The sequence below is a fragment of the Manacus vitellinus genome, unplaced genomic scaffold (genome assembly GCF_001715985.3).
Source record: "Manacus vitellinus isolate BGI_N305 unplaced genomic scaffold, ASM171598v3 scaffold_3_pilon, whole genome shotgun sequence".
NCBI classification, from domain to species: domain Eukaryota; kingdom Metazoa; phylum Chordata; class Aves; order Passeriformes; family Pipridae; genus Manacus; species Manacus vitellinus.
Genome location: NW_021940535.1, coordinates 11,899,438 through 12,129,259, shown reverse-complemented (window position 1 = coordinate 12,129,259; position 229,822 = coordinate 11,899,438). Strand labels below are relative to the sequence as shown.

General features: G+C 38.3%; 7 protein-coding genes across 11 annotated transcripts; 5 read left to right on the top strand and 2 right to left on the bottom strand.

Annotated features, from left to right (window-relative positions):
- Window positions 1-35,359: 35,359 nt before the first annotated feature.
- On the top strand, window positions 35,360-49,445 carry LOC103766490 (prostatic acid phosphatase-like). Its single transcript, XM_008933533.2, has 10 exons — window positions 35,360-35,473; window positions 36,789-36,884; window positions 39,733-39,819; window positions 40,404-40,556; window positions 42,629-42,727; window positions 43,829-43,924; window positions 46,336-46,468; window positions 47,718-47,800; window positions 48,686-48,792; window positions 49,289-49,445. Exons 1-10 carry the CDS (start codon window positions 35,360-35,362, stop codon window positions 49,443-49,445), a joined length of 1,125 nt encoding a protein of 374 aa, XP_008931781.1.
- An 8,649-nt stretch (window positions 49,446-58,094) lies between these two features.
- On the top strand, window positions 58,095-78,382 carry LOC103766521 (prostatic acid phosphatase-like). Of its 2 annotated transcripts, XM_029961839.1 has the most exons (12): window positions 58,095-58,167; window positions 58,464-58,581; window positions 63,890-63,985; window positions 65,942-66,028; window positions 66,940-67,092; window positions 69,679-69,777; window positions 71,262-71,366; window positions 72,382-72,514; window positions 73,892-73,974; window positions 75,817-75,923; window positions 76,507-76,676; window positions 77,561-78,382. In XM_029961839.1, the coding sequence occupies exons 2-12, from the start codon at window positions 58,465-58,467 to the stop codon at window positions 77,677-77,679; spliced, it is 1,269 nt and encodes a 422-aa protein (XP_029817699.1). In that variant the 5' UTR covers window positions 58,095-58,167; window position 58,464; the 3' UTR covers window positions 77,680-78,382. The 2 variants fall into 2 exon arrangements, with proteins under 2 accessions (XP_029817699.1, XP_017930696.1); XM_018075207.2 differs by lacking the exon at window positions 58,095-58,167 and having other exon boundaries at window positions 58,434-58,581.
- Window positions 78,383-96,771: 18,389 nt separating this feature from the next.
- DNAJC13 (DnaJ heat shock protein family (Hsp40) member C13) lies at window positions 96,772-152,624 on the top strand. Of its 3 annotated transcripts, none has more exons than XM_018075571.2 (57): window positions 96,772-96,939; window positions 103,823-103,903; window positions 108,160-108,235; window positions 108,725-108,874; window positions 109,217-109,258; window positions 110,363-110,563; window positions 111,605-111,811; window positions 111,896-111,991; window positions 112,137-112,228; window positions 113,034-113,200; window positions 113,300-113,379; window positions 113,460-113,629; window positions 114,463-114,562; window positions 114,794-114,901; window positions 115,440-115,595; window positions 116,351-116,407; window positions 117,683-117,804; window positions 118,969-119,044; window positions 120,108-120,203; window positions 120,347-120,490; window positions 121,638-121,652; window positions 122,166-122,248; window positions 123,453-123,606; window positions 125,370-125,473; window positions 125,550-125,709; window positions 126,641-126,703; window positions 127,041-127,142; window positions 127,290-127,394; window positions 127,794-127,996; window positions 128,456-128,540; window positions 129,016-129,170; window positions 130,134-130,179; window positions 130,359-130,513; window positions 131,260-131,461; window positions 132,121-132,236; window positions 133,089-133,167; window positions 133,727-133,862; window positions 135,017-135,201; window positions 136,662-136,736; window positions 136,938-137,057; window positions 137,963-138,142; window positions 138,900-139,067; window positions 139,686-139,799; window positions 140,137-140,253; window positions 140,791-140,968; window positions 142,032-142,123; window positions 142,509-142,608; window positions 143,062-143,136; window positions 143,256-143,368; window positions 143,797-143,966; window positions 144,305-144,347; window positions 145,253-145,426; window positions 146,458-146,637; window positions 146,873-147,013; window positions 147,521-147,664; window positions 148,446-148,545; window positions 151,781-152,624. In XM_018075571.2, exons 2-57 carry the CDS (start codon window positions 103,836-103,838, stop codon window positions 151,876-151,878), a joined length of 6,738 nt encoding a protein of 2,245 aa, XP_017931060.1. In that variant the 5' UTR covers window positions 96,772-96,939; window positions 103,823-103,835; the 3' UTR covers window positions 151,879-152,624. The 3 variants fall into 3 exon arrangements, with proteins under 3 accessions (XP_017931060.1, XP_017931059.1, XP_008931783.2); XM_018075570.2 differs by lacking the exon at window positions 96,772-96,939 and adding an exon at window positions 102,471-102,636; XM_008933535.4 differs by lacking the exons at window positions 96,772-96,939; window positions 121,638-121,652 and adding an exon at window positions 102,471-102,636.
- Window positions 152,625-154,010: 1,386 nt separating this feature from the next.
- Window positions 154,011-183,858, bottom strand: ACAD11 (acyl-CoA dehydrogenase family member 11). Of its 2 annotated transcripts, XM_018075585.1 has the most exons (20): window positions 183,709-183,858; window positions 182,274-182,373; window positions 181,939-182,064; window positions 180,134-180,295; window positions 179,460-179,624; window positions 177,682-177,829; window positions 176,989-177,110; window positions 176,441-176,547; window positions 176,179-176,299; window positions 174,386-174,463; window positions 173,852-173,990; window positions 173,631-173,738; window positions 172,318-172,416; window positions 160,191-160,257; window positions 158,613-158,698; window positions 158,348-158,419; window positions 157,353-157,507; window positions 155,386-155,502; window positions 154,852-154,961; window positions 154,011-154,367 (listed from the first exon to the last, which is right to left on the bottom strand). In XM_018075585.1, the coding sequence occupies exons 1-20, from the start codon at window positions 183,843-183,845 to the stop codon at window positions 154,253-154,255; spliced, it is 2,334 nt and encodes a 777-aa protein (XP_017931074.1). In that variant the 5' UTR covers window positions 183,846-183,858; the 3' UTR covers window positions 154,011-154,252. The 2 variants fall into 2 exon arrangements, with proteins under 2 accessions (XP_017931074.1, XP_017931076.1); XM_018075587.2 differs by lacking the exons at window positions 182,274-182,373; window positions 183,709-183,858 and adding an exon at window positions 182,415-182,577.
- Window positions 165,158-170,305, top strand: ACKR4 (atypical chemokine receptor 4). The gene is given in 2 exon segments (XM_018075588.3): window positions 165,158-165,392; window positions 168,351-170,305. Coding segments are annotated over 2 exon segments (1,161 nt in total). The 5' UTR covers window positions 165,158-165,312; the 3' UTR covers window positions 169,432-170,305.
- Window positions 183,859-184,158: 300 nt separating the features above from the next.
- UBA5 (ubiquitin like modifier activating enzyme 5) lies at window positions 184,159-192,975 on the top strand. The gene is made up of 12 exons (XM_029961805.1): window positions 184,159-184,329; window positions 185,366-185,411; window positions 185,505-185,594; window positions 186,759-186,868; window positions 187,277-187,363; window positions 188,020-188,104; window positions 188,948-189,052; window positions 189,221-189,348; window positions 190,516-190,651; window positions 191,099-191,174; window positions 191,946-192,052; window positions 192,619-192,975. Exons 1-12 carry the CDS (start codon window positions 184,295-184,297, stop codon window positions 192,700-192,702), a joined length of 1,089 nt encoding a protein of 362 aa, XP_029817665.1. The 5' UTR covers window positions 184,159-184,294; the 3' UTR covers window positions 192,703-192,975.
- Window positions 192,976-194,995: 2,020 nt separating this feature from the next.
- NPHP3 (nephrocystin 3) lies at window positions 194,996-222,077 on the bottom strand. The gene is given in 27 exon segments (XM_018075771.2): window positions 194,996-197,237; window positions 197,409-197,524; window positions 198,114-198,239; window positions 199,573-199,813; window positions 200,641-200,768; window positions 201,909-201,984; window positions 202,382-202,623; window positions 202,766-202,955; window positions 203,303-203,425; window positions 204,190-204,287; window positions 204,764-204,928; window positions 205,735-205,873; window positions 206,900-206,982; window positions 207,580-207,682; window positions 208,162-208,259; window positions 208,800-208,943; window positions 209,953-210,067; window positions 210,730-210,833; window positions 212,248-212,427; window positions 212,978-213,052; window positions 213,596-213,743; window positions 215,624-215,784; window positions 216,033-216,166; window positions 217,454-217,606; window positions 219,603-219,753; window positions 220,975-221,100; window positions 221,739-222,077. Coding segments are annotated over 27 exon segments (3,939 nt in total). The 3' UTR covers window positions 194,996-197,056.
- Between the last annotated feature and the right edge of the window lie 7,745 nt (window positions 222,078-229,822).

Here is a 229,822-nt window from a genome sequence, read left to right as displayed (position 1 = left end):
CCATCCCATCCCATCCCATCCCATCCCATCCCATCCCTGTGCCCATGAAGATGCCTGATGCCCAGGGCTGGGGCTGCCTCGCTTCTGGGATGGTGGCATGGGCCCTGATTTGTGAGGTCCTCTCCTGCTGCCCTGGGAAGTACCCTTGGGTCCTTGTCCTTTAGGGAGTAGCTGGAGTATGCTGCACCCTGAAAGTAACCACTCTAAAATCTTTTTATGCAGGACTCATTGGAAGAGTTGGTAACAGGGACACTGAGGGCCTAAACAAAAAATACTATTTATGAGTGTTGAGATTTTCCTTCCAGAGAGAAGTTAGTAAGTGAGGTATTTTTCCTAGCTACGGACAGAAACAAATATGGATCACCAGGAAGAAATAAAAGGGACCAGTTGAATAGGATAACATCAGCATGAAGTTACTGCAGCCATCACCTCTTCTCCTGCTCCTGTTTGGGTCAGTTTTTATTCTGGACTGCACCTTGGCCTCCCTCCCAGCACTTTAAAGTTCACACTTCCTAGCTACAAAGGCAACGGGACATGGAGGTCTCTGTAAGAGCCCTGACAAGCTATACAGAATCAGATGAGCCACCATTCAGTGTCTATACAATTGCAAGTATTCAAACACTGTTTGCTACATCTGTTCCATTGCCCGGGCCACTGTCTGTCTTGATTCATCCATGCCTTTGGCCATCAGCTGGAACATGCCCTCTGTCCATGACAGGGGAAGAGCACATCTTCCACATCAGCCACCTCTCAGATACAGCCCCAACCTTGGCCAGCCATCTCCAACCCTGGTGCCAAGGGCCCTCATGATTCCAGAGTTTGACCAACAACTAACAGGAGCGGTTTGCACAGGATATCCTAGGCTCTGCTCACAGCTGTGTGAAATCAGAAGGTAGCACATTCCTACCTTGGCTGGAGCTCTCCCCAGGCCATTCACCTTCTATTTTCTTTTCTGTGACTCTTCCCAAGACAGTGGAGTTGCACGGTCTTTCATCTCCACTGTGCTGCCCATCCGTCACATTCCCAGATGTGCTTTTTGATCTTCTTTCCAGCCTGCCGCTCTGCTAACAGAAGTTGTTTTCTGTCAGCATTACACAGCACACTGTGAAAGGTGAGCCTTTCATATTCCTGCTGGGGCCACCCCACACAGATTTCCATCAAAGTGGGCTCTCCTCTCTCTACAGCCCTACCATGCTTGGAGAGTGCCCATCAATTCGGATGGCAGCAGGCAACACCTCTGAATCAAACACTTCTTAGCTGTTGCTTTCAAGTTTTATTAATGTTTGTTAATTCCTGCTGATATCTTGCCAAAAGCATTTTTTGAAAAGTGGTAAAACAGTTAGAAAGTATCCACACTTTTTTTTCCCCCCTACCTGGATGCTGCACAAATTGATTGTTAGAGAAAGCCTAATTCATTATCCATAAATAGTTCATAGCCCAAATACACTGCCACCAGAACATATTTATTTTCAGTTGAAGTATTCTGTTCTGTTGAAGTATTCCTCTTCATAAAATCCTTCACTTCTGAAGCATGATAATAAAAAAATTGCTGTGGAAATCTGAGGGCAGAGGATGACTAACCCTTTACTCCAGCACTTGGAAAGGTGACAAGTCTGCATTTATTTTCTTACCAGCTACAGCACAGCAAGGGAAGAGTTTACTCCCCTCAGTCTGGAGTTTTCACTATAACAGTAATAGCAGCAGCACTTGGACATTTATCTGCGTTTCTAAAGAATTTTAAGCATTAATACTTTGAGCCTCACACCTTCTCAAACAAGGATAACATAAGGAAGAAAACTGAAGTAACTTGCCATTGAGAAATTGCCCAAACCACAATTATCCTTCAGGAGCTCCAAATGTATTCACACTTTTGTCTTTACAGTCTACCAGTTGCTCAGATAACACTGCATTTATTGTGTTTTTCCTTCTCCATATCGATAGGCACATCATCTGTAAGTAAAAAAGATACTTGCATTCTAACAAAGAATCTGGAAAAACACTCCTCAAGAAACAAAGATGCAGCCAAGTACTAACGTAAGAAAAAACCACAATATAAAATACAAGGAACAAAGCTGAGATTATGCCCCACAGTCTGTCTGTAGTTGTCAAAATGTCCAGGTGTTTACTACCCTCTCATAGACATTTTAAACATGCATTCTGCAGATGGGCAGATGGAATATAGATCCCAAGGTTGACTGTGAAATATCCTTACTTTTATATTTCTGTTTCACCACTAAACAAAGGTATTTACCTATTCATAAAACACAGATCCCAGCATACAAAACATTTCCCATTCTTAGTGCTACAGAAATCTAAATAGGAAACTCTCGTGACTTAATTTTAACTCTAAAAGAAGATGCTGTAAGAGGACTCAGCTCACAGACAAATATCTGGTGAAAATAACAAGTCTTCCATCTCCTCACATGACATTAATGACCTGCTAGTTCTTCCTGGCTGTGTTTACACACTGATAGTGTCACATCCATAGATCTATCCTCATTGCACATTATTACTCTCCCAGGGCATGCCTAACTGGTGAAACTGAGTGGCAGAGGGACAGCTATTTCAGAATGATGATCTCTGTGTACAGTACACTCCAGAGTACATGTAACCTTTTTTCCAAACCATTATATCTCTCCTATGGGGAAATAGGTATTCTGAAATACTACAACTTTTATGCTGTCAGAGAATTCTCATAGAGAAGCATTCCAATACTACTATAAGGGAATAATTCATGCCAGTTCTGTTGGTTAAGTCTTAAGCCTCCTGTAAATTCATCACACATTTCTGCAAACAGAAAGGAAACTGAAGATACTGCCAGTGAGTAGAACACCTTTCACATCAGCTCTTTTGCACAAAAGCAACACTTTTTGGGGCTGTACAGAAAACACATCCAGAGACACGAAGCAGTGGTAGAGCATGACCAGGTTATGCTATTTTACTGTTCACCATTAAACCTTTTCATGCTGACAGTAAAACTCCACTGCATCCATAGATGCTTATTACCATTCCAGGAAGGAGCTATGCAACTCATGTGGCTTTCCTATATTCTGTAATTCATACAGCGTAAATTCTATTTATTTCAGTTCCATAGACTTAGTAATTCCAAAAGTGAGCAAACAAGCAAACACCTCTTGACGTTACTTGCAACTGTGTGCAATATTTGCCTCTGTGTTCCAGAGGTTTCAGAGACACATAGACAAGGAGTGTCTGGGAAGGTAAACTGAGGCAATGTAGGGGGAATGTCTTTTATTCAAGGTCTCATAGCAAGTCAAAAGCATCATCAAAAATACCAGGCTTTCCCAATTCAGAGTGCAGGACCTACCTGGATTTTAGAGACTACAGTGACTACAAAATAGAAGTTTATTGTTATGAGCCCTGAAAAACCTCTACCATTCCATACTGTGCAACTACAAGATGACCACAAAATCACTCTGCATATGTTATGTGCCTGCTGGCAAACACAGGGTCAGCAAGAGATTTTTTTAACAGAAATAAAACTAGGGAAAATCCAGATAAAATGGTAATCTTAAGGGAGATTAAAGCTAAAAAGAATGAAAGGTCTGAATTTCTTACTCCATGACACATGCTGATAAAGTATTTCAGTCTTCTGAGCAATGAAGATCAGATGGACACCCTCAGAAGACCCCTGATGTCAAATCCTCAGTGAAGGACACTTTAGACATCCATGGACCTGGCAGTCAAACTTCATTCAGAGCCCACAGGGATGTGCCCCTGCCCTGTAAGGCATACCAGACTGCAGATGACCTCTTGTCACCAACCTGTCAGAGCAAAAATGAGAATGACCACTTGCAAAGTAAGGATATGCAGAAAATGAATGCAGTAACACTAAGATTTTTCAGAAGAAAGCATTTTTACTTGCACAGAAGTGCTTAAATTGACCTCTTTCCAGGACTAAAGTTCACTCTGGATCTTCTTGTTGAGCAAAAGATAATAATTGAGGTGTTGCCCCCTACAGTGACCTGCAGACATTCTTGTAGTGTCAGGTAATACTTGAGATGGAAAGAGTATTAGTGTGGTTGATGAGAAGGTGCAGCACATTTTCATACTTCACAGCTTGATCAGCTTCTCTGAAGGGCAAATAGAGTAAGAAAAAGCAACATTAAATTCCTTACTCCCATCCTACCACCTGAAATATCTGTAGATGCTGCACTTCCTACTAGCTCCAAAATCCAGGCAAGTTTGAGGAAAGCAAAATCTACCCTCAAGATATGCTACAGCTTTCACAATTAATTTCTGTACAAATGCTAAATATCTATTCTGGAGTAGAGGAAAGCACTTCAGGATGATGCTGGGGTACAGAATTATATCCCATGGTTTGTATGGTTTCCCTTCAGCACTGATTTTTGCTTAGTGTTATAGTCTGATCTTGAATCATTAATGGAACTTTTAAGCTTATATAAGAACTGGGCAATATTCCCTAGGGGTTGGAGTGAGTACCTAGTGTATCGATTCACGTAATTTCTCTGTGGGCATTTCCCAAACCTATATCCTCAGAGGATCTAAGTAGTCCAATGTATCTTTCTGTTCTATTGTTCAAAATGACTAAAAATGCTTGGTAACTTCGTAATAAGTTTCTGCTAAGGAGGATCTGGTTCTTTTATGTAAAATGATAATATGTCAATACTTCATAACTAAGATATGTTGGAGAGATTTTCTTCCTTTAGCCAGCTATTTAAAATAGCTAGTGATGTGTGATGTATATTTTTAGATGCTGTCAGGAAATGCTATTTTTGATGATACAATATGTCTGTTTTTCCTTACCACAGAGGAAGACAGTGATGGCTGACTGAACATGTTTTTCCCCCCCAAAATGGCATATCTTTGGGGAAACATCAAGAGAAGTGACAACACATACACAAGATAAAGAGCATAATTTAACAGTCACTGCCATAAGATCCACTATTTAATTGAAAGAAAGAAAATCTTTCCTGGTTGATTTTTTCCAAGGAAATTAGTGTCTTATCAACCTTAAACCTACTCCTGCCCTCCCTGCAACCAGTAGTAGACTTGACTGCTTTCAGTCAGACCTTGGGCAATTCACTTATTACTCTTGCTGTTACTGGATTAGAGAGAAGAGTCTGCTAATAAGTTAGCACTCTAATACCAGTATCAGCCTCACAAAGTAGCAGACAGAGGCTGTAATTTGTGAGCTGGTTTGTGGTGAGATAGCTGTAGGTGTGTGCAGTAGGAGTATAATACAGGCATCAGGACTGTGTTGTGATTCATGTTATAGATCTTAATATAAACTAAGAAGGAAAACACATTTATTAAGAACTAGAGTGTGCCCATTCCTTGCAGGGACACACAGAAGCAGAGGAGGAGTGTGGTCTCTATACCCAGTGGTCTCATTATCAGCAACTAATGCTGTGCCAAAGCACTGGCTTTGCTCTTTAAGACCAGAGACAACAGACTGCTAAGTTCATCTTTGGCCTTTGCACACACAAATGTAATTGATCTGTAATTAAAAAAAAAAGAGACAAAACCAAACCAAAAGCAACCCAGCCCAACCAAGCAAACAAAATCAAGCCAAACAAAACAAAAAAACAAAAAACAAGTATAAAATTGGAAAGACTTCTAGTAAAATGAAACAAAATCCCAGAAGGACATCACTACAGGGTGGACGATAATATGTGTGGGAACAGTAACTGGTACAGGCCAAAGACCTCTCAGTTTCTTCAGTAAAAGGAAAGAGTAGAATCTGTCCATGACACGAAAGCCCCTCAGTGTAACAGTGTTGGTTCAAACACAGCATAACCTGTGATGGCATACAGGGAAGAGATAGGTGCTTCTGACCTGATCAGCTCCTACAGGACTGAGCGTTTGCAGCACAAGCCAGTCTGCTTTCCAATTGCTGCCTTCCAATCTCATCCTTAAGGACTGGACAAAAAAACTGGTTAGAAGACTGTTCTGACAGATGAAGAATGAGCCTCAGGAGCAACATGACGCATAGCAAAGTACCCTGATTCTGACTGCTGAAGTTTATATGTTGCTCCTAACTAATCCCAACTGAACCTCCACTATCTTCCCTGGAGCTAAAATACAAATGAGTTTTGCCCATTTTATCCAAAACCAATAGCAAAATCCAGAAGTCAGATGAGAAGTTGCCCCAGGCTCCTCCCATAAGAAGCATCCGTAGTTACATACCTTCTGAAACACCAACATGGCTATTTCCTGGTATAGCAATCTGCTTCTGAACAGTGGATTTTCAGGCAATGAACTGCAAAATAAATCATAGGGATGTTCCAGAATCTGTATATGCATAATATCAGGAGTCAAAACATTATAAACTCATCACTGCTCCACTGTAGCTATAAAAACATAAGATACTGGAGTCCTAAAACTGATTCTTATCCCACAGAAGCTGGACCACATGTGATGCCATTTTGGATAATGGCATCCTATGGATGACAGGACAATCAAGTATGGCCAACAGCTGCAAGAGGCTCTTCTCTTTCCTCTAAATTTCTTGATCTTCAGAGTTACAGGTTTTCATCCAGTTGGTGGGTCAACAGAGCCTAGGGCAGAGGTCTGGCCTCAAAGGTATGAGCTGTAGGACTGTCTCCTGGTCCAGCAAATGAACTATCTTCTGCCTGCCCAGTGTCATTAGTCTACCTATGTACAGTCAGGGACCTTATTGTTACATACAAATCAAAGTTCCTGTGTGCTGGACACTTCAAAAATAGTGAAAAACCTTGCCCAAAGGACCTTGAAGCCCAACATAAGAAACTAGCAATATTTCAGTGACATTTTCACAATCAGTGAAGTCAGATACTGTTACAGATGACAGATGCTTGCCAAATTGATTTTAAGTGAGAATTAGGTGATAGGTTTTCATTCTGTCACTGTTCCTCACTAAAGGTGTGGCCTAAACTGAGTTTTTTATGAGATAAAGGCTCTAATATTTTGCCCAGGTCTCCACACAACTCAGAAAAGGAAGCTACTTACTGCATCATTTTCCCTTGAAAGAGCAAGAACACTTGGTCCAGATGTCCACGGAACATAGGACCAAAGAGCTGCAGGTTTGTGGAAGGGATGTATAAGTTGCAATGCACCCCTGCATCTGCAGGTGACTGCAGATGCATACTTCCTTGCAAAATTTCCAGTCTCCTCCAGCAACAGAAAATTCCACAAGTTAAATTTGCTACTAGTAAGTTGCCAAGTTCATAATGCCTTAAGGTAGTTTGGTACAGGCAGTCTTACAACACTAGCTCAACTTTATTCCAGGGAAACAACTCCCTAACTTTTTAAAAACAGCTGGTAAGCCTTGACCCCTGATATATCTTGCAGAGCTGCAGTATGGTAAACTGCCAGCTGCTATGCTAGAGAGCATCATCTTGCTGCTGTCAAAGCAGAAGGTGCAGAAGCTGCAGTGAGAACAATCTGCAGTTTTTATTTAGTTCCTTTTTTTGTTTTCTGCACTGGCTTGGAACAGCATTAGGGGTTCAGAGGGTCTGAGACAAGTAGGAGAGATGAGCTGGAGAAGGCAGGGATGCTCAAGTCCTGGAGCAAGGAGAAAGTGCTGGGATGCTTTTATTTCAGAGAAAGAGGGAGGATTGTTGAAAGTTTTGAGAAAATGTGGGATATTTGGCAGCAAATATGTCCAGGCTGGCATAGATCTATTCAGTCAGTTCTATAGCTTGCAAAGTATCTTCCACATGTAGCTTTTCCCCCAGAAGGGTGAAAAAATTTCACTGTGTGTAACAGAGTTATAGTGGAACAATTTAATAACTGACACAATAACCAGCTTCTGCAATTCTATGTGTACCTTTTCTTTCCTTCTATAAATGTAGAGCTTATACTTGTGTGTATGTGGTAGTAATGTTCTGCAAGCTTCCTTGGACAGTGAGAAAGTATCTCAAATGTATTTGCACTTATAAATGATTCTACATTCAAAATTTCTGAATGATGTGCTGCATAAAACCACCTTCCCAGGTCACTTTCTGTCAGTGTGGTTACTAGAAGGAGCAGACCCAAGAAACTCAGAAATCAAAGGCGCAGGCAGTACAGTAAACATAGTTTATACTTCAAAAATTTGCTCACAAAATCTTATTCTCCAATAGGCAACTTTCCATTTTAGCTATTTTATTTTATTATTCCTTCATAAATGAGTTTTCTTCTCTATTTTCAGTGAGCTTTCATTATTAATTTCTATAGAAGAGTTAGCTGACTGCAGTTATGTTGTCTTATTAGATCATCCATTCAACCCACTGCATCTTACAGGATTAGTCAGGAAACAGGAGAGCACAAACTATTGAATTTTGGGCTTTGAATCTCTTGTGTGTAGTTCAGATCACTAAAAGGGCCACTGCAATTTAATTACTCACTAAAATCAAGAAGACAAGTGCTGAGCAGTGATGAACTGTATTTTTTCCCAAAGTCCTCACCAGCAGTCAGCATTTATTCAGAAGTGCTTTACTGGTTCTTTTTCTGGCAGGGAATAAGCTGCATCACATCATTTTAAGGGCCAAAGTACTTCTGCTTGACACTCTCAAATCCCTTATCATTTTAAAGCAAGTGCAAACATAATTTGTCTCCATAATCTAGCATCAAATTCCCACAGCCATCTGCGACCTTCCTTCTATATCCCATCATAAGTACTTTTACACATATAAACCATTTCTTTTTAGTTGTACTAAAATAAAATGTCTGTGACAGAAGCATTTGTTTTACGCAAGATATCTGATGGAACTGTAGCTTTGGAAATTTCTAGCAGCCATTCTTAGACATCTGGACAGTTGTGTAATAAATTGTTTCTAGGACAACAAAATAACCAAACTTATACCTCATATGCCCAATTGTCTCATTGGAATCATATAAAAGATGATGCTCCCTTTTCCCCATTATCAGTCCCATGGAAAAGCTTAGAGGAAGAAGGAAGGTACAAGTTCATTGCCACATCTTGTAACATAGGACAAAGTTAGCATAATAGGTGGTATTTCCATCCATGTCACTCACAGAAGATCCATGTAAACTGGTTGTTTTGCCAGTACCTTCTTTCAAACACAAATCCTTTGTGTGCACAGAACTAATCTGAGCAGTGACCACCATAATGGGGATACAACACTGTATCTGGAGCTTTTCTTGACAGAGTGAACTCAGTATTAGAAAAATGTTGGGCTCTCAGAATAGACAGCTGAGGTAAGGCTGTTGCCTCTGACCTCATATTTCTTCTAACCTACATTTCTATTTCCAGATGTTTGTTTTAAAAATTAAGTTTCTGCTCTTCAAAATGTGACAAACTGACTGTATGGAAGTGAAATTTTCTGTCTAGAGAAGGCTTACCTGTCGAGGCTTATCATCACAAAAGTAGAGAAGATATATCCATGCTGTTGATTAATTGCAGTGCAAAATCTCAGGGGTAAAACATTTCAGCCCCCACAATTCTTTCAGATATGAGTGTTTGTTTTTTTCAGGAAATCCTCAAAATGTTTAGGTTGGTATTCTCATATCAGGATCTAGACTTTCATTTCTATCTTACAGCTGCTCAAATAGTTCAGCCATATCTGTCTGACAGCTTGTGAAAGGGATTTATAACCACCTGAATGCAATACAAGGCTTTTGGTAGAAATAAAGTATTGGAACCATTATCCTGTTGTTTTGAATCAAGAGGATCCATTTGAACTACATGATCATATTCCAAGTTTGGGGGGAACATCTTGCAGGACCTTTTTAATACATACAATACTTGCATAAGAGTCATCATCATACAAATCGAAGTTTGAGTAGGATTTTTCTTTTATATAATCATGTCAGGAAAACTCCCTCTCTTTTTTAATTATTCACCAGTCAGTCAAGTCCAGACACAGAGTAATATTTCAGAAAGAACAACTTGGTCTGTGGGCACAAAATCTTTCATGACCTTTACAAACTCTTGCATGGACTGTCTTGTGGATAGAGATGTTGCTGCCAGAGTCCATTTTTTCACCTTTGTTCACTTAAGACTGGTAGAGATTTTTTTGCAAAATCAAAATCTGCTAGCTAGACAAATACATTTATTTGCTTCTTTCCCCAAGGACACAGTAGTTCAGTGAACAACCTCATAAACTTTTCAAGAAAACTCAGTGTGGATGGAGCTTCCACTGCATCACTGTATGTCATAATGCAGATTCTCAGATGAACAGTAACATTTACTGCTTTGAGACTATAAGCAGACTTTTCTGGTCCTCATTATTTCACACTCAGTCACGTGCCAGGAATGTGCAGTTTTCCATAAAATAGCAAAAAAACCCAAAAGCAAAAAATGAACCAAACAAAAACAAACAACCCCCCCAACAAACAAAATACTGAGAAGGGGATGAGAAGTGACAAGATGACTTATTAGGTTATACTTCAGCCTTAACAATAATAAAAGTCATTTCTACACAGAATAGAATATGGTGATAAATATGTCTTCAGGTAGTTGTGAGAAACAGCTGCTATCTATTAAGTACCTTCATTAGAAGGATGGATTTCCATCTTCAAAGCTCATTTGGGAAGGAGCCAAAGAGTGGTTTTAAGAAGCAGAGGTGTCCACATTCAGGTCCTTTCTAGTTCTTCCAGTGAGTCACTCAGTGATGATGGGAAGTCACTTTGGCTCTGAAAGATTAGGAAAGAGAAATTAGTGGAGGGTTCCTGAGGAGGCACATTGAAGTTAGAAGACCTGCAACCATTAATAGCAATTCAGATTCTGAGATTTCCTCACAGTTTTCAGAGTCTACCTTTTTTCTCCTTTTTAATCATGCAATTTCTCACTGGAAAGAAGAAAGAATTAACATATCTACCAAAGACAAATGAAAGGCCTAACTAAACAGTCCACAAAAGCAGAGAAAGAAACACTTCACAAGATAAAATGAGAGAACAGTTTTCCTCCTTGTCACATTGCCCTCACCAAGTTTCCCTTTAATTGAGGTTAGAAGTCAGCTCTATAATTCTAATTGTACTGTAATTGTCTGCTGTGTATGTTTAACATCTGCCTGTGCCAAAACAATCAATACCAGTTAACTTTGTTTTGCCTTTTCTCCCTTACGTGGCAAGTATTCTTCCTTTTAGCTTGTGTCACAGTTTATATTATCTTTGTTGACAACACAATTTGCAAGGGAGTCCCCTCTTCACTATTATGTTAATCATTTCAGAAGGTAAATACACAGTGTTAATCCCTAAAAAACAGGCAAATGGAACACCACTGTGTACCTGGCTGTAGCTTTAAAACTGAAATGACAGAGCTATTTTGTCTGAGTGCAATGGCACTGATCTCTTTCTTTCCATAAAATTATGCAACCATACATCAAACCAGTGGTTCCATTATTTGAGTGTCTAGCAAACACAACTGGACATGTTATCCTGGACCCTGAATTTCTGTTATATGGACAGCTGCACTAAATATTTGGTTGCTGATAGACCATCTGCAAGACATGTCACTATAAATTGATTTATGGGGGATGGAAGGTAAAATTCTCTGAAGACAGAGTGTTAGACTTGCAATTTCAGAAGATTTTCCTCCTTAACTACTGCAGTTAGAGTGAAGATTGGCAAGAAAAAACAAACACAGATGTTCCCCACTTTCGACTAGTGTTTGGTAATAGGCAGAATACAAATGTCCCAAATCTTCCTTTGGTAAAAGGCCATGAGAACGCTGGGTCCTTGTCCAAGTTTTTGCATGTGATTCCAAAAATCTTCCACTCTAATGAAGTCTTCTCTGAGCTTGTTCTTACATGGAGAAATAAGCTGAAATGTTGAAAGAACAAACACAAAGGGATTGGTATCATTTTTATCCATTTTTATGTTTGAATGAAGCAGTGACAATCTCAAAAGTTTTATCTAGGAAACATAGCATTTAGAATGTCTTTAAAAATTTCCCATGAAGAATATAGGTTGCATAAATTAGTATTTACCAGTGAAACCAAAAGTTTTGCTCCAAGCTTAACAGTGAACTAATATTATATATCATATTTAGGTATGCCTGTTTGTCACAGGATAAAAGTATTGAAAGTCTCTCCTCAAGATAGTCCTTGCTGAACAAAACCCAAAAAATTTATCAAGATATATTTTCAGTCAATGGAGTTCGAAAAAGTTTAAGACAAGGCATCTAGGTTCCTAAATATTTATTTGAGTCAAAGCTCTGAGCCATGACAGGTAAAAGCATTCAAAATATAAAAGTTATTAAAAAAGCCCACAAAGCCAGTGGGTAAAACATAAAGGCTATGTGACAACCTGCAGTTATCTATGACAGCTTAATAGCATTTCAGGGATATAATAAATACAGCAAAAATTTCTCCAGAACATTAATTCTTGGCCACATTAGCTCAAAAATAAAATGAATTATTTGATATTGATACCTACAGAAAAACTCAGAGCGTTTTCCTCCCCTGTTATAAACATTACATATCTTCCTTACAGAAATATCCTTAACAGCCTCATACTCTCTAGTACCACTTTAGAAAAAAAATGGCCATAAAGCTGCAATATAGCCTGTGGCATCCATCCATACAACAACTCCTGCTTCTGACATTAATGTTCATGGGAACTAGCAAAAGAGCACAGTATTAGAAGACCTTGAATATGAGAACATATAACAGATTTTTTTTTCTGTTCTGTCTTTTTGAACCCTTTGTCATTTGAATGTTTGTGAATATACTTTTTCCTATGTTAGGAGAATGAGATGACAATTCTTTCAATGTATTTCTTAATCCTCACCCAAAACTAGCTTGACAGGTTAGCTAACTTAACAAAAGATAAAAATGGAAAAGATGAGGAGGAAAACTTTTCCCTAAATAGTTGAGCTCATAAAGTCTTCAACAGCTCTTCTCTACAGTGAAATGTGCACCTTCATAGTTTTTTGAACCTCTCCATTAAACACTAAGCTAGAAACACACACCAACAAAACCATAGTGGTTCTCCCATACTTATATGTTGTTATATATACACTACAACTAAAACATAAAGAATTCTAAAGGGAAAGTATCAGAGTATTTACATTCATTACACTCATGGCTGCCAGAAACTGCAATTTCAAAATTTTTAAATATAATTTAGTAAGAGAAACAAAACCACATACAGCCAATTCAGAAATGAGCAAGCACTCTAACTGCCTTTTTTAACTACTAAGTCATAAACCCTCAGAAATAAAATATAATTGCACAGATAATACCACATAGGAAAGCTATCTATAAGAGGGTGAAGGAAGAAAAAAAAATCCTTGTAGAAAAACACTGCACAGGTAAAGGTAGCACTGTAAATACAGCCAGGCTTAATTAAACACATCAAGGGATAAAACATTTTGAGGATGAGCTTAGTGTTAAATGCATGATTCCTGGGAGAAGCTGGGGGTGACAAAATTCAACATGGCAGCAAATTGTTACTTTAAGGGAAAAGAGACTTTAATAATTTTGATCATTACCACTGTTACTATTTTTTGTAATAAGCAGCATCTTTAAAAGTGAGCAATATTAAGCTGAGATATGTGCACAGTAGACCACTGCCCCTGCATCCCTAGGAGCACATCCCTTTCCAGGTTTCGAGATAGACATGGTCCGAAACAGCTGGCCTCTTGTGCAGTGTGCTAAGCCAGCAGGACTGACTTCCATTTAGGTCAGGCTTTTAGAGATGGTCAGAACTCCTAAGAAGGTTAAAGATTTATTTCAGGCTACTTATATCAATTGGCTTCCTTGGGAAGAAACCTGCTGGAGGGTTTCTTCCAAAGTGCTTCCCTCAGAACCAGCCTCTCTGGAGGTTGTTGCCCAGATTCAGAATTCACCCAGAAAAGCCCCATGGATGACTTCTGAGGAGCTTTTTGGCTTCAGCTTTGTGCCAGGCCTGCTGTTGTAACCACCAACTCCCAGTATTCCTAGTCCTACTCCTGACCAATCAAAATTGGCAATTTCAAGTACTAAACTTATAATCTTAGTGTTACAAAATTGCTTCAGAGAGAGTTGTCACCAACTCAAAGGGAGGTAAGCAAGGGCAGAGAGTCATCCTAGTCCACAGACTTCTCCAGGAGGATATGGGCTGTGCAGTTAATTCATCACACAGAAAGCAAGGGGGTAGTTAAAATGTCTCACCTATAAAGAGCAGTTGAGAACATTAAGATTTGGTCCTGGCTATGACTCCTTATCTGTGCCCTGACACACCAATGTTATTATCTGTCCTGTCATCACTTTTACCTTTAATGCTAAGACCTTTCAGCCTTTTCTTTGCTGATAATTGATCATTACTAATCATCACTGGCAACTGGTCACGAGGTTAAAAATATCCAGTGGTAGTTCTCCATGCTGTCTTCACAAAAAAAAAAACTCCTTAAAAATAATATGTAAAATTTCTTCTTTTATGTATTTGACACTTCAGAGTCAGAGGCATAGTTAGATGGTACAGGGACCATCACAGACATCCATACATATACTGCACTAAAACATCTAAAGATCACCAATTACTGCAATATTTAAAATGTCATTTTTACTATAAAGACATAAGGAGTTCATTGATCCCTCCAATTCCTGTCTGAATCCCCATAACTCTGTTTTCCTTGAATTATTAAAGGAATTAACAGTTCATCCAAATTACTGCAAATCTCTGGAGCTCACCTCTGAGATATTTGGGAATTTTTATTTGTAAATGAAGATATCACTTCTCCAATGAAAAAGAGTCTTCTATATCCACTCTTTAATGTCGGGCAGTTAAGTACTGTATTCAGAGCCTACCTGATAGCAGCATAACTCCTAAGAATGAATTGTTGGAAGTGTACTGATTAATTAATGAACAGAATTAAATGTAGAAACTAATGATGTGATGTCACCAAGAGATTTTTGTCAGGTACTTTACACATAGCTGTCAGTAAAGCATAGGTCTTATCAGGAAAATACCATATGATCTCATACACTTCTCCCTTAAGAGAGAAGCTCACTTCTCTAAAGACACAATGATTGAAATAAGCCAAGAAAGAACACTAAAATCTCTGTTCTCTTGTCAATACATTGGGCATTTGTAGAGAGGAGCAATGGAAACTAGAAGGAGGAACTTATTGTCTGCTAGGGAAGAAAGTACTGACAAAGCAATACCTTCCCAAATACTCAGCACTAAATAAGTTTCACTGGAAAAAGAATGAAGAAACCAACTTCACATCAGAGCCAATGACAGAATACTGAGAGTTAAAAACCACTTTGTGAAAAGGGTTGTATAGAACTATGAGTTTATTTAAAGTGTAGTTGTCATCTGGGCTGCTCCCCCCATGGGTATGAAAACAGTAGAGATGGTCCAGGGTGGAAAGTCACCTGTCTCAGGCATAGGGACAGGGTACATCTATGCCCTGGAGACAATGGCAAGAATTTCCCAAGGCAAGACTTTCACCTGGGTGCTTAGAGAAAGGCATCACCCTCGTGTTTAAAGGAACCTTTTCTCAAAGCCACCTATTTTTTAAATTTCATTTTCCTCAAAATTGCTTTCTCTATCCCAATTTAAGCAGATTGGTTTGTTTTTCCAATTGTTTGTAAAAAATATTATTCAAGTGGTTATACTTTCAAATTAGTATCTCTTTCCCAAGCAAGAAAGGACTAGAGCTTATGCTAAATAAAAGTATATGGCTGCATCATCTTAAGAGCTTGTAGCTGAAAAAAGACCAGTCATATAAAACAACTTCATTTCTCACAGAAAGGTAAGGAAACTTGCAAAAGAGAAGATAGAAAAGAAGATACAAAGAACAGGAAATGTCTCAGACAAGGATAATCAGCAACTAAACCCATGCCTTTCTGGAATGAAAAATCCTCAGAGATGATAGGACAGATAACAGAAACCAGGCAATTCTATGTCATCTCATGCTAATCCATGGCTACCACCAGAATACAGAGAATAAGGATGATAAGTTTGACTCTAGGATACATACTACCACTTCACAGTACCTCCACATGTTACCACATTACTGCATTGTATGGATTACTGTATATACATGCACATGTATTTACAACTTGCAGATCCAGATCTGGACACAAAAATTACAACCCTTCAAAGAAGGGCAAGAAGAAGAAAATCTTTCTTCCAAATGCTGAAAGTCATTTATTTGAATCTTTAATTTCTCTTTTTATAAATCAGCATTTTGAGAATAGGGCACAAAATATGTCTTGATTTTGAAGGGCTTACTCATCACTGATGTGGTCTTTCATATGGAAATCAGACAGTATTTCTTCCCTTGAACAAACCCCATGTTTGGTTTATACAAAAATCTAGATTTACATGCCCTGAAGAAATGTAATCTGCCATTCATTTCCAAGCTCATTTTGAAGTACAGCGCAAACTCTGGTGATTAAGAGACTGACCCACTACCACTTACCATCTGTCCAAATATACCCAACTTTGGCAAACCCTCTTTGCCTGCTCTTCCAGGATTTCCGTGTGTTGTTTAAACAGAAGTTCACTCAAAATGGTTGCTACAAATCAGCAGTGCACAGCTGGTGTTTTTTGTGGATTTGTTACACAAAATCTGGAATTCCCAAAGATTTTTGGCTTTCCGCATATTGTGAAGATACAATGCTGATTTAACAGCCCAGAATTGCCCAAACCATTTACTTCTGTGAGAAGAATGAATAATCAGTACCACATCAGAACAAACTAGTATCATCTAGCTGCCAGTTTAAATGAGGCATTAATAGGTGTGGATGGAGATCCCAGGTGAGGTTGCTCAGAGCCAAAGAAGTTTGTTAGTGGTCTGAAGGCCCTGACAAAAACTGGACAATGTCTCTTTGTTTAAGGACCCTTCCCTCTACCAATCATCCACATGCCAGAGGATGAGCTGCATCTTGTTTTAGGAATACGCTCATAGATCATCCATTTTCTTACATGTTACATACAGACAATAGCATCTAGACCCTACTGTGATCAATAAAAGCATTTGCCATTTTCTTCAGTGAAGCCAGGATTTTACTTAATATGTAGTCAGTGCACTGTTTGGAGACATGAGCCAAAGCAGAGCTTTAAAAATGAGGATGTGCAAAAGCTTTGATTTTGTAGAGCTGCATGTCAGTTAAAACAGTCAGTTCTACCCATATGAATTGACTTGGATGGCAAAGTTTCTGTAGGGGTGTTGGGTAGGGGGAAGGGGAGGCTATGGGGAGGGCTTACATGAGAAACTGCTAGAAGTTTCCTCCATGTTTGATAAAGCCAATGCCGGATGGCTCCAAGATGGAGGAAAGGGGAAAAAACCTCAAAAGTTACAGAACAGGAGTAGAGAGGCGAATATGTGAGAGAAACAGCTCTGCAGCCACCAAGATTAGTGGAGAAGGAGGGGAAGGAGGTGGTTCAGGTACAAGAGCAGAGATTCCCCTGCAGCCTGTGGTGAAGACCATGGTGAGGCAGGCTGTCTCCCTTCAGCCTATGTAGGGGATCCACCACAGAAGCTTATGATTAAAAGCAACACTTGTGTGCTATCATCAAAACTTGTGTGCTGTGAGGTATATACATTCATCTTCTGTGATGGTATAGATCTCAGAGAACCAAATATTCATATGTAGTGGCTTTAGCTTCTAGTATTAATGTTGGATCTCTTGATTTCCACTTTCTGTTATTTGTCCATATGATCAGCATTACACTGACTAAATGTAAACACATGAGGACTCCATGTGGACTGCACTTGATCATTCATTGTACGATAAAGATAAAAACCACCCTTTTCCCTGTATTTCATTTGCGTCTAACAGTTGCAGAGCTGAAGGACAATAAAAATGTTGCAGAGTTAAATTGTTGCTGAGTTTGAAATTTTGATGTTTGATCCTGTGAAATAGAAATTAATTCTGAAACACTGGCATGAAGGACATGCTACATGAAAAAGTTCCAGTTCAAGCCACCCTTTGGTAGCCCTTCAGAAACATCTCAAACATTAAGATCAGCTTTCTGTAGAATTAATGTTTAATCCTAGACACATTACATTCAACCACAAAATTCTAGCTGCTTTCTTCAGTATTGAAGGGAAATAGCTTGAAGTAAATGGAAACTTTCTACTTACTCCAAAGTAGCATTCTAGCACAATAGCTAGCAGAGACTATTCATGTAAGTTTCTCACCTTTAGGCTCACTTTTTGAAACAATGACTGCTAGTGCATCTTTAGCATCATTTAATTATAACCTAGAACAGGGGAGTCCTGCACTAGACTGATGGAGGTGGGATAGACATCTGACAGGAGCCTGATTGGTCCAACCTTAAGAAGAGAACACTTTGTGGAGTCCTTGTCTACAACTACCAGATGGGAGGAAGTAGAGAAGATAGCCAGACTCCACAGTTACACAGTGGTAGAGGAGAGGCAATAGCCGCAAGCTGGAACCTAGGAAACTTCCATTGGAAAAAAGAAATTATTGTCAGAGTGGTCAAAACATGGACCCAGAGAGATTGTGGGATTAAACATGTTTTGAGCAGGACCAGAAACCTCCAGAAGTTACTTCCAGCCCTGGTGATTCTCTGCAGCTTCACCAACACGAGCCCCCCCACCCCAAGAGCCAGAAACACTTTCATCGTCATCAAATAGGGATCAGCTCATTTGCCCAGAAAAAAGAAGCCTGAAGGAAAATGTAAGGAAAAGAAAAATGCCTGAAGTGAGAGGAGCATTTTCTCAGACCAAGAAGGTGAAATAAGAAAAACTATGCAGGGTTCTTTATACATTCAGGCTGAGCTTCTGACTTCACATCTCACCACCAATTAACTACATGTGCCACTGACTCCAGGAAACTTACTCCAGTTTATGTTGATGCAGCTAGAAGCTGCATCCAGTCTAGAGAATTTTCCAAAATTTTTCATAAAACATCACCCCCAGAGCATGCCAGTGGCACTTTGCCTTGGCAGTGTTCATCACTTCAGGTCTCACTGTAAAAGTTTATACATGCTATAATTTTGATGTCTATATTTATAATTCTGCTCTGGGTAGCACTTAGAAGGCACTGCTACACTCAGAAAATGTTTTTTTTTAATATGCTATATATGTACAAGGACATCTGAAGTTTTACAAGCTACTTATTCTTTCAGAAGTGTCTGATCCTTTCACTCATTCCCTACCTGAAATCATCACAAGGTGCATAATCATTCCCACAGCAACCAATTGATTTCACATATTATTCTTTCAGCTGAGAAATAAGCAGATGATGAAACCTGCAGGGGAAAAAAAGTATCCTTGAAAATTTTCCCTCATTCCAAGCTAAAAAAAACAGAACAGCAGATAAACTATACATGTAACAATTTCCAAATGTTTTTCTTGAGAAACAAGTAGACAAATGATAGTGCTAATTCAGCAAAGTAATGAAGTATTTGGACAATCTAGGAATCGTGAGTGTTAGCTAACCAGATGCCCTACTGAACTTAAGTCAGTGTTGAGCTACACTATGTCCTCTCCTTTTCTTATTTTTGTTGACCAAGTCTCCTTCCTATGTGGCAGATGTTCCAGAAGAGCTAAGGAGGCTTCACAGGTACCACCAACTGGTGTGTGACATTCACAAGTGGAATGTTAGCATACTTCTATGTAGCACTGCCATTCCCCATAGCAGCCAAGCTAGGCCAGCCCTAAAATGTCCAGAATGCCATTTAATCCAACACCCTATGGGAATAAAGTTGGATTTTAGGCCCCTCTACACATTTGCATCAGATAATGGAGACACCTGAGGTAGAGCCTCTTCAAGTGTTACCTCCCTTCTCTAGGTCTTCTGCTTCCCAGAGTGAGATATCACACTCTCTTATCAGATAAAAAATTCTGCTCACTGTACTGACTGAATCAGAAATACAAAGAGCAGGTGCTTTGTAGTGACAGCTAAATACAGTGGCTCTGAATCTGCTATGTGCCACTTTCACACAAGGTCAATTGCACCTATAATTAATTTACACAAGCTGAACCCTCAGCTGCAACCTTACACAGCCTTGCAAATGCACAGGCTGCACAAAACTGTATTGGTAATTAATTTGTCAAGCAAATGCTAGGGAAGAACAACACTGGTAATTTATACCATAGATATTCAAATGAAACATCTTGCCTGAGTAATTTAATGTCAGAAAGTAGAAGAGTAGCAAAGCAGCACAAAGAATTGGAGTCTTCCACCAGCTATTTCTTGAAGGGACATTACTGTAATGTATTATGAGCCAATTTCAGATGCAGTAAAAACACATGCTTCTTCACTGAACTCTTCTGGACAGATTTGGGCATTAAAAATGGTTGTGAAATTATAGATGCACATCCTTTGTACAGAGACTGGGATGACAGAGGATGATAGAACTCAACCAGGAAAGACCTGTATGGAAAACACTGTGTGTTACTCTGAGAAGGAAAATATAGATCAGCTATTGAAAATATATGTTGCATTCTAGCCCCTTGTAAAAACAAACAAACAAACAAACAAGCCAAAACCAACCAAACAAAAAAACCCCAGGACTGACCCCACACCCTTCTATCTTTCTCCTTAATCTGCCACTCTTAGTACTGTCTGAGGCATTGGGATTCTTATCATTTGTTGGCAGCAGTCCACTCCACGATAACACTAGTTGGTTGTTGCTGTTGATCTTACTTTTTGTGTGTGTATGAAATAGAACTTCACTTAAAAAAAAAAAAAAAGAGAAACGAAAAAAAACCAAAACTGCTTGGGTGCTACTGCAGTGTTTTGCCAGGATATCCTGGATTCAAGTGTGATTCCCTGGCTTTGTGACTATGCATTGGACTTCATAGTCACCAAACTGGGACATACCCCAAGATGCAATTAAATTTCTATTCACATGTGTATGAGGGGAAGGAACAACCTGCTATTTGTTCAATGAAAATGTTATTTACTTACCATCCAGATTAATTATTACTCCTCTCAAGAGATAAAGTTCAAGTTAGTAGCTATTGGAAAGCTTGAAAATTGTATCAGTGACCATAAAACTCAGCTACATGTCCATTACACATGGCATCTGATGAGAAATGCAGTATAGGGACTGCCAAATCACAAGCTGACTAATGCTTCAAATCCAAGGACAAAGAGCATATTACAACTCAGTAGGAAAGGAGACCATTTCTAAAGCATAGTAATATCCACATAGTAACTGTTTGATGTTTTTCAGCTGGAAAAATATGCTAATAGGATCAATGAACAAAGAGAAAAAAGACTTTGAAACAAAGATGAATACAGATAAAATAGCCCAGTGCAACAGAGATATTTCCACATGGCAGCAAACCATGAGCCAGGAAGCATTGCATTGTCTTTTCGGAAAGCAAAGAAATAAGCAAGTGCCAGCAACCGACCTTAAAGCTGTACTTAAACAGGGAGAAAAACTCAGTATTAGTTAGGGGCAAGGATTGCAAGGTTGAAGCAATCTGTACCACCTCATCTCATTTACTGTTATATACTTTTTTTTTTTTGACACTTTGCCCAGAAGTGTTGACTGTCCTGCTATACTTTTAAAAAAGACTGCGGTCTGTGATGGTGGTCATCTTTTCTGGGTGTTGTATTTCATCATTTGTCTGGATACCTTCATTTCACACCTTTTGCTAAGATATGAAAAAAAATTCTCAGGATCTGTCATTATTCTGGCCAAGTTTCCCTGAGTGATTCTGTCCCTACTTAGAGATTAACAGTAAAAACTCCCTTAGCTCTCTCTAGGTCCTTATCAAATGTTGCCTGAAAATCCCAAACACCATGCATCCATTCTTTCCAATAAGGCTGACCAGATATATCCCCATAGATGACATGATATAAGGGTTTATATTCCAAGGCTGAGAAAGAGTGAAGACGCAACGTGTGTTGTGGCTCAGGGCAGTGGTTGAATATTGGTTAACTTCATCTCATGTGAAAACCTGGCCATCAGCTGTGAAACTAAAGGCAAAAACCAGAAACGTCATTCCAGTGGATTGCAAAACACAGGGCATGCCAAGAGGAGGAGGACAGAAGAAGAGAGGACCTGCTCCTTAATTATTTTATGATTTTTTTTTCACCAGAAAATCAAAGACTGGCCAGGCAATGTCACTGAGTTGTACTAAAGAAACATCATGATCCATTCTCATCACACCACACTGACTTGCAGAGTTACTGTACAGACAGCTACATCTTTTGGAATATGTAATGGAAAGTTAGCAACACAAGAGCTGCAGAGGTGGGTCACATTTTATTCAGTGGATTTCAAAAGAGGGATGGTTCAAGGAATAATGGCTTGGATGCTTTACCTAGTGTTGTGTTAGTTTAGTTACACAAACATAGGTTTGTTGCTTCAAGTCACAAATCAGAGCTGATGTGAAAAGTGCATAGGTCTTGGTGTGGATAAAAGGCCCATGTAAGTGTCTAGCAGACAACCAATGATGTTATTTTCTTTACCTTCCTGAAACTGCACATTCTTTTCTGAAAAGTAATCACAGGCTGAGCTGGTGTTTTGAGATGTCCATTGTACTAACACAAAATAGGCTACAAATAGTTGAAAATTACTGCAGAGCTTCTGTGAGCAAGATGAGATTAAGAGATGAGTCCCATTCGATACAGGGAAAAGGGGTCACATACTATGTGGAATCACAAAGGTTTCAATTGTAAGGAATTCAGAAAGGGGCAGCACTTCAGTTCCTTCTCATTCTCTCATTCTTGGGGTATTTTTCCTTTTTTTTTTTCTGTGAAAAGAAAGAGGGTTGAGTAGTTGGCCATATGGAAGGCCGTTCTTGCTTCAGCCTACAACAGCAACGTCTGTGGTGTTAGGACCTGTCAGATGCTCTGCCATGATCAGGAAGGATGCTATCCTTGAAAAGAAAAAAGTTAGTAGAGAAACAGTTGTTCAATTATAGGACCAACATAAAGCAGTTCTAAAAAATATTATTGACACATGGACTTTTAAATCTGGCATGCAGCAGAAGATAAAAAAATAGGTCATCCTAGTAATAGTCTTCCACCCAACTACTGCACTAAAATGTGATTCTTCACTTCCTCATTGTTTGTCTCACACCAGTCATTTTTGTTTCTTTCACTGTAACACAGTTGTTATGTTGCAGCTCCATGGAAGTACAAAACTATTCAATCACATCATCACTATTATGTATAATACTTCAAGTATTTGATTCTGCTGTCCTTTTCAAGTTTACTCTACACATACTTCTATTTTAGGTTGGGAAGCTCAAAGGAAGAATGTCTCCCAGGGTAACCCTCATAATTTATATGCAGCACAAATTATGAACAAAACTGAAACCCTAATGTTTGCCTCTAAAAATCATGAAAAGAAGAAGACTGCTTGCATCAAATATTAGTACAATATATAATTTATCCAAATTACTTAAATCACCGAGGCCCACATGTAATCTTTTATAAACTAGTACAGAGTATTTCACACAATTGGAACACTGACAGGAAATCTATGCTTGCTTGCCTTTCTTCTCATTACTTAAATGTTCACCCTGAGAAACAATTCTGAAAACATGAACAGTTTGTTGACTATACAACATTCTTCTTGTAATATTGCAAAGAGGTGACAACTACAAGTTGAATACTGTAGCACATAAAAGACCAAAAAGGGAAAGTCAGGTGAATCGAACTAGATCTTTCTGTTAACAGGTTGCTTTTGTTTGCTCCCTAGGACAGGAAATACACCTGCTTTCACGTTTGTATTTTCCTGTGAAGATATTATAGGCCTAAATGTACTCTATGGCACTACATCAAAAAACATATGTTTTTCAGAGCTTGAAAATTAACTCACTGAATTATGCATTGGCTAATTATTTTGCGAGTCTTACAAATGACATAAGTTGAATATTAATTTTTGTATTGCACATGGTGATCACCAGAAAGAGAGAGAAGATTCATGTTTGGTATTCCACTGCCTCACTTTCACCCAAGTTCAAGAACAGTACAAATCTGACCTGGGTCTGTTTAGCCAGCAAAAAGACATTAAAGGCAGTCTGATGTTCCCTGAGCGACAAACACAGTGAAAAGAAACATGTTTTACAGATCAGAGATGGTAGAGTCTGAAGCAACCAAGCATCAGATGTTTCTACACAACATAGCAAAAACAATTTACAATTTCTTGCAAGGCAGGTCACTGGGACTTTTGGAGACCAGTAGTTTGCATGCATGTGTCTGTGTGGGCAAACATGGCATGTGTATATACACGTTGCAGCTGAGTCACAGATGCAATTTAAAACAAACACAGAGACAGAGACCCAGTACAACAAATGCACTGTTTGCCTACAACAAATATTTTTCTTCCTCAATTCCATGCTGTATTAATTATCCAAAGAAGGCCCTAATGTTCTCCAGGAAAGACTGCTGCCACACACACCAAACTAGCCAACACCAGTGCCTCATTTTACTTTTACTACCAACAGTAAATAGAAGACACTTTTAGACTAGTTTTGCCAGATGTATCTAACATTACTTTTAAATTAGTGAAAAAAATAATAACAGTGATTAGACAAACTGTAAGACAGAACAATTGATGATGAGTTACCCTCTCATCTAGCTTTTGTTAACAAGTCCTTAACTAATATAAAGAGGAAGATCTCAAGCACTGCACAAACTCCCTGTGTGCGGCAATTTTATAGCACACAAATTTCACCTGCTCTGTTTGGCCTTCCAACTCTACTTTATAGCTGCCTTCACAGATAAATTGATAGTTTATAGATATCCATACTTCAAGGGCTCTGATTTTTTGCCATTTAACTGGAGTTCTTCCTGTGGAAACGGAGCTACAGTAACTTGGTACTTCGTTAAACAGGTGATATGATTTCCATTTTATTGAGCCAGTCCAACCAATACACACTCTCAGCCATTCATCTGGCCAGAGTGTTATAAGGCCAAGTTTTTGAAATGACCTTTCCTTTGCTCAAGTCCTTGGCTATTATAACAGCCATTTCTTTAACTATTTTTCTCTCCTGAGTAGATGTTACAGTTTCCCCCACAGCTTCACAGCTGGAGATGTCACAGTTTCCAATCTACTTTCACATTGTCGATGTGACTGACATTTCTTCATGCAGCAGAACTGGGTTCACATGAAGCAAATTTTTTGGTCCTCAGGATCAAAAAACTTCCTTTTTCTTTTCAGGAATCAACATACTTATTAGCAACAGAGATTTGGGCAAAGGTCAAAACTTCATCTTTTAATCAACAGCAATGAACATAAAGGGTGAAAGTTTATCCAAATCTCTGACTATGTGAAGAAACAAACCAGCATAAGCTTCTGGCACAAAGAGTGCTGAGAAACAGCTACATATTTGTTCTACTTCCCACAGTGAAGTGTGTGATCTTAAGGGAGGAGCTGTCCCTTCTTTACGAACCATACCCAGAGCTCTTAAGTCTCTGAAATATGCATCTTCTGGCTTTTTGCCGTAGGAAAATATCAGTCTGTGGCTCACAGAGACTAGAAGTTTGGCCATCTCCTCTCTTATGGAGCAAAAGTTTTTAAGTGTTGCTTTGCAGGCAGCACTACTTGTGCTGGGTCTTTGGGGGTTTTTTTCTGGTTGGTTGGTTGGGTTTGGTTATAAGTACAGTTGAAGCATCCTACTTTTCTTAATAAGATTGGGTCTGTGCTTAAGATCTTTATACTAATTCAAATTTAAATTTTCTGAATAAGTAGTGTAGGGACTTTAAATATGATGTTTCGTTCAAGCTAATTCAATGGCTGTTATAACAATGCTGTCTTATACATGGTACTGATAAAAGTGTTACCCACGTAAGCAGAAGCAGAAATCATTCTCCCAGGAGAAATAATCCTTCTCCAGCATCCATGTGCATCAATTCAGGGCTTCCTGTTCACTAGAGAGATTGACTGATAGCCAACAGCTAAGACAGGAGGAAAAAAACCAAAAAAATTCTTTTCATGGATTATGGGAGCAGAAATTATTGGTCTTTAGAAAAGTAGCAATATTATCTGCCAACAGCTTACCAAAAAGGGAAGGAAAATTCAGTTATCCAATGGGATAGCCAAGTGAAATACATCACAATACTTGTATCATCCCTAGGCAGTGTTCCACCAATGTAACTCCATAGTAGTGTCATTTACTTTACAGAATAAATCTGGAGCCAGTATAGAACACAGACCAGTCCCAGAACATTGTGCCCATCCCGTGGGTTTAGAGATGGATGGTAACTCAATTAGAAGTGCATAAAGGTATCTGCCAGTGGTATCTCTCCTTTTCCCATTTTCTTAAAGGGAAATAATTCATATAATTTCCCAAATTTTACTGGTAATTTTTCCCAAGTGTCTGGCTGCCTATGTTATTGTTAAAACTACAATCACTTCAATAAAATACAGATTTCCAAGAGAACATTACTAACAGTTTAGAAATAGAACAAAGCCATACTAAGCCTTCCAATAATTTACAAAATGTTGTTTCCAGGAAACTAAAATTTAAACAGCAGGGTGTAGACCTAGATATTCTTTGCTTCATAAGGTGATAATGGTGAGGAAAACAAAGAAACATCTTGTAAGTAATTTTCTTAGACCATTACTGACAGAAGGTAGTGAAAGTGCTATGAAATTTGCCAGAAATGACCAACCTACCAATCAACTAAATGTTAGTTACTGGAAAAAGAGTAAGTAAGGATCAGAACTGTGCACCAAAAGATAAAGACAAGAAAACATAATATGGTACTGTATGGGGAAAAAATTCCATAGCAGACATGATTTTCTGACAACAAAATATTACCTGAAACAAAACCAGCTCCTTAAACTGGTTTAGTAACAGATAGTAAGCACAAGAGATGCTGATAAGTTGACTTGGACAATTCTGTTCAAATGCAAGTACAGAAACTATACCTGCTATTCTTAAATATGTTCATAGAGCTAAGAATGCTTCTTACGCTTCTTCATTGCTCATTCTCAGGATGAAAAGAAACAAGATGTATTAGCAGTACAATAGCTAAGTTATACATACATACATAGGAAATAAATAAAACTCTGTATTTACTTTTACCTTTACAAGGTCAGCAGATAATGAAATACACAGTAAACTTCTCCCTTTTCCTTCTCCTTGCCTACCTAACAGCTTTTGATAAATGGTTCCATGAAAATGTCTTTTTTTTTTTAACATAAGTCATACAGATAGGAAATTACAGCTTCAATATCTGAAGTAAAGCCAAGTTTTATGTAACTATAAAGCAGGATGTCATAGAGGTAAAATCCCTTTCTAAAAGGACGTGTTTCCAGCCAGTTGATAAAACTCTAACCTCCAGTTCGCTATCTGGAAGTCATTGCTATGAACCAAGTGAGTCCAAAGTTATGAGAAAACGTGGAAAGAGAGATGTGAAAGCTATGTCATCTCTGAATACCATAAAAAATAAATTATACAGAATTTCCATCTTTTACATTAAATAAAACGCAGAACTGAGGGGCATAGAGCAGAGAAAAAAAGTAACTGTGAAAAGTGGAAGAGAAGAAACTAGAGTACCCCAGTTTATCTCTGTGACCCCTCAAATTGTCTCATTTTGTAAAATTAATCTAAGTGCCTCTCTCTCTTTCTGAACTCCTACCACAACATAAATGAAAATATATGAAGAGAAAATTATTTAAGAGTTAATAATACAAGTATATAAAAATCACTGTATTGTTTTTTCACCACTTCTCATAATGCTGAAAGAAGAACTGGACACTGACTTAATCTCGTAACTTCTGCAGGGTACACTTATATTGCCATCAACCCTTAATAGAGGAGTGAAAATTATTGAACTCAATTTTTATTTAAATTTGGAAATGTAACCTTGTGTTCTTGATGTCTGATTGCACTAATGCATTTCTCAATAGATTATGGGATTTCCAATGATTCTCACAGAAGTGTGTGTCAGGAATCTACTGCAGCTACAGTAACCCAAAACACAATGAACAGAAGAGAGTTTAACACTAGATGGCAATATGCTTTTGTGAAATATTTATCTGAGGTGCCTAGAGATACAGGTAAATATTTTTCCAACTATTGTACTATCTCCTTGTGTAGGTTTAGATGATGCCTAAGGATGCTGAGGGAAAAAAATTCCAGAGCAGTTAATTGAGGGTGAGATAAAGAAAGGGTTTAATTTGTGCCTAGGCATAGATGTTACAAGATGCGTGCAGGCCCTGCCTGAGATGTTACATTTTATGATATTGCCAGACCAATCCAAGTTTTGTCCATCCCGTAGCTTTTGCCCTGGTCCATCCCCTCGTCCACCCCCGGGAATTGGATCTGGGGGCTTTTGGGACCACTTCTTCATCATCTTCATCATCTTCAGAGTACAGAGGGTACATGGTCACCCAGTTCTTGACTGTGCTCTGTTGTTCAGGCCAAGATATGAGTGTTCTCTAAACAGCACAGGCCTTGCCTTGACGAAAGACTAAACATTTTCTACTGAATTCAGGGGTAGAATTGATATGGGGAGCATGGAATGGGGTGAGAGGGTTGAGGAATGTGCAAACTAAAGGGTGCTAAAGGGTGAGGAATAAGGGCTGCTGCTTCTAAAATCTACTTCTACTTCTTATAAAATTTATAAAGCTTATAAAATTAGGAAAATAAGAAAAAAACAGATGGACCTTACGGGATCAAGACATATAGTTTTTGTTTGGTTTGCACTGAAATAAACTCTTATTTCATCCTATTGCATATTTCTCACTGTCTGCTTTAAAATAAGTTTGGACAATACTCTGATCCAATTAGAAGAGACTCACAGTTTAACCGAAAGTACGTTATGAATTATTCAATGTGTGTGTAAAACGTGAAGAATCGCACGAGGAATGTTGACCAATTCTATCCTGCTTAGCGAAATATAATTTTGTGGGCTACCACCTTGCTTCTACTGATTTAAATAAGAACATGAACCTAATGATGCATTTTTCAAACTCAGGATTCCCCTGGGTAGCATTTTTTTTTCCTTTACCTGAAGCATTGATCTTGCTTATCCATTTTTTGCTCTTGGTTAATCATGTAGCTTCTACCAAAGTCCACGTCAGTTACTCAGGTAGAATAGCATGGATCATACTACAGTTATCCAAGGTACTTTGGTTGGGTTAAAAAATCAAAGTATACTGTACTAATTAGTGCAGTGCTTTTCCCAATTTCTTGGAAAGCCCAACATGTTATAAATCAAACCTATAAACCTACACTTTGTAAAACTAAACCCACACTATAATTATCAACTAAGCTTCTAATTAATGGGTTGCTCAATTGTTTCCAAGAATGAACAGTATTTGAAGGCAACACTAATCAGTTTCAGCAGTGGCAGCTGCTCAGAAAGGCCTTGGCCAATTCCCTGCATGATTTTAAGTGTATCTTCCTTTTACTGGCACTTCTTTTTCTACAAAAATGGGTTCTTGAAGCTATTACCACTCCCACACATGACTTATTCTCCCTCCCACCAATTCAGTTAGTAACAGATCCCAAAACAAAACAACAGGGTGATTGCCAGTACCATTTTGTCTGTTCATCATTTTAGCTATGGCCCTCTGGATAGTTTGTCCCACATTTCTGCAAAAGGCATTTTTATACCTTTTGTATCTGTGAAGACAAACGGACAACAAGGATTATAGTAGGTAAGAAAGTGGGACATCTCTTTGAAGTACTTTGTGAAGGCAGATCAAAATAGCTCAGAGAGCTAGCTCAATGTCACTTCTAAATTAAGTGAAAATTAGAAAATTTCTATCATCCTGATAAGGAATATTTAGTTTGATTTAATGCGAGAGAAACTGGATATATGAACTAAAGGAAAAGTACAGAGTTTGCTTCTAACAACCATATGAACAGTCAATGCATATTTCCCTGATAAAAGTCACATTGGAAATGCCAAGTACAGCTTTGAAGTAACACCACCTCTAGGCTTAGTTAGTATTAATAAACACAGTGTAGTGACATAAAAGCACAGTGGTCCATTGTAACAGTTGTGACAGTTTCATTCAGAAATTGTTTGTGGCAATCACCAGCCTCTCAAGAAGACATCTGATTGAAAAAGATTTGAAAGGTGCCATGAAAGTATGCCTGTGTCCTAGCATAAAATGCTTCCTTGATTAAAATGAAGAAAAGCAAATAAAACCAAAAACTCCAGTAATCAAAGAGCCTAAAGGATGATAAAAGCACAGGAACAGAATGAAAGGGGGGAAGGGGAGGAAACAGCTCTGAATCAAACAGCCAATTTACCAATTCTTCATTACTAATTCAAGATTTAAGTACCAAAAAGTAAACCATCCAAATGGGTAGATGACACTGATTACCAGCAAGGTCCAATATTTATGAGAAATCACTGGCATATATTTTACCTCAGTTGAGTTTTTTATAGAGGATTTTTTATTTTTTATTCCAATAGAAATAAAGAAGTGTTGAAAGAACATTTCTTCCCTCACATATACCTGCATTTCAAATCTTGCAGCATTGTGCTAGGCATGATCAGAAGTCATTCCAGCTGAGAAGAACAATTACTTTAATCATAGTTATTGTAGCCTACCTCAAAGTTAAATATAATTATTAAAATTTAAAGAAAGCAGCAATCCAAACCCCTCAGGTATTCTAAGGTGCACAAGGACAATAGCTTGATGCTTGATTACACACAGGGAGGTTGTTGTTTGGACTGATGTCAGCATCTGTAGGAAACACTTCTGCTTTATGCCCAAGCTAGACAGCTGTGGTGATGACTGGCTGGAAGAAAATGTTCTTTCCTTCAGTATGAGAATATTTCATCTCCCACTGTCAGAACAACATACAACTCATTAGTAAGTATAAATGATCAGATAGTGTCACTGGTCTAAAGACCTTTGTCTCCTAGCCATTTCCTACAAACCTTACCTCTTTCCTGCAGTGGCAGTCTGGTTATGGGATACAGCCATCCATCACACCCAAGCAAAGTTACTTGAATTTGTTCATGGAATTTGGGGGGGAAAAAGAATGGTGGACTTTTACCCTGTACAAAATTCAGGTTTGTGACTCACTGATGGCCTAAGAACAAAATATGTACTACTGCTTTGTGGAATAATAAACAGGGATAAATCCCTTTGATCTGATATTATAGTCATCATGGCTGGGCTTCACGAACGAAGATTTGGGAAGGGCTCTACCCACATTTGTTACAAGCACACTGGTGGCTAAAAAGGCCAGTACAAGACAGACATGTCCGATTGCAAAAGGCACAGCAGAAAGACTCCTTAGGTGGTATATTCTGCAAGACACAATTCTTTCTGTGTTGTCTTTTTTCCTCAAGAGTGATCCTGTGTGCTTTTTCAAAAGCATCAGCAGCATTACAGATAGTGTGTTGATATTATAGTAATCATGTGTTAAAACATAACTATCAAACTGCATCTTAATCTGCAACTCCTCCATGTCAGTCTTGCTTCTTGAGTTGTTTATTTTATGATCACAGAGATGATGAATCACATGGAACTGAAGAGAAAGTGCTCATATTTGAGAAAAGGGAGTTTTATAGTCCAGCAAAACTCGAGATGAAGGTTAGATCTAGAACTTGATCTCTTTTTGCATTAACACAGAGATCCAGTTTTATAATATTTTTTCTTCATCAGAACCAATGGGGGAAATGGAATTTAGCATTTTCCTGTGTTTTGAAGTCCCTGTAAGCCAATGCAACTCTATAAAAGTCAAAGAGTTAGTCTAGCTCATACCAAAAGAGGATCTGGAGCAGCAGATGCACATATCCCAAACACAGCCACAAAATGCAGAAGATCAGAATGTGCTGAGAAGATATTCAGTGGAAGAATGTGCAAACCTTAAAGGAAAATATATTTGGAATAAGTTCATCAAATTCCAAACAGTTACTTTATATTTGCATCAGTGTAATGGAGAAGAAGCTGGCCACTGGGCAAAAAAAGTACTTTATCTCAGACTGGCATCAAGAGTGCAGCTTTGAACCCAAACAGAAGGCAATTGCCTAGAACACCGAATGGCCTAAGAATGACCACAGCCCTATTCCTCACAAGGCCCAACACCAACTGCTGTCTCTTGTTTCCTGCTGTCATTTAAGGAAGAAACAGAGAATATGGGGCAGTAAGCGATGTCTTCTTCCAGCAGCTTCAAGACCATCATGCACAGCTCATAAGGGCCCCAACTACCAGTGCATATTACCCTATTAGCAGAGCAAAGATGCTCCATTTTGTTCATACTTCTGACAAGTCTTGACCCAGCTCCTCAGGGCAGCTGAACATGCCTTTAGCTCAGTCTTAAAATGAGCTGAAAGAGTATTGCTGCATGTTAGCACTGAAATCATTAACAGAAAATGTGTATCTGATTGGGGCAGAATTCTGTCTGAGGTGGGGGTAATGTGTCCCTGAGACACAGGCATGGTGACATGACATGAAAGGCCTTTGTTTTCCTAGCATAAAGGGCCAAAGAAATCTGTGTTAAGCATTAGCCAAATAAAGGCAGCTGATACCTATCTATTTAGATACTAAGCAAGTGGATTGGAGTAGGAATTTTTTTTGTTCTGGCTGTTAGTTTATTGCAGCTGAACGAATGATACCCTCACTTTTCTTTATCGTTTCATTAAAGAGTGTAAGCAGGAGACAAAGAAGTACACTGTAAACCAGAGTAAACATGGAACTCTATTGACAGATACAGCCCTGATTTTACTGGGGCTGAGGAAAGATGATGAGGAAAAGTCATGAAAGTGGACATGGACATCAAAACTGCAGAAGCCACAGAGTCATGACTTCAACACCAGAGGTTGGAATAAGTATCCCACTAAGGGGTCATTTCAAGGAGTTAGAAGGAGGGGAGGCAGAGTGAGAAGGTTGAAGTCCCTCCTCCACCTGCCTCCTTCTCCACCACCAATAAAGAAGTAGCATCTCAAGCTGCAAGTTCAATCCTACATTATGGTTATATACCAAGCAGATTTAATCCTACACTTAAAAGCTGGGGGAGTGGGTAAGCACCACAGCCTGGAAAGGATTCTTCATATTATAATTTGGGGGTAGAGGGCCAAATTTTGTCCTTTGGATTAATAAGCTTTCAAATACAATATTGGCACTTAAACCATGAACCTATTTTAAAGCATTGAAGCATTGTTAATGAACATTTACATTCCCTCAACAGCATCAGAGATCCAACAGCATCTCTTAACTACCTTCAGATATCACAATACAGGACACAACACAAAGCTGTACCTTTACTTGCTTAAAAATATTATGTTTATCATGATCCCATAAATATTTCATCAAGTTTATTGGTAAGATAAAGGCATGTGATCTACACCTCATATATTTTCTTTTGTCCTCCCAAGGCAGTGAGAGATTAATTTATTACCTTTATTATTATCTTCTCTTCTTCCACCTCAGCTGTTGTTTTAACACAGACTGCAAGCATATTAAAGAAGCAGGTGCCTTGACTTTGAAATGGCTGTAGTTAACACACCTCTCACAACCTACAACAAGGAATTTCTTTCTCAGGTAAGAGCTGCCAAGAAAGCTCCATATCCTGCTCTCTGGAGTTTCAGTCTCAGGCACAGAGCACCATTTCATTCTCCCTCTGTGACCTTGAACAGGAACAGAATTAACCAACATGGTGTACTTTAAAATAACTCCATCCCTTTATGTGTTTTCTCCCACAGAATTAGAGGCGCCATGATCAGATCAAAGGAAGCAAGTATCAGTTTTTGCACTAATATTTTTACACAATATTTACACAATTTTTACACAAATATTACAAATATTTGTATACCAATATTGACACTAATATTTTGTCATCCCCAAAGTAAGAGTAATTTCACCTCCCTTATTACAGAAATCTCAAAGCGTGAGGCAATGGATGCTTGAAAAGAATGCTCCTGTTGTAGATCTGCTGTCCCTGCTAGACATACATACAGTATCTGAAAAACCTGAATGGAGCCTTGCAATTGTGAGAACTTGCCTATTTTTTCTCAGTTGGTCTAATTAAAAACCTTGTCTGGCAGAGCAATGTATTTTAGGAGTAGTGTCTGATGTCATGTCCTCTAGAAACAGCAAAACACAGACCCTTCAGAGAGATTTTTTGAGGTTTGACAGCCAGTGGAGGCAAGAAAATGTACAGGGTGTAAGCAGCTTTAATCAGCTGACCCATATCTCCCCCAGGTTCCCTCAAAAAAAAAAAAAAAAAAAAAAAAAAAGAAAAAGAAAGAAAGAAAGAAAGAATGAAAGAAAGAAAGGAATTTTCTTTCTCAATGAACGTGGGCAACTCCCCACACTTTTCTCTTTCTGCATGACTGTGTTAAACTTGTCAGGCAAAAAGCAGAAATGAAAGTCTGACCTCTGAATGTTTCATAGAGGAATCTATGGTGTGAAAGATACAAAATTGTTACCTCAGGAAGGAGAACAGATCCCTCTAGACAAGTCTATACCTAATAATTTCAAAGGAAAGTTTTGTTATATGTGTTTTGTTATATACTAGCTCGAGATTATATAATCTTTTTGGGTAGCAACATGACAATTTTTTTTCATTAATTTCTTTTAAATACTTACATACTGAGAGCTTTTGATGACTAAGAAATCACCCTCAATTTTAACATATTAAAAGGACTTCCATTAACACTGAATGTAGACCAATAATTTGCAAGATCCATCCTGTCTCTTGCCCAGGTGTCTGAGCTAGATATTTTTTAATTTTTATTATTTTGTTTTTTAATAAAATTTTATTTTGTATTTAATGACAGAAACAATTCTTGATTTATGCACACTGTAATAATGAGAGGGTTTGCAGCAAGAGAAATTTGAAAATAAAAAATTAACTAGCTGTACAAAATTCTGGGGGATAGTTCTAGAAAACAGTGGTACAGGCTTTAACACTAGAGACAGAGTCAATCTACTGAAGAGATTAAATTTTCCTTTTTTCTTTTTGTTTTGTTTTTTTTTGTTGGTTTTTTTTTTTTTTTTTTTTGCGATGAACTTAGGCTTATTCCTGGTCCTATGCAACAAAACCTTCTGCTGTTTATTCCTCCTGCAAACCACAGTCAAATCCAGGGAAGAATCCAGAGATTCATTATGAAAGAACATTTGTCAGCACTGCTCCTTCTAGCCTTCTAGTACAAAGTGTTCAGAGAAAATTGTGTGAGCATTAGGAATGCAGATGGTTTACTAGCTCTTTTGCATACAGTAAGACATCTGCAGCACTTTCACTTTTGGGAAAGCTGACTGACCCATACTAAATCCTAGCTTAAATAATAGAAGGCAACTTCTCATTTTTTACCTTCACCTGCCTTGCAAGTGCCAGGGCAGGACTCAGAAATTCCACTCCATGTTATACATGGGACACAGGAATTGAGTACAAATGAAAAATCTACTTTTCATTTTATAGTTTCCCTAAAAAACACTAACCCTAGAAGGGAAAAAAAAAGGCAGGAGGAGGCAAGTTCACAGTCCACTTTCAGACTTCACTAAGCACAGCTGACTCCACCCCTCTTAGCCATATATCTACCATATCACCACATCCAGCTAGGGAACCTGGTGTGTAAAACAGCTGAAAGCTACCCTCAGGATGAGAGCAAGGCAGCTGGTCTGTGGAATCTGGAGTCTGTGTTTCATGTTCTGCCTTTTCTGCATCTTTCTTCACCAAACGACAGCTAAAAGAAAACTGAAGTTTGTGTCCATAGTAAGTAGATAACTCATGGGCAGATGGAATTTCTTCAAAACCTGTCACTTACTGCTCTTCTACTCTAGGGTAGGGAGGAGGGAGTACTTTTTTAATATTAAAGTGTTTCCTGCATATTCAAAATTCGTTATTGCATTGTCCAAAAAAAGTCCCAATTTTAAATAAGATTTTAAAATGTTATCTCCTTTGTACATTCCTAGATGAACTTTACTTTCTGGATGGATACAGAATGCTTACTTTATAGCACTAAGAGACAATAATGCAGGACTCTGTTTTAAAATGTAAAAGAGGATTACATAACTAAATACCAACTATGCAAAACCCTCTTTACTATGGAAGAGTTTCCACTTTTCCAGTGGTTTCAATGGATTAACATGCAAAACAAATTTCAGTATGTGAAACTCAAACAAGTGTACCATGACACTGGACAAGCAACACAGAACCAGTACTGTGAAACAAATGCTGTTTCCAATGATTATGACATACCATTTGTTTGCAGGAAGCCTGAATCTTGTTCTGAACATTACGCATACTTGTAAATCACTTACATAATTATTGTGCTGTAGTTTTTGATCTTATTTCTCCCTGCTTGAAATAAGAAATAAAAAAAAAAATCTGGTGTTAAAATTTTAGAATTATATGGCACATATCCACAGGGATTGTGTTGGACAAGGAAAGAAGTCATTGTAGGAATGAAAAATTCTGATGTATCTTTATAAATATATCTTTTATCTGAAGTGAAATTTCAGATCAGGTTCAATGTTTTCAGAGTAACAGTTTAGTCTTTATTTAGATATCAGATGACACTTTTATCGCCCCTTGTAATGAAAAAGTCAACATATGGCTTTTTAAGGCTAATTTCTGCCAAGACAGAGCACTTCACAGCAGTCAGCCTGTTATCTTGATCAATAGTTTGGGTTTTTTCCTTATGAATTCCAGCTTGGTCATAGCAAAATATTAATGTTCAAGTATTTTTTCAAAATTACTTACATGCTTCTGTTTGTTTTCTGTTTATTTAATATTGTGGTCTATACCTCCTAAAACACATAAAACCTCTTCAATATCTTACAATATATTGTAGTTTTTGTAACTTGCAAAAATTTATTTGAGCTAATTACTTCTCAAATGCCAGGAAAAAAACCCAGTTATATTTGCCTAAATAAATCAAACAGGAAATGTAGCTATCTAGACTTAAAGAAAGCATCTGTCACATACAGTACTCACTCTCATTGCATATTTCTTGTGACTATACTAATAAGTTATATTTACCACAAAAATACCAGTAACACAAAGGGAATTTCATCTATTTTATCAGGTATTTCGCCATGGTGATCACACACCAGAGGAGTTTTTTCCAACTGATATGCACAAAGAAATTGTAAGACAGCAAGGATATGGACAGCTTACTAAGGTGAGTTTGCTTACCTGTGGCAATATACTGAAATATTGGAAGATAGTGTATTGATATTTGGGGTTTGAAACTTTGCTCCCATTTGGAGAAAGCCCTTATCAAGTTGCCATATACAGATCTCCAGAAAGACAGCCAAAGAACTTACTAGAAAACTACAGCAACAGCACTCACTAACTTTAAATGACACTGAGTCAGCCTGTTGTGGTCAATAGGAGCATGTTGAGTTCTTTGATTGCAGACTAGGGTCTCCTGGGAACAGTCAGGCATTGGTGACCACCTTGGTTTACGTGAGACCACACATAAAGCTTAATCCGACAGTAGCATAAGGTGGTGGAAGTACTCACAGACCCCTCCCCGAATCTCTGCTGAGTAGGAATGTTTCCTAGCTCATGAACTACTAAGGTCAGCACTAGTAGAAACTCCTCTCATGCTATGTCCAGGAAAGTAGATTTAAAGGTCACTCTGATGACCAGTGACAAGCCTTGAGGAAATGGCATGAAGCTGAGTCAGGGGAGGTTTAAGCGAATATCAGGAAAAGGTTTCTCACACAGAGGGCTACTGAGCAGTGGAACAGGGTCCCCAGGGAAGTGGTCACAGCACCAAGCCTGTCAGAGTTCAAGAAGCATTTGGACAACACTCTCAGGTACATGGTGGGATTCTTGGGGTGTCCTTTGCAGGGCTAGGAGTTGGACTCGATGATCCTGATAGGTCCCTTCCAACTTAGGATATTCTATGATTCTATGATGCTATTTTAATGCAGGCATTGGTGGAATACAGCAGAACTGAGCTTGCACATAATTATCAGCTATCACAGCAGCTGAGGCAACTGCAGAAACTATGTCTGCATTGACTGTAACTTCCATTAGCTGCCACCTCTTATGAATGGAGCCAAGGGTGAACTCCTGCGCTATCAGACTGTAAGGCAATATGTGGGCATTAGGTGTTTTTAACCCTACTTCTGCTCCACTCCCACCAGCAGTACCCACAGTATCTGTGTACCTGTGTTTCATTCCTTTTTTCCCCAAGGTAAGTTGTCTGGATGGAAAAATCCACTAGTTATTTTCACAGCATTCTGGGAACCAGGCAGCTTCACTGAAGTAGTTTCGGTGTGCCAGAATTCTGGTTGTCCCAGATAAATGGCTACTGTGCATGTGGAGGCAGACTGTGAGGTGTGTCTCTCTGTTAGGCACACACACCCCCCTTATGTCCAGTGGGTCTCTTTCCTGGGGAAATTAGTCACTTGCCAGGTCTCTGTCAAAATCAGAATAGAACAAACTGCCTCAGGGGTTCCTCTTCCCCACCATTCTTAGGGGGCCAGGCTGATCTCCAATGCAAAATCAAGCCTGTTTCTTCCCATGTCACCTCCCTTGAAGAAACAGGAGTAACAGACCGGCTTACTATGCTTTAACTCAGCTCTGACTCAATCATTCCATATAAACACTACTCAAGCTCAGCTCTCCATGCCAGCTTGCTCCAGGGCATGGAACGCTTCAAGACTCAGGTGTCAGGATTTCACAACATACGCACTAGGCAAGCTGGGGCAGAAGCCTAAGCCACACATATACCCTAGGAAACTGTATGCACAATTTCAGCAACAAAAAGAGGTGATCACATACACACACAGTGGGCCCTGAGTAACTTGGTCTGACCTCATAGCTGACTCTGCTTTGAGCAGGAGGTTGGACTAGAGACTTACTGAGGTCCCTTTCAGTCTGAATTATCCTCTGATCCTATAAAATTACTTTAGGAAGCAATGAGTAATCCCAGTGAACAGTAATGTTTACATGAGCAAAGTGGAATATATTTAAATTTAGGCCAGGTAACACCAGGTGCAAGTAAAAAGATGAAAATATTGAAACTATTACAGGGACATTGCACCTGATTGTGGTGAAGTCACCATCCCTGGAGGTGTTTAAAGAAAGACTGGACGCGGCACTTAGTGGTGTTAGGTCATAGGTTGGACTCGATGATCTCAGAGGTCTTTTCCAACCTAATTGATTCTGTGATTCATCTGTCATGTGTTCACAAAATTATGTAGGTAAGTTGGAAAATCTTCAGTAAAGAGCTACTAAAATGTTGAGACTGGAAAACCCTTTTTGCTGCAAGGGAGAATTGTCATCAGTCTAATTTAACACAGAGATTAACTGACTTGATTTCATTTTATGGATTATTGTTTAACTCTGAATAAGATCTGTGATGGTGAATGGTATTGAAAAGCATAACAAGATCCAGTGACTGAAAGCTGCGAACATAGTCAGGTAAGAACCAAGAATCAAATGTTTCAGACTGTAAATAATAATTAAGCATTGCAACACAGTACCTGAAACCTTGGATGACTTTTACTTCAAGACTTCTATTCTTAAAAATTAGGTCTTGCCCAAGTTAAAACTGTAGCCTCCGTATGGAGTCACTCGTGATACTCTATGGGATTCATATCCTGTACGTGTCTTCATGGGCAGGTGGCTGCTCTGTCTGCACTCTCAGTTAATCATCTCTGAGACAGCAATAGAGCTGAAACTAGACAAATGGTATTGGGACATCTCTCTGGCTGCTTGAAGTCACCCTGCCCCTCAGCCAGTCTCACTAGCTCAGATAAACATACACGTATCTTTCCATTGAGCAAAATACAAAACTGTATCCACCAAGAAATCATATCTAACATTATCCAGTATTAGATACACAGCAACTTTACTGCTTTTTTCCCATGTCTTCTTTCATTCTTCACTTGTGAAAGGAAAAATGTCTTTATGAAAATAATATGAAATATTTTTGGGGGTTTGTTGTCATTGTAGGAATGAATGCCTAGCATATTTCTTTAGCCTCTTACTCTGTTCTGTTACCTCTACAGCTTGGCATACAACAACAGTATGAGCTTGGCCAGTACACGCGGAGGAGATACTCTCGTTTCCTGAGTGTTGTATACAAGCAGAGTGAGGCAAGTGCTGGATCTGGGCAGGAGGATATTTGTCATGGATGTTAATGGGACTTCCTGGATGCATGAGTGTCTAAACCTGGTGTGGTTGGAGAAAACTAATAGTGATTGAATTCAGTGTAATTTCATATTATCTGTGAAACTGTGGTTCAGCTTTTATTCAGACTGATGGTCAACTGAAAACCAGGCTGTACACCAGGTTCAGATCCGTCACTACTGTATGGGAGAGTATCTATGTCAAATATCTCCAACGCCACTTTGAGATGGAGTTGAAGATACAGTTTAGTTTTCATTTAGGTTCCAGCTTTTCAATGCACATATGACGTCCCAAATGCTAAATGGTCAGAGTGAGTCTGATGCTTTCCACTACCATTCTGAAGGGAAATGCTATCATGTTGCAGCTCACTTGTGAAATGAATTTTTATTGCAGCTTCACTCTTTGTTCATCCTCCTTCTTCATGCCACCCCATTTTAATGACAACTTCCCCAGCACAGTACCATCCCCCTTCTTTCCTACCAAGAGGAAAGAAAAGCAAATCTAATGGGAAAAATGACATTCAGAACTTTTTCTTTTTCTTTTTCTTCAGATTTATGTGCAAAGCACTGACTGTGATCACACGCTTATGAGTGCTCAGGCAAGTCTTGCTGGACTGTACCCACTGACACGGGAGCAGATTTGGAACCCCAGAATCCTTTGGCAACCAATTCCAGTTCACACAGTGCCACTGTCACATGATAATGTGAGTATAAACTAGAGGCATTTGCTTTCCCTTAATGATTAGTAAAGTACATAGAATATGAGATGAAGATGCAGCAAAAAGTGCATGGTAAAGCCAATGAAGAATTGTCCAGAAAGGCCTAATAAGCTGAATAGAAATATTGACAAGAGTTTCCACAGGAATGAACTTACGTATCAGAGACCTGGTCTTAACAAAATAGGAAAAAAACCAGAAGTCTTAGGTACAGAGAAAAATATTTAAACTGTAATGTGAGTAAAGCACTATAGAAGTAGATCAATCCTAATCTTATCACAAACATGACTTTCTTTGTGTGAGAAGAGGAAACACACCTAATATCACTAGTGCTTCAACATTTCTCAGTCAGCAGCCTGAGACAAAAGAATCGTTCTGGGACTTACATTACAGTGAGAATTGAGTCACAGGACTTTTTTCCATGCACCTTGCAAGTGAGTGCATGCACTTTGAGGATGGGTGAAAAAAGTAAAAGGGAAAAGGAAGGAGGACTCGGAGCTTTAAGTACAGGAGTTCATAGGGCAATTCATTTATTTATCTCCCTTCCTCAACTCCTCACCTTGGAGCTGTAAGGAAGCATGTGGATAGCAGCTCTGTAGCCTGCACATACACCTCCTAGAGGACAAGGCTGGGCAGCTGAATGGAGCTGGAGCTTCCTGTGTATGGAAAACCTATCGTCAAAAGTTAGAAAAGATTAGATGTGTGCAGTATGAGTCGCAGTTTGAAAGAGAAGGTTTGCAAATGTGATGCAAGATAAATTGTGGGCTTATAAGTCTAGTTAACACAGCTTGTGGTGATAGGGGAATCAGGTTAAATAGGTTCTCGCCTTGGGGTGATGGGCCATGAAGAGAGAAGATATGGAAAAATGTGTCTTCCTGTTCACACACACAGTCTGGCATAGAGTCAGGAGCTGCTTCTGACACTGTCACACATGGTGGTATCCCAGCAGACAGTCAGGAATACCTGTCCAGTATCAACACAACTAGCAAACTCAGCAAGCAGGTGCTGCACTTCATTCACATCTAGGGGAGAAAGTAAGTTTATTTAAAAAAATCAAAAAGTCATGAACACATGCACATTTTTCATACTTTTCCCAACTATTTAACTTCATTCATCTCTACTACATATACAGGCTGAACTTGAGACAACATGTATCCTACCACCCAAAACAAAAACCTATCATTTATTAGTGAAGTCATGCCTGTTCATAAACCTATGGCTATAATTCAGAAACATTTTCCTATCTTCTAGAATGGATAGATTGTATTTCTAAAAAGATCAAGGAACTGCTGTGAAGATTTCCAAGCTCATTATCCCTTCAAAACTCTCAAGTTCTTTTAAAATTTATTTTAATGTAGGGACTATATAGATGGATCTTCATTGCTAGAAAAAGGAAAAAAGCACATTGGAGAAAGCACTAAGAATATCTCAATGTCAAATTTTAACTTTTGTTTAAAATTTAACACAAAAAAACTTCAAACAAGAATAAACTCAGTTTAGCTTAAATAAATGAATGAAATTAAAAGTTCTTAAATTATTCCAGTCACACGTAGCCTTTAACATTCATATGTCTTAGATTAATGAAAGACAAAACTGAGTTAAAGAAACGTCACAAGTTTCTACAATTTAGGCTGAACTAAATGAAGCTGTGGTAAGTCCACTCAATACAGCTGCCTATGGACAAAGATTCCTATTGCAGTCCAGCTGTTGCTTGGCAATGAGTGAAATCATTCCTGGAAAAGCCAAGAACAAAGGAGTTCATGAGGTCTTGTGTCAGTCTTCTGTCAAGGGACAAATTTTATGTTGTGTGAATGAATCCTTTAACTTTGAATTACTGCAGCTATTACTCCCTCTGAACATTTAAAGATTATTTTCTAAGTAGTCATCAGCATGACTCTGAGAGTCCTAAAGATGAATATCCTTGAAAACTACATTCCCAAATTATTTTTCAGCTTGTCTTAACTAGTGCTGCCAATCAGAACAACAATCCTGCAAGGGCATATTGAATTGCAGAACAAGATGCACCTTGCCTAACTAGTGTTTTGCAATTTTCTTTTCAGTTGCTATACTTACCTTTCTCACACTGCCCAAAATACAACGAACTTCTGAGAGAAACCTTCACAACAAGGGATTTCCAAAGGCAGCTCAAGCACTACAAGGTAAAGTATTTTCAGTTCTGGAAACCCAATTAAAACGTACCACTTCTTCAATATTATATAACAGGTAGGTTTAAAATATAGCAATCAATGTGCTTCTTCCAGATCTCTAATCTTTACAGTGGGTGTAGGCGACATACAAAAAAACAATTACAACATTACAGATCCAACTGGACTGGGCTGTTCCTGTCAACTGAAAATTGCAAGTCATAGAAAAGATAAATTATTGACTTCCTTACAAAAACTTAGCTTCTATGAGGCCAGACAAAACAAAATTCAGATAAAATCAGTGCCAATGCCTCTTAAATTACTCCAATACTTCTCTCTGTTTACTCCTGTGTAAAGCAAGACCTCTGACATCTCTCTCTGTATAACTCTCTACTAGTTCAGATTCCTCTTCCTCCACAGAACACTCACAGCTCAATTCCCCAGAATTTCTATAACAGCCTCAGTGCTTTCCTTAAGTACTTGTTCATGCTTCACACTGAAAGTCTTCATTCAGGTGCTCACTTACGTTTCTCATCTCTATATGGTATCCTTTCCTGTCTTTCTCCACCATCAAAAACTTTGCATGAGTATGTAATCACATGTCTATTCTGCTGCAACCTTCTTCTTCACAGGTGTATTCAAAATGACACTATGAAACTCACCTTATTTTCTATTATCTGTAGCCACCAACCTCAGCCACCTATCTGTGGCTCTGCATCTGGGTGTTATATGCAAGTAAACAACAATTCCCAGCTTTATCAAATCTGTATCATACCTTCCTTCTCCTGAGTACCAATATCATCATAATTCTGTTTATCCCACTTCTTTTACGCACTTTTTGGATTTCTGCCAGAGTTCTTCATGTATTTGTGTCCCCTTTGCCTCCTTTTGAACATTTCCACCAAGCATAAACAACCATCATACTTCAAGTCTGAACTCATATCCCCAACTTTGTCTAGATGAATAGGCCAAATTCTCTTGCATCTAAGCAGTGGTTCATTGCTTAAGTGCAAAGACTCTCTTCTTTCTAACAATTCCTATGTACTAGTATGGCTGCGTGTAGAAATTATGTAAAAAGGCCCCGTATACCACAAATTTGCTATTCTTGTATTCCAGCCATTTCTGAAGTTTTTAGCCACTAATACAGGATACTCACTGAAGAAGTTGAACACTGAAAGAATTTGGAAGCTCTTGGACACTTTACAATATGAGGTAAATACAATCACAGAATCATTTTGGTTGGAAAAGACCTTTAGGATCATCAAGTCCAATAGAAATTCCAATACCTTCTTAAAACTAGTTTTACCTCTTATTGTGTGTAAGACATCAAAAGACAGCAGGTCTGTCCTTCAAAATTTTTTGCACCATAGACTACTCTTCCCCAGAAACCTTCACCTAACATCAAACTTACAACTGAAAATCCTGTAAGCATACTGTGACTGTGTCAGACTGCTGTGGGTCATCCACTATAATGAACACAAACCAGTGGCCCATCAAATTCAAGATCCTGTCAGACAAAAGTATATCTTTAGATAAAATTGTTGTTACTCCTCCAAACACCATCATGAAGATACACATGAATAAAATATGTTGCCGGCAAAGAAATATAAGCATCCTTCAACAAAGAGTTTATGCAAATTGTATAAGCAAGAGAAGTTATTTGCACAGGAACAGTAGTGGTCAGAGTATTTTCAGGAATTAAGAAGCCATTGGAATGACACAAATGTATATTTGTTCAAGTCTGGGAGCTTGTTCTAAATAAGGAACCAGGGGTATCACAACAAAAGCATGGATTTTATATCAAAAGGGATATTGTGGTGCCAAACTGTCATGGGCATCTGGGTCCCACAGTCTGGTAAATTTGTGATTTAAAAAAAGCCTGACTGCCCTGCAGTAAGTCCCTCTTCATATAACTTCAAAGTCTAGACTTATCTTGGCTGACACAAGTGAAAATTGCAGAGTCTTGTGTTAAAAAGTTGTTGTTGAAGGCAGATTTTGCTGCAAATACTTTCATGTGTAACTATTTATAAACTCAAATATTAATGATAAATAGGTTATTCATTCGTTCATATGGATTCATTCGTTCATATCCATTCATTGGATATTCCCAAGAAAACTGAGGCAGTTTTAAGTCAGATTTCAAAAGTTACATGTAATATTTGTGTGTGATGCTAATGAGTTTAACTTCTGTCCTGTAGCTTCTGCAGAGGTCCAACTTTGGTCAAAGCAATCGTGAATGGAATGTTAAGCAGGGTCCTTGAGCTAAAAGAAGTGATAAAATGTTGGGATATCTCACTGTAATTTCAGTGAGGTCACCCTTTCACATTTTCCGATGCAGGATAGTTCAGGACTGCAACTTTTTATTTCAATTTTTATATTATACATAGAAAGCTGTGTCACCAGAGAAATGTGCAAAATCAAAAGCTCCCATCAGGGATCTAGCTAAACTGTGGAAGACAAAAAAGTTAATTGGGTTTTTCCTTCTGGTGTTAGATTTGATGAGCTTTTGTCTTTCATACTACTCACTGAAGACTCTATGGGTATCAGTTAAGACATCTGCCATAGAAGTCACCATCACCCTTTCAAGGATACAGAGAGACTGTCCTTATACAGTTCATTAAACTACAGTAGCTTGCATCTCTCTGCATTTGTTACTTTTGGCTGTCACCTGACTTTCAGGTAACCTGGAGACTGATGTGCTCGCTTGCCTACAGCACTGTCTTAAATAGCATGCTACTAGCCAATTCTTTCCTCAATTCACAAATCACATTTGTCAAAAGAGAAATGGATAACGTGATCTGAGCTGGTTTAACCCAACAGTTCTATTGTTCCTCTTGTTTAAACAAACCCTTTAAGTAGCTGACATTTTCCTTTGAGCTCACTTGTTACAAGAACACTCCTTTTAGTGAGCTCAGTCCAAAGGTTACATTGCTCCAAAGTTACAAACATTGATTAAACGGGAATTCAGGCTAGTGCAAACAAAGTGTTGTGCATATCTTCCCTTCTCACAGTTGTGATCATTAGTATACCTTGGACTGCATCCCCAAGGAAAGACTAATTCATTCCAGTTTAGCTTAAGGACTGTGTCAGTATCCAGTAGACCTGGTGTAAGCAGATATGAATTTCATCTATATATATATCTCATCCCTGTACATCTACCTCATACTCGGGTACATCCATATTACAGCTGTACATATTTCCACTTGATCTCTGTATCCCACTTATATCTCAGAGTTACCAGCCCTTAAAATCTTGATGTTTATATAGGATTTGTTCCAGTAAAGATCTCCAGATATATCCGAGTAGACGACTGAAAAGTCATGCAGTGATTTTTTTCATCTGACAACATAAATAATGCCAGTTGCTTTTTGCATAATTTTTAGTATATTTCCTCTTCTTGTTGAACACTGCCCTTCAAGTTTCTTTCAAGTGGTATGATGCTATAAATAGGAGTGTTACAGCTGTCTAAATGCAAAATACAGTCATCATTTTATTACAAAGACAAAATGTTACTTAAGTGAAACATTCCGAATTTGTTCTGACAAGCATTTTGTGCCAGAACAAACAACAGTTAGCAGTAGGAATCGGTAAGAAAATCACCATGTTTTCTTTCTTCACTGTAGGATATTAACAATTACACTTTACCTGTTTGGGCTACTCGTGGTGTCAGGACCAAGCTGATAAAGCTCTCAGAATTGTTATTGCAGGCGGAATTTGGGTTCCACAAACAAATACAAAAGTCACGTTTGCAGGGAGGTAAGCCAAATTCTTACCCCAATTAAAAACAAAAGTAGGATGGGAAAGAAGAAAGGGATATAACAAACATTGCTACAGATTCCATAGTAGATGTATGAAAGATGCCGTCATATGTGGATATTGGTGGTCAGCACTGAAAGATTTTGATTAATAGGAAGGAAGGTGGTGAGGACATGAATCATGAACATCCTAATCTAACATTAAAATGGAGGTATCATTTAGATTACACTGTATAAGAAATTCAAAGTGATATACAGATTCTAACTGAACTGAATCAGTCTGAATTTAATGTAAGCCACCATGTGTAATTTACTTTAGAAAGTATTATTTGTAATAATGTCTAGAATGGTGAGTTTGTAGCCTTACAGTCTTCATACTCCACTACCAAGAGTCCTAAAATGAGATTATAAACTGCTTCTAAACTTTATTCTGCTCAGAAAATAGTAGCTGAAATTTAAAAATATTTTATATATTTTTAGTCACTCGTTCTCCTCCATTCATCCACTGCCACCTTTTGAGCTTCCTTTCATTTTACATGGACAGGGTTTCAGTCAGGATCTATGAGCTACAAAGACAAATAAACATATAAGCATGAATCAGTTTGTCGCATTTCTGAAGCTCCAACTTACAAAACTTAGCACAAAGTTCAAACATCTGTCCTTGCTAACAATTGCTATTAAAAATGTGCCAGTAGCTGAAGCCTATTCTGTCTAATTCTGCTTGTCTGTACAGTTCTCCTTTTAGGATTTTTATTTGTTGAGATGCCAACCTTACATTAACATACTAGCACAGCCATTGATTTAATTCAAGTAGTTTGTCTTACAACTTTTCAGCAGTTAACATTAATGAAATACAGACAACTATACAGTTTATGAAGGCCCTGAGTCTGGAGGATATGCTCTTCCTTTTTTCTATGAAAATCAAGAAATCAATGAAGTTACACACACAGCAGGGTAGTATTCATTACTGTGCTCTTCTTGCACTGGTCTGCTGGCACAAAGTAGCTGTGAATGCACTGTTTGAAGATGCTGAGGCTATTAGAGATCCTCAAAACGTTTTACACAGAAGTAAAATAGGTCCACTGTTCATATAAAAGATAGTGTCAGAATTAATCAGGGCACTCTGCACAAATTACCAATAAAGTCAATTGAATAAATCTGGTGCATTTAAAACTGATTGTTAAAATGGCAACGATCAATGCAGATGTTAACATCTCTTTCATTGTCACTGCTTCCCCATTTTGTTTCAGGTATTCTTTTAAAAACCATTCTAAAGCGTATCTCAAATGCTAGAAACCCTTCACACCGGCAAAAAATGGTTATGTATTCTGCGGTGAGTGATTTCTGTTTCTTTTATGCTTCCTTTCTGCAGTTATTAAATACAGTGGAAGTCATGAAATTTTATTTCCACCATGAAATATAGCTACAAGCATTTTTATTTGGTTAATCTTAAATATCTTTTGATTATTTTCATTCTTTAATGAACAGATACTGCTTTGAAACCTGCAGCTTTCCATTTTCCACCTGATGTCATGGCTTTTTTCTTTGTAATATTGTTTTGATTGAGTAGAGAACTGGAAAAACCATGCCTCATGTTTTACTAAGCCTGTATCATGAAGATAATTCAGAAAGAAATCTCCTGCTTTCTGCATCTTTTTACAGGAGCAAAATAAAAAATAAAAAAAAAAAGAAAAATGAATTTACAGTTACTTGAGAAGGTCTTATGATGGCATGTACTCAATTGTGACTTTGTATTTTGGTTTAGAATGTGCAAACGCTGTTATTGGAGGAGGAAATTTTTTTATTGCTCTCAGTAAAAAGCTCCTGTTTCTAAACTGCCATTAGAGTATGACCTAACGGGTATATATCAGCTAAAGAGCTTACTGATCTGATCTCTAATACTGTTTATTTAATGGAAAAAAAACACTAGTTCCTTTTGAAAGAGCTTTTAAAACTCCTGTTAATTTTGGTAAAAACTGCAAGTGACTAAGGCTTCTTAAATATTTACATATGTGTATATTTTATACATGCAGCACCTCAGTTTATATAGCCATAAAAGGACACTATTTGCTCAATGTTACAGAGGGCAACTATTAATGAGGCCACACAATAACGTTAATGTTGAGTGGAGAGATAATGTGCTGGACTTATTGTTAAATAATAGGTTCATGCAATCATTTTCAGCAGACCTTTAATTACAGGTTTCTTCTGTTCACAGCATGCAGCCACCATTGCTGCCTTGCAGACAGCACTCAATGTCTTCAATGGGAAATTGCCTCCTTACAGTGCCTGTCATTTTTTTGAACTTTACCAGGAAAAAAATGGGCAAGTACCTTCAAGCTGTACTTCAAACATGTACTTTTTCTAAAAAGCAATTTACTAATTTACAATTTATTTATTTCTAAAAAAGCAATTTACCCCAGACTAATTAAACTGGATACACGAGGTTCACCGTGCAGGAAAATATTATAGGTTGATTTTAATTATTATAATTGGACTCAGTTTAGTAGATGGTAGCAGAGTAAACCTGAAAACCTTCTATATATTGATTCATTACAGTTATGAGAGGTTTTACTCCCTCCTTTTAATCTATTTAACTTCTTGACAAAGATGACATACTACATGCAAACTGGCGTTGACCCCCTATTGTTTAAAAGGACCTTTTCAGAGTACTAATGATATTAATAAAACATAAACACATTAACAACCAGAAAAATAAGCTGGCTGAAAGTATGTCCCAAAATACAATCTCTACAACATGGAAAGACTGTGTGGTTTTGCATGGCTAACTTTATTTTGACCCTCCTGTATTTTGAAACAGGCAATACACCATAGAAATGTACTATCGGAATAATTCCTTGAGAGATCCTCACCCTCTCACTCTCCCTGGCTGCAAATTTCGCTGTCCACTGGAGAGATTTACTCAGTTGGTCTCTCCGGTCCTCGTACACTACTGGACAAAAGAATGTAAGATGTAGAACATCAAAAGAGGTAAGTTAGGTGCTTTGGGCACATGTACCCAAAGTAAAGTCATGATTAGACCTTCTGCCAACAGCTCATTTAAAGCAACAACCATTTTCACAAGGGTCTGGTCTAAATTGAAAAATATGCAGATCCAGTAAGACAGAATTGTACCCATGGCCATAATTTCTACTCCATTGATGCATTTACCCATTCCAGATCAGCTTTCTTATGAAACGAAGTCAAGGCTGATCATGTGATTTTTTTTGTTTTGTTTAGTTTCAGTACAGTCAAAAAGACCTTCAGTTACTCAGGAAGCACATATAAATGCACTGACTTAAAACAGTCACCTTATCTTCTCTAACTGTTCAAGCTGATTAGCAACATTATGCATTCCCTTGATTTCAGGAGGTATTCGGAGATTAAGAGAGATGAATATTGAATAGTATACCAGACTGGTACTTACCAGAATGTCAAAGATACACAGACACACATTGGCATACTAACACATTCCCTAGTAGGTTGTCTGTATCTCCATATTAAGATGTTTAAATGTCCGTTTTGACCATTGATAGTATTTACTTTTGCAGAAAGAGGGAACAGGAAGGCAGAAAATGACATTGTCTGTCTTTTATCTAGTTCTGTATTCCTTAAGGGAAATAAAAAGCAAACAGACCCCACTTTTTTGATGATCAAATATTGCATCTAACATTAAAAAATTTTTTTGAATCACTGATCTCAAGGAGAATTTGAAATGTCAGAGATTAGAAGAATGCAGACCAGTCAACTCATCTGGGTGAAAATAATTTCCTCTTAAATATCTTGAACCCATTAACAGAGATAGTTTAGCCAGAATGAATGAAAAATTAGCAACTAATGATTCACTAAATAAATTTCTTCACTATAGTAATTGCTCACAAATTCTCAGGAAACATATCAGGAAATTACCACATTTAATTGCAAAAGGTTATTTGGCAGAGGGAGAGAGAGGTTGTTTCTGATGAGGGTTTTTTTTGGCTAAGCTATTAATGCAGTCATGGAAAATAGTGATAAATACTTCATGTTTATATGGTGGTGCTTAATAATCTAAGTTTTGTGAAAATTAGTTCCCCTCCTTCACAAAGCAAACTGTGTAACTGACTAAGTAAAGAAACAAAAAAAATCCATCATATAATCAAAATTTGACAATAATAAACCCACAAATCTTTAGCCTTCAAGTTCAACACAAAGGCTGCACATTGTTTCAATTCTCAAATTTTGATGAAGTGGAAGTTAGATGGTGTTCAGGCATTTTACACCAAATCCAGCATCACTGCTTTCATCAGCAATCCTGAGTGTTGAAAACACACATGGACCACAAAAGAGGTTACAATCAAACCTGATGCTCCAATCAACACATTTTCAATATTGTCATATCAAAATTTGACACTTTCCCCTATTTTATCCTGGTTCAGAGTGTACCTGTTGGGGCCAGATCCTAATTTATTTTTGCTTATTTAGGAAAAGCCAATTTTGCTTTTCCTGCAGGCAGTTTTAACGATCTGCTGTGCACTTGGGAAAATGCCAAGGCCCACTGCTCCCAAGCCTGCACAGTGCAGCACTCTGACAGACAGACTGCACTGTGCTAAACCACTGTGCTCTACCAGTTCACAGTGAAAGCAGATAGGCTGAAACAGATGATTTTTAACACTAGGAAGCTAAATTAAGCTGAAAAGTGATGCAGAGAGTTTACAGGTCACATTTACACCTAACATGCACAGCTGCAACATCACTGATTTCAGCTGTTTTCAGATTTGTCAAAAATAATGTCAAATATCATTCTTTGCTAATGCATATGTTAATACTTTGATTATACATGCATCAGAGCATTTGATGAATAGAAGTCCACAAATGCCATTTTCTTAATGAAATCCAGGAGTGACTAAGTTCAAAAAATTAACTTAAATAGCTATTCTACAGGGAGACACCAGTTCCCACATATAAAGATGTTTCTGGAAAATGTTTAATTTAAGTTTCATGGAAAGAACTTATGTCCCCACTACAGGGAAATAAAGGGCTTATGCAAGTATTATTATTACGGATCACACAATACAGCAGCAGTATTTGAGGGTGGTACAAATCAGAGTCAAGTTCTTCCACATCATGATGACCGTATTGTGGAACATAGGAAACAAAATTAGCTCAGCATATTTGGGAAGGAGATAAAACTATGCTCTCTCTGCACTCTTTTTGCTGCTCAGGAAGATTTCGGTGTGAATTGACTCAAAATTTCATAAGACTAATTCCATTTCATAAGACTAATTTTCTAATTCCACCAAAATGAGAGCAAATTTGTTAAGTCTTCCACACTTAGTCTCAGCCACCCTCTTGTTGAGGCACTATTAACAGGTTTGCCATGTTTTTGGAGGAAGTCACATGCTAAGAATGATTCTCTCTTTTTGTCTTATCTTTAGGTGTTCCCCCCATGATCTTCAGTGTGATTAGCTTTATGAAACAACTCCTTCCACACTGTGGTGTGACTACAGTCTAACATTTCTCCTTAAATTCCATCAGCGTGAACAGTCTCCTGATCTTTATCAAAAGAAAACATTCCTCAGCACAACAACCCAAAATTACTGAAAGCAGGGACTTATCCTTCATGTATATTTGCTTTACTTTATCAGGTGGTAAGATCCAAGTGCAGTACAAAACCAGAGTAATTTTCAAGACCTATTAATTCCAAAGGGATTTTGTGAGAACTAATTCACGAATGTAATTGTAGTTACAGTGTTTTAAAGGGCTATCGCCTAAATTTACAGCAAGCTTAGAAAACACCTCTGAAGGAGTGTTGCCCTCTTTTGAAGAATGAGGAAAGAACTCCCAGAATTGGTGACAGAAGCAGTGCTTCAAAAGAAGACCCCAGAAGGAGGAGTCATTCCAGTGTCCTTAGACTTTAATTGATTCAAGAAGTAATGAAACACAAACAGATCCCAGAAGCCACAAAAATTAGGATAGTGTCTGTTTACTAGCAAAGAGATATATTTCTTTTTCATTTTTCTGTCTTAGACATGCACAAATATCCCACCTCTATGTAGAAGGAAGGCGAGACATGGAAAAAATGGACCATGAATCTAGACATAAGAGAAGCCTACAAGAGCCAGGCTAGCTACCATGAAGACCTAGCATACAATTTGCTGATCCAACGAGGCTTTCAAATATTCTTTCCAAAAGATAACAAGGCCAAATGTTAATTTTGAAAGAAGAACAATTTATGGTTTCAAATAGCTTTTCAAACACCTTTCTTTCGTTATGTTACCTTGGTTGTATACTCTGATCTGATCATATGAATTTTGTGCCTCAGGGAAGTCTGTAAGTTCACACTGCTCTTGACATTAATAACAAAAAGTACTTGCTACAGAATAAAAAAATCCAGAGCCACGTGCTCACTAAAGCATGCAGAACATGTTGGGCAATCCCTCACTAGTTACATTTTCTAATATTGCTACTGCAAAACCAGTTTGTGTTCTTACTACAAAAGCTGGATCAGAACAATCAGATGTAAATAACTTCTGAAAACAGTGAGCACTTCTTTGCTTTTTTATTTTTTATTTTCTCACAGTGGATAGGACCTCTGTCACCAGTCTCATTTCCTGCAGGTAATTTTAAAGAGAACCAGACTAATAGATGAGATACAGAAAATTTTGCCATTCTAGCTTCCGTTCCTTGGACCAGGCTTTTAAAATAGATGCTAAGCCTTTGAAAAGTATATTCCTTTTTAGAATTACCTCATAAGCAGATAGCTGCTACTCCCTAAGCTAAAAATGAATCAAAATAATAAAAGGATCCCTTTCCTCCCTAACAAGAATCCGAGATTTAGAATTCTCATTGTAAACACCTATTCTCTTCTCAGCAGGTCCCAAGCAACAATTCCTGTGCTTCTCAAGCTATTATAGGATTCATGGTTAATCTAGAAGCATTGTATTTAGATGTCGCAGCAAACATAGAGATAAAAATAAATTATTCCCTCTAGTCAAAAAATGGAACCCCTTTACTATAGCATCCAAATAAGGGTAAAAATATTTCCTGACAACATGAGACAACCAGTTCTAGCTACTTCTTAACAAAAGGAGAACAAGCTTGTTTATTCTGTATTACCTTAACGTCCCACAATAGACACCAGCCAAAAGCCTTCCTAGGCCTTGCAGCCCTCACAGGAAAGTTAGTGCAAGCTAACATTTCAAAAACACGTTGTTCATGGCACCTCCCTTAATAAGAAGTAATTAAAAAAAACTGTTAGAAGAAAGGAAATAGAAAGGAAAAGCTAAGGTTCCATCTTTATTGGTATCAGACTTCTAACAGATCATAGCTTTGGTTGTAAAAACCAAATTTCTAGGCATTTTTTTATTTCTTCTGAACTTGTTCCTGATTCTTCTTTTTCTGAACTTCTGCCAACTTGTGCTGCTTGAGTTGCTTTTAATGTTTTTTTTGCCAAATGTTTAGAAGTGGAATTTCAAAAGCTGTAAAGGGGGTTTCGTGCTTCTCCCATCAAAGGCAAGGGCAACTTTTCTGTTGGTTTCCCAGATTGCACAAGGCTTATATAGAAAATGCAAGAGCTGAGACATTCTTCATGATTCTCTTTAGTCTTCAGTTCCCAGCTCCTCCCCTCCTTCCTCACCCAAATCCATCTCCCAAAAATTTTCAGAACTGCATGATGACCCCTTGTCTGTCCCACAGATTTGTCTGGGATGGGGGATTACGGACCTGGATGGACCCTGGTCTCAGCACTTCAGTTCAGCTATGGAAGTGCATCCTAGCTGAGGTCACTGCTCACAGTACACCAATGTAAGGTCCCCCTTTCCCATCACATGATCAGACCACGACTTCATCCATGCTACATGCCCAGTGAATGTACCTTGAACATTCTGATTTCTGCTGAGCGAAAATAAATTTCAAATTTAATTCACAAATTAAGGTATTTCTAAATTATTTTATTCCCCTCATCCTTTTTCAGCAGAAACCCCATCACACACATTCTTTGTGATGATTTTTGTTCTTAGGCCTATCACTGTAGAAACACAGAAAGGAAGATTTCCTTTTTACCTCGCTTAGTCCGAGAAAAAATAAACATCAGTGTTTATAAAGGCTGAAACCAAGCCCAGATCTTATTGTAGGAATATAAATGTGGGATATCCATGAACGAATAATAAACTGCTCTAAACTATGTTTTTCTACAACTTCACCAGCTGACTGATTGGAAAAATCAGTCCTGTAGTCTTTTGCAGGTATGAAGCCATAAACAGGTTCATTTCAGTTCCTCTTAAAGAAAAAATGAGTAAAAATGATGAAAAAAATTATTACAGTTCGGCTTTGGAAATATTTAGACGATTATTTAAACTATTTAATTTTAAATATGTTGAAAAAGCAGGATCACCTGAAAATGCAACTCCCTCTCTTCTTTCACAAACAATGCATAGACAGACCAGTTATATTTTAAAGAAGACTTGCTAGTGATACAATCACCTAAATAGTCATAGATGCTGTAATATAAGTGGATACACCTTGTGATGTTCAGTAATTTTCCTGCCATATGCTGAAGCAGTGCCAACAAGATGGGGAATGAACAACAGAAAAGCAACAGTAATTTTGTGCTCCCTGGGAAATGTGGCACTGGACAGGCTGGACTATTGTTTTTGTTCATTTCACCACTTCCTTTTCTCTTTGGGTTATTTACTGAGTTGATTGACTATCAAAAATGAAAGAAAGAAAAAAAAAAAAAACAACCCAAACTTTGCATAACTCACAAATATGGATCAAATTAATTGACTAATTTTGATTCGTTTCATGGTAGTGGTAGAAGTGGTTTTCCCTTCTTTTTACTTAGTGCTTATGGTACTCATCTGAGATGTGGCTGACAGAAGTTAAAATCCTTCCTTTACCGGAAGGATCTGACTCTACCTGTTCCAGAAATCAAAATCACCACCAGACTGCAGAGTTTCAGAGGGGAAAGTGAAGATGAATAGTGCTTTCTGTCTCTTTCTTATTTGCTGTTCACTTTGCTGTTCACTTTCTAGGAAATATGTAAACCTGCAAAAACCTACAAATTAGGCTTCTGTGTCTCAGGCAAACATCTTAATCTCATAAGACCAAAGAGAAATTCTCTCTGTGCCTTCTAACCAAGTGCATATTAAAAACTTGGGACAAACTAGGAATTTACTAAGACATAGTGAGTAGACACTTTCTTCCCCCTGCTTGCCTTAGAGTAGTAACTTTGGGCTTAGGGCTTTTTTTCCTGTAGTGTAAGATATAGATTCATGTTCTGTCACCAGCATAAGTAAGTTAATTCTTCTTGTGTCACAAATTAATTCCTTTGTCCCTTCCCACTTTCCACAGTTGAGTGAAAATACCCCAACACAGGACTGCAAGACAGTCTTTTGTTTTTCTCAGAAGTGCTTCAAAATGGTGCCTGAAAAATGTGTCACTTTGTTTACTGAAATCTGGTCCATGAGTGCTTTACTTCATGCCCGTCTGCCTTGACTGCAATGACTTCCACCCTTTCTGTGTGTAGGTTGAGCTCCACCAGCAGTGGTTACCTCAGGTAACCCTTGAGTACATTAAAGCATGGGCTCTTTTGCAACGAGTCCACTTCAAAGCCAATCAAGCTATGCTTCAGCAAGCCTTTAAGATAGATACATGCACTTAAAATCGATAATTGTGTTTAAGTTATGCCATAATTTGATAATTAAAATATAAGACAATGAGCCAAATTAACATAAACAAGACTCAAATTGTTTAGGTCCACTTGCATTATAATGCTTGGGCAACCGTAAATAGATTGAGTTAAGAAGGATTTTTAAATTATTATTAATATATTATTACATATAATATAATTTTTATATATATTTATTATATATAATTTAATTATTATTATCTTTTTCTGAAAAGATCCAGGATTTAGGTGTTGCAGAATATGACAAGTTTATAGCTGCCAAATGCCCAGTAGAAATGGAGACAATTCAAGAAAAGCAAGGAAATTTCCAAACAAAATACATGCTACCAACATACCTACAGATTGCATATGGGATTCCTACAGAACCCTGTCTTAACCACCAGGGCACATGAATGGGATATTACTTCATTTTGGAATGTGCAGACATTTATTTAATGTCTACATTAAATAAAGCAAGCATAAAATAAGCACTAGCAAAGTTATGTGCCAAAGGGAAAAGTGAAACCACAAAAAGCAGAACTACTTGTCATATGCTTGGTCTTGGGTTAAAATATCATTTTTAAGAGATGTTAGCAAAGATTTTCCATAAAATGGGGTTGTTATATATTTTCAAATATTTATGAATGGTGCCATCCAGAATTACAAAAAAATTGAGATCATGTCTGAGGTGAAGTCACTATAAGGGTTCCATAATAATGAGACTTCAGTAGTCTTAGTCACTCATCAACAAAACACAACAAACCAGCAACTCTTATAAAAAACGTAATCACTTATAAATTTCATGGTAAGGGCTTAGAAAGGAAAAGAAAAAATTACGAGAGCTAACAAGAAGTCCTTGATCAAAGACCTTAGGAACCACCCATCTAGAAAACTATATAGATTAAAAAAGTAGGAATTCCATCCCGGATTTTTAAGGCATATTGAAGTATTCTAAAGAAAGTATATTTTATGATCTGTACTCTTTAAATAGTAGAGCAACATCATCATCTCGCGTTTCTTTTCAGAAAGGCATAGTATTATGTAGTTATGAAGCATGGATTTCTCTCTTACATCTTCTGCATAGGCAAAAATATCAGGAGAGATCAAAAAGAAGGGTGGGGACATAGCAGTGGAGAAAGAAAGAAGTCTAAGTGCTGAAAACTAGTAATGGACTGAGAAGACAGACGGGAAAGTCTGGGAGTTGTGGTACTCCTCCCTTCCAGACTCATCCATCAGGCAAAGTGGATACATAAAGAAATTCACACAACTCAGAGGAGAGAACACCTGAAGCTTAGTGGGCTTTAGGGTCCTAAAGATAAAATTTGGGGTAAATGGTAAAAACCTTCTGTAGAGAATACTGTTGCAGAGAGCTCAACAGGAAACCCTGAGACAGGTTTGAGTACAACAGGAATGGAATGCCAATACACTAAGGACCTAAAGTTTTAACATTTAAAGAATTCTATTCATAGGTCTCTGCAAACTAATCAATTTACTCAGAAAATCCTTATGAAATCAAGTCTACACATATCATTATTTTATAGAGAGGAAGTCAGCAGAGGTAAGCTGAGCAATCTTCTCAAAGACAGTGAGCTACTGTCAGAAAGAGTGTTCTTAATCAGTAATAATAAAAATGTGAGCTCCAGGGCTTGTTCACAAGAAATGTCTTAGAGATCTGAGGCTGCTTGATATAAGCAGTTACAACAGGGGAAGTACAGAAATAGTCCAAGGGAAAAGAAAAGCAACATACACAAATTGAAGAGCAAATAACTGCCCAGCAAGGAGCTTAAAGAGCATACTTGTTGCAAGATTTCAACTATTTTATCTAAGAGACTGGCAATTTTAACCTACATGAAATGCTGTCTGAAATAATTATACTGATTTCACAGTAATAATATAGAAGAGGGAAGAAAAAAGAAGGGGAGGGAAGCCAAAAAGTGAACTAGCTGAGCAGCAAAGAGAAAAGAGTATTGCCTGGCTCTTGGTTCTGAGTTCATCCTCGTGACCACGCTGTAGTTTGGAAAAATTCCAAACCCTGAGAAGTGGAATCAGAACAGGTAGGTTGAAACATTAGGAATGCTTAGCAACTCCTTTGTATTTTAACCTCGTCCTTACACTCCAAAAGAGAAAAATATCAGAGAAAGAAAGGAACTGAATTATGATTTAAGAAGAATGTAAACAGTAATTTGAAAACAAAGGGCAATGCAATTTGTTGCGTAGTCACACAACATTCCTCTTGCATTTGAAATGCACCAGCGGCAGTTCCACCCCTTTTGAAAGTACAGCCTGACATCTCAGCTGTTCAGCCTGAGCAGCTGCTGGAGCTACAAAGCCTTTTTTCCTCCTCTGCCAGGATGGGTGTGATGATACAGGTTCCTAACCTGTCCAGGATCCTGTGTTTTTCTTTTCATCTTATCCTCATTCTGCTTCAACAGACTACTGCAGAACGAGAACTGAAGTTTGTGGTTGTAGTAAGTAGTTTTGTTCTCTATTTTGTTGTGGGGAATACAGGGAATTTTACATGTCTGTCAAATCAGACAAGGTGGGCAGCTGCTATGCCTATCTTCTAACTTAGAAATAACTACTACTGCCCTTTTGCTTACTGGGTTTAAAGACCTTAACTAAAGATGGATAAAAATGCCTCTAGTTATAAGACTTTTCATCTCCTAACCTCTAGTTATTATTTCAAGATATCTGAACAAGTTAGCTTTGGGGTAGATGCCTAGTGAATAGGAGTAAAGAGATGCAAAGTCTATGTTTGCCTATTCTTCCTTAATTTAGCTAACATTCCAATTCATAATTCAAGAGCTGGTGATTATGGCCTACCTATTCTGTGCTTGGAAGCTGAACCTTATGATATAGAAATTACCATAAAAAAAAGTATTTTCCATTTCACAACAACTGAATTGTCACAGCAGTTTACTGAGAAACAGAAATAGGCATTTTTATGTAGAGATCTGAGACACATTGCATTAACTGCAGTTAGGCTGAAAATTTACTGTAATTATTTTTTTGCTGGGCCATTTCTTATTTTAAAGTAACTAGACAATACTTCAATGTCCCTTTCTCCAATAGCTCAGGAAGAAGAGAGATTAATTCAATGTAATACTTTGAATTATGAAGGTTGAACCATAGTCCTTTTCATAGTTTTTTCTTTTTTTTTTTTAATAAGAGGTACATTGATAAAGAATAGTTATATAGAATAGTCTAAAGTGATACTTTCTATACAAAATTGAGGGGATTGGAATTTGCATTTATAAATAGGAAATTGAAGATCTTCTCCTTCCACCTTTCTCTATTTGAGACATTATGTGTACGTACAGGTAACAGGTAGAAGTGCTGTGTCCAAAACATATCATCTGGCTCTAGATAAAGTATTTTATGTCTTATTACCTATTGGCTGCACTATAGATGCATAACTTGGAGGGAGGCCAGAGTGCACAGGAAAAACCAGTCCTACTCCTGCTGACACAGCAGCGACTCAATGTTAATTCCAGTAATATTCTGTATATAGCAATATATTTAAATGTTGTTTCAATGATAACAAGGAGAACTGGACACACAGATGAAAACAAGCAGACAGTAAGCCTTGGAGAATTAACTCCTTAAAGGGAAAGCGACTTCTATTGAATTGCAGCTGTTACTGTGTTCTAACGAGGAATGGTTTTGCAGAAAGACTTACAGGAAATGTTCACCATTATGGAGATAGAGGCTTCCTTTCCAAGATCATCTGCTTACCATAACTATGAAGCCACTTACCAAAACACATATTTATTTCTAGGGTAGCTTATCACAATTAATAATAAAATAGTAGGTAAATTTCATTTAAACTGTCTTCCTTTTATCCCTGATAAATTTGCTTAGGCTGACCAATCACCTAAAAAGTTACAATAGGTTGAATCTTATCACAATGTGCATCTTTTTTCTCAAAGCATGGCTTATGTGTGCTCAATTGAATTTTGCCTTCTGAACTCACTGAATTTTCATGGGAGTAGAATTGCTAGCATAAATAAATAGGATAGGAATTGGCCCAGAACATATCACTTGTATAATGGGATATAATGAGGGTATGGCTACTGTCAAGGTAAGTCTAAAAGGCATCTTTCTGAGATAATTCAATAGCCATTCTCCAGCTGTACTCTGTGAATCACTATGTTTTCACCAGACAGTATTACCGCACTGTGAAAATCATCATAATGACTTTTTAAAACTTTCTTAGTAGAGCTGCACAATATAAAATACATCTGCATGGGAGAAAAAAACCAGATAAATGTGCCTTTTTGCTCACTTGTAGAATTGAGCTGTGCCTGGGAGGATGTCTTGCTCTCTCCTCACAATTTCCAACTTTATGCTGATTCTGTGCATTTTGTTTATTGGCCACAAGTCCTTTTGTCTGAAAAGCTCTAATTCAAGTCAATTTATCAAAATGCTTTTTAAATTTTCTTTCTCACATGTAATCATTAGCCTTCACCATAATTCTTGTGAACGGAATTTAAACCAGACAGAAGAAAATAGGAAATATGTAGGACAATCAAGTACCCAAGTAGAAACAAAATACTGTTTTATTGCCTCTGCATAAAGAAGTCCTGACTTGTAATTTCTGACTCCACACATGCACTCATTTCACCTGTCATGCATGCAAAGAGGTGTGGCTTCTGAGGTACTGTGATTTCATCTTTCTTCTTGTAAGGCAGGATAGAAAGTGTCTACTGAGCATCTTATCTCTGAGCATGATTTGTCTAATCAAGCCAAGCCATTTGAAACCTTGACTAAACATGCTCAGTATTTCTGCATCTGCCACTTCCCTGAACTGACAGCATGATATTTCCACTTCACTCTTGTTTCTTCATTCCTATTGCTGGCTTCAAAGTAAAAAATCTTTTTGTTTGAAGCTGAGTCTGTCAATAAAATTGTCTGTAAGAAGCTCACTATTACTCAGAGACAGATAATTCACTGTAATTCATGGCATTTCTGAATGAATATGTTATGTATACTATACACGCTGTATTCTCAGCTCACCCTTTCCTCTGCAACAGTTTTTCTCCAACATGATTTTTCACCTGGCAACAATGGAAGCAAATGCTGGCCAAAGTCTCAGTCATGTGACCATTTTGATCTGATGTGATCACCCTCCTAAAGTTGCAAAGAGTGACTGGGTGAACCCAGACACCAAATCAGGTTCAAGCAGTATCAGAGTTGAAAGAGAGGTATTGGATAACTGTGCACCTATTGCTTTTGAGAACTGAGGTAAAGTGCTTCAGAAAGGACTGCTGAAATAAACAGGTCTGCTTGAGTATTTTCTCCTTGTGTATATTCTTGTGTATATTTTTGTGTATATTCTCCTTGCCCTCCCTTCTTTCTTGATTTCTAATGTCTTTTCACCTTTTATGATGCCTCCTTTCTCCTTTTCCCTTATTCTACCATGTTCTGTGTCTTCTGAAAGGTCAGGAATGTAATCTGGAGGCTGGGAGTAATAAATGCTGCAGCACACCTATTTTTAGATTAATTTAAAGCATCAACTCCTTTTTAACAAAGTTGAAATTATAAGTGTTGAGAAGTACATATTGATGAGCAAGACAAGATTTGTAGGGATGCATTTTTTTTTCCTAACACTATCAGGTCTTCTAATGAAAAACATAAACTTCCAATATACAAGCTCCTATTAGAGTTTTAAATTTAAAAAAAAAGTCTCCTAAAAGGTAGCAATGAGTGAACAAGTTAGTCTTTTAGGTTAAGTGTTTGTTCATAAGGTCATTGTCTCATTTGCAACTGCAGCTGAAGTAAGGTCATTTTCAAAAGTAGCAAGCAAGAAGGAGGTTTGAGCACAAAAAAAAATCAGTAGCCTGAGAAGTTTCATCCTTCAATTCCTAAAAACAGGCTTTTGCTCTTAGAAGTATTTGTTTCCCCCTTGATACTTCCAACTTAGTGTTCATGTCATATTCATATGTCACTGTGAAATTAAGGTGAAGAAATATAAACAAGGAACTGAACTCATTCCTATTTTATGTGAACTAAAAGAAGCTGTGCTGCTTTTTGGAAGAGCGGACCCTCCACTGCTTCAATTTCCTAAGGTTACAAAGAAAGAAAATAATTTTCATTACATCTCCTGCTCCCCAATATATTTGAATATCTTTTAATCTTGATCCCTTTTGCATGCTAGTCTCTGTTCAGGTAAAATGCTTCTCTGTTCTGGCTTATTGAAAGTTTTTAGGGGTTGACTGTTGTGACAGTAAAATACACGCTGAGGGTTATGCCACACATGAAGTATAAATATCACAAAACAGTATTTAAAATCTAACACATTTTCAGTTACTTTTCACTAGTAAAAAGGGCATATTTATTGGCCAAGTGTTGATCCATTTTTAAATATTGCCTAAAAAAATAGTCGTTTAACATGTCAGTCAGTTTGAGCAACTGTCAGTTACCCCTAAAAATACTTTTCCGTGAAGTTGGATAATTTAACAAGAGGATGCAGCTACATTGAATTGGGAATTTAACCTTCATTCCTTACAGAGGCACCAGCTTGTCCAGAGAAACTAATGAATCCTACCTTACACCAATGTATATCAGCATGTCAAAACACCAAGGAAATAATCAGGGGCACAAAAGTCCTTCTCACTTGTTTTTCTTGCGTGCAATTGAATCAGTCACCAGACAATGTAGTTCTTCACTTATTCTCCTCTTCAATAGAGGTGCACCGAGAAATGGTTATAACTAATCAATTGAGATTCCAAATTAGTAAGAAGAGAGATATATAGAGAATTTAAAATTGCATGGAGAAGCAAAAAAAAAAAAAAAAAATATTTTATGGACTATTTTCCTGTTCTTGAACTCAGAAAAAAAAGGCGTGGGGCTTTTTTCCTGAAACTATGCAATTTCATGTTGACCAACATGTTGTTGATGATAATGAAAAACACTGCTTGGTTTGCTGCAAAATATTCATTTCAGGTTCAGCAAACTTTGCTGTCTACTGTAGAAAACGAACAGAGGGAGAAATCCAATTATATTTGCCTTTAATGGACAGTATTTTCCATCTTTGAAGTACCTGCTCTGGCACAGGTTTGTGCACTTCAGTACAGAAGGCTGATGGAAAGGGGGTATGCTGTAATTAAAACATTAAGCCACACTGCTGGTGTTTACTTTGAAAAATATAAACATGAAACACCTCCCAGTGGGAGTGGCAAACTAACTAGCCCATACAACCGTCTCTGATGTTTGGGCAAGAATGATGTGGCTTAATGAGGCAGCGAAGAGTAATAATTATGAAAAAGTTATATACTACTGAGGTACTAGGGAATAAATGTCCTTTTATGAACAAATATACCATGATTCTACATTGTCGTTTTATTCTGCTAAGTCAGGAATGAGTTTGGTTATGGGAACATTGACAAGCAAAGGTAACTTTTGCAATAGTTGGGTCAGCATTTTGGAAGGCTGTCTGGAGCCCTATGAATGTGTATTCCAGCATTTCCTTTCAGATTTCCTGTCTAGATACCTAGCTATGAATGTAATCCCAGCACTAACATCTTTGGTGATTAATTTTATGTTCTAGGAGGAAGAATCATCGGGCTTATGCTCACTTAATTTCTATATAATTATACATATTTTTGAATGTAAAGAATGTACTCCAATCCTACTTAACTAGGTTTCTGCAGACTCTCTAATATTTTCATTTGAAAAATGGTACTGGAAGTATAATATATGCTTGACTTCTAGTTAGATAAGAAAAGAATGTTAATAGCATTAAACTAAGGGTTTTTTTATTGGTAATACTGTTAGGTTTTCCGACATGGTGACCGAACACCAATTGTAAACTTTCCAACTGATCCACACAAAGAAAGCGAATGGCCCCAGGGATTTGGACAACTCACCAAGGTATGTCGGCTTTCTTAGAAGAATTTATATACGCTAATAAAATAGGAAGTGGGAAGATTTTTTTTATGTGTCTCAAAAACATTAGCAAATTTCAAGTGCTGAGAGTTGGTATTAGCGATACCCCATAATTCATAAACATTTTTGCAATGTTATTCATCCAGCTACTGTTAAACTGAAATCTTGTTCATCATAGCTTTACAACTACCTTCCTAAAAGCAAGAGCTTTTTGACAGTGTACCTGCATTCAAGTTAATGGCAAGTTTAACTGCCATTTAATGTTGTACTCTCAACCCTGATGAAGTTCTAGTGACCATTAAGCACCGGGTCCTATGAGAGCGTAAGAGAATGACACCAGCACAACAGGTCAAGTGATGAGTCCACATCTCAGCATTGGACTGAAAACCACCACCTCACAAAATAAGGGAAGACTTGCAGGACCTAAGGTTGCTTCTGGGGACAGTATGTCTTCTAAAAAGGCTTCTTGCAGTCCAGAGTTTCACCAGGATGCACTGAACCTACTTCTTGCTCTGGCATTTCAACATCGAGCCTTAGATCTTTAACTGTATTTGACATATGAAGTTCTGGAGCAAAGAGAGGCCAATGCATTTCCTAATAACACTTTGTCATGATGCAGAAGCATGAAACAGAGACAGGTCAGCATTTAATGTTTGAAGGGAGACTTGAAAGATTTGTAAAATTAAGACACTCAGCACATTACTATCCTCAGGTACCTAGCTTATGTAGTAAGAGGAAATAAGTTTCTGCTTGGCATAGACTTTTTTCAGAGATTTCTGGTATTTTATTTCCTTTTTATTAACAGTAGAAAGAATGTACTTCTCTGACAGCTAAAAATTAAAAAGTTCATCTCAGGTTTTAGAAATGAATAACAGAAAAGACAGTGTGCAATCTAAGACAACTGCAGGCACACCAAGATAAAGAAGGAAGAACGTTCCTTCAAGCATGAAGTGTAAGCCACAAATTTATCATGTTGATCAAACACCAGAGCAATGACAATGATGAATACTAGGTTGTCAGTCATCCTCTCTCAGCTGTCACTAAGTGACACACATTATCACTTAGCACCTACAGACTTACAGCACCGCGGAATTGTATTTGTGTAGAATCAGGTGCAGCGCCTTTCTGTAGCAGATGCTGCAGTCTTAGCAGTTCAGAACACATAATTTTTTCACAGATATAAATGAGTATTTCTGTTAAAAATGCTAGTCCATCTACAACATACACAGTTGTGCTGGTTTTGCCTGAAGAGAGTTAATTTTCCTCACAGTAGCTAGTATGGGGCTCTGTTTTGGATTTGTGCTGAAAACAGTGCTGATAACACAGGGATGTTTTTGTTACTGCTGAGCAGGGCTTACACAGAGTCAAAGCCTTTTCTGCTTGTACCACCCTCACAGTGAGTTTGGCTGGGGGTGCATGAGAAGTTGGGAGGGTACACAGACAGGACAGCTGCCCCCCCGACCAAAGGGATATTCCGTACCATATGGTGCCATGCTCAGCATATAAAGCTGGGGGAAGAAGAAGGAACGGGAGTAAACATTCAGTCTTATGGTGTTTGTCTTCCCAAGTCACTTTCCTGGGGGCTGAAGAGCTGTCTGCCCACGGCAAGCGGTCAATAAATTCCTTGTTTTGCTTTGCTTGCATGTGTGGCTTTTGCTTTGCATGTAAAACATCTTTACTTCAACCCTTGTGTTTTCTTACTTTTACTCTCCTGATTTACTTTTACTCTCCCTTATTTCACCGTGGGGGAGTGAATGAGCAGCTGATTGGTGCTTAGTTGCCAGCTGGTGTTAAACCACAGCAACCGTACATTATACACTTAATGATTACTTAAAAACTGAAGGCACACATACACATAAAAAAGAAAACAGAAAAGAAACTTCTACATTAAGATTCTCCAGTCACCTTAATCTAATAGTCACCTGTATGCTTGCCTCACAGACTGGAATGCAGCAGCTGTTTGAACTCGGACAGTACATGCGGAAACGATATTCCACCTTCTTGAACAGCACATACAACCGGCAAGAGGTATATAGCAGAACTGTCTGGAGCACATTTCTCTGGCATAGCAGAACTATGGATTTATAAAAGCACATCATCATAGAAGAACATTTTTGGAAGTCAGACTTTTATGTCAAGGTTTAAACACAGACTAAAATCTAACTTTCAGCTCCTACATTCAGTTTGGGTCTCTCACCGCCAAATTTTCCTGAACTGAACAGCTACACCACCAAACGAATTGGGAATTTATACAGTGACTCCAAATTGTTCTACCCTGTTGAAAAATGAATGCCTATTCAGTCATGCAATGGGCCATGCTCACATACTTCATCCTGTAAAACAGAGGTCTAACAGTTCTTTGGATGTGCTTATCATAAAGTATAGATCCATTGCGGGGAAGATACCACTACCATTTTGGTCTATATATTAGGGAAGCATTGATGGGAAGGTATGAAAGACTATAACTTTGCCAAGCTTCCAAGAGAAGTTTATGATTTTAAGTGCCTTAACATTCCTGAGGTATAGCTGATAGATTATAGAATCACTTAGGTGGGAAAAGACCTTTATGATTATCAAGTCCAACTGTTAACCTAACACTGCTAAGTTCACCACTAAACTATGTCCCTGAGCACCATGTCCATATGTATCAATGTTCTTCTGAATATCAAAAGATGGAGAGCTTCCTTCTTTTAAATCATGCTTTCTTATTCTCTCAGTTCAATCTGAGGGTTAGATTCCAAATTAAAAGGTGCCTTGGCAATTCCATTTATGAAACTGAAGTAAGGCCTCAAAAAGCTCAGTTATGGTTTCACTGTTTTGACTATATGCAAAAACATAACACTGAAAACAAGAAGCCAGGATTCACGAGTTGGGTAAAATTTCCCTATTATTTTTATAGCTTCTATTTTATCTTTAACTCTTTGCCATTCTATCTTCAGTTTTACATCCAAAGTACAGATTATGATCGCACCATTATGAGTGCCCAGTCGTACCTTTCCGGCCTCTTTCCACCAACTAGCAGCCAAATTTGGAACCCTGAGCTTCTCTGGCAACCTATTCCAGTTCATATATTTCAAAAATCAACAGAGCGGGTGAGTACTGGCTAGATGCTTCCTATAATGTCTTAAACTTTCACAGAAGCAAAAAAGAGAAAAAATGGAAATAGCAAAAAATATTTTCTATGCTTTTTGAGTTCAGTCTAGTAGAAAATATCAAATGCAGCTACTGGCTGACAAGTATATCATAGGTCAATTGTAATAGCTACATGAAAATCCTCCTTCTGTAGTTGCAGAATACCTCAATTGTCATACACACTACCATTTTCTTCAAAGCACATTTCTCTTGACCAGAACACTTTCGGACAGTATGCTAGGAAGATGCCCTAAACCTTTCCAGGAAACAAATGCTTTTCTAAGCACCAATTCTCTCTTTGGCAAGTTTGTTTCATAGTTTATTCAAGGAATTGAATTTTATCCAGCCACTGTAACGACCTCACAATTATACCTTCCTATTCTGGCAGCACTTAGGCACTCTAATTAAAGAGAAGGGTCCTTTTATGCTCAGTACTATAGAAACGTTTAATGAAATCCTAGCACTTCTTTTGCATATCATAAGAGCAGATCCACCTGAATAATAGGTCCTATAGAAGTTTTACTTTACATAGCTCTCTCTGGCTGACTCATGTTTACATTTTAATTTTACTTGTTCTTGTGACAAGGACTGTGTAAGGAACAGTGTGTCCAACAAGGATGAAAAGCTATTGAATATAATGACAGAAAGCCTAATTTTCTTCTGCCTTTGAGGACAGAATTTGACTTTAAGGAAATTTATACAAATCCCCTATTAAATAACTGCCTGTCACCAACATCAGAGAATAGACTCTGTCATCAGGAGGTGGCCACACCTGACTCCCTTTGGTATTCTTCCATTCTTTGAGACCATGCTTGAAAGCAGGTACAGAGTGAAAGGGTTTCCACAAACTGGATTAGGCACATTGTGATTCAGCTAGAAATTTAGCCCTGTTCCTCAACAGAAAAGAATGCTGTCACTGCCATTTAAATGTGGGACACCAGGGGAAGTTCTTTCACCAGAAGACCAGAAAAGCATCAAAGTGGTCAGGGCTTTGCCCAAACAATACCTCAAAGCCCTTAGGGGAATCACAATGCAATGTAATGACCCGTTTGAAGAAGGCAAGCTCATTCGTAGGAGTCTCTAGTACCTCACTGTTTGTGCGGCTGCTCCGAGTGGGTATTGATGTTTCACTGAATCACACCTCTGCAGCAACTCAAAATTCCTGTTATATATGCAAATCACATGGAAAAAACATTGTTCCCTTGTTAAACCAAGCAGATGTTTGAAGGCATTTTCAAGCCCCAAGCAACACAAAGTGGGAAATTGAGGCCAAGTACAGTCTTGTAAAAAAAGGTAATCACAGTTTATTTTTAAGCCACTGAGATCTATCAAGACTTGACAGGCAACAGTACTGAGTAATGCTTAATGAAGTCAAAGGGAGTGGCTTAATTAATAACACCTAGAGAGGGATAATTAAACCATGCCACAAGAGAAACATTTGTTATTGTGTAATTAAACAACATTCCCCAGATTCATATTGCAACTTTGAGCCTTCATCCTCTAGTGTGCTGCTGTTACAGAAAAATTGTACTCTTGGAAATATGCCCAAGTGAAAATGGGCTAGAGTTGGTGGCTACTGCAAACTTCAGGTTGATTAACCAAAGAGAAAAGAGATGCGCAGTCTGTTAATGTTCACCTCAAGACAGAGTAAACACTCTTGCACATACATAAGCCATAGATATAGAAGTTATTTTCTCCACTGTATATTAAGTCAGTTCCTTGACATGATTTGTATGGTTATAGGCTAATATTAGTGCTGGGTCAAAAATGCTCTAATGATGTGACATAAAGTGCTGAACCAGTACAAGCTTGTTTTGCTCATCATGACTTTTTACTGACACTTTATGCTGGATCAGGTATCATTTGTCTTTCTGTAATTGGTATAAACCATATTGGCTAGAGCACAGTGTTTGAAGAATGCAAGTATTTACACATGGTTCAAATCAAATATGTACTATTAGGTAACCCTGTAATGCATACACTTGGAGTTATTAAAAGTGAACTGTATCCCTAAATAAGAATAGAGCCATTAGGCTCATAGCTTTTTGAGATTTCAGGAGTACAATTTATTTGTCACCCTTGTTTGGAGTTCTGTCCACTAAGTGGTACTTAAAATGCTTACCATGATCCACTTATCTCCAGAGATGAGAGCAGGATGTGTAGATGCAAAAGCAGTTCAGGTTCCAGGACCAGGTGGAGTCAAGTTGCATCTGGGGGGATTCAGAAATTAAGGAGGAAATGGTAGCCTGATCATGCACCCTGATCCAATCTCTTGCTAGACACACGTAATTGCTTTTTGCCAAAATAAGCTCAACTGACGGAAATCAAGCTATCCAAAGAAGTAGCCACTGAAAAGCCAAATTACCACATTGCCTATGTTAACCAACTTCATGAATAAGGTAGCCAAGCAAGCAATTAAGGAGTAACTGTTGCACAGCCATGGATCTGTCTAACAAATATTACATCATCAATCTCAGCAACAGAAAAAAAACAGAGGGGTGTTGATAATTTTAGAACTATTCTAACTTTTACTTTTCTGGTTTCAGAGGCTGAACTTTCCTCTGCCTGACTGTCCCCTTTTTGATAAACTTCAGAATGAAACACAAACATCCAGTGAATTTCAAAATAGAATACAACCATACATGGTAAGACAAAATAAAAAGAAAATAAGAAGGAAATAAAAAGTAAATGAGAAGAAGGAAAGTAAATAAGATTCAGAAATTATGGAATTGCATTGTTTCCTTTTGCTAAAATGCAAAAATATATTAAAAAAATTAAAATCCTGAGGACTCTTACAATCAGAAATTCAGGCCAATAGGATCAAAAAATATGTTTGATACGTTATATATTTCTCCCACTTTTCTACATTAATCTTTTAAAATGTGAATTTAATATTAATTTTCTGAGACTACTTAGAATTCAATTATCTGTGAGGAAGAGAAATTTCTGGATGCAGCAATTTCTAATATTATAGGGTAGCACAAAACTAATTCTAAAACATCTGAGAAATCTGAAACTTGGAAAGGTTTATGCTTTCCTGCTCTGACTTTCTGAAGTTGGCACTACAGCAGAGAACTAAAGCAAGCCTAACCAGGAGAACAGTCTGATTTATGTAAATTTCTCTGCATGCATTTTGGATCCATCACAAAACATTCTTCTGTTTTGGCCCTGACACAAATCTTCACAGTCAGAGATTCAAAGTTTTCCATTCCAGTGCTGCAGCAGGATATAGGTACGTAGATGGTATACTTGCCTCAAGCAACTATGTTCGTGTGGATAATAATTGCTCTAGACCGTGGTTACTGCTGCTCTCTTGTTTGCCTACCATTGCACTTTCTAATGCTTTGACTGCACAAATAAAGCAGGGGTCTCAGGTCTTCATACCCTGACTACACTCGAAGTCACTTCAGGCTTACTGCTAGGGCTAAACCCAGTATTTTTCTTTTTTTGGTTTATTTCTAACTTTCCTCTAGCTCATCTCCTCTGGTCAGCCTCACTCACCTGCAATGGGTGGTGAACTATGACTTCATAACTATCCTCTATCAGCTAACAGTATGAACGGGTAACAGGGGAATAAGGGATATTAAGGTATCCCTTCATTCTTCTGTGGTAGCACATAAAAAGAATCCCTATGGGAATTGTTGTCGAACAATTAGATATTCAGAACTATTAGATATTCAACTCCCCTTCAATGGCAGAAGTAAAACCTACTTTCCTTTCCAGTTTCTTTTTGCCTCACCTCTCTTCATTTTTGTATTTTCTCCTCATCTTTTTTCTCATGTTCCTTTTCCCTTAGTACCTTCCTCTTCCTTATATCTGAAGGCTTGAGGTGACTGAGGTAGCTTCTTGGAGCTTCTTGCAGCTTCTTGGAGAGAAGAGTGTGACAGAGTGGAGGGAAGAGTGTGACACCAAACTTATCCACAGCAGGGACAAGAAAAACAGCGTCTGAAACAGAGACCAGTACCTTGAGAAGTTACAAAATGAAAACTATAACCAGAATCTTCTGCTACAGGGGTTTCACTTGTGAAAAATGAAACATTATTGTGATGCCAGGTGTTAATGGATCTATATGCATATATGTTCCATATGTATTGAATATTTGTTGTATACTCTTCATTCTTCCCCCCAGGATTTTATACAAACAATGGCTGTTAACACAGGACTTGAACTAAATAATCTTAAAATACTGGATAATTTCCAGCTCTGGAATACCTATGATACTCTACATTGTGAGGTAATAATAAGTCAATAAATGCTGGGGAAGAATATAACTTTAATGTTGGGTTTCAATTACACTATGACAAAGTGTTTTCACAGGAATGAGTTGCCTTCTCTTCTGGATCTGCTTTTTTGTTTTTGTTTTTATATATATATTTGAATATAAGTTATAATTTAGTACTTTGGTATCAGATAACCCAAAAACATGGTTTACAGCTTGGGAAACTGTTCTTTCCATTTCATGTTTTATCCTGAAGAACAGATACCAAAATTCATTCCCATTATTCCCTTTTTTCCTTCCCAATATCATGCAAGAGAATTATTTGAGCATGCTGCCTATGATATATTTGTGATTTTTAACAGAGAAATGAAATTGTCAGCCTTAACCTATCAACAGGTAAACATAAAAAACTTAGGTTTTGAACATGAGAGATAAGATCAAGATATCAGTTGAAAATTTTTGAGGTGATGATTGCTACCAGTGAAAAAAATCAGTCTGATCATAGAATGGATTCCATTCAGCCCCAGTCATTACCAGCAGCACATGAAGCCTTTTGAACACATCCTCCACACATTGAGGCTATTAAACGAAATAAGACACTGTCACTCTTACCTGACTGGAGAGTGACACTTGTCTGTAATTGTCCAGTGACAGAACTAGTATCTGGACAACTGTATGGAAAGGCAGAAAAAATTAGAGATGTATAACCTGAAGACCCAGAGGAAAGGAAGAGGACAAGATATACGCCTGCGATATTTCCCACCAAAAACATATATCTCTATAGCAAGAAGACATTATACCTAAAAAGAATACCCTTCACACAGGTGCTTCTGCTTTTCCTATACACCCACTTCAGGTTGATCTCCATCCCCACAAAGTGCGTTTCAGCGCATGCTGGGGAGTAAAACCACACTGGGCAAAGAATTGCAGGACAGCCTCAGAGAGTCTAAACTTAGCAGTGTGAGCCTAGGCAACAGGATGATGGAAACCGGTGAATTATAAACATTATTTTGTTTTCCTTTATCACTAGGGTATTCACAATTACACTCTCCCTGTATGGGCCACCAAAGATGTAATTGCCAAGATGGAAAAACTGGCAGAATTGTCCTTATTATCACTATTTGGGCTTTATAAAACAGAAGAGAAATCACGACTACAAGGAGGTAAATAAAAAAATGCATAGTTCTCAGAAAGGAGGAGACAATGCTTATAATAAAAGGCAACATCCTGTCACTCATGCAAAATTATTCACACAGAACCTTCATTTGAAACTATGGAGATTGGATGCTATATTAAGCATTAAAATATGTGCTGAACACTGGCACTTACATGGATGAGATATTGCAACAAGTTGTAAAAACTTCTCTCTTTTGTTATTCCAGATTTTTTAAGGGATTAGAATTTTAAGAAATACTATAGAAATATAAAGGAAAAAAATCAGGCCCTCATGGGTAAAACCATTACTCATCTTATAGTAGGTTAGATTAAGTTCTCCTTCTCCAACATTTATTCTAATTGTTTCCAGTTCTTTGTTTTTTCCTTTGATGTGCTGGTTATATATTGTGCCAAAACCTTGGCAACACATTGGTAGCCCTCTGAGTGACTGATATAAAGCTGCTCCAAAACAGTCTGATCAGCAGAGAAGATGAGAGATTCCAGTTATGTCTATACTGCAAGAACTGCGACAACTGCTTAGCTCCAAAATAGGGGTGCACAGGCTATGCATATTCTGACACTGCTTCAGGAAACAATTCAGGAATTTGTCACATGATCCCCAGGTGTCCATGAGCAGGAAATGCAAACAACAGAGCTTGAATATCTGCAGGCTGGAACATTTGGGGCTAGGCTTTCTAATACATGTACTGTGCAGTCTAGCTCTAGGTAAAGAATTATTAGCAGGCATATATAGATCTCTGGGTCCAGCCATACAGTAATTACAGGCTCGAACTGGCATTAAAGCCCACTAACTGGCAGATGACCATATAATCTGATCAGGACTATTTACATGTATGCAAGTTATGTCCACTTTCCTTAGAGTGATATAAATTGTGCTACAGGGAATTTCTGCTGCCCTTATCCCTTTGGCTTTAGAATGTCTCTGGTCCAGAGAGGGACTACAAAAGAGCTTTGGAAAAAAATGAGAATCGATACTGTGTAACTTGTGTGAAATAAATAGTTAAAATATTTCTTCAGAATGTAGAGAGGAAGAGACTAGCACAGCTCTCATTATTGCAACACTAGAAACAGATAAAAAAGGATGGAGAGGAGATCTCAGCATAACAGAACTGGAAGTGTCATTAGCCCCAGTTCTTAGGATAGTTCTAGATGATTTTCTGTGAATCCTGTCTCTTCTCTTGACCTCGATGAAGAATCATCTATTTTACCTCTGTAATACCTTCTCTCTAGTTATGAAGTTGTAGTAAGCTAAAAAAATAAGTATGGGGCCTGAGGAGATGTCATATTTGAACCTCATAACCTTTCACTTTTTTTGTTTCTAAGCAAATGTTATACCTTCATTTTCCTCTTCCTATCTTTTTAAGGTGTCCTTGTGAATATTATTTTAAATAGTATTAAACAAGCTGCCAATTCTTCAAAACCAAGAAAAATGGAGGTCTACTCTGCAGTGAGTATTTTCATCTTTAATAAATGTTGCTTTGATTTTACCAGTAAAAGACCCTTAAAGAGAATAATCAGTGTTTCCCTGTAAGTTAAGTGAAAGAATAATATAATACAGTTTAATTCAGCTAATAAGCTGAACACCACTCAGTACAAGAACACAGCATAAGCACGGCTCTCATCTCAGTTTAAGTCAAACTATACTTGGCAAAGAAAACTATGCATTTTATCATTCAGTTTTCCTACGACTTAATGGTTCATTTTTCCTTAAGTGCTCTAAAGGTAGTGGCATATTGCAGAACTTCAGCTGTACCTCCAAACCTCTCCTCTGTGTTTTGTTGTTCTTTTTTTTTAAAATTGTTATTATTTTATTTATTTTAGAGGGTTAAAAGAGCCACTTGGTTCAGAGCAAGATCCACTTAGCTCATTCATTATTCTGTCTTTAACAAGGGCCAAAGGCACGGATGAATGTGAAAATAATGCCAGCACAGAGTGATAAAAGGTTCCAGGCAATCTGTGGCTTAGGGACTGCCTGAGGTAGAATCTGTGTCTCTGTGTTTAATAGCTCTTGACAGACTTTCTTCTATCAACTTATATTATCACTTTTTAAATGCATTTATACTCTTGGCCTCTGCAACATCCTGTGACAATGACTTGTGTGTTAAAGTAAAAAAGTACTGATTTAGGTCCTTCCTAGCATTTATATGTTGAGAAACAAGAAAAACTCAATCTTTATTCACTTTTTCTGGGTCACTCATGAATTTAATATTTTCTGTCACACCTCTTCCATCTTTCCTTTTCTGAGATGGAGTCTTACCCTATTTAATCTTTCCTCATATAGAAACCATTTGATACCTTAAATCTTTCTTGCTGTCCTTTCTACACGATTTCCAGCAATACTACACTCTTTTTGAAAAGGAAAAAGAAATGTATCCAGATTTTGTACTTCTGCTTTAATATCTTGAGTACAAGTAGACTGTTATTTTTGAAATTGATCATTCTAAAAAGTTCCAGAACCTGAAAAATAATTAAAACATAGATGCTAGACCATAATATAAATAGGCCTAGCAGATAGGTATATAAAGATGCTTACAACATTTATGCATCAAAGTGTTGGGACTTCCTTCCTTCAGCTCCTGCTCCTGCTATCCCTGCAAGAGGAGGGATAATGGGGAGAGGAAGAGACTACAGGTGGATGGGTAATTGGCTCATAAAATTAGAAGCCAACTGAGATTTTCTTGTATGAATCCAAACAGAAGGAACAACAACTAAAAAAATTCTGAAGTGGAAGCGAGAACAATTTGCATGCAACTATTTGTCTGGTGTACTATCTAAAGAAAAGAACTTGTATCTTTACTTGAAATGCTGTAGATTAAGTTCTGCTTCTCCAACATTTATTCTAATTGTTTCCAGTTCTTTTTTTTTCCTTTGATGTGCTGGTTATATATTGTGCCAAAACCTTGGCAACACATTGGTACATTACTTTACACTGATTTCATCTGACCTGGGAGCAAAAAACTCTACTGGAGGAAGGAGTAGCAAAATACACTGAAAAACTAGATTTATTACTGAGACCACATCTTGCTTTCCCTCAGTATCCCTATCTCTAAAATACTGCCAGATGGTGTAAGACACATACTGCAGTAACTCTTTGGAAATGTCTCCTGCTGTCTGCAGAACCCATGTTTTTCCCAAAGGTGAATATACTGAATACAGTTTTATGGTCAAATTTATACAGTGTTTCTTTTATCTTGATTTCCACTCCCTTTCTATTCTTGTCTAATTACTCTGCATAAATGCTAGTTGATTTAACTGGCTTTCAAGGATGGATTTTTTTTTCCCCCAATAGCATGACACCACAGTTGGGGCTCTCCAGATTGCTCTCAATATTTTCAATGGAAAACTGCCACCATATGCTGCTTGCCAGTTTTTTGAACTCTACCAAGAAAGCAATGGGCAAGTATCTTCTTATCTGTGCAAGAACAAGAAGTGTTTGGAATTTGTTTCCCCCTTCCCCAAAATCGTTTTCCTCTCAAATATTGTGAGGAGATACAATTTTGATTTAAACGGATACTTCAGTGAGCAGTCCGTAGGCACAAAGTTATACTAAAACTAAGAAAAAACACATTTGCTGGATGTGCATGTATCTTTGTGCTTTGAAAAACAGGAAGAAGAGGAAAACAAGCCTTATCAGATAGAAGTAAATGATAAAATAAATTTTCCTGATTCTTCAAATGTAGCAAGAACATTTCCAAGACTTTTCATAAATCCGAAGGCAAACCAATTGGCTTAGAAGAACCTGGTGCTGTTGCCATTCAAGGAGCCTTCTGAAGGACATTTTCAGCTGACTGGTGATCTGTGCAGCAATATAACCAGCTTCAGCAAAGTGGGTTTTGCAGATGTCTTTCACAAAGCCTCCATTCTTGAAGAACAGGTTCTAGAGTAGGATGTTAGAGCCTATTTCCAACATGCTGTCTCCAAATAGGAAATCTTCTATTTAAGAACATTTTTTTAAAAACTTTTCCATGTTGTTAATCAGGCGATATAGCATCGAAATGCATTATAGGAATGACACTTCAAAGGATCCTTACCTGCTCACTTTGCCAGGATGCACCTCTTCTTGTCCACTTGAGAAGTTTGCTGAACTAGTTTCTCCTGTGATAACAGAAAATTGGTCAAAAGAATGTGGGAAGAAAGACAATGTGAAAGGTAGTGTAACAGTTCTGTATTTTCCACATAAGACATGGAGGCAGAAATTGTATCAACAGTTTCAAACTTTGTACCTTTCACACAATAGACAGATTTCCCTTTAACAAATGAGGGCCAGATTTACTATGGAGAAGGAAGGTCAACAGAAATTAAATTTCTCTGAAAATGTGAAGAGTAGACTTGCCCACCAGTGTGAAGGCAGTGCTATTTTGAACATACTCATGTAAGGAGCTGCCTAAAGGCCACGGTCAAAACTAGAGCTCTGCTTGTTGAAAATGTCCAAGAGAATTATGGGTGTGGGTGCTATGTAAGGGTCCCGTGTATCTTGGATGCATCAGACTTTCTGTAGATGCAAAGCAAAACTGGCTTGCAAATGCACAGAGTGGTGCATCTGTATTTCTGGCACACATACTATGTATTGAGGATAACTTAACCTCAGCTGTATGGAGTGCAGCTAATCCATGCAAATATAGTGGCTATTTGCCTCAGCCTACAGCTGAGAGCTGATAATCTCTTCCCACCCAAATATTATTGCCTGGAAGAATGAGAAGACTTTTCCATAGTCCCAGTATTTCCTCCTTCCTCTGTATATTCATTATTTTGCTGATCCCTGATGAAATTCTTTTTTTTTTCCCCTCTTACCCTGTGGAAACCTAGAATTAAGATTTGCCCATGCGCAGGAAGCTATCTATGCATTTCTAGGATTGAAGTACATGTTCTTATGTTGCATGTGTCAGAAAATGTGATGTTGCCAGAAATACGAACAAAACATACTATATTTCCATTGTACATATTTGTAATTAGACTGTTATGTCCGCATCTAAAATGATATACATATATGTCTTTCATTAACTCCCTTTTCCTTTGTTGTTTGTCCTTCACAGATATTTTTATCGGATTTGATGTTGCTGTTGGCTTGTTGTCCATTTTTAACCTTGTACTGCTCTACCTCCTTTATCATTATGGACGCTGCAGGCGCAGAAGCAATTATCAAGACATTTAAAGGGGAGGTAAAGAAACAAAAGAGAGAGCAGCTAGACACTGAACAATACTTGAAGTTGCTGATATCCATCAGTTTGCTCTGGTCCAATTAATCTCCAAAGCATATTCAATAAATTTGAAGAGCTGAGGTATCTGTGGCCTAGCTCCTAAAATTCTAAACAACTTCAGTGAGAAATACTGTAGTAATATGTAATTGTTAAGAATTACTGGATGGATGGAATCACTTTAATTTATATCTTTAGGTTTTCTACTACTATTAATCAATCTTATATCAATGGGTAGGGTGAAGGGATGCTATTGCCTATACTTTTTTTTTTTTTAATATTGTCTATTACCACTTAGCCCTTCGCTGCTTAACAAGTCTTTCTTCAAAATCGCAGTCTGTAATATTTTCTTTACTTCTTATAAATGAATATTTTGTTGATACATGGGAAAATGTTTTTAGTGAGCAGAAGCTGCAATCACTGTATGAAAAAGATTCATACCATCACATGGACATACTATTTCTGCATTTATTCATGCAAATCTATTAATGAGATCTGACCTTGGCCTTCAGCTAATAAAAGTCTTCAGCCTGCTTTTTAAAGGAGTTACACTACTATAGCTCTCACTGAAATTAGTAGAAACTGGAATAATCTCTGTCACACATCCAGGCATCAAGTAAAAAGCTTAGTGCAACAGCATCTTGGTCAGTGTCCACAACTTCAGTAATACAGATAAGTAAATACATTAAAATCTATTTTCTGCCACTACACTGATTTCCTATTTTTCTGAGCTCTAAGTCATTAACGATCCTTTGCCCTGCAACTTTTCCACAATGTCACTGTTCCCTGTCCTGCTTCAGGTCCTGTCCATAATTTTATTCTTTTGAGCCACTCTTACAATAACTCCTCAAGCTATCACACTTGTCATCATCTTTAATTTTAATCTACAATAATCTGTTTAACTCCCTGCTCTTTTTAAAATTCTGTTTGTTAGCAAGACATGCACTGAAGTAAGAAAACAATGATTCTGCTTTTTGTATTCTGTGCAATATATTTTGTTTAGATTATAAGCTCCTGATGGCAGGGAATGTTTCCATAACTGCTCTCTAGTATCATAAACTAGTATAATAAGCACTAATATTGCTGTATAAAATCCTGCTTATCATCATATGTTTCAAGGGTTGAATCAAGACTTTTATATCCTGTAGTCCTGAAGATGATACTGTGAATTCCATTACCACAGAGAAGTCTTTTTAAAAGTCAAGGCAACTATAAAAACAGGTGCCAACAGCAGGTTCAGCCCAACAGATACGAGTTCAAGCTAATGTGCCCAATCTAATGTGTCCTGTTGAGATGCACAAGTCTAGAGAAAGCTGAGAGATGCAGCTGTTTGGCTCAGGCAAAGCATCACAGCAATGTGAATACATTGCATCTGGACTGACATTCACTGTGAAGTAGTTATATGTAGTGATATTAAATAGCATAAATCAGACAGAATAACAAAGGCTTGTGGGAACGTAGCACTTCCCAAACATTGCATTTTCCTGTGGTAAGTTTGGCTACTGAAACACTATTTCCCACTCACTAAAAAGCTTTTAGTAGTATCCATGACATTTCCATTTTATTTATTTTAGGAAATACCATAATCAACTGATGGATTTGATTCTTACATGGTCAGGATGTATAACAACCTGGGGCAAAGCTGTGAAAAAGATGAAAGGCTGTCCCTTAATCAGATGGTTTAGATGTACAAGCTTCAACTTATAACTAGTAGTTCTGATTCTCATGCAAAAACTTAAAGGACTGTCCATATTGCAGTCAAAAGTATTGCAGGTGCTCTAGGAAACATGCCCAAGCTACCTTCATTACTATTAGGACCGTACTCACAGTGGGGAAAAGTTTGGAACAAACTGCAAAACCCATCCTGGCTCCTGAATATATGTGTGTGTGTGTGTGTGTGTGTGTGTGTGTGTGTGTGTGTGTGTGTGTGTGTGGTTACCTGGTGCTGAGCTCAGTATTACCATGGCCACAATGCTGCTGGTACCCACTTGAGGATGGATTATGTCTTTTATTAGAGGCAGTCAGATGCTTGAAGAGTGAAGATGTATCATTGACTGATAACAGGCAGTAAGAACTGGTTTTGAGATATCAGAAACTCAGTCAGTTGCACTCCACAAGAAGCAGAATGAGGCATGTTTTTTCCAAGATTACTTCTTACAAAAAGAAGTACATTCAGACAGAAAGTAAAATGTGAAGTGTCTGAAATACCTTTTGTGGTTTATATTACTCAAGCCTGAGCTGTAACACAGAGTTTCAGAAGATGAGGCAATTCCAGCTGCTCAGGAGCTGTCATGAAGGAATTTTGTTGTAGGGACACAACAAATTTTGTTAACAGATAGTCGTACTTGAAAATGTCCATGCACTTTTAGAAAGGATTCAGTGAACACAAGTTACACCAAATGTAATGGACAGTTTAGATGACGTAACTTCAGAATAAATGAAGGTACATTAAAGAAGTAATACATTAGTAAAGTAGGCCCTGAATCTCACTTAAAGTAAAGGCATTTTGTCTTGCTGTGTTAAATAAAGTAAAATTTCTCCAGTGGAGTAAAAGGTTGTATATGCCAAACAAGCTTCTCGCTTTTCCAATTTTTCAGCCATATTTACCATTTGCTTAAGTATAATCTGCAGACTGGTTTGGATTAGAAAATATCTTGTGTCCAAGCAACTTGTAGCACTGCAATAAAGTACATTAAAGAAATGATTCGACATTTGCAATTGTATTTGACTAAAAAAACAATGGAGCTTTCAGTATATCTAGAGTTTCCAAACAAAAGTGAATGTTCAGGTTTCTTGCTTCTGTAAGAACAGATTTTTAGAGCACTGTTGTTTTGACATGAATAATGCTAACTTTGATGACATCAAGCTCTTCAGTTTGCTCTCTAGCAGTGACATCATCTGTCTCTACAATAATTACAGTAACAACTAGAAGCTCTGCAGCAGGATTTTCTGGTGCATACGGTAGACGGTAGTGCACACAGAGTACTTTTCAGCTCAGTCAGCAACTACCTCCTCTTACTGAGTTGATTTTGTTCTGGAACTTATTTATTCACAGGCCTGAATATTGCACACATGGGGTTAGCACAGTATAGCCATCTGACTTCCAGAATAACATTGGCTCACCCTGGAGCACTTATAGTCATTTGCACCTGTAATGTAATTTGATCCAAATGATAATATTTCTTCTCACTGAAATACATTTTCTTAGATGTGGTAAGATACAGAAAGCAGAATAACATATACACTGTATTTGGGGAAAAAAAAGGAAAATCTATTTAGTTTAAAAATTCCTAAGTTTGTATTAAACTCCAAAAGACAACAGTTACATTTCTAAATTTTCTCCACAAATAAAAAATGCTAAAACTTCTACTCTACGAAGAATAATAATGATTTACCATGCTGGAATTTGAAATGGATGGGTAGAGGCTGGCCCATACAAATCCTTGTTGAGGTGCTGTCAGCAATATTGCTTAGGATTGTATAGCATTTCTTACAAAGATGGGGATGAAAGATGGAAATTTACCTATTAACAGCTAACTTTATTAATTTAGACAATAATGCTTGTTCATCAGAAGTTGCCGAGTACTAATACTCAAATAAATAAACATGAGTTGCTATTGAAATAACAGCACATCACTTGAACTATTACATTACATGGTCTCTTCTATGACTAGGCAACTTCACCTCCAAAAGCATTATAGCACTGGCAAGACCTGCAATACCATGTCTAGGAGATCAGGTGCAATTGGAAAGACAGTTAAAAAGACCAAGTCCTGTTGTGCTAATTTCTGTAATTTCTCTTAGTAGAATGACACTACTTCCTCTCCTGAGACTAACAGTACATTGTCAAATTTTTCCATCCGGCAGACTGACCTTCCAGTACCTTTTAAAATATCTGTAGAGAGATGAAAGATACAATTTATCAATTCAAGTAGATACAGGCAAACCAAAATTGTCCTGGCTCCATCTCTCTATATATTTAGCTGGAGTCATGTCCATGTCAAAAAAGGTAATTTCTCTGTGCTTTGTTTACAGCAGCTAAATCTCTTGCTCTGTTCCTATAGGGAGTCCTTGATTTCAGAGCAGATAGAAATTCTGCTAGCTCATCTACCCTATAAACTATGGAAAGAAAAGTTGCAAAATGCAGAATGATCATAAAGTTTTATCCTTAGGAAGGTGAGAATGAAAATATATATGAACTGAAAAACCTGTAACTCAAGGCCAAAATAGGTAAGCATATGTCCTGCATTCTCTAAAATACGAGTCATGACAGCATTTGGATAAATAATTACAGGAAGACTAGCAAAATTCAGTAATCCCCACAACTATTGAGCTGTCTGAGGTAATTTCCAGTAATTCTTAGAAGTGGAGCTCCTTCATTCTCTCCACTCCAAGGTATTCTCGAAGTATCTCCTGTCTGCTCTTCAGAAAGCAGCAAGAGCTGAAGCAGATCTGAAGGTAGATTCTTGTTCAGAATCTTTGAACCAAAAGCACTCAAGATTAAAATGGATGTGATTAGTAAATTACTGCTTGTTGTACACCAGTTTCTTCACTCGTTTAATTAAAATACATATACAGAAATACTTTTACAGAATGGGCCACCTCCTCCAGGGCAGTCAAATGAACAATTCAGACATAGCATGTTACACTTGTATATAGATGAGACCGTCACAGGTATAAGTGGCAAAGATACACAAGATTCTTCATGAGAATCTTGTGTATCCTCTGTAATATTCTGGTGGAAGAGAGCCTTATCAATCCAGTTATGCACAACAGACTCTTCTTTTCTTAGTAAAGGAAGATGTGGATCAAAAAACACTGTAGTCTCAAAGACTCTTCAAATAAGCATACGGAAATCTCCTTTTAACAAATGCAGGCCTAACTTTCAATTCACTCAGTTCACTTGAATCTTTGGAAAGAAGAAGTTGGCAAAGAAGGGTAATATTAAGCCATATCATGTGTAGTTAGCCTACCTCCAGCATAGTTATTGAGTTGTCTTCTCTTGTATTTGCTCTCACCTCTAAACTACTGGTAGGATGGAGGTGAAGGACAACAAAGATACTAAACTACAGTGAGTGGTATAAAATACTTTTACGTATTTTAACCACCGAAGATATTTGGCCATAGATGTGAACAAAATGAGTCTTTAATCCCCTCAACTCTTCATTTTAATCACCATACTCAACTTCAGTGTTCAAAGTAAATTCTAAGAAAACTGGAAATGCTATAGGAATGGTCATAGAATAGTATGGTTTGGGGAGGTTTCTAATAATAAAATCTAACAATTTTGAAAATGAGCTCTTCTGTCAAGAAATGGTTGAGATGGTCCTGAAGCTGTTCTTTCTCTTCTTCTTGGAGATGCTTTTGTCTCTCACCATGTGCTTACATGTTCATTGAGCCCTAGTAAATGTTACTGTGACAGGACTGCTCATGACTTTTCCTAAGTCTGAATGAGTGTATATGAGGTAGGAAGGAGGGGAACTGTGCATAGCTGGGCAATATCCCATTCTCAGAGCAATTCTCAAAGCAGTCTTTCATTTATATGCTAAGCAGTTGATGTAAAACTGACAGCAAGTTAACACAGCAAACGGAAAAGACACTCTGAGATCCAGTCTTTTGACAAAGCCTTTTTTTTTCTTTTTTTTTTTCTTGAGAAAGGACAATCTATATGTTTCATCATGTGTAATTTGTAAAGTAATTCCATCATGTTTTAAGGAAGATAGAAGCAAGAGAAAGCATCTTGAAGACTGATGGCATAATGTTAGTCTAACCAAAGCATGCAGTAGAAATGTTAAATAGCCTGAGCAGGAAAGAAAAAACAAAAGAACTATGCTTCTGCATACTCATGTGATGTCCCACCCACTAACCACTAGCAGAGCCTAAAGGATCAGTCTCAAAAGTTATCTTAAATACAGAAGCAGTTAAAATAAGCATAATCTTAATAAATATGTAAATTCCATAATATTTGGTTATTTGTACTTTTATGACGCTTTTCCTATCATGAAAATCTATGTTTATAGATTCTTTTGCTTTTAAATCTTCTCTGGTGATAAAACCAGGTTTAGATAATCTGGTGAATGCTAAGCATATCATTCCATAAATCAAATCCAATATTTTTGCATAGTGGATGGGCAGCTCCACCAAGTGTTTACAAACCATTGTGTTGTGTGGTTTTTTGATACAAGAACCTAGTCCTAGGCGGGAAGGAAATGTCTTGGTACACACTAGATAGAGTATTTGGTAGCAAAATAGTGGCATGAGAAACAAGCACGATGCGAAAAACAGTTTATGTAAGCACCACAAGCTTCTCTTGCAATGAAACATAAGAGACAAAAGCTAAGGGACAAAGTATTTCCTTACGTGCATTAATTATTAGTAGCAGGGCATTGGGGAAACTCCTCAAGATGAATTTGAATTTGAAATACAATCTGCTATAAAGAGAGAAGTAGATTTCTTCCAGGTTAGCATCATCTAGGGAAAGCAAGCACCAAAACAAAAAAAAAGAAAAAACAAAAGAAAAAACCAAAAAGGCTTTGTCAAAAGACTGGACAGCTTTTTGGGTACTGTAGAGAAGCTATTTTGTGTATGCAGAGATCATTGGAGGCCTTGGTGTATCTATAGACATCCTCAGACATATAATTCCATGTGCTAAACTTTATTTTGGTTAAAAAATTTCTTGAGGTATCTGGAGTTAAGAGGGATTTCTGAGTAGTGACAAACCTACAAGCATAATGATTTGTGGAGATGTCAAAGGCAAAAGAGTGCTAACTCAGTATCAACAGTGGCAAATCTTTCAAAACAAGACCAAGGTCACCCAGCTGCTGCAGGGCAGGGTAAACTGCCACAGTTACTTTAGGAACTGATAATACAGGGCGTGTAGAAGCAACATCCCCTCTCCTGGCAACTGCTGACCGGAGAATCCCCGGCATGTTCTGTGAAAGCAGGTAGACTTCTTGAACCCTAGGAATCTCTCCATCTTTACATCTCTCTTCACATCACCTTAAGCTACAGCCCGGTCGGCACTAAGAAAGGCTGAGTCACAACTTCCTGCAGATTACTGGGAGCAGTCTGCCACCTACTGCCTAGACAAGCTCTCCGTGTTTGCAGCTTCCCACCTAAATCTCAAGAAAACTTGTTTTAAATGAGATCCACCCCGCTTTGATGCTTCCGAATCTGGAGTCAAATTCATCTTGGATGTTAAGAGGCCAGTTCTGCCCTTCCAGAACTAACTTCTTTTTTAAAGGAGTAGAAAAGATATTATTAACAATTTTCTTCTAGATAACATGCAGGAAGTTGATAGGTAAGTCAGTGTCAAAAGAAGAGATCTTGCTGCCTCAGAAAATAGCAGACTTCACTACACTTGGCTCAGGGATTAACCAGTGATTTTTTTTTCACAGACAAGAACTTCAGTCATGTTCAATGGCAAAACATCAGAGGATGATTATGTTTTTCTGACCTCCTCTTAACCTGTGTTCATTTTAATCTGTGCTTAACTCCTGTAGTCAGCTAGTACAACAGAACCCACAAATGGAAAAACAGAGAAAAAACATCTTTGATCAGTGTAGCTGTTGATTCCAAGCTTATCTGTGCTATATTAAATTTCCATGCTGACTAGACTTTCCACCAGCATTTTCTCACTTCTTGGTGATTACAATGACTGATCTAACCCATCATATCTGACCACTCAGTCTGGCTGCATGAATTTCAGCTGGGGATTTTTCAACATTTTGTCATCTGAAGTCAGATGCTGTTGCCACACACAGATACAAGCTTTCCATCAGAAATCAATGAAGAACATACTTATTCTAGAAACAGCTGTTTCAGACCCAGCAAGCTTGAAACTTTGTAGTTTTCTAATTTTGGGAAAATCTAGAACATAAAAATTCTAAACCCTCAAGCTGTTAATGGATATGACTGTAGTAACTTGAGAAATGACTCATGGCAAGGAAATTCCCACCTCCAAATTCTCCTTCGAGATCTTGTACTAGTGTAACTGCTGAAAATTATGATACAATAAAAGCCAGTTTGATTCCAAGCTTATCTGTGCTATATTAAATTTCCATGCTGACTAGACTTTCCACCAGCATTTTCTCTCTTCTTGGTGATTACAATACTGCTTTTAATAGTAGTAATCACACTAAAAAAAGGCACTTCTTGAGGTAGCTGAAGTTAATGATCAGAAACTGGTTACTGACTTTGTGTTGCCTTCTGTAGTACAGAGCAATGCTGCTTGAAGTACACTCAACACATGAAGAACAGACAAAAAAAGTACATACAAGATCAAAAATAGTGAAGAGAATGTGAAGATATGCAATATACTTGCAGCCACCTCCTGGAAATCCTCACCTGTGTGCTTACTCATCACACATGCAGAGTTCCACTGACTGATCACTCACACCAAGAGCACTTGAATAAGCAAAGGCTTGCAGAGGTAGGTCTGCCTATATAGTAAGGACATGAGCAGTGAAACAAGGAACAACATGGTAAGCTGCAAATATCTCAAATTTTGGGCAGGGCTATTAAATCTCTCTAGGACCTTGAGAGGAAGAAATAAATCCTCCTAGGGGGAAAAAAAAACTAAAACCAATCCACAATGAAACAGTAATATATATTTATATATATATATATGCATAAGGATGCCTGAAGCCAGTAGCTATCTCAGGACCTGAAAATAAAAGGAAACAGAATCCTATGTGATAAGCTTGTTACAATTTGCAACACAGCTTTAGGGTTTTTTTAGTTTTTCTTTTAATCAGCATAGTCCATGCTGTGCCTCTGTTTACTGGTTGAACTAAAATAAATTTAGGGCCAAACTGAACAGTTTGTCTTTTATCTGCCATGTGCTGAGTCATCACTTTGTGCTTCTGTCGAAAGCTATATTAGTGTTCCTAAAAAACTGAGTGTACCAGATCTCTAAGCACTGGTCAGAGAGAAAAACAAGTTTTATTCAAAGACGTTATTGCTAGCCACTTTTACATAAGAAAAGAACATAAGATAAATAAATAAAATACTACATTTTCTCTCAAGGACTACCAAAATGCTTAGTTTATTCAAATACAATGAACTAACAATTCAGTTTTAGGCTATTTCTATATAAAATAGGCTGTATACCTTATTGACTTCAATCTTATTTCTGCATAGAAACATTTTCTTGTAAGGGTCAGGTCACTTCAGATCATAAGATGCACACTGAAGTAATTAATCAGCATATCTGGTATTATGCAAATAATTACCTCTTCATAAAAGATTCAGTTTGAACATGTCCAGTTCAAAAAAGGCTTGGTGCCTTTTTTGCTAACAAATCACTTGTTTTTGCAGATTGTGAGGGGAAAGTATTGATGAAAAGCTTGAACAATTATGAAATTGGTTTATATATGCATGAATTTTATTCTTGACACTCTAATGGTGGGAGATATTCCTCTTTTCAAAATGGAATTTGGACTAAAAGCAGAAACAAAAGAATTCTGAGCTTGTAGGATAGAGAATATAGTCCTTTTCATTGCTGCTATAACGTCACCTCAATTGAGGGACAGTTCAAGCATTTTTAAACTTAGGGTACCCTCCTCTCAAGAGGATAGCACTTACTTGCTAACCCACTAATTAAATAAGCACACTAGCTAATTTCAGTTCACTGTTAAGTAATTTCTCAAACAACTGATTAATTCATATAATCCAAGCTGTTTTATTAGTATAATACAATAATAACTTCTTATTTTCCATAAATTAAGAGGTGTAAATAAGGATATATTCAAGTTTCTTTTCTTACATGCCTCTCTGCCATACACTAAAAATGGGACAGCAGAAGTTCAGGGAAATTTGGCCAAAAAACAAACTAGCACTAAATATGGTTACATAAGTATCCATATGCTTATGCTTAAAAACTACAGCATATGCCTCATATACCATTTGATGGTCACGATCTATGTCAAAGCAAAGCAAAAAGTGTGGGAAGATAATATGGATAATATACTGCCTGAAATGGATGCTAGAGGGAGTGTTAACTTGCTGCATGTATTTCTGCCTTGCTTCTTGTGCTTGCTCAGATTCATCTACTTCTGTTTTCCATTAATTCAGCCAAATGACCCAGTGATCTGGATATTAAAGATGAAATACTCTTTCATCACTGGAAACTGAAATACCAGCATCTCTGCGATACTGAGAAATAGGTAAGGGAATCCTTGATTCCGTCATACTGAGAAAAACGAAACCAGTAACAGCATGAGGAAAATGAAGGTGAAACTGTAAAGACCTAAGAAAAAATATCTACCAACTCAAAAGAAAACAGAACTTTCCAAATCACTGCTTCTGCTTATTACAGGAAACAGGAAAGAGCCTGAAAACCATGCTGACCGATGCTCTTTTTATGACTCACTGCATCCAGAATTCTTACATTGTAGATGTCATTCAATAACAAGGGAAAGGCAAACTATTAGCTTCTCTATGTCCCATGTTTGCAATGCTGTTTAGCATTATTGCAGTATAATGCGACATTCTCCTTCTGTTAACATGGATGTAATCTGATTACCACTGTAAATAACTCATCACCCCAGCTTCATAAGCATCTGTGCCCATCTCTTCAAAGCCTTCTTCCAAAGAGAGGGTGTGTTGCCTAGTAATATGCCCCACCCTCATTCAGACCAGCACTAGTGATCACTAGTATTGCACAGAGAATTTAATACATTTCTCACGTAAATGACCAAACTTCTTGCCTGTGAACAATGAGGGTGAGAATATGCCCATAGGGAATACCAGTGAGCCCACTTACATGGGTTCAATCATTTTATTTTTCTCCATGGGCTCCGCCATGTCATTATTTGCAGGTGCACCAACAATGATTCACGTGCCAAAGACAGTGTCTTAATCTGCTGCTTTTTCCTGCCAAGATGAATGATCAGGTCCAAGGTTCAGCAAAAAGCCTCCTCAGTGCACTCCCCAAGTGTCAGCAGCCACTCACCTCTGTCTGGATCCTGCTTGCTCCGGGTCTCCTTGGTGCTACGGGGACAAGGAGGTCAGTGACTTGTGTGCCAGCTGGAGTTTGTTGGCCCTGAAGTACCAAGGAGACTTGGTGGCTGCCTGCCCTGACCTACAGGTTCTGATCCATCCAACAGTCTGAGATGGCAGGAGGCTTTAATGTTTTAATACCAGAATTACTTATTTGTAGATATTTGACATGACACTGGATACTGATTTAGAAGAGTGATGCAGCATTATGCTGAAATCACAACACAAACATGACACAATGATTGTCAAGGACTCTAGTATTTCACTGAAATCAAGTCCTGAAAGTTGTCAGAGGGAAAAGGAGAGCCTGCATTATGTTGGTTGCTATTTGGAGATTCAGAGTCAAGGACTGGGTAGGGTAATTGTGCATGACCTTTCAGATCTGAGATCTGTCTGCATCGAGGGGAGGCACAGCTCCCAGGATCAAGGCTTTTTCTGTCTCTATCAGGAGTTTCAGGTTTAAATACCAATTAAATCAGATGCACCTTCTACCATCAGTGTGTGACATGCCAGCTCTGCCATGCAGGGACAACCAGGGCTTTGTGTGCCATTCTTTGCAGTAGAAAGTTACACTAAGATGTAAAGCTACGCACAGGAATACAGTCTAAAATACCATTGCTGATGATTTTTAGGCATTCTGACTGAAGTGAGGTGAAAGCAAAATCACTACAGTTAATTTTCTGTTTTCCATGGCAAAAAGGGACAGGGGTAGGGAGAGAGCAGCTTAAGTTAAGCTTTGTATGTAAGATGGGTATACTACAAACCACATACACACAAGGCTATACTAACCTTTGAAATAGTTGTAAACAGTTTCTGCGAAGAGCAGGGGTAGATATTAAGCAGCAGCATCCAAAAGTGCAAAGCAGCAGGTGTTGGGCATTTTCTGTGCCATGGTGCTGGAGCCAGGGGTGTCTGGTGAAATCTCATAACGAAACAACTGAAAGTTTTGAGAAGTTGAACACAGCTCAGCAAAATAGCTTTTGAACTGATGTGGACTTCCTGACTGCCAGTAAACAGATAATTACATTCTTTGTTTTATTATTAAATTATGTTGTTGAACTTTTATAAAACCAAAATACATTTTTTTAAAATCCATCATGAAAATGTGTTCTGCTTGTGGATCCTGCATATAGGGAATTAAGCTATTGTTGGTAATGGGGGTCGCTCACCAGTACACAGATAATGCTTGAGATTAAATTGTTATAAAAACAATACAACTTCCATATATTATAAAAATTTGATCTTTCAGCCAGAAGCCTTTTCATTGCTGCTGCTGTTATTAGTAGTGATCTGTTCACAGAAGAATTAGAGTTGGGGAATATTATTAGGCCACAAAATGTTCTTTTCGCTTTTGCAAAACCACCTTGCAGGTGTATCATTCATAAATGGTTAGTCTGCATTTCTCAGCTACCAGAGTCATTCTAAATGGTAAAAAGCATACCACTGGACTATGGGAAGGTTTTTAAAATAAAAAAAAAAAGAAAAATGAAAGAAAGAATCCTTCTGATTCACATTCTTTCTCACATGGCTATGATTTCAAAGGCTTGGCCTTCAAGTTATGTCATTATAATCTCCTCTGTTCTTCTCTGTGTTTCATGGACAATTTTTGATGGTAGAAAGACCGGATATTCTCAAGAACATTCTTACTCTCTGAAAATAGTAAGACTTTTCTGACTCTCTGAGGCACCGTGGGCAAGATAAAGAATTCCTTTGTTGCTTTGTCCACAATTATTTCTGTTGGGCATTGTAATCTCACTCATTTCTAATTCTGGGATTTGTCCCCAGGCTAGGGAATCAGAGAATTTATACTTACTTTTCCTCTACATGCTGTACAGGTTGCAATGGGGAGTCAAGAATATATAAGTGACTTCATAACTCTTGCTGATGAAAACTGTATTGCATAAGGAGAGAACCTGTTGTTTGGTTTTCAGAGGTCCTTTTGATTTAGATGACCAAACTTAAATACCTGGAAGGCACTGCAGCTATAGATACATTCAAGGAATAACACTGTGATTCTGAGTAGTTCTACCAAAACATTCCTATGACTGAATTTTCCTACTGTCCTACTAATTCACTCTGCTCCTGAAATATTTCAGTGTTCAGAATTACTTTTTTTGGATTTTTTTTTTCTTTTTTTGTTACACTAATTGCTGAACATAAATCTTGGCCACTCTGTCAATGTCCAGTTTCTCAAATTAGTAGCATTCCTAGTCCTGAGCTAGCATTTGCATTTAACTTAACCCTTTCAATAAGCATCAAACTGTAACAAATAAATTGACAAAGAAGTTGACAATTCCATGTCTTAAGTATGTGAATTTCATAAGATTGGAGCATGTTCTTAAATATGTAAGACATGTAAAACATGGCATGACATACTGTCACATAGATCAAGAAGTTTAAGAAGCCTGCAAGGTACCCTTTCATCTGTTTTGGTTCTCCTGTCCATAAAAAGAGACAGGGAGAGATCAATTTTGCTGCCTTTTTTTTTAGAGGAGAAGTGTGGTTTTGTTAAAAAAAATGCATATTTTTTAAAGGTTGTGCTGGGATATTTGGACATTATACACAAGACTATACAGAAAAAGAAATATTAATGTACTTTCAACTAGTCAAATATTAGAAGCAGAAGGATGTTGTGAAAATAAATTAATTCATGCTCCTAGAGCACTCAGTGTACTGAAGAATGCCACAGAAATGTCAATATGGAAATGAGTAAATCTGAGGCTTGAATAATAGAGTTGGCATAGTATACACTAAATAAATCTTGGGCCAGCAAACTGAGCAATGTGAATAGAAGACAGTACAGCATGCATGTGTATTCAATGAGTCCTTTCATTTTCTGGAGAAGATAAGGCAAAGTTCCCATGGAAAAATATAGTACATAAGCAAGCAACTGTTTGCAAAGGTAATCCTAATCTTCTGGAATTTTTTAACTCTTAAATACTTTTGGTTTTACAATGACAATATTGCATAGTTGTTTATGTGTGTAAATGTATAATTCTCCGGGTTTATTTTAAGACTCTACATAATTATGATGTGGGATTATATCATATATCACATCTAGATCTGCAACATGGATCTCTGACAAGAATACTAACAGTAACTAAAACCAGAATTAAGTTGGCATCCACTAAAGGGATATTAAATACCTATGAGCAATAGTTTTCTCAGCCTGAGTTATCCTGCAGAAATCGTGGATCCTAGTTTAGCTGACTATTGTGTGCTGCCTCTTTTGTCCTGTCTTTTTCAGCCTGTTGCTCTGTTAAACCCTTTCTCCCGCCCCTTTCTTCTACATTTGATTCTTCCTAGCACCCTATGTTGATTCAGCTTCTATTCCTCAGTTCAGTCCCTGTCTCCTTCTCTAGACATTCCCAGTCCTTCTTCTCAGCTACTTGTATCATTAACAGTGTTTCCCTATGCCAGGTCTAGGTATTTTGAGGTATTTCCTTACTCTTCTCCTTTTGCTTTCCCTCTTTTGTCAGTTGTCTGTATCAGACTTCTGGAGAAGAAGTCCTCTTCTCCCTACACAGGCACTTGTTCTGTTAATAGTAGAATTTTCCAAAATCGTAGCCTCACAGTGCTTCCTATCTTCCCAGTTCTCAGGTCTAACCTGTCAAAGCTGACTGATCACCACTTTTCTCTCTCAGCTGTTCAAGATCTTTGTCCATCCCATGATTCCCAAATGCAAAACCCACTCCTAACACATCAGCCTCAGCTAGCACCTGCTCTCCAGTTCTGGCCCTCTTTTCCTACGTTCCAACTTCTATTTTGCCTTGGCCCCTTGTCTTTCTCACAGTCTACTCCTTCTTGAATGCCTCTGTGTGTTTCAGACCATGCCACTGCATGGGCTATGGGTCAACACTGGAAAGAAATATTGACTGGGATATCTGCAGTACCTTCTGTCACAAAATGGTCCCCAAGAGTCAGATATTTCAAAGAGCAGTTTACCTTAAGCAGGCTTAGGTAAGTTTACCTAAGCTGAAGCGTCCCCATGATGAGCCAAGTATATGAAAATTTTCACTGTCGTATTTTATCAAGGTTTCCACTGAAAATATGTGTACAGAGTTTTTTCAGATGCATACAAACTGGCTAAATGCAATGAAAAAGAAGGTAGTTAAAGACTTGCTCTATGAAATAGTTGCTGTTTTCTTTCACATGCAACAAACAATACATTTCTCCTTTACTTTTTCCTTTGAAAAAATATAACCACACTTTTTAAATATATTGTCATTCTCTGTAGCTGTTACATCATTGTGAATTGTTATTTAGTTCCATGAAAAGACTCATTTTACCATGAATGACATCTGCGATATTAAGTAAATCTGTTATATTCACTTTTCTTACACCAGATGCACTCACATAAACTACTAACACTGGGTTGCAACTAATATTGGAACCTACCTATTGGAAGGCAAAAGAGTTAAAAGATAATCTGTAGATTATCTTTCAAACACACACCAAAAAGACCAGGTTACACAGGCCTATAGGTGGACGAAGAGATCAAAAGTTGTTATGGGAGTATTTACTGATCATATGTTCATGCCATAATTAAAGCATTATCCAAACAAGAGTTATTGTAGTCAAAAGGAAAGCTATCAATATGAATACAGATTGGCATGAATCACTTTATTGAGGGTTATTATTAGTAATTCAACAAAATTTATCATGAAGCTAATTAGCTTAGGCTACAGGTATTATCAAGCTATTAGTGGAGATAACGAGTTATCATTAGATGAGTCTACCAGGAAATTTAGAATTATTAAAAGCGAGCATCCAGAAGTTACCTTTTAATTAACGGCACAGAGAAGATAAATTATCAATACTATCTGCATGTATTTTTAGACAAAATATGTCAAGATACATAAAAATTTGATGTGAGCTTTGAACTGCTGGCAAATTGTCAGCATAGTCTTAATGCATCTTTGGGATAACAAAGAGTAGAAGACTGATGCAGTAATGTGGGTCTGATTTTCCCGAAGGCCCTCTGTGTAACCTGCATTTTGGCATCTGCAACAAATTAGGAATAAAAGTGACGAGATTCAGGACAGAGGTTTTCAAAGGCATGCTATTTAATTAGTGTCAGGTGGGACTTGTACATTTCCCTCCCCCTTGTCCCTTTCAAAATCTTTCTGTTACCCTCTCTCAGTCAAGTCCTATGATTTAGTCATCAAAGGATATTGTTATTGTTATTTGGTCATCTAAAAATTACAATTAGTAAGTATATTTCCTCTTAACTATCCTAAATTTATACTAAGCTGTGGTGTACCACTTAGATCCACTCTTTAAGAAGGCTGGACAGATCCTCATTACTTCATGGTAGAAAAACAGTAGTCGATCTCAGAGTGGATGGTCCTGCACTCTCCAAATAAATTGTGAATAAACTATTCCCAGTTCTAATAGGAACTTATTTTCTTGTAAGATAAGGAAGGGTGGAAGAATCTCTCCTTTCTCCAAACAGATGACACAAAATTCTGCCCCATCATTTGAGACAGGAAAGGAAGTTAATTTGTCCTTTGCTTGATGCTTGCAGGCTAGGTAGAAACTTGTTCTTTGTTATTGCTGTAAACCACAATATATCTGCTTTAAAAATATTAGGATCTCTGCTATTATAGGTTGTATTTACAATCATTGTATTTACTGTGGCTGTAGAGAATCCTAGCACTGGCTCTCTCCTGTATCTGTACTGTAGTGTGCTTGAAGAATTCAGCCATCCTAAACCAGTCTGTCAGAACAGGTGCTGATCACCAAAATAGCTGGTGGAGTATTAATTATTTAGTAGTGGACCAGAACTCTTCCTTCCTTCCAGATTTCAATAATAGGATGGTAAGGAGAGACCTTGCTCTCCAGATTGGAGATGGCCTGAACTCTTTTGGAAATTAAAGTATTTGAACAGACAAGGTCAGATTGACATTTGCAGTACTTCAGATGAAAGATTTAGAAGAAAGAAATATGGATTTGCTTCTCCAAAGCAATTTAACATTTTATCTTTCAAGAAGGCATCAAAACTGTGTTTTGTTATTCTTATTTTAATAATGATAATTGCTCTAATATGATTCCTGACTCTGTAAGTGACTGGGAAACCCAAGGGCGAAACACTACCTGTGTCAGACACAGCTAATAATAAATCTACCATTGGCATTAATGGAGTGAGGATTTTGTTCACTTTCTTTTTTATAGCTTTTTAAAATAAAATCATAGACTTTTATATTGGAAGAAGGTGTTAAACCCACAACTTTTGTATTCCAGATTTCCACAAACCTTAAGGTAAACAGAAAAATGAGACCCTATCTCTAAAAATACATAGTATCATATCCTAAGAAAAAAACAAGCAAACTAGAATGCTGTTGTCTGCATATAGTGTAATTTCACACACGCTTTACAATTAAACAGTTATGAAATCCTGGTCTACTTTAATCTCTGAAAGATATTGTACCATGTTGTACAATATAATTTCCATTACTGCCTGTCTGAACTGCTAAACACACATTTCTTGTTTTATTTTTCTCTGAATAATAGTTTCAAAATTATTATTTCACTTTCTTTCATATTTTCTCAATCTTAATCTGTGTCCTCCTTTCCTTTTATCAGTCGTTCACATTACAAAGTTAACATCACTACTTACACAAAAGCATGTCCAAAAATAGAGGAAAACACATAGTTACTGAAATACTAGCTTGAGCTGAATAAATATAATGAAATATAATCTGTGCTGTCTGATTAAAATCTATTAAAATATTGATTACTACTTTGTTACACGGTTATGCAAATGTTATTCTTTGTTGTCAAGTAATAAAAATCTAACAAGCCACTGCTTTACTTGATGTGTTTTACCTATCTATATTAAAAACACAAAAAAAGTATTAAGGCAAAATATAATCCCCCTGAAAAAAAAAATACTCTGAGCCAACTAATCAACAAAACCATAAATCGCTCCAAGCCTGTCCAAAAACTTTTCCATGTACTCAGCCAAAGAAACTCTTCTGAGTCATACGACTTCCCTCTGAAGTTAGATTTCTGCAATTCCTAGTATATTAATAAAACATTAAATCTTTTTTTCCCTTTTAGGTCCATAAGCAAAAGCAATTTATCAGCTTCCCAAAAGTAATGTTATTTTCCCATTAGCGTTATTTTACCATGGTGTCCCAGATTCAGAGAACTAGAGTTATCAAAAGAATGACTTACTAGTATTTAAATGTCTTACATAAAATATAAGATACAAAGGATAGTTTATATGATGATGAAAAGGATATTAAAAAGTAGCAATTAACTGTGATTTTGATCTTTTTTTCTCCAAGATAATTAGTTCCAGTTACAATTTGTTCCTCATTTCTCCCTTCATGTGTAGACTTTAATGACACTATCTTAAAGGAAAGGCTTTTTTTAAAGGTAAGATCATATCTTCCAATGAGAGTCATATTTAGAAAGGTTCAAATATTCAAAATATTCACGCCAATCATTAGGAATTTTAAGGAAATGTTACAATGCTGCCACGGATTTGCAAAATGTTCGGGAAATCTTACATATGGTACAGACCGCGGGGAAGTCGACGGGGAGCCCAAGAGTCCCGTAAGAACTCTCCAGGATGGTTAGCTAACTACATAAATCAGTGATTCAGCTTCAGCAACGTTAACGTGGCATTTAACACTACTTTTAAAACAGCACAAATAATGAGGATAATAATTAAAAAGCGTGGTTTTGATTGTTCGACGTGCCTTTCACAGCCTGACGCCGCACACGCTCGGCCGCCAGACCGAGGGTCAGCGACTCTCCTCAGGCGACGGGCGAGGGCAGCGGGGGCGGAATTTGCACCGGGCGCCTCGGCGCGTGCGCAGGGAACCGCCCCGCTTCCCGGCAGAACAGAACAGGGCAGGGCAGGGCAGGGGGCGAGGGTGGGAAGGAAGGCAGGCAGGAGGGCGGACGGGCAGGCGGGCGAGGCGGCGGGAAGGGGAAGGCAGAGGCAGAGCCCGTCAGGTGACCGCGTCCCGTGACGGCCCCGGGCGGGACGGCGGCTGCGCCGAGGGGCGGTGTCGCTGCCCGAGCTAAGATGGCGGCCTCCAGCGCCAGGCTCTGAGACAGCGGGAGCGGTGTAGCGGCTGCTGCCCGCCCGGCCGGCTGGGGGCTGAGGGGCGACGGCTCCGCTCAGCGCCCCTTCGCCCTGATCGCTGGGAAAGCGCAGTGCTGGTGGGGGCAGGTCCGGGCAGCGCGGGCTCCCCGGCCAGGTAAATCCCATCGGCGGGGGAGGTGAGGGGCGGCGGCGGCCCCCGCCTCCTTGCACAGCTCCGGGCGCTGCTCGGGGCCGGGTGGCCGGGCGGGGCGGTGTGGGGAATGTGGGCAGGGCTGGAGGCAGCGCTCGCTCTGGCCATGGGGGCTGATGCTGCCCCGGCGCAGCCCTGGTCCCTGCCCCAGCCGTGAGGGGCCGGGGCGGTGAGCGGGCGTCCCTCGTCCCCAGCACAGTGGTACCTGTGTTATCACAAGCCGCTCTCGAGCCCTTCGCTTCCTGTATCCGAGCACAGGAGCGCGCTGGGGTTTTTTCCAGCCTCAGCCTGCCCGGTCCTTCCCTCGGAGTGCCCTGCACCTGATGCGGCTTCTGTAGCCGCCGGGCAGAATTTGTCCTCTTTCTTGGATGAATACTGGCGTGTCCATTTAGAAAATATACGTTATTTACCTCCTGCTGGCCTCAGATAAAAATATACCCATGATGACATGCTTTGGGAAATAATTTATGAAGGGCGAGTGAGATGTGGAGATTTGTGCTCACAGAGATGAGATTTTATTTCTTTTTTGAGTGCTAACAGTATTCATCATGAGCATGAGCAGAACTAAATGCATCTTTCAGAAAGTCTACCCTTAATGCGCTTATTTTTCCCAGAGTGTTTGAATTTCTCCCGTGGATGCTTTTCACTTGCTTTTTGTTTTCTGGAAGTCTAAACAAGTAGGCATGCTGAATGGTTTTCTGTGTGCAGTGAGCTGCCAGCAGTGTTTCGGGCAGGTTGGGTGGAATGGAGCTTGCACCTTGATAGATGTGTCTCTGCTGAGAGCCAAGCTCTGGACCGTAAAAAATGTTGTCTTAGCACTTCAGTTTGGATGGGAGGGTTTTTTTCCTCTTTTCAGCTTGGTACTCTGAAGCTGAGGGAATGTTTGAGCATTCTGCTTGAAGGGAAAAATAGGCGTATAAGCTTATTTTGGGACTTCCTATTAATGCACCTAATCTCTGCTATATGGCTGCTTTTGAAGTTAATGTAATCTGAAATGTATTTTCCCTTTTTCTCCTCTGCTCTTTCACAAATACATCCATGATGGTCTGAGAAGATGAAGTTGAGTAGATAACTGCTTTGTTTCCTGTTACTTGGTGCTGATTAAATAATACTGGATTTCAGAAAATATTCCGTGTTTGAGAACTTAAGTTCTTTGAAGTCTTTTCTTGATTATTATACAATTGTCTGTATAGGCAACTTGCATGTTGTGAGAAAAGGAGGGAAGCTGTTGAAGGGACTGCTACTGACTCAAGTTTCATTTTAGGATTGCATTAGGAAGATGGTCTTTAAACAGTCTGCCATGAATAAGCTCCAAATAACAGGGCCATTATTATAGGTGTAAAAACTATGCTTGGCTCCAGCCTACTTCAGTTCATAGATATGCAGCTTTGTCTAATTCCTGCCTGCTGTGGGCAGCCAAGTGGCAGAACACTGAACTAGAAACTGTCTCCTTTCCATTATAACTGATGGTTTTTTTCCACTTGCAACAAATATCTGAGTGTTTGGAGGCTCGGAGCTGCGGTTCTGTCCCTGTGTGGTATAGACTTTCCAGGAACTTTACCCTTGAATTTTAACTTTGTTGGAATACATTTCTAAAAAGATTTATTTCATATGTATTGCTCGATCCTCTGTGTGTCATGTGGCATTTTTCATAGTTTCCAAATACATATTTGTCCTGAGGGACTGAATCACTGTGTATTTCCAGATTTTAAGTGTTATACTGGGGATTGGTCTTGAGGCCCAGATCTGTGTTTCAGACTGAGGAGGTGACTTTGCTTTTAACTTCGTTTTGAAGCTCAGCAAGTTAAACTTACTGACTTAATAATTCTTCAGCTGGCATTCAACCGTATCTCGAGGTGTTAACTTTCAACTGTTCAGCTTCTTGATTTGCTTCCAAAAACCTATTCTGTCAAAAAAATTAACAGCTGTCTTGCCTCACTAATAAAACAGAACAATATTCTGAAGAAATATGACAAGATGGCTAAACTATGACTGAAAGGAGCACTTTTCTTACTTGCCCCCATTAGTGACTAGACCCTTTTATTCTGATACTCACCTGTCTAGCTGGTGAATCAGATGGGTTCACGGATCCAGCAGAATGCTAATGTAGATGGAAAAGAAAAGCAGAATCTTTCACACTTGTTTTTGTCCTTAATGTGGGTTCTCAGTGAGGAAATGGGAGCAGTCAGCTGGAGGAGGGACACTGATATTGTCACTGTCATTTTGGGTAGTATTAAGATTAAAATTCTCAGCCTGTTTATGTCTTGGATCACGGGAGGTGGGATTGCTGCTATCACTGAGGCAGGCTGCACTTAACCTCTTCTAAGGATCTTGTGGGCCTTATCTCTTTCTCCTCTTACAAAAAGGACTGAGAGTTCCTGCACAACAGATTAAGAAATGTGAGTTTCCACAGCTAATTAGACTGTAGTACTTTAAGAGAAGAGTACTGTTCTGGGAAGTAAAAAAAGTTTACTGCTTGTTAAAAAGCATCTGTGTGAAGATAAAACTCTGCAAGTTAGTGCACACAGCAGTGAAAGAGGCAGATGAAACCTAGACAACTAAAACATTTTAGTGCAGAAAAACTCATTTATTTCAATAATGCCTTTAAAGCTACAGAGGTGTAGATGACTGGAAATCAGACTCCAGACCTCTAAGCTAGAAGGTAGATATGTAGATCCACAGATTAACAGAACCTTGGGGATTTTTTTTCGGTGTTTTGTTCTTATTTTTTTCCTAGTTGATCCCTTATTTTATGCTCATAGTACATCTCTCTCTCAGAAAAGTCACACTTGAACTTGCTATGGGTATCTGTCCCTGTGTAGTCAAGACTTTCCAGGAATTCTAACTTGTATTTAGCCGTGCTGGAATAAATCTTTGAAAAGAAATCTCAGTTTCTTATCTGCATTTCTCTTCCTCTTTCCCCCAAGAAATCTCAGTTTCTTATCAGCATTTCTTTCTCCTCCCCCCAGTGGAACAGAATAATAGTCATGTCTGAGGCTCTGAATCCTACCTTAGCATTGGTTAAACCTTAATTTAAGAAAGATCTGCAAGTTTTGTAGTAGTAGAGGAATAATTTGATCAGGAAAAGAGTCAGTCTCAATTCTGCACTAAACTTTGGACCCGTGTTCAAACTTCTGACTTTATTTAAACTGAAGGACACTTATGTATAATTACAGCCATGCCTGTTGCTTTGATGCCTGCAAGGTCACAGCTTTGTTTCTAGCTTTACAAGTGCTACTTGGAGACTAACTTTTCTCCATTTCCTGAAATAGATTGTTTTCCCAGATGGTAGTTTTGCCTGAAGAATGGGAAATCCTGGAGAAGTGGAAAGTGCATGCAAGTTTAACACAGCTTGTGTAATATACCTACTCGTGTAAAAGGTCCCTTTGAACTAAAACTATTCTGTGTTTCTATATAGCTTGAACTCTGAGGCAGGGGGAGTCCTGGAAGCAGTTCAGGCCCCTTAGTTCAAGGGGTTGCTATTTCTGGTACATGAGGCATGCAAAAATGTGGTTTCAGCTCTTCCCCCAAAGCTGTTTCACTGCTATTTACAGTACTAAAAGGACCAAATAGGAAAGTATTGCTGAACTTTTGTTCTGTGTAAAAGCTGATTAAAATGTCCAGGGCATGTTTAGGGGAAGTGCTTTAGTTAGGCTTCTAAAAGAAGTTCCAAGTCATAGACAATATTTTGCGCGCAGGAACCTCAGATTATCTGACCAGACTGCATTCAGCATGGCTGAACTCTCTCAACCAAACAAAACGTGTTTATAAAACGTTATATACTTTCAAAATACTCGTTGCCTCTGCTCCAGTGGAAATGGAACAACTGAACTAGGTGTTTCTCTGGTTTCAAACCTTTGAGAATCATGAGTATGGGATATGGAATGGCTGTGCTGCAAAGTGTTCAAAATAACCTTTGAAGTTTTGATTTTTTTGACTACTGGATACCAAAGGACACTTAAGATGATTGTTAAAATTGGGACCTTATTGTCATGGATGCTTTTATGAGTGAAATAACAAATTTAACTCAATTTTTGTGTTGTCAGTCAGCTTTTTGAAGGTCTCTTGAATACAGGAAGAAGAGGTAAAGGTAACAAGAATGTTCTCTTATTTTAGGAAATTAATGTGATAAATCTAAGCAGGCCACTGTAGCTTACACTGGCAATATGGCTAAACTTGATTAATGATAAATCCTGATGTGTTCTGCAAAGTGAATGGTTGTATCGTCTTAGGTGCTCAAATTACATTGTATCACATTGTTGATAGCAAGAATGATGCCACACTGGTTCTGTCAGAATGAGTGAAGGAAGAAAACTTGGTTTCTTCTAAAATGTCTGTCTTTGGCATGAACTGTTTTTTTATCTTTTTGCTTATCTATTTTTGCTCTTCCTGTGGAACTAAAGACAACTGAAAAATGATTGCCGGACTTCAACGTAGCAGCTCAGAACAGTAGGCTACTGTTAGCCTTTCTCTCTGTTAAATTGCTGGAAAATGTGTGCAAGAAATAATTGTTACTAGATTTTGGCATATATTGCCTCTGTAGTAGTCTTCTCAGTGGGAGGGATAGTGACAATCACTGTCCAGAAGCACAGTGAGTAAAGCATCAAAGCTTAATGATTTTAGTAGCTTTGATCTAAAAAAAAAGTCTAGTGAATTTGTCACTTCCACTTCACGTACAATACTTCATGTATCAGTATCCTGAATCCAGTTAGATGTTAAAATTACTGGAAGCTGCTGGTAGTTCATAAAGGAGTGTTTCTCAGTTCTATATTATTAAGAGTAGATGTTTGCAACAGGAGAACATCTTGCTTTAAATACCCTAAAGCAAGTGGTGTTCAGGTTTGGGAGACTTAATAGAGCTGGTCAGAGGAGTCTGGTATTGGTGAAACTGGAATTACAGATAAATAGATCTTTTAATCCCATACTTAGTGGAGCTAGTCTTGTTATAAGCCTCTTATTTTATTTTTACTAATACATTAGTCAATGTCAAGAAAATGGCTTTGAAAGAAGGGTATGAAGATCGAGTGTCTGGCACTTTGTTCTGAGAGAGAACTTTAAAACACAAAATGATCAGACCCAAAGTGTGCTACTGTACAGTAAGCAGTTTGGATAGAGTGTACTGTGTTTATTCCAATCCATGGCAATAATAATAATACAATATAGTTCTTAAACCAGGTAAAAAAAAGAATTTGAGGAATAATCATAGAATGCTTTGGGTTGGAAGGGACCTCAAAGAACATCTCATTCCAACCCCCCTGCCGTGGTTGGGGACACCTTCCAGTAGACTAAGTTGCTCAAAGCTGAATCCAGCCCGGCCTTGAGCAATTCCAGGGATGGGCCAGTGGGGCATCCAGAGCTTCTGTGGGTAACCAGCTGAGCGTCCACTGTCTACGTCACTGACAAAGATGTTAAAACAGTGCCAGTCTACTGACATCTGAGGAATGCCACTTGTCACTGTTATCCACTTGGACATTGGGCTGTACCTCAAGTTCTCTTCAGTAGGTAGTGATGATTGTGCTGCTTCTTCACCTGAGGGAAGGAATTCTCAAGTTCATTTCAATCAGGCTATCCATTCTTCATGTTTATGACTCCATAACTGCTGCAGTCTTTGCTCAGAAAGAAAATAGCCTGGAGTTGTAGAGGGTAGAAATTAGCGATGAGGTAATGTTACGGGTCATCCATCTCAAAGTAAGAAATCTTCCTTTGCCAAATCAAGTAGAGTTAGCTGAATGTAAAAAGATAACTGGGGTTGTAATGTAACTTTGATGAATCAGTGGGGTAGTGACTGGGATTGAATTGCCTTAGAGTTACTTTGGGCAACCTCTCTGAGTTCTTGCAGACTAGCATAAGTGCCTGGTGTTTTTGGGGATGCCACCACGTTAATGGTGTAAACCTCAGAGTAGTACCAGTCATTAATCAGTAACAGGGAAGCCTGTTTTGACACATTTGAAAATAAAACTAATGCTGTAGATAAAACTGAGAGTGACAGCTTCACTTCTGTGCTTAAGCAGACATTCCCTGATTAAGTGCCTTGCCTATGGCATTGTGAAGTAAAAAGGAAGTTAATTTCCTAAGTACTGAACATGCATCTGTTTCAGTCATGGAAGATAGTGTTCAGAAGCATTCCTTAGAACTTAGCAGCTCCTAAAGCAATGATCCACTCAAGCAGTTGTGGACAAGTTTAACTAAATCCTGAGTGTGTGTTTGGGGAATAGATATTCTTATGTGAAATAAGTGTGTCAGGATGTTAGTGGTGAGATTGCTTAAACTTTTACAGCACAGGAGGGGTTCTCAGCTCTTTAAACACCATGCTTAGCTAATAAGTTTCTCAACTTCAGATTCTGTTCCAGACTGGAAAACAAACTGATATCCAGATATCTCCTTACTGTTTATTTCAGAATTGCAATAGGAGTTTGGCTTAGCTGGAGTTACGGTTATAGGGTTCTCAAATAATTTTGATACTAAACACTTTTCAGAAGTAAAGCATTCTGGAGGTGATATAAAATACACTTGAATGTGAATCTGCAAAGGTGCAGTGAAAGTAGAGTGATTGTAATAGGGCAAACAAGACATAAATTACTGGAACCTGATACTGTTAAAGAGTAGCTAGTGTAACAAATTCAGTGGAGAAACTAATAATTCATGTGCAGCTCCATGTGCAACTTAGTCCATGCACTGTTTGATAAACTTAAGTATTCCTAATTTTTTTGTGTGTGTGGAATTGACAAAACAGTGACTCGAATGTTTAAAACCCCAGTGTTTTTGTTTTGAAGCATATTGATGATTAGTGAACTTTGGTTTTAAATAAAAATCCTTAGTACTAACAGGATGTCTCCTTTGTTTTCAGGTCTTGGCACAGAATGAATATAATTAGAGAAAACAGAGATCTTGCTTGTTTCTACACAACAAAACATTCATGGAGGGGAAAGTAAGTAGTTTGAAGTTTGTTAATTTTGGGGAGGGGGGTTTAATGTTTTGCGTGACACTTCTCCCTGTTACTGGATTTAAGTGCATCCAACTGATGGGTGAAAACTGAAGTACAGGTTCCTGCTGCTCACTCTCTGAACTGACTGTATTTTCACTAGAATCAGTTTGAATTTTAAATATTGCATTATAGCCTTCCTCTGCACATGTTCCCGTGCTTCAGTGTAGCTGTGAAATGGACCACCTGACTTAGTTTCTGAGTCTCTTGAACTTACTATGTAAAGTACTAATTTGAAAGTGGAAATGCTTCTTAGAACAGGTTTGGAGAGGAGTAATGTCTTATGTACTTTAATAGATGAGGGTCACTAGTCCACACATGTACTTAACATGTTGTGTAATAGATTATCTATTAAACTACTAACTGAGATCATTTGAAGAATTCTGTTAATAGAAATAAACTTCATCCCTTTGATCTAAAAATGAATTTCAGTGATGCTGCAGAAGCTAGGGAACCTCTAATAAAAGTATCTATTAAATGATCATAGCTGGTATCTGTTATGCTGTGTCTGAAGTCAGCTGTTATGTATACTTTTTGAAGTGTCATAGGACTTTCTTTGGTATACTTACCCATTGTTGCTTTTCACATACATTGTGGAACTGGGGGGTTTTCTTGCTATCAACAACATAACAAAGAGGGCGGGTTATCTGCACCCTGGAAGTGTGAGTACTGCTTGATTCCAGTGGTCGTACAAAGAGGTCATTTCTGAATCTGTTGATTGACCAGTAAGTTGAAACTGGATATTTTTGTCTGTCTGCCAGATTCATCCTATCAAAGATTGGGAATACTGGGAAGGAAAGGAGGATGGGATATAAGGAGCAGCAGCCACAGGTCTTTCAATTGTGGTTTGAAGAACCATGAGTTGGGCTTCAGTGTCTAATGTAAAAAGCTCCCTGCCTTTTTGTCGGCAAAAATTAAAGCCCTGGGTGGTTCAGAGTCCAGACTAGACTGAGCAGTGTTCTGAGGGCAGAATCTTTCCCCTGCTAGGACAGATTCTTGATTGACTTGAAATAAATAGTTTAATATTTCAATTTATTTTGACAGAATTCTATCCAATACTTGTGTAAATTGGGTCTTACCTAAGTTATGATCCATGCATTTGGAATTGTGTGGGCATGGAGGAATAAACTGTTTCCTCTAGTAATAATAAGATACTGTGTTGGGGTAGAACATCAGAACAGTTTGTCCCTCCTAATCTTTCTGTTGCCCAGCAGAAAATGTCTGATTTCTCCCTCAGAATTTTCCGTGGCATATGTGCAAATTTATTGTGTGAGATTTGAACCACTTGTTTAAAACTAAATACATTAAACTCAGATTTCTTCTTTTGTCAAATACATTTCATTAAAGAGCCTGATGCAAGCTGTTGAACTTAAGAGTAGAATGATCTTGAACTTTGATGGTAGCATTCTAATAAACTATGAAGTCTTATAGAACTTCAGGCTAAGTCTAAAGTCTAAAACACGTTTAGTTTAAAAGTTCAGTGGTGTGTTACTTCTCTGGTAATGAAGGGGAAAGGAGTATTTAGTGAGTAATTACCTCTTGTTACATTGCAGCAGAAGCTGATATGGCTTTTAGTAGTTTTATATTGGAATTCTTAAGTCTACTCATAGTGGACTTTATACTTATGCATTCTCAGTATAATCTGTGGATAATATTAAAGAAAGCAATGTGTGGTGCTAAATGAGCCTGAACCATTTTGACTATTCATAGGATTTGTCACTTTGAGTATGGGCTATGTGTGTATCAGTTAAAGTATTTTCTAGTAATACAGATGATGATGCTCCAGTGTTAATCTGTAGTTCTCTAAAACTAGTGAACACTTTCTGTTGAGTATGGTGCTATACAATTTGTCTACCAGGTTCATCCTGGTTGAAAAAAGACTTCTATGGTGCTTTGAAAAAACTAGTGAATAGGCAATAGCCTTTTTACTGAGAAGAGGATACTTGCTTCAGCTTTTCTCAAAACATCCTGGCATTAGATATACTGCAGAGTAGTTTGAGAGATAATTAATAGTAAACTCTTAAAGACATACAGGTATAAATACCTTCCTTGCATATTTAAAGCTGAAGTTCTGGACAAGAGTATGTTTAGGCTACATGTAAGAACTGACTTTTAAATCTCCTCTGTTCATACAACAAGAGTTGGGTCTCCTGAATTTACGTAGGGAGAGGAGACAAAGGAAATGGTAACTCAGCAAATCTGCTGTTTTGTCTTATGTTCCTTGTCACATCACATATTTAGAATGCTGGATAATAAATATGCTTCCTAGATATTGAAATGCAGGCTTGAGCGTGAGGGCAGAAAAGGAAGGGACTGTAATGTTTGAAAGCTGGTCTTTCAGTTATGTGTGATCATTGCAGATCCTTATTCTGCCACAAAGCACTGTGAAGCTCTTAGTACATTAAGTGAGTAACAAAACCTTGAGCAAATAATAAACAGCTTTATTGCTTGTGATGTGCTGTTCTAAAGAACTTAAACAAACCTTATTTATAAGACACATAAAAGACAGAATACCTACCTAAATCGTGAAACAAGAGGAGAGGGAACAGTTGGTATATTCAAGGGATTTTCTTATGAACTAAGCACTGGAGCATTCTTTGACAGACTGAATATAGTGGAATTATCAGCAGCTAGAGTAGCTTTAAATGTTCTGCTTCATTAGAACAACTTCTCTTGACCTGCATCTAAAATAAGGAAAAGTCAACTATGTGGAGAAACAAATAGGCTTTTCAAGTAGATTAAACATCTTTAAGGTGGCAGATTGCTTCAATACAGATTTTTCCAAGCTTTGAAGAAAATAAGCACTTGCTTTAATTCCTAGAGATAAACTCCTCTGGGTCAGTAATGGCTTCAACTTGCAGCAGTTTGTTTGAATAATAGGGGAAAATGGAAGGGTATGAATTTTGTGAGATTGACTGTCAGATACTCTTGACCTTCCTATTATGAGAGAAGGGATATGAGGGAGCTGCTCTGAATATATCTGAAGCCCATGCAAAGTTTGACCTTATACAGAAATGATGGCTTGTGCTGCAGACCTGTCAAGTGAGAGAGAAGAAAGGACTGCAGCACAAGAATGCAGAAAGGGATGGAAGAAACGACTTGCTGCTTCTTGATGCAGTGTCTAATATGGCACAGATTCAGATTAGTTAGTCAGTCATCTTGTTGATTGTATCTTTCACACCTACAGTTTACTCAGAGCTGGAACTTAAATTCCTACATGGAATCAGTTTTAATATGGACAACTAGCCAAAGTATTTTTATTTGGTTCAAGAAAGGCATCTGTGTTCAGATCCTGTTACTTTAGTCAGAGAATACTTCCTAATACTGGCTCTGGTTCAGGCTTCCAGATAGATGACTTCCAGATAGAAGTATCCTATAATGTGAAATTTGTGCAAGTAATAAGGTACTATTAAGAATCTACTATTTCAAACTCTGATTAGTTTTGTTGCAAAACTTTCAGATTGAGAAATATATAAGAGTGTCTATTGGTTCAGGGTATATTTGGAAGATTGTCTGGGAAATGAAACCATAGTAAGGCTGCCACTTTCCACTTAATGCAACTAAATTTCTTAGCTTTAGCTCATTGCTGCTTGTTTCTGATACTTCTGAAACACAGGCAACCAGCTGTGCTGCAGGTGTTCTTTAAGCACTGGGGCAGTTAACATACTTGTGATACAGTGACTAGCTGCATAGAGAACTACAGCTCCAGTGATCTGAGATTTATGAGTTCACTAGCCTTGGTTTTCCTCAAGGTGAAGAAAATTAGGCTTGGCCATAGTGACACCTGGACTTGTTATAGTACTGTGACCAGGTGTGTAAACTGGATTATTTCATGTTACAACTCTTGTCGGAGACAGCTTCAGACAGGTGCTTTAGACTATTGCAGGAATGTTTTCTTTTTTTTTCCCCTATATATATGGTCTTTTTCGAATTTACTCTGTTCTGGTACTCCCTTTCAGTGCAAGTTCTGAGAGTCTTTGATCCTGACTTAGCCATTAACTTAGGAAAACATATGTATAAGTAAATATATTTAATAGTATTTAACTTGTATTTATTAGGGTAAACTGCAAACCATCAACAAAGAAAATACCATATGCATTTCCTAACAATGACTTGTATATAGCTTCTTAACATAATTTTTGCAGTTCAGGAGGGGTTTTTCTGTGACTTCTGGAGAAAGTTAATATTCTTTTGTATTCCAGGTATAAGCGAGTCTTTTCAGTTGGAACCCATGCCATCACCACATACAACCCCAACACACTAGAAATTACTAATCAGGTAAATACGATTTTTTTAAGTTGATTTCTGACTCATGTTCATTACCCAGAGGAAAAAGTGGCATTCAGGCTTTAGAAACTGTCCAGTCTCACAAGATCTCAGAAAAAACAGGAGATATCGTAGATGCTACAAAAGCACACCTAACAGAAATCCAGTGTCACCTTCACTAACTCCACAAATACCCAGTAGGTTTTGTACTTTAGGCAGTTTGTCTTAATTGGCCAACAGTAGTAGTTTACCTTTGGGTGTGCTGTTCCAAAGGAACTGGGATAAGTTTGATTACTGTAAAGCTATGTCCCTGAAGGGAGTCAGGACACTTACTCACTCTGCACAGTATCAGAGGAAGCTCAGGCTCATGCTGTCACGTAGCATGCTAGCTGTCATCTTATTACAGCCAGTCCCTTTTTATAGGTGCTAGGGGGTTTTGAATGGAGGAGATGTAGCTTTAAAATTGCTAACAGTATAATTTAATTACTTTCAATTGTCTAGTGGCCTTATGGAGATATCTGCAGTATTTCTCCTGTTGGAAAAGGACAAGGAACAGAATTTAGTCTCACTTTTCGCAAAGGGAGTGGAAGAAAGTCTGAGACACTTAAGTTTTCCACAGAGCACAGAACAGAACTCCTTACAGAGGCACTGGTAAGATTTTAATTTTTTTTTTTTCAAGTAAGCAGTAAGTACTTGGTTACCATTACCATTTGAGATAGCTTACTATGCTTTCTTTCCTTGCATAAAACGTAGGAAAGCAAGTTTTTGAGGTGTTATGTTAATGAATTTGATCTAGTGTCAGTTGCAGCAACTACTGCATGATTTGTAAACAGTCAGTAAAGCGACAAATACTGAATATGTTAAACTGCAATGGAATGGTGAGCCTTTTGAGGAGGCTTAGTGTGAGTCCCATAAAATAGCTTAAATGTAGACTTTCTGGATAGATTGGCTCTCATATTTGCATTCATTCATGGTTAACTTTTTTAAAAACAGAGATTCAGGACAGACTTCTCGGAAGGAAAAATCACAGGACGGGTGAGTATCTGGCTTGTCTGGATCATGTGCAGTAAAGACTTAAACTTCTACTTTGTTAATGTGTATTATGCTTGTGCTATGGGCAGTACCTAAAATAGCTTATGTAAATTTGGATCTGAAGTCTTTGAGAAGATTAAGAGTTTGTTTAAAAGCAGAAGGAACCTTTTTAACAGTAGAATATTTGAGCTCTCTTCACTTGGCGTGAGCCTTATGGTGGTGCATGGACTCTGACTGTTACTGCCAGAATACAGAGGTGTGCCATATGGAGCTCTTACTTGGAGAGAAAGGAGAAGAAAAACATAAGCTTTTATTCATTAGTCAACGTTTACTACTTATAGCACTTCACTTTCTAACTCTAAATATTTTTCTGCATAACATCCTGAACACTCCATGTAGGAATGTTGTTTCCTTGGTGGATTTCTATAAATCAGATTACAGGCAGGATTGGTGTTTACTGAATCTTGGTAGTACAGTAATAAACCAGACAGTATACAGAGCTGGACTTTATATTTTTCTTCTGGTCATAGAAGTGCTTAAAGTTGCTTTAAATAACTTAAAATATTGCATAGAAAAATCCTCAGTCATGAACATAGTAACACTGCTGGATTATGGGGGTCTCCTTTGTCTTACTGGAGTTTAGAGCAGACCTCTAACTTTTGCTGTTTTAAGTAAGTCTGTATTTGTAAGGGAGTGTGACTGCAGGAGATGAAAAATTTGCACTACAGTGATAAGCTTACCTTAATTTGACTAGCTGAATAACAGCGTGTGGTGCAAAAGCTATTTCCTTGTCAAATCATAGTGATCATGGTCTGTGAAAAGACCACCTTCTGTAATAAGAAAAGCTTATGCCCTTTTGGAATGGCTGTTTTGGGGTTGCTGTTCTTTCTTCACAAAGCATTGTTTAAGCTTGACATCCTTGTCAGTTGACAGCTATCTTCCTTTGATTCATAGTGTTCTTGATATAGATAAGAGCATTAAGGGAAATTATATAATTTTTTGAACTTACTAGATAGGAAAAGAACTGTTACTGTATAGTAAAGAAGTGTGTGTAGAGGTCTAAAAGTAGCTCTCTCTGTAGAGGTCTAAAAGTAGCTCTCTCTGCAGAGGTATAACTGCTATAAACACCACTGGAGTGATACGAGGAAACCTGTGATTCTGGAAGTGACTCCTGGAGGTATTGACCAAATTGATCCTGCAACAAATAAAGTCCTGTGCTCCTATGACTACAGAAACATTGAAGGCTTTGTTGATATTACTGGCTATCAGGGAGGCTTCTGTATCCTTTATGGAGGATTTAGTAGATTGGTGAGTATTAAAACAAAATACTTTGGTATGGTTCTTAGGATGTTTATAGCTGCATATTTAATAATGAAGGTTCAACATAGTTTGAGTGTACAAGTGCATCTTTGGGACCCTGCTGGGGAGCCTCAAGGCTTATGGACAGATTTCAAAAGGCAATTAGTTAAAATATTTGAAAACCATGTGTGAGTTGGGTTTTGTTGGGTTTTTTTGTTTTGTTTGTTTAAGAACTGCAGAGCATAAAATATCTAGTTTTTTAGGGTAATGAATATGTATGTAATGTGGACATTGGAGTTTCCTGTCATTTCTCAAAGTTACAGAAGTGACAGGCAGTGTGTCACTAATCTACCTAACTGATGGAGGGATTCTATTCAGAAATAGATTAATCAGTGGTGCTGTTGCCTCTTGTGATCTGATAATCAGAGCTTTATTTGGGAAATACTGCAGTGTGATGTTGGTTTTAAAATCTTTAAAGGGTTTCTGTGTACTGTACTGCAAGCAGCTGAAAAGGATCTTTACATTAGTAACCATGAATTATTTCCTAAATATAGCTACCTCAGTCACTACTAACAAAATTGGACTGCTGCCTAGATCAGGGTTTCCACATCTTTTGTACTACTGCATGCTTTTCTCATGCATAAAACTAGCAATATATCCTTCATCCTCTAGAGCTGCTCTAAGCTTGCCTAGCAAGGGTGGATAGCAGTCCTTGCAAATAGCAGCTGGGGCTACCACTGTGGTTCTCCTGCTCCTCTTGCCAGACTGTCAGGGTCTATTGCCCAACTTTCACTGTAATGGCATGCTAATGTGTAGTAGGGTATCCTTTAGGAATAGCTGCTATAGATTTTTTCCTTAAAGGCAAATGTAAACTTAATAATGGATCTTCTGTGTAATAAATACCTCTATACAATGCACTTAGCAAAGGCAAGCCAAGCTGCTGTGAACATTCTCCACTGTTGGATATATCGTGGAGAATTATTTACAGAACTCTGATTTCTTCAGCTGTGCTGTATTTGTCACTTTTTTTTTTCTTGTTGAAATTTGCAGCACCTGTTTGCATCTGAGCAGAGGGAGGAAATTATCAAGAGTGCAATAGAGCATGCTGGCAACTTCATAGGTATCTCTCTGCGAATAAGGAAAGAATCCCTAGAATTTGAGCAGTACTTGAATCTTCGCTTTGGAAAATACAGCAATGATGAATCTATAACATCTTTAGCAGAGTTTGTTGTTCAAAAAATAACACCTAGACACTTGGTAAGGGCATCAGACTTGAACGTATTCGGTTCCTCTAAGATGCTAAGTATTCTCTTTCCTAACATGCCTCTCTTGTTTTATAAGGAACCTGTGAAAAGGGTGCTAGCTCTTACGGAAGCTTGCTTAGTTGAGCGGGATCCAGCTACCTATAACATTGCGACTTTGAAACCTTTAGGCGAGGTAAGAGGCATCCTTTTGCAATACCACTTCTTCAAATAGAAGCACTAAAAGATAAGGATTTGTTAGTATATGTAAGACAGACTTAATTTGTAGACTAGCTAAATAACAGTGCTTCATGAATGTGATCCTTGTCCCTTATTTTCAGGTATTTGCAATAGTATGTGACTGTGAAAACCCACAGCTGTTCACCATTGAATTTATCAAAGGACAAATTCGGAAGTACTCTTCAACAGAAAGGTAACTGGAGCTCCTGTGGGTTACAAATTCAAAAGGAAGTTGCCATTTTAGTGCTTCTAGTTTCTCAGCTTCCATGAACTCTGACCCTTGGAGGTGTTAACTCAAAGCCTTCCTATTCTAGCAGTCTGCCACTTACAAATGAAGATTTGTTACAGGAACTAAATCTCTCCCATTTACCTTCCTTCCAACTTTGAGCAAATCTGTCCAGAAGTTTTCTGATAAACATGGAAGGGTGTTGGATGGTTAGATACAGCCTGTTTCTCCTAAGCAATATTGTTCTGTGTATGCTGTACTCGGATAAGGAGTATATCTGAGACAAGGAAAGAAAGCACAGTTCAAGTGATACAGAAATGTGAAGGCTGTGAACCTTTTGAGTTCTCTGTTTGAGACAGTCTTAGTTGATTCTATTTAAAACAACCAACAGCATAGTCCCTGAATGCACTTGCAGTTGTAATACAGTCTAATCCTGCTAAGTGAGGTTTTGCAGAAAGCACAGGGATGAATTGGCTCGCAACATGTGTAACTCATTAACAGATAATCTAGAATTGATCCCATTAGTGAAAGGCTGCAGCTGGCTATACTGGATGTAAGTCACCTCTCTTCTTACAGTGAATAAAGGAACACTTGAAAGTTAGTGGCTTCTTCCACAGGTGTAGCTGTTGGCACTAATGTTAGTAAGAGATTCCAAGTATTGCTGCCTTTCATTCTATGTTTGAATATTTTTTTCCCATTTTTCTTATAACTTGGTTCTTTGGCATCATTTCTCTGATATAAATTGTATTTGTGTGTCTTTGTCCCAACCCAGAGATTCTCTCCTGGCTAGCTTGTTGGATGGAGTGAGAGCTTCTGGTAATAGAGATGTCTGTGTGAAAATGACCTCCACACACAAAGGCCAGCGTTGGGGATTACTCAGTATGCCTGTAGATGAAGAAGTAGAAAGCCTTCATCTGAGGTTTTTGGCTACTCCTCCAAGTAAGCTAATGCTTCTTATATGGGTTTATAGTGCTCTTTAGAGCATCCAGATATTTAGTCAGGTACTGTGCACTTAACTGTTGTTATGTCTTCTTACAGATGGTAACTTTGCAGATGCTGTGTTCAGATTCAATGCTAACATTTCCTACAGTGGGGTACTACATGCAGTTACACAAGATGTAAGAATAAATCCTCTACTCATCATTTTAAGATGTTTTTAATGCATAAAGAAATAAATGATTGTTATTTTTTTAACCAGGGTCTGTTCTCAGAAAACAAGGAGAAACTCATTAATAATGCCATAACAGCATTGCTCTCCCAAGAGGGAGATATTGCAGCATCTAATGCAGAGCTTGAAAGCCAATTCCAAGCAGTAAGACGACTAGTGGCTTCAAAAGCAGGCTTCCTTGCCTTTACTCAGCTTCCAAAGTAAGTGATAAGTCTCTTCAAGCTTGGAAGTAGTAGGTGAAAAGTTCTTGAGCTTTTGTTAATAAATTATCTCTAAAACTGAGAAATGGAGTTAGGACTCACTTCTGAAAAAGACTGGAAGGCTCTGTACACAATTGCATTCAGTAGTGCAAGTCTGTCACCAGGCTTTAATGCAAATTGAGAATCCCAAGTAATCATTGGCAAGTAAAGCTGATTCTTTCTTTGATGAATACTCTGTCTTGAGTCAAATATGGTTTAATGTTTTTCCGAGTGGTAAAACTTCTAAAATGTACCTTCATCTGTCCTTGAAATAGGCAGTTCTTAGTTCTTGAATTATGTTGATGTTATTGCTATCCTGAGTTCAACACAAGCTAAGACAGTGTTGGGAAGCTGTTTGCTTCTGCAGTAAGTACAGGCTGCTTGGAGCTTGTGTCTTAATTAAATAGCATAAGAAAGCAGAAAAACTGTCTGTTCTGAAAATAAAAAATTCTTGGAAATATTTCTGACTAGGGACTATGGAACAACTGAATGATGTGAAGAGTACAAAAGCACTTAGTGTGAGACCTTTATTAAGTTCTGTTTCTCTGTAAATAGTATCCTGTAACTACAGAAATATGTCTCTATTTTGGTGAATGTACTTGGCATATTGTTAATACTGTAGTAACTACTAAAGTTTTCCTATCAAGGAATCTCAAATTTATGAAAATACAAAGGTACTAACTTGCTAAATGCAATGGGAATAGGCCCCTTTTGGTCACTGACTACACTTTTTATCTAAAATTAAGATTGCTATTTCCTTTCTAATCTTGGTGGTTTTTCTTTTCTCTCAAAAGATTTCGAGAACGATTAGGAGTGAAGGTTGTGAAAGCCCTCAAAAGGAACAATGATGGTGTAACCCACGCTGCTATTGACATGCTTTGTGCTCTTATGTGTGTAAGTATTAAGTTTCAGATTCTTTCACTTCAGGCTACTGAAAGATGTAGAAATAGGGACTGCCCTTCAACCTGCAGTGTGTTCAGACATGAAATAACTTGTTGTACAGTGATTTCCTGCTGAACTTGAAGTAGGATGTGCTTTTTATGTTCAGAGGGTGGCTTTTGGATTACAGCTGTTAAAAACTGAGGGTTGAAATGTGACTGCATATAAATAATTTTTTTTTTATAGCCCATGCATGATGACTATGACTTGAGGCAGGAGCAGTTGAACAAAGCTTCCCTTCTTTCTTCAAAGAAGTTCCTAGAAAATCTACTAGAGAAATTCAATTCCCATGTGGTAAGTCAAATATTGAAAACAGGTAGCTTCTTTAAGTGCTTTTTTTAATTACTATGAAAATGTTGTTGTCGTACTTGGATGTATCTTTGAATGCATTTGCACCTGCAATTGAAGTGCAGAAAATACAGATGTGTCTGGCTCTGAAGTTTATCTAATTATGTTTGGATCTTGACAGGTTAGAATGTAGCTGTCTGTGCTGCAGAACTTTAATGTCCTGCAACAAATGTTTGCATGTTTAGTATGGAAGCTGGTTGTTTCTTTTAACTAAAAGGATAGTGTAAACTCGGATTTGTGGGATTCAACTAGAAAAAGTAGTTTGTAGCACACCATTATACGAGTCATGAGTGTCTGATATGCTTTAGCCAATACTTTACCAGGGTATTGCCATACTCAGAGTAATGGCATATTCTAAACTTGTAGTTTTTGCTTGCGACCTATTTCATAGTACGACAGGGAAGAGCATCTTCAGGATCATGAATACTCTTGGACAGGGGAGAAATGCTGTATCTGTATTACATACCTGTCTTCCTAATTTCAGGATCATGGGACAGGTGCCCTAGTAATTAGTTCACTTCTGGACTTCCTGACATTTGCCCTATGTGCTCCATATAGTGAGACTACTGAGGGGCAGCAGTTTGACATGTTGTTGGAAATGGTGGCATCTAATGGAAGAACACTATTTAAGCTCTTTCAGGTAAGACTTTTTTACTATTATTATAGACTTTAGGTAGTCAGTGAACACAAAGTTTTTCTTGCTCTCCCGAAAGACGGATTTGTCTACTGTTCAGCTGATTAATGTCCCTAAACATTTTCTACCTTGGCAAATTTCTTAATGACCTATTGCTGCCTTCAGATATCAGATTGGGGTGGTTATTTTATAGTAAGTGGTATGGCAAATCATTGTAGAATAGACTGTCTAAGACTGGTTTCTAAAAACACTTTAAAATACCAGTTAAACATTAAGCTAATTCAGCAGATGCACAGATCTTCCTCTCTTTGGAGTATCTTCTGCCATTTTGTTTTTCTCTCAGTAAATGAGTTAAGAGTTAAAAAACAAGAGTAACATCCTATTCAGTAGTAAACCTGTAAGAATTCTAGGATTATTAGCTAAAATGTCATGCCTTTTTGCTGTAAAAACAGTAGGCTCTTCTGCTTTTTGGTTAGTGTCAGCTTGTGTCAGACAGTTTCCTCAGTGTTATTGCAGCTTCTCTGATATATACTACTGTTCAGTTTTGCAAAATCTGTCTGGGAGTTGCATGAGAGATTCTTGTTTAAAGGTTTAGGATAGGAGCTCTTCTTGAGGCAAGCTTTTACAAAACTGAAAAACTAACTTTTATCCAGAATTGGAGGTAGACCAGCCATGTAGATGACTGAAGGAAACTGAATCATGGATGATCTAATCTTCCGTTTTTGCACTTGAATAATTATTTTGTCAACATTCTGTTTTAGCACCCTTCCATGGCAATTGTGAAAGGAGCAGGTTTGGTAATGAAGGCAATAATAGAGGTGAGATTTTATCAATGTTAGCTGGGATAGCATGCTAAATATGTATTGTCTATTTTGGAAGTGCAATTGCTTACCAGTAAAAGTTGGTTATATTAGCTTCTCAAGATAGGGAGTGGGGAGGGGGAAGTGGGAAAGCAAGGAACAGAACACCTGTTTAATTGTGAGTGGTTTAATATAGCAACTTGCTTTATCTTACGTTTGGGGTTTGGAAAGCATGTGAGTTGGGACATAAGGTGTAGTGCCTTGCATGTTTTCATACTGCAGTCGAGATTTGGCTGTTAATGTTGTATTAGCTCACATACCTCAGAGCCACCAGACTTGTCCTGCATGTTAGAGGGTGTCTCCAGGAGGAGAGGCCATATTTTCTGGGATGCATTGCCAGATGGAATGGGACTGGGATTAGCAGGCAGTAGTGTCCCAGAGCAGACTAGTGGTGTCAACCTCTGTTCTTGCTTTGGCTTTGTTGATTTCCATACCACATAATGTATGGAACCAGTCCATACTTCTGAAGGGCTGCTCGTGATTGTTGCAGGGTGACCTTGCTAACTGACTCTTGACACTTCCTGTGTTGAAATTCAGGGCTTAAGTTAGTGCCTCATTGTATCACAATGGCTTATGCATCTGAAATCCATCTAATACTTTCTTGGAATGGAAGTGAATGAACACTTGACATAGAGGTATTATAAATCTGCAAGTTTCCATTGATAAGCCTGACAACAATAGCTAAAAGTTGCTATGCTGTTTATTGAAAGTCCTATCACTTGAATTATAGTGGGACTTAGACAAATAAAAATGCAACAAAAGGGTTTTTGTATTCATTGCAACTAATGTATCTTGACTGAGTGACAGTCTTATCCATGTGGCTGTCTAAACTGAACAGCAGCTATTAATCTTAAATGGTTACTGTTGACAAGAGTCAAGCAACAAGCAATTATATGTGGCTCTTACTTTCTGTTTAACCCTAATTTACTCTTGCAGTGTGGAAATGTTACTTGTACTACCAACCTCCTGATCTATGATGGGAAACATGCATCTTACCCTTTTCAGTGACTGTCCTCATAGATGTATCTATCAATTATCTGGTCCATGGCTTTACTACAGCTTTGAGCAGTTGCTGTGGAGAGCTTCCACTTAAAAAAATCATACTCTAGCTTCTGTTTTTTTAATATTAGTTGGTATAATTGATGGTCAAGAAGGCCTTGGAACTGTAGACTAGGATAAAAGCAGCTTAACAAAAGTTCTTTCTTTAGTAATCATCTTGCCCTGTTTCCAAAGGAAGGAGACAAAGAGATTGCTACCAAAATGCAAGATCTTGCCCTCAGTGAAGGTGCCTTACCTCGTCACTTGCACACTGCTATGTTTACAATAAGCACAGATCAAAGGATGCTTACAAATAGGTATGTCTGTCTCACTTGATATATCATGTTTTAAAAAAACTAAGTAATGGCCTAGCTAACATTAGAAGCACTGGGAGGCGAGGGAAGAAAACTTGAAGGTTTTTAGGAGAGTATTTTCCTCAGAATCTGGTTATGTTTAGACCAAGCTACAGCTGAGACTGCAGCTACTTAATAAACCCTTGATTATTTTTTGGCCAAAGTGGACTTGGGTTGGTTACTCGTTAAAGGTTCAAGTTTTGATTTATTTTTTACTTTTTTTAAATGAAGAGATTCAGGGAAAGAAAAGACAAGTAGAATGTTTGGAACTTCTAAAAAGTTTCAACTATATAAAAGCTGGTGTGCACATCTCAGACATCTTGCATGCAGGTAGGGTTACCCATCCTATCTGGGAGAGAAGTCTCCTTAGGGAAATCATTCCCTGAACAAGACAGTCAGTAGAACTTGTGAGCATGAGCTCTGAGAGTATGCTGGGGAGGATGAGTGATGATTTAATTGTTTCCACCCAAATACAAGATTATTGAAGCTTTCGCAGTGCATTCCTGACATGCTTAGAGTTGCTAGGGAATGTAAGGACAAGTGGAACTTAATGCCACTGTATGTCAGGCAGGAAAGAGTGTGAAACCATCTGTCTTACTAGTCCTGTTTAGTGCAACTGCTTATGGTTTGCTTATAAGCAATGCTTTGGTTCAGTGCAGTAGAACCCTAGTGACAAATGTTGGCAGAAAGTGTCATTTGGCATAGAAGGCAGGCTCCCAGAAAGGCTCTTCTAGCCAATAACTGGTATTAAGAACTTTAGGTAGAGCAAGTAGTGGTTCTTGATGGTTTCTAGACTCTTAACTTTAGCTGTAACTTAAGGTTGACTGGATAAATTTACACTTGATTATTAGATGTTTCTGCTCTATTGCTCAAGTGTTCTTTGAGGTCTAGATCAGAAAGCATGTGCTGCTACTGTTCACTAACTTCACTGAAACTTCTAAAGACCACACTTTAAAAGCATGCCAAGCATATACTTGAACAATATAATGCTTTGTGCTCTTACTCACTCAAGAGCACGAAGCTCTTGCTCATCTTCATTTCATCAGCATGGTAAGGGTGACAGTTTAGTGGTTTAAAAATCTGTTAAAATACTAACTTGCAGCTTGTTAATTTCAATGGCTTTTTCAGGCAGTTAAGTAGACATTTGGTTGGCCTCTGGACAGCTGAGAACAAAACTGCTATGAACTTGTTGAAGCGTATTTTGGTGAGTAAAAATGGGATATGGAGTAACGAAAGAGTAAAATCTGAGAGCCAGTGGTACCAAAAAACTTAGGGCAGTCTATATAGTAAGCAGATCCCCTTTCCCCTTCAAGGGGGTAGTCTTACTGGGGAGACCAGCAGTCTGGCATCTGATATGTAAAGGATATTGATGTCTAGTTCAAAGCATATCGGACTCTAAAAGTCTTCTGTTACTTTCTTGCTGCTTTTTAAAATAGTGTATGACACAAAACTTAAAAATAAGGTGTCTGACTTCTTTTTTTTTATTAAAAGTACAAAAATGTGGGAGACATTGTAAACATATCTCTAATGCATATAGTGTTAATAATAAATTAAGTCAACAGTTCTGTTAATGCTTTCATGCCTGTCCAACTTTGTTTGCTTGTAACATGGATAAATTTGTTTTCTGGTAGTTATGTTCTTAAACCTTTACAGCCTCCTAAAAGGTTCTTGCTAAAGTTACTTCAGTAAGTACTCAAGTTACTTCTGCCTCTTACTACTCTTCGTCTTAGGCTAGAAATGGGTTCCAGGGAGAACATAGAGTATGCAAAGTGAAGTTAGTTCAAAGAATAGTGTTGTAATCTGGGAAATTACTAACTTTTAGTTTCAAAATAGCAGTTCCTTCATTTTTGGCAGTGCAAACTGTCCTGATCTTGATTACTCTCTTAGGGAAAGGTTAGTCAAATAGGACTGTCTCATCTCTAATGTTACATGTAACATTTAGTCCATATTAGAGGATATGGATGGATTCTAGTGTTATTCATTCCCCTCAGTATTGCTGTGGGATCAATTCTTCTTCCTGCATTCTTTAGCTGCATTTAGTGCTGCTTTAAGAAACAGGATGTAGACCTCTCTGAATGATTCTGTTGAGGATGGTGGCATTTTACTAATAAGAGCAAAAAAATGCTGTAGATTTACATACTTGCTTCAGGGTAGTATACAAATTCTGTTTTGAAATCTTTAATTTAAAGAAATAATCTTGTTGCCTAATGTGATGGTTGCTGTTCATTAGCCACATGTGTGTTTACACTGTTTTTAAATGTTTTTAGCCACCAGGTTTGCTGGCGTACCTTGACAGCGCTGATCCTGTTCCTGAAAAAGATGCTGATAGGATGCATGTTAGAGATAACTTAAAAATTGCAACTGTAAGTAAATGTAGTTGTCTTACCTATGCCATATGTAGATGTACAGTCTTAGTGACTCTAATACAGACACTTTGTTGCATTGACCTGCATCAAAGATGTTGATAAATCCACAACTGTAAGGAATTAATTGTTTTATTCTGCAGGATCAGTACGGCAAGTTTAATAAAGTGCCAGAGTGGCAGAGACTGGCTGGAAAAGCTGCAAAGGAAGTTGAAAAATTTGCCAAAGAGAAAGTGGATCTAGTCTTGATGCACTGGAGAGATCGAATGGGCATAGCTCAGAAAGAGGTAAAAGTATTTGAAACTATTTGTTACAGTAACTTGATTGAGTGTGGAGAGGGACACACACTCAGCTGGTGAACAAAACTCTCTACCTCTTATTACTCTTCATCTTAGGTTAGAAATGGGTTCCAGGGAGAGCATAAAGCATGCAAATTTATTCCTTCAGGATATGTATTAAGCTTTAGCTAACCTTATCAAACTAAAATGCAGCCTATGTGCATTTCTTCTAAGTTAACTATACAGAAGAGGAAATTCCTTGAAACGTGGCAAAATTGTACATTTAAAAGAAACTCTGAATATTCTTTGCATTCAAAATTATGTACTTTGTTACTGATATTTTAATTACGGAACCTACTTAAAGAATCATAAACTCGTAGAATGGCCTGGCTTGGAAGAGACCTTAAGAATCATCTAGTTCCAACCCTCCTCCTGTGGACAGGGACACCAGGTTAGGATTCCCTTGGCTATAGGTATCACAGTGCTTAAATGGCAACACAAGACTGTACGTAAAGTCACAATTAAGACAGAAGTGATAAGTAACTGTTTTGATCTGATATTATAAGAGGATAGCTTATAACTGCTTGAGTTCTTACTGTTGGTCTTCTTTTTCCTTGACTTTTATTGCTGTGTTCTATATGACAAACTCTTTGAATTATGAGGTATTTCCCTTAACTTTCTTTATTATCTTGATTAAGCTTGTTTTTATGCATTCTGGAAATGAAATAATCTATTGTATGTGCAAGGAAGGATGAAAAGCACAATGCCTGTCTTTTTTATATAATCTGATGTAACAATAAGCTTTAATTTAGGGAAACCTTAACTTGGTAAAATCTAGCTGAAGTTTGATGCAGACTGTGGTGCACAATTTTGACAGGTAATATTTATGGAATAATGCTGAACTAGGAGAAATGGAGAAATGTGAAAAACAGTGGTGAAAGATCAAATTGCACTTTGAACATCTTGTCTAGATACTGAGTTTAAACAGTCATTTTTCTATGTGTAGTTCTGAGTTGTATAATTTCACAGTAAATGTGTGCAAGTGTAGCTTGGAAAAGGTAGCAGCAAGTTTGATGTTACCAGTTTAAATTACTTTAGTGGCTGTGGCTTGTTAAATGTACTTTTTCTTTTTCTTCCAACTTTTCATCACAATCAGGACAGAAACAATATGGTGAGTCTATATGTCTCTGCCACTTGTGTGGATTCTGTTGCTTGGACCTTCTACTTGCATGTGGTACCTCATGTAGAGTATAACATTGATTTCATGCTTCATCAAAATAGGGAACCTTTCACTGACCAAGTCAGGTTTGCATTTTATTTCTGTGACTTGCTCTAGTTACTTCCTTTCAAGAGCAAAACATTCTTCTTGTGAGTTTTCCTCTCAATCAGCTTTGGAGCTGATGAATGCTTATGGTGATGAGAACTAAGCTTTTCTCAGGGATAACTTGCTTCTAAACAAATGATTTGTTAAACAGCTGAAAGTTTCTCTGGCATGACTTAACCTGGTGTAAATAACACTTGTGCAAGTCTGTTGCTACTACTTATTAGAAAAGGAGACATTATTAATGAGGATTAACTTAGTGTGGCTTTTGAAGGAGTGTAAAAAACCCCAGCTTTCTATTTTAAAAGAGGAAAATGGGGAGTATGTGCTTCTACTAACTTGTTAAATTTGGTTCTTTTGCAGAACATGATTCAAAAGCCAGTGATATTAAGGAAACGACGCCAGAGAATAAAAATAGAGGCAAACTGGGATCTCTTCTATTACAGGTGAAAATACTAAAGTTAATATGATGGTCTCAGGTACAAGTTATTAGCTGACTGGATATTTTTGTTAGTATCTTCCGAGTTGCTGTGACTTTCCCAATATCTGCCTTCCTTGAAGCAGTGCAAGTGTTTTGTAACAGCTACTTATTAAAAAAAAAAAAAAATCCTAAGTTATGCTTAAGGATTTAGCTTCTCTTTAGGAAAGGGAGGAATTTAGAAAGCTTTTCAAATGTTATCAAACTACATCATTTTTTCCCTTGAGCCAAAAGGTAAATAACAAACTGCAGGTGTGGATCTAAATGATGTTGAAAGCCAAGCAAAATAGCACTGGAAAGCATTGTAGTTTGTTGGTGCTTCAACCTGTAAGCTACTCAAGATGTTTTAACTTTAATTGGAACAAACATGAGTTTAAGGCAGCGAAAGAGAAAGCAGCACATGGATGCTGAATTTCAAATAGTGCCACAGGTCCTAAATGCAGCTTGCTTACCTGTGAGCTCTTACAGCTGTCAGAGTTTACAAGGGAGGGGCTTCCATCTGAAAAGATATATCACTTTGGCTAGGGATGTGGTGTTTTTTAAGCGTGCTAATAAATCTTGACTGTTCAACAAACTATGAAAACAAGCTTGGGGAAATTCCATAAACTTAACTACTCCATTCAGTGAATGATGTTTTTAAATGTCAAATATAGTGTTGCATGAAAGAACTTGGGTATTAAGTTCTCCTAAACCTTGGGTATTAAAGTGCTATTCTCAGTCAGTCTCTGGATCCAAAAGCTGTTCTGTAACTGCTGCTGAAGAATATCTACTGATTGTCTTGTGACACTTCAGGCATCGACTTCTATTTGCTTATATGAACTACTTGGTTTTTGTTGGTTTAAAATGGAATTGGTATGTGCATCTCTGCTGCCCTGTTCACTTGTAGCCCTTACTGACAGATATGGTCGATAGCTGACATATCTCCTGGTCAGCAACTATATGCAGATAACAAACTGAGCCCAAAGAGATGACACAGGTGTGCTTCAGTCTGGGCTGGCCTATGTGACTATGAAAACATGCTACAAGTGAGCGACCATAATTACTGTAACAAACCTGAGACCACTGCTCTGTGCCTTGTAATTGCTAGTGATCTTTCCTGCCTTGCTGGCTGAGTCTTTTCTGCCTTTCAGATGATGTTTTTAGGGGTTTAAACTATGTAAATTCTTTTTTAGATTTCTTCAGGATCATGCTAGATCAAACTTGATTTGGAACTTCAAAACACGGGAAGAACTGAGAGATACTCTTGAGTCTGAGATGAGAGCATTTAACATTGACAGAGAACTTGGTAGTGCTAATGTTATCTCATGGAACCATCAGGAGTTTGAGGTATATGATCTACTGTAGGACAAACTGCATATGTAAAATATGTCTACTTAAAATGTCGCTTCTCTATCTAATTACATGAGTGAATCTTGTATTGATGATCCCTGACTGCAAGCTAGGATTCTTTTGGGGTTATGGAATAAACTGCTAAGTCTTGAGTCTGTGAACAGGTACTGTTGTCCAGTACACTCTGCAAAACTGAAACCTCTTCAGACTGACAAGTGATACTGTAGAGATGAAACACTGATCAGAACCCTCAGTGTAGTCCTGCATTAAGAGAAGAGTTGGTGTTACATTGTTGTCCAGATAAGTCATACTTGGTTTTGAATGTGCTCCATCAGACTTGTTTTGGGTAGTTTCAGAAATCACTTCTTCCTGATGGCAAGTTTCTTGTCTATATTTCCTTCATGTCTCAGTGAACTGAAGTCTGTTAAATACTGCGTTGCCAAATCATGAATAGGTTATGGGACTAAAACCATGCTGCACTGTAAATTATAGATTAAGGGTACTCTGCTCACATTCTAGGAACAGCAGTATCTGAAGCCAAAATAGAAAATAGTTCTATCACACAACTACAGGTTCCTTCTTACCTTGATGCAGTAAATAGCAAAGTACAGGTTTGGATTGGTATTTCATGCACTGGCTTTTATCTTTTAAAGTTTCTATCAGGTATAGGTCAGCCACAGGATTTCTGGGTGTCACAGTGTTAACTGGGGCAGAATCGAAAGTACAGATTTAAAACTTAGTAATACAGACTTCCCACCTGCACACTGCACTCCCGTGTGGCTTATGCTACTGGAATGTATCACTAGCGTTCTTGCAGCTACAGCCCAGGACACTTTGGTGTCGGATTTAAGGGGCTTCTGTAACATGATTTTTGAACAGCTGCTGTCTCAGAGATTTGCTTTTAAATGTTTTAAATGAATACTGCTGTAAGTATTTGAACTGCATAGTGGTGAAAAGGGGTTCCCTATCAACTGTGGAACCTGTCACTTTGCCAAGGGGGGATGGTGGCTTGAGCCTGCTCTGAAAGTGTACTAGTTAGCAGGATATCTTTATATCACATGCTGTGGTCAAATCTGTAGATAACTTTGTGGCCTCGTGACAGTAGCCTGCAAACTATAGATAAGAAAACCTGCTGTAGAGAGTGGCTTTCGTGGCATGTTAGAGGTACCTCTAATTGAAGTGCTTACCAAATGCTTTAAACCACTGAGCATTGAGGCATATGATTAAATTTAATGTAGTTGCTCTGAAGTTAGTGATGGCTCTGATTGTGCAATTTTACTTCAGCTTCTTGATGTGTGTTCTGATGCCTCTAGGCTTTTATTAGCCAGCACAATAGCAAGTATAACTAATAATTAGGTCATGCTTGTGTTTCATACTTGTAGTAACATGGAGTGAAATACCTTGCAATGGAATAACTACTTATTAAAACTTGAGTCACTGAAATGTATTGTGTATTATCCAAGTTCAGTTAATAAAGCTAGCTGATACTAGAAGCAAGTTACTTAGAGGCTGGAAACTGGGATTTCAGTAAGATGAGAAACTTCATTTGTTCTGGGGAGCAGCATATTTGATAGGTGGCTTATATTTCATAGGTGTGTGTTTAACAGCAAACTAGCAGATTTCAGTTTTCCTCAGACTTAGGAGGGGTTACTAACCTTGTTGAGTTTTTGGATGCAATCAAGTACAGTGTTGTTATGCAAGAAAAGCTTAATGAAGGAGAAATAATATGTATTGTTAAGTAATGTGTTCTGTGTTTACAGGTAAAATATGAGTGCCTTTCTGAGGAAATAAAAATAGGGGATTATTATTTAAGATTGCTACTGGAAGAAGATGAAACTGAAGAGAGTGGAGCAATCAAAAAATCGTGAGACATTATTAAAATCTTATTTCATTTCCAAGGTCTGTTTGTTTTCTTTACTAAAATCTCATCTCTTCTTTAGATACGAATTCTTCAATGAACTCTACCATCGCTTCTTGCTTACCCCAAAAGTGAATATGAAATGCTTATGCCTGCAAGCATTGGCCATTGTCTATGGAAGATGTCATGAAGAAATAGGACCATTTTCTGATACTAAGTACATTGTTGGGATGTTAGAAAGGGTAAGAGTTATTTTAAATTACTGGATACAGTAGTTAACACACAACTAGTCCAACAAATGTTCAGATCCTTCAAGTTACTGTGAAACCCAAGTTTTGGGTTTACAGAATGTGAAACTGAGGCATGAATACTTTTTTCCATCCTGTCACCAGCTGTTCCTAGTATCTCCCCTTGTTTCAGTTGAAGTTTCACTAAAAAAACCTGCTGATCGTAGAGGTATTTCTAACTAGTCTCTTTAGGGCCAACAAAATGCAGATATAACTTTGGCTTGCTTTTGAAAAATGCAGAAGCTTTTTAAGAGGAGAACATTGTTCCATGTCACGTTATTTCAACTGACTTTGAGTAGTAGCAACAGCCCCAGACCTAATGAAACTGTAGCCTTAAATAGGCACACATGATAGCTTAGATTTTTAGTCTACTTTGCCTCTGAAATGTTTGTTATGTCTGACCGCTGATTTGGCTTGCAAAATACATTTCCATGCAGTCTGCAGGAGTTCTTTGCTAGCATCAGTATGGGGTTTGGATATGGCTGTTGCAAGTGAAACTGAACTCTTGCTATTTTGCCTTGAGCCTTGATAACCTCACCAGGGATGTAATATCAAAGACCCTTTCTGTCTGCTGGCTGAAAGCATTCTCTTTTTCTTATTTTTGTTTTAACTGGCTCACTGGGAATCCAAACACTGCCCGTTAGAACGCTTAGGTTTAACAGAATAGTGGGTTTGATCCAGAGCAACAACAGGGTTGAAGGGCAAGAAGGCCTTTGCTCCTCAGTGGCAGAAAGCTGCATTTATTAGCTGTGCATGAAACTGGGCACTTTAAAGTCAGCAGTTTCATTACAGGCATAAAAAAGAAATGTGGCTGTGCAGGTGCAACTGTGTTTGCTTTTCTAGTTTGTTGTATGAAATACTGAATTGTTTTCTTCTGCTGCAACAGTGCACTGACAAGCTTGAGCGGGACAGATTGATACTGTTTCTCAACAAGCTGATCCTCAATAAGGTGAGGTGGACATTACACTTAACAGTAGTTTATTGGTCTGTCAGCTGTATCAAGTGGTCTGAACTAGTCTTTCGGGGTTAACTTGAACAAAAATTCAAGTACTGAGGAAACTTTAAAACAATTTTTATACAGCTTTCTGGGATGTGATAGTTGTTATTTACTGGTGAGAAAGCCAAAGGAAATGTGTAGATATTGTGGTAATTGTGCCATTCTGGTCACTTTAGAGAATGATTTGAACTTTTCTCATGTTCACTTCTTACTTGAATAAAACTGTTCAGTACTTATAACAACTCTTATGTAGAAAATGCTTGTGGTAACTCAGTTCATTCATTAACAGAAAAATGTGAAGGACCTTATGGATTCAAATGGAATCAGAATCCTTGTGGATCTGCTTACTCTGGCACATCTTCATACAAGCAGAGCTACAGTCCCTTTGCAGGTATGTGGCCTTTGTTTCTTACTACTCATACGCTACTCTACTAAAAGGACAGTTCTTAAAAAAATAATGGTACTTCTCACATTTACTGTAGAAATGTGATATTTACACTGTGAAGCTAATGCTATTCTTTTAAACATCAACTTTTAGAGCAATGTGATTGAGGCAGCACCTGATGCGAAGAGGGAGAGCGAGAAAGAATGGTACTTCGGCAATGCTGACAAGGAAAGGAGTGGGCCTTACAGCTTTCAAGAGGTACCTGTCAGCTTCAAACTCTCAACCTGACAAATTATTTCCATCCTGATGACTGGGTGTGTGTTTCAAACAGTGAGAGGGAGAACCATAAACAATCCTAAAGAAAATTCTCCAAGTAACTCTTTGAGTAAGGATTGAAGCTAGATAAAAGGCTTGATGTTGTGCCAAGAATCACAGCCTGTTTGGTAAGGCTGCCTATGCTTCCATGCCTCAGTAATGTTGCAACTAATCTGACAACTTTTACTTCATGATTCCATGACAGAGTTATAAACTCACTGGAATTTCATGCAACCACAGTAGCCTGCCATACAGCAGCTGAAAGCTTGCCTTGAGTGTGTCTAGGAGCAAAGGTAAGTCTGAATGCTGAATCAACTGAATTCATCTCTAATCTTGCAATAGATGCAGGAACTATGGAACAATGGAAAGCTGACTTCAAAAACACGGTGCTGGGCTCAAGGTATGGATGGCTGGCGACCATTACAGGTCATCCCTCAGCTGAAGTGGTGCTTGCTTGCCAGTGGCCAGCCTGTGTTGAATGAGACTGACCTTGCCACACTTGTCCTCAACATGCTAATCACCATGTGTGGATATTTTCCCAGCAGGTAAACAGTAATTTTCAGCAGAAGTGGTTAACTTTATCTGGCAGATGTATGAATTCATAAGTTTTATCTTTAAGCTTTTCTTAGAAAGCAGTGCATTAAGGAACTGTATTAAAGAACCTTTTACATAGTAGTGATTCTGTAGGCAAATAGAGAGTATGTAAATGAGACAGTATTAATATTGTGAAAGGGACTGCAAGAATGAATACAGAAGCTATGTGTATTTCTAATGCTCAGTGATGTAGTCTTACAGGCAAGCTCTCTTTTAACCTAAATGCATCTGCTTCGATGCAGGACACTAAACTTACCAAGTCTAACAACAGACTTTGAAGTTAACAATAAAAGACAATGAGTATGGTCTCAACAACCTGATACTTATTCTTAATAAAATTGTTCATTCTTGAAAGAGAAAAGGCACATGTGTACTTACTGCTGTACTACTTGATTTTTTTTTTTTTTTAGGGATCAAGACAATGCTATCATAAGACCTCTGCCTAGAGTGAAAAGGCTGTTGTCAGATAGTACTTGCCTTCCTCATATCACTCAGGTAAGTAACTCTTCAGAAGTGTCCCTAAATGATCTAAAGTTTTACTTATGCTACCATCTTTGCTGTGTGAATACTGTAAGTGGGGCAAACACATTAAGTCATGTCCTGCAGATCTCTGAAGAAGCAGCTGATTTCACAGGGTTTTGTTAGAAATTTCATGCCATTTCAGCCAATGTTTTATTAGGAAATATTTCCATCCTTGGAGATACTCAAAAGCCACCTGGACCTGGTCTTTGTCAACAAGCAACAGATGACCATGCTTTTGAGCAGAGGGGTTTGACAAGATAACCTCTAGAAGTCCCTCCCAACTTTAAATATTCTTTAATTCAAACTTCTTATTTTTAGGCTGAAGTATTCTTTAACTGAAATTCCTGCAGGTGGGTTGTCCCAGTACTGAATTAGTTAAAATTTCAGTTTTGGCTAAGTAACTTGGCACTAGTTGCAGCTAATGTAAATGCTTGTGTTTTGATTTCAGCTATTACTGACTTTTGACCCTATCCTTGTGGAAAAAGTTGCTGTATTGTTGTTTCATGTCATGCAAGATAACCCTCAGTTACCTCGTTTTTATCTGAGTGGAGTGTTCTTCTTCATAATGATGTACACGGGTTCCAATGTACTTCCTATTGCAAGGTGAGGAAAAAGCATAACCAAAAGTACCTCTTGACCAGTTATGCTCAGAAGGACTGCTGCTCTACATCTCTGTATGCTCAGGGGAGTGTGGCTTGCTAGAACCAACATGAAATTCTTCTTCTAGAAGAATTGCCTCCCCATGATCTAGTCACTCCCTAGAAAAGTGATTTGCTTATGATTCTTCCAGGGAGGGAATGAGAACAGGGCTGATCATACAGTTCTAGCAGTACAACTGGCCATGGCGTATTGTAGAAGATTAATTCATTGCAAGCACTAAAGAGCAGTGACACAGCCTATCTATATGCAAATGTAGCTTTTGGCAGTAGGCTGCTATTGAAAGTGGTGGAAAATCTAAAAGCCTGTTTCAGTATTGAAGCTTAAGCAGTTAAATCAGTCTGTACTGCCTGACAGATGCACTGCACATGCAGGTGGCTGTTGCAGTTCATTCCACTACTCTTCCTCTAAATGCAGTAGTTCGTGAAAAGCTGTCGTACAATTCCAGTGAAGTCTCTTGTACAGCAAAATGCATTGGGAAATCATTGCATGCTTCCATGATGAGTCTCATGAGATAGGACTGTCAGCAGTCAGTCTCTGTCAGCAGCAGATCACTCTCTTTCATTGCTGCAATGATGATCTTAACAGTGCGGGGAGAGGTTTGAAGGGAAAGGTTGTCAGTGTCTCTGTCAGCATCTTTTTTGTTTGTCTGGGGAGAAAAGCTTTCAGGAACAAGACTTTCAAACTGAAATGATAAACATAAGGCAACACTTATAACATGGGGGTGCTTAGCTTTGTGGAGTTCCCAAACATTTAATGGACTTTGTACAGAAATTCATACAACTGTTGCTGTTACTCTTTTATCTCGAAGTAAGTGTATGAGATTTGCCAGCTGGACTATGGTGGTATGCTTATTATTCAAGGGTACTTTAAGTATCAAACAGAAAATAACCGCTGTTTCTCTTCTAGGTTTTTGAAATACACGCATACAAAACAAGCTTTCAAGTCTGAAGAAGTGAGTAGATTGCAAAAGTAACTACCTTTGTTTCCAAATAGTTTTGCAGACCACCTGTAGTTGTTTTAATTGAAATTTAAGAACTATAAGGGAAAGGGGGAAGAGTTTTTTAGATCTCAAGTTAGTTAGCAACACTGAATTTAATTACCTTTGAGATAACCATGTGATCTCTTCTGCAGCCAAAAGGTCAAGATATAGTTCAAAGAAGTATACTCGGACATATTCTTCCTGAAGCAATGGTGTGTTATTTAGAAAACTATGAACCAGAAAAATTTTCTGAGATATTCCTTGGAGAATTTGACACTCCAGAAGCAATTTGGAGCAATGAAATGAGGTAACTGTTTTCTGTCAGATGGATAAATAATTCTGAACTACAGCTTATGTTGAAGAGGTCCTGTTTTTCAGAAAAGCTGGAAATACCTGGATTGCATTGTTTCTTTACTTCCTCTGTTTGCCTTCTGCAAGAGCAATGTCCTGCATTGCCCCTTTCTCCAGTCAAAGATAACGAGGGTAAGGGGGAGCAGAATTGGCAGCAGGAAGAGAAATATTTCCCTGAACATCTGACAAACATGTTTTACATCTTGATTAAGTTCCTTTTGTGAGTGGAGACTTCACTGTAGGTGTGGAGTGCTTTATACTTACTCATTTATAAGTACTTTTTTATTACCAGCACCTATTTCTGAGATATACCTCTTATATTCCAATACACTGGAATATTAGGGTCTTCCAGAAAGTAAAGAGGTATTGAGGAGGGCAGACTGTCACTTTACATTGTTTTTAATAAACTAATTTTCATGGCATTTCAGTAGCTTTGTAATAGAATAGGACAGAATCCTATTCTGAAACTACTAAGGAAAATCTTTCCAGAAGAAATCATAGAACACACCTGTACAGTGAGTGAGGACTGAGGATTGCTTGGCAGGTGTTAAACTGAGGATTGCTTGGCAGGTGTTAAACTGAGGATTGCTTGGCAGGTGTTAAACTGAGGATTGCTTGGCAGGTGTTAAACTGAGGATTGCTTGGCAGGTGTTAAACTGAGGATTGCTTGGCAGGTGTTAAACTGAACTTTGTAACTTTTAGGCGTCTTATGATAGAGAAGATTGCTGCTCATCTTGCTGACTTCACCCCTCGTCTTCAGAGCAATACAAGAGCACTCTACCAATACTGTCCCATCCCAGTTATCAACTATCCACAACTGGAAAATGAGCTGTTCTGTAATATTTATTACCTCAAGCATCTTTGTGATACACTCAGATTTCCAGACTGGCCAATTAAAGATCCAGTAAGTAAGAAGTGTTTTAGGGTTCATTTGGTTCTTGATCCTTCAGAGTCCTAAAAATGGGATTTGTAACAAATGTTAAGGAAATCAGATGCTAGGCTTTTTGCAGCTAACTGCTTTATCCTCAATTTTGGTCCACAAGCAAACACATTAAACACTACTTTATCTTGAAGCAGCATCGTATTCTTTCCATATAACAACAGTATAAATATATCGTTCTTGTGGTGCATACTTCAAAGGCAAAATAAAGCATTCAAAAAACCTTCAGATAGTGTTTCAGTGAACCTCAACTGATTGGGGGGCGGGGAGGAAATATCACTTTTGGGTTCTTATTTGCCCATGCCGCAGAAGAAACTGAGCTAACATGGGATCAGTGCATTAACTGAATTGATGAGATCTTTTTGGTACAAGTCTGTGGACTAGATCTGTCTAAGGACCTTTATTCATGCAGCTTTGTTGCAGTTTTTTATGGTATCAAGATGTGAACTGCATGTCATTTAAGTGATTCTCCACCTTCTAATGTGACTCTTACATAGTCATTTTCATCTTAACATACTTTTATCTTGAATAAAATTTAGGATTTATTAATAAAGTAGCATTTTATTAAAAATTATATACTGGTGTCAGCATAAATGAAACACTACTAAATTTTAATTATTTAGATTAAACTGCTGAAAGATACACTAGAAGCTTGGAAGAAGGAGGTAGAGAAGAAGCCACCTACAATGTCAATAGATGATGCTTATGAAGTTCTTAACCTACCCAAAGGACAAAGCCAGTAAGTTGTTTTCAGTATTTAAAGTTGTATAACTACTTTTATATAAGCTCTATGTCCTGAACAAACTGAAGTTTCTTATCTAGGTACTTGGAACCCTTAGGGGTACCAGTTTAGTTACATGTAGCACTTTCTTTCACAGTGGAAGATGACTTTGCTAAAAAGAAGCAAAACTTGGAAATACAATTCCAGTGTTTGAGAGAATAATTTTAAAAGTGTTTAGATGAACTGAAACTAGGGAAAAAAGTACTTTGAACTCTGCTGTTTTAAAGGACAAGCATTAGACTCAACTATAGTGAGCAAAAAATATGGCAGAACTTGAATATGTTGAAAGCAGAACTTATTTCTCTAATCATCCTTCTCCCTCCAATGTATTGTCCTTTTTCATGGTGATTATATTCTTAGAATTTTTTACCTCCTGTCTTGCCATTGATTTCTGACTTCAGGCCTTTAGAAGAGAACCAATAACACTTTTTGTATTTATCCTTCAAGAACAGTGCAATTACTATAAATCATGAAATACTAACTTTGATCACTTGCAGCTCATTTAGATTCTTCATTTAAAATACTCAGGGACTTTCAGCACCTTCTGGTTAGTATAGTAGGTACAAGAGGTATTTTAAAATACTTTGTTTCAAAAATTTCATTCTATTCTGTGGTCACATGATGACCCCTCATTCAGTGTAAGCTGGTAAAGCAGGGTTTTCAAATGGAAATAAGAGTTTTGTAATTTTCACTCAACTGCAGTTACTGTTAGTTACTCTTAGTACTGTTGTCAGAATCCAGGCTGGTTTTGCTGTGGTTGGCTTTTTTTTGTGTTACTTAATGTAATGGATGGAACTTGTTTTCTTGTAGAAATGATGAAAGCAAGATCAGGAAAGCTTATTTCAGGTTGGCTCAAAAATATCACCCAGACAAGAATCCAGAAGGCAGGGTATGTACAGCACAAATTTCTGGTGTTAATAAAATGGGGACAAATTTGACTGTTAGGTGTATTAAGAATTCTGAAATGCGCACTTGAATTTTCTTTCTTCCTTTTAAAAGCTATGCCCTAGATGAATACTAAAATACAGATTAGTGCTACTAATGAGTAATTTAACTTATGTCATTCAAAGAATATTCGGATTTATACAGTAAACTGATTTAGTCTGATCAGACCCACATATCAGAAAGCATCTTTAGAGAGTTACACCGGACCTAAATAAGATATTTGCTCCCTTTCAAAGGTGGATTGTATCCTCTACCCATTCTCACTATCAAGCTTTCATCATAGTATGATTGATTAAGTGTCTTGCCTATGGCAGAGTTTAGGAGACAAAAGAAAACTGATATGTGAACTAGTGTTTGGAGTATTTTCTGAAGTGTAGTGAGGCAATAAAACTAGTGTTGTGGCTTATAATCCTAAATGCTTTATTTTACCTGTGTCTAAACTGATGCTTCAGTAATCTAGAGGGTTCTTTATACCTCTTATGACTATTCCTCTTTTTTTGCAGGATATGTTTGAAAAAGTTAATAAAGCATATGAGTTTCTATGCACAAAATCTGCCAAGGTGATAGATGGACCAGATCCAGAAAACATAATTTTGATCTTGAAAACTCAAAGCATCCTCTTCAACAGGCATAAGGAAGGTAAGCATGCTGCCTCAGAAGAGGGTTTTGTCTTCATTTCTTTAGTGGTCATTTCAGTAAGTTTTAATCTCCTCTGTTCCTGAGACTGTGCTTTGTTGGTCTGGTTTCTGACTTGCCACAGCATTATGTAGCTACGGTAAAGGGCTTCAAAATAGGACATTTTCTTTCATGAAGTCAATTCATCTGCAGTAAAACTTAATTCAAAAAAGCATGAATAGCTCTTTGAAGTTCTCTGCTCCAGTGCTAATCGGTTTTAATATTCCTTCATACTTAGAATTCTGTCAAGGCAGAAAAGTCCTCACTAGTACTGAGTCACCCAGATGACAGATTCTGGTTATGAGATAGTCTTATATTTAATAGCCAGATGGCTGTATTCTTGCAGGAATTCTGACCAGGGTTAGAGTCCTCTGGTGAGCTGTGCTACATTACCTCTTTCACTGCCCGACTGGGAAAGAGGGTTAGCTAGAATACCCTTACACTTAACTCTAGGTACAGTCCCAGGCTGGGAGCTACTGGCATGTTCAAGTCTTGCAGAGTCAATAGTGTTTTACTGTGTAAGTGTTGTATTATAATGGTAAATTAAGAACCTCATATGCAATCATAACTCTGTCAGTTGTGTGGAAGTAGTGACAGCATTGGTATAGACTTACATGGGTTGGCTTGCAGTTGGATCCGTATGCAAAATCAAATTGTTCTTTAGCATGACTGAAACCCAAAGCAATGAAAAATATAATTATTTAAAATATATGATTGTTGTGCCAAACTGGGTAAGGTCCTTATAGGGTTATTGTTAGTCAATCCTGGCCTAAGACAGACAGACAAAGCTATACTTCTGTTTCTCTGGAGACAGACAAGTGTCATTGGGAAGGCTCTTGAGTTTGGGGGCTTAATGAACTGAAGGCTCCATTTAAGTCTTTTTGGTCTTAAATGAGTTCTTTCTATGAAGCTCTGTCAGCTTCTAGCATGAACAGTTTTATGTGACAAGGAGTCAGGTTGTGTGAGCTGCTCAGTGTTGCTCCAGTTTTCCCAGATGTTGGCTTTTTTTCATTCCTAGTCCTTACATATCTGATATGTCTTCAACTGATAATTTTGTGGTGGTTTAAATTGCTTAGGCTGTGCCTACATGGAAGCTTTGACTTTTTTTTGTCTTTCAGATTTGAAACCTTACAAGTATGCAGGCTATCCTATGCTGATAAAAACTATTACCATTGAAACATCAGATGACCTTTTATTTTCCAAAGAATCTCCTCTGTTGCCTGCTGCTACAGAACTTGCTTACCATACTGTCAGTTGTTCAGCATTAAATGCAGAAGAACTGAGGAGAGAAAATGGAATTGAGGTAAATGCAAAGAAACGTGTTGAAATGCTTTTTTTTTCTCTTTAGTTTAACTTTTCCACGGCTAAAAATCCTAGATCCTCAATGCATAGGACATCAGGTGCAATTGAGAATCACTTCTGGTCTTGAGACCTTTGTCCATTCTTATTATCTCTATTCTGGATCCAATAGGAGAAGCATCTAGCAGAATATACCCCTTTCTGAACCTGGGCTTGTCTGTTGAACTGTGAATAAGCAAGCTACATATGATGTTTCTCTACGCCTTTACAAAACACTACTGAGAGCTGCTGCATTCTGTATGTGAAAGAACTGATAAATGTGAGCAAGTCACTCAAGCAGAAGGGCTTTTCATTGCACATATTACAGTATTAGAACCATTTAGGTTGGAAAAGACCTTTAAGATAATTGAGTCCAACTGTTAGTCCCAACACTGCCAGGTCCCACTAAATCATGTTGCTAAGTGCCATGTCTACGTGTCTATTTAAATACCTTCAGGGATGGTGACTCACTCACTTCCCTGTGCAGCCTGTCCCAATGCTTGACAACCCTTTTGGTGAAGAAATTTTTCCTAATAGCTAAGCTAAACCTCCCCTGGTGCAACTGGAGGCCATTTCCTCTTGTCCTATCTCTTGTTACTTGGGAAAGAGACAAGCCCCTACCCCTTGCTACAACCTTCTTTCAGGTACTTGTAGAGAGTGATAAGGTCCCCCTGAACCTCGTTTTCTTCAAGCTAAACAAACCCAACTCCTCTTTATCAGACTTGTGCTGCAGACCCTTCACCGGCTTCGTTGCCCTTCTCTGGGCGTGCTTCAATGCCCTTCTTCTGTGAGGAGCCCAGAACTGGACACAATACTTGAGGTGCAGCATCACCAGTGCCAAGTACAGGGTGGTAATCACTTCTAGTCCTGCTGCCAATTCTGTTTTTTGATACAGGCCAGGATGCCATTGGCCTTCTTGGCCACTGGGGCACACTGCTGGCTCACATTCAGCCAGCTGTTGACCAGCACCCCCAGGTCCTTTTCTACCAGGCTGCTTTTCAGCCAGTCTTCCCCAAGGCTGTAGCATTGAATGGGGTGATGATGACCCAAGTGCAGGACTTGGTACTTGGCCTCGTTGAACTGCATACTCTTGGCCTTGACCCATTGATCCAGCCTGTCCAGATCCCTCTGTAGAGGCTTTTTACCCTCCAGCAGACCAACAGTCCCACACAACTTAGTATCATCTGCAAACTGACTGAGGTATTACCTCACATGTGAGAAGGCTGTCAGCTCTAAAGCACCAGAGGTTAATACCAGCACTTGCAAGGAATTTTACCCCTACAAACCATTTGAGCAAGCAGCAGATTTTTGTCAAATGTTTCCCTTCAGCCATTAAAAATGAGTTTACTAACTAATGTTTTACTTCTGCCAGCTTTTATCTCCTTTTTTTTGTGACTCAACTTATGCATCATCCAATCCTCACAGGTATTGCAAGAAGCATTTAATCGTTGTGTAGCAGTCTTGACACGGTCTAGTAAACCAGATGATATGTCTGTACAGGTAAGTTGCAGCAGTTGTAAATGATTATATAGTCTTCTGAGAAGCTGATACATTATAGTATATGTATAAAATGATAATAAATATAAGTGTGTATATATATACATAATATAAAATATTGATATAGTAGTATATATATTGACAATAGGATTGTAAACTTGCATTTTCCTCTACTTGTAACCAATAAAATGCTGCTTTTTGTAGGTATGTGGATACATTAGTAAGTGTTACAGTGTAGCAGCTCAGTTTGAGGACTGCAGAGAGAAGATTACAGAAATGCCTAACATAATTAAGGACCTCTGTAGACTACTGTATTATGGCAAGGTAAGCGCTCCTTTCTTTTGCCTAAATGGGTGTTGAACTGTCAAATGTTTAGGGGAATATTCTACTTTTAAAGGAGATAAGACAATCATAGAATGGCCTGAGTTCTAAGGGACCTTAAAGATCATGTAATTCCACCCCCGCTGCCATGGGCAGGGACACTTTTCACTAGACTAGGTTGTTCAGAGCTCTATCCAGCCTGGCCTTGAACAGGGATGGGGCATCTCAGGCTTCTCAGGGAAACCTGTCCCAGTGCCTCACCACCCTCACAGTAAAGAATTTCTTCCTAGTATCTGATGTAAACCTATTCTTCTTCAGTTTGAATCCATTCCCCCTTGTCCTGTCACTACATGCCCTTGTAAATAGTCTCTCCATCTTTCTTCATAGGCTCTGTTCAGGTACTGGGAGGCTGCAAAGCCCCAGAACCTTCTCCTTTCCAGGCTGAACAAACCCAGTTCTCTCAGCCTTTCCTCGTAGTTGCACTGACCAATCAACCCTTCTGAAAGATCCCAGCCAATCATGAGGAGATACAGAACTCCACTGCCTTGTTCTCAGCGCTTGGCATTGGAATCTATTTAGTGGGCTTAAAATGCAATCACTGTAAAGATTCAGCCTTTTAACTGACACATCTAGCTGCTTGGTTTACTGTGCTAAATCAGGAGATAATGCTCATTTCTAATAATGTGAAATAACTATTTGAGTACTCTTCCCTTTGAAAGATGCTGACTAATTAGCCATGTTGGTGGTTACCAGACACTGCAGATGTTACCTGTACTTCAGTTTTCTTCTCTCTGCTGCCTAGATAGTACTCTAGGATCAGCTAGTTTTGGCTTTAAATCTTTGGCAAGGGAACCAGTTGGCACTCTTTGGTTACAAGTACTAAGGCAAACTTCTTTTTTCTCCCTCAGACCATACCACGAGTAGCTGCTTTAGGAGTAGAGTGCGTTAGCTCTTTTGCCTTAGATTACTGGCTACAAACACACTTATTTCAAGCTGGTGTTCTCTGGTACTTACTGGGTTACCTCTTCAACTATGACTATACACTGGAAGAGAGTGGGATTCAGAAAAGTGAAGATTCAAACCACCAGGTAATGTTCCCAAGATGCATGCTATCAGACACCAATGGTTGTTGCTTGCCAACTCTTACAAATAGACTTAAGTGTATTCAAATACTTATTAGGATCATTGAATTGCATGAACAGCAATGGTAACAAAGCAGTTTGGGAAAGGGATCTTTGTGTAGCGGTGTAAATACTTCTTGGGTGTTGTTTTTTGGGGGTTTTGGGTTTTTTTTAAAGAGTTCAAATATTAAAGCTGCCAAAGCCTGCGGTTTCTAATGGACTTAGTGCAAGAGATTTTTTACCAATAGCTAACAGTAGAAATGTACATTTTTGTTATCAGTCTTTTGAGGCTCAGCTGAAAGGGTTGTCTAGTGGTACTGAGAACTTATGGAAAATATCTGCTTTTTCCTCAAATGGTGACCCTCTCAGTATGACATTTCTTCCTCAGTTACTGGATGAGATGAACTTTGAACACTATTGTAGCTATAAAGTCTTGTATCACTCTCATAAAAGATTTGTTATGCTGATATTCGACTGTGTGAGCAGGAATTGTTGTCTGGTCAGAAACCAATACATTAAATAGCTTCTGTAGCTTTCAGCTCATCTTCCTGCCCCAGGTTTTCCTGCTTATCAGTGCTTATGTCTTACTGCACTTATTAAGCCAAGATAAATAGAGAATATCAGTGCTGTTCATTCTGGTGCAAAAGTGTTGAACAACCCTTTTGGTTATTCTGATAATTCTTCAGTAAGCTCTAGGTTTTCTCTAACTGTCTGTCTTTTTCAGGAGGTAGCAAATAGCCTTGCTAAGCTCAGTCTCCTGGCCTTGAGTCGCCTTGGAGGGTATCTTTCTGATGATCAAGCTACCCCTGAAAACCCAACAATCAGGAAAAGCTTGGCTGGAATGTTGACACCCTATATTGCCAGAAAACTCGCTGTGGTCAGTCCTACTGAGGTAAATGTCTGTTGGCCAAAACTTTCTCTAGTGATTTATGGAAGGAGTACCTGGTTCCTTCTAAAACACTGAACTCTCTTAGACCAACTGGATACTGAGAACAGCAGTGTGATTTTTCTTTGCAGTTGGAGTAACTGCAGGGAACAGAAACTGCTTTGACCTCGAACACTATAGACAGGAGCAGTGCTCTATAGAATAGTATTTGCAAAACAAATATAGGGACAAAGAAGTTGAGTTAATTGTTGAAGGCTTAGATGATGGAGAGTAAAGGCTAAACTTATCTCTTTAAAGTGGTACCAAGGAAGTCATCTATAAAGAGATACTGCAGATAGTTGCTGTTCACTACCAAAAATAGATGGAGAATCTGAAGTAAATGTGGCTCAAAGCACAATAAAAAAACCCTGTAATATAGATTGTACTAGACCGAATAACTTGTACATACTGTTTTTCTAGTATGCTTTTCCAGTATGGGAAACTTCACACTTTCAATTTGGTTTTGTAATTGGTCTCATTGCTAATGAGATTGGATTAACTAACATTGTGAAACATGCTGATTACTATGCATAACGATCGAAAACTGTTGTAAATGTTGCATCATGTAAATTCCTTATTTCTTAGACTCTGAAGATGCTTAACAGTAACACAGAGAACCCCTACTTGATCTGGAACAATGGGACAAGAGCTGAACTACTTGAGTTTTTGGAATCTCAACAAGAAAGCATGATTAAGAGAGTAAGATACTTCTTACTTTAAATCCTGCTACTGTTTTTTTTTAAACTGTTTTGTGTTTTGGTACATCCCCCTGTGATGCAGCGTTATAGTTTATACAAATTTCTATTGTTGACTACTCCTAAGTCACTTTCTTCATTCAGTAGTTTTTAAAAGAAAACAAAAAACCCTAAGAGTTTGCTTGTTTATTTCTTGTTATGTTTCAATCTGAGCTTCTGACTTTTGCTGAAGCATTAAGTTTTCTGCTCAAGTATTGCCTATTTCATTATCGGTTTATAGCTTTACACTTTCTACAAGATGATTTTCTGTCTGAGCTTTTGCTGCTTATCTCTGCTTAAAGGGTGATTGTGACAAGAGCTATGGATCTGACTTTGTCTTCAGTGACCATGCAAAGGAACTTATTGTGGGAGAGATTTTTGTTAGAGTCTACAATGAGGTCCCTACCTTCCAACTAGAGGTGAGATGTAGCTAAAACCTTCCTGTTGAAACTAGTGTTTGGAATGCTGCTAATTCCTGTTTATCTGCCAGTACAGAATGGAGAAAATACAAAATCTGATGGAAATTTTCTTCAAGACCAGTATGTTATGAGACATGCCTTTACTGGAGCAGAAGAAATTTAAAGAACTAGTCTGCACTAAGATGTGCTGCTTCAGATGTCTTAATGACTTTTCTCTACAAGCTTGTTCTGCAGACACTTGAGTTGCTTCAGTAGTTCCAGGCAATGGTGATTCTGCCTAGTGGCTTTGCAGTCCATCTGTATCTATGGGCAAACATATACCTGTTGAAGTAGTGGCAGCCTCTTAAGGGTATGTTTAGATAGAAATAGGATTAATGTCTTCCAGATGTTGTAGTGATTAAAGAGAAGTGTTTTCTGTCTGCCTGTCTGGAGAAAGGGAATATGTGAGTTGTAGGACAAGTTATTTGGATACATTTTCTTCTACTGGGAATACTGTTGCATCGCAGAGCTAAAAATGCTCTCATCTCTACTTTAAAGCTTCCTAAAGCGTTTGCTGCGAGCCTTTTGGATTACGTAGGCTCACAAGCACAGTACCTTCATACGCTAATGGCAATAACACAGACTGGGAAAGTGGAGTCCAATCAACATGGAGATCGGTTACGGAGAGTTGAAATGGCCCTGGAGGCTCTGAGAAACGTGATAAAACACAACCCAGGTAGGCTTAAAATGGAACTTACTTCATATACCCTTTTGTGGACAACCTTAAAAGTTGTGGACCTCTGTAGTCTTTATCTTCCGCTGAGAAGGAAGCTTGTTTTGCTGGTTAACAGACTTTTAACACTGTTGATAAGCCATAAAGGCTTGCTTATTTTTTCCTCACCTGGAGAACGTAATCAGTAGATGTGTTTAAGTTTTGTGTGAAATTCAAGCCTTATCTATTTTCATCTCTGAATCACTAGGTTTTCACTCTAATTTGAGCCTGCTGTTGCCAGGAACACTTAAGCCTCCTGGATGGAACTTCCTGTAATCCTTCGAAGAATCTTTAACTGATTTTTTTTTTTTTTTAAACTTCCTTGCATCAAAAAGAACTTCTTTGAACAGAGTACTGCATGTTAGTAAACACCTAAATGTCATTAGTGTTGAGGCCTTACTAAAGCAGGAGGAGAAAATGCTTTTGAGAGTGGGCAGCTAATATCAGCAAAAGTTTATGAGCACATACCAACATACGGACTGGAAAAGCCTAAAACAAATGATTAGGACACTCTCCAGTTCTAAAAGGAAATCATGCTACTATTGTAGCTCCTAATAATAGGTGGTTAAATTGTTCTCAGACTGGATATTCTGTGTTTACAGTTATAACCCTGAAGGCAGCTGTTACTGCTGCATATAGCAACCCTGCTCTGAGCTGGGACATTCTGAAAGGGCAAGTGAATTTGAAGACAAGTACTGATGATCAAGGATAAATAAAATGATGCAATTTATTACTTGCATTCTTACAAGAACTAGCTCAGTTACTTACTTCAGAGGGAGGAAGTATCCTCTGCTTTTGGAATATCGTTGATCTGAGACTTTGTGGAAGGTAGATTAATAGAGAGGAGTTTAAAATTTTCTAACTCTTTAGCAGATGCTGTCCTGTACGAGCTGTTACAACTATTGTGGCAGACTGTATAAAGCCATGTAGTCTTTAACACCTCTCTGTAGACCAAAATATGGGCTTGGGATGGCCTTCAGTGAGTGCTTTGGCTAACATGAAGAGTAACTTATCTTGTATCTTACAGGTTCTGAATGTGAATGCATAGGTCACTTTAAGTTGATATTCTCCCTTCTGCGTGTTCATGGAGCTGGCCTGGTGCAGCAGTTGGCTCTGGAGGTAAAAACTAAACCACCCAACCAACAAAAAACAAATAAAACAACAACAAAACCAAAAGTACCCTAAACCACTAAACCTGTCTAGATGTTCTACACAATAACCATAAACAAACCTGATGGTGTAACTGTTAGAGTAGCATCTAAACAATATCAAGATTGGAGTTCTAAGGTGTCAGTTACTCCTCAGAGAAACAGGTGATAGCTTCTTGCCTGAGTCTTTGCTCCCTTTTTCCCTGAGGAGACAAGACAATTTGGTGGCAGGAATAAATGTTGTAAATATCAACTCTATTTGCCAGTGAAGTGACTGACTTCACCACACACTGCATCTTCTGGACAGTGTCTTAAAAGCTGGAATATAATCAAGTGTTGTTTCTGATCTTTTACAGGTAGTGAACATAGTAACAAGTAACCAAGAATGTGTTAACAACATTGCTGAGTCAATGGTTCTCTCTAACCTACTGGCACTCCTGCATTCCTTACCTTCAAGTATGTATTATATGATTCTTAAGTCTTGCAAGGTAGAGGGTTTCCAACTCAAAAATTAATTAGAATGCAGCTGGTTGAGCTTACCACTTGGGTTTTAGGTTAAAACCCTAATCCTCTTTCAGGGAGGATGATTTAAAAAAATGTTCTGCGTAACTGATTTCTTGTCTTAAATGCGTGAGCTGAAACATCAGGTATTCTGATTGGGTTTGAATTGTGTAGTGTTCCACTGACTAATTATTTTAGGGAATTTAGGTAGTAAACATCTACTTATGAAGCTATGCTGTACTGGAATGTATGATTGATTTTTGACATTCCTTAACTAATTGGGTTTAGCCAGAATAAGCTTGCAATTGTCATAAGCTTTGTTGTTTTGATACAGCTTTCTGTTAAGATCAGTTATGTTCATCTTTTATTAGTTCATAATCTGTATGACACAAAGTTTTATTTTGACAGGTCGGCAGCTTGTCCTTGAAACTTTGTATGCTTTGACATCTAGCACAAAAATAATTAAAGAGGCCATGGCAAAAGGTACAGTACTACACTGAAAGCAAATGTTTCTGCAGCACTGGATGTAAAGTAGATACTCTTTCTTCCTACTACTTGTGAGTAGAAAAAAATTTGAATGTTTTTCTAACTCTTTGTTACAGGTGCTTTAATCTATTTACTAGATATGTTTTGCAACTCCACACATCCGCAGGTCCGAGCTCAGACAGCAGAGCTCTTTGCCAAAATGACTGCAGATAAGCTGGTGGGTCCAAAGGTAAGGATAGTAACAGCTCATGTTGGAACTCCCTTTAAAGACAAGCAAAAAACCACTCTGTCTAAAATGTTCATGTATAGAACAGTCTGGCTTTTTCAAATAGTTAACCCTTAATCTGTGAGCAGACTTCTAGACGTTGTTGTATTTTCTCTAACTGCTATAAGCAGTTTGGTTTCTATTTGTATTGACTTCAGCATTAGAGACCTAGATTTCAGACCTGTCATTGGTTATTGCTATTTGAAATGATGGCACTATTTTATTTTGTAGTGTTCTGTTGTAGCAGTTGGCAATTATAGTATTACAGATAATTGGACTTCCTGGAGTTCTCTGTGTTTCTGTCATTTAGTTTGTCCTGTCATTTAGTTTGTCTTATGATATACTAAATGTCATATGATATACTAAATGTCAATTCTGTTTATCCTTTCTAGGTTAGAATTACACTAATGAAATTTTTACCTGGAGTTTTCATGGATGCCATGAGAGACAACCCTGAAGCTGCTGTTCATATCTTTGAGGGAACTCATGAAAATCCAGAATTAATTTGGAATGACAGCTCCAGGGAGAGAGTATCAACAACAGTTCGAGAAATGATGCTTGAGTATGTGAAGACCTACTGACACAGTATATCCTTAACTGAAACATTCTTAGTGGCAATAAACCAGAGTTTCTGTAGAACTGTCAGACAAAACTCTGCTTCAGTGAAAAGAAACTTGTTCACTGTTTGTGTATTGTACCTGTAACTCAGTGATGCAAGAGCAGTCTGTGCATAATCCAGGTATTTGCTCACTGTTGTAAGATCTGGAGGGGGTTGCAATGGGAAGAAAATGGGGTTTAGAAGCTGGGATGGCTTCACAATGATGGAGGGAGACTGAGGTGTCAAGTAGGGAAGACAACTGCTTCTTTTACTGCTTGTTAAAACTTACTTTCTCTTTCAAGGCACTTTAAACTTCAGAGGGACAACCCTGACACCAACTGGAAGGTAAAAGTATACTGTTTCTGCTTTGAGTCCGTCCAGGGAGACTATAAGCCAGCTGATAATAGATGCATGGCAGGCTCTCCTGTTTAAGTGCCAACAGGAATTCACTGCTGTGCTATGAACGTAACTGTTGGTAACTGAAAACATAGCTGGTTTGATGTTTTCATTACTAGTTGTACCTTGAAATTAGACACTTACTGGCAAAACCACTGCCAACATACTCTGAATTTTCAGATCATTCAAATCATTCTAAAATGCATCAAAAGTCAGCAACAAAGAATACCGGTTTGCTGGAAAAAGTCCTGTCACTACACAGCTGTAGAAAACTTGCTCTTGGTAAATGTTCATAACTTTAAGTCACCAAGTCTCAAAATATACTGTGCTTTGCATCGGGTCAATAAGTGAGGTGTTTCAGTTTGTAGTATTTCCCAATAACTGTGAAAGGCCAGACATGACTTCCTCCCAACAGTGCTCTAGTTCAACATTAAACCAATTTCTAAACACATGCAGGGTAGCTATTTTGATCCAGGTGGGAACTGGAAACTTCCCTAGGGTGATGGTGAGAAACCTCCCCCTGAAGTGGGCAAGAAAGGAAGGAAAGGACTGTTGTATCATCAGCCTTGCTGTTGGCACTTCTCTTGAACCAGGGTTTACCACTGATGCAGTTGTAGGTTCAGTTACATTTTTTGAAAGAAAAGTTCACTGTAGTAGTACTGCCTGAACTGTTCCTTCTAATGTCATTTCTTACCTCATGTTCCTTCAAAATGAAGTGTTTATTGGTCTTGCCCAGCTCTGTTTCAGAAAATACAGAAAATACAGTTAGTTAGTGACCCTGACCATGTAGAGAAACAGTTGCTGCTCTCACAAATACCCTCGCCAATAACTCCTTGTACTTTGCAATTCAACAGCTGCCTGAAGACTTTGCTGTGGTGTATGGTGAGGCAGAAGGTGAACTTTCAGTGGGGGGAGTCTTCCTAAGGATTTTTATTGCCCAGCCGGCCTGGGTTTTACGGAAACCAAGAGAATTTCTCATTGCACTGTTGGAAAAGTTTACTGAACTACTGGAGAAAAATAACCCCCATGTAAGATGATTTTTCTGATTCTACTCTTTGAATTTGTTTAACAGTTTTAATCTACTAGTCTTTTAGTGTCTAACTTAGATTCTCACACTTTCTTCCCAACATGAATGGGTTTTTTCGCCTACTTTCTGATTCTTTATAAAAGCACATTGTTGATATATTGAGGCTACTTTTGAACATGAGTCAGTGCTTTTAAAGTCCCTGAAGCCCCAGAATTAGCTTAAGTTATGTCTTAGAGGCTTATTTTGCACTAGAGATGAGGCTTAACAAATTAAGTATCTTTTAATTATTTCATGACTGGCTGACTTAAGAAAATGGCACTTGTTCTACAATGTCTAAAAATTTTCAGCTCTTGACACTTCTGTTGTCCTTCTGCAAAACTGACTTCCCACTCTAGTGTAACTTACGTGACCTACAGAAGGCTGCCACCTAACAATTAGTGTAATGGGTAGAGCAAATGTGTTACAGTTTGAATGAGAACAATGTTTAAAATTCAGTTTTTAGTCATATCATTAACTTGTCATTACTTGAACAGCGTTCAGACAGATTTGTGGTGAGGCTTGCAGGGCAGAAATTCACTTGCATGTTGAATAAAACGGACATCCTTATTGCAAAGATGTGATAGCTGTTTGTAGGGGCATGTGGAATACACCCAGGTGTGGTGAGTCCTGCTGCACAGGCTGCAGATGTTCAGGTGGTCAGCCTGAACATCCATGCTATCATACTTCCACCAGGCAAGTTAGCACATGGATGCATGCAGAGGCTGCAGCCAGACATTGGATTCTCTAGATGCTGGAAATACTGCTTAGGAATTCCCATGTGGTCTGTGTTCATGGAACTAATGAATGTCTGCCACTACTGGAGCTGATAATCATGTTCTTAACTTCTTGTTTTAATAGTTTGAGAGCCAAGTGACATAAAAGCATTAGGGGAAAAATCTACAATGCACAGTAAGTGAGAAATGTTGTTATTATGATGATGATACATAAGGCTTTACTGAGCTATCCTTTGTGTTGATTTTTGATTTTCTGCAGGGGGAAACTTTAGAAACCATTACCACAGCAACTGTGTGCCTGTTCAGTGCCCAGCCTCAGCTAGCTGATCAAGTTCCTCCACTTGGTCATCTTCACAAGATAATCCAGGCTATGAATCACAAGAACAATGCCATTCCCAAAAGTGCCATTCGTGTCATGCACATACTGTCTGACAATGAGGTACTGAATCATTTAAGTGCTTGAGAAAAAGCAAACCTGGAGTTATTTGTATTGTTGAAAAGGCATTATTCTAACTATAAATGTTGTGTAACAGATGAGCAGGGACTTATAGCTAATTAATGGGGAATTGATAGATTAAAGACTGAGAAATTCATGGTCTTGGCTGACCATATCTGCAGTAACCATTAATCTTGGCACAAAATAAAGTATTCTGGATGTTTCTATCTCTCTATAGCTTTGTGTTCGAGCAATGGCATCACTAGAGACCATCAGCCCTCTCATGAATGGAATGAAAAAGAGATCGGATATAGTTGGCGTAGCCTGTGAAACACTGAATCGAATGTTTCAGAAGGAACAAACTGACTTAGTAGCCCAAGTAAGTAGTGCATTCTGAGACTGTAAAAATGTGGTATTTTTACATTTAGATACATCTAAACTGTTCAGAAGAACAGAGGTACAGTTCAATTTAGATAGCATCTGGGAAGCCTCCTAGAACTTAACTAATGTGCTTTTCTTGTTGAAGTCAGTTCTTTATCTAAAATGCAGACCTATTCGAGGATGTTACCTGAGTGTTGAAGCTTAATGCGTAGGGTAGTGTTGACTGGTGTCTGCTGAGAAAGTGTAGTGTAGGAATGCCAGCTAACTCAACTGTGTTTACACCTGGACAGAGCAGAATTGCTGGACAGGATCTTTGCTTTCTCTTGTATTCGTATTCAATACATACTTATGTATTCATACAGCTCAGGAAAAATGGATGGGCCTTGGCTTTAGCATATTAGTGATAGCTGTTGGCACTTCTCATTCACACTAATGCTAGTAATGTAAACATCTATATGGAACTTCCTAGTCCATGTTAAGACAACTCATTTGGGTATGTTTGCAGGCTTTGAAAGCAGATTTGGTCCCTTATCTTCTAAAGCTGCTTGAAGGTGTTGGTCTTGAGAACCTGGAAAGTCCATCTGCAACAAAAGCTCAGATTGTTAAAGCTCTGAAATCCATGTCTCGTAGCCTGCAGTATGGGGAACAGGTAGGTACTGATAAGTCTTCATCTGGGGTTTGACACTTGAACTCTGAACATCCCTTGTTTAATTTTCTGCCTGTCATGTGCATCATTCCACCTAAAATGTTCACATCCTGTAACTACAAAATCATTACATCATCATCTATTTATTAGAAGTCATTGGTTCAATGCATGTGAAGAGCACTAACAAGACAAATTCCAAGTACAGAAATGTTCTATAAGCTAGCTGGCTTCTACTGACAACTCTTCAGAACTTGTTATAAATGTAAATTGCTTTTTTGTTTCCCAAATAAATAGACAACTGCAGCAGCTTTATGGGTATATTCAAGCTGGTAAAATTGGTCCCGGTAACTGTGCAAGTCCTTGGTGCCTTTCACTTACCCTTGTGTTGAAAGCTTTCTGAAACAGAGGGAAACTGGGGATAGGTCCTTCTTCCAAGTTGTCCCTATCTTGCTACAGTACAGGAGAAGTCCTATTCTGCCTCAGCTGTAGGTGCGTGGCAAGTGGCTGCTTGCACAGTTGCTTTTCATTGTCACTTAACTGGGGAATGAGAGACAAAGTCAAGCTACTAAATGACTTTTTTTGAGCATTATGTGTTCAGCTGCACAGTTAACATGGAAAAGCAAGTCTCCTTGGAAATATGTGTGAATTCCATATCACAGCCTGAACTACTGCCATGCTCTTTGGTAATCCCTTTGGAATGGTTTGGTTTTAGAAAATGAGTTTATTCGCCTAGAACATGACAAATGTCACTTGCTCACTGTGTTAATCTTTTCAATTACTGTAGGTAAATGAAATTCTGTCTCGTTCTTCTGTGTGGAGTGCCTTCAAGGATCAGAAACACGACTTGTTCATTTCTGATACGCAAACAGCAGGATACCTCACAGGTTAGCAACTCTTTCCTGTTTATGCTGAGTCATACTGAACAGTTATTTAATTGTCAGACTGGACTCTGGAAATACTGTTTATCCCCAGGATCTAGTGCCATCCCATGGTCTGAACATTCAATGCTGTAAAAATACAGTAAGTTTTTAAAACATTCATCAAAAGCCAAACTTCTTGTTGATTGAGAATGTATTTCTCTGGGTAGTCTTTGCTGTACCTACTTCTAAAATATCAGAGCAATGGAATCTGGACACTGGCAAGACTTGAAAGTACTCTGTGGTGATAAAGCAGAGATGTAATTGGAACTAATGAATGTGACAGTAGCTTTCTTGCTTTCTCAGGATCAGTCTTTTTCAGTCCTAGAACACATGGTTTTCCAAGGTTGGAGGGAGGAACAAACTGTCTCCAAAATCAGTTAGACTGCCTGTATTAATTGGCCATGTGAATTACACGGCTTAGTGTTAGGCAGCTAGTAGTAGTATTGGAAAAGTTGGAATGTTAATAGCTTGGAGTTTGAGGCTGTATTCCAGGCAGACTCAGTGCACTGGCAAGATGGCCTCGTGCTTGTGTATGTGGAGCTGGTGGCATACACTTGACTGCAGCAGTGGTGCACCCTGGGTGAGTCCCCTGCTGGTGCCACCAAGATCAAAATGGCACCCCAGGGGTGCTGCCTCAGTGCCACTGGCAGTGTAGAAGAGCATTTTAGCTGTGTGTGCTGCACACACAAAGGACAGCAACTGATGAGAACCTTGTTGCTGTTAATGGCATGGTGCAGACACAATCCTAGAACAGTTACATCACAGCAGGTTCTTCCTTCACTCCTGTGCAGCACTTGATAGACACAGTATCACAGTCCAAAACTTCCTATCACATATTTTCAGATATAGCAAGTAATGACATTGTAGCAAACTTTATCTAAAGCAACACATGATGTAAACTTCTGACTTCTCAGTAGCCATCCGCTGAACAATCATTCGGTTTTAAGAGCTTTGCCTCCCAGGTGATGTTTTAAGGCCCTTAAAGCCAGTGTGAACACATCCATGTGCCACATGGAACTTTCTCACCTAACCCACTATAGGAGTCTTGGTAAAGCTTTTGAGCATAACTGAACTAGTGAGGTATAAATCAGATGACCAAAGTTTTTCTTGCAAGATACTAACATGTATTTTAAGAAAATGAAGCAAGAGCCTTTCAGGTCCAGAATTACATGGTCTAGAAGCAGATGCTTAGAGTTTGAGAGTAGGTATATTACAACACTTGATGCATTTTTCCACACAGGAAAGACTCTGTGCTTTAGTTCTGAACAGGAGTTTTCTGTTTATTGTACCATTTAATGCCACTTTGACAAAGAATACCTGAACACCTGATTCAGTTGGTACTGAATTTCCTTGGTATTTCATAAATACCGTAAATATAGAAATATGAAGAAAATGCTGGGTGATTACTGGCCAAGAATTGCCACTATACCAGATGTGGTCAGGCTTGAGACTGGGGACAATATAGCTTTCCAATTGCCTTAAGGCCTGTGCTGCTTTTAAATTGCCTAATGTTTAAGTGCTTGCCAATGTAGAATGAAGATGCTGTACAAATGCAAAGTGTAGATGGAAATCAAACTAAAAGCTTTATTTTTAACCTCTCTTATCTTGTATTCTGCCTTATGTCTTGCTTCAAATTGCTTTGCTATTTGCACTTCCCTTGAAACTTCCCTTGCTTGTTTCTCTTCCCTCAGGTGTCTCTTCTCCTTCCCTTCTAACTGGCAGCAGTCCCCTTCACCTGAGAAGTGGGCTTTAGATCTGCTCTGTCAGGCAGCTTGCTAACTTCTGTGTAGCTCTCTAAAGCAGGTAGATACCATCTCATAGAACGCACACTGCACTTGCTGCATTCCAAGCAACAGATGCATGTCATAGAGCTGTGACAAATGTGTGGTCCCAAAGTGCCAAACACTGATAAACTCGCCTTCTTCGAGCACACAGGAGCACAACACTGATAACTGCAGTGGCTGGTACTTGCTGGTACTACACAGGAACTGAACTTCTGAACTATGTTAGGAATCCTCCATAGTGGAAAAGTTTGAGGCACAAGATAACTATGGGGAATTTTTGCACTAGTAACAGTGGGTGTGGCTTTTGGCAGGTGCCACCGGTGAGCTGGCAAAGAGAGGTCCCCTCCTGAAGGCAGAGCGCTTTTAAATACCAAAGGCACTGCTTGCTTTGCTCTCTTCCTCACAGTAGTAGCGTAGGACAGTTCACAAGGAGACAAACCACGCTCTGATGTTCTGGCTCTGGGGTGTAGTTGAGGAGGAGGGTGGGACAGGAAGGGATAGTAAATTTGTGAGAACTCAGTGAGGATGATTTAAGTGGGGAGAGTACAGGACCCAATAGAATTCACCATGTTGAATGTTGGCAGTGTAGGCTGGAGGTCTAATACCAAGTTGATCACTGTATCGGTGCAGGAACATGCTGTGGATGGGGAGTATTCTACAGTCATTAGTTACTGTTGAAACACCTCTTGCTGCAATGTGAGTTTTTATTGCATTTGTTGAAAGTTTCTATATGACTAAATTTTTAATTCCAAGCTTTTAGGGAGAGGGGCTTTGCCTGCAGTGCAAAACTAACTGCCCCGTAGTAATCAAAATGGAGATTTACTAATTTTAAGGAGCTCTGCATCTCCAGTACGTAGTTTGTGTATTCTAAGAATGTGTTACCTTTTCCTAACTGAAGGCACAAAATGCTGCCTAGACAAGCTTTAGGCAGTTCTGCTCCTTCATGGGGCAGCCCACTGAGCTTCCTTGGAATATGCAGCTGGAAAAAACCTTTACAACCCTGAAAGCATACATGAGGAGCCCAGTAGTGGAACGCATGCCTGAACTTACTTCACTTCCATGGCAGGGCCTTTCCTTAGCAAAGGAAGGCCACCCCCTCTTTACTGCTGCTTCCGTGGCAGAAGGTGAGATGGGTACTGCTAGTGGTTGGGGTTCTTTTGTAACTTATTTGGCACATCAGAACAAAAAACACTGAGCAAGTCCAAGAATGGCCTCCACAAGCTACTCCACTTAGTGGACTAATAAGCCTTAGTTCCTAGTGTTCCTAGATTTCATAGAATCTTAACAAAAACTCCTAAATGTTCTTGTGTAAGGTGTCTGGTTGACTTAGATGATGTGTTACCAGAGGGAATAAAGCTGTTCAATCAGCCTGTAGAATGAAAACTAATCGCCAGTATTTGTTTCCTTCCCCAAAGGCCCTGGAGTTGCTGGTTACCTTACTGCAGGGACAACGTCATCTGTAATGCCCAACGTACCACCCCCAGTAGACAACGACGTGGGAGATGTCAGTTAAGGACTGGAAATCCTTGTGAAAGAGACAAAGGCAGACTGGCCAGTGATGAGGAACTGCACTTTCCTCCAGTACATTGAAGTGAACTTACTGCCTTTCTGGGTGTTTATGACAGTGTTATTCCTTTTTTCTATGACTTTTTTTTTCTAGGAAAAAGTCAGTGATTCTAACTACCACACTGTAACACAAGAAAGCACTCTGTGGATCAGCTGAAATGGGTACACAAGAATTTTTTCTTGTTGTACATAAGCACATTTTGTTCCTTTATATTTGTTTACAAGACTGTGAATCAAACTTTCCTAGTTTTTATATTTTATGAATTAGCATGACTGGAGTTGAGCTACAGTCTAGAGGAATTGGGCTAAAATAACTTTGACCTCACCGAACCCCACTAAATGGGCATCCCTTCTTTTCTCAGTCTGATGTGATCACTCCCATTGAACATGACCTGCAAAGGGTTTTGTCTCTGCACCAGTTCACTCATGTCCTTAATCATTAACATTATTATCTTCTTCCTCAGATCAAACAGCATTAGACATTCGTATGTATAACTGGCTTGACCAAATTGACAAAGCTTCAGCAAAAAAACCTTAAAGTTGACATGTTATGTAAGAAATTAGTGTAATTGTGAAATGTTCTATACATTATCCAGTATATAAAAACTTTCTATATTGAGTGTACATTATACAGATCATTCATATGTACATAAAATTTTAAAATAAAGGGAATTAAGAGCCTTGTTAATGAGATAAAGGTGTTGTTCTTGTGTAGCTGTTCTTTGAAGGTGCAGGAAATGAGGGTAGTCAGAGATCCTAATTGGAACATGGCTAAATATGGTCCCTGGACATTCTTCATTGAAAAAACACATTGTGCAGGTTTTGACAGCCTGGAGCACAACTCCTGAACCACATACAGTGCATTTCAGCCACTGACTTAGTAACACTCTCAGCTTCCTAGGAAACATTCTTGGCAGGAAGCAAGAGGAAAGTAAGGTGGATGGAAATGTAAACAAGAATTACTGTTTTCCCAAAAGACATTATAATCTTGTTTTTAAGTATAATGAATTAATATGAGGTAAGAAGCTTTGTGGAATGCCTCCAGCTCCAGGTCCTCTGTATGTGTACCACCCTGTCTGACTACTACAGCTATAGCTGGACATCCTTCAGGCTGCGGGCTCAAGGACAGAAGTGGCCGCAGCCTCACCCCGAAGATTGAGCCAAGCAGAGTGTGTTCCCTCCAAGCTCCAGCAGGGAGGAACTTGGAGGGGGGGCTTGTTTGTTCACACAAACAGTAAACACTTGTACCCTTAAGTTAAATGTTGATCAGTCCTGTATAAATTGAAAAGTGATTATCCTAACTTTACAGGAAGTAGGGCTACCAACAGCACAATATGCCGGGAGCTGCCTGGTTCTGTTCCTGCAGGGGCAAGTTCTCTTGTAAGTAACTAATGTCAAAGAGGATTATTACAGGAGCAGAACTGAGGAACTATGACCTTTGAGAACTTCATAAAGGTGTATTGGGCATGAATGGCAGAGCCTGTTTTGGTAGCAGAGGAGGCCATAAACTGCCCCATGTCCGTCACTGCTGGTGCCAGCTAAAACTTCAGCTCCTTGGAGAGGGAAGGTGCTACCTGTGCTTAGACATATTTAAGGGTGGGAGTAGCTTGGACCAGGAGACAGGAGGCTTGTGAGGGTGCACAAAAGGAGACAGAAGTAAAGATGCAAGGGAAGACAAAAGGAACACCAATAAGAAAAAGTGTGAGGAGATCCATTTGGAGAAACGCAGCAAAGGAGTAAGAAGCAAGGAGTAGCAGACAAACTGACCTAGCTACACGCTGACCCCAGTCTCCTGTGCTGCCCTGAGCTTCACTTGAGGGGGAGCTGGGGGAAGGACTGAATGTAGCCTTAGGACTAGAAGAGCAGCTGAGAGCAGGAACTGGAGAGGAGAAAGGGTTGGAGTACAGCTGAACTTTGGAAAAAGGAAAGAAAGGCATTACCTTCAATGTTTGTCATTTAATCAAAAACTAAAAGTTCAGCCTAGCTTGCAGTAAACTAAACTGTGTGAGACTTCTGACTCAGAACTGCTTTGCCTACAATGAAAGGATAAAGGGCTTTCGCTCAGAACAAAGAAAGCAGTTTAGGCCTATTAGAAAACAGATTTTATTTAGTGTTACAAAGAACCCAGGTAAGTTGTTATTTAGATACCATTCTGCTAATTCTTAAAAGCAAGCCCATGATTCTCAAGTGTAATGATTGTAAGAGGGAGAGAAGAATTGCTTCGAGTTTTTGTATTCATTCAATTTTACCTTAAACAACTGGAAAAAACCCCTTTCCTAAATTTTCTATTCCATTCCGTTTGAGAAGGCTCTATGCTGCCATTAGATTTTTGCAGTGAGCTTCTTGGACTGGTCAAGCAGTTCCCACCTTGCAATTGTTGAGAGATGAACTTCATCAGGCCCATCTGCCAGGCGCAAGGTCCGGATATAAGCAAACCTGTGTTGGGAGAGCTGAATTAGGGGCAGGTTTCTGACCCTGCCACAGCAGCCAGAGGGTCTGACAGTGGGAGCTTTCAGCACTGGTTTTACTACAGAATCCTTCTGACACTGGTTTCTTGGAAAAGCGCTATCACACAGGAGATACTGCCACAAAATCTTCCTGGCAAGATTGAGATGGGTGGGCTGGGAATTCAGAAGTTTTGCTTCTCCCGAAGGCCATAAGGGACAAGATTAATCTTTAAACGCAGATCCTCTTTGCTGCTGATAAGAACTATTTTAGATCAAGTGCCAGGTTCTGCGGTTTTCTGGTAAGGGTAATTGCACTAAAATTGAACTCTAAAAACAATTGGTTTAAGTTTTATAGCTTAAAGGTATATGGACTATTATTTCAAGCTACCTGAAGTGAAACAGCATGTACTGGTGTTATAAAATGATCTTAGAGGGAATACTTAGAATCTACAGGTAAGTCTCCCTTTACTCACATAAAAGCCAAAGGAAAATCCTGAGAAACTCCAGCTCCACCGCACACTTGAACTGCACAGTCAATCACTTTAAGCACAGCTCGTGGAACAACCACTTTGGTCATGGCTACCTGTAATTAGAAGAGAACTCACAATATCAGTAGTACTTTCATAAGCAAGTGAGAATATTTACCTAACAGCTCTACTGAAGATTAGTATCTCACAGTACATTCCTTCCTCTCAGGCTTGGATAAGGGCTCTGCTGTTCCTATTCCCTGGGTATGGTAAAACTGTTTCCAGTCACCCCAAACTATCCTACTGTGTTGAAACAAGCAAGCAGTGCTTGAACAGATTCATCTTGAAGTTTCTGAGCTCACTCCGCAATCCTCTGACAATTAAAAGCATATCTTAAGGCTCTCTGTTTTCAACATGAAGTCATACTCTACAATTAGAATAATAATGTTTAACAATATGTTTTAGTTTGTCTTTCAACCAGTTGAATGCACAGATTTTGCATCTCCCATGTACTAGCTGCAAAAAAAAGAAGAAATTCACCTCTTTTCTCGCTTTTCTGTTGCCCACCATGTCAATCTTCCTGGCTGTTTTCAGTGTGAGCAGACGAGCCTGTTCTATGCTGAGGCGGCATTCAGCAATCCAGTGGGCAACAACTTCCTGCAGAAACCAAAGCCAGCAAGGGGAACATCAGTTAATACCTCTGAGCACACCCTAAAGTGCATCTGCTCCTTTGGCTCTGTCAACTTAGAGACACTCGTGTGCAAATTTAAGGTAGTTTGATGCACGTCATCTAATGTGAAAAATAATAAAGAAAACACTAAAAATACTCAAGATAGAGCAATTCTTTTCCTGGCAGGAAAGAATTAAAGGGGAAAACCTGCAGATTCTGGCACACTTTTGAAGTCCTGGTCAGACACACTGCATGCTGGCCGTTTTCCTGAAGTCCTTCAAAGCCTGGTTTTTACTCTCTGCTTTACCCACTAACTGCACTCACAGCCCCCTCGCCCTGTAACAAGCCCCAGTATAAAACAGTGGGGAGAAAGGGGAAAGGAATTCCTTCTACTTTGCTTAAACTGCTGGTGGTGGTGTGTGACAGACAGAGCCAGAACACCTGCAGGGTGGTGCCTGCTGCATCTGCCTGATGATAAATTAGAAGCTCTCTTGATCCAATATGAAGTTAACAGTCTTGGCAGCCCTTCCCGGCTCCTCTTGGCTAATTTCCCCCTCCAGCTAACATACCACTGTAGAAAAAAATGTGTGATGCTTGTCAGTGCAAAAGCTGTTTGGAGCCTAAGCCAGCCTCAGGGACACACTTCTCCTGGGGCTCTGGATTTGTAGCCTTGGCAGGCACAGGACATACAAGCAAATGTACAGCACTTGCTTCAGTGCGAAGGCTGGAGGCTCAGCTTAGCTTGTGCCAACAAAGATGGTCAGAACCAGGGTGGGCATGTTCACACATGCTCTTCTGCCTGCAGCTCCCAGGGTCTGACTGCCCCAGGGGTGGTGGTGACAGGCAGCCTGTTACTCAAAGCAGCTGCCAACCTCACCTTTTCCTTAGTTATCCTCAAGCCCTGCAGCTGCCTCCACATCATGCCTGTGGCTTCATCAAACATCGTTGTTAATGTAACAAACTTCTGAGAAAACAGAATGTGCCTCATGCAGCTCTGAATAATTCTAGGTTATGCTGGTGAATGGAAGTTTGGCAAGGACGTGACTGGAAAACAGATATGTGAGGTTGTTCCTTCTGGATCTGTACAAACAATTTGCTACACTCTGTGCCAGATATTAATACAGTTTCCTTTTTCCATTGCTTTTACTTGTTTTTTCCAATAAAGTCATCCCAGCTGCTGGGAAAACTGAGGAACACTTGAAATGTGAGAGGCCAACTACCAAATGCTGATGATTCCTCCTACGGAAGGCAGATTGTCATATTTTTATTATTTTAGCAAGCAGTTGCTCATGAAACAGTATTTCAATTCCAGAGCAAAATAAGAGCAAAAATCGCAACATGCCCTTAGTTTGGCCTTTACTTTCATAAGTAACTACAAATAATTGACTGAAGAAATAAAATTTTCAGTCAGATTTAGACCCCTGAGTGTTTCCAGTGACTGCGAATGGAGACATTCAGGTGACAAACTGTATACATAAAAATGGTGAATTTATACTGTAACTATAGAAACATAAGCTGTATACCTGAAAAAATACCTGTCCAAATAGATCAGTGAAAGCAGAGAAAACCATGCAGTGACAAAATCTGTATTCAAATCCAGGAAAGGATATCCAATTCATTGCAAAGGAAAAAAAGAAGAAAAGATCCCATAGGTTATAGCCAAAAATGGCAGCCTTGCGATGTGATTTTTTCCTTTGCCATCCGAAGCCTTATGAGTAGGAATTCAAGGTTAGGGCACATCTACTTCTGTGTCCCTTATCAGAATCACAAGGTTGTGTGTGGGCAAAACAAAGGTCACTGCCTGGAGCATGTGAATTGAGACAGGGAACATGCTTACGTGCTGATACAGCTTCTTCCCGAAAGTCTCCCTCTGTGCAGAGCGCTGGCACATTATCTCTAAAGCAGCTTCAGCTGCACCGAGGGACCTCATGCAGTGGTGAATCCGGCCTGGCCCGAGCCGACCTTGAGCTATCTCAAACCCCCTGCCCTCACCTGGTTGGAAAGAAAAACAGGCATATGAAGACTCCATGACTCTCTCTTGAAATGATCCATGGCTCCAAGCAGAAGTGTGCTCATAGCACCAGAGGTAAAGGCGAGCTGCTTAAAAGTTTATTTTGCAGAACTCTTGCTTGTTTACTCCAATCAGATCTATATTGACACACTATTAATAATACTTATATCACAAAGCACACTCCAAGATGGTTTTAGAGAAGGTTTGATTTAGCTGATTGAAATTAAATTTTGTTAATCTTCCATGGAAAAATACATCTATAAGATTTGGAATGAGTATCTGAGGGAAGACTTCGAGGTTTCCAGGTCCTAGGGCTACTCAAGAGTGAAAGCTCTTTGAGCAAAATAAAAGAAGCAGGGAGGAAATAGAAGAAATCAGGATTTATATTAAGTAAGAGAAGTAGAACAGAGTTCTCCCTGCAAAGGGTCACAGTGCTGCTTATTCTTTCTTTTTTTCACTACTGCTAAGAACTGGCCATAGAGTACAGCAGGACATTCTTTCACAAAGTCTGTGAAGTCTATGAGAACTGGTTTTGGGAAAAGAAGGCCACTGACAGATTTTGCTTTGCTCTACTTCAGGGCAGTGATATTTGAATGACAGCCACAGTTGCCCTGCTTCCTCCTGCTCTAAACAAGGTACGTTCAAGCAGCGGATAGGCTGCTAAAGGAATGTTGGGCTCCCTCTTACACGTATTTGAGACCCTGGCTCAACTGACCACAGCTGTTTACAATTACTTCTGACGATTCATTAAATAAACCACTGTTTCATAAAGCTTGGTTCACTGCTATATGTATTAGAAATGAATAAGTGCTGAAACTCACCCAGGATTATGTTGGAGACAGGCACTCGCACATCATTGAAGTGTATCTCAAAATGTCCTCCATGGATCTCATCTACAGGGACAGAAAACACAACAGCAGAGTAAAACAAAGGAGGATAAAAACATAGCCTTCAATTCCTTCCAACCCTTTTTCTATATATGCATTTTACTGATTTATTTCATATACAATATTTATTAACATTACAGCAGCTTCTGAGACTGCTAACAAATTAACACACATATATCTGATAAATATGATCACCTACCCAGATAGCCAAACACCGAGAGGGGTCTTATCAGCTTCAGCCCTGGAGTGTCCATGGGAACAATAACCATACTGTGCTGCTTGTACCTGATCAAGACAAAATGCACCTGTTACATTTAACTCTGAGTCTGCCTTCTGTCCCCTTCCTCTGTTTTTTTTATCTTCTATCCTCAGTTTAGCACTCGCATAAAGCCAGTGCTGAGATTTACCTGTAGTGCCTGCACCATCCTGCCCACACACAGTGGGGCTTCAACACTCCTTGAACCACCAGTCAACAAGTGAAAATATATTACTGGCACATAATGCACCAAACTCCTACTGCTGGACCTTCTGTGCACGTACTTCTGTATCACCCAGTCAATTCTCCTAGCCCTGCCTTTCTGTTTTGTCCTCAAAACAACATTATCAGAATCATCATCTTGGCTTGCCTATAGTTTAGGGGAAAAAATCCCCATGTTTACATTCCTTACGAATATTTAAGGTCAGTTATTAGTCACCCAGAACTGGAAGTGATGCCCTAGGTCCCTGAATTCGGCATCCAGTTCTAGCAAGAGGAGTGTCACGTTATCCCCTCCAAGAACTTCTCTTCAGCTTCCAAGAGCTCAACAGATGCCACCACCTGTACAGCCGCCGGGCAAACCATCCTGTGTGCTGTAGGCAACTTACTGTTTGCTTCTCAGTGGAACCTAGCCAAAGCCAAAAGCTTCAGATAATCCATGGGATTTGGGCTAAAATCCAACTCAGAGATATAAATGTTCCAATTCTTTTGCATTAAACGCCATGTGATTTTAATAGAACCAAACATGGAGCATTTAATTCATCACTTGTGTAAGTTTTTGCAAAAGGCAATTTTAGTTTGGTAATAAGTTGAACAACATGTTTATTTTAAAGAAGAAGAGGTAAGTATTATGTTTACACATACAAGAGTGGAATGAGTAAGTCTGATTAAAGATCTGCAATGCTCTCTGCTTACACAACTTCACATAACCAACATCTCATGGTACAAACTTAACTTTCTATACCTACAGATTACTTTGTGAAAAAGTTAGTAGATAAATTCAGGTCTCCGGTGTGCCACTTATAACCATCCTGTTCAGGGAAGCTCTGAAAAGTTTTGGATTTATTATTTAAACAAGCAATTCTACCTTAACTGCTTTATATACTACACTTACAAAATAAACTGTAAGCCAGAGATAGTTGTTGGTTAAACAACCGATGCAGACTAAAAGTTATGTGACCAAGACAAAGTTAGTTGAATCCCCCTCAAAATTTCCTATCCAATTCATCACACAGCTGCACAAACACTAGAGCTGGTGCAATGGATGGGGGTGGAAAGCATGCCAATGCAAGATGATAACAGTAGAAAGGTTGGGAGGTTTCAGTCATCACCAGCTGATGGCAAAACAGGAGCTTGGGCAGCAACAGACACATGCAGAGGTTTAAACTCTTCTCTAATTCACGAGCACATCCAACTGATCAAGGCAATTAATGGCATTTCACTCAATAAAGTTTTCTCAAGCAGTGACTCCTCCAGGGAACAAGTTTTAGGTAACTCCTTGAGTCTCTCAGGAATCCTTACCTGGATGCTGAGGAGTTTTTGGTTTTGCCCATTACAATTGCAACTTTGCAATTTGGGTTTCCAGCACCTTAAAAAAAGTGAAAAATACAAAATTAGTTTTCAATTTAAAAATCTCAGTGTAGAATCAAATGAAGCTTCATAACAAGAAATCTTACTGCCTTCCTTTCCTGATACAAGAGATACAATCTACTGCTGTGTTTACACTCTGAGTAATTAGGCTGAAACAAAATACATCTTACTACTCAACATGTAAAAGGAAGTTGACTTGTGGGAAGGGGAACATGAAAATCCAAACATCCAAACCCTCCAGGATCCAGCTCCATTATCTATTCTGAGGAAAAGGGAACAAGAAGATACTTGAAATGGAATCTAATTACTTCTGTCTCCATTAGAGTTGAGCAAGTAAGTGTGATGCAAAAACACATCTCTCAAAGTGAGATGCTGCTATTTTTCAAAAGGAAAACTTCTTTAAAAACATCTTTAAACTATAAAGACTCGAGGGTCTATGTGGGAATGGAACGCCAATGGGATTATAACTAAATTATGCAAATAAGACTATGAAAGGGTTACCCTGATGACTTTGCTACTACGTCAGCACAACTTCCCTGGAATGCAGGTTTTTTCCACCTTTGCACAAATGATTTTAGATTGCACTTCAAAGAAGGCTCTAAGTGGAAATTTTTACCTGAAAATAGTCTGCTAGCATTTCGAACCATTGATAACATTATTTGAAATGTTTGTTATACAGACATATTTATTATACCTCTGTAGCACAAAGCCAGCATTTTAATTTACAAGTCCTAAAGAAGATTCTACCATTGATTAAAATTTCTATGAACCTTAATCCTTACTGTCTTTTTCTTTTAAGATTTCTTGGTACCAAAGCATATTCTCATTCCTTTCAAAGCCTCACAAAGGTAGGGAAAATATCTGATGGATGTAACAATCAGTAACTTTTTTACTGCATCTCAACGCAGATGACAAGCTTTGCAGAGATTTAATTCAAGGTTTGATCTATACCAACTCGGTTTGGTCTGAGGTCAGAAACAAAGATGACTTTTTATCTTTGGCAGCTGTTAGAACAAGGTTTGGGAGCCTGTGGTCTAGACAATACAACCACCTGGCTTTGAGCTGAGCTATTTCCTCCTACAAACAGCCACTGTGATGGCCAGGAAGCAGGAGAGAGATTTACTTCATTCTGATAAACACTGCCTGTTTTGAGGGCCAGACTGCCAGCTGTTTACTTTCCTCTCTTGTAATATGATATTCATCCATTGTTTCCAGAGTGGGGTTATTTTTGTGGCCCATGAGCTGTACAATGCTAACGAGCTAAAAATCTGAGTGAAAAGCTTTGGCAGGGAGGATAAATCAGCTTGGTAAAAAAAAAGAAAAAGGTAGATCCCAAACTACACTACACAGAGAAACGCTGCCTCTCTGTGTAAGGGGCATTTGATTCTTCTCCTTTTCCACAGAAGGCAAAGAATTGCCTGAGATCAGTTTTCTAAACCAGATCTACCTTGAAGTGAGGTTTAAAACAAAATATATTTTGACTTTCTGGAATCTCTTTAAAAACTGTTTTGTAAATAATCCTCAAGGCACATCCCTGCTTCAAAAAAAGGCAAATTTCACCATGTTGTATGAAAAAGAACCCAACCAGAGAAAGCTTTCATCTTGAACTCAGTGAAAAGTTCACTGAGAGCTAAACATCTGGTTAGATTCCCTAAATAATTTGTACAAATTTCTGGAAGGCAAATGAATACCTCCATTTCATCTGTTCTTATTCCTATCTGAGCACAGCAAAGGAAGGCAGATTCCTGGCTTTTCCACTCCTTAGAGTCTGAAGTCCGGGAAACCTAAAACAAATTTTATGTGACTTTGCCCTATAAAAGCCAGAAAGAAGTTCTGATCTAATGCAAGACACTGAAAGACTTCAATGCTTTGGAAGGAATGCTGACAGCCTGGATGGAATAAATCTCATTTATAAATGGCATTTTTACATTACTTACAGAATTCAAAGAAGCTGCTGAAGGATGAGGGGAAGAGTCACAGAAGCCTGTTATGTGGTAGGAGTTAGAAGTAATTTTGCAAGAAACTCACAATTGAACAAATAGATATTTTAGAAGGTCAGTTTTAACCATATTTTCATATTGATAAGCTTTTCAGTAAACTTTTCCATATATGACTCTACAATCTGTACAAAACTTTTAAACAACAATGCTGATACACTGGGAAACATCTTAAGTTTAACTAACTTGTTATACTTTCTAACTCTTCATGGCACTCAGATAGGCAAAGATAACGGTGTTTTAAAATGTGCTTAGAGGGTTGGCCACAATCCTACTAGAAGCCTAGTCTTTGTTATCTGGAGCATAACATGCTGAAGATTACTGATCTTCACACAGTCAATTTATATTTCTGGTAGAAAGGGCACTAAATGTGGCACAGCCACAGAAGTACAACCTGTACTTAAAGAAGCTGCCATATAGCCTGCTTTCAGAAGCCACTAGCACTTTAATTCTTGTAAACTAGTTACCTATTTTTCAGCATTCGGTCTTCAATTTTTTTGAGTCTAAGATGACTAAGGCAGGATAAACTACTACCTGAATGCCCAGAATACCTATGATTCTTGCCATGTTGGCTGCTGCACTGTCAGCTCAGTGGGTTACTTCTCTCTGCTAAAGATAAGGGGGCTATGGTGACATTACACACTTGTCAGATTCCTAGACAGGTACTGATAAACGCATTCTGCACCCTCCTACACGAAGAAACTGGACCAAGTAGGGTGGACGGCACTGCGGTACTGATCGAGATGTGGGGATCTCCTAATGAAGAAAAGGGACACTCCACACAACCTTCCCCAGAGCCTACAGTAATTCCTATCCACTAGCATATTGTATTCTACAGTTTTACCTCATCTTCTCCAGATAACCCTGCAGGCATCTGACTCATGTATGGTAAATATTATAATGTAGCTGCAATCAAACAGTGAAGACAGAGGCAATGCTGGGGTTCTGCAGCTGCAAGGGTTATGCAAGTCCTGCCACTGCATGTGGCTGCTGGTCATTCCCAGCTGGAGCTCACAGACTCGGATGGTGCCAGTGAGAGCAGCTGCTGAGCTTAGGAACATTTTTTCCCCTCAACCTTCATGCCACTTTTACACAGTCACAAGTGCTTTTAGTTAAATAAGATCCATTTTGCATTCACTCTTACTTATTAAAAAATTTTTGTTATTTTTGAGCCCACAGAGTCCTCCTGAAACACACACATGGACAGTATCGTTTCTGTACTCTGACTAGAAGGTTCTGTTCTCCCTGCACTCTGCAAAGTTACAAGGAGCTTAGGCACTGGAATAAACAGTGCAGAAATTACACGAGCTGCCTTCCTACAGTCTGCACAAAGAACCTCTTGGGGACTTCTGCAGGCAATACACAATTCCCTGGGAGCATTCTCAGTTCTAGAATGATTATTCTATCTTGTTGGGGACCATATTGAGACCAAGCCTATTTAGAACTGAGAGGTTCATTTATTTTAAAGAGATATAGCTCAGGGCTCTAAGCCATGACATGACTTGCAAGGACATAAGCTGGAAGCAACCCAAATGTCTTATCTGCCCCTGTGAAGAATAACACTGAAGTACCGTGATAAATCAAGATGAAAAAATTGCAGAAATATGCACAAATATTGTGGCACTCTTTCTCTAGATTCCAATTCTTCTCCCAACCCATTTTACCTTCTCGTTCTGACTGAAAATGAAGTATTTGGAAAACATCCGCCCATTACATTCTTAACTGACCATTTATAAGAACCTTTCCTTTCATATATTTCAAAATAACTGAAGCACACACAGATGGCTAACCCAGCTGTGGCAGGTGCATCAGAGTGCTAGAAAAACCAAAATCTGACCTCTGGTCTGCTCAATATCTCTCTCTGTTGTTTGGCTTCAATATTGCATTTACTGAAACTCACTGGACTGCTACAGGATAACTCAAACAAAGCTGGATTTCACAGACTTCACACAGTATTCTTAGCTGAAGGGACACACAAGGATCATCGCGGCCAGCTCTTAAGTGAACGGCCTGTGTGGGGATCAAACCCACAGCCTCAGTGTTATCAGCACCATTCTCTAACCAAACAGATCACAGAAGGTTCTCAACACTCTGCACAAGGTACTCTTGCACAAGACAACAATTTGAAGCTGTAGAGACTGTGTAAATTTAAGCAAAATCAATCATTTTAGGAATTCTTAGCAGAGGTAAGTCCACACCTCAGTGCAGAAATACTAGTATCTGCATGTAAAGCGCAGATTGTCTCCATGTACCCTTTCCTATAAGAGTTTTGACTCTCTATAATGTAGACAGCACACTGCAAGTGGAAGAAACCTCATGGATGTAATAGCATCTTTCTAGTTTTCTTCTACAGTATCTGTCTGGCTTGCAGTTTCTGTAGAAATGTTACCAAACTAATTTGATTCCAGGTCTGACTGGCAACATTAAGTCCCTGAACTCTCCCACAGGATGCAGGATTATCTGCTTTATCTGCTTTATAGTCTGGTTGACAATTTACCACTTGCCTTCACATATTTTTCTTACCATCTTTCTGGTTTCACATACTGAAGGAACCACCTCCCCCTTCTCAGAAAAACCAAACTCATTTTTCTATTGTACCCCCTAAAAAGTTACTTAAAGGAGTGGATACAAGGATCCCTTAAAACCTTATGTAGGCAGCCATCAAAAGCAAAGTAGTTCCCTGAGGAAGGAAAATAGTGACTCCCTATGGACTCTGGGGCAGTAACTCAGCTCCAGATGAACCTACCCCTCTTTCTCTCTTTTTTACCTTTTAAATGTGTGGTTTGCTAAAAGCCTTTTGATGATGTAAAAAAAAAATTTGGACTTGCAGGAATAAAACAACCAACAGCACAGTGAAATAGTAAGAGAGTCCTGACCTTCCAAAGAACACTCACATTCAGTTGGAAGAGGGAGGAACGTAGGAAGCGTACGTGTTCAACATGAGAAGAGTTTCCAGGAAAGCATAATTTTTTAAATGTTTTTTTTTTAACTGGCAAGTCATAATGAAAGTGCAACTGACTTCCAGATGAGGGTGTGGTGCTTGAAGACAAAATGCAATGTGTCAGACCAATTCAGACCACTCCACTGAAGCACATCTCAATTGCAGTACCTGCTACTCATCTGCTGACAAAATAAGGTTAGTTTTGTTTTAATATTTACTGCTCTGTATATTGTGTGATATACTTAGCTTATTTACATACATTTACTCTTAGTTAAGTTGGTTTTACAGAGAGACATCATTTCACTAGGGCACACGCTCATTTCCAGTATCAAAATTAGATTTGTTGAGTAGGACAGAATTTTGCTTAAGTCATTAGAGAAAAAAAAAATCTTTCTGTTTAAACTGGGGATATTAACTTCATTCAACATGCACTCATACAATCCCATGTCAAGTTTAAACACACTGAATTTGTATTTGACTGGAAGGCTGGAATAATTCTGCAAGAAAACATGCAGTTGCAGAGTTAATATATCTATGAATATACCTCCTAGAAAACAGTATTTGAAAACTCAGCAGAGCTTCTGAGCTATTTGTGTTCTTGTGGGCAGTTTGTACATGATAAGATTCCTTTCCGTCATAACATCCTGAGAAACCTCCAGCTGCAAGATGCAGTGTACCCGCAGCAATCTGCTTCTGTAAGAGATTCCACGTGGGCATGGCTCTCTGTGTGGGATGGAGACTAAACTAAGCTTGTTCCACCAGTGTTTGACACCTAACTCAAAAGGGGCTAATCTGCTTTTTGTAGCGGGCACATATAGGTGTTCCTGAGAAACAACAGTAACAGGAATCACAAATACGAACAGGTATGTTAGCCAAAACAGAATGTGTTTTTAAGAGAGAAATATCAGCTGCTGCATTTTAGGTAACTTTGTTTCTGTCAAAAGCTCAGGTCAGGCAAAAGCCCATCAGGCAGCGAAGCACAGAGTGACAGCCAAAGTGCTTTGTCATACAGACTTGCAGTTTGCACTGAAATGTTTACGGCTTTGCTTTCAAGCAAATTCGCCAGTGATCCAGTTTGATTAGGCATTCCCAGCTGGATTCTGTAATTAAGTGCTTTAAGACCACAACTAAATCTTTTCAGTTTAACTTCTAATTTTCTTCAAATCTCAGCTAAGTGGATTAAACCCTCCTTGCAGCAGTTTCTCTTCTACTAAAAAAGATTCACTTGCTGCTGATAACTAAATCCCTCCTCAAAGTACCATAAAGCTGCAAAAGATTACTGCTGCTGGAGAATCCTGCTAACAGAGCTTGTTAGGCATAGAACATCCCTTGCCAAAGTACTAAATAGAATGATTGTACTTTTCCATTCTGCATATCTCATTTAGGTAACAATAAATGGCAGATTATAAGATTTAAAATAAGAGTGATCACCGTTTAAAGTTAAATGGGGAGTGTTTTGAAATGTTAACAGAATAATCCAACAAAGTCACTAAGGATGAAGCCAAATCAAACAGTTAATTTCAAACTAATACACTTCTTAAAATATTTGGCTATCAGAATCACTGAAAAAAAAAATCAAACAAACACAGAAATTATTAATTTCTCTCTATTTAGTTGGTCTGCATCCCTTACTATGAGATCAATCAGTAACTTATTTTTTCCTGGTAGACAAAACACATTAAAAAAATTTAAAGAGATACTGTTTATAATAAAGATTTGGCAACCTTTCATTTCAACCATTGTCTAGAAACCAGAAATTATATTTGGGGTTTTTTGCAAGCTTGAAAAAGCTGAATTGTAGCTCTGGGGCAGAATATCAGATAACAATCTGCTCTCAGCAACACTGACCTCATATTCTGAAACACTGCAGATGATGAGAAAGGGGGCAAATGTTTTTCATTCTCAGGTAGTTTTTGCTACTGCAGTTAAGAAACCGTAATCCCATTTATTTCAAGAAAACAGGGCACTGCAGGACTGTAGTTTACAATAGAAAGAATTTCAGCACATTAGTCAATGAACACAATTATAGGAAAAGAAGAGAATACTGTAGGACACAACTTGCTTAAGATACAATCTGAAGACAGGAACTTCAACCCTAAGCTGGCAGTGAAAACACAGCCTTAGTGTTTATGGAGTAAATTTGTCATGAGATTGTACTGGAAAAAACAGCAGAGCTTCTGAGCTGTTTGGGTACTTGTGGGCAGTTTGTATGAGATAAAATTCCTTTCTGTCATAACATCTTGAGAAGCCTCCAGCTATGTACCCGCAGCTATCTGCTTTCTATAAGAAATTCCATGTGGGCAAAGTCGGCTTTGGGGGATAGAGACTAAACTAAGTTTGTCCTACTGCTGGTTCGGCAACAGACTCCACTGCTGTACTTTATGCAGTGGGCATGTATATGTGTGCCTGAGAAACAAAAACACTCTCCTTATATTATCCTCATATCTGAAATGTGTCAAAATTTATGACAGCAGGCACCAAATACTACTGTTTGTCTCTCAATTTTAATCTGCTTGTCATACAGACTTCTTGCAGTTTGCGCTGAAATGTTTACGGCTTTGCTTTCAAGCAAATTCGCTAGTGATCCAGTTTGATTAAGCATTCCCAGCTGGATTCTGTAATTAAGTGCTTTAAGGCACTTATGCATTCAATTGTAACAGCATTCACAGCCTTCAACCGGTACTCCTTGCTTTGCAGAGGCTGTAGAGAGAAAAGTGTAATTCCAACCCTATAAAGGTACAGACAAAGTTATGTTGCAATGGAACGTTGTCAAACATAAGTGAGACAGAGCAGCTAAAGCAATGATGGCTCCTTGACTGAAATGTGGAAATCAGTGAGGGGCACTCCAAGCATCTTGCAATCTCAAATGCCAACGTTAATGAAAGCATTTCTGTTGAATCCATTTATGGATTGCACACATAGATGTTGTCAGTTACTCTATTCCATGTGAGAATTTGAGACGGTCTGTTATGCCTCCATTACCATTTAGCTCTACTTTGATTATTCACAAATGTATTCTCAATATCCAAATTTTTTAAATTTGAGATGTATAAGCAACCCTGAAGGAGGGGTTTATTTGCAACAGGAATTTTACAGCTTAAACTCAGTATCCCCTTTGGTATCCCCTTCTCCCCCTTTTTTTGTGTCTTGTAGCTTTGCCACAGGCTGAGATATGAATAACTCAACTGATTACTGGACTGGGGACGAGGAGGATGATCTCAACCATGTTATAGATTACACTTCATATGAACTTCTCTGTGAAAAAAGCGATGTGAGAAATTTCACCAAATTATTCCTTCCTGCGTTCTATGCACTGGCTTTCACCGTGGGAGTCGCTGGAAATTCATTAGTGGTTGCAATTTACGCCTACTGCAAGAAATCGAAGACTAAGACAGATGTGTACATCATGCATCTCGCCATTGCCGATTTGCTCCTGCTCTTCACCCTCCCTTTTTGGGCTGCAAATGCAGTGCAGGGATGGGAACTTGGAAACTCACTGTGCAAGCTCACTTCTTCTCTGTACACCATGAATTTCAGCTCCAGCATGCTGTTCCTGGCCTGTATCAGTGTTGATAGATATAGGGCCACTTCTGAATCCCGGGGCCATAGAAGAATTGGCAAACACTGCAGTGTTACCTGCATCTGTGTCTGGCTGTCTGCCATTTTCCTCAGTATCCCTGAACTAGTATTTAATCAAGTCAAAAAACACAATGACAGGAATGAATGCCTTCCTGTATTTCCAATGAACATGGAAACACTCCTAAAATCAACCATTCAAATCCTGGAAATTATCCTAGAATTTCTGCTTCCTTTCCTAGTAATGCTGATCTGCTATTCTGCTACTGCTCGGGCAATCTTTAGATCTGCAAATGTCAAAAAGTCTAGACCTTTCATGGTTCTGCTGGCAGTAGTGGCTACTTTCATAATCACTCAGCTACCTTACAACATTGTGAAGTTCTGGCGAGCCATAGATATCATCTATATGTTGATCACTGACTGCGATGCAAGTAAAACCATAGATGTTGCACTCCAGGTCACCAAGAGCATAGCTTTGTTTCACACCTGCCTGAACCCTATTCTCTATGCCTTTCTGGGTGCTTCTTTCAAAATGCATATTATGAAAATTGCAAAAAATTATGGGTACTGGAGAAGACAACAGCAGAATGGAAGACCTGAAGAAATTTCTATGAATTACGACGATCAGACAGAAGAAACAATTAGTTTCACTATATAGATTCTCCATTACTTTCATCATCTTATATAACCAAGGGAATTGTTCACTTATTCTAGGGGGGTATTGTTTCAGCAGCTGTTTCTCTGCAGGTTAACTTTCAGATGAATTTTTGAACCTGTACACTAGCCAATACACTACAGAGCAGTTCAAAGTGGAACATGTTTATCAGAATTAAACATCATGCAAGAACTAGACACTGAAATTTTGAGAAACAATAGAGATATTTACTACACAACAATAAAAACTCAAACGAACCCCACTACAACACAACCCAAACACCTAAAAAAGCCAAGACTGAAATTTTAACGTGTACCAGGCAATAAAATAGCTGTGTAATGAACAATCTGTACAAGTCTAAACATCTAATTAAAACAGAGAAAGAAACTATCATCAATAAAACAGCAGTACAGGAACTTTTGTACCAAAAGTTAATACCCTTGTGTTTCTCCAACTATTTTGTAAAACATCTGCCTAATAACTGAGTTCCATTTTTCAACTCAGCTATCATTCCATATCATTCCTTGCAGCTTGAAATGATATGTAAGTTTGTGGCTGAGAGTTGAGAGGGACTGAGGGGGAGAAAAAGCCATTCTTTATGTGTTTCCACATATAGCAACAACAACAGCCTCCAGAAAAAGTAGCAAGTCCTTCTCCATAACTACGGAGACCTTTCACCTCTCCTTTTCTGCTCACCCTAAACTTCAACAAGGCCAGTCCTCTATGGGAGGCAGGTTCTAGATCTCTGTAAATGTAAGAAAAAGTTAAGTTAATCTCCAGATACAGGGCTTGGAATTTCTATTCAGAATTTTTAAAATTCATCAAGCACTCCAATAACTGTATCTGCTAAAATATATGGAGATTCAATAAAGTCCAAGAACAAAAAAATGCACTTGCTTTTGTTTATTCATACTTTATGTTTGGTTTGTTTTGTTTTAGTAGGTACTGACATCTCTCATCATCATAGGCATTTACCAACCAGCAAAGTGTAGAGGCCTTGCTTGACAAATCAGAGAGGCTCTGTCTCTATACTGAGCTCATGGATTTACAGTTTTTACACAGAGAGGTACCAAAGCTGTCTCCTGCCACAGCGTTGGCAGGAATTCCAGGAAAACAGCAGTTTTCTGTGAGTCACTGGAAGTATTTCAAATATGCTGACATATTAGCTTAGCTTTCAAAATGAAAATGGGGTGTTACAGCATATTGTCCTTGCCTTCAAACGTCCCGTGGGCTCTCACAAAATGCCTGATCTACGCCTTATGAAAGCCAACAAGAATCATTTTTAGACACTGTTCCAAGTTACACAACTATGGACTGGAAGAAAAAGCTCCTAAACGACAGACAACAGGAGCACAAACAAGACATGAGCTGCTTCTCCCTGTTTGGATGACAAAAGCTTGCAGAATTTCTGTCCATTGTTTTGAGAAATACTAGGGGGTGAACGGGTAAGTCAGAAGTGCTTGACAGAAGGTCTACATATACACCATAAATCTGACATATTTAAGCCATACTGGATTTACTATACACAAGCAGAACACCCATGCAGAGTATGGAAAGAAACTCCAGTTCTTCCACAAAGTAACTGTCTCCTTGCATGTGTGATTTACGGCTTGTCTTCACAAATACAGAGCGGCTGCTCACAGAGTGACATTCTGACCAGGCTGTCAGGCTTCTGGAATTTCCAAACATCCAATGTCCTAATGTCCCGCTCGGAGTAAAAAGGAAAAAAAAAAACAAACAACCAAAACCAAAAGAACCCAAACAAATGAAACAAAAATCTCCAAAACAAACAAAAAAATCCCAACCAGGCATGAAGGGAGACTCTGACTAAGACAAAGTCAAATGAACACTGTTTCTCAAACTTCTTGAAATTGCAGAGCCTTTTATGCCTCTATCTTTATGCAAATCTGACTGTCCTAATTGTTTTTATCAGAATTAAAACAAACCAAAATCATGCTTACTTTAAGTTAACTCTCCCTTTTATAATTCACATAACTAATTTTATGAATATTATTTTGCACATATGATCTCCTACAAACTTTCCCATTACTTCCTCAGGGACTGCAATGCACAGCTGGGAAACACTGACCCAAAGCAAAGGTAGCAGCCAGCAGTTAAGTGACACTCTTGGTTCAGGGGACAAGATACCGTGCCTTCTCTTTTACAGGAGAAGAAAGGAGAGAGAGATCTATCTTCTGGTGAGTCTCGGTATTGCACAAGTAGGTATTGCATAGTAGGTAGCTGACACATTCCTGTACATGAACGAAACATTCAAGTTTACCAACTCAGTTTATTTACTTGGCTTCCAAACTCCCACAGAACGATGACTTTCAAGTTGCTGTCACACATGTTTTGGCAAAAATGTAACAGTACTACAATATCAGGGACATTCACCACTTCTAGTACAATCCATTGATTTTACCGGAAATTATCATAAAAGCAAATGTCCTGAAATACTCAGCCCAAGAACATCACAGGCTACTTTAAAAAACAGCCACATTTTACTGTAACTACACAGTATACTCAAACCTCACATCCAAACTGCTGAAGACAGCTTCATAAAAACATAGTTTAAAGGGTATGAACATAAATGCGTGAGTTACCTGACAGAAAGAGGTAACGCATAGAGAACAATAGTGGCATACATTCTGTGAACAAAATTCAGAGGTTCCAAAAAGCATCCAAGCCTCCAAATTGAATTTGAGTCCTGGACTTTGATTCATAGAACAAAAGCTCAATTCAGCTCTTTCTGTTGTTTTAAATTCTATTGCCTTTACTCAAGAAAAGACAAATTTCCATCTCAGAAATGAAGCATAAATATTTTTGTTTTAAGAGTTGTTGGAAAAAAACTTAGGCTTAGCCATTCTTATTTAGGGTTTCCACACTTACCACTGCTCCACCACTTCTTGCCATTGATCACATAACTGTTTCCATCTCGCTCAATGCTGCATTGCATATTGGTGGCATCACTCGAAGCCACATCAGGTTCTGTGTTGAAGGTAAAAACAAAACCAAACCACTGGGTTAAATGAAGAGGTAGTACTACCTCCACAAATACAGGGCTGTAGATATACTCTAATAATATCACAGTTTTGCTCCCAGTAGAAAAGTTGTTTTCAGAACCTCACTGCTGGTGGTCGAAAGACTTTCTATCCTCCAACAACCTGTTATTCATAGCCAGTTTAAATGGACTTGTTCTTGGGCTCAGATTATCCATTACGATCAACAGCCTTCTTCCTTTCCTGATCTTTTCAAATCTTTCATCCTTCCAGTGTACTTAGAGAAAAGTCTCTAAGTACATGTCTCTCCTCAGACTTTTTCTTCCCCTGGGCTCTTCTTAAGTGCAAATGAAGAGATTGAAACTAATTTTATGATAGTACGTGAAATAGACTATACAAAGCTGTCAGCAAAATGTCATCAATGATTATTTGGAACAGGAAAGATTCTTCCTCTCTCCTTTCACCATTACTTTTTTTTTAATAGGCAAATGCTTTTGCTTTAAAGTAAAAGCATCTGTTTCCTCTTGGGGAACACAGTGAAACAGAATTTGCAAAACAAGGGTTCAGCTCTGCAAGGCTGAGTTCTCTTGACTCCTTCTGACATAGGAAGATCAAGATTTTGACATCAGATGTTCCAAAGCTACCTTCCTACAGCAAGAGCCAGACTTTCCAAAGATGTTGAATGCCACAAGCTTTCAAGAGTAAAAATTATTACAATGCTGAGCTATGGACATAAAGCAAGTTACCTCCAGGTTCTATCTTAAAACCTCTACCTACGACATACTGCAGAACTGCAAAACTTAATCACACAGTAATTAAACACAACTTAATCACAGTAATCATACTTGTACCTAATTGTATGTTTCTAAAGAACCCCAAAGCATATTATAAAAAAGGGTGAGTTCTATTGTAAATCTGTTTGGTACTATAAAATGTATGTTACTAGTACTAAAAATAAACTGAAGATATATAGAAAGCAAATAGTATTGTAACCATGAAAACTGGTAACTACTGGGGAAGGGCAGCAAGGGTGCTTCACTCTGCATTCACATCTCATAGATTTTATATTCAAACACATTCACAGATACAATGGAAATTTTTGCACTAATTCATTAACACACAATTTGACGTTTTCTACTTTTTGCATATACCATTTAAAGTTTTTGCCAATTGTCTCTAACTTTCTTCTGGAGAAAAATTTACCTGTCATGCAGAAGCAAGAACTAATCTTCCCTTCTAGGAGAGGCTCCAGCCACTCTTTCTTTTGCTCTTCAGTCCCATACATGTGGAGGACCTCCATGTTTCCGGTGTCTGTAAGAAATCAAAGTCATGTTTACTTCTTGAGACACACAACTCATAAGGTGCAAGACGACCAACTTTTTAAAATGTTCTCAGTGCTGTAGTTATGGGACAGGGCTGCTAACCTGGTGCATGACAGTTAAAAACCTCAGGAGCAATGAGGCATTTCCCCGTCTCCTCAGCTATTAGGGCGTAGTCAAGCTGGCTGAGACCACTGACATCTGGAAGAAAAAGGTTCCACAGACCTTCTGCTTTTGCCATTTCCTGTTGCAAGAATCAACAGAGAAAAATACCATATAATAATACCAAAAATACCAATAAATCTTAAAAAACAGAAAAATAAATTGTGGCTTACTAGGCACTTCCTTCCTTCCTGCTGTCTAATACATCTCATGCCTTTTTTCAATAGCTATTTTGAAATAATAGGTACAATCTTTGATTGAGAATTCAGACACATCCCTCACAGAACTCACTTTGTTTTACTCCTCTCTCATTTCTCTCACCTTTTGCACACTTCTCTCTTCCTTTCCTTCCACTATTCCTCACACTGTTTCTTTCCATACAGAGTAACTTCTCCAGCATGATATGCCAAACACTCTTCTGCTCTATATCTGTGCTCTTTTACTGCTAGAATGCTAAGAATATTTACTGTCCCATACCTTCAGTTTCTCAAGAAGTGGTGGTTTCTTCCATTTTTCCTCAGTATTTCCATGTTCAGTATAGTATTTTAATATTTCCTTAGAGAAACAATTGAAAAGATACTGTTTAAATTAAGAACACATGTAACACAGAAATAATAATATGATGTCTTTTCCAGTCCTGTGCACCAAGAAACCAATTAAAGAAATATTCATTATAGGTTTTCATTATATAGTGAGTTGTATTATAAAATTAAATATGTAATTGAAAACCGAACTGCAACCTATTCGTTCTGCAAGACTTGAAATGCATCACAGAGATGGCCCCAATCAGTACCTTATTTCATACAATTATTTGGGTTCACTTAAAGTATGTGGTGATGATGCTAGAAGGTCAGTATTTTCTGATGATAAAAGTACCTGTTACCAACAGTACACACAAGAGGCATGAAACCAAAAGTAAAAGCACAAATGAACGCCTGACACAATGACACTAAAGATTCAGGTTTCCTGTCACAACATTCAAATATATGAGCCAGTTAATCTTTTGTTAACAGAGAAAAACCCCACAAAGAATACATTTTCTCTTCCTGTCAAAATAATTCCTTAACAGATTATGTCAGTAGTCATTCTGAGCATCAGTGATTGTTAGCAAAACTATATATTCAGTAATCCTAGTATTTCCACAAGTATGTTTTAGTGAGGTACAGCACTTCAAACCTTGCCAAGAACTAGTTAAAGAATGAATAAAAGTAGTTCCCTCTTCTGAAAATGACACAATAAGACAAATGCCCAAGTAAAATTTAGAAGTCCTGATTCACAATTCTTGTTATCAGATATAACTTACAAGCACAACACTACTCATCTGCAAAAATTGTGGTCCATTTATTTTTAAAGCAAGTACTTTGATTATTGCAAGGCTTCCTTGGACAGTCCTAAACTACAATCCAAAACCAGTCACAGACAGACTTCTAAGAAACTTTGCATATCAAGAGTTACTGCCCTTAACCCCTCCTTGTGATAGGCAGATGCATTCATAAATCTTTTAGATTAATATGTTCTCTGCATTTCTGCCTGACTGCCAAAACCAATCAACCAACCAACCAAACAACAACAAAAAAGCCCAAAACAGAAAGCCAAAGAAATTAGTTCTGCAACAGAAGTCATCTGTGCTTCCATAAGGCTAAAAGCTGAACCAACTTTCTAACGTGGAAAATTTCTAATCTCTCTAGGATAAGAAGTAAAATGCTTCGTCTCATTTTCCGTTCCACTGATTATTGACTTCTGTGGGTATTTCATTATCTGATTTCAAATCTTCACTGGTATTAAATATATTCAGGAATGAGGCTACATTGCTACATTACACGATCCCATTTTTTGTCAGAAAAGTCACAGCTTAAAGAGAAAGCAAGAAACAGATACACTCAGCTTCATATGGTTTAAAACAGCAATTCCCATTTCTAAATTAGCATCTTTCCATTTATTACCTAAGAGTTCTAGCTTTTCGTTAAAGTATTTTAGCAAATTCTTTTAGAAAATAACTCTTACTAAAAAGAGAAATTTTTACACTTCAACAAGTTTAAAAAGTAACTCAGCTTTCATTAACGATGCATACAACATCCTGGAAAAAAAAATAGACAATAATGATTTCTGCTAATATTTCTCAATGCCATAAATATCACTACATGAAAATAAGGCTGTTTCAGAAAAAAAACCAAAACAAGAAGATATGATATTCTATACATAGTTTTACATTTTTATAAAGTCTAGTCTGAAAATGTTCCCTTAAAAATAGGTTAACTAAAAGCTTTTACCTTCTCAGCTGGATAAATGTGCTGCTTCATGAACTGCTTGACCTTCAGCAAAATCTCTTGGCCTTTCCTACTTTGATGGAAGAGCTCTCCAGAAATGTGCTGTGTGCTGCTGAAAGATGACCTAGGGAAGAACACTCAATGGAATAACAAGACCAGATTTTCCCTCATAATAACATAAGCTGCCTTACACAGGCATTCAAATAAATGAAGATGTTGTAAAAGCTTTGCCTTACTGTTGACCAGTAGTTTAGATCACTCTTACCTTTTTGAGAGCTCTAAGCCTCTCTCTGCCAAAGGCTTCACAATCTTAGCAAATTCATGACTATTCTCTGCAGAAGCATTTCCAATGAGATATCTAGCATATACACCCTAAAACCAAAAGAGAGGCATATATGGTATAATTATGCATTTAAAATTGTCTCTTTAACACACCAGTGATTTCTTCAACTATGAAAGTAACACTTAAATGCACATACTCTTAAAAGGAAAAACTTACCACCCAGACAATTTTACTGGGATATGCTAATATTGGTTTTGGTCCACCTCTAATATAATGGAGATACTTGCTGCACAAGAGTTAAAAAAATACCCCAGCTAAACCAACCTAAAAGCAAACCCCAAAAAATAGTAGATGAGAACAAAAAATAAAAAAGAAAAGATAAATGTCTGCACATGATGCTGCAAGCAAGCCCAGCCTGTCCCTCAAGCCAACTGACAACAGTATAGATATATGATTATTATCCATGACTAAATTAACTACCCATATACACACAAGAATATGTGATATTTCAGCAAATGTGAGTGTATTACCTGGGCTATTGCTGCCATTTTAAAATATGACAAAGCAAGAAAAAAGTTGAAGTTGGATAAAGTAGTGTTAATATGCCGGCAGCGGCAGTAAATGGAAACCAGTTCTTCAAACGAAGGAGTTTCTAAAAAAAAAAATACAACCATTTTTTAGAATACTCAATGTTTTCTATGATTTTTTTTCCAGCTTATTCTTCAACAGTTTTTCATCTTTATGAGATATTTAATTTACATAGTAAACACCATGATTTGTAATTTCTCATGCTGTAACTGTGATATGGGAAACAAAAGGAAAAAGGATTTGCCAGAATTTCAAGTAATTGTGACAATTCCTACCACCCTTCACCTCCACTCCAGTCAGGAAACTAATTTCAGCAAGGGGGTAGGATTTCTTTTTTAAATAAAAGTTATATTTACATTTAAATTTCTGTTCTCTTCCATTATCTCTAAGAAAGGTTCAAACTAAACTTTTTCCAAAGTAGCATATTGTAGCTAAGACATAGCTTGTTAAAACAGAACTACCTAAAACCTCTCTATCAGCATGCTTCCGACAATGAAGAAAACATGGAAGAGTTATTTTCAAGTGCAAAATTATATGTTTGTAGATTTACCATTTAATTCCTGTTTATAAGGGTAACATTTCAAATAAAAATCAACCCTAGAATTTGTTTCAACAAAAAGATTACATTTTCATACCTATGGTGCCTTTGAAACCCAAGACAGATCCTTGACCTAAGACCTTAATAGATGTAGGCCAAAAGTAGAATTGAGTGGCATATGCTAAATCTGCTAAAGGATGACCAGCAGTTGAAAGTTCCCAGTCCAGCACTGCCAAAACACGAGCCTTAAATAAAAATAAAAACCTCGAGTGAGCGCTAGAAGACAAATCTTCTCCATCCACAGACACACCACCCACTTAATATCCACAAGTTTTATTTGGTTACTATATATTTAAAATTAAAAACATGCACTGTAGCTGTCTACAACAAAAAGAGTTCCTTTAGGCCCTATCTAAGGATCTGTAGAAAATTAAAATTCACATAAGGGCAGAAAGTTAGGCATTTTTCCACAGAAAATCCGATTTAAATCTACATTTTTGAGTAGTGTTCTTCCTGTCAGAAACTTGTAAACTCTTCAAGTCAAAATATGGTTGAATTAAAATATCCTAAAGAACAGTAGTACTGACAGTTGCTGTGTTTTCCCCAGTGTTGTTGCATGGTCCTTTAGCACAGAAACTCAGACCATGCATCAACCCCCCTAATTTATCACAATATTATGTAGAGATGAACATTTACATGGGGAACTGAATTTCTTAAACAGGAAGTCAATCACTGCCCAGACTGTGACACAAGCTTCTGCTGCAAGCATCCTTGCAATGGCGTCTTCAGCTGGGTGTGCTGAGACTCCCCAGTCTGTCATTCTGATCAATTCTTATAATCCAGCTTGTCTGTCAATCTGAACGACTGCTCCAGCCTACTCACGATCCATGGCTACTTGAACTATGTGCAAAAGTCTTTCCCACATGGTCACTCCTGCCTATACAGGAGGAGTTTCTAAAGATTACTTGAAATTACCTACGTACAGCTCGATCAATTCCTTCAACTGCATCAGGAACAGCTGGGAGAGTTCCCGAGACTGCCAAATCTCGGTCAAATCAGCTCTCGGGGTCAAATCAGCACATTTAAGGCTACAACTAATGTGTCTATCAACTAATCCATGCACAACAATGGGACCTGTTGCTTTGCTGTGAAGTAGGCATTGCAGAGTCTTGGTCACAAATCCCAGGCATATTTTCTAGTCACAACACAGCAAATAGCATGGAAAAAAATAGTGAAAACGCAACTATATCAACAGATAGGTAACACATATTTATTTCCAAAACCAGAAAAAAAATCTCTTTCTTTTCCCTTTCAGGGTCTCTGTGATCTATGTGTACTCCATAACTAAGCAGTTTTGGAAGATTTTCCTTTGCTTCCACTAGTATTATGTATCATGCATTCAGATCCTATTCCAAAAGCCATTGTTAATTGAAGCCATATCACAGTCAAATGGGCTTTGGATCAGATGCTTATGTAGTTTAATGAAGTGAGACTTGAGTTGCACTGAATTCAACAGGATTTATGCATACACAATGTTTTGTTCCTGGACTTTGAAGTAGGGACTAGAACTAATGAATAAATTGAGTATCTTTCAAGGTCAGGTCAGAGGGGGCCCCTGAGCAACCTCATCTAGTGAAATGTGTCCCTGCCCATGGCCAAGGAACTAGATGATTTTAAGGTCTCTTCCAACCCAAATCATTCTATGATTCTATCAATTCTGTCTAGCTCCTGCATGAAAACCAGGACTGTATTAGGTACCTAAATACCATACACAGTATAGAAAAGAGTTAATTTCTCTCCTATTGTTTTCAAAGACATATCACGCGCTAAAATAATCCACAGAAGTCTTCCATTACATGGAAGTGTTTCAAATACCTCTGTTGGATGGAAGATGATGTTATCTATCCTCATGTCCCCATGAATCAGGCTTTCTTCATTATCATCAGGTGGCAAGTTGTTGGCTAACCAGTCAGCCAGTTTGTTCATGGCAGGAATATCTGTATGAGCAGCTGCATCATACTGTTTTTTCCAAGTTGACACCTAAAGAAATACAAACACTCCAACAGATTTTCCAACTGATTTCCCAAGTTTTTAAAGAGCACAAAATTCTGAAGCATGTGCTTCTGGTTTTTCACTATTATCATGTTACAGAATTCAGTAAAACCCAGTACCTCTGCATTTGCAAATGTGAACTATGAGATCAAAAGATGCAATGAGGACTACCTCTAATTTCTATTTCAATCCTATTTACGCAGCCCAAATCTAAGATTATTCCAAAAGCAAATTAGTATCATTCCCTGAGCATAGCACTATAGAATCAATCTGAATGTAGCAGTGGCCTTACATGGTACACAAAATAATTGAACTAAGTGAAGGTGTTTAATAGCTAATATATGATAACCATCATATATTAATATTATTAATAATATTTTAATAATTATTAATTATTAAAAACTTTTACAAGTTTTTAATAATTAATAATTTAGCTTGCAAATCAAATAAATATTCAAAGACCTGACAAGACAAGAGAATTTTTTGAAGAGTTTTACCTGTCTTTTGCAGTATCCTGGTCCTCTACCATATCCTTGGAGGCCCAATGACTGTAAATCAAAGGAGTGCAACAGGGCCAAAGTTTCTATCATTGCAATATACAAAGCAGAACGCTCTGCTGGGCCCACTTCAGGCAACGAGATGTCTCGGAAAATGCGACCCTAAAAACATCATAAATCAGATATTTGGTGGGATGTACACACCAGATGAAAAGAAGTAAAGCTATACATTTAATGACCAAAACCAAATGTAGTGAATCAACACCTCTATGCAAACAAAAATTCCTTCCTCATTTATTTTATTCCTCGCCCAGGGCAGATGAAGGGATTCACAGTAATCTCAGATCATTAGTATATGGAAGGCAATTAAAATAACAGATATATTCAGTAGATGAAAGTCTGAATTAGAGCACTCAGTCCAGATATCACAAAGCTTGAAAGTACCAGGAAAAATAATGTTGCTGCATTGCCTCTAACAACTAACTTGCAGAAAAAATATCAATGAAGACCTGAGGGAGATGGGGGGGCACAGACAGGGAGAGAAGAGAAATAGGTGGGTTGCACATGCTGAGGCAAACAATCCAAAGAAATTCACTTGTGTCCTCCTTAAAGGCAGTTTAATATATCTAAAAGATGGGTGTGTTTTTTCCATTTTATCCTTTAATTTTGACGCTGCCAGTAACAGATTGGAAGAGAAAAAACAGATTCCTATCTCCTCTGAGCTCCTCAATTTCACTGTTTTGCATGATGGCTTCAATATATTCACACAGATAAAGTAGCAAGAGAATTTTTTTTACTAAAAGGTTCTGCATAACAAATCTCAAAATCAGGTTCTGTACTGTGCAATAGTTTATTCAACAGAATAAATATATGGTTGTTTTCTAAATATACAATGTATTTGTTAAAAACAGTGAGTGTTGTCCATCTTAGAATGGATAGACTGTACATTTACATACTTAGAAATGCAGAAAGGTTTCTTCTTAAGTAATCACTTTCTTGTAGCCAAAACCAGAAAAATTCTCCATCTTTAATGTAAGAAATCTGTTTCAAATTTTTCAGAACTCTTATATTTTATTACTCTTGATTCATGGGTTTTGTAGGAAAGTTAACTTAATCTCCAGAAACTGGGCCACAAACTCTTATATTTCTAATTTCCCAGTTAACCTGATGACAGAGTAGGACTCAATGAAAGGAAACAGGCCTGAATTCAAATCCTCCTTCAGCAGGAAAAAAAAAACAAACATGATACAGCATACTTACACTCAAAAATCACCAAAATCTAACAGAAGCACTATCAACTCAGCTACAGCACCCCCAGATGGGATGGACCACAGACAGAATTATGCTGTATTCTTTCTGAAACTATTCTTTCTGTTTGAACTGAAATCCTGCTTGGTTTTCAAGAAAAGGTGATTGTATATCAATTCCTATCTTCACTACTAAACAGGCTGCAGGATGTCCAAAGATTCGGTATAACTTTATCAACTGAATGTTTTCCCTCTGACTTGGTTATGCTTTTCACAGAAGAAATATTGCCATATTGCAAGACATCCTTCTGAGAACTCAAAACAAGAACAGGAGGTCAAATACTGAGCTGAATATTTCAACAAAGTGGGAAATAAGCCTTGGAGAAGCTGAAATCCGTGAGAATCACTGATAGCTACCATTTCTTAAAATTATCAGAAGATTATTTATGTTCATATCAGAAAACTTAGTGACTGCTGAGTAAGGCTCTAACAGAAAGGCAATTTAAAAGCATCTTGTAGTAGGGAGAAGGAAAGAATCTCTCACACTGGAGGACCAACCTGCACATGCTGCATTACATAAAACTCTGTTCCAATGACAGAAACATCACTGCAATACAACAGGGGCTCAGGCACCGGAAAACCAGCCGAAAATAAGGCTTTCTGCACATGATATTCTCTATCGACCTGAAGACGACACAGAAATTCAGGTTCAATTAAAACCTCCCAAACATAAATGAGCACAGTAAATGACAATGTTTAGTTCACAGAACACAGTTCACTGATCCAGCAGTTCACTGCATTTCTGGACACACTCAACAATGCGCCGGGTAATGTATGGGACTTAGTCACTTGTAATACGAAGTGTCTGGAGCTTGATGAGGAATGTTACTTACCTTGTGTGCTCTGGGTAAAAGGGGGCCATGGGGCTTCTTCCTGAGCACATAAGCCTGACCACCCTTCTGAAGGTAAAAGGTCGGATTTGACTGGCCAGAGCTACAAAGAGAGAGATCAAAAGTACAAATTCAAGTACTTACAAATTTGTAAACTTTTAACAGAAATTATGCAAAATGCACTTCAACTTGGCCTGAACAAAACGGCAGGACAGAGGAAAGAGTTCTTCTCAGGAGTTGTTTTGGGTTGTGGGTTTTTCTTCAAATCCAGTCTTACAAGGAAGCAAGCGATAGCCTACAGAATCAAAATAAAAATCAAGCGAAATTTTGCCCTCACACTTTCCATTACATTTCCATTCTCCCTGAAGCAGTTAGGGTATAGTTTGTAACACAATTTAACAAGTATAGTGCACTGACAAATGCTCTGCCCAGCACAAAAGAAATTTACACCAGCTGAAGCCTTGAACTGCAACTACAAGACAAGCAAACTAGTAAAAGCACAAATACTGTCAGTATTTTAGCAGATTTTACTATTAGCTACTCTCCTAAGGTCCTTCCTAAAGTCTCCTTAATCGAGGTACATACGAGGATTAGGGTACAGCTGAGGATTCAATGGATGCTTTATATTTGCAACAGAAGTCAATGAAAAATTGTTTACTGTTTCTTAGTGGTCTGCAGATAAAGTAGCCTAGGTCATGTTTACAGAGGAACTAATACGTATTTTTAGAATACCTTCTAATAATTAGCTCCCGATGTGAAGTCACGCAGCCACAACACTAATTTGCTGAATGCAAATGAACCCACCGTTCTATGGGATAGTGGCTTTGGAGCCTGGGTGTGGCACCCCACCTGCGCATGGCATTGCTCTCAGGGCGTTAATGGGAATTTCAACACATCCTTGCCCTGTTCTCATGGATTTGCTTAACCGGCGATAGCCTAACGCTTCTACAATTGAATTCTTAAGCCGAGTATGTGCTTCTGAACATTACTATTTGCTGTGTAATCAAAGATGGAGCAGATAAATTGAGAGGCAATAAAACAATCACGCGAGTACTCTGAGGACAGCGGGAAGCCCACCAAACACGCAGCCCGCCCGCAGACGGCTGGCTGCGGCCACACAGTGTCTGTGACAAAGGTCACCTTCGCCGCCACTGCAAACTTTGACTTCTCCAGCCGGCCAAGGGATGAGCTGTTCCCTCGGTGGCTGCTGTCCGCCATCCCCAGGACATCTCTACCGCTGGCCACCTTCCCTGCCAGGCAGCAGCGAGCAGAGCGGCCCCTCTTCTCGCCTCACAGTGCGGGCTCACAGCCCATGTCCGGGCCACGGAGGCGGCTCTGGCCCCTCCCGGGAGCGCTGGAGCAGAAGAGCGGCGGCTCCCCCGTCACCTGTGTCACCTATGTCACCTGTGTCACCTATGTCACCTGTGCCGCCAGTTACCTGTACTGCCTGACAGCCAGCGCTCCCGCGGGCTCCCGAGGGAAGCCGCGCAGGTGGCTGCTCAGGTACCGCTCCAAGCTGCCCTGGTCGAAGCGGTGCTGCCGCCGCACCTCGCTGGTGCCCGGCTCCGCCGCCATCCCGGGAGGCTCCCGCCGCTGCCCGCCCCGTCCCGCCCCGTCCTGTCCTGTCCCACCCCGTCCCGTCCGTTCGCCGCCGCTCGGAGGCGCCTCGGTCCGCCAGGAAAGCGCTGCCGCCCCCGGGGCTGCCGGGGCTGGGTGGCTTCTCCTGGGGAGACAGCAATCCGGGAGACAAGGTACCGCCTCAGCGCACAGAATCGCCGTTCCCCCCAGCCGCAGCCGGATCCCGCCTGCTCCCGCTGCCGGGTGTCGGTGAGGCGGTCCCGGGAATTGGAACGCCCCGGAAGCTTTCCGGAAAGCTCCCGCGGCCGGGCAGACGTGTCGCTGCCAATGCGGATCCCGAGCGGATTGGAGCGGCTGGAAGCGGCGGTGCGGGAAGCTGGAGTGGAAGGAGCTTGCCGGGAGCGGGGCGGGCCCGGGGCGGCCGGCGCGGGACCCGCATCGACACCATGAGCCCGGAGGTGACGGACTCCAACCCCTACAGGTGCGGCCGGGGCCAGGGGCCGTCCGGGAAGCGGAGGATTCCGTCGGGATAAAGAGGATGGGCAAGAGGGAGGGCCGTAGGTTGGAACTGCGGGTCTGGGGGAAGGGAAAGAGGCATGTGGAGGGGGGCTCGGGCGGGTGCGGGTCTAAGGGTGGGCCTGGGTGTGCGGAGGGGGGGTGTCAGGACAAGGCTGAAGGCAGGTGCTCTGTGGGGAGCAGGGGAGGGATGCTCTCGGATTTCCCACCTACCTGGGCTGACAGGGGTGTATGTCAGAGCTACGTTGTATTATCTTGTTTTACAGTACGAAAGAGAGAGGGGAAACCTTGTGAGTTTTTCAGCTAGGTTGCTAATAAATGGACAGGTGTTGGTATAACACGAGGTCTTATTCCTCATAGCTTACCTATTTTAGAGTTTGATTTATAGAATTGCTGAGCACTAGGGACCCCTTCTCTTCTGGAAATCTGATGCCTTTTTTTTTTTTCCTTAATACAAGTCGATATCTGTACTTTCGTTGATACTTTCAATATAAAAATGCAGTAACAGGATAAAATGTTACTTTAAAATCCTTTCATTTATCCTTAAAACCTGATAGTGTCAATTTTTTATTTTTTTTTTAATGTTATATTGGAGTTAATATAATCAAATTGATCAGAAGACAGTGCAAGTCTTCACTAGTTTGCTGCCATATGGTTCATTACGGAAAAAAGTGTCATCTTTCATTCTGTAAATCTGGGATTAATTTACAAAAATAGCTATGTGTCCTCCTGATTTCATTGACATTACTCATACCAGCTGAATAAGAAAATGAGTTTCTGCAGGATTAGTACTTTGTTGCTAATAGGAAAGCATCTACTCTCTCATTCAGACTGTACCTAGCTGGCAATCACAACTGCAGTGAAAGCAGCAGGCTTGAGTTTGGTGCTTGGAGGGGTTATTTTTAAAGCAAAAGTGATTTTAAATACCTGAAAAGCAAAATTGCTATTTGAAACATAGAGAGCATTTTCTGTGTAATGTTGCTTTTTTTTTTTATTCGTAGTCGCTTGATGGCATTAAAAAGAATGGGAATTGTCAAAGACTATGAGGTAGGATTCTATCTGTAATGAAACGTTATTTGCATTTTTTCCCTGGGAGGACCACTTTTGATATCCTTGTCTCTATTTTATTTCTTTCTACAGAAAATCCGTACCTTTACAGTTGCAGTAGTAGGTGTAGGTGGAGTTGGAAGTGTGACTGCTGAAATGTTGACAAGGTGTGGCATTGGTAAGGTAATGAGAGTTTTTTTTCTTCTACTTCTTTACAGTAGATGGACCAGTCCTCTTTATGAAGAGTTTGATTTGATTTCATTCAGTTGATTTTACCCAAATAAAAAAACTGTTGTGAAGAAAGCACTTGTGTAAACATTGCACTGAAGAGTCTGTATTTTTCTTAACACTAGTAAAATTGATTTACTTTGGGCTAAATCTTGTATGATGTGGATGATCCTTGTTTGGATTCTGGTCATCTCCGTACTCCTATACGAGCCCATCTATCTAACCTTCATACTGGATTATTGCAAAAGGAGACCAAAACAAAGAAAAAGGAGGGGATAGCTTGCATAGAAGATTAAGTCTTATAATAAGAAGTTTATATTCATGAATTTGAAACGCGGTGGATATCAAACAGATATTTTTATCACAAATGGTAGTTTGTCATGTGGCAGACTTAGAGCTAAAATTTTAGCAGCAGTTAAAAATAATTTGGTGTGTGTGTAGTGTGTATATAGATTTTTCTCTAAAGGAGGAATTCGGAGAATGGCTCAAATGTTTGTATTTCCAGACAAAGCCTGACTATTTACTCTTAAAACTCTGGAAAGTTTTTAAATATAGAAGTGATGCAATTTTTTATTGCGAAGTTTATTCTTCTGAAGGAGCGAAGACCGGCATCTTAGGCATAGCAAAGAACATCAGTTGATTCAGAATTTATAATAAACAACATGTCCATGTACTATGCAGGTATTTTAAGAGAATTGTTTTTGAAGAACTGCATCCCAAGACAAGTGAAATAAATCACACATTTTTAGTTAATGACATAATAGCAAGTAGGAATGTGATAATAGAGATGATAGTGTTCATGTAGATTAATCTGCTGAATAATCTTTGTTTAGATCAAATGAACAGATTACTTATTATTAAGACTAGTTTTCAGGACTTAACAAATTGGTTCCTCCTGAATGGCAGTTAGAATTCAGTCTTTCATGCACTTACAAAATTGGCACCTTTTATATGTGAATTGAATGACACTGCAGGGGTAGAGGGATGTTAGCTTGGGGTGGCTTTTTGTTGGTTTTTTTTTTTTTTAGAATTAGTTTTGTTGTTTAAAATACCTTGCCATAGGACTCTAGTTGCTGTGTCTTTGGAGATTCACACATGTTAATACAATCTTTATTGTAGCTGCTTCTGTTTGACTATGACAAAGTGGAACTGGCAAACATGAACAGACTCTTCTTCCAACCTCATCAAGCTGGATTAAGTAAAGTGCAAGCAGCAGAGCATACTTTGAGGTATAGCTTAGAGAAGTGGGTATTAAAATGTATTTGCCTAGGATGCTGCTCCAGGAAACCAATGTTTCACTCTTAATTACTTGCAAAGGAGCATGATCTAATTGGGGAATTTGAGTATAAAATATTTGTGGGAATGATTGATACTTTAAAGACATATTGGCCAAAACCTTTATGTGAGTCTACTTTTTAAGTAAAGCTAGTTTTGCTCAGAAGTTTGATATAAACTATGCCAATTCAATATATTGTGTGTTTTTTTCTCATCTAATTTGTGAATTTTGGAGAAATATGGGTGTATTCTTGAGTTCAGGCTGGAAACTTAAGACTATAGTAACACTTGCAAAGTTAGGGAGTAGAATGCAAATTATCATTGCATTCATGACTATTGACTCATATTATTTCCTCCATAAGGGATATTAATCCTGATGTTCAGTTTGAAGTACATAACTACAACATCACAACACTGGACAACTTTGAACACTTCATGGACAGAATAAGGTAAAATCTCTCAAGAAAAGCATGTTGCCAACTTCTGCTGATGTGTGCTTCTATACAGCCTCACTTTTTTATTGTTGAGGGATTTTTTTCAGTTTAATAACTTAAACCACTGGGAAATATTTGTATATGAAGACATTCCTGCCTAGATGTTTTCTCTAGAGTTGGCATTTATTTCACACAGTTATGTTTTATATTGGTGCATCTTTAGATTTCCAGGCAAAGCTGTAGGACTTACAGGCTTTTCCCATTATAGAAAACATATCATATTGTATTTTGACTGCTCTAAAGTGGTTTCAGTTATGCTTTATAGAATGAAGAAAGAAAATAGTTATTAGTGGATTTCACAGAGGAGGTCTGAAATAACGTTTGCCATTTGCAGTTCTGTTGTACCAAGGTACAATTCTCCAATACTTTGTGAGTGTTTTCTATATAAAACTTCTTTGAGTCTAAAATGCCCATATATTAAATCCCAGCTTCAGCTGTTGTTTCTTCTGTAGATCAGAGATGCTGTTTGTACACTATTCTGCATTTGCACAAGTTTTGTTACAAATTCACTTCCCCTGGGCTTCTGTACTCTAGAAGCAGGCATGTTGCTTGCCATGTTGGTATTTTGTTCTGCCAGCAATTTCATGCAAACTTTGTGATGCTTATTTCAGTAATGGTGCACTGGAGGAAGGGAAACCTGTTGACCTTGTTCTAAGCTGTGTAGACAACTTTGAAGCTCGCATGGCGATTAACACGGTAAGGCCATCGAAGGCGTGAGCTTGTGGAAGTCTCTTTTCTCCTATAACCAATGTTAGGAACTGTGGGGACTGTAGAAAAGACAGGAATTTAAAAAGAATCTTCTAAGAAATGTTTCCTTGGTTTAAGGAAACTGAATCTGAGCTTTTACCCAGTTCTTATAAAACCCAAATATAACTGTAGACTTTTAAGTTACTAGCAGCTAATGGTTTGTAAAAGAGTTGTGTCATAAACTCTCTCTGTCTTTCCAGATTATCTTGTTTATGTAAGGGTATTTTTAAAGGCTGGTATGTTAAATCTTACAGACTTTTAAAAGACTGTCTATAGCTAATTGTATACTACATATGGCTTTCTGTATACTAAAAATGACTTAATGCTGTGTACCTAATCAAATTGTTTTTCTTTATAGTAGCAGCCAACGTAGGGTACATGCCAAATGTATGTTTTCTGTTATCCTCCAGCTGACTGGATCCATAAATTGCAGGCAGGGAAGGTACACAGATATACTGTATCCAAGCCTGTAAAAGTAGATTGTACGATTAGATTCTGTAGTGTGCTGTAACTGGATCACTAATGTCTGTATTTGTTAAAAAAATCTCAGGTCCTCAGGAAAGCACAATGGGCTAGCTTTCTGAGGTCAACTTCAATTTGCCTTTTGATTTGTCCTTTGACTCTGATAAATAATTTCTATCTCTTCATGCCCCTTTTTCTGATCATAGCCTTTTTGTCTTAAAGCAGGGAGATGGATGTGTTTAATCGCACTCAATTTACCACATTGTTTGGGTTTCTTTTCTTTTCATTAAACTTTTGCAGTGCTGATGTGTGTGTTTCTGTGTTTATAAGGCCTGCAATGAACTTGGTCAAATCTGGATGGAATCTGGAGTCAGTGAAAATGCAGTGTCGGGACACATACAGCTGATCATACCTGGTGAATCCGCTTGTTTCGCGGTATGCAGCGCTCTGCTGAATTGCTCATTTGCCTTTTAAAGCAGGACTGGGAATATGGAGATTAGCTGGCTAGTGAGAGTGATCCTGGCACAGCTGATTCAGTAGCTTAAGATTTTGTGTGATTTCTTTAAAACTTCTTTTAAACTCAGTTTCTTTATTTCCCTTCAGTGTGCTCCTCCACTTGTAGTTGCTGCAAATATTGATGAGAAGACATTGAAACGAGAGGGAGTTTGTGCAGCCAGTCTTCCTACAACTATGGGTGTTGTGGCAGGAATGCTGGTACAAAATGTTCTGAAGTAAGTGACTGAGTTGTTGCTATTTGATTTACAGCCCAATAAGAGAAGAAAAACCTGAAAGAACTTTTCATAATGACGGGTCTGGTTCTTTTAAAATGTCTGTGGCCTGTTTCCTGATGGTATTGGCATGATTGGACAGTGCTGAAGTATACACTGCTTGAAACATTGCTGTGTTTGCTTTGGAACTGCCACTTTAAATAGCAGTAGGGTAAGAAACAGTTTCAGGGTTTTCCGAAGAATTTCTTTTACTGCATACACAGATGCACATTTTTTTCTTACTTCTGCATTTAAACATGCTCTGATTTGACATCATTAAGTTATACACAAAAAATGCTACAGTGCTGACTTGTCTTTGAAATTTTGTACATGGACAAAGAATAAATTATTTCCCTTACAGTGTTTGTAAAAATCTGCTATAAAGCAATATGACTTATTTTAGTATTTTCAAAAAGTAATGTTGCATGACTCCAACTGCTAAAAGAATTGCATGTATCAGCAAGGAAAATATTTGAAGAACTTTGTGCTCATTTTCAAAATGACACGGAGTGTTTTACAAGCATCTTTGAGAATAAGATTGTATTTAGCCTGCTTTTAGCCTTTGCTTGGTTTTGTCCATTACCCAAAAATTTCTAGTTACAAGGAATAAAAGTACTGTTTGCAAGTGTGCCTGTAAACAACAAAGCTCCATTTTCAATTGTCCAGAGAGATGTTTTTCTTGAATGAAGAATGCAAACATTGCAGCTTAATCTGAATCTTTATTTTGATTGCAAATTGGACCCTACAATAAAGACTATTAAACTGGTTCTGATCAGGTGTTTAAAATTTCCACATTGTAATACAGGGAACCTCAGTGTTTCAAGCAATGGTTTAAGGCACAGGAGGAAACTGCTTACATGCTACTCTAAACATACTTCTGAGTGTAGCTGATGTGTTCTCACACACTTAGACCAGAAGAGAATTGGATTCTATATTGATCCAATTATGCTGTTGTTAGGTGACTACAGCTTATTTAAGACAATTACAGTAACTCTTTACAACTGCAGTAGTGTGAGTATATTCTAAAAGTTCTATGAGGGAAAATTATTCCTTGAGCAACTGAAGTTTTAGGTTTGCATAAATATAATGTAAATTGATGTATGTAAGCTCCTTCTTTCTCTGTGTTTCTAGATACCTGTTAAATTTTGGTACTGTGAGTTACTATCTTGGTTACAATGCAATGCAGGATTTCTTCCCAACTATGTCTATGAAGCCAAACCCACAATGTAGCGACCACAATTGCAGAAAACAGCAAGAAAATTATAAGGTAAAAATGATTTGGGTTTTCTTTTTTTCCCTTTCTTAAAATCTTAAGAACACTGCAAGATACAAATCTGTAGTAAAAGAAAACGTTAATTGCTACTCCAGTTTTCAGCAGCCTTGTCCTGAGATGGTTGCACATGTTTCTAAATATACAGTATGTAGAGTTGTCTTAAAGCAAAAGGGTAGGAAGAAGGGCTTGCATTCAGTTAAGTAATATTTTCTTGGACATAAGAAAATATTGTGTGTTTCTGAGTATTAATGGGTTTAGCTTTTTTTTAAGCAGCAGGTATTCTGCCTTTTTTATAGCTAACAAAGTTCTAAACTGTGACTGCTTTATCTTAAATATTGAAAGAAACATGAATATTAGATTTGATCTTCTTTGCTGTTGTTGAAAATTTGACTATGACATTTTGCTTATTATGGTTTTTATCTTTTTGTGGTTTTCCTTCAGAAAAAAGAAGCTGCACAACCAAAACAAGAAGTAATTGAAAAGGAAGATGAAATAGTACACGAAGACAATGACTGGGGTAAGTCATCAACTGGAGACTAAATGATGTTCCCAGTACCAAGATTCAATTTGGGTGAACATTCTGTAGGGTACATAGAATTTTTACAGTTCCTATTTTTGTAACTTATACTGTGCAATTACTACTGGCTTTTCACAGGTTTTGACAATAATTTTACCACAACCTGATGATGTGTTTTTGATGCAGCGTGCAGGTTTTAGGCTCAAAATGTATCTGCTGCTTGAGTAAAAGACTTTCTTAAAAGATGTTCTGAAGATGAGAGATGTGAGAAAATGTATTAATTGTGTATTCCTTTTAAATATACTGAAGAGCATTTGTCATTTCCATAACCACTGTGCTGAGGCATCCTGTGGAATTTTATATTCCTTTGAGGGCTTTAAATTAGAAGGAATTGTCTTAAGGAATGGTAAATGTGTTTTATATAACTGTTTCAAGAACAGGGGTATACATTCTGTTTATTATATGATCTAAAAAATAATCTTATGTTACCATTGGCAGAGGTGTCCACATAGTAAGATTTAAATAGTAAGGACAAAGAAGAGGTGCCATTCTTGTCCATAAGTTACATATATAGAACTGTATTGTAAAGGGAAGATATTTTGTATTGATAGTGGAAGGAAGAGGTTGAAATCAAAGGTCTTTCTGCTTTTAATTTTTCTCTGTTTTGGAAAAGAAGCTGCAGCTTACCTCTTACTTACTCTGATAGCTTGGTTATTAAAGAACTTTTTCTTCTACCTTTTAATGGAGTTCTTGTTTACTTTTAATGCAAAGGCATCGAATTAGTATCAGAAACTTCAGTAGATGAGCTGAAGGCTGCATCTGGCCCGGTACCCGACCTTCCTGAGGGAATTACTGTAGCATATACTATCCCAGAAAAGGTAATATATTTGTTCTTTATGAATTTTTGAAATACATGTTGTAGATTAACTTTATACTACCAGCTAGTTTGGTAGCCTCTAAACCTAAAATAAAATTCCATCTTGAACAGTTCCAGTGAAACTGGACCTCAGTACATCTGATTAGTGCAGATGATTTTGTGTTTCTATGAAATATATTTCTTTAAGTATGGAAGCTGGTGGGAATGTAGTTTTGAGGTGATAAGAATAAATGCTTTTCGGGGCTGGTAGAAGGAAAACAAATGTGAATTTCTCAGTTGCTTTTTGGTGACTAATTAATTTTTACCATATTTATCTTTTAAAACTGTATGTAGTCAAAGAGCAATTAGTATACCTGGGAAACACAGAATCTGTATGTCTTGCGGCCAGAACATTCTAACTCCAAACTGAAATAGTTTACAGTTTAAGCATATAATCACTTAGGCCTAATCTTGCAATCAAGTGCCTGGTTCTAGGAAAACGGTGTGGTGTAAAGGCAGTAAAGCTAATTTGTGTGGGGATTGTTGTTTGCTATTTTTTTGCCAACTTTTTCTTCCTGTTCCTAATAGGAAGAGAATTTGATAATGAAGGAAACGGTAGCAGAGTCTGAAGAAAGCCTGGAAGAACTCATGGCCAAAATGAGAAACATGTAGAAAAATAAATATTAAGTACAACTTCAGATCAACATGGATTTTGAGAAGACCAGTCTTCTTACTTTTTTTCTTTTTTTACCACCAGTGAAGCTTACCTTTACCTTTCTAAAGAAGTGGAACTGTTACAGGGGCAGGAAGGACACAGATTTACATTGTTCATATTCGGTTGTCTAGTCACTCTTTACCATACAGGGTTATGCTACTGTAAATTTTAGTTTCTCACCATTGCTAGTGTCCAGATATTCAGTAGAAAATAAAAGGACATGATTTTCATGGCTGGGCTTTGCGAAAGAAGATTTGGGAAGGGCTCTACCCACGTTTGTCACAAGCGCAGTGGTGGCTAAAAAGGCCAATATGAGACAGGCACATCCAGTTGCAAAAGGCACAGCAGAAAGACTCCTTAGGTGGTATATTCTGCAAGGCACAATTCTTTCTGCGTTGCCTTTTCTCCTCAAGAGTGATCCTGCGTGCTTTCTCAAAAGCATCAGCAGCGTTATAGATGGTGTGTCTCCAGGCCTCCCAGTTGGAAGCCAGAGTAGACCAGTTATGGTGATCAATATGGCCAAGGCTGAGATGAACAAACTAACAAAAGCAGGCATAGCACATTATATGCCCTATCATGTGATGAGAATAGTACCTAGTATAGGACAAGGGAAAGATGAAATCTGCTGGAGTGGACTGAGAAGGTGTAGGGCAGATGATAGTGCCTCACTCATGTTGCTGCTCCTGATTTTCCTGGCACTTGTCCTTGGTTGTGGTTCACTGGTCTAAATTCTTTGCATGGATCGTGCTGTGGCTTCTTTTTCTGAGTAATCAGAACGTTTAAGCCTTTTCATCTGCCTTAAATATCTCTGGGATGGTATTTTTTTTAAACTTTCTTACTTTTATCAATGTCTTACTACTGCTTGTCCTCAAATAACTCCTATAGGGTAATGTTTTGAGTATATTGTAAGAAGGTGAAGTCTTTTTGTTAGTATTACATTAGCAGACTGTATATTAGCATGCCACTATTTCAGCTGGCAGATGCTTTTCATAAACAAAATTACGGGCAACATTGGAAAGAACAGGAGATTTTGTCTCTCTCTTCTAAAATCTAAATATTATATTTTTGTTGGTTATTGAAAGTTTAGCTGTAATTCTGATCCCTTCCCATCATATGGGCTATATGAAGGAATTACCATATGTTAAACTACATCCTATAGTGCCAGTACCCTGCAGAACTGGAAGGATCAATTTAAAATATTTTAACTACTGTGGCCGTCTGATCCAGAACTTGATCATTACTTCAGTTTGGCTTAGAAGGTAAATTTCAGAAATTACCTTAGAAGGTAATTCTCAGTATAATACAGGTATTTCCAAGTTGGGCTCTTCAAAAAACTTTTCCACAGCATGATGCAGCCAACACAGAACCAGCTAGGTATGGTAGTAGCAGTATGGGAGCAACGTGTAAAGAGAGCGCAGTATTGTGGCGGTGCTTCTGCTGCTTAGGGCAGCTGAATAAATACTTAGTGAAAAAATGTTTCACTTCTTTAGCAATGGTTACAGACTTCAAAATCTGTTTCCTCCACAGCTGACATCAGGTCATATTATACACATAAAAATCATCTCCAAAGGTAGTGAGGGAGGCTTTAGGTGGGTTTTGAGTGGGTTGCATTATACTGTAAAATGGAACTGGGTTTTTCGTTTGGTTGGTTTGGTTTTTTTAATTGAGTTCAATTTTGGAGAAACCAGATCTCAGAATGAACTGTAAAGAGGGATGGGAAATAGAAAAATGAGAGCATTAGAAAGGTTCATACTTGAATCTGTGTTACCAAGTCTGTGTTAGTTTCATCCAAGTGTCATTTTAAGCGTTACTTACATTTCTGTGTGACTTCACCTTTTTGTTGGGAACAGTAACAGTGAGGCACGCACCTGGCTCTGGAGATCCTGAGGCAAAATGGCTGAACTCATTTCTACAACAGCTCAGCTCATCTGGAGCCTTAACTGTTTGGCTGACATGACTGCTATCACATGATTGACAGCTTTACAAGAGGCAACTTCACATACACTTTTATGAGCAAATTAATGTACTTTTGTATGTCCAATTACAGAGTAAACAAAATGGTTCTCATGTTACTTTCAGACTTTCAACTTGTATATACACAAAAAATTTGAAATAATCAGAAAATACATTGAGATGATTGTATGTGCCAATGGTTAAGTTATTTAAAAATAAACAGCATCAAAAAAACCAAATTTTAAGGATTCTTTTTTTAATTAAAAAGACATTTACAAGTATAATCTACTCCAAATGTAAAATATAATAGAAAATTTATTACTTCTTTTGTTACGAACTAACAAATTAAAGCACGTTGCCATGGTTAAGTCCAGCTTTATTTGGCAGTCTTATAAAAGAAGTTTTCAGTTTTTACAGTGTCGCATGAATGTTGATGAATAAAATCTTGATATTCTGACTGTGTAATTAAATCTCCCTTGAAGCTGGTGACCCTCAGTTTTGAGGAGGAATTATCCTACACAGAATTATTACCTGGCATATATCATATATATAAATTACTTTTCCTTACTGTCCATGAGGTGCAACTACAGGGACAGCTGTCTTGTGAGCACACAGTGGCTACAGCTGACACGCGGCCATAGGATTCTTAGTCCTACGTGATCCTGCTTTACTTTCTGTGGTAAAGTCTAATGTAACACTGAAGATCTAGAAAGTTGCTTCTTATTTAAATCAGAAACATTAAGGAAAACTATTCAGGAGAGCAAGATGCATCATTTTACATGTTAAAATCAGAACAGAGGTGACAGACCAGATATCTGGTAATTCTTCAGAGAAGGGATTTACCAGATCTAGGAACAGCAGGCAACAGAAACACACACAAACTAAGTAGGTTGAGGGTTTTTGGTTGGTGTTTGTTTTCCCTTTTGCCCCTCTCCTTAGTTGGTAACAATCCTGCAAAGAAACTTTCCCATTTTCAAAACTCTTCAAGGTGGCTGGAATACAGTGGTCAAATTCCTGCTTTGATTAAAAACCCACTTTCTAAATAAGAGGAAAATATCCAGAGAGCTATTAGGAAGTGCCAACTCTTGTTGCTGTATCATAATATCTTCAAGAGCTATTTTTGATTTTTTTTTCAAACTAAATCTTTATCTTAAAAATCAAATTTGAGCTGTATATTTGTGCTGTCAGTTTCATATACTGTTTCTTTTGCCAAGTTAGAGCCTTATTAAAATATTAAATTCCTCCTAACTGGAATAAGGGCTGAAATGGGTTATATTTAATTCTACTCCAAAAGAGGGAAAACACAGGGTGCAAGGTAAGTACCCCTTGGAGCTGAAGACCATTTGCATTTTTCAAACTGGATCAAATAAGTCTTTACATTAGTTGCCTCTGAAACATTATAGTGAGGTTTCAATTAATTTTCCACTTATATTCATTTTTTAATAAAAAGTATGTATTTAAATTGATTCATGGATTTGTGCACTGTATGAGAACAGAGTTCAAACTGATTCTTCCACAAAACTACGGTGTTAAGAAATACAAGAGGCAGGTAGATTGGTTTATCATCTCTTTATCTGATGGCAAACTATTTTGAATCACTAGGTTTTCCCAGCAAATACATTGTTGTATTTTAAGGGATTCAGTGAGATTAAATAGTGAAAGTATCACTAAAGGTTTAACAACAGGGAATTGGGTCATAATCATTCCAATTCCTCACTGGAAATATTTTTACTGAACAGAGTGGAATCTGACAACAGCTTTAACTGTAGATGATGATATGTTTAGATACGTTAGCTTCCCAAGGAAAACAATTAATTTTGCACAAGTCCCTTGAATGCAAGTTTGCTTAAAGCTGAAATAACCCTGCAGGCAAAACTTTTGGTGGAACAGTATTTTCAAAAGTTTTTCAAAATTACCATCTCTTCAGAAACAACTTTAAAGGCTTCTGAAAAGGGAGAAAGGATTGATGAAGCAAAAATACACAAATCCTCTAAGCCATGCTATTACAGCACAGAAATAAGAACTACCCCATAGAGTTTATACAAGGGGTTCAGCTTAACTTGTTATAATCCTGGCACTTAGGCTAAGAGGTATCAAGTCCATGTTCTTGGTATTACCTATAACTTGAGCTAGCAACTAATATGTGCACCTATATACAATGAAAGCAGCTCACTTCGTACCATACAGTCTGCAAAGCTGGAGGATTTCAAGCTGAAACATTTGTTTCCCTGTCATTCATGAAGACAGGTGTCAGTACCAAAATAGTATGTAATCCTTGGAAAAATGGATTTGTCTTGCAAATTTTCTGTCTGCTTTAAAATACCAATAGAGACTGCATTTTCTTGGAGCAGGTTCATATCACCTTTGTCCGTGTTCCAGGAAAATATTTGGTGATAATGCACTTTTTAAGCTGAATGTGTCTCCACTCGATGAGTGTCGAGAAGTTGCTTTACCACCTATCAACAAAGTCTCTGCTTCTTTTATTTCCATAGCTCTCTTGTAAAGTTCAGCTGCCTTCTCAAAGTCTCCCCTTTCATAGCTTTGGAAAAGAGTAAAACACAGTTGAAAAAAAAGTCTCTCAAATCATTTAAATTGAAATACACACCATAGAGTACTTAAGGCTCTCTACTTCCCTAGCAAGTACACAAGCCCAGGATGTTTTGTTTCATGCAGTAATTTGCTTTTATAGGGTTGAAGCGTATAATCTTACCTTAGCACTGCCAAGTTTTTCAGTGTTTCCCCTACGCGAGGATGCATGTGGCCAAAGCTGTCTTCATAAATCTTTAATGCACGTTCATAAAGAGGCAAAGCTTCAATCTGCTTTTTCTTTGGGTAGTAGAAAGTTTTTTTTGTTACAGATGTGTATTACATTTGCTTTTCTTTTTTTGCCAACATAGTATCAAAGCATTCTAGATGCAATGTCATGCATATTTAACCAGCAAGGTGTTTTGAGTTCTCAATACTATTGACACATGCAGATGATCATTGAGATTGTCAAAGCAATTGGCTTGCACTTGCAAATGCAATTCCCACTAATTCTAATTAGGGTTTGGACTTCCCGTGCAGTTCTGAAAATCTCAGTCCTGAAAGATTTACCAGATGCTCTTTGATTTTACCTAAGGCAGCTTTAATCCCTGTTTAAAAATCAGATATACAGATTGCAGAAATCCAGGAAACAAGAAAACAAACTCCCTCCTATTGATGCCAAGGAATTCAACAAGTGGATTGCATCTCCATTGAATCTCACATTAGTTGCAGGCTAGAAAGCCTGCAGCCTTCTCAGGTTTTTAGTTATGCAAGTCTTATAAGGAATTTCCCTTTTAAACGCAATCAAGTTTCTTTGGTTTCATTTAGGTACAAATCATAAAAAAGTCTAGGACAGGAAAAATAAACATGTTAGGCATGAAAAACTTACCATCTGACAATAAAGGACAGCCAGATTTACCAGTGCAGTTGCTACACTAGGGTGTTTCGGGCCAAATGACTTCTGTCGAATTTCAACTGCTAGCTCATACAGAGGAACAGCCTTGTCAAGTTTTCCCTAGAAATAACAGGGAAAAAAAATTATTCATTTCTCTTGTATCAAGATAGTAACAGTAAAACCTATTTTAAACAAAAGCCTTGGAGAAGATGTAACTGTTTCTAGAATAAGGGGTTAACTTTGGTTAATTAATAGCTATATTTTGCACAGATTGTTTATCATGAATATTTATTATGACCTAATTTTCCAAAATACTGAGCATATTCAACTCCCAGTTAACATGCTTCTTATCTATGTCTATTTCTTCCTTTCTTAATTTAATTTTTCCCCACAAGTGTCTCATTGAAGAAGCACAAATTAAAATCCAGTGGAGAAAATTATTTTGATTAAAGTACAACTGAAAATTCTTTTTAAGAGCTTTCTCAAACTGGCAAAGAGGTTTTTGATGCAAATATTGAGTGTTTTCACAGCTTCTAGCAGCATGAAATTTAGAAGCTGAAGCGAGCAGAGAATATGTGACCCCAAACCATTTAATGCACAGAATAGCAGGTAATAATTATTTAGCAAAAACACAGGCACATTTGATCCAAGGGATTATCTTCAAGGTTTTTTTTCTCTTTGAAGAACAGTAAAATAATAAAATGTTTGTCATCCACTGAACTTGATCTTGGTTCAAGAGTTGGAAATTGTATATCACTACTACACTGATAATATCAAATAGTTAGAACAACCATCTACAAACACAAATATTCATAAAACATTTTAAAATTATGAAATGCAGTTTGTACTGCATTAACACGTGTTATTCCCCACAGTGCATTTTACAGGGGAGTAACCCTCATCTTTCACTAGGTCAACATAAGCTAAAGATGGCTCAGCCAGACAGTTTATCTGTAAAGTAGCATCTCCCTCATAAGCCTTCAAGTTACCCTCAATTGGACTGTAATGTTCAAGGTCATTGTGTAAAAAGAACTATTTGTATGCCCTTAAACATGATTTTTCCATTAGGGCATAATTGACCAAACTCTTGTATGTGGATGTCACACAGCAGACAGTGGAGAACTCAAATACAGCTAGGAAGAGCTTCCCTCACTTGCAGCTAAAACATTCACTACACTAAACCAGAAATTCTTTGTGGTGAATACTGAGCATGCAGGACACTGAGGACATTAATCAGAAATAGCTTTTCTTTAAATAAGGTGTGTTTTGAAAGTGCTACTGGGCTCTTTGGAAGCATACTGAGGCCATTTTACTACATATTTTATGCATGTATTTAGAACACCAATAGCTGACAGAATTCCCATGCTCCACTCTTTTTGGATTGAAGACAGCAACAATGGAAGGCATTAGAGTTCATTCACACACTAAGAAAAGGTAACAGGCTTGTGCTCACCATCTTTTTGTACAGCACCGCCAGGTGTTTCACAGTGTAAGCCAAGGAGGGATGATCTGGAGCCAATGCTCTCCTCCTGATGTCCAAAGCTTTCTCATAGAGTTCCTCAGCCTTGTCATAGTGCTTCTTCTCATTGTACAAGGCTGCCAGATTGTTCAAAGACTGTGCACAGTCTGGATGGTCGGATCCCAGGACTCTCTCTCTCATTTCCAAGGAGCGCTTCAGGAAAAGCTCCGCTGTCCTACAGAACATATTTGTTCAGCAATATTTTAACATTATTGTAATATCTCTACAGGCTGAAGTTTGAAACAGAACAAACTCAGGCTTGGAAGCTTCACAGGTGCTGCCAGCTGGTAATGGACTTTCCTCGAAATAAGCAAATGCCAAATCAGCAATTCTTTTATGCAGTGTGGAACTATACATCCTGCTAGGATGGATGTAGACAGAGAGATAGTTAATGTATTTCTGTGCAAACATGGATCCCCCCATTAAGGACTGAAAAGCCCATCTAACAGATTATATGCCCCCATAGCTATTCTCTTCTTTAATTCAACCTCCATCTTCAAAACATTCTTCAGACTTCTGGGCAACTCCTCATAGTAATCAAGTACTTCCATGGATAAAGCAATTGTGACATATGAGGTAAAGGTTTAGGACACATGACACATTTCTCAAGTAACTTTAAAGACTGTAAAACATGTTAAAGCGCTCAACAGACAGCTTTCATGCCAATGGGGGAGAGATTGGAATGGATTTTATATATGTCACGAGCTAGATTCTCACAGCAGAATCTGCGAGAACTGTCAAAGTAGAAAAGACTGCGAAATGCTACCAACTCTACCAAAGGGCATATTTTATCTCACTGCAGTTGTGTATTACTATTCCATTACAGGATTACAGCAGCTCCTCTGCCAAAACAATGGTTGATTGATTCCCCCATAAGACTGACAGCATCCATTATAACTAGGCAGTTCCTCATCCTGACATTTAATGCTAGTTCTCCATGCTTTGTCTCCATTTAGACCTCTGAGACTACTCAGTGGAGGTGTCACAATTACTACAACTTACTCAAGATTATTCTGCAGGTAGTAGAGGACTCCAAGCTCATTAAGGGTTCGAGCATTATCTGGTGTATCCTTGCCCAATGTGAGCTCTTCCAGTTGCAGGGCTCTTTGACGCAGCAGAGCAAAGCCACACTACGCCAAGAACAAAGCAATGTAAGCCAATCACCATTACTTTTAAAGTTTAATAACACTCAAGACAGAAAATCAAAAGAAGCACAATAATCCTACTTAGGTTCTTCTTTCGAGCTACATGGCACATGCTTATTTATAATGTAACTAAAATGTGAAAGTTTGGTGAAAATTCCTAGGCAATTCAAGTTACTGTGCTGTCACATGAACCGTTTTCCCTGCATCAAACATGCTAATTTGCACAAACTTCACAGCTCAAACAACCAATTCAGACCAAATTCTTAGGTTTATAAGCTCGAAACTTCAAATCAATATAATCTCCAACACCAAACACCATATACAAATGCTTTTACAGTATTACTCAAGGCATCACATGGATCTTTGTAAAATGGGCTGCCAAGTTAATGCTTACATGCAAAATGAATCACAAGTAAAAAGTGTGGTCGTTGTTACGCACTCTGCCTATTTTTGATCTTTGCAGTCTTAATAAAAATATTTGTGCACCAGAACTCATTACAGAAATGGACCAAATCTTTATGAACCAAATTCATTTGTATTTAAGCACTGTGGAAATAGCAACATTTTTATGGTTTTTTACTACTTTCATTAGAGCTACAACTAGAACTCCGGAGTTATTCGCTGAACTCTTACAGTACAGGCATTACATGACAAACCCTTAGCTCAAGAATGACAAGAGGAACCCTGGAGCTGGAAAACAACACAGAAACAAAAAACAGATAAAAACTCAGTATGTTACCTAATATCATTACTGGGATTTTCCATTGCAGTAAGCACTGTATTCACTGGTAGGATAAATGCCTCAGCTATTCTGGAGAACACCTTTTTCCCTTGCCACTTTGACAGACAATGGTATCAGCAGTAATTCTGCACCCCTGAAACATATATATCCACTTCTTTCTTTTCCACCTCTCTCAACTCTATTCCAGTCATACTGATACATCTCCACTTCCAGCAGAGTTGAAAGGGCAGTTACCAAAGCTGCTGCTAAGCTACTTCACTACCTATGCCCACAATTATCAAAAGCCCTCGAGCTTTGTCAGCTCTGCAGACAAATTTTATCATCTCTTTAGCAGAGTCGCAACATGCCCTGCACTTCTTTTTAAATATCACACATTTCCTTACCAAACTGCCTTTCTGCCTTGCTGCTTTTTGGCGTATTTTGAAGGACTTTTTCCTCAGTTGCTCAGCTTGTTCATATCTGAAAATAGTTATTTGTAGTGTTAGAAGGATGTCAAATGTAGCATCAATGAGTATGCTGGAAAGCTTCTAAGTTACTTGAGGGTACAGATTTGAGAATTTAGGAATCTTGAACACAATCACACTTTTTGTCACAGATAAAAACACCCAAACTGCTAAGGGCCAGACAATACTACTCCTTTATCTCTACAAGTTTTTTGTTAAACTAAGCACAAAAGCAGGCCCCTCCTAGGTGGCCTGCTACAAGAATAGAGAGGGGATGCTCATGTTTGCATTAGAACACATTAACTCAAAAAAAGAACCAAAGAAAAGTTCTGGCTTCAGGAAGAAAATATTTCCTGTTACTTTTCTTGTACTATCTCCACATAAAAGAAAAACAGCAGTGTATTTAAGCTTACTTGTTCTGCTTTTGGTACAAGGTCGCAAGTGCATCAAGTTCACGGGCTACCCGAGGGTGTTCAGCTCCATATGCATTTTCAGAGATTTCCAGTGCCTGTTTATACAACTGCTCAGCATTTCCAAACTTCTTCCACTGAACATACACTCCTGCTAGCTGGTGAAGTGACTGTGCCACCCTTGGGTGGTCTGGATCCAGCGCAGTCTCTCGAATCTCCAGAGACCGCTGCAGAGGAGCTACAGCCTGTAACAACCAAGTTCAGAGTATGATGGCAGCAGGCAGCATCATATGTGCTACAATAATTTATCAACTGCAATAGAAAGTACACACTGAGCTCTGCTTAATTTGCCTTTTTGCTGTTACAACAATCTCTAAACGTACTTACCTGACTGAGAAGACCTAGGTCCTTAAGAAACCGTCCCAGGGTCTCATAAAGATCAGCCAGGCAGATCATACTTTCCTCTCCCTCACAGTTTTTTTCATATTCTTTCAGAGAGTCAAAATACTCAGCTGCCATAGAGCTCTTATCTTTCCCAACCAGCTGCCAGTAACTCAGCAATTCTGCAAAATGTCCCCTGTTTTAACAAGGAAATAAGAATCTCATCTTATCTTTGATAACCCTCTATTCAGACTGACACTAGCTTCGAAAAAAAAGGGCCATATGCACAAACATTGTCTTTAAGCTACAGCATCTACAGAGACAATTCATGGAGACTAATGCTATTCACCAGCAATATTATCCCTTTACCAACCCCCAGGTGTAACAATAGAAAAAATAGATTATTTACATGAAAACAGCATTTAGCACTTCAGCCTCTGTTACTTAAGTACTTTTAATCTGCATCTGTCACTTTTTGATTTATACTGACAAAAAATTACTTTGAAATGTTTATAATCCCCAAAGCAGTGGCTACCTTTGTACCTTTTGTAAAGGTTTTGGGATACAAAGAGATTCAAAAGACACTTGTGTAGCTTTTGCTTATCACTCTGCTGTTGGAAGAGCCAGGGAAGTTCATCTGCACTTCTCCAAGTCACCCGGTCTCGACTATTGAAAGAATAACAAATTAAAATTAAAACCCCAAGAGGCCTAAAAGAACTTGTCAATTTGACATGAAAACTAGGCAAGCATACAATTGCCATATATGAATGTCTAAACAGACAGATTACTATAAGACCTAGGTACTCCATTTTCTTACATATTCATTTTAATTTCACCTCAGAAGGCACTGGAACCCCCAGGCACTCCACAGGAAGCTGCTTCTCTATCCTATATGGGCTATTGTGTGCCTGCCAGCAGGACTGCAGCCCTCCAGCAGCCCAGTGCCCCTTTGTGCCCCCTCTGTCTGCCATGCTGTGGCTCTCTTGGCTTTCTACTACCCAACAGTGGATGCTCAGAGGAGCAGTAAGCAGCAGCCCACAGCTGGGACACACTAACTCAGGATGTAAATGCAAAGCAGTTTGCAAGCTGGACATGAACTTCAAGTTCCAAGCAACCTCAAATTTCCTAGCATTCACTGGGAGTTAAAAATCCACATGGGGTCAGGTACAAAATAACTGATATGGTATAAATTCATGCCCTATGTTTTCACCTGATAACTCTATCGTTATCATAGCCCATTCCCCTTCACAGTCCTCATTCTATTCCAAGATTAAAAAGCAACATATCAATAAAACTTCTAAACTGACAACTAGGGTTTTACAGAGTTATTTTGCCATAACAATTTATTAAACTCAGCCAAAGAAGGAATATGAAGAAAAAAAAAAATATCTATTAGGCAATTTAGCACTTCTTGAGGAATTCTGACCTACCTTAACTGCATGGTGAAATACTCCACTAGTTTCTGTCTATAGGCAGAAATAACATTTTCACCTTCTTCCATATACTCTAGTTTCACCATCTCCCAAGCCTGAAAGTAAGGATAATTTAAAAAAAGGGAATGCATTTAATTTGCTTAAGTGCCGATGATACACAGTGTGTTATGCAAGATGAAACACATTTTATTTTATAGAATGAAAATCTCTCAATGACACAGGCACTGCAAACAGATTGTATTATATTAGACCAAAGCTCTGGTTATTCAGGCAATATTCCCTTCTCTTTCAATTCTTATTGGTTTTTTTTTGTGGAACCAGTTTTTTCTAGGACACAAAGAGTTAATAACTAATAGATCAGAAATTTATGAAGATCTGAAAGATCAGATTTTCAACAATATTGGTATCACAGCTCTAGTTGTTTTCAATGTGATTCTAAATCAAATCAGATGTTAAGGAGAATGGATGAGCAAACATCAAGGCCTACCTAGTTAACAACAGAACTTATCTAAAAACAGAGGTTGGCATTGGTGGGGGGTGGGGAGTTTCACTTGCACATGTTCAGAATTACCTGGAGGTGTTGGAACTTCAGCAAACCACAGCCATATGTCAGCAAACACATTTTGTGCAGGCTGTGAAGGAGTGAGGCTAAGACTGCAGAAGTCAGCTCAGGATAAAGCTCCATCAGCTCTGACTCACTCATGCCGTTGTGGCTGACACCAATGACACACAGTATCTACAGAGAGCAGAAATCACATTTTATGGTTAGCAATATTTGCTGCAGAGCTTAGTTACACTGAAATGTCAAGAAAAATACAGTTTATTGCTGTGATAACTTGCCAAAGGAAAAAATATCCTGCCTACACAAGCCCTTTCCCTCTTCTCTTCTCAAAGAAGAGACCTCAGTGCTAATGGATCAATATTCTAATAGATGAAGCATCAAATAGGACACTAGGATAAACAAATGGCTCCTTAGATTTTCCTCTAAAACACTGGGGAAAAATAACTTATCATGAGGAACTTCCATCTAAGTAAAATATGATGAAGGTTGTTATGCTGCTATTACCAAAGAAGTAGCAATTATTGAGTATCTTGTCTTAATAAGAAAAAATGTTTCACACAAGAGGGAAATTCTGTAAAGGTAGGAAGAGAAGTCAAAAATGTAATAAGCAGCGCCCTGTATCCACAAGATACTATGTTTTGACTGCATTTACTATGTTCAATGTAGTTAATCACCAGATCAGGGTAGTGATCAGCAAGGAAGTGCTAACTCTGTATCACATCATACTGAAAAAACTCTGCTTTATTTTGTGAGACAACAGCTCAGTCTATACTTAACACAAAGCAGTCATATGTTCTATAGTTATGGAACAGAAATAATTAGATTAATGAAATTGTCCCTTCTATGCTAATAATACACACTAATCTCTGAATCATACATATGAACCAATATAAACTTACATTTACTTTTAAGTTAAGAAAAACTCTTTATAGGAAAGACTATATATTACCTGTAGAAATAGTGGTGCATTCTCTGCTTACCTCTCTCAAAAGACCTTTCTCTTTTTCACTCTGCAATGATTCTTGAATTGATCTCAGAACAAGCCTGTACAGTGACACTGTGTCTTGACATTGGCAACACTGTTGAAGGATTTCGTCAATATTTCCTGTATTTCCAACACTGAGCAGGAGGACAAAAAGGGCAAGGTTTAGCATATTAAATTTGGCTGAGTAAGCTGGAATTGAAACTACTGAAGAGCTCTATCTCTGGATTCCTACTGGGTTCAAAAGGTGCACAGCACCTGATGAGATTAAACACAGAAGAGGTGAGTTCCAGAACCCACTTTCTGTCATATTGTCAGATTTTTCTAAATAGCCGCAACATTTTATTGTACAAAAAAGCAAATTGCAGTGTTCTTTCCCCCAGCAGGAGTATAAAATAAGAACATCAGGTTGGATAAAGATAAAACCATACGCTGCTGTTTCATTTAATGCATTTACAAAGTATGTTTTCAGGAGCAATTAAGCCTTCTAGAACATAAAACAGAAACAAAAATAATGAAAATCAGTCACCCGGAGTAAATTATCAATTAGTGTATCATCTTCTGGGAGTCTCTTAACTAAAAATGCATCTTTCTCAACAAGATGAAGTCTAGGTTAATAATAAGCCAATGCACTTATTAAGTATTCTCTTGCACAAGAGGGAAGATTAATTTTCTCCACAGCAGGAATTATAAGGCTAAGTATCATATGCAGGATGTTAAACTAAACAGTTGTTGAACTTCCTTTTAGCCTTAAAAATCTATGAGGCAAGCTATCTGGTACATCAACAAACACAACACACCTGAATTTAACTGTTTAACAAAACAATATCAACACTCTCCAAACACCTTTAAAAAGCACTGGAGCAACTGACATACCCAGGAAGAAGAACAACATTAAAAAAAATATATAAAGAGAAGAGCTGAAAAAAGATACAACTATTTGGATTCACTTATTATCAAAATGGTGACTGTATACTCTCTGATTTCTCTTCCTGTTGCATTCGCAGTCAGTGAACGGCGAAAACTTTGCACACTTCTCCACTGTGTTTCCTTAACAAGATTCATTCCAGGTTAAATGAAAGTATTTCAAAAGGCTAACAAACCCACTTAAAGTCTTCTAATCTAGTGATGAGCATAATAAGTTCCAGAACATCTCAACTTACCAAGCAATGGTTTTGCCCAAGAGAGTGACATACAAAGCATTGCAAGTTGTGGCAGAACGACAATGTCTCTCAAGCTTCTTCTCCTACAACATTTTAAATAAAATCTGTGAACCGATGAAATTCATCAAACAAATAAAACAGTCACTGTTTGACAAGGAAATAAAAGTTCTAGATATTCTTCTATCTGTAACATCTGAATGCTAAGACATGGTAACTACTGCACAAAATACTGCATATTTTTCTACTTATAGGAGCATATGAGTGAAAGTTTCCTTTTGAATTTAAGATGAAGAGTAAGGATCTAACATTATATCCCAACATGAGGCTTATCTTACAGAATCAGTCTCCATGACAAAGGTAAAATACTGTTTTACCCATTCAGCCAATCATTGCTACATTATTATGCAATAATAATTAATTAAAAATAACTAAACCTTCTAGTATGCTAAAATAAAATAACACATTTACAGCAACATGTGCAACTGCACTGTTTATGTGTTAAAAATTTATGCTGCTCCATATGTGTTTCAGTGCTAGGAGCCATTGCTATCTTGAGCAATAGTATTTAGTTAGCTAAATATAATACTTTCCCTTGGCAGCTGGGCTTATGTCATTTTTCCATGTTTTCATTAAAAGTTATAGCAAAGTAAGGTACTTTAGAGAAACTACAACAGACATACCTGCTCTTTAGTCAATTTAACATTTGCAGAGCTACATTCTGCATTAATGAGAGATTTAACATCTTTGAAATTCAGTGGATCAAGATGAAGAGTGGGCCATAACCTTTGGTAAGAGAGAACAAAGTCATATTCGAACCTTATTAAATAGCACACAAAAGGAAAAAAAAAGGCATCACAGCTCTAGAGCTTTTTAAAGATTTATATCAAAGCAGTAATTGAAGCTGTTCCCTGCTACTATGAAATTCTAGTTCTCTCAAGTCAAATTTCCACTTTTAACCTTATCCTGAATCTACATCCTGGTACTGTGGTTCTTGATGCGCATCTGACTGCATTTAATATCATCTTTCATACAGTCGTGTGGATAGATCCATCACAGTAAAGCAGAAATCTGATTGTCCAACAGCTAAAATCTGTCATTGTGACTACAATAGAGAAGGTCTCATTTGTCTCACAGGTTGCAAAATCATACCCTATTAAATCTCCACATCTTGACAAATCTGTCTGCTCTTCAATGAGTAACTGTAATTTAAAATAATAATTCTAACCCAGGCTACTTTGAAACATCTCAGATATATAACATACCTCCAAGCCTGTGGACACGTTTCTACATTCACTGACACAATCACTCTCACGTTCACTGGCAGTGGATCTATCAACCACTTCATATCCTTCTCGGCTTGCTTAAAAACAAATTGCGGTTGCTTAATATAAAGATTGTTCAAAACAATGCCAGAAGTTAATACATTTCATTAACTGCACAACTCAATGCAAGGAGTCTTAAATTCTCCAGTGTCCTTAAAAATTATTCATGGTCTAGTTCTTGAGACGGTACTAAATGATCCAATTATAAGTATCAGCACGACTATATACAACATAAAGCAGATAGAATACTATTGCTGAAATGTTCACCTCCTAAAAACAAGGCTATTTACAAGCCCCATAAGTCAGCTCACAGCCTTGAATCTTTCGATAAGTAATGTAACCAAACTGCTCAAAAATTAAAGTGTTAAGATAAATTTAGAAGAAAAGAAACCAAACAACCCAACATAAAATTTATCTACAAAAATAACTCAATTGCACTATTTACAAAACTATTTTCTATATGTTCTCTTTAGAGCAAAACAAACACTAACATTTCTGTTACATAGCTATGGCTGAACCTATTACAGTAGTCAAGATTTCCTTTAGATGGACAAATGGCAAATACTTTGAAGACATACCTGTATTTGGTCAATAGAATCAATAATTATAATAATGCTGCCATGATGGCGTGCAGAAAGTTTTTCCAGCCAACGGGGAAATTCTTCCAGAAGTTTAGCTGGATCAAAAGTCAGAGGTGACACTAACCAAGAGTGTTGCATAAGCTGCAGAATTATAAACAGATACAAGAAATTCTACCTTAAAAATCATGTAGGATAGTTGAAAGAAGTCCTAAGAGGAGAAAAAACAACAAGAACAAACAAACAAAAAACCCCATCTGATTTTGGGGCAATTTCTCTAGTCAAGTTCACATACAAATCATTCCTTTCAGTATATGCAGAACAAAGAATATTTATTCAACTCAGCATGTAAATTCTAGAGAGACTACCTGAGTTTACACAATGGACAAGAAATTTGGAGACTTAAAAGACTTAAAGTTGTACAGGTTAAATAGGCAAACTTCTAAAATACATGAGAAAATTGCAAAGATAGCACAACTGATCTCATTTTTCTAAAGGTTTTAGTCCTGTAAGGTCCTTAGTGCCACCCTGTGATGGAAAAAGAAAGCTTAGATCCTGGCACAAAAAGACTCCTCACGTATTCCCCACGTATTTAGTATACAACTAAAAATAAATTAACATAGGAGAGAGACTAGTCTAGGAAAAATATGGTGCCAACTGGTCCAATACAGCCTCAGGTTCCTAAACACATAGACAGAAGAGGTACCCCCTGCCTCTCCCATTGGCCAGATGGCAAGGAATTTTGGAAGGAGCTTATATGGCTTTATAAGTCACCAATATAGGTCACTGGAAAGGAAACTGCTGATGTCAATCTATTATGAATATCCCAGAGATGCTATTTAATTTATCTATATTCAGTGTATGGGATCAGATTCCCCCCATTTTATAACGCCTTACATTTCATAGACTCACAGAACAGTTTGGATTGGAAGGGAACTTTAAAGATCACCTAGTCCAAAACCCTTCAATAAGCAGGGACATCTTCAATGAGATCAGGTTGCTCAGAGCCCTGTCAATCTGAGTTCGAATGCTTTTCTATTACATTTGTATTACTTTTCACTGATGTAGAAAAATCTGTAGAAAATTTTATCTTTTGACATGCAGTGGCACTTTCCAAAGCAAGAAGCGATGCAGGGTATGTAACACATCATACCTTCAAAGTAAGGCGTTTAATTATCAATGCAGATTCTGAACTAGTAGACATGGGCCTCCCAACAAAGTGATAAAGAATTAACGTGTTTGGTGAATGCTTCTGTTGTAATTGAATCCTAATGACAGAAGAGAAGGAAAAAAACAGACTCAACAGAGTGTAATTTTGCAAATATATCCCAAACAAAAACCATCAGTTTTGCCAAAGGAGATACAGTATCTTAGCTAGAGGTGTTCCATGTTTATCTTACAAAATAGGATAGATATTTCCTGAGCTATAATTAAATTTTTAATATCAGATTCCATTTTTGCTCTCCCCGGTACCAACAGCAATTAACAAATGCCCTTCCTTGCACTGGATAGTAACTTTTAAGATGCAATGACATCATCGATTTATTTTCATGCCAGCAAATTTTGTCATAGCTTACAAGTGACCACAAAATACATTTCTATGGTAAATTATTTGGATTTTTCCTTTATTTCGGTTAAAAAGACTCCAGAGAACTCCTCCTGTGTATCAGAAAAGGGCAACATTATTGAGCTACCAAAACCACATAGCAATGCTGTGCAAAGACAGTTGTAAGGTGTTGCAGCTGGAGTCAGGTAGATGTTAAAGGCAGTCCAGATGGAATTTGCTACTCAAATATCACAAATCTTTCCAGGATGTTTCAGTAACTACAGTGCATTGTAAATGCCCTGGTTTTACCTCTAATTAGACTGATACAATATTTGAAATGTAATGCTTTTTTCTTAAATTTCATTCATATAAAAAAAAAATTACCATTTTGACAGAAGGAGAGATTTCCCAGAGCCTGGTCCTCCTGATACAAGCAGCGGTGGAATTGGTGCTGGTGCTGCTACTAGGTCATTTAGACGTTCAAAATACTATAAAAAAGAAACAATCATTATAAATATTCCACTGTTTAAGGCAGAAATACAGTATCTGGGATTGTGAACCATGTAGACTCAAAATGCATGTACTGATTTATTAAGGTAAAGGAATAACTACTGAAATGCAATACAAATGAAATACAAATGGAGAAAATATTCTCAGGAAATGCTTACACCACAAAATTTACTACCATTTTTTTTAAAAGTGTAAAATAAATAAAATAAATAAATCTCATTTAAAATGGAACCTTCAGTGCTAATAAATGGGGCTAGTGTTACTATAGTAAAGCAACAGGGTACAATGTTTGTTCAGGCTTCCCTGCCCCCTGTTTCCCCAAACTACTCCACTGCACTGGATATGATTGCCAGGACAAAGCCTTCAAAGTTGGCATCTGCCATAAATGATATTTTGAGACATTAAGAACACGAAAGAAGGCCTTCCTTCACCACTCACTTGGACTCACTTGGATGTCCAAGAATGTTGTAGCAGGTGACGAAAAAACCCCAAACCACACCCATCATCTGCTTGGGAGAAATATTTTGTCTTCAAAATTGAGATACAGATTGGTATTTTTTCCTTAATGTTCTAATATTTTATTGCTCTAGAATGTAGTAAAGATGGTACAGTCCTCCAAAGCATCACCAGTATAAGAGTAGTGAAGTAAAAGAACATATTATGCCAGTAAATAGAGGCACTAAGAATTTAAATACAATAATACAGAAACTTCGAGCTTATGTTACATTATAACATCAAGGAAGGTTGCCCAAATAAGCTGTTGCATCACATTCTGTGACAACGTTAATGTTTATCTTCCTACATTCATTATACCTTCCCTGCTCCTGACACTCACAACTTGAAATGTTTTAAAAACTTGATTTCCAGTAATGAGTAAGTACCGAGCTATTCAGCAGCCTTCTATTTTAAAGTTTCCTGTGTTCTTCTTACATGGCTGCAAGATGAGATGAAATCTTTTCATAAGTCATCTCCTAAAAACCTAAATCCAGGTGTCAAGATAGAGATGGGATTTTCTTGGAGAAAAAGAAAATAAAAGAAGAGAAAAAAATAAAAAAAAAAGAAGAAAGACATTCAGTCTTTTCTTTTCACAAGCAAAGTCCTGAAGTCTAGGAGGACAAAGTGCCTTTGGCACACCATTATAGCACTTTTCCCCAGTGCAGGAACAACAACTACTTCTTCATCAGTGCCATTCAACAACACACAAACTGGCATCTCTCCCAGAAAAGAAATGTGCCATCTATATAAGAAATAGGGTTTCCTCTAGCATAAGGAGTAATAGCCTCAAGGATGCTTTCAGACACAGATTCTTCTACAGAAGTACATCCTGCCTAGCAAGGGATGGAAATGAATGATAACTTTTTCTTCATGAATATACCTTTCCAATGTACTTACTTTTTCAAATCCCAGTTCACATGTTGAATTAGAGGCCTGCTGAAAAGCTTCCATCTGCTCTTGTTCATCATGTGCATCCCACAACACATCACCAAAAACTTCTTCTTCAGGAGCAGTGGAGTCTTCCTTGTTACCTAAATCCTTGCCTTCTAGTTCTGTCATTTCACACCCCAATATATCCTAAGTAAAAAGAAAATTACATGGAGAAAACTACAATTACAATTCTTAACAGTGCAGGCATTTTTGCTGTTAGTCTCAGTATGAGTGCAACTCTGCTAACACCAAGATGCTCATTTCCTTTTAGGGTAGAAGAGAACATAAATAAATAAGCAATTAGATTAAACCAAGTTAACTCTGAATGCACAGGTCTCAAGACATTGATTTTAGTCATCTCATAGAGGGAGCAACTTACCACAAGGAAGAATAAGGACAGAATGGACTATGCAGTCTTTCCTTATTCTATGATGTGGACAAAGAGAAAATAAAAGCTAATTTAGGCCATGAATAGATCCCTTTCCCCTGGTGTTTCTTCTTCTGTCCATAAAACCACTGCTCAGTTTGGGGTTTTATTTTCCACTTGCACATTTCTTTGCTTGCCAGATATTAATGATAAAATACAAAAAGATACTTTGAATTACATCTAAGTAGTATATAGTAATCACACTGACTTAATTTAAGATCACAAATCAGAGTAGGAACAGAAAAAGCTAAAATGCATCATATACTCTACCTGTTTAATTATTTTTTCCACACAACTATAGATTTCATATGCTCCTTCCTCCACACCTCCAACATGGTCAATAATCTGAAAAAGTAAATGGCAAAGCATGATGCAAATCTGAATCCAGTTGAGAACAGTATTTAGCACTTCATACAAAAACATTCTGGAACACATTTAAATTCCATTCTGTTGCCTTCCTTATGCAAGATTCATTTTGCCTACGATCTTTAAAGTTGGGCATCTAGTTTCAACTGTTGTCAACAGTTCTCCCTGTAGAGGAAAAAAAATGGCAACTGATCTATTTTCAGACAGGAGGAATCTCTCTGGAGGTACACGTCTTTCTCTTCAGTGGCTGCAGAGGCACTCAGATAAATAACTCTGCCATTTGAGTGCCTAAACACAGGTAAGAAATTCTATCCTTATAACATAGATTTTTTTTTTTTTAGTGAAAAAAGAAGTTGCTTTTTTTCTCCTCTGCTAATGAAAATTTTGTAACATTCATAAATTACAGCTTCATCTATCTGCTTACATTAGAGCATCCAGAGTAATGAGCGTAATGCCATTTTCTCCTAAAATCTGGGCCTACTAGCACTCAATGTTGTTTAAAACAATTTTTAAATGCCATACCTTTGCTTTGTTCACGTAAGAAATTTGCTCAATTAACTGTTGCACCGAGACTGAACTGACTCTGTCATCCTCCTTTCTGTGGTAAATTAACCGGGGTTTTTCTTCTGGATTTCTCAAGAAGGCTTCTTCACAGTCCTCCAACAAACAACTAGATTGGAAATCAGCATTCTTGTGCTATATTACACTGCTGTAGTAAACAGTTCAATCAACACAAGCTCCAAAGATGGGTTTCACTACAAAATCTATTTACAGCAAAAGGCAAGCAAATACTTCAAAAGAGAATTTAAGAAAAACTCTGAAGCAAGGAAAAGCTAAGGGAAAATTTATGCTACTTGTACCAAAACCGTTAAAACCATTTATTCATTTTTATGATTATTGATTTGTAAATTAAAAGCTGATATTCCTGTCATACCAATTTGCAGAGTGAAAGGTAATTGCGTTGTATGGAAAGAATATGGTTTCATATCTGATTAATGAGCATCCTATACATGCTCTGTCATCAGTTTTCTGAAGGCTCTGTTGTATTCCTTGATCTTTATAGGAAAAGTCCTTTAGTATTTTTCAGATACAGGACAGTCTTTCAATTTACAGCAGTTAAAGAGGAGAACTACACATGTCCAAACTCAAAAGCATTTTGTATTTGAATATGTGAATAAAATCCATACATATCATTCCCATTCCTGTTCCACAGAAGGAACTATATGACTTAGGGTTGCTGACAATAGCAAATGGGATCTCTCAAATATTTAGTTCCATATACAAGCACTACAATTTTCATCAGTTTCTCTAGGAGAAATTCTCTAAATTAATACTATTGGCAGGAACACTCTTTCACTTGTTTTCTTTTTCCTTGCTTATTTTGTCCTTAAACACTTCTGCCCCACATACATAAAATTAGGTTATTTGGCAACAGCAACCCCTCAGAGCCAACATATCCTCAGCAGCTGACATTGCCTTCCTAAGAGTATAAATGTATGGCAGCTCTAGTCCAATTCCTCTATAAAACAAATCATCATCATCCATGGCACCTGGTTGTTTCCTAAAGCACTCTATTGTTGTAAATCTTAGCTACTAGGTTCTTAAACTAGCCTTTAATTCTCTGTGGACCAATTTTTTTATTTACAGAAACAGGTGGTCTAGTTAACACAAGAGCTCTAATAACACAACAGTATTTGAAATCCCTAGAGTTCAAAATCTACCTCTAAAATTAAATTTAATGCATACTGGTATCTTCAGATTTTTGCATTCACACAGATGTTTTGGAATGATCACTCTATGATTCTTAATATTATCTTTTCTAATCTTTTTTTTTCTCTTCTTCAGCAAAAGGACACCCCTCTCTCCCGCACACATCAAAACTATGCTCCACCCAAAATTCTCAAATGGATAACAAATACTTCTAACACAATACTGAAAGTATCCCTAGGTTGGTGTTTTTCATTTAGTAAATCATGTTTCTTCTTCTAGAAGGTTAGGAAATTACTCACTGAGCAAACAGAACACATTGCATCACTATTTGTCATAAAACATCATGACTTCAGTAAATCAAACTGTCAAAAGCTAGCATAAGGTAACAAACAGGAGTGCCATGAAATTAATCCAAGAGACAGCCAAAAGCAGAAACTAATATGTGATAGAATAAATCCAAAATACTACAGACAGGTGTAAGGCTAGATAAGCAAATGAAAACCACTGAGGATATTTGCACCAGCCATCTTGAATTCCTAAGACACAGTTGTATGGACAACAGAGAGCTGCTCTTGGAAAGCAAAACATTTCTGTATTATGAAGACATCTTTCAAGCTGTATTTTAAGAGAATCTGTAGCTATAAGAAAAAGGAAATGCTACAAAGCTGATACATCCTTTCAAGTGTCTGCACTAGCAAACCTAAAGTTTGAAGGAGTATCACTTTGAAGATATTAGCTTAGGAAATGTACTGAGCAAAACATCATATGCATTTTAATAAGCTATGTGCTCTGCATAAATTACCAGTTTCCATTTGTTTTACCAGTCTGGAAAATCCTCACCTTGGCAAAGTTAAATGCAGGAGCAAAATGACTAACGAACTTTTTTCAATTTCCCATTTTCTTACATCCTGAAGAGGCCTTTCATTTTCTGATGAAAAATTAACAACTTGAAAGAAGTACCCCATTGTTTCACAGACTCTTTGAAGTTTTGGAGAGTAGTTCTGTAAGCAAATTTGAATAACAGTGCTTTATTATTAAACGTGCATAGTACTAAAGACCTACTAACCAAATCTGTTTCTTTTCTCTAGGTAGTTTCTCCCCCTGAAGTCCTTGAAAATATTTCACTGCTTTTTTTGAAATCAGACTACATCTACTAAAACTTTTAAGAAATATTAGACCAATTTCTGAATCAATATCACATTGGAAACAAAACAGCATAAAAGTGAGCATTAGTTTGTGAGGTACTTACTCTAATTAGGATGTTCATTTCTGGTTGAGTCTCATCAGTACTAATAATATAACATCTTACTGTGTTACTCCACAGAGAATGGGAAAACAGAGGAGTGACCTGTAATAAACTGGCAACAGCAGCATCCCAATCATCTGTCAATGAAAAAAAAACCAAAATGAAGTCTAGAGATCTTCACATCTCATTGCACTGCATAAAACACAAGTCATCACCTGTTAATATTAAGAATAATACATCTTATCTAAAATAGTAGTAACATTTCAGTCAATTATTTAAACTTTATAAATTTTAATTTAGAGAACCCATATAATCCGATAATGTCATACAATTTGATAATGTGGCAATACAAGAATGTTAAGTATATTTATATTATCATTACAATATTTCCTTTAAAAAGAATTGATGACATGTTTCCACAAAATCAAACTGATAGTTGTAAAGTAAGTAATAATATGCAGGAGTAATAAATTCACTCATAACCATTTTTTTTCCTCCAGATCTACATGCATTTCAATTACACCATGCAAATAAATGACAGCAAAAATCTATGGGAACTTTCTTTTCTAGAGAAACAGTCCATTGCTTTCTATAGCAGTATATGTTTATTCCCTACAGAAGCAATGACTTTTAAAACCTTCTTCATTTTGTGGCTGGTCATTCTTTCAAGATAGGAATAGGTTCTCCTTTCAGTACCACAAGGTACTGACCATCACAGGGCAGACCCTCCCCTCCCACTTTGCAGGCACAGACTTCTGAATCACAGCCTGAAGGACTGAAGAAAAAAGGGAGAAACTGCCAGTGAAGTCAGCTATATGCAGGAGAGGTTCCAGAGCCAGGACAACAGTGAAGGAAACCAAAGTACCAGAAGCCAATTTACAAGAGACATTTGGGAAAGTTCGAAAGCAACAATTATTGACAAGAAAGTATCTAGCACTGATCTACATAACAAAACATATATCCTGGTCTTGCAATTAGATTTCCATAAATGGCCCCCTAGGCAGAGTCAAACCCCATGGAAATCCAATGAAAAAAACAATAAAAATGTCACGTTAATACTCAGAAAATACAGAATCTGAATACAAACAGAAAATAGAACACCAGCAGATACTGAAAGAAAGGTCACCATCTTCCATCGTCAATTAAGCAACAAAATGGTACTTGCTTTACTCACAACAAAGCACCAGTCACTGATGTTTGCTAAAATCACTGCTGCACATGCCATAATCACCACATATATTAAACTTAGTGCATACAGCTACATTTCCTTTTATTTTTACAAAGAAGAATTCCAAACAACCCTTTAGTCAAATTACCCAAGAACGGACACAAAAGCAGCTAAGAAAGAACAGAATTACTTAAGAACGGATAGAAAAATTACACAGGCAACTATAATCCCAGCAAAACAAACTACCATTACTTACCTCTGTTTATATTTGCAAATGGTCCCTCGACATCTATGGAGCTATGAGCAAATTCAGGCCCTCTGAAAGACTGCTGAAGTTGCATCATACTACCCATGGATGGCTCACTTCCCAACGCTCCTCCATTCCAGTATTCAGATTGTGCCCCAGTAGCTAAAAATTAGAAAACAAAAAAAACTCTCTTCATTGCCACTAAACAAGGTAAATTATCAGTCCTTAATACTCCAGCTGAAACTTACAGCCACATGCCACTGACCAATTTTTCTCTCCTTCAGCAGACTTGCTCACACCTTTATGTGCTGTAGTTCTAAATGGGCGCTTGTTCAAAGGTAATGCAAATCCATGATGTTAAGGATGAGGTTATTTGCTAATATTTGCTATTACACAGATTGCTCACATCTGTTAGTTCAAATACTGACTTGCATTACAAATCAGGAAAACAGTTCACAGTATTGCTACAGTCATTTGTGCCCACCACAAAACTGACAACTTTTGTTCAGGAATTGCTCCAGCACTGAAAAAGCATAGAGGGGCTGTAGGTCAGGATTGAAATCTGGGCTGTTTGAGACAGCTTTGACAGCATCTCTTCATAATATGTTTGGATTACACTTCTGCCCACCAATATACAACATTCAAGACACTAAATAAACCTTCCATGGAGAAAATCAGGAAACTGAAAAAGACTTAGAATGAGGTAAGAATGGAAGTATGAATTGAAAAGTTAATTTAATACAAAAGGAGAAAGAAAAAATATATAAAGGAAAACTACTTTCTATACCACTAAAGTTCATCAAATCACAGAATCACAGAATGGGTTACGTTGGAAGGGACCTTGAAGATCACCTCGTTCCAACCCCCCTTTCACCTTTCACCAGGTTGCTCAATACCAGACCCAGTCTGTCCTTGAAAACTTCCAGGGATTGGACATCCACAGCTTCTTTGGGCAACCTGTTCCAGTGCTTCACCAACCTTACAGTAGAGAATTTTTTCCTAATATCTAATCTAAACCTACTCTCTTTCAGTTTGATGCCTTTCTACCCTGTCCTGTCACTAGATGCTCTTGTAAATAGTCTCTCTCCATTTCTCTTGGAGGCTCACTTCAGGTACTGGCAGGCTGCCATTAGGTCACCTCAAAGCCTGCTCTTCTTCAGGCTCAACAAACCAGTTCTCTCAGCCTTTCCTCCTAGGAGAGGTGCTCTACCTCTCTGATCACCTTGGCAGCCCCCTCTGGACTTGCTCCAACAGGTCCATGTCTTCCCTGTTCTGGAGATCCCAGAGCTGGATGCAGCACTCCAGGTGGGGTCTCACCAGAGTGAACAGAGGAGCAGAATTGCCCCCCTCGACCTGCTGCCACACTGCTTTTGATGCAGCCCAAGATACTGCACAGTTACTATGCAAAAAAAAATCACTGTATTTTGAAACATTTCCACTTCTAAATACTCCTGCCAAGATGTGATGGTTGACATATCTCAATAAGCAAAACAAAGGTTAAGCAACAGCATTTGCACGCAGTTTTTCTTCAGTAACCCCTTATAGTGCAAGAATTAATGGTCATCCTGAGGAGTGTTCAGTCTGCTGTAATTACTGCTCTATTTTGAATGAGATACAAAGTCAGTGGACTGATCACACACCCATCTGAACACTTCCCATGTTATCAAATACTTCATACAGCATAAACAAGATTTTGTATATACTTCATCTTTGTAAATATCTAACTCTGCTACTCTGAAAAGTGCAGCAGCTGAGACTGGTTTATGTCATCATCCAAAGTGTCTAAGATTGCCTCTAGTTTCAGGTGTGATTTTTGGATCCTTTAGAGCATGATCTCTCAGATCTAGGATCAGAAAACTCAGAAAAGACTAGAAAACTCAGAATTGTTCATGGAACAATTTTCAAAAAACATTCAAGTCACTGTGTCTAGACAGTACTTGGTCTTCATCGTCTATTCATGTGTAAGACTAGAAATGTGGGGTTCTCACAATCTAAAACAAGTTTGCAAAGTCCATTGCTTTTATCTCTTAAACCACTTTAAGCTGCTTTTCATCTGGATTAATAAAACTCTTTTTCACAAGAACATAAATATCTGTCTTGTGCTTTACTGAGACTTCAGTCATGTTCCAGCATAAAATATTGGGGATAAAATTCTCACCTGTAACATCTGTACAATTATCATCAGAATCAGACTCTTCAGGATCAAACACTTGGATTCCTTGGGCCTGGAGTCTCTGGAGTTTTGCTTCTAGCTCTCGTTTGGCCCTCAGTAAGTCCTGAATTTCATTTTCTTTAGTTTCTCTAAAAATCTACGAGCAGGTAATAATTAAAAAAATTTAAAATTCAGTATCAGTTCCTGAACTCATGTTATCTACTTTCAATTGGAAAAATAAGCTTCTAGCATTCATTTAGCAGGCAAAAGCATGAAAATGTGAACACAAAGCCATCAGTAGTCCATAAATGAGCAGGAAAACATAGTTTAAAATTATTTATTTTTAAAATGTTACCATTTTAAACCTTAGCATACCATTCTGAAAGTTAGAAGCCTGCACTAGTATGTTCATTAAAAATGGCAAATAACTCTCTTCACTTTTTAAAGTTTATTGTCTTCTGAAATCACTACATGTAATATTTTTTTCAAAGGTTCCCTTTTATTCTTCTATGTAATTTTTTTACAATCACATATAATCTTGTATTTCCTTATTATTGTTGCAGAAATTTAAATTTCCTATGATAGAAAGTGATCAAGCATCTCCAGATGTCCTGTTTGTAAAATATTACTGTCATCTGGGGAAAAAAACACAAACCTAGATTTAAATTTAAAAAAATGAAATATTTCTCAAGTTTCGTTTTGTTAAGTAAGGTCAAAACCAATCCTCTTTTTATATATCTGCCAAACATTAACACCAGTTACAATTAAGGATAAGAAGAATCCTGAAAACAGTACAGAACAAGGACCTGTTTTGGGTGGTAGAAGTGTCATCTGCAGCAAAGGAACAGCAGAAGTATCGGCCCTTTCAAGTCATTCCTCCAGAAAGTGCAAATTGTCTTTAACTGGCTACCATATTTTGGCAGTCAAAAGAGATGCACCAGTACACATTTTTCTTTAATTTAAGCTAGAGGTGTTAAACCTTACAATGCAATACATAAAATTTATTCAGAAACAATGGAACTCTGTGTTTATACATTCTTTCAGCACATGTCAGTTTGCAGCCCATGTTTTCTTGTCACTCTCAAAAATTAATATACTCCCATGTTCGAATAACATAGGAATTTAGTTTAATGTGCCTCACTGCATATTCTTCTTTTAACATTTAAAAATTTATTTTCTATTTTTTTTCCTCATAGTTTCACAGAGAGGTTTTGCCAGGATTATCTTAAGGGAAATAGGCTATGACACTTCAAGGTTTTTTTAAGAAGGAGAGGTCTTCATGAAAGATATTGGAGAAGCATTCAGGGAACATGAACAAGTGACATCCATTTTTTTTTTTTTTGGTCATTTTCCCACAAAAAGAAAAGTCAAGCCATACCTTGAATTGCCTTTTGACCTTGTCTCGATCATGTTCAAAGGTAGCAGCTCTCTCCATTGCTTGGTATTTAGCTTCTAAGGCACTTTCTTTCTCCCTAAGTATTTTCTGGTAAGTTTTCTGAAGTGCCTGAAAACATTTAATATAGCATTTTTTTCTGAGTTTTATCACCGATAAAAGGGGTTAAATTACTTTTCAGGTCTGTCTACAATGTTATCCTAGCACCCTACATCTCTCCTTACTGCAGGGCAGAGAGAATCACAGAATCACAGAATATTTTGAGTTGGAAAGGACCCACAAGGATCCCACAAGAATCGAGTCCATCTCCTGGCCCTGCACAGGTCACCGCAAGGATCGCACCACGCGCCTGAGAGCATCGTCCAAACGCTTCTGAAACTCTCGTCAGGCTTGGTGCTATGACTACTTCCCTGGGCAGCCTGTTCCACTACCCAACCACTCTCTGGGGGAAGAGTCTTTTCCTAACATCCAACCTAAACCTCCCCTGACACAACTTCAGGCCATTCCCACGGGTTCTATCACTGGTCACCACAGCGACCGCACGGCGCGGTCCCCATTCCCAGACGCACACCTTGAAGGCATCCCTATGGCTCACCAGGATAGCACCGGGGCGCGCACCATTCCCTCAGTACCTTGCCTTCCCTCGCACCCGCCGCCTCCCTGACAGCTTTCCCAGGGAAGCGGGACTAGTCCTTCGCAGCCCCAGCTTTGCTGCTCAGTCCCCTCACCCGAGGGGCAGCGGGCGCTACCTGTAGCTCGGCGCGCAGCCGCTTATTCTCCCTGTCCAGCTTGGCCTCCTTCTTCACCATGGAGGCCACCTCGTTGTTCTTGCTGACGCGGAAGATCTCGTACTCCTTCCTCAGGCGCTCGTACTCGGCCACGCACTCCAGCTCCTGCACCGAGGCCGTGGACTTGAAGCTGGCGCCGATGAGCCCGCCGGGCCGGGAGCCGCCAACGCGCCGCAGGGACCCGCGGAGCACCGCGCTTGGGCTTCACCCCCCCCGGATCTCGCAGGCCCGCGCCGCGCCGTATGTGTCCTGTCATCCCGAACCACGCCCGCCCGGGCTCACCAGGGAGACGCCTCCCATGGCCGCCGCCGCCCCGGGCGCGCCTAACCCCGCCATGCGGCCGGAGCCTGCCGGCGGACCTGGCCGGCGGGACGTGCCCGGGCGAGCGTTGCCGGGCTCGCGGACATGGTCCGCTCCATGCGCCGGCCGGACGGGGAAGGGAGAGCGGGAGGAAGCGGCCCCGCGGGCCGCCTCTCTCCCTCCTTCCCTTCCTCTCCCGCTCCCGCCCCGTCCCACGGCGGCTCCCTGCTTGGGAACGCTGCTGGAGCAGCCCGGGAGGGGGAGCGCGAGCCGTCCCTCCAGGCTGGGGAAAGGCGGAGGGAATCTGCTCCTTTCGGGAAAAGTGACGAGGGTTTAAGTTTTTGCTGTTGAAAACGAGCAAATGTGAGGTCCCGGCAAACTTTCCCGCCGGCACCATCTCAGGCTCGCCGGCGAACCCTCAGCCCCGCCGGGCAGCGCCAGCAAAAAAAATCCAAAAAACAAAAAACGCAACCACACACACACGAAAAAACCCCACATGCACACACAAAAAACCCCAAAGTGTCCGTTTTCTCCTTGCCGTGTCCATTTCTCCTCTCTCGGTAACCCGCCCCGGAGCCCTCAGGCTGCGGCGCACCGTGGGCTGGTCTACACGCTTGCATCGCCCAGTTCTCGACCGAACAGGGAGGTGCACACAGGTTGTGCCACAAGCTTTGGCGTTGTAGAGACCTTGAGGGTGAATTATCTCTCACCACCAAGAAATTGTGACTTTCAGAGCAGCTGGCACTCACCAAGGAAGATCTGAGTGAGCGGATGGTGGGTCCACCAAAAGGTGAGTGTTGGGTATGTCACAGCCAAGTTCAGTGCCGGCACCTCGCCCTGCGTCTGGGCCTCACGTAAAACTCGTGAATTCTCTGAACATCTTCCCTTTCAGGAATAAGGCAATTGTGGATTAGCTGCCCCTTAAATTATCCTAATGTCATTTTCCCTCTCTATCTCTCCAAAAACCCTGTTTGGTTCCTTCACCCAGTCTAGGGATTTCAGCAGAACAGATCCCCGTGGCTGAGGAGAACGTCCATTTGTTCCCCAGTTTAAGAACCTGGTCTGCCTTTGGCATAAATAACAAAAATGTCACTACCTTAAGATAGATTTTGCCTCACTTATTACCAGGGGAATAATTTCCTCTTAACAAAGAAAAAAATAATTTCCTCTTAACAAAGAAAAAAAATCTCTCCAATGAGACATCTCTGAGTTTCAAAACCTATTGGAAGGGGAAATTACTTTTGTGTACAGTAGGAGAAATAAAAAATGTTGATTTACTTCCCTGAGTAAAAACTTGGGTTTGGGGAATATGTGCTGTTTGCCCTGATTTTCCCCCTTTGTTTTCATGCAGAAAAAATAATTTCTTGAATGAATATCATTTATTGATGACTCATATCTGTGATCTAGTCCACTTAAACCCTGCTTCTGTAAGAAAGACAGATACAGAATATGTGACAATTGTGGGAAGAGGAAGGGTGCCACTATGTTTTCTCTAATATTGACACTAACATAGCCTCTTCAGTATTAGATGATTCAGCAAATAAGCCTGTAATTCTGTAACAAAGCAAAGGCTCTTGGTTTCTTCATTTGCATGTTGATACCAGGCTGTTTCTCCACTTCACTCCTGTTTGAGCTCTGGGAATAATTAAAAATACATTCATGCTGGTGCTGGGACTGATTTATTCTTATATTCTGAGTTCACGAATGTCAAAATCTCCAAATTTTAAACCTCAAATGAAAACTGTAGTATTTTAAGAGCTCCTGAATTCCTTCTAATAATCCACTTGACATTAACAAATAGATTGGAAGAACTATAAATGCTGTTTCTCTAATGATGCCTCTGGGTGCATTATGAAATTTTTATGGTTAGTGAAAACCATATTAGCAGAATCCTTTCTAAACAGAAAAATTACACTGCTTCCCTGTTGCTTCATGGATTGGTTTTTCCTAATGTTTAGAGATTAGAATAGCTTGCTTCAATATCTAATTTACAAACTAAAAAAGATTGCTTTAGATCACCGATTAGGACAATTCAGAAAGGAATCCAACTGTTCATTGCACAAATGTCGGAAACAATGTCTCAGAATGTCTGAGGATAAGCTTAAAGAGAGAAAGTCTTAACTTTCAGAAATTAATTGACCTAGAAAATCATTCACTGAAGAAAACACCATAGCAAGTTCTTTAAAAATTTCTTTGTATTGTTATGTTATTTTTTTAAGCTTCAATTAGAGCATCCCAATCCTTAGTCATTTGAAGACATTGACACTGGGTGACTGTGCCAAGTAGTTCTTTACCAGTCAGTGAAGATATTTGAGATACTTGAGCAGCTTCATGTTTACCATTTCTATTATTTACTTAATTTAGACAGTTTATTAAAATATTCCGTGTGTGAGATATGCTGGGTGCAACTGAGCACACACCACTCACTCATTTACCACTCCAACCTAGTGGGATAGGGAAGAGAATTAGAGGAGCAAAAGTAAGAAAAACTTTTGGGTAAAGATAAAGACAATTACTGGAGGAAAGAGAGAGAGAAAAAAAAAGAAAGCGAAACAACCAACCAAGTGATTCAGAGGTGGTCACTCACCACCTCTCACCAGCAGACCAATGTCCAGCCAGTCTCTAGGGAAAAGCTTATTTGGAAAGGTGAACTCCAAGCTTTATTACTGAACATCATGTTATATGGCATGGAATATGCCTTTGCCTAGTCTGGGTCAGCTGTTCTGGCTATGTCCCCTCCCAACCTTTTTCCCACCCTCAGTCTTCACACTGGTGGGCAGAGTGAGTAGCAGAGAGGGACTTGATGCTCTCCACTTCTTGTTAGGACAGTTCTGCAAAAGCTAAAAGATCAGTATGTTATCAACACTGTTTTAGTCACAAATCTAAAAGGCAGCACCTTGTGGCTGCAGGCTGCTATGAGGAAAACTAGATCTATCTCAGCCGGACGTGGTACAGAGGATCTGTCAGATGAGCACTTGTACTTTGTAATGCTCCTTCATTACTTCAGCTGTAACAGAAGCAGTCTGCTTTCCCTCCCTTAATCCACATAATGAGAAATACAGTACATTGGCTGATCCTCTGACAAATTTACTCTTCTATCTACCCCTTCAGCATCAGTATGTAATCAGTACTCCTGATCCACAATGGAACACCTGCTCTGCCGATGCTCTCCCCCTACTGAGACTATGGTTGGGTTTTTTTTTAAAGTGTGCATTACTTAGAAGCCCATAGACTTTCATGCTTTATGTCATAAGCAATTTTGTGCAAACATTCTAAATATTTTATTTGATGTTACTTAAAATCTGCTGGTCTACTGTTTAAAAATATTTATATGGAGTCTACAGGGGTATTGCTTTTATTACTACGTGATGTATCATTGAAGTTTCTTACTCTTTATTTCATTTTAGGAGTCATTGGTGACTGTTAACAAATAAAATATATAGATCTAAGGGTCTGTCCCATAGAGAAAAGTACAACTGCAAGAATTAGACCCGTGAAAGAAGATTGGGTTTTTTACATGTATTATTAAGTTCAGCTGCAAGTTAGCAGATACTCATTTTATAAAATAATATATCTGATATGTTATTGCTTACCCATTCAAGTAAAATTTAATGTACAAGGCCAGGATACAGCAAGATAAGAGGAAGCTCATGAAGATTTGAAGATGATAGTTTGCCACAGATTGACTACCCAGTAAAAATAAAAGTTGCTATGATTAGAATGAATGTTGATAATGACCTGAAAGCAGAAGATGCTTTAAATGAAAGGCAAGTGACCAAACTTCTGCACAACATCCTTTTTGTTAATTCAGATGCTGGAGTGACCTTTAAGGCTATATACCACAAGCATAAGCAAAGTGTGTTAGAAATCCTTCATAAATCACTGTTAAAATGTTTGTACCTACACTGAATGAAGTTGATAGTATTTTATTATTTCACTCTTTATTAAAAAATATCCATGTCTGATGGAACATGATTAAGAGATTTCTATTGAGGACATACAGTGAAAAGATATAGAATGGTAATTCATGAAATATTGCTTTTGTCCTGAATTATACAGACTTCTTGCAAGGGCATGTGGTGATAGCACAAGGGAAATGACTTTAAACTTAAAGAGGGTAGATTTAGATTAGCTATTGGGAAAAAATATTGTGAGGGTGGTGAGGCACTAGAACAATTTGCTCAGAGAAGCTGTGGGTGTCCCATCCCTGGAAATGTTCCATGTCATGCTGGATGGGGCTTTGAGCAACCTGGTCTAGTGGAAGATCTCCTGGCCCATGGCCCATGGCACTAGATGATTTTTAAGGTCACTTCTAACCCAAGCCCTTCTATGAGTCTATGATTCTGTGTTATAAGGTTCTATTTTAGTGATGATAAAGACCTCTCTCTAAAAGGATGCTTACTATTGGGCTATTCTTTATTAACTTGTTGGCTTTCCTCAGTACTCTACATTATGCACAAAGTGCAAGTCTGAATAAGCCAAATTACTGATCTACTTACTCAGCTTTGCATCTGGGACACTACTTGTTCCATAAAGGCCTGAAACCGCCGTATCTTAGCCCTGAGCATGAGAATTACTTTGTCCTCTCTGCCCCGGTGTGAAACCTGCATTTTGTTCATCTGCATGGAAGACATCTGCCTCTGCCCTCCTCTGAGACCTTCCTGCTAAGTAAGCATCAGCAGTTCCGTGATCCACCAGACACAGTGACTGGTGTGTAGGGTTCTGTGACTGGTATGTGGGGTGTCTGCGGATGAAGTGATGACTACTAGATGATGGAGAGGTAGATGTCTTCTTCCCTTTTCCATGTGACCCAGCATGGCTTTGGCTATATCCATCATTATGACTGGCTTATACCTTGCACACGCCTTTCTGTGACCTGACATGAAATTGAGGTGTTGTGAGTGTAGGTGACAGAGTAACTCAGAAACTCATTACAGTTCATCATTAGCTCAACGAGTTAGAAATTTACATTCATAAGCAAGACTTAGTCATAAATTTAAATTTTAGAAGTAGGAATGTAAAATTGAAGTCTGAAGAAATGTGCTGAAAATCCCATAAAAAGTCTTGATATAATTTATTTCTATAGGCACGTTTATGAGAGTCTCTGGTACATCTGCTTTTTCTTTTCAAACTAGAATTAATACAACATACTGGTGGTTAATTGTAAACTGCCTAACAAATTCAACCTTGGGGCATAGTTCTAAGTTCAGGCAGCTGCTGAACTTGCTGTGTTTCTCTCAGTAACTTTATTACAGGGTGTCAAGTTGAACTCATCAGCTTCTTTCAAGAATCCATTTGCTGAGAGACTTGAAAATTACCTGGAGCAGAGATGATGAAAATCATAATGAAGGGGAGGACATCTGTTTTCAAATCCTCCTCTAACTTTATATGGCCCTTTGCCACTAGAGGACAGCAAGACCTCAGGAAAATGGGGTTGTGCGAGGAGGTGGGAGAAAAGGAGAGAAACTGCTTACACAAGAATTAAGAAAGCATTAGGTCAGAAGTTATATGCTTCTAGCTATAATCAAGCTCCTTAAAGAATTGAGTCAGTTTGGGAAGATGTTTCAGGACAAAATACAGAGGAGGCACTTAGATAAATAAAAGCTGAAGTTTTAATGTAGTGCTTTGTCTATCATTCATAGATAATGTTATTTGAAAAGTACAATACTAATTAGCTTTGAGAGCTGTATGCTATTTCCATTAAATTTTGTATTGATTTCAGTCAAAATAGGGCTTTGCTTTGCAATCTTATGTAACTGGTAGGTGTTCTGATTTTTGATAAAGGACTAGATACCCTTATGTAGGAAGGTTGTTACAGTCAGTTATTTAGAATAGAAACAATAGGCTGAAAACACTGAAAAGGAATCTGCTGCCTCCAAACCTCTCTATTACTTTAACCATATTTATGTTTGTAACTTCTAATGCAAGGACTCATTAAATGTTTCAACATAACCTATAGGAAGTGTATTCAGAACAGTGCAATTCATAATGGCTTCAGGATGACAGACAAGAAAAACTTATTTAATCTTCATGGCAAGTCACTTGGTGATATTTCTCCACTAAAAGTTCAAAAGAAGCTTTGAAGTGACTTTAGTTTGTCATAAATCTGAATTGAGTGTTAACAGAAAATTGCGCAGTGCGTTATAATCCTAGCAAGAAGAGAGCTCTTGAACATCTATTTTATCATCACTGAATCATCACTGAACTGAGAAGGACATCTCAGATTTTGCAGTCTCATGGTCATTTTATTCCAGACCAATTGGATTAATGTGTGTGGTCACACTTCTGAGGAACACTAATCTTATTCACCAGAAAACTGGGGTGAAAGTGAAGGAAATGTCCAAATAAATAGCAAAACAGAGTTATATTAATGACAAGCAACTGCTGTTGCCATGCCCTTTATTGCTTCTGCATAGAGTCAGAAAACTACAATTGTGCTTAGCGGGGGATGAATACAGAAGAAATATGCTGAAGATTGCACCTAATAATTTTGAAGTTCATTTAAGAGTGGTCTTTACAAAACCTTCTTGTGCTAGTGGGAATATGAAATTCAATAGGACCCAAGTAAAATTTCACAAGTACTTTCATGCTGCATTGTTCATCCCCAGAACATATGCCTTTTTGGCAGAGGCAAGTGTCCCAATAGCTTATCCTGTTCCAGATTTACAAATTAGGCATCCTAAATCTGAACAAAATTTTCTTCAAAAACATGTGGAAATGGTACTGCCACCCAATAGGAAGGGTTGGTACCTGAGTGAGTTCACTGGTTTCTTTAGCCAGCAGCAATTAGGTCTCGCATCTTTTGTTTCCCAGAAGGGTGCCCTGACCAAGGGGCTGTATGGAAGACTGGGCTCAGACCTTCTGCAGCTCTCTGGGGAGAATTAATATGTCATACATCAGAAAGTGCATGTTTTATGGGACCAAAAAGAACTATAAGAATCATGATTCTCTAATTCAGTGATTAGGATTACTCCACTCTTTCAGCAAGCTAAAAAAACCTTGTGTTCTGTCTCCAGATGTACTCAGTGATACCCAAATGAGGTTGAAATGAATTCCTACTTTGTTCTAGGTGTCTAATTCTGGGAAGAACCTGAAATCTCAAGAGTGATCAGGTATAAACCATAGTCATCTTCATCATTCCTTCAGGTAACTATTGTCTCTGCCATTCAGTATTCTGTCTGTGATCAAGTGTGGTTCACCCCCTATAGTGTCTAGAGAAGTCAGACATTTTAAGTCACAAGCTGCACTGTCAGGGCAAGAGGCTTAAGATTTTGGTGTGACAGGACTAGCAGATGCCATACCTAAGTGTCTTTCTAGAGCAGTCTTTATTTAATGATGCAAATAGTAGTAGTTCACTAAGGTACCAGTTTAGCAATGTCCTTAATCATGCCTAATCTGTAATCATGTCAGTATTTACTTTGAAATCCAAAGGGCTAATTCCTTCCTGCCATTTTTTTCTTGTAGTTGATGTCACCCTAATCTTCAAGCACAAGCAATTTTGGTTTTAGGTGTTATAAGTCAGTCATATGGATTTTTTTTTCTGGTTTGATCAAATGCAGAAGAACTTATGTTGAAATCTCATGAGAAGAAGTTTGTTCCCAAATCCCCACATTGGTAGATTAGTGGTAGAAGTGCCAAGAGAGGCATAACATGTGGGATATTGAATCCCAGCTTTAAGAATATAAATACTAGAAAGCTTCCCAGAAGTTCTTAGCCTGTACATTTGAAACTCTGATTTCAGCTCT

Bases quoted from the DNA above. Each gene is read 5' to 3' on its own strand.
- UBA5 (XM_029961805.1), top strand. From the start codon at position 184,295: ATGAGCCCGGAGGTGACGGACTCCAACCCCTACAG. The intron at 187,364-188,019 runs GTAAAATCTCTC...TGCTTATTTCAG, and splicing joins CACTTCATGGACAGAATAAG to TAATGGTGCACTGGAGGAAG. The intron at 188,105-188,947 runs GTAAGGCCATCG...TGTGTTTATAAG, and splicing joins CTCGCATGGCGATTAACACG to GCCTGCAATGAACTTGGTCA.
- LOC103766521 (XM_029961839.1), top strand. From the start codon at position 58,465: ATGGGTGTGATGATACAGGTTCCTAACCTGTCCAGGATCCTGTGTTTT. The intron at 58,582-63,889 runs GTAAGTAGTTTT...TAATACTGTTAG, and splicing joins AACTGAAGTTTGTGGTTGTA to GTTTTCCGACATGGTGACCG. The intron at 69,778-71,261 runs GTAAGACAAAAT...TCTTCCCCCCAG, and splicing joins ATAGAATACAACCATACATG to GATTTTATACAAACAATGGC.
- ACAD11 (XM_018075585.1), bottom strand. From the start codon at position 183,845: ATGGCGGCGGAGCCGGGCACCAGCGAGGTGCGGCGGCAGCACCGCTTC. The intron at 155,503-157,352 runs GTAAGCATGTTC...TGGTTTCTGCAG, and splicing joins GGAAGAAGCTGTATCAGCAC to GAAGTTGTTGCCCACTGGAT. The intron at 154,962-155,385 runs GTGAATTTCTTC...TTCTAATTACAG, and splicing joins ACAGAAAAGCGAGAAAAGAG to GTAGCCATGACCAAAGTGGT.
- DNAJC13 (XM_018075570.2), top strand. The intron at 112,229-113,033 runs GTAACTGGAGCT...GTCCCAACCCAG, and splicing joins AAGTACTCTTCAACAGAAAG to AGATTCTCTCCTGGCTAGCT. The intron at 140,254-140,790 runs GTGAGATGTAGC...TCTACTTTAAAG, and splicing joins TCCCTACCTTCCAACTAGAG to CTTCCTAAAGCGTTTGCTGC.
- LOC103766490 (XM_008933533.2), top strand. From the start codon at position 35,360: ATGAGAGCAAGGCAGCTGGTCTGTGGAATCTGGAGTCTGTGTTTCATG. The intron at 40,557-42,628 runs GTGAGTATAAAC...TTTTCTTTTCAG, and splicing joins TGCCACTGTCACATGATAAT to TTGCTATACTTACCTTTCTC. The intron at 48,793-49,288 runs GCAAGTACCTTC...ATTTTGAAACAG, and splicing joins CTTTACCAGGAAAAAAATGG to GCAATACACCATAGAAATGT.